General features: G+C 41.0%; 4 protein-coding genes and 1 long non-coding RNA gene across 10 annotated transcripts; 2 read left to right on the forward strand and 3 right to left on the reverse strand.

The window, feature by feature from the left end:
• Positions 1–98,838: 98,838 nt before the first annotated feature.
• fam135b (family with sequence similarity 135 member B) lies at positions 98,839–134,475 on the reverse strand. The gene is made up of 19 exons (XM_029514860.1): positions 134,399–134,475; positions 129,934–130,013; positions 122,174–122,313; positions 117,895–117,965; positions 116,822–116,995; positions 115,410–115,536; positions 111,527–111,686; positions 110,927–110,976; positions 110,045–110,200; positions 108,926–108,999; positions 108,614–108,847; positions 106,608–107,942; positions 105,403–105,569; positions 105,059–105,150; positions 104,834–104,931; positions 103,730–103,881; positions 103,474–103,584; positions 102,823–102,936; positions 98,839–99,044 (listed from the first exon to the last, which is right to left on the reverse strand). Exons 1-19 carry the CDS (start codon positions 134,473–134,475, stop codon positions 98,839–98,841), a joined length of 3,618 nt encoding a protein of 1,205 aa, XP_029370720.1.
• A 12,715-nt stretch (positions 134,476–147,190) lies between these two features.
• On the forward strand, positions 147,191–171,203 carry col9a1c (collagen, type IX, alpha 1c). The gene is made up of 38 exons (XM_029514824.1): positions 147,191–147,324; positions 150,370–150,455; positions 152,271–152,342; positions 153,220–153,349; positions 156,442–156,838; positions 157,211–157,291; positions 159,740–159,757; positions 160,194–160,283; positions 160,397–160,432; positions 161,829–161,900; positions 162,083–162,127; positions 162,219–162,254; positions 162,353–162,376; positions 162,477–162,530; positions 162,912–162,983; positions 163,453–163,491; positions 163,675–163,731; positions 164,110–164,163; positions 164,396–164,449; positions 164,535–164,588; positions 164,680–164,733; positions 164,824–164,877; positions 164,963–165,016; positions 165,096–165,149; positions 165,765–165,818; positions 167,084–167,128; positions 167,278–167,331; positions 167,432–167,485; positions 167,652–167,705; positions 167,790–167,861; positions 167,957–167,992; positions 168,082–168,126; positions 168,215–168,247; positions 168,447–168,593; positions 169,713–169,767; positions 169,887–170,081; positions 170,567–170,653; positions 171,004–171,203. Exons 1-38 carry the CDS (start codon positions 147,296–147,298, stop codon positions 171,201–171,203), a joined length of 2,847 nt encoding a protein of 948 aa, XP_029370684.1. The 5' UTR covers positions 147,191–147,295.
• Positions 171,204–173,262: 2,059 nt separating this feature from the next.
• Positions 173,263–221,898, reverse strand: col22a1 (collagen, type XXII, alpha 1). Of its 6 annotated transcripts, XM_029513901.1 has the most exons (66): positions 221,413–221,477; positions 221,115–221,165; positions 219,539–219,687; positions 218,883–219,449; positions 214,775–214,855; positions 209,079–209,190; positions 208,766–208,889; positions 207,450–207,725; positions 207,203–207,283; positions 206,364–206,480; positions 206,201–206,245; positions 206,034–206,096; positions 205,776–205,814; positions 203,845–203,898; positions 203,695–203,748; positions 203,541–203,594; positions 202,226–202,279; positions 202,062–202,106; positions 199,812–199,865; positions 199,638–199,691; positions 199,070–199,105; positions 198,486–198,515; positions 198,145–198,198; positions 197,921–197,974; positions 195,684–195,737; positions 194,960–195,013; positions 194,788–194,841; positions 194,605–194,658; positions 193,967–194,020; positions 193,806–193,850; positions 193,650–193,712; positions 193,102–193,155; positions 192,914–192,955; positions 192,743–192,775; positions 192,422–192,475; positions 191,493–191,546; positions 191,359–191,412; positions 191,224–191,277; positions 191,080–191,133; positions 190,501–190,605; positions 189,027–189,071; positions 188,423–188,500; positions 188,302–188,337; positions 188,169–188,222; positions 187,932–187,976; positions 187,211–187,246; positions 187,022–187,135; positions 186,654–186,707; positions 186,314–186,367; positions 186,126–186,179; positions 185,970–186,023; positions 185,745–185,798; positions 185,567–185,620; positions 185,403–185,456; positions 185,268–185,312; positions 183,517–183,570; positions 182,419–182,472; positions 182,211–182,264; positions 178,832–178,903; positions 178,685–178,720; positions 178,525–178,569; positions 177,240–177,419; positions 177,057–177,123; positions 176,759–176,941; positions 176,120–176,197; positions 173,263–176,036 (listed from the first exon to the last, which is right to left on the reverse strand). In XM_029513901.1, exons 3-66 carry the CDS (start codon positions 219,627–219,629, stop codon positions 175,843–175,845), a joined length of 4,869 nt encoding a protein of 1,622 aa, XP_029369761.1. In that variant the 5' UTR covers positions 219,630–219,687; positions 221,115–221,165; positions 221,413–221,477; the 3' UTR covers positions 173,263–175,842. The 6 variants fall into 6 exon arrangements, with proteins under 6 accessions (XP_029369761.1, XP_029369760.1, XP_029369763.1 ...); XM_029513900.1 differs by lacking the exons at positions 221,115–221,165; positions 221,413–221,477 and adding an exon at positions 221,705–221,898; XM_029513903.1 differs by lacking the exons at positions 193,102–193,155; positions 221,115–221,165; positions 221,413–221,477 and adding an exon at positions 221,705–221,898 and having other exon boundaries at positions 192,914–192,942; positions 193,646–193,712.
• On the forward strand, positions 201,878–203,903 carry LOC115050820 (uncharacterized). Its single transcript, XR_003841235.1, has 3 exons — positions 201,878–201,994; positions 203,188–203,412; positions 203,715–203,903. It is a non-coding gene; the product is annotated as an uncharacterized LOC115050820 (long non-coding RNA).
• A 16,284-nt stretch (positions 221,899–238,182) lies between the features above and the next one.
• kcnk9 (potassium channel, subfamily K, member 9) lies at positions 238,183–270,981 on the reverse strand. The gene is made up of 2 exons (XM_029514685.1): positions 270,699–270,981; positions 238,183–239,066 (listed from the first exon to the last, which is right to left on the reverse strand). Exons 1-2 carry the CDS (start codon positions 270,979–270,981, stop codon positions 238,183–238,185), a joined length of 1,167 nt encoding a protein of 388 aa, XP_029370545.1.
• Between the last annotated feature and the right edge of the window lie 7,455 nt (positions 270,982–278,436).

The following is a 278,436-nucleotide window of genomic DNA, read 5'->3' on the forward strand; positions in this document are numbered from 1 at the left end:
CAATACCAAATCACATGCTGGTGAATTGGTGATTATTTCCATTTAGAAATTTGTTCAACTATATTGATTTTGAGCTTATGTAAGCCCTTTAATATTTTCCTCTTTGTTGATGCTGAATAAATGTTTTGAAAGAACACTTGTGTTTGAGAGAATAATTATGGACTCATAAAAAAAGACTCATAATTTAAACTAACAAACCCAAATGAAAAAGCCACATATGTGTGCAGCATTAAGTGGACAGACAGTTCAGCCCTGTAAGAATTAAATTACAATGGCTCTCATTTTAACTAAGCGAAAACAAAGTATAACATCATTTGTTCCAGTTTAAAATCAAATGTGACTGCAAGATGGCATTACCAAAAATACTTAGAGTCCAAAGAGCAAATGGCTCTTTTCGACCTTGTAGATGACCTTGGTGATCTGATAACACTGGTTTGTATTTGAACCCCGTGTGATGCATTTTGTGGGAAATCTCTCTGACTGAGATTTAGAGGATTTAACGATAGCGACATCGCCACTCTCGAAACTCTATCCACTCTGTTTGTTCATATAATTTGATGTGAAGCGAACGCTGATCACGTCAAGCATCATCAGTAAACACACATTAACTTTCTGAGTGTTTACCCTGACAGAGACAGCTCGTACCACAGCATGAAAGCCTCCTTGACCTCCTCTAGGCCTTGCTCGGTTCAGTGCGGGGAGGAGGGGTGGGGGGTTGGGGAGGATTTGCTCTCTCTTCTTGTTTTGCTCTTTCTGTTCTCCTCCGGTCATGTGACCCTCTCTCAGTCGTTTAAAGAGCCTGCCTTTCCCCCATCCATTAAAGAGACTCTAAATGACCCCCAGCTGACCTCCGCAGAGAGAGGATGGCAGTAGCAGTATAAAAAGACCTCCGTCCCACAAGGTAAACAACCTGACCCAGTTTAACCTCTCCCCTAACGTAGTTGCTCATAAACCCTCTCTAAACTTAAATGCAATGTTTTCCTGTCTCTGTTAATTCCGTAATCTATACACAAAGCTGGGAATAATTAGATTATTGTGTCAAAATAACTGTCAAAAAAGTATAATAAATCGCAGTAATATTTCAGCAAAATGTGTAGTAAAATAACTTTATCCTAAATATATCCTGTTACAATAATTGAACCATAAAATATGATGTGTCTTAATGTTGCTTTCATATTGTTAGTTTTGAAATGTGTTTTGTTGCAAGCTTACATGGTCACAGTCTTATTTATATTTCTTTCTAGGCCGATGTCCCAATAAGACCAGGCCATCGCTCCAATGAACTCACTGGTGCCAAAGGTATGTTGTTCTCTGCACTCTGTCGGCTGTTTAAAGCAGAAAGTTGCCGTCTCAATTGATGTCCGGTGTTTGGTCAGATTACAGATTGCTGTATTAGTCCTTACTTTTAAGAGGATGTAACGTTGCATTCGCTCTTCTGCACGTTGTTCCAGTTTCCATCAGGTCCCAAAGTCAGTTTAACTGTTCATTCAATTATCTAAAGGTGTGTGGTCATATTCATCCAAACCATTGTATAGGAGTTTGGTTCCAGGTTTAGGGCTGGGGTTACCTCCTCACCTGAGAGGATTTCTCTCCGAAAGTTCCCAAATGATGGTCTGAAGTGTTTGGTTGTCAACTTAAAACCCATAAGATGTACAAAATGAAATATTCTGCAGAGGACACAGCATTATCACGGCATATCAAATATTAATGTGACTTTAAGGCAACTTGATGTTATCTTGATGGAAATTTAAGGTTGAAAAAAAATTTCTGGAGCTTGTGGAATCCTTCGACCCTCAGCTCTCCTTCTATACCCCTCCCACAACCCAACCTTACCAGCTCGAGCTTCTGATCCTCACTTTGTACCTCAGCAAATTTTGAATCTGAACCACAGCAGGCTGAACCACAGCAGGGTCCTTGTTGCTTCAGTTTGAAAATCAAACCCTTAATATCGTAGAGACCTGTACTGACTGATGTGCTAGCCAAAAAAAAAAGGGAAAATTTGAAGTACAGCTAAGAAAATGTGAGAAAGGATAATATGGAATTCACTGCTTAGCTTTATTCGTTTTTGCTGAAGCTTGCATTGTTCTTTTTTTTTTTCTTTCCCTCCTCAATAGACTTGACGAACCGCACACAAGCTTCCCTGCCAACCCGTCGTCCTTCGCACAATGTCAAACTCTCTCCTTCAGAGACCATCATCCATATCACGAGGGACACCCAAACCCCATTCCCCACCGGCCAAACGGTGAACTTTCACATTTTCACAGTCTAGACTGAGGTGAATCCTGCAGGGGACGACATGTGGCGTGACCTGTGGTGATGATAAAAAAAAAAAAATGAAGTGGGGTGTCGGGGTTGGGGATAATGCATGGATCACACTTCGTCATTTCCTGGAGAAATGGAGTAAGAGAAGTCCGTGCGGGAAATGGAGTTCCTCATCCTCGGGGACAGCCTGCTGGAGGATATTTATTTCAGAGCATCACTGACTCAGTATACATTTTACATAAACACAGGAGTACTCTGAACTGACGCTGAACCTGCTTTATTGTCTCTCTTGATTTAGACTTGTTAAGGGGGAAACTGTCTACCTCTTATGTTAGACATTAATTGCTGCCTACTAGGAAAGATGGGTATATAAATAATGCAGAATGTTAAGGGAACTACATCGGATTTCTAGCAAAAACACTCTGAGACTCATATTGTTGTGCTTATTAACCAAATCCAATCCACCCCCATGAATACACAATCCACCAAGTGCCTTATTGGTGCATTGTTATGGCAGTTTTGGATGTTTAGCGCAATTGCTGGAGGTATTCGTTTCATCTTTTATGCTGCTTTTTTTGGTCCTCTGTATGCATTACCATGGTGCTGGAAAGTACAAGTCAGCCACCAGTCTATTCCAGAAGTATTGTTTAGTCAGAATCGACTCCAGTGGTTATTACAATTCTAAAATAGCTTTCTATTGGACAGCGAGCCTCATTCCATCTCGTGCATAAGTCCAGATAGGCTGATCCGTATTCTGCACAGTTGTACGCCCTTAGTCGCAGACAATAGTTTTCCATTAGAGGGAGTGATTCTCTGCGGAGCCTCGGGCCAAGCCTCAGACAATAACATGGCAACCTCAACCAGGTTCCCAGAGTCAACTCTCATCACCCCCAGGGCCTGATTCCTCCTCTGAAGTGGCTTAAAACCACAGGCTTATCTGAAGTAAGCTTGTCCAAGTTAATAAAGGAATCGCAGCTTATTTGATTAAGAATGCATACAAAGGGGGATGTACTGATCTGTCACACTGAGACAAGTTCATTTCAACACCAGAATACAGATCAATGGGTTGTGAACACTGGATACAGGGACCAGTGGAGTGTTTTTAAAAGTCCTCAGTGGGAATTAGAATCACTTTCTTCGCGCGAGCAATGGGGCCCGACATGAACACGCTCTGTTATTTCACTGGTTGGACAGTTTGGGATATTTCAAGTGAGAAACTTTTCTCCTTTGTGTCTGTTTTTTTTTTTCTTGCAGCTTGAAAGTGAGTGTTGCTTATTTGGGGTTGGGGCGGCTGTTTCTATCCAGTAAGCAGACTTTAGCATATGTTGGGGTTGTTTGCTTGTGCTGCACCCTCCTGAATATGTAGCTGGACCCATTAGCTGATTAGCTTATCGTAGCACAAGATACTGCTTTAGCAATATCTTTTTGATATGTTAAGTGTGTTTGTCCACTTGTATTTCTCCTAATCATGTTCAAGATCTAAAGCTGGCCCCCCCTGCCTTTTCTTCTGTAATTAACCGGAGGGCTCTTAATCTTGTGGCGATTAAAACACTCTGATCAATGTTGAAGTGTCCCTCTGTCTCCTTTAGTAGTGAGCACTAATGTGACCATGGGTCAGTGTGCATGGCTTGCTAAGTGGAGACTGAGATTGTGAAGAATTGATTATTGCTGGGCCTTGACTGCACACAGCTGAATAATAACAATAATGGGATGTTCCACCACTGTATTGCTGGCCAATGGATGTGATGATGAAGATGATGGTGGTCATTAAATGTTTCCTTATTTATCTAGGTAATGGAATCACTCAATGTAATTAGCGTTTTAGTCAAATCTGTGAACAAGAAGTGAAAAGAACAATTTAGAGAGATGTAAGCTGATGTAAGGGAAGGAAAACAAATATTTAGAAAAAAAATATCAGAGAGACTTTCAAAGAAACAAAAACAAGAAAAATCTACCGTAGGTAGACAAAAGGCTAAGGGAAAAAAGGAAAAGGAGCACAAAAGGGGAACACAAGGTGAGAGCAGGTGCACGTCTTTGTAGAGAAAAGAAAAGGTCTGTCAAGAATAATACTGGAAGAGAAACTTTTTAATCACATGTACGTATGTACCACTCGACCACATGCTGTATGTGAAGTGTGCACATTGTTCTTCATGTTCCTGTAGACTTTTCTTGTGTGTGACAAATGTTCAGTAAGTAGAGCTTTAGGTTCGCAGAAATAAAGTTTTTCCACCTGCTAAACACCAAAAAGTGATGCATTGTGACTGTGCCGCACTCACTTCAAAGTTAGCGTGCGTTCACCTAATGTGACGCACTGTGACGCACAAATCATAGAGGCCATTTCCCTGTTCCCAAAGCGGAGGTCTGAACTAAATCCTGTTTTATTGGCTGATGGGGGAAGTTGATGATGAGCTTTGGCAGTTGGCATGTGTTTTCTAACTTCAAAACATTCACCACTGCAGGGATATTATTTACCTTGATACACCCTTGAAATAATACTTACAGCTCAAACAAGTTTTTGCTGCAAAGGCTGTCTCAGTCTCCAACCTTTTAAATATTGTATGTTCCCCTCCACTGCTACCTTCGATAGATCTTTCTCCTCATGTAAATGCTGCTCTACCTTATTCTTTCAGCTTACTGTCTCTCTCTGCTTCCATCCTTCAAGGCCCTTCTACTTTGAAGTTGTGCCTCAGTTGAGTAAAATTTGAAATTAAAGTTCATCTGTTCGCCTCCCCCTTTCCATCAACGCAAAGACAGGTGTAAGCAAAGACAAAAACAGAAAAAGGGGCTTGTTGGCTTTAATAGCTCAAAACCAGCTGTTAATATGAGTTATGAATATTTATTCATCAGCACAGAAGGAATGGCTGCTAAGACCAGATTTTTTTTGAAATCTTGTGTGTGTTGTCTTGATTTGGAAAGCCCCCGAGGTCAGCCTTATTAATAAACTGAAGCATTGCGATCATTATCTAGTCCCTCGTCTTCTTCATTGTTCGCCTTTCATCGCGGCGTAAACAGCTTCAGCGTAAATATTCTCTGTAAACCAGCAGCTTCCAGCGGTGCCGGGAGATTAAAACAATGTTTTAATGCTTTTGGTGCACACAAGAAGGCATAAGCAATACCAGTGCGCTCGAGATGAAGTAACCCAGAAAATGTGCTGTCCAGCAGGCCCGGTATGAATAGACTTGTAGGGGAAGAGGATACTGCAAAGACACTATGACGACAAGTTAAAACCCCTTCACCTTCAGTGTTTTTAGTGTTTACCTCAACACTTTGTTCCACTGATGGAACACTGACCTTCAGGATGACGTTTGCCTCCTGTTAACCTGAGCATGTTTGGCATTTAAAACGTCCACGCTCAGCCACTGCACCTTAACGCTGAAGGAAAGAAAGAATCAATGTGCTGCTACACTTCACACAGCTTTAGTAGCAGAGTATCCACTTATAATGATTATTGCAGCAGTCTGGGTAAAATATCTTAAACGGGAATTTTAACGTTACGTTATCCACTTCACTCTGCTACCACAACATGAGTCTTAATGAATACGTGGGATCAGTGAAATGAAGTTGTGTTTAAGCTGCATGCCATGTAGGCAGGATCGCACCAGCATGTCATGTGCGCAGCTGACGCACACAAAATGTCCTCACTGCAGCACACCTGCTTGGTGTTTCATTCAACGGGATGCTTGCTGTTGTGAGACTTATTGTGATAGTGTGAGTGTAATAGGGTGCTATTGTCGCTGCTTTCTGTGGTCTAAAATGAGCAGACACGATGGCTGCTAGGAGACAAGTTCTCTGTGTGCATGGGAAGGGAACTAGCGTTGCTCTTCCAAATTCTGCTAAAGACAGACGTCAGGTGTGATGTATCACCACACAACAAGGCAGACACAGGCAGGGCCAAATGGACCCCTCCTCCCTCCTCCTTTCAGCTTCTAGGAAAGAAACTCTGGAAGAAGTTTTGGAGCCTAGGTCTGGGTGTGCCCCTATTGGGAACTAACTTTTTTTTTTTTTTATAACAAGATCCTACCAGACGACATGAGCAACAGCAAGAAGTCGCTGCCCTCACAACCACTGGGTTCAAGGTTTTTAGCAGGAGCTGAATTATCCACAGGGGTCTCCTTCTAGAAACGGGGAATAAAACAAAAGAAAACTACCAAGGTGCGCATAAAAACGAGCCTTAAAATTAGACCTTGATTAAAATCAGGATTGGAAAACTGACAGAAGCATTTGGGATGGTATAAAAACCACAAGAGCGTCTTTGTGTGTGTTTGTGCCTGCAGGTGTCTATATGTCGGCCATTTGATAGGCTGCAGACCTGTCCGATATGACCCTGCCCTTAACCGGGGTGCCAGACGGGGTTGGCTCCACCACCCCAAAGAAAAGGAAAGGGCTCATTTTATCTCTTGAATTAAGAATATCTTCTTATAAATGACTTCAGAATGTGTTCAGTGTATTGGTAAATTATTATCCTGTCATTTAAATAAACTAAAATATATCCTTTTATTTTTAAATATCTTTATTTCCCAAAAATAAACCTATTATGAAACATCCCCAAACAAAATATGTCTACGTATATGTACAGCCGGCCTTCGTATTGTCTCCTGCTTTTGGGGCAAAGCCTCCCGGGCAACACGTCGGAGAACATGTCTCAGTTTTAGTGTTACATCAGTGTTGGCTAAGATGATGAAAGTGGCAGCGTTCTTCTCTTCGCCTTCAGAATAAAGGTCCAGAGATGGACCTCCTGGCCCCTGGGACTCTCCATCCGTGCCTTATTTCTGCCAGAGCACTGGAGGCTTTTGTGCACTTTCATCACCTACTTCAGGGTTGGCCTCCTCACTCCTGTCACACATTTTTGTTCTCTTTCTTAATGTAGGTCAGTCTGATAATATTGATTAGATAGTTTCGTAGCGGTGGAGTAACCCCTGGGCTTTTGACCTCTCTTTGACCTCACACTGGCAGTACATTTTTCCTGGTTCAAAAATACTTCCTCGGATACACTCTGTTATTTTCCAGGCTCCCAGTTGTGTGATGTATTGAAAAGATTAAGCAAACTGATAGTATCCCACTCCATATTTAGAGTTATGAATTGAACCAATCACACAGTTATTTCTATTTTTGCAACCTCTAAAGGTGTCCTGTGGAATTTTCCTTGAACTGGCTTCTCATAATTACACATTGTTTTTGTCTTTGAGGTCTGGCTACCCACCAACCACCTTATATAATCATATATATATAGCATGATGTGTTAGTGCTGGCTGCAGATCAGTGGCATATCATCCAGCAACCACCAGGATGGTCCATTATGGGGCCCTTGAATGTGAGTGTAAGCAGGTACAAAAGGGGGCACCAGCTCAAAACCATCTCAATCAACCACACAGATTTATAGTTTTATCAGGCAACCAGATTTGGAACCAACACATCAGAGAATCAGGAAAAATAGTCCACCAATATGTAATCCATGATCCCTCACTGACTTTGCATGCAGTTCTATCTCACCAAATTACAAAATTGTATCCCATTGCAATGACAAAATAGGAAAAAAATCACAAGTAAGATAAGTAAGTCTTTCTTCTTGTTTTTCTCTGGATGATTATGGCCTACAGTTCATGAAAACCCAGCATCCACAAATGTTAGAATATTCAGTTTGGAGTTTGGTTAAATGACCATTTATACAGTACAAACATTAGCCACCTCTTGGTCGAGTTGAGTACACACAAATCCAATCATGGGGAAGACTGCTGGCTTGACAGCTGTCCAGGAGACAATCATCAACACAAGCCACTCAAGTTCATGGCTGAAAGGTCTGGCGGTTCGCAGAGCGCCGCCGTGGTAGGAAAAGGTGCCATGAGCAATTTGGAGAAGCAACGCTGATTCAACACGCTGGAATTATGAGCCACCATGCACAGACATCCTCCAGAGATGGACTACAACTGTCACACTGACACTTATTTGGAAGAAAAAAGGAAGGTGAGAAACACCCAACCCAACAATACAGATGAGCAGTTTTCTAATTTATTGAGATGTGTCAAGCTAATAAGCTAGCTCCATGGCCAGTTGTAATAGTTTGAGCCGTGGTATGGTGGTAGCCGGTGTTTCCCCCCTGGTCTATCCTTTAAACTCTGAGTTTATGTCAGTTGTGCTTTGCTTGTGAAAAAGAGGAAAATTGGTTATTTCCCCTTAACAGACACGAGCCATGGAATTTGCTGTTTCGTTTTTGAGAATCTTCTGTGGTAACCGTGCTATTTTAATCCCCGCAGAAATATATACAGATCATGCTCGATGATGATGATTATGGTGCATTTTATGGTATGTATTTAATCTTGGTTTGAATTAAATATGAATCTTTAAAACTACAAATTGACTGTCAGATTAAAAAGGAGAGCATGTGGATTTAAAATCATCACTTATGCTGCTTTATGTTTCTTTTACCTTCCCAGCCATGAAATCCCAACTGATAAGAGAAATCTCATGTGGCCGCTCACCCTGAGAGATCATTGCATGTTATGGTGGGTCATATTTAGGGCAACTGCAATGAGGTAATTTAGTTGGAGATTTAATTACATGGCTCCATTAAATTTGTCTGAGAGCTGCCAGAGCAGTCAGGGTGGCTGCCGTCTGTAGGTGTAGTGAGACGTCATAAATCAGCAGTACACTTTCCTCCGTGCTCCTAGAAACAAGAGGATGTTAATTTGTCACATCGCTGTGTGCACACATCCTGAGGGAAAATGAGAGCGGGCCTCCCCCCCAGTTAAAGCCCTCCACTGTTCTACCCGTTTAATAAATCACTTGGGGAAAAATATCACATCTCTGGGGTACCTTCGAAAAGAAATCCTTTCCTGAAGTTGCAGCAGGGCCATGTTCGCGCACGAGTTGGTGAAATTAGCATTCATTTATTTATTTTTTTGTCTCTATCGAAGCGATTCTTCACAGGGAATGAAACTGGGCTTCGAAATGACTTCCACAAACGATGCTCAAGGGTACTCTGTGCTTTTTACTGTCTTTGGTAAAGGACAGATCTTATCCTAATTTCATTTCTGCTCACTTTTTTTTTTTTTTTCATCTGGCTGTTCTTTGGACACTAACAGCTTTACAAGCAGGCCACTGTTAACTTTTTGAGTGTGAGACCAACCATCACGTTTTAAAAACTGGCACCATGGTGTGGATATAACTCCTAAAGAATGTTGTCAATGAAGAGCACAGCCGGTGATGAGAAGGAACGGCTCGTTTTACCTTTTCCCTCCTGCTTCTCTGATTTCTGCAGTTTTTCTTCCAGAACAGCCTTTCATACGACATTCATACGGCTTTTAGTACCTTCCTCCTGTGCGCTCCCTCCATGCACTCACTAAATAAATGACTTACCCCTTTTCAAATGTGCTTCTTGTTTAAAAATGTGATGGTTAATTTACAATTTACAGAGTCTGAAGCCGTCATTTCCCTCAGACAAGTCATGAGCTGTAATAGTTGAGGAGTTTTGGGTCTCAAGTGGCACACAAACTGGAGACAATACAGCGGCTTTGTCCAACAACAGCAAAAACAACTCCTGAAGTATGACATGAGCAAGTGGACCATGTTCAACCAAGTTTTGGTCTCCACAGCCAATTTTCTCAGCCATTTAAATTTTCTTAAAGATGAAAGTTCTGCCTAATTAAGTGTGTCTCATCTTTGAGTGACAGGTGGGCGATTGTGTGGTTATTGACTGAAGCCTTTGCCCATTTTTGTCATGTTAATATACATATTATATCACCCAGAAATAGGATGATTTGTGGAAAATAATGAGCTATGGTTTGAGAGCTTATGTGCCGTGACATCATAGAGGAAATCACCAGCCGGCACACTGATATAAACTAGCTAAGCTAAGCGTCTCCTGGCTGAAAATTATTATTATTATTTTTTTTTTGGCAATAATTTCAACATAATGAAAGGCTGTTTATCTTCAATCAGTAAGAAAATATTCAATCATGACCTTCAGCATTTGAAGCTTTTTTCCAAGCTCAGTGTGACTACTCCAAAAACAAAACTTGGATTTCCTGAATACGCTATTATTTTAACACCAGAGAAACAATCGACTTCTCTCAAATGTAATTAAATATGACAAAAAGAGCAAAATTGCAAATGAACAAAGCACTGAAATGATTGGCAAGCATTGAACCCACAGAGACCCCCTCCAGAGAGGTTTCCATCCAGGCTGAATAGCTTCAGCTGGTCTGGAGGAACTTGATAGGATGGCCATGACCATACTCTCAATCCTTAATGAAGGCTTTGTCCTCTTCACATGCACATAACGTGTGTGTGTGTGTGTGTGTGTGTGTGTGTCGGGGGGAGGCTAAAGGCTTTAGAGCAAGATTGCATTCATTTCTCCCTTCTGTCAGACCCAGGAAATTAACCAAGCGGCTCGCAAATGTTTCAAAGCACACATTAAAGGGTCAGTAAGTCATCTATTTCGAGGTCCGTCAGCAACAGGAACTCCAAGAAACACCACCAGGTGGCTGGCACCGAGCTGCCCTCCCTTTCACAAGTCCCATTTTCACAATGTAGAGCAGCATGCTGGTTAATTAGAACAGGGATCCGAGAGGAACGTCTGCTGAGGAGGAAACACGTTGCTGTGATAAATGCGGGAGTAACAACGCAGCTTTGTCAGAGCAGCGGCTTCACTTTTTAACCTTCAGAGCTGAAACGTTTTGTGATGCCATTTGGCTGCTTTTACTGCTGCCCTGCTTCGCTGAATGGTTGGAAATGCCATTTTGGTGCGGCGCGGCAAGATGGAGGGGCGGGGATTCGGGTTAGGAGGGAAGCCAGAAATCTCAGCTCCATGCCAAACCATTACTGAGTCATTTTGTATTGATCAAAAACCTCTTGTGGACACATTAGGGTCATTTTTTTTTTTTTTTTTTTTTGCACCACGGGGCAGGAAACTCCCGGCACATCACCTCTTTAAATCAAACCAAATTGTCCTTGAGCCAATTGCTTCTCATAATGCACAGCCTGGACTTCGTCTGGAGGATTTGATGTGCATTAAGAAAGCATTTTTAAAATGGCTGATGGAAAGGCAGCGTGCATTAGGGCGAACTATATTTGGTGGATGAGCGGTGAGGCTACAAGCTGTCCCTACCAGGCTACTTTCACATTGGATAACTGACAGCACAGATTCTCACTCCCTCGCACTGCCAAGCTTCTGGCCACACTTCAACATGGGAGATGCTCATTAACATAAGTTGGGAAGGTGCTGTCAGCCAAGCGTTCTGCCGTGAACAGTTTTGCATTACATAATGTGAACATAAAGATGTACATCGCATTGGACATTGCGGATAGGCTGTAAAACATGCATACGACATAGATAAGGACTAGATACAAAAAATAAGGAGACTGGGAAAATATGGGCTCAGGTTCAGGACACTGAATTTGAAATCACAGCATTGAATCCTTTGAGGAGGTCGTGTTGGAGGAACTAGGGAAAAGGTTGGGCACTGAACGTGTGGCCCTACACAGCATGATGTCTGGGAAGATAAACAGCTAATTGTCAGCGTCTTCATTTGCACCCTGTAAAGTCCACTTCACCGCGGCTTCATGGGCAGAATCGGGGCGAAGTTTAGGAGCTAACTGGCATTGGCTGTTGAGCACCACACTCGGGTCAATCGCGGTTATGTTGTGTCAGTTATTCACCTGGAATTGATGTTGAGGCCTGATGAATCTCACCAATCAGCTAGGGTTAGGGTAACCCTAACCCCTGGGCCGGGAGGGCAGCGCTAAACCGCAGGCTGACTTTAAAGCTTCTCTTTATTTGTATCAGGATGTGTTTCAATGAAGTGTTTTATTTAAATGTCTGTTGTGAAATGTGTCTTTATTTACATTGTGGCCTGCCATGGAAGGTCAACAGCCCTCAGCCACCAGCCGATACGTGTCACATACACACTGAAGTAAGTAAAACGCTTTTAGACTTAACGATGTTTACAGGATCGCTTTGTAAGTGTTTTTTTTTTTTTTTTTTTTTGTTCTTTAATATTGCAAATGCAGCCTTGGTCATTAGGGAAAAGAAAACTATTAAAAATGTACTTTAGCGGATGATCATTTGCTCCTCGCAATCAGCGCGTGTAGACTGAAAAGTGAAGCCAGTATTGAAGAGCCTTCAACCTTTATTCCTACAGTACATACGTACCATCAGGAGTTACTGTTTGTAGAAAGATTGTTAGAAGTCTATGGGAAAATGGCTCTACTTCTCACTTGATTTACTGGCTCAGGATATGATTTCCTATTTATTTTATGCGCTCAGTGTTTTCTGTCTCCCTCTCCCTTGTGGGGGTGTGTCGGCCTGTAGTCTGTCAGTCCGTCTGGAGTTGTGTGGAGTTCTCTGATCATCTTCACCTGCAGTTTGCTGATGATGCCACCGAGCCACTGACGCTTCAGCAGAATAAAAGGACCAGCTCGTTGGTTCACTGTCTGTCACCCACCAGTCTCCCTGGTCTCCTGCCACCATCTCATCCCCAGCTGTTCCTGTGTTCCCTCGGCTCCGTCCAGCATCTCCCTGTCCCTGCTCTGTGATTCTCCACCCACCTGGAAACCTGGTGAGTCCACTTTCCTGGATTTACCCTGTCAAGAGCCCTTGGCTCCTTTTTTCCTGACGCACAAGATTGCTAATTAGTCTGCATTGTGGTCCATTCGGAACGCTAACTTGTTACGACACTTAGAGGAAAAAGACCATAAGGTAGGCTATTTATTAGGGTGTAGCTACAGTGTCACCGGCAGACTGTCCCTGCCAGTCAGGATACGGAGCAGAGAGCAGGTCAGAGCCAGCTCCCACTCCAACTCAGCTTCACCTTCTCCTCCAAACGTGCTTTCTTAGGGCTTCAAAAATACAAGATGGCTAATCTAGAAATTGATCACATTTATGCAGAAAACCACATTGAGAGGTAAACTTGAAAACACAATGCAATGCAGTCTTCTATATTTCTTGCTTAGTGGCCATTGGTTGAAGACTATTTTTCATGATCTCTTGTGGAATACTCCAAGTCTACTATCTAGGGCATTATAATCCTCATTATACATTTAGGATAGTAGTGCTCTCTACATAGTGGACTTCAAACGGACAAATGATTAATTTCAGATCTAATTTGTATATCAGACAAGGGCCACATTTACCCGTAGCATCTGCAGGCTGCAGGTAAAGAGAATCTTCTTTGAGAAATTCTGATTTGCAGAACAGTACAAAGCATCAAGAGCTTCTTCACTCGTCACACCACAAGCAGCCACTCTGTGGTGCAGGAGGTCACTTTCTTATCTTACACCTATATTTGTTCATTATGAAATTCAAGCTAAGTGTTGTCAGCTGTGAACACAGCTGCTGACATTCAGCTCGATAACGCCATGTTACCGGGCAGATCGTGATCATGGTGTTCTTTAAGTGTAAGTGTCAATGTGGATGGAACGTGTACGTACGTCACCTACTGAGAGTGTGATACCGTCTTCATCACTATTAGACCCACTCGCTCGCCTTTCACCATTTAAACAAAGCACAAATAATCAGAAGCTAAGCGCAGATCAAGCTTCATCTCAGCACAGCATCACAGCAATTTTAAACGCCGTTGAAATGATCATTTCAGCCGACAGGCAGTGAGCTACAGTTTCCAGATTGTGTGTGGCCCAACTGCAAATAGATAGTTTTGTGCCAATACCCAGCAAAAATTATTGTTCCCCACCTTTCTATTTGACTAACATGACACTCAAAACACTGGAGCTCCTTCATTGTCAGTGCGTAAACACCGGTCATTCCCATCATAGTTGTACGTGTGGTGTCGGATGGAACACCATCTACATTTTTGCGTCATCTGTATTTGTTCAGCTGAGCTGTTCTTTGTTGATCATTGATAAATTGGAAATTAAAATAAGATTAAACTTTCCATGTTGATATATGGAGCAATTTTCCGGAAAACAGTTGTATCCATCAACATAAATGACGTACCGGCAAGGAGAAATTCACCATTGGTACGTTCAAGGTAACTTCCAATGTGAGAAAAATTATAGTAAGGCCGGCATAATACTTGTTTACAAATGCTAATTTGCAGAACAATTTATTCTTCTTGTCAGATGTTTGAGCCTTTTGAAAATATGCTATATATTATTTCATAATGAAAGCAATTGTGCTCCGTATAATTGCCTTTCCAAGTTTAATAAAAGTGAAACTTTAATCATTACAATTATTCACTAATTACTTATCTAATCCATCAAAAAATAATGTTTGTGAATAGTAATGTGTCTAAATTATGATTATAATGCTAACCTGGGAATCTATCGGCTGATTTGTTTTAAAGGAACTTATTGTGAATTAATGATGATGGTGTACAGTTTTGGTAAGGTTGTAATTATCGTGATGCAAATTAGTAGTCCCACAAGGTCCAGATGAATACATTCTGCTCAATAAAATATTATATAGTGGGGGACTACTCCGTGTCTTGATTTGTCATGGCTTTGTCAAAGATTATTAACATTTGGATTTTTGTATTTTGCTCATTTGATTATGACATAAGCATAAATAAATAGAAGCAAATATTTTTATTATTTAGGGAAATATTGCCAGATGAATATGATTGCATTGTGTGCTTGCTCTGCTGTGGAAAGGCCGCCATTTTTTTATTTATTTATTTTTTTTTGTGAGGTCTTACAAATGTTATTTCTTACGGTGACACCTTGCTTACTTTCTGCTATGTTTTATGAGGGATTGAGAAGAAATGAGTTTGATGTAAATAAAGGCATATTTCACAACAGACATTTAAAAAAAATATTTCACTGTAACACTTCATTGAGACCAATAAAGTGAACCTTTAGTTTGGAAGAAACTGGAGCCCCCTGGAGAAAACCTGACTGCCAAAGTTCGATTGGCCCAAATACGCCAGGCAACAGCCAGAGCCTCATGTCACGTCTATAAAGTTGATGTTAAACAGCACATTTTTAAAATGATTTCAATGGATGTACATATATGGACAGGAGACTGAATGATACAATGACTTGTAATTTTGAAATCCTTATTAATGTCTAATTAATGAATACCAAAGCACACACTTATATTTGAATATTTTTGGATCTCTGTGTGTTTGTGCAGTCATTGTTCTTTCTCATACCCCTTCGTTTCAAGTGGTCCTGAAAAAGCTTTGTTTTATTTTGAAGTGCTCCTTAGCTCTTCCCTTCCACCCAGAGGGCAAGAGGGGTACCTCTACCCCCGACACAAAGCACAAAATGAAGGGATATGGCTGAGGGATCGAAAAAAAGGATTTGTCCTGTTTGAGCTACCAGGAAAAATCAAAACATACAAAGGTCAATAGGACATAACAACTTGCCTTTTTTTGTCATGTACAAACAGAGCTATTTGGACTGCAGTTCGTGAATGCGTCTCTGGATGAAGCTGTTTTGTCAGCAGGTTGTCTTTACTTCAGCAGTGCCTCACTATAGAAGCACATAACACATGTAATGTGAGCAGGAGTTCACTGGAAAACGGACCACTCAGAGACTGCTAAAGACGGTGCCGGTCCTCTGCTCCACCTAGCTCTCGCTTGCTCGGTACATTTCTCCCTGGACAGACTAATTCTGATTTCTCCTGACTAAATGAATCACGGTGTTCGATGATTTACATGACCCAGCAGCTTATTGCTGCCGGGTTTAGTCATTTTACACATTCAGACTGTGGAGGGTGGACAACAGCGGTAGTCTGTTTTAATGTCATTTACTGTTTTTTATGCCTGCGTTATCATTTTTATGCCACTGATGAGAAACAGAGGCATATCTTCCCTCCGTCAGAGTTTCCACTGCTCCTAATGTTTTCAGTTTATTATGAAAAACATAAATCAGTCACCAGATTTGTTCATAGATACCCAGATAGCCCTACGCTGTCCGGTTCTGAGGAGTGACAGCACCACTCAGACAGCTACAGGCAGCGGGCCAGTTGTCGTCTGTTAAACCACCCTTATCTTGTTAGCCGACGGATATAGCTCATCTGGCAAGTGTCACTATGGCGGACACACAAGAAGAAACCTGAAAAGTGCTGGATGAAGTCACAGAACGAAAACCTTTGTGCATTTGTGACATAATTACTGAGGCATTTGGCATTTTAGCTGGTAAATAGCAACTGATTGACCTGAGTGACAGGGCTGCTATTATGGCTGTTCCTGTGTTATTCAGTCAGTCCACCATGACTGCCTGCTGTAAAATAACAGCACGCTCAGACAGAATGTGAGCACAAACTGTTGAGCTAAATTGGAAAAGCTTAAAATGTGTTACTGCCTCGAAAGGTTATTTTAAACCAACCTACAAATACTCCCATATAAACGCCTTTTCTTTCCCTTTTCATGGCACCAGTGACATATTGACATTCCTCTGGAAACTATATGCCAATATTTGAGTGCCTTAACTTTTACAAAAATGTTAAGGAGAAAAGCCACAGATTGATTTTTTTTTTTAATGGCAAAAATCTTATTCTCAGTATTTCTTTTCGATTTTGCTTCTTTTCCGCGCTGTACTGGAAAAGCACCAAACTGAGGAATGTGCCATGCTGTGCCGGGAGACTCAATGAATAGTGAATTGTGTGTGTGCATATGGGTATTCTGTGCATGTAAGAGCAACACAGGGAGCACAAACGCAACCCCTCCTTTTTTCTTACCTCCAACCACGCCACAAGACCACTGGCGTGGTTGGAGGTAAGAAAAAAGTCGGTTGCTATGGCATTGTGAAATGAGGGAAGTTTGACAAGGGTTTCATACGTTTTCTGAACCACTTATTGGCATTGCCTCAAAGGTTGCACCTCCCGCTGCCCTCCCCCTCAGCTGCTGTACAGCCACATCAATGTCAGCCACCAGCTCCCTGGAGTACTGCTGCGGTGGGCCGGCTGGGACTCGGGAATCTAATTGGGGCCCCGGGAACGCCCCCCCCTGCTGCTACAGCTGTGCTACCGCTGGCTGACGGTAGGATCAAAACCCCATGACTAGCCAGAGGTCAGAGGTCGCCTGGTGGCTGCTCGGCGCGCAGGGCCAGAGGAAGATTCTGGTGTGACGGCAGGCGGATCAGGCAGTGCCATCCTGCAGTCTGCATGAACTCTGACTGGAGCCCTCAGCTGCTGAGTCTGTCATGTCTCTAAAAGGAAAACACAAAGATAAATGGAGCTGATGACATTTGAAACCTCGCTTAGACATCCATACAAGAATGATTCTTCGCTCATTGCTTTCACTGCAAAGATCTTCATACCTGATTTCTCCCAGAACTGATTCCTCTTGTGTGCTTCAGAAAGTATAACACCTCCAAACACTCTGGGTAAGAATTGTGTGAATTTCATTATGTCCTTGTTGAACTGCCATGGCTGAGATACCTGTTACCATTTAACAAAATGCACTGAAGCTGCAAAGGAGGATCCCATCGATTTTTTTCACACTTCACACCTCTTTTTATATTTCCTTTTGTGTTAACAAGTATATTCTTATTAAATTCTGGATTTCTTGATAAGCACACTTTGCCAGTTGACAATATCCGACTAGTTCGACTTCTGGCTTGCCCTTCGCAATGAGCGGGTTTTCAGCAGTTTTTGCAACAGTAGCTATTTCGCTACTAATTGCTATTTAGATTTTGCGTATTTCTAAGGGGAGTGGTAACACATCTACAGACAGGTGTCATGATTTCCGTTACAACGGCCATTTTGACTGCTTCACATCTAGAATTCTCACAAACACCGGAATAAGACTTGAAAACAAGCTAATTCACCTCCCTACCTCAGCCACCTCACCCTGAATTCTGGATTAAAATGAGACTATCTGGTCTGGATTAGATTTTCCCTTTGTTGTTGTTTGCTGTTCTTGCCCTTGTTAGCAGCATGTATATATATATATATATTTTTTTTTTTTTTTTCTTTCACAAAAAGTTTAGCTGGCCTTTCTTTCAAATGTGGCCTTTCTTTCAAATGTGTAGTTAGTTGAATCTGATGATTTAAATGTGTAGTTCTATGCCTTTTCTGTTTGCTGCCATATTATTTTCATCAACTGTGCAATGAATCTTGGGATAGATTGGACAACGAAGTGGTCCTCTCTTTTGAGCCATCAGTTTCCATTAAAAAAAACATAAAAGTAACATATTTGTTACTTGATATATGAAGAAGACTTTGAATTCAGATAGTTTAGTCGAGTCGCATTTACATTTCAGATGAAGCCCCTAAATTGTGTCTCAGCAAATATGTTAGCTCTCATAGCTAATGCAGGAATCAGAGCCCTGGCAATTTGTAATTGACAGCTCTGAACCCCTGCAGTCTTCTTGGGTTGGTTAATAAGCGTTTTCTCCTCCCTCTCCACAGCAGCATAAGATTTAGCCCAAAAGCTCCATCTGCTAAAATTAGACAATTTTTTTTTTCTCGCAGATTTCACAGTTTATATGAAGAAAAAAATACAATGTTTACAGTTGTAAATTAGATTAATACATTTAAAATAACATCCGCAAAGACAACAAATTGGTATGTATAGGAATACTTTGTGAATGTTTTTTTCAATCGATGAATAAACCTGATAAATTACAGCTATGCTATCAGTATGTGTTCATCATCATACATCAGTTATGGCTACTTTATAGACTATAAACTAAAATTGTCTATTGTCTCATATATAAATATATATATCATCGTTGCGTAATGGCATGAGTATGTTAAGGTAATAAGTAATAATAATAATAAAAAAAAAACCTCAAACCTTTTTACAGACAACAAATCAGATCAATACAAAGCAGTGATCACATACATCATAATCCTCCTCAGCTTTCAAAAGGAAAAACTTGTTTTTGTTTACGGCCAATCACACAGGCATTGAACAACATTTGTCTCTGTAAACAACATGGATCCACCGAAGCCAAGGATCAATACAAACAAACAAACAAACATAAAAAAAAAAAAGATGCTTGAGCCTGGCTAAAAATTTTTTTCATTCTCGTGCTTAACAGTCAATGGCTTTGGCTGGACTGAGCGCAGCTATTCACTTACAGCGCATGACTATGACTGCATTCACTCCATACAGGGGGGGTGATTTATTTTTGTTTATTCAAATAAACAGTGTCAGTGCAGTGGTCTATGACAAACACTCAATTGAATTGCCGTTATGATAAACACATTACTACACACACCTTTTTTTCTTTTTTTAAATGAGGCTGGGAAAACAAATATCAAGTGTCACGGTGACTTCATTTCCATACCAAAGGTAGGAATGAACTCAGCGTCACCCCAACAACAGCTGCTTTCTCAAGCCATTGTTTTCATGCTGAGAGAATATATCAGTTAAACACTGGAATTATCAAGGAAATGGTTTTACGGTCACGTACTGTAAACACATTTACTGTATATACCACGCATCTAGCAGTATGTCAGTAACAAATATCTCAATGTGACATTCATATTCGTCCTGGCCTACCAACAGCCTATAAAAAGAAAAATAAACCATGCCCCCAAAGGACATCTGACTCTGCTCTGGATCCTCTTTTATTTACATATTTTCCATTTATTTGCCAATTATGGGTTACATTTCTGACCTGTGGGCAGAGTCTTTAAACTCTAAAAACAAAAAACAAAAAAACACACACACATGCTCCTTTAATCTTTACTTCACATCTTCTCCCTCTACTTTTTTAAGTATAATTTTAATGCTCAGCCCGAATAAATCAATTAAACTAAAAGGCAGAAAGAATTAGCTGGCTGTGGGATGTTATCAGGTCAATATGTTTTTGTAGTACATTGTCAATTTATAGATACAATTTTTATAAACTTTTGTGCTTAATAGTCGGTGCTGAAATAATTCCAAGATGATGAGGAGAGCAAATTTTGGATTTAGCTGGAATTTCTGTTGCATAGATTTCTGTCATGCCTCTCCCTCATTGCCAGTGTTTCTGTGTAGCCTTTCCTTGTGTTGGTTCCCGTTGTGTGTGTGTGTGTGTGTGTGTGTGTGTGTGTGTGTGAGACAGAGTGGCTGGGCTTGCTCCTCCCACCAGTTCTCCAGCCATCTACCTGCTCACCTGCTCACCATCAACTCATCAAGCCCTGCAGCATAAATCCCAGCCTGTTCAGTCGCGGCTCAACTGTGGCTCAACTCTGCACGCTCTGGATTCTGACTCTATTCCCTCCTGCTCCAAAAATTTGTTGCATCTTCCAATAAACTGCCAGTCACTGTAATAACGTGTCCGGTGTTCCGCTTTTGATTCCTCAGTTCTCTCAACCTGATAGAACAGCTTGACCACATGGACCGGGCAGACACAGACCAGCAAACAGCCGTGCACAAGGCAAGCTGCAGCCGAGGAGTTTTACTCGGTCAATCCAATCAGATTCTTCGGGGACTCGCAGAAAGCAACCAAGCTCTGGTAACTCAAATAACTCAATTAACTATTCAAACTCTATTAATTAATCATCGAACCACACTTGGCTCTGCAGCTCCACCTTTTAGTGTCTCTGCCACAAAGAATTCTACGTTCCAGATCCAGAACCTTTTGCTGGGGACTTGAAGAAGTGGTTCTCTCTACAATGTTCTCTGGTGTTCAATCAGCGGCCGCTGACCTTTCCCTCAGATCAATCCAAGGTACATTACTTTATGGGCCTTTTTAAAAGGGAAGAGCTTCAGCTTGGGCAGAGGTGCTAAATTTTAATCGGTCATAGGCTTTCGCTTATGATGCATTTCTGGTGAAAATGAAAAGTTTTTGACGATCCAGGCTTCCAGGAGTGTGGCATATTACTCAGTGGAATTATGGACAATGGCAGCTGATTCAAAGTGGAACGATGTGGCTCTATAGGCAGTGTATTTTTATTTTAGCTTTTTATTTTTTAATGGATAAACAGATGAACTTGCTTGTTGTGATGAACCTGCTCATCTTTATTCTCTTGTCTCCAAAGCAACCAGGGTCAGCAATCACCTGCAGGAGCGGCATAAGGGGAAGGCTGGTCGTTCCCTAACCTTTCGCTCATCACCACCGTCCCCTTACGAGATTGGGAGGTCACGCCTCCTCCTTGGCCCAAACCAAAACACCACCTTCCTCCTCCACTGACAAAGATCCCATGTAATTGGGTTGAGTTCATCTCACCTCTGCTGAGCGGCTTCACAGGATGAAGGCTGGTAAGTGGCCATTCAGGCCATTTCCTCGTTGCCTTCGCAGTCTGGCTAAGAGACAGGAGTCGCCAGTAGCAGTGGGGATACCGGTGAGTCAGACTGTTTGTTCGTTACCGCTCCAAGCCCTAGTTGATTCTGGGGTCGATGATATTTGTTGCATAATGAGTTGGCCCTCCAATCGGGAATTCTGCTCAAAGTTTGAGGCACTCTCTTACTGCTAATGCCTTTAGAGGGGAGGATTTTGGCCCAGGTAACGTATTGCACTGTTCCCGTCTCCTTGTTTCTGTCTGGTAATCAGCCATCTATCTAAGAAAGACGGCGCTCCACGCCCCTGTATCGACTAGCACAAATGGGTCTTTTCACTACCAACAGAGCTAAGTGTGTGGTTGTCTCTGTATGTTGGCTGTGCGATAGACTGGTGGCCGGTCCAGCGTGGCCCTGCACTCGCCCAATGTGAGCTGGGAATGGCTCCAGCATCCCCTGTGACCTGAAATGAATAAGCGGTAGAAAATTAATCTCAATTCACCTGTTGGTTTCATCGCCAAGTGATATTGGCTGCACCAAATTTCAAGGTTAACCTACAAAATGTATAGTAAAGCACCCTAAAATGTGGAAAAGAAACCTTTTGAATTTGAAGGCCGGCCAGACGGTCTCAGCATCGATCTGTCCTTGAACTTCAGTTTTGTAGCAAATCCAGATCGGGCCCTCTGTCGGCAGTCTGAAGTGAAATGGTTTTCTGCATCTGACATTTACATCAAAGGTAAACTTAACCCAAGGGGTCTTCACCTCCTCAGATGTGCTGTGCCGGTTCTTTAAATCAACAACTCAACAATGTGTATGATTTCCTCTTTCGCTGTCTTTTGTTACTCCTCATTCACTGAAAATTAGATTTTATATTTTTTGTCATTCTTGTCTTACTGTCAGTGAGCTGGTCCTCAGCTAAACAGATCTCAACATTAATGGAGCAATATCTAATGTTACACATTTTAACCAAATGCTATAGTTAGAGGAAAAGAGGAGTGTTTTTTTTTTGTTTTTTTTTTTTTTTTAAAAAGCAGCTGACTCTAAGGGAACCTAATATTGAGTTTTGATACGTTATAGGTGTAGAGACAGAATTAACTGGGCTGTCACTTTTGTAAATTTGCCCACTGAAGGACTAATAAAGTACTATCTTATCTTACTTTACCATACAGTACATGTGATGGGGTTAAAAAAAGGGATAAAAAAAATTTGCCTGTGAAAATACAATGGCTGAAATGAAAATACATTTAAACTGTAACTATCTCAAACTGTTAATATGACAGACAGTATGTAAAGGCGGACGTGAGCTCTAGGTCTTAAAAATGACTTTCAACCTGCATTCTATCCATCATAGGATAACTCCAATCTTTGTTTGAAAGGAAACAAAAAAAGTCAATTGAAGTCAATGTGAAAATGGACCTACTCTTGACTTATTACCCCAGTGAATGTTTCCTGTCGAGTTTAGGGTCTCAGTCCCAATACAACCTTCATTTCATAAATGAAATACTTTTTGTTGTTGTTGTTGTTGTTGTTGTTGTTAAATGGTCCCATTTACTTGTATGAATTCGGGGGACCCTAAATTGTCCATGGGTTTGAGTTTCAGTGTGAGTGGTTGGTCGTCTCTGTATGTTGGCCCTGTGCTACACTGGTGACCTGTCCAGGGTGTACCCTGCCCTTCCCCGGATCGTTGGCTGGGATTGGCTGGTGGTTCCAAAGCATTAGCTCACAAACCACTGGGTGACAGCACCATGGCTGGCTTTTTAAATTTTAGGTGACAGGACACCATCATAGACAGACACCTTCATAAATCTGCTCAGACACATTCAATACATATAAATGTTGCCCATTTTATCAAACTGCACTACACTCGTCACCTGCTGTAGTAATACTGTATAAGGTGTGTGTATTATCGTGCACCCTAAGTTGTCACCACTTTGATGTGGATTTAGTGGCAAAAAAAATAAAACTTTTCTACATTATAGGATTGCGAGTACATCTCTGTAAGATTTGCAGTAAGTACAATCTATTCATTTATACATGTTATAAGATGGTGGAAAAAGGTGCAGGTGGAACCTTGGTGACTGGACTTTTTGCTGTTTGATGGGTGTCAGGTGTTGCCTTGGATGCGACCTGAAAACCGAAGCAAGTACTGTTTTCATTCCGCTGCATCGTATCTGTTTAACAGATTCATATTCACCACGAGCTCCTATAGTGTGGGACCCGTAACAGTGCGTTTTTAGTTGTGAGAATCAAATCAAATATACCGGATTTGATTTAAATCCCTCTCATAATGAATCCCTGGCTGCGCATTCAGTTTCATTTGGAATATTTCACATTGTAGACACCAGAGACGCTGACATCCATTTCACCTTTTAGGGTTAAGGGCCTGGGTTACACCACCAACACACCAGGCTGTGGTTATAGTTAATGAAAAATCTTAGCATCAGACATAAATCAGGACCACGCAGTGTTATCCAGTGTGGCTGTATAATCATCTAATGTCTCAAACAAAGCGACCCTTGTGTGCTGACTTGAGTCTTTATCCTCAGCTTTTTTCCTAACACACATTAGTATTTTGTCTTATTGACTATGGCCTGCTTAGTGAAAGTGCAGTTTCCACAAAACACCTACAGACAAATCCACTTCAACTCTTGCAAAGGGCTTAATGACAGAGCAAGCAGACATCTGAGAGGCATTATCATCCCGGAGGACAAAAACGCTATTATAAACTGATTAGGTGGAGGAGAGTTGGATGGAAATCACTCTTGAATCTTTTTTTTTTTTTTTAACCATTAATTAGTGGTTCTGTCAGAGTGGTTCATTCTGCAGGGATGACTAATGCATGGAGCTCTCCTACTGCTCTTCATGACCAGTTGGTACATTGCTGTCACATTTGCATATGTAACTCTGACAGCACACAAAAACCCCACCGCCTATTGAAGTAGCTGAAGTTCAGTGTGCAGCCTGTGTATTCTAGTACACACTCTGCATTTCCTTCTCTGGCGCACGATGACATAAAATCAACAGGATGGCTGCCTTATATCAGTAATTGGCTGACTGTAAAATGACTCACAATAAGTTGTGCAAATACACCACTGCTGAATGGCGTGAATGTACCCTCTTTGCATCTCTTTTGCTGCACTGAGAAGTGGCAAGTGAGAGTTGAAGTGTGTTTTATTCAAGGTTGAAGGACAATCTGTTTATCCTCGCTGTGAATAAAACATTTGACCCCATCAACTCAATAATTAGTATGAGAAGTTGTGCAAGTTGGTGCTTGCAGGCCAGTGCCTAATGAAAATATTGCTTGAGCTTACTGAACCACGCACTTCACAGAAAAGAATCAATGGACTCCCGGTGTGATTTATTTCATGTCTGCAAAGTGTTTTAATTGATACAAATTCATTATTTATCCCTGTACTTTGACTTTCCTTTAAAGGCCCTGCACTTAAAAGATTTACTCGTTTTCTTCACGATCAAGTCAGCACAGCTTTTCAGCAATTTCGCAAAGGTGAGTGGGGAATGTCTTCACTGCTGTTGCATACAAAAGCGTATTGTTGAGCATCTTTTTCTAACCCTCCTGCTGCTTTTCGAAACAGGCAGCACGCTAACCTTAATCTCCTGCAGCTGAGGCAAAAAAAACATCCACGCGCCAAATAACCTTACTTTATTACTCGGATGAAAATTAAACACCATTCCTGTCATATTCTCAATGAGCGATACACGTTCTCAGCTGAGGGAATGCGTTACATCTGGAAGCTTGTTGAACCATGTGGAAGTAATGGGACCAAACGAAGCCATGCACTTACAGTAACGCAGCCATTAGAAACCCAATATTAAAAAAAAAAAAACCCACCAATCACAGGATGTGCTTTATTATTTATTAAAGTCTGCCTTTCCTGGGAAAAGGAAAAGCCATATGTATAAAATGTCAATCATGCTTAACAAAACATTTTAAAGTGCCATTTTCTGATGTACCTTTTTCTCATAGTCCAGTTACTCGATCTCAAGTTTTAGTTTCCTGATTATCCAGCTCTAGATTCCTTTAATAAAGGACCCTCACATTGTCTGCTCCAACATGTATCATTCATTAACCTGTGGAATAGTTTGAGAAATGAATAAAGTGGATTCAACACAGCAAACAAAGATAAGAGTACATGACAACTTGCTTTCACAGTTGCCTCTGTGTGGGGGGCCAGCAAGGGTGTGTGCACTAAAGTGTCTTCAACTGTAAATTAAAGTTTTCTCACCTGAGAAACAATATGCATTTAGTATTTTACCACCAAAGCACTTATACATACCCTGGACAAAGACTTGCTGCTGGGAGCTGCCAGCACCAGGGTCTGATTGAATACCCCCTTTATCCCCTCCATGATCGGCCGCCCTTCCTTGTTTGCAAGGGTCAGCTCCCTGAGGAGCGGGGCCCCTCCAGTCTTTCTCCTCTCAATTTTCTTGTTTGCTTCAGATAATATTAACACGTAATATGTTATGCAGTGTATCATCCACCGTACACTACAAGAGTGATGAAAGCACAGAAAATACATACCACTGTGGATTATATTTCTGTGCCTGGTCTGGATTTGCTGCCAAGACCGTTTTGCACTGCAGGCACTCCAACTAATAGAACACCAATTATCTTAGACTGTATCACAAATAAGACAAACCAAATGAATTTTGCTTTGATTAGGCCCTAATCCAAGTGAGTTCCATGTATCCTTCATTGTGAGACAATGTCAGGGAGGGAATTAAAGTTGTATAATGATGTATATTATAGCAGCTATATTAATTTACGCATTTACACGATCTGCAATTTTTTTGCCAGGCTTCCTCTCTTGCCTAGTTTGCACCAACAGTGTTGCTTTTAGCTGTTATTATTGGTCTGAGCTCTTCATAGTTCTCTATCATAATTTGCTCCTCTTGGTTGAAATATGCGGCACGTAATCGGTCCATTTTTCTGCGGAAACGCCCCTTTTTATGTGAATGCGCACAGCGCCTAATGAGGCAAGCCTGGATCGACAAATCAAGAAGATAACCACCGTCGTGATGCTCGTCATCTCTGGTTGGAGCTTTCGGTTTTGTCCAGCCAGCTCACCCAAAGAAAGCCTGGCTCTGCTGAGCTTCCTTCGTAGTACACCCCTCAGGGTGTGTGAGCTGGGAAATGAATAAGAAGTAAAAGGTGAATGAATGAAAGGAAATTTAACTCACCCAAAATATATTCGTACCTCCCTCGTTCTCCTCAGAGCTTCTTGGATCCTTCGATCCAATTATTTTTGCTTTTACCTGTTGTTTTTGTTATTCACATTCACAGCTCTCGTTGCATAATTTTTGGGCTTTGCCGGGAGCCAAAAACATACTTACACCAGAGCAAATATTGTACTTAAATATATATATCAGTTAGCCACAAAAATCTGTTCACTGAATGATGTCATTTCACATCTTCTGGATGTGCATATAAATGAAAGCGCCAAATCATAACAAATTTATATCAAGGCACTTTATACAGAGAGAAGGTCTAGACCAACGACCTTCTCAAATGGAAGTGTTGGAGACCCAACATATCCCTGCAAGAGCAAGCACTTGGTGACAGCGGCAAGGAAAAACTTCCTTTAAGGGGCAGAAACCTCAGACAGAAAGAGGCTCAGGGCGCGCTAGAGGTTGCACTAGACTTTCTCGTCATTTTGACGGACAGGTTAAAAAAAAAATCTGTCAATCTATTTTTGTCATTTTCTTTTCAAATATAATAAAGACATAGTCAATAGCATTTAATTTTCATTCATTCATTTTTAATGCCAATTCAATTAAAACAAGCTCAAATGATGCACTTATAAAGGCATGGGAGAAAACATTCATCATATCAACGCCACATTTCCCCGCAGTGACATCGGTGGCCACTAAAAACACCAACGGTGGGCATATGCCTAAATGAACAACGCAGTTTTACAACATTAAAAACTTGCAATTAAAATGTGAACAAACGTCTTAAGAAATCAGCTGAATTTACCTCAGTTCACCTGCTGCGGCCTGCAGCAGCCTCATTCACACCTTCCTCCTGCTGCGCATGGAGTGAGGTTGCTGCAGAGGTGATTGCCATAAAATCCTGTACCTTTGCCTCGGACGGACGGCTTCTCGTGGGTGTTTTGATATTGTTCCGAAGTAATTGCAACCCGTCAAAATGACAGATTGTTTTCAGATTTGTCCGTCAAATCTTAAAAAAAATAAAAATAAAAAATCTGTCGGTTAACGCAACCCCTTGGGGAGGGCAGCCGTCTGCCTCGACCGGTTGGGTTGAGAGGGGGAGAGATGGGGGGGCAGAGGGAGAAGCAGAGTACTCAGATTGGTCTAGGTCTAAATATCACAGCCAGCCCTCCCCCTCGACCTTTGGTACGAGGAATAGGAGTGGGAGGTGTAGATTCATTTATACCAACATACTCATTCTGCTGAAGCCAGGTTTCAGCGATACAGAATAAACCCATCATATGATCAGTGATCAGATCATTAACTAATAAGGCATTCGATGATTCTGATCTAATATTCAGTACTCCACATTTAATTTTTATAATTAGTTGTGAATAGAAGGTAGTTTTAATCACAATTAAGCTCCCGTGTTTAGCGCCTCTTCTGTTTCCTTTTGGTTAATTGAGCCACTAAATTTAGGCAGTGGGGGGGACAGACAGTTTTCTAGCAACATTGGTTCCATTCTGTGTTGGGCAGGCATTCACTCCGACTGCAGCTCTGCCTCCTGATCTGAACTCAGGAATGTTGTGCTTTTGACTCTCTGGTTAATTCAGTCAGACTCTTAGATATGAGAGCGAGGTTGGGCAGGCATTAGTTTTTTCAAAATTACACACCGACTCCACAGTAATCCGAACTGGTGTAGTTGGGTGCCGTTACTGCCAGCGTGAATTACCACTTTACCTCATTTACGCCCATCCTTAGCCAGCAGTTTCAGATAAGACCGGATGTCACCCGCTCTGGCCCCCAGGGATGATGCACTTAACTGCAGCCGCTGGTGTCGCTAACTTCGCGTTCCTCAGAATAGAATCACCGATCACTAGAGTCGGCTTTTCAGAGGGTGTGACGCTGAGTGGGGAGAACCTGTTGGAAACGTGAACTGGTTGGTGGCGAGCTGGGGGCCTACGACTATGCCTCTTGTCTCCGCCCTTACTAGATCCCGGCTGTTCGGGAGCTGCTGGGGAGAGGGGGAATAACTCTCCTATCATCTTTAGGATCTGGTCTAGGTCAGTCTGCACCCACTACAGGAGACCAGCTACACACACTAACATAAGACACGTAACGGGATAAGCAACAGTTACCTAATAAGCTCACCATTTGTTACAATATTCTTACATTTCCGCCTCTGACTGGCAGACACGATTTGTGTTCTCTGTGCTGCCTGTGGGCCTCCTCCACTGTTGTCCCACCTGCAAGGTGAAAGCAGCAGCAGCAGCAGCAGCCCTCGTTCCATCCTGAACGGGGACAGTTTTATCATTAACTGCAGAGCTGCTCAAAGTTAAGCAGCACATCATGGCTCCATGTGCTGACTAAGACAGCCCCACAAATGAAACTTCTTGCCTTGCAGTGCTGTTTCATCATGCTACCAGCACCCAATCCCAATGACACCTTTGGCTTAATATGTAAGGCATACAATATATATCTCTGATGCTATGGTGGTATAACGAGATTTATGACACACAACAAGCTATTAGGGAGCTGTATGCGGTGGGGTAATCAGAGGGGGAAATGGGGTGGAAATTCTCTTCTTCATGCCACGTTGATTCATCCTTCAATGAGAGAAACCTCCCCATTATGCACACCTCATCTAAAAGGGCCCTAGGATGATCATTGCAGGCCCACAGTAAACTGATCCCAGGTCTGATGTGAGGTCAACAGAGGTCTTCCCTCCAGCATCTCGACTCTCTAGGGCCTGCCTCATCTGTTTGATCCATGGAGTGTTGATAATATCACAGCATGAGCAAAGAGGGGGAGGTGCACCATCATGCACTGAGGGTAGAGGGAGGGAATCCTTTTGCACAACAAGAGGTTTCCACATTGTTTTGCATTTCTAACACGCACAATTGCTGTTTTTCTAACTGTCTAGTTTTTAGTTTCTTGATTGCACAACATGACAACCACCGAAAAGCAAATATAATCAAGATAACTCAATTCATTCAATTAATTACTAGCAGCAAATGTCATTCATAATTGCAAGTCCAGCAGGCCTGAACAATGCCAAAGCATGAGCTGAATCAATGTCATCTGTTTGTTTTAGTGACATATTCAATTATATTTTCCATTCATTTATTCATTTTTTACCGCTTATCCGTTTCCGAGTCACGGGGGTGCTGGAGCCAAAGTGAGGGCGGGGTCACCCTGGACAGGTCACCAGTCCATCACAGGGCCAACACACAGAGACAGACAGAGACCAACAACCACTCACACTCAGACCTACAGACAATTTAGGGTCACCAGTTAACCCAAACATCTTGTTGTTGTGGGGCAACATTGGCAACCATTATGCTGCCGTCCTATCTGACTCATAATTTAGCTAGCCCTCAGTAGCTGTAGACTGGAAGACTGAAACAAAATGTTCTGGAGGATTTTGGAGGATTTTGCTTTGCATTGTCAGCTGTGCAGCTACTGTCATTTATTTATTTATTTTTTTTCACAATTACTACTGAACAACTTGCTGCCAAATTATAAAAGTTGCAGTGTGTACATGAAGGGAAAACGGTGTCATGACTCTTTGTAGTGAAGTGTTCCTCCAAGGAACCAAACTTGGCACAGAGATATTCTTACTTTACTTCATTTCCATGGAAATCAAATCATGTCACTTTTAGAATAAAAAATGTGTTACCCCCAAATATTTTCTTCACAGTGTGGCTTTAAAGGAGTGATATGTTAATTTTACTATTGCTGCAGGACAAGCCAGCATGAATAGCTACTTAAGAAGAAATATTGCAAATTCAGCATCATATTTGATAAAAATCCACTTTTTTGCTTCTCTGACAACTTATTACGACTTAAATTGGCATGCTGACCAGCTAGCCTCGTCACGTTCCGATATCGAGTCACTTTTTAGCTATGACATAACTAAGATGCAGGCTCTAATGTTGCTATTATTTATATTGTCCCTCTTTTTATGCAGTTACAATGTTAATTTTTTTTTTTTATCCCGGACCATTGTCTTATGCACCAGGTGAGTGTGAATGTAGCTCATTTCATATTTCATTGACTCAGTTTTCAGCATATCCGCCGAGAAAGTAGCAGCAGTAAATCCACTTTTCCATTTCACTCAAAAACCTAAGCCCTGTGGTAAAAACCATTCTCCGTCCTCTCTGTTTGATTTGACATTTCATTTTATTATTTTTTGCCACTGGGCTCTTTGCACTGTGATGGCAGGCAACATAGAGGGGTAATGCTGGCACAAAGTGGCCCTCGAGTGCATCAGCGGCGGAAGCTCAAAACAGAGCAGTCGCTGCGGTCAAGGTTATGATGCAATGAAAGCCATTTGCCTCATATTCCTGTGCTTTAGGCCACTGTGGAACAATTCCAGGGAGGTGCTACTTTTTCACAGACCTCTAACATGTCATTTAAATTCTTACTGCAAAGCCAGATTGGTCAAAAGAACTGAAATCCATTCATCATCACAGGGTTTATCTTTTAGATATCAGTCGGATGACATCAGTTGCTACTGATGTTTTTAGTACAAAATGTCTCACTAATAATATTATTAAGATCCCTCGGCTTAATGTGATCTATTGTTGTTTCAATCACCCAGTTTGGAGCAGCTCAAATGTTTCTAAATGAACCTGATTTAAAGAGAAAAATCCTCAGAGTATCTGTAATTAATAGTTTAATTAATGTGAGAGGCAGCTTGAACATTTCCTGTTGTGTTTTAGTTGTTGTTGTGTTTTGTTTTGTTTTTTTTTGTTATTTTCAGTGCTTTTGATTTTTTTTTTTTTTTTTTTTTTTTATTGTAGTGGGTGAGATGACGCCTGGGTGTGGACTAAACTGCTACATGTAAAAACAACTCAAGTAGTTATTAAACTTCTGAAAGAGAGACTTTTGGCATCACAAAAATGACTTCAATGTTTAATGAGACTTGATTTAAAGTGAAATCCTGCAAAGCCTTTACTGCCAGTTTTAATCATGCAAGGACTCCAGATGCCGGCCTGTAAGAACTCTAATATCATCCCTTCAATTCCAACAAAGGGAAAAAAGATAAAATAATCTGTACATGATGCTTTTAACATTTTGAATAAGTGACTTTTACGTGCAAGCGTGTATTTTTACATTGTGACATTACAGCTTTTATTGCATTAATGTATTTAAAAGAAAATGCAAAGCATATTTTTCAAGAAAATTAAATCAATCAATTAAATCAATGTAATATCCTATTACATTTGAGCAATTAGGCTAATGAGGCCATAATTAAGCGATAAAAATAATTTGCATTTGTCGTGAACCATTTTCTACTCAGGTGTTTAATTTGTATGTAGGTGAGGAGGATAAGGTGCTCACACAACTGAAATCAAATTTCAGAGGTTGGAAACACTCTATACAAATTGCCCTACACACAATGTACACATCCATCAGATACAAACTAACTAACATCAGTCATTCATTCCCTGTCACCCAGAAGTCCATCATTCACTCATAGTCTGATACTCATCCAACATTCACTTTTCTTTTGTCTCCGTGTTGGTCCTAATCTGCCTATTTTAACAGCAAAAATAGATGGCAAAAGCCCAGTCTGTACTACAACAGCCATGCAATAAATTCTGCTTTCAAGAAGGTTATATTGCTCAGTTTTTTCAGAAGAGTAATTGAAGGTCCTTTTGGAGACTGCAGCTTGTAGTGCTGTTGAACTTTACTATGTTAAAGTGACATTTTTATTATGCCCACCCCATTTATATCAATGATGGCAGGCGAACAGAAACACCTCTGTGTATAATGTAATTCAGTACCACTTTGAGTTCACTTCGAGATGGACCTTTGTGCAGAGATCAGACAAACAATAATCAACTGTGATTTTAATGTAAGACATTAAATCAAGGTTTAGCAAAGAGAAAGGGAGGCTTTATTGCAAGAGGTCAATCATTAAATGAATATTTACACGGTCAGCAATATCGGTGATTAGTGCAAGCCTGGGAAGAAAGCAGTGGGATGATATACAAGAAAACTTCGATTTCAATCTCATAAAGAAAAAGACCTGTGAGCTGACAAGCGGCCAAAGGCTCTAAAAAAGGACAAGGCCCTCCATAAAAGAAATCTGTGACCCAGGGAAACGGCTCAGGGGGAACCAATCAAGTGTATAGTTTTCTTTGCCCCTAAACATGAATCCTTGTTATGGGAGAACAAGGCTTGATTGCAGAAAAAACTATTTACAGTACAGTACAGTACAAAGAGGGGGAAAAAAAAGCAAAAACAAAACCTGAGCCTCAAAGACAAGGCCGAGTGTTCAAATGTATTGCATTTATTGGGAGAATCTGCACAAGAGGAAAATGTACTGAGGGGAAGCCAAAGATCTCTTTCATCAGAAGCATTCATGAAAGGAAGTTTCAAACTAAGGTTTTATATACGTCGGATGCTTTGGAAATACACTTCAATACCTAAGGCTAGAACAGCGACTTAAATAATCTAAAAAAAAAGAGCTTTGAGTGGATAGTTTAAAAATACGGGGCAGAGAAGGCAGAAAAGAAGGTCCATCAAAAATTTTATGGAGGAGCTAAAGACTGGAGCTGACTGACACAAAGAGGGAGCAGCTCATTGTCTCAGAAATGGCCTAGGAGAAGGAAAAGAACCTTGAGCAGTTGATCAGGCTGTATTTGATCTGTGAGGGGAAAAAAAAAAAATAGGAAATCTGTTTTGAGAAGATAAAGGAAGAAAAAGTAGACCATAAATGAAGATGGATTCCGGTCTCCAACAAGGAAGCAAGCCTGAATCTTGACCTCTAGTGAAGTAGTCATAAGTTAGAATGTAGCAGAGCCTTGTATTGTGACAATGGCTGTGAAGATTCTCAGTCATCTGGGTCATGGCATATCTACGCGGTGCTTGAACGCACCTTAACTTTGAGGCTTTGGCAGATATTCCACTTCTTGGATCACCTGGCAGTGTTTGTATTGTGTCTCCGTTATGAACCTACATCTACAACAGCAGCTGCCCTTGATCCGGCCCTTTCGAGACAAGGCCAGCCTGACTGAGAATCTTCAGACTTACAGGATATGGCATGTTGGGTTGCACTCAACTTCACCAATAGTATCAATACATTCAGGCATCAAGATCACTTACTGAACTCATCCACACACTTAACTGTACCATAAGTAAAAAAAAAACATTGATAAAAGGGCTTTCTTTCTTATGTTTAGCAAATTCAATTTTGGATTTTTAAAGTCCTATTCAGTGCCTCAGAGAAAGTACTGGATAGCCAACACAGAACTTCACCGGTGAGAGAGGGATAACCAGAGGAGGCAATAAGCCCAATAACTACTAATGAAATGTAAAAATTTATTGATGGGCGAGCAATTTTTGTGAAGTTTTATTGAAGCCCAATATTTATTAAGTGCATCAATTAAAGTTGTACACAAAAAGGTATGTGAACTGGAATGGACGTGGAAGGCACAGTGAATCACTTCACTGCCAGAAATCACAACTTCAGACATCTTTTATATTATATTATGGGAAGTGTGAATAATTTTTCACTTAACTGTGGAACAAATGTAAATAATTAGTGTGAAACTGTGAGGTGACTATATAGACAACGAGAAAGGAGATTCTGTTTTAATCTAACATTGCGCAAATTGTAACAGCTGTATCTGAAATCAGGGGCTGCGGTCTACGAAGTTTGGTCCACGAGGGTTTTAGCTTATTGCCACCAGATGTACCAGCCCTATGATTAAGGGATCATGGGTTTAGAAAATGTGCTGAAGCACAATACTAACATTTCAAACGTGTAATCTTCTGGCTCCCTGGTAAATTATTTTCATCACTGTCCTGAGGTGCGACCGTGAGGAATCCATCATTTGGAAGGACAGATTTGATGGCCACAGGAGGGGAGGCTTTCAGAACGGTGCAGTCCAGTCGTACCAACCGTGACGCAACTATCTTCAAATGCAGCCTCCAAAGGATGGAACCTTAAATTGAGACGCATAAAGAATTTGCTGGCCTTCTGGAGCCTTCTCCTAATGTGCCACTGAAGTTGTTTCTACGCCTGAGGTGCTTTGTGAACTCTTGATGGAGGGCTTGTTGTGTCCCCGCCTATGGGAGACAGAGTCCTGCATCCTCGATGCAGATGATGCACTCTACAAAATGTGAATGTTTTCTGCTCACCTTTGACTGCAGGTATTAAGCTTCGATATATGCTGCCATATGCTGTGCCACCCTCAGGGAGGTGTGCCTCACACTCTAAAGACTGCTGGTTTTTGACCCCTTTCATTGGATTTATTGATGATAAATAAAGTGACTGACGTACTGAAGTATTAATAGTACTTCTTCCATACAATTTAAATGTCAGACTAAATTGCCATGAGGTGATAGGTCTTGTTCTAAAAGCAGGATTAAAGCGAGGCAAGTGGTTTGAAGCTGCTAAATTTGAGATTGAATTTGCATTTGTGGTCATACTCATCATGTGTCTCCTGCTGTGAGTGCCCTCTGTTTTGGAGCTGGCCTGCAGAGATTTATTTTTTAAACCAGGACCATAACTACAGCAGGAGTCTGTGAGGGGTTCCTGCCAAGCTGGAGAAGAACTATACCCGAGCTGTGCATGTTCACTGAGTTTTGTATCATTTTCAGGAGTAAACTCTAATTTCTAGGATCAGTCTGTGAATGGCAAGCAGGCATTTTTATTCTAACAAAAAGACAAAAATTCAGAGGTGTCATCTTAAAATTTTTTTGAGGAAAAATTCAATACTCAAATAACCTAGATCAAAGGTACGCGATGAAGTGAAGACACGTGTCTTACAGTTGCAGCAATGTGCTTTACACCTCTAACAATAAGTGTTAGAGAGAACGGAAATGTTTTTATAATCCTCAGAGCATGATTGAGCTAATTGGTGCATTCTATCTCGAGGAGGGAGCTTCAGGAAACACTGACGGTCATAAAATTCAAATGCGTTTCTCCCCCTTGAGAACACGAAAATTAAATGATAATTGCTTTCCTTGGTTATCAGTGTCTTGCGCACACGCAGACATTAAGGTCTGACCTGAAGTATTGAGGGAAAAATCAGGGAGAGTCCAAAACAAAGGGTCTTGTTGAGGCTCTAACCACATGAGATCTGGAAAGATGTGAGCAAATGCATATCTGTCCAAGACATTTGGATGTTTCTCGTGTAAAAGCAGAAGTTGTGATGTGTTGGTGGTGCAAGATGAAAGGTCAGGAATGAAAAAAGAGAAAAGATCGTGATCTGGGGAAACATGAGAGACTTCAAGTCCTTTGTGCGTTAGTGGAGTTCATCTTTCTCAGGTTTTCAGTGGGAAGGTCAGGGCTCAGTGGTGGACAGTTTAATTGAGGAGTTTTCCTCCCGAGCCATTCTTTTGTGTAACCGGATGAGAGCTTTGGGTTGTTTCTCTGCTGAACGATCCTAGACCTTTGCCTGAAACCTAGTTTTCTGGGCAAACCATTGCCCTCAAATGCCTTGGTAATCTCCTGATTTCATCTTTCCTTTGATAGATTCAATGTGTACGGTACCCGAGGCTGCAAAATAAAAATAGCCCTACAGAATGATTAAACCTCCACCACGTTTAACTGTTATTGGTGTTCTTTTCCTTGAGGACTTCGTTCCATCACCTCTCACCACAGCGATGCACTCTATTCCCAAAGAGCTTTACTTTGGTTTCATCTTTCCATAGAACATCATTTCTAAAAAGACTTTGGTGTAGTAGCAGTATAAACAAACACAAGTCTTGCCTTTTTTTTTTTACCTTTCTTTTAACAGTGATGTGTTCTTTGGCCTTTAACCTACTTGGTAGGCTGTACTTGGTTGCCCAATGTTGTCCTGAAGTTCTTTGGATTTTTTGTGAACTGTTTTTCCACAACCTTCAAGACTCCTGACACTCTTCATGTCTTTAGCGTCAAATCCTGGAAGCGTTCCAAAACATTTTTAAAACCGTGAAATATCTTTATAACATGAAAAACTATGGGATGTTCTTGCTGCCTTTGTTATTGTTGTGTTTTCTGAAAGCAATTTCTGATGCGCTCTTGTTTTGTTTTTGTTTTTTTTGCCAATGTTTAATATTCAACACTGACATTACAGTGTTGAATATTTCACAGACAGCAGAGATCTGCTAGGTATTTCGGTATGGTCGTACATGAATAAACAATAAACTTTTCAACCTGTTTCCTTTAGGAGGTGCCATCCTGAAAATTCAATCATGAATATGAGAAGATCTAGACTGTTGTATATGCTTTGGCAATGAAAAAAACATTATGTCAAATGTAAACACTCCCAATGTCACTCAGAGGTCCAGGCAAGTTTTAACTGGCTTTCGAATGAAGAGATTCCTTCCCGAGCTGAAGGAAAATGGCCACACATAAATAGACATTCTCTTCAATGAATAGACATGCGTGCTCTAATTTACAGGCCAATGACACATTGAATTAGGAAGCCCCAGCTTGATTTGGTTTAGTTTTGTTTGGTGTAGATTCGTTTAGTTTTGGTTTAGTTTTTTTTTTGGACTGGTTTATAAGTTGTTTTTAGGTCAAATCAAATCAAATCTAATTATACAGCAGCAAATCATAACACAGTTGCATCAAAGCACTTGTACATATAGAGCAGGTCGAGCCCAAACACTCGTTAAGAAATTAAATAAACCATGACAAATGTTTATTTCTAGCTCATTCTGCACCTCGCATTTTATTCGCACAGCACCAGTAGTATCAGGTTCAGTGCAAATGTATGCATGTAATTGTAAATGTGTTTTGGGACCTTCCTTAACATATGATTTATTTTGGTAAACCTGACCATACTGATTGATAGCTGTGTTTATTTATAAGCAAAACCATATGTTGTACCATCCCGGTAGCCACATACCCTATAATTGGTATTTTTTTTTTTTTTTTAACCTCCAATTATGTGAGAAAGAAATCTGCACCATTAAAAAGGGAAAGAGTTTCAGTAATGCACTTTGGTGATGCCTGAAATGTAGAATCATATTTATTATCATTCAGCATTGAAAATTGCCTTACGAACACTTTTGCTTCTGTCGACTTCTTAAAATTTTCATTCGGATGAGACGACGAGCTGTGTGATGCGAAATGCTTTTATGACATGCAGGGATACGTGAGAATGCATTTTCTAGAAAGCACCAAGCTTTGTCTCACATGTGGCTATCATTAGTACTCTTGCACAATGGGTTGCGTCTGATCTTCACACTTTCTACCAACAAAACCACATGGTGAGCTACAAGCATCACAGCATAGAGCTGTGCGTCACAAATTCCAGCTTTGTATTTATTTTTAAATGTGTGAAGGCTTTCAACCACCCTGCTTCAACAGTAGGAAGCCCACTGAGATCAGATCATATTCCTCATTTGACTTTTCATTGGTAAATGTTAGATCTTTTAACTGACTGGATGATTGGCTGTAGAATTAGGTGCACTGTAATTTATTGGGGGGGCATTTTGTTAATCATGCCCAAATGCAACATCCATCATCAGAAACATCCACATTCAGGCTTTGAAACTGCATTGCTAATCTATCATAAACATGCAGGAATTAAGAGGGAGCCATGTGCTCCTGGGGGTTCTACCAAGACAAAGTGGTCTCAGCCGAGGGGCCAGACAAAGAATGGTTCAACAGAGCTCATGAAAGATAGAGGAGGGAGGAAGGTTACCCTGCCCGGAGAAAGCCCGGACGCACATCTGGAGCCAGGCTTGGACGGAGGGCCCGTTAGCGAGCGCCTAGTCAGATATAGCCACAGTGGCCGGCTCTGGGGACGTGGACGCTGCCTCTCTGGTGGGGAAGGAGCCAGAGCTTGTGTGCACGGTGGCGCTCTGCATAAAAATTCCTGGATAGGGGGCAGGACGTTATTCTTCTCCAGAGTGGCCAAGGGTGCCAAGTGGGTGTGGGGAGACTCATAAGTCTCCAGCTGAGTGCCACCCGGTTGGAGTTCACTCCAGCAGACCAGAGGGTCACATCACCATGCTTTGAAGGCAGGTGGGAAAACTGTGCATATGCACCAAACAGATTGGTCAGTTTGAAAGATGTATTATGTCGTTTGAAGAAATAAGACATGATGTGAACTTGCTGTGCCGAGTTACCTGTTTGTTTTTGCTAATGGTATATAGCCAATGTTTGCATCAACAACTGTTTACTCACCAGCAGAGAGGAAACTAATTTAATTCTTTCACTCAGTAGGAACAGTCTCCAGTTGTGGAGAGCAACGACAATGCTAACTGTTTTGCTTTGCTTCTATTCTTCTAACACATCTTTTCTATTTCTGATACTGAGCCACTGTACTATCCTCTTTGCCTTCTTAAAAGGCAAAGCCTCTCATGTCAGTGTTAGCTATGCCGCAGTCGGATTTTTATTTTTATTTCATCATCATCAGCTTCATAAACTTATCCGGGGCCGGGTCGCGGGGCCAATAGGACCACATCATCTGCAAAAAGCAGGGAAGTAACCCTCAGCTCCCCGAACTGCAGCCCTCCTCCCCCATGAGTACGCCTCGATATCATGTCAATGAAAATCACAAACAGGAATGGTGACAAAGTGCAGCCCTGGTGGAGGCCAACCCCCACCTGAAACAAGTCCGATTTATTGCAGAGAACTCAGACACAGCTCTTGCTTTGGGAATACCCCCTCACCCCATACTCCCGCAGCACCTCCCACAACATATGCCGGGGAACCCAGATGTATGCCCTCGCCAAGTCCATAAAACACATGTAGACTGGACAGGCACACTCCCAGGCCCCCTCCAGGATACGTGCTAGAGTCAAGATCTGGTCCATTGTTCCACGACCAGGACGGAATTCGCAATGCTCCTCTTCAATCTGAGGTTCGACAATCGGTAGGACCCTCCTTTCCAGCAAATTGGATTCAGGAGTTCCTCAAAGCGCTCTTTCCACCTTCTGACTACCTCCTCATTCGAGGTCAACAGTGAACCGTCCTTGCCATAGATGACTTGGATGTTCGCCCGCTTTCCCCTCCTGAGATGCCGAACACTTTTCCAGAAACACCTTGGTGCCTCCCAAAAGTCCTTCTCCATGCGTTCTCCAAAATCCTCCCACACCTGCTGCTTTGCCTCCCTCACTGCAGCCCTTCGAGCCTGTCGGTACCATGCAACTGCCTCAGGAGTCCCCCTGGCTAACATGTCCTGGTAGGCCTCCTTTTTCAGTCGGACGGCTTCCCTGACCACCGGTGTCCACCACGGTGTCCAAGGGCTACCGCCCCTTAAGGCGCCCAGAACCTCGAGGCCACAGCTCCCCACGGTAACTTCGGCAATAGAAGTTTTAAACATCAACCTAACCTCCACAGGGATGCTAGAAAAGCTCTTCCGGAGGTGGGAGTTGAAGGTCTATTGGACAGGCCTCCTCGAGACGTTCCCAATTCACCCACACTACACGTTTGAGCTTGCCAGTTCTGTCCTGAGTCTTCCCCCGCCACCTAACCAAACTCACCACCAGGTGGCGATCAGTTGACAGTTGACTACGATGCTCTGGTACCAAGTGCACTTATGAGCATCCTTATGCTTGAACATGGTGTTCGTTATGGACAATCCATGGCTAGCACAGAAGTTCAACTACAAACCACCACTTGGGTTCAGATCAGCCAGGCCGTTCCTCCCAATCATGCCCCTCCAGATATCTCCATCATTGCCCGCATGCATGTTGAAGTCCCCCAATAGGACTATGGAGTCCACTACTGCAGCCCCATACAGGACCCGATTCAGGGTCTCCAAGAAGGCCAAATACTCCGAACTGCTGTTTGGTGCATACACAAAAACAACAGTCAGAGTTTTCCCTCCCACAACCCTGTGGCGTAGGGAGGCGACCCTCTCATCCACCGGGGAAAACTCCAAATAGTGGCGCACAGCTGTTAGGCTTGCGAGTACACAGCCCCCAGGTTCACGGGGGCACACAAACCTCCCCACCACGATAAGGTGATGGTTCTCCCGGGAGGCTATTTCCTCCCTGGAAGAACCTTATTTTATTTTATTTTATTTTTTTTTAACATAATCAAACCACTACTAGCCATAACAAAGGCTTGAAATGAGTTAATCGTCTCAAGTACACCTATGAAAGTATGCTGGTTCCACTGATGCGTGGAAAAAAAAAAATGTTTGTGCTGACTCTTGCCAGAGTGTCTGAGTTTGAGTATTACCCTGTCGTCTCTTAGAGATGCTCGGCACACTGAGGAGTCCTCCATTATACACGTTGAGGTAGAGTATATGATAAGCTCCCCATATTTAGCCAGGCCCTCTCTGCTCCCAAGATTGGTTATTGATCCTGCTTTCTTTACACATATTGCTATAGGCTCCTTTTCTCCTCTCTGCCCGGTGTTTTATGCTGGGACAGTGTTGCCATTGTGTACAGTCGTATCTTGTTGCATGAAAAACGCTGAATAGGATGAACTGTGTCATCTTCTCCACCCCCTGCCCCACCACCTTAAATAATGATATTTTCAGAGGCCCATCAATTTAGCTTTGTAGGGCAATATTTTCAAAAGCATTTATTTTTCCAATTCAATAGATCCTCATATTTCATTACCTGGAGCTGATTTTTTTTTTTTTTTTCTTCTTCTTGTCTGAAAAAGTGAAGGCATGGACATGTGGCCATATTCCCCAGCACGACAAAACACAATCAATAAGCATGATAAAGGATACTTCAATCAATCACTTCCAGTTTTTCCTGGCATCTATCGCATTATAAGAGCACTATCTGGTTAATCTAAGATGACTTCTTGCAAATGGTCACATTATTAAGCATTTCGTACAGAGAATGAACCTTATGCATTCCAGCACAATACCACCTTTGAATTTATTTATTTATTTATTTTTGTTTGTTTCCGTATCACAGTCTGCTGGGAATAATTTTTTTTGAGTTTCAAACTTTAATTATAACACAATATCTTTTATCATCATCTAGCAAGAACTATTTACAGCAGTAAGCTTAAATGGAGTGTAACTGTATTGTTTTTTATCCCTCTAATGATCATCTGTACTTAAAATGAGCTATGAAGTTGTGTGCGGGGGAATGCTGTAGCATTCTGATATTACTCTGCTTCACTGTACTTCAAGCATTAACTGAAATAAAGACAGTGATTTGATGCTAGTGATTCAAGAGCTCCACTGCATTGCAAGTAGCTTGACTTGATGGACATGAAATAATTAATAAATTGGAGTTGTTGAATAGCTGAGGCCAGTGTTTTATCTCACTACCGTGGGATTATTTTTTTTTCTCTCAGCAAACAAAAAGGATAAAGAAAAATGTCTGAATGTCGGCTCCACATTTGTCGTGAGGCAAAACGGTCTTTGCTGGAAAATGAGTGAAGAGGGATTTTAGTGAGTGCTACAGTTTCACCTTGCAAATGTGGGCGGATTTTTCTTTGTTTTAAGCACAGGCACTCATATATCATTCATCCATCCCCTCTGACAGGCAGCCAGCTGTGTCCATGTCAGTATTCTGTCAGAACAGCTGTTTTCTTCAATCAATCATCTGATTACTCATTCCAGTGTTTCCAAGACGAAAATGATGTGGTGAACTAGATCGGTATCAGCATCTCTGGTAGAATTAGCGAGTGCTTGAAGGCACCAACCCCACGCCACCCTCAAAACATGGGGGGGTGGGGGGGGTGGGCTGCAACTGGCCTGGCAACGCTGGCTTATTATAAAAACATAATTAGGCGGCTGTGACACTTCACAGCGGCCCCACTCTGTTTGTGGAGGACTCGTGAGGAATGTCGGTGATGAGGCAAAGCCCTGCCTTGTGTCTTTCGCTGTTGTACAACAAAATCAATGGTTCGTAAACAGCGCTCGGTGACCCGCAGCACAGCACTCAGTTGCTGGGTGTCAGTTAGGCACCCCTGCTGCAGCATTCAATACAGTTATTCATGGCCAAATGAACACTCATTCACCTCGATAAAAATGTGCAACATGAAACACACTCAGGAGCCGCGGCACCGGTCAGTAATTACTTGATCATACCGTTCACAGACTTTGGTAGCACACAGGCAGTGAGCCACCCACACGCCCATAGGGTGAATGATAGCTCTAATGCACAGTGTGGAGTTCCATACTGAGCAGCCGCTGTGCTTCATCTCTCCTCCTAGTGACTCTCAAAAGTCCTTTGCGCATCCTAAGTTACCCTAGCTGACAGACCTATTCACACACAGTAACACAGATACTCCCCCTTTTTTCTCTCTAAGACCCCGGAGGAGCAGAGGTCTGGCAAATGCTGCTCTATGTTGAAAGGGATTAAAAAGATTTGCAAGCGCTCAAGCCGACTCCTTCATGTCAGGATTGCAGCGGTAGCTGGAGGGCTGCGGTCTGACTCCTTTTTTAAATACAGCATGAGTGAGATTTTTTTTTGGCTTGCTTTTCTTGGCCATCCTGCTGGGGCTAATGTGAGACAGAGAAGCAGCCATTCAGAGCCCCGAATACCTCCTAGCCCTGGCCCTTTACAGCTGTGTCCACTGTCATTGGTGGATCTCTTTTTTTTCTGTGGGCTTATGAAACTATTAAGACATTTTTCCTGCCGTAAAGTGGCCATGCACAGTCTAAATAGTCTTTTCAGCTCTAACTGTATTATTCCTCCCTGTGGAACTGTGATCAGTTACAAGTATTGTAGAAAATTTTCAATTTTACAAATCCTAAAATAGTTCATGTACCCCGAAAAAAAAAAAAGTAGGATGTTATGAATGGCAGGAAAATATCAAATCTATCTTACAGTCGCAGAAAGCTAGATTTATTCCGACAGAAGCACTCTTGTCCGCATCTCGCCGAAATCAAACGATTATATGTGCACCAAGAAAACCCATTTGTTTCCCCTCACGCTAATGGTCCTACCCATAGCTCTTTCCGGCCCTGTGATCACAACCTTCAATTTCATACATGGCTTTCTGCAACAGCAAAGGTTGTATGAATAGCACGGGTCAGGTACATCCCATCCAGCGTTTCATTATTCATTGTTCTCATTTTCCATGAGAGATTCATTTCTTTCAGGAAGTCATCTAGAAAGCCGTGAATGCCTATTTCCTGCTGGCCAATGTGTGGGGGAGGCGGGGGGAGGGGGCGGGTATGGAAATCTAGCAAATAGAGCTGACACAAAAAGGCTGCCTCTACACAAATTGCCTGCATTTTGCGTTGATAGGAATCGCGGCATGTTTTTGTTGACCATGGTTGTTTATTTATACGAGGCGAGATATCCATGCACCCTAATACCTGAGTTACTTCATCTCCCCCCCCATCCCCTCCCCTTTACATTCTCCGCCAGAGACTGTATTTTTTATATTTATGAAAAGAACCCAAACAGGGTTGGCAATAATATATTGGCTTGGTCAGCAGGATCATTTTGAGATTGCCTCCAGGGAGCTGAACAGTATTAGGCTGATTTGCCACTTTTGCGCACTTATTGACAGTGAGACAGTGGCACACGTGTGTCAGGGATATATGTGTAGTCAGTGGCATGTCAGAGATATACAGCTTAACCTAACTTCAGCGCAGACACACACGGCATGCACCTCACAAGTATTTCATAAGCAGCAGTTGTATTTCACCGGGTGCCTAATTTAGTTAAAGAAGGTTGTAGTTAGAAGCAGCTGGGTTGTTAATCTATGAGGCCATATGTAGGCATATAATAAACACATCACTGCTCTATTGCTCAGTGTATTAACTCCTGATACATTCCTGCTTTGCAGACTTCTTCAGCTTCTATCTGAAGTGTCTGAAGTGTCATCGTCGTGTCAAGATTTTATCATATCAAGCCCAAAAAAGCAAAACAGAACAAAACAAAAGAAATCAGATGATTGTGGTGAATTTTTGTTATTTTCACTGGTGAATGGAAAAATTCTCATGAATGGCAAACAAAATGTTGCTAACCAAGGTCCAAAGTTTAGCAGCTCTCGCCCTCTCTACTATTTATAATAAGTAATGTGGAATTATCTTGGACAGGGTAACCATGGCCTGAAATTCATTTGTCTGCTCTCTAATGTTTTACCTTTTGCAAACTGTAAAACTGCAATTGCAATATTAAAAATTTGACGTTGACATTACTGATCTCATTATTTTGCTGGCTCACTGCCCTTCAGGTAAAAGTAAAAGTTGGTAAAAGTTTGGTCTCCCTGCATCTTCTTGTGACAATAAGAAAGATTCCTGTGGTTGTTAATGTGACAAAAAGAACATATTCATCTATGTCATTGTTGGTTTGGTTTCCAGGCACATGAAAAATGGAAAATGTACAATGAAAAGGTTCCTTATTGTAATTAGAACTTGCTTTAACCCTGCCCAAGAGGAGGTCCAGTGGTACTGCACTGCACTGGTCAGGTACTGACTCAAGAGGGAAAGCAGGTCCCCTGTTGATCGCAGGACACTCACCTGGCGTGTTGATGTGTCCAACAGAGGGAATGGATGAATTAGAGGAGCTGCCCACCTGTTGCCAACTGTTAAAAACAGCCACTATTACACACAACGGTCATAGGCCTCGTCCAGGTGATGGGTTTGCCTACAGGTGGACTCACTGGTCCCCTGGTTTGGTCACCTGGAGCTAAATCCGTTCAAGACTGTGGAGCTGACAGTGGATTTCAGGAGGAACCCGCCCACAGTCCTCCACAGAACAGTGTATATTGTGGACTCATTCAAGTTCCTGGGAACCACAGTCTCCCGGGACCTGAAGTGGACCTCCCACATAGACTGTCAGGAAGAAGGCCCAGCAGAGGTTGTACTTTCTGCGTCAGCTGAGAAAAGTTCAACCTGCCTCAGGAGCTGCTGGTCATCTTCGACTGTACACCGCCATCATCCAGTCCGTTCTCTGCACTTCCATCACTGTCTGCTTTGGATCGGCCACCAAGCAGGACAGGAACAGACTGCAACGGACTATAAGGTCTGCAGATAAGATCACTGGGGCTGACCTGCCACCCATCCTGGACCAGATTCAGGAACCAGGCAGGTACCATCGCTGCAGACCCCTCACATCCCAGCCACAAACTGTTCAGACTGCTTCCCTCTGCTCGCCAAAACTAGCAGACTTGAAAACAGTGTCTTCCCCCAGGCGGTCTCCCAGATCTCCCATAAGGCCAACGGACAACCTTGTGAACATTGCCCCGTTACTTCACTGTTGCACTATTTGCACATTATTCCACTGCAATTTCTATGTATATATATTTATATATAAATTGCCTTTTTTATTTTTTATTTTTTATTTCTGACTTTCCCTTGTCCAAGTTTGAAAGTCAAAATCCTAGTCTGTCTGCACATACCTGGCAATAAAACTGTTTCTGCTTCTGATTCTGATTCTGCTGCTACTACAGGACATCGTTCAAATAGAGGCCAGCTTTTGGAGGGCTACATGAAATTCAAAAACTGTAGAAGTGTGGAAATATGGAAAATATTCCAAGCAGCGCAAAATTTCCGGGGAGCCTTTCCTTTGTGGCAACCATGTGTCATAAAGAGAGCCCCTCTTCCCTCTTTTTGCCCTGCTACTTCATTTGTCATTGCTATTTTGGCTGACAATTTTCACACTTTTATAGTCATAGCTGCTTGCTGCTCACAGCCTGGCATGTGACCATTAGCGATAAAGGCGTCTTTACCCTCGCAGGTAAATTGCTCTTGTTGTGTCTGCTGCGGCTAAATGATCTGAAAACAGAAAGAGCTTGATGACTGTAGCTTTAAAAGATCCTTCTTACACAATGGTGGGAAACTGCATTTCAGTTTTTCACTTCGGCAAAAGCAGAATTGCCATGCTGTAAAATTCCTACAAGTAAAACAATTTAAAGTCACAGTCATGTATCACGTTGCAATAGGGGACATGTAAAGCAGTAAAAACAAGGAAATAAAAAGCTCCTGCGAGTGTTATAGTATTGCATTCTTGATATTATTACTGGTGTACTTCATATGCTATTGGGCAGCTCCTGTTCTGCAATGCATCATCATCCCATTAGGTCTGTGTGAAAAATATTTATTTGTAAAGTGACTGCATCAAAGTATGACATTTCTCTGTAAAATTGACAGGAATTCAAGTATTTGAAGCCTATAATGAAGGCCTTGAGTAGAGTGTATGTAAATTTATACTTGTGTCAGTCCACGCCTGCCATTTGATTTGTCTGGCTGCTGAGATCATTAGCATTGCTTGAAATGCCCATTCGCAGAATTAGATTTTTGTCCCTAAACTCTGTCACTTCTGGCCCATTAGAAATGGATCATTTCATACTAGCAGCCGATATCTCTTCCATCACAAATGGCATGTGACTTTTTCAGAAAAGGGCTTCAGATATTATCTTTGTCATCATACATCATGGATGAATAAACAACATTTATAATATGAATACGTCATTAAAGGCGCTGAAAGGTGATGTGATCAGATGGGGGAGAAATCCGAGTCTATTGTCTAACAAGAACATGGAAACTAAACAATGTTGTTCCTTTCTTTTTTTTTGACGAAATAATTTAAAACAAACTAAAAAAAATACACTCACGAGGTAAAATCAATCTTTTGACCCTGCCTTGCAAAGCGCCCTCTACATGTACTGTATGGGTATGTATGGGTAATGTAATGAGATGTAGCCATTTGTTGTGCGATTTTCCATGTGAACATAGTACCTGGGGATTCTGGACAAATAAAGTTGTATGGTGAAGGGTGGCTCTGTGTCGATAAATGCAGCTGGTTAATACTGCCACGCTGCCATCGATTCAAAACACAGAGTGCTGACTACTTACTGTCAAAGCACCTTCACCCTGAGGTGAAAAATGACTTTCAAGAAAGAAGTGCCATGTCTTTTTTGCACATGCTCTTTTCCAGGATAAATGGTGATGGACTTCAAGTTTCCTGCAGCCATCAGGTTCATGTTCAAATATATATATTTCAAATATTCTTCCCTTAGAGCCTCAACTTTTACTATCATGCCACTGAAGGAAATCAAAACTCAGCAGAGCCATTTTCACCCATTTGTGGGTGAAAAATGGACACACACACACACACAAAAAAAAAAAAAGGATATCAGAATGAGAGCAAAGTGGCTCATAGTTGGTTTGTCACAGTGTAGGACGCATCCCTGCAGGGTGGACTGATCTGTCAGGAGCGAATGACTCCATTCACTTCCTTTGATCTACAGAGCACGACATATAGTGGATGGGCAGATGGAACAGGTGTGGAGTGTTGTGGTGCCATCACAAGGCAATGCTGGTGACTCGCAGGTAACCAAAACCCCTCAAGGGTCGGCTTTTTGGCCTGTCAACTAGACAACAGCACGGATCTGATATCAATCAAAGTCACATTGAAAACAATCAGCTGATATGATACACCTTGCACAGACCGCAGGAGAGATTGGAAGAAGAGGCTCCCAACATGTCGCAGGTATCAGACGTGGTGTGGGATCCATTATCACATCTCCGCTTCAGAGGATGTCACCTGCCATTTTACACTACTCAGGGTATCGATCATTTTGCACCACATTTAGAGGAAATTCCACCCAAGGTGACACGAGAAAGCACCAGAGAGAGGGAAGGACTTTATCCTCCCCTTTGCTAATGAGCTCTTAGATGAGTTAATTTAATCCCTGGACTAAACAAATTACACTTAGGACATATCATGTTCCCTGCCAGGTCCTAATGGCCTCATCGTTTCCGAAGCACCACGTGAGAACGGAAGAGTCCCTCAGCACTGGCTCATAAAATGCCCCCACAACAGGCAGGTGAGTCGCTCTCTCATCCATTAGTCACAATGCTCTGTCTAATGGATACTTCTCAAATATATCCGGCAGCCAGTGTTTAAGGGTAAACAGACTTTATGTTTGTTCATCTAATGAACGGCTACATAAAGTTTAGTCATTGTTTTATCATGGGAAATGGCACAAACTGTTACTGCCAGCCAGATAATGCGCTGAGATCCCACCAGTGCCAACACAGAAAAGCTTATTTTATTTTTTTTCTCTTGGAAAATTGCTGTTAGTTATAACTATCTAACCGTTATACTATATAACTATCTAGTTATAATGATCTTGTTATGAGCAGAAATTCTGCAGGGTTTTATTTTGTGAATTTGATTCCAATTTTTCAGCTTCCTCTTTTGTTTTTCTGCTTAAATGAAGGAGACAGTGTCTTCAGAGAAATGAATATATACGCAGCCATCAAACATCTGTGACTTTGCAATGTCTGAGTAAATCAGTCACCACCCTCAGTGTTTTTATTGGATCATTATTTTTGGTCTGGGACCTCTTGTTCACGGAGCTTGGAGAGATGCATCAGACATGGAATGCAAAACTATAATGAGATTACGATCACGTCGCTCCTACATGCACGTCTAAATTTGAGGCTTCTCTTACCTTGAAGTAGTTCTTTGACAATATAGAGTCGCTTTTCCTTGACTCAATAGTTAATTTGATTAATCAGCATCAGACTTTCTCCTCCTCCTTTAGCTCCCTCTGATGTCAGTCAGCTAGTGACAAGTGATGGACAAGCATTTGTGCGGTGCAAAGGAAGCGTGCGTATAATCTTAGTGGGCCCTTTCTTAAAATAGAACTTCCCCAGTTCAGCGTCACATACCTATTTATTAGTCACAGTCATGATGGAAAGCTTCCAAAAAAAAAAAAAAAAAGATTTAAACGAGAAGAAGTCAGCTAAGACTCCGCACCCCCAGTTTCTTTTCTTTTTCAGTATTGTAGTCTCAGTTGTCACTGACTCCAGCGACACTTTTATTTTTTTTCAAAACATTACAAAATTATCTCAGTTGACTTTGATGTCTAAAATTATTTCTTTAGTACATCCATAACTATCCGTTAAGTACATAAACCTGTGGTTGTTGCAAAAGGAAACTCTGCAACATTTCATGTTAATGGATATTTCCCCTCAGACTGCTAGTTTCTTTCCACTTATTTTACTCTTTTGGTTGCCTGACTTCACCATTTTTGGGGAAGATGGTCTATTTCAGAGCATGGTGGTCGAGTCTTGTCTGAGGCTAAATTAAATCAACTTTAACGCTGTATTTGTGACACTAGTTTTTGAGGTACTGGATATACTGGATATCAGACTTCATTTATTACGTTTGGAGAACAGCTCCTTCTTCAGTGTTATCCCAAATAAAGGGTGCCAGAGCTCAGAAGCATCTACACGCTCTTGAAAGCACTCAGAGTCTTTCTTGAGTGCCCCGGAATAACCAGTAATTCCTTCAGAAAGACAGCGGTGATCTGAGAGAAAACAAAAAAGTGAACACCGTGTTGTTATCCTCTGTGACAGTGGGAGTGAACATGTAGAGTCGGTGTGCTGATGGTTGCTGCAACTAGCCACTGCAAAACGTGCCTGCTGGGAGAATGCAATACAGTCCATTTTTGAGGCAAGATCATCAGCGAGATGTTGATGGAAGTGAACAAACCAAGATGGCTGGGAGCTTGTTGTTTTGTGCCTAGCTCTGGCAGACTGCGCTGGAGTTTTCTGTCGAAGGTTGCGCAGCTGTTACTGCATGACGGTGGCTGCTCGATGATTTTCATGAGGGTTTGTCAGGTTGTGTGATCGCTCCTTTGGTGATCAGTTCAGCGTGTTTAGACTATCAGCGTGGGACTTAGTGAAAGAATGAGGTCTTTGGCTTCAAAATGAATCACTTAGAAATATTTAAAACCTTGTTCCTTTACCATTATTGGGATAACATATTTAATGAGAAACGTTTAATGAAAAGAACATATTTAAAGAACATTTAAAGGAGTTATTTATGAATTCTGTTACTGTTACATTGATACACTCCATTGCCAGTCCTGGGGAAAGAGCATCAAACATGTCTGTTATCAAAAGTGGGGGGGAAAAAAAAAAAAAAAAAAAAAAAAAAAATCACCAACCTGAACTGATGCCATTTATTTTCTTCTGCTGAAGCCAGCACACCAACTGGTTTGCCTCACCCATCTCATCACTTTCTGATAGCAGCTCACTGTAGACTCCAGTAGTGCTGCTCAGAGGGCGTGTTACAACCTCCTGTACCCTCAACACAATAATAGCCAAAGGTCTCGAGCAACAATCACCAAAACCCTCTCACAGCAAGAAACCACATTCGGTGGCAGGAAAAAAAAACAAAAAACAACAACAACATACAAACACCCCCCCCTAAATTTATTTCAAAGCTTTGGCTTTGAACTAAATATTATTGGCACTGTCAGACTGAGCAGATGCAACCTGATAAGCTTGATTTCATACTGAGGAGTAATGGGACAGACAGTAACCAAGGCTGCCTTGAGTTTGATGATGCCTTTTTTTATACATCTGGTTATATCACAAGTAACGACATCAGGGGAAAGAATGGCAGGTAGTGCAGCATGCTTTTCGCCTTTCTAACCATAGAATGATTTCTAGATGGTCTTGGCGGAAGAATACTGTGAGATTTCATGCTTTCATTCCCTTCACTGAATATATGTTTGCATTTTGCGATTTTCTTTTCTGGTATAATTTCCTTGCTCACATTTTCAGTTTTCTGTCCACCGATGTTCACAACGTATGAGGAAGTCTTCAGACTGTACCTTATACAATTAATGGCTTCATATTAGAGCAGCTTGGGCAGTATGTAAGGCCTTCACCTGCACCTTTAGTCCTAAGGCAAGAATTCACAAATAGACACCTCAGCCTCCTCAAAATGTCACTGCCTGACAACTTTAAGCAGCTTTCAGTATCTTTTTTCACAAGTGAGCTGACACCTGTCATCTTGATTAAAGGACTAAATCAGCCACTCATATTCTAAAAATATGCCGAATGAATGTAACTGCTGCTTTGCAAGATCTATAATTAATGTGGTCACATCCAGTGCGGGAAGAGGAAATCTGATGTTCCCCTTCTTCTCTCCTTCCCTCTCTCTCCAGCACCGTCCTCAGCAACCCAATAATCCCTTAGAGAACAAAGCGAGCTGTGAAAGCATAAATATAACCGGAGTATCAAAACTTTCAAATCTCTGCCATTACTTTTCTGACAGGTGCCTGCACTAATTAGCTTTCAAAGGTCTCCCTTGTCCACCAGCAGCTAACGCAAGTATCATCGCTGTCATGGCCTGTTTTTGTGTCCACCTTTTGTGCCTCTTATATGGGCAAATGAAGGTACAGATAAAAGGCAGAAAACATGCACACCTCCGCATCTCACATACGGGCCACAGCCTCTGGACGAGGAGGTATGATACGAGCAGAGAGAGGAAGGTAAACGGAATTACATTATTACAGGTTTATTGGGCTTTTCCGGAAACAATGATATGTGTAACCGCTTTCTTTGTCATGGATTGTTAATCTGACAATGTGAATCACTGTCAGTCCGAGCAAGGCGAAAGCGTATTATTTGTTTGGTTTGACTTTATCAAAGTGTCTCCTGCTGCGACAGGTAGACCGTATCCCTTACATTTGTCACTGATGATAAATATGGCCCATTTAATTCTAGTTATCCCACGGAAACTGTGGAACTGAGGAAGACAAACGATGCCAAATCTTTCTATCTCTCTGCGCCTGACATCATTTTGTTTGGTGGGGTACAGGTGGTGATTTACCTAACTCAATTTGCTCATTAAAATCCTCAGAACGGTTGGGGCCATGGGGAAGACGAGAAAAAAAAAGAAAAAAGAAAAGGGGGGGTTGGGGGGAGGGTATTAAATCAGTGGCAACTCAGCTTCTTGGCTTCCAGGACCCACTTTATCACCCTCCAAAGCCTCCCATCTTAACAACTGTCACTTTCTATCAAAAAGGCCCACAGACAAACTGATCAATTATGTAAATAGTGAATAATAGATTAAATACAGCATGAATTTCTCAACAGTACATTACACTGACTGAGAGGCTGTGGAACTCCTGTTGTTTGGTTTGCAACTGGCAACAGCTAATAAAAGAATGTAGACAACAGTATTTAACTGAGCTTGTTTGATGCAGCAGTGAAGACAGAAGTCATGACATGAAATCCAAGAGCTTTCCAGGTATTATCTGGAATGCTATTGCATTCTTTTTTAAGCTAATGCACTCTATTCAGCTTTTCTTCTTTTTTCGCCATCTGGCTACGTACCAAATCTCTCCTTCATAATGTCAAGCTGCAGACAACAGTCAGTGCAATTAATAGCTGAGCGAGTTAATGTCCCCCTTGGCCCTCTATTATTCTCATACATGTCCTCCCAGGCTTTATGCTTTTATACTTAGCACATTACAATGTGTTGACAAATCAACTTTTGAGAGCTTAATGGCAAACAAGATGATTTCACACAAAAATAATGTCAAACACACTGAAAAATACCAGTTCTAGGAAGGATTCTCTGCTACATGGTGCAGTGGGCAGAATATGTTGGTATCAGAGGAGCTGGACATAATTTTCAGGTGGTATTTGTCATAATTAAATGCTAAGCGTAGCCTATTCATATAGTACAGTACAAACACAATAAAAACCAAGACAACAATAATTAGCATAAATCATATCTTGACTGCACAATTATTGTGAAAAAAATCCCTCAGTGGGCTGTTGTTATTAGCTGGCTCGTAAACAATTAGCATTTTGGCGATTGCAAACATAATACATTAATTCTGGTTCCAATATCTAATTCTAAACTACGAGAAAAATACCAAATAATGTCTTCATGTGCCATCTCGTTAGGTTTTTTTTTTTTTTTCCAAATGCTTTGGTCTCCTCCAGTCCTGTAAAATTGGACTCATTGGACATTTACTTGGCTAGCTCCTAATTTATAACTCGTGGCAGTGGCAGAAGGTAAAGTTAATGCTAAGAAACTGATTATTTTCAACAACCACGCAACAGCTAAATTAGGACAATTGCATAGTCTTTTGTTCACTGTGCAGACACAGACATGGTACTTTTAAATATCGAGCCCATTCCTACAGATGTCTGCAACTGAATGCCATGCATGCATCACTGACATCTTGTTTCCAATCTTCCCTTCAGATACCAAAGTAAAATTCTGCTGTAAAATAAAGTGCTTTTGTTTTTTTTTTTTGTTGTTTTTTTTTTTTTTTTGTGTGTGTGTGGGGGGGGGGGGGGGGGTTATTTTTTCATGGAATTGCAGGTTTATCCACAGCTAGAAAAAAATATAAAACATTATATTACTTCCCAGCTAGTAAAATGTTTTTGTTTACAGTCACAGTAACTTGAGAATTCAGAGCTTGAACATTAGTTCAAAAACTGGCAGGGTGAAGTGAGAGAAATGCGTGTGGGGGTTATCAACTGGTAAGGAAAAGGAGAGCAATATTTTTTTTTTTTTCCGATTAAAAGTAGTAGTAAGTAAACAAAGGCCAAGCCTCATCCACCGACAACATCCTAGGAGAGCGTGAATTACCATCAAACACGCAGATCCTTGTTTATTCTCTTGTAACTAGCAGCCCTCAACCGCCTCTGCAAAGGTGCAGCACTGAACTCCTTTCCTGAGAGAGTGGATGAAGCTTTTGAGAAAATAAAAGCCATCGCATCGCGGTGTAAGATGACGCTGCCTCATTTGCTTCAGAGGTGAATGACCTTGGCAGTCGTGTTCCTGAGGAGAGCTGAATTAATAGCCGACCTTTTGGATCATTGTCCCTGTTTCTTTCGATGTTTTTTTGTTTGTTTGTTTGTTTGTTTTTCCACACGTGTTTACTTTTACATATAGTAATCTAATCTAACTGGAAATGTTCCAAAGGTTTACATCCCAATGAGCTGTACAGCACTTACCGAGCTGGAAGTAGTAAAAATAAATGGAAGTTTTATAAATGTAAATTAGCCAATTAATCAAACATGATTTATATTTGAAACCAAACTTAAAACAGGTGGGGTGGTGGGGGTCTGGGAGCGAATTAATGCGGTGTAAATGTTAATAGCTCTAGTGGAAATGAATTAGGAGGCTTTCAGTGATGGAGACAGGTTGGAATGGCTGAAAGGGCAACATGAAATGATTTCTCTTGAAAAACTGGAGGGTGGGTACCTATTGGGAGGAGGCCCAGACGAATGAAGAAAAAGTTAGTCTGAAAGTTTCAATGCAAAAGTTTTTCACAAAAAAAATTGTGTCAGTGTGTCATAATGTGTGATGACAAAAAGTTGTGCAATGAGAGAAGGCCCAATGAAGAAGGAATTATTGTTGAGTATCGATGATATTTATTAACTCAGAGGACAAATTTTGGCTTAAGTGACTTGCCTTTTTTTGTTTTGTGAGCAGTATCAGAAAAATGAAAATGTCTTGATTTACAAATCATTGAGAGGAGAGTGGGAACTTTCAGGCACTGATGCTGTGGAAATCTTTCTATCTATCTCAACATAGCGCAACAGCAGGAGGACTGCAGACTCTGATCCAGGTCTCCAGACATCTAAACTTATAACATATAAACCAGTGAGGAATATTCCCCAACTTTTCTGGTCTTTACGGCACTGCGTCACATATTCACATATCTTGACTGAGTGATAATATGTAAATAATACATGAGGTGTTTAGATCAAGCTCTCTGTATTTAGGGTTTTCTCTAAGCAACCAAAAACTTTGAAGTGCTATATGTCAAAACTAAAATGCAGATAGAACCCAATGATTGGAAGGAGATGAATGCTCATGTGATGGTCCTCATCCAATCATTGCAACGCGAGTCACTGAGTAACAGCCACACCGTGAGATGAGAGACGAGAAATAAAGCAATATTAAAGCTGCTAATATGTGAGTTAGGATGTAAGAACTGTTAGCGAGAAAGAGAAAATGAACACATGCACAATTCATAGGAACTATGAATGGAAAAGCTATTGGCAAAAACATGATAACCTTCCGGGCCATGCATACATTTTTGAGATATTTCAGCTCATCTGTTCTGAGGTTGTTCAAGGTGCAAGGTTGTAATATTAAATCATAAAACTGTATACTGATCCGCCCAACAAATCTGATGAAGGGCATGATGAAAGGTTTTTCTTTTGATCTAGAGCCTGAACACAATACACGTACACCTTCAAGGTTTTGGCCTACAGTCCATTTGCCTACATGAATGTTATCACTGTGAGCAAAGAGCTGAATTTCCATTAAGTGTTTTTTTTTTTTTATATACTTTTAAAATGATATAAGGATATTCATTACAGATGCACCGGAAATCTTCTAAGAGTACATTTCACAGCCCATAACGATTAGATTTGAAGAAACTGTGACATTAGAGATCATTTGTGTTTGACATCTTTTACATCTGCTTTTAGGTCTTCAACTCCATATCTAATGTATTTATATTTGATTAAATGTCTACTAGCAATGTGTCTCTGTGTTTTTAGCAGCTTAGAGCTACAGAGCCACAGTGATTTGTCTTATTTCTCCTTTCCTCTTGGAAGTGTGGCTCCTGACTCCCAACGCTCAGACCATAATGCCTCTGTCACTCAGAATACTGATTCAATTTACTCTCATTTCCTGGTATCTGGATATCAAGGGCATAAGAGAGGATCAGATTAGTCCAGTGCCAAGTGTCTCAGAGCAATCAAAAAGCACAGTTTACCTGCGCAATATCAAATGGGAGCAGAAACTGTCACTTCTCCACATGGCGGAAAACAAAGCGAGGGTTGACATATGTGTCACAGCAAGCCACAGTACACTGAAACAAGCTTTGATGGAGGAATATCAGGATGTTTCTGCCTCTCAGGTCTGCAACAGCCTTCACTGAGACAGCGTGGGAATCACACCATGCCCCACTGTTTGCTATAAATATTGAGTTTGCTCTTATTGTCAATATTTTATTGATGTGTCACTGTTCCAAGGTGTGGTGGGGTTGATCTTAAAATGAGAAACTGGGGTGGACCTGGGGTGAAACTGAGTTCATAACCTGCAAAACTGCATCCATTATTCAGCCGTTTCCATCCAAAGCCATACAGTCATACTTTATTTCGACGGGTTGTTATCCTTCATGATTTTTCATCGTGGGGTGATCCAGCTTCTTAATTTTCCCATAGTATTGTTCTGCACAAAAATGTTTATGAGGAAATCTTTTGCCCTAACCCTTTTATGAGGAAGCTAGTGTGATAGCGGATGAGGGTTATAGTCAGACACGCTTTCCCTGCTCTCTACTTCTCATGAACCATGGGAGACATTTGCATAACATTGCTGTCCGTGGTGTCGGGCTCAGATGAGCTGGAGGTCCTGCTTGGTGAAGTGAAGTGTGAAATGAAGCAGCAGATGACACTTTGTTGTCTTGCAGTGGGTGTGAGGGAGGACGGAGCTCGTGGATGTGGGGTTTGAAGATTCTGTGACTGTCACAAGAGGCACCAGAAATAAGAAGGAGAGCAAGTCTGTGTGTGTGTGTGTGTCTGTCTCTTATTAAAGCAGAGAAAACAGTGGGAGGAGGAATTTTTGGTGGTCACATTTTCACCGTATGGACTCTTGGAGTGAATGTAATAAATCACTGTACATTTTGCACAAACATCAGCAGCGATGATGCTGGACGAACAGTAGCAAAGATATTTTTATCCAACTATGAAATGAGTCATGAGGGAGAGATGTTGAAATCTTAGTGTGGTTTAGTTGTGCTGTCTGCTTGAATCACCCTTGAAGATCATATCGTAGTAACTCATTAATCATATCAGCAACTCCACTACACCCCGATATAGAGTCCCTAAAGCGTCAAAATGCAGTTTCACACATATTTCCAATATACGGGCGAACCCTGATAGCTAGATGACAATGGTGGTGCTAAGCTAGCAGTGTCATCAGGCTAACTTAACCACATGGTCATCCAACTGCTCCACTGAACACACATAAAGGAAAATTCAAGCAAAAGAAGTTTTTCACTTAGATTTTGCCATTAAAGCTATATATCCTTTTCCAGTTAATGTTATTATTTAACGGATTTAATTTCTGTTTTATATCTCTATGTATAGTGTGATATAGGCCTTTTTAAGACACTTTGTTGCCGTTCAGTTGTACGGTTGTGTTCTGTATGCATACATAAATAAATAAAATATGAAATATAAAGGTAGGTGCAGAGAACTGGCAAGCAGTGCAAAAACAATAATAAAAAGTAAATACATTTAGATTACACCACTTAGATACATTGTAAATGAAAATTATGACCCTCTGCCATTTGTTCTTTGGGTTGAAAGGAAAGAGTGGAGTTTTTCCACAAGAAAAAAGTGCAAGGGCCTCTCACAAAGGCATCAGTCTGTAATTAAAGAGTCAGTGGTATCAATCACCCTGTAGAGGCAAGCTAATTTTTTCATCATCAATTACCTTGAACACTTTGGACGTTGATCAGACGAGACCCGTCTTAAACCCACTGCAGAGCTGTCATTTACACTAATGGAATTTTAAATCTTCTTTCACAGTGGAGCACTGCTTAAGTGCAAGTCCCAATTATGGGGAGGGCAATTTAGCTAATCTCCTTGAAAAGAGACGATAGGCTGCAATCAATATCAAAATATGTGCCCTGCTTAGGAGGCAACAATTTCCCTCCATTCTGACACGTAGGGTTGTCACTTAAGAGCTCAGTGGCTACTGCAAAGGGGCAACTTACCTCTACCTGGGACTAAAAAATCAAATCAAATGTGGTTTCTGGATTTTTTTCTCTTCAGCTAACTGAATAATACCATGAACACAGGTCTTATATGCAGGATGTTGGCTGTCAGACCTTAGAACTCTTCTCCAATTTCAATTGGCCGGATAATCAAAAAAAAAAAAAAATGGTAGGAGAATCTTTGGTCTCTTTCTTAAAGACAAACATTGTTCCATATTAAAAAAAATGAAAAATCCATGTTGGGTGACTTTTATTAAATTTTTATAACTATGGAATTGTAAGATATTGCATACTGTATGCACAGCAAATGTTATGTCTTACACCTGCATAATTATTACACTGACACAATATCTAAATAATATTCTTGGTTGTAAAAAAGTCCCATTCATGCCATATAGCACATCTATATGCCCACGTACTAAAACACAAAACTGAATTTGATGAGTTCCTGTGGAGAGACAGGTATGTACATAAACTCGATCTAACAGACTATGATTTGTTTCCTTGCCCATTGCAGACAGGCTGAGAGTCAGCGGTGGTGGTCAGAGTCACACAGTATCACTGTACAAAAAAAATCGTGGAACATGGATCTTTAAAAAAATATGGGAGAAAGTGCGTTCCATATCATTTCATTTTCAGTAAAGTCGGCCTCGTCACTTTCTGATAGCAACGCACCGAAACATCAAGTCTGCCCTTAACACCCACCTTTTCTCTTGACAACACACACCAATAGCCAAAGCTCTTGTCAAGCAACAGCCATCGCCCAGCGAAGGCAAAGAAAAGCTTTTCAGAATGACAAAATCATCAACATCGCACGCCCTCTGTAGTCCAACTTTCTATTTCTCTTGAATGCAGTAACTTGCCATGAACAGCACAGCCTTGGTGTGCTGCTCTTGGTGAGGCTTGAGATTCTTCGCCTTGTGAATATCATTTTATCTTGATTTGATCTGATATTAATCATTTACAACTTATAGCATTGAAATTTTATAAGCTACTCAATTTGGTAGCTATTACATTCCCTATCCCTCAAAATGACAAGCTCCTACAACGCTTCCCTCCAAGAATAGAAGTCATATCATCTCTCATCTCTATTTCTGTTCACCCTTTAACTTAGCATCAAGATTCATTCGATACAGATGCACGGCTGAATATGTTTTTGGCTGAATATTGTAACTTGCAACCAACAACCTCAGATAATGAATTGATTTAATATTCTCAGCTTTAATTACTTAGTCCAGACTCATTCTGCTGCCTTATGCCAATACAAGATGTCACTTGCTTCCAGATGGGAATCATCATTAGGTTTTACAAAATTTTAGCAATTGAGCAACTGGCTCCACTTCAGTTAAAATGTTATTCAGGTTAACCTGTGTCTCAATTGCCACAAATTATTATTTGTTATGTTACAAATATTTCCATCCTCCCGTTTGACGAAATGATCGCTGACTCTTTATGCATTGGGATTGAGTTATGTGGTTTTCTTGGGATGACAGTGACGCCTCAGCAATTCTGGGCATTCTTGAATGGATGATAACTACATTAGACTGACAAAATAATCTCACCGCAAGAGCTGTTTGGGAGCTTTATGCCATTTCAAATGAACTTAAGTACATTGCAGTGTTCACTGTCAAGACTGTACTTTCATGTTGAACTTGTAGGCAGGATGAAGCTCCTGCAATTTTGTATTTCACTGTTGCTTTCAAGGTCCACAATGATATCCAGTATTAATGGATTTTTAACTTAGACACCAGTGGGATTATTTATTCACACCTACTATTAGCATGGCCAGCAGTAAAAACAACATTGACATTTCTTCAGAACCAAGTTAAGTCAGAAGTTGTTGTGATGCACAGAGAGGGAGAGTCAAGGAGGAAGTGTGAAATATGGGGCCATAATTTATGTCTATCAGATTATTCTGACCTAATAATTGTTTTCGACTAATCTAGTGGTCCTACTGTAGTAATGATGACTGGAGCACAGTGCAAAGTGCAGCGATGCCACTTATGGCGTCGACATTCTCTCTCTTTGTTTGGGTGGCGAGCTTTAGTTGGAGCTCATGAGTTACCGTAATGGCTGTGAGAGAACTCAGCGGGTCCCGGCGACAGATCCCGAGCCGTTGCGGCAGTCCCTTCTCCAGCGACACTCCTCGCTCCAACTGGCTCCAACTCGCTGACCCAGCCAAACTTTTTTTTTCCTCCCAGAAGTGTAATGTCTCAAAGGTCATGAACTCTCGTAATATAACGCATCGTAACGTAACGATTTCACAAAAAAAAAAAAAAAAGCAAACAAACATTCAAAACCCATGAAATTCAATAATTTTAAACAGAAATTATACATTTTAATATTTTATTTCTCAGTATTATTTATGTAAATTTCGACTTCACCCTGATTGGCATTTTATCTTTAATTCACTCCCTTAAGAGAAAACATAAAATAAATACAATTCCAGAGTATTACACACGGAACAGCAGTCTTCGATCCCCATGTGAAAGTAGCATGTTTAAATTGTTTCCATTTTCCAGGACTGGCAAAGGTAGGGTTACGTTGTAACCATGACAACAAAGAATAGCTGCTGTTAATGGAATACTTATTTTAAAACAAATCATGATGTCTTTCTCCTCCTAACCAGGTACTTATGTTCAGTGTATGTTTGTTGCTGTCACTATGATGTCCGAGGTGCGCTGCATCATTAAGGTCGCTCGCAGGCCGTAAAACCAATATCATGAGCCCAAAGAGGCCAAAACACTGTAAAGATAAGGCAAATGTTCCTCTAGGTGATAATCCTCTGTAGATTTCAGATTACACTTCTGATTCATCTGAATGGTTTTTCTAAAAAGAAGTATTGATTCCAAACGCTCTACAGCATGTGTGTTCAAAATCCACTTTGGTGCATAGTACTACAACGAAATGCACAAATCAATAAATAGACAATCCGCTCAATCCTGTTATTGATTACCTGTGATGGTCTTTCCACTAAGTCTTGCGGGGCTTTTTCTTGCTACTTTCATGCTGAAAACCAAGTTGTGGTTATTATTTCATGAGAATTCCGCCGCATTTGTCTCGCCTCTTCCTGAGTGGAAGAGAACCAACAGTCCCAGCCGCCTGAACTGACACTGCTTTACAATTTAGCTGAATTTCATATTAAAATATCACTAAGTATTTCTGAATCTAGTGAAAAAGCTAAAAGCTATTATTTTTCTTTGCCCGCTCGTGGTTTTCTCACAATTTTCCAATCATGTCTCACCCTCACCTGCCGTAATGGTACTATACAGTATACTGTATGTCATCATCTAGCTGGCTTCTGGTAAAGTAGACCAGTGGCAGGTTAAACCAGACTAACCCAGTAGCTGTTTTCTTATGATTTTATTAGATTACATTTTTTTGGTCGGAAAACAGGCTTGATGAAGCGCCACCAAGTAGCATTTTAATAGCATGTTCCTGCACTACTGCAGGGGGTGGTACGAAAAATGTCCGCCCCTGGGCTACCTGTTGGGATAGCCCATCTTGGATGACAGGAATTTTATTGTAATCTCTTCCACCGCTGCTGTGACTCCATGCGCTTTATGCACGACACATTTTCTCAGTCATGCACAAAAGGTTCTGCTCACAATGTCAACATGAATGTGTTTAAAGACGTTAATTAAAAGCACACACGTGAGCTTACACACCAACAATGCGTGCACTTAGAAAATCGTCTTTCTGGCATTTACTCATCATGAAGCAGAAATTCAGGAGAATCTCAGTGACCTTTTTTTTTTTTTTTTTTTTTCACGCTTTGGACTTTTTGATGCATTTGTATATTGATTTGGCTGCTGCCAATTGTCGAATTGAAACCAGAGCAACAGTTACACACCAATTAAATGTGTCCACTGTAAGAAAGGTTGTGTTTGTCATTTGTAATTAGCTTTGAAGCTGTGAAATTAATCATAAATTGAAGATGCTTCATGTGATAATCCTCACTCTACAGACTGTTTTCCCCATTCCTCTTTTACCATGTGTTGCAACACATAGCTGTGTTGCTGATAATAGTAAATGGTGCTTCATGGGATGCTGCCTGTCTCGCTTTTAAACACACACAGTGACAGATCAAAACAGCGACTGCTTTTCGTACGCGCAAAACCTGGATTATCGAATCCTCTGACCTGTTTGTGTGGCACACCCTCCTCTTAGCTCAAAAGTATGTCATTTAATAGGCCTTGGGCTATAAATTAAACGTTGCTGAAATCAGGCATGCGTCTCAGGAAGGTGTATCTCATGCTGGGACAGGCAAAGTACAGAGAAAAACATTACATCAGTTTTAGCAGAGCAGCGATCGAGGCGAGGAAACCTCACACAGCGGAGCTCTATCGAGAATAGAAACAGTGAAAAGCTCACTCCAAACATGCTCCAAAGGTATTATTATACATTGCCTGCTATCATAATCTCCATTATTTTATTAATGGAGACTTGGGTGGACTTCTGATTAAAATGTCAGTGCCAAGAAGGCAAAACCTTGCCATGACCTGCCTGAATTTGAATTAATGAGACATTTAGACTGTGGTTTTCTTTCCCTACTGCCCCAAGGGCTACGTGATTATCCTAAGCTGTGGAGTACATCTGTGTCTATTAATTTTCATCTGACACTAAGTAGGCAGGCACATATTCTGCAGACATGCTGGTCACACGTAGTGGAGCTTTCAACCTGCAGTCAGCTTGATAAAGCCGAGGAGCTCCTGAACTGATAGCCACTGTGACATTTTTGTACGCCGAGTACTGCACTGTAGCTTGTAGCTGACTTAATTAAGAAAACGTCTTGTCACCTTTTGAGGATTGCATTGCTCGGCTGTCATATGCTTCTTATTTGTGCTCACAATACGGTACTAAATTAATGATAAGAAGAGAGAGACTTCAAAGTTGCTCTGTAATGTACATTCCAGAGAAACTTTTTCACAAAGGATTCAGTGTGGAGGTAAAACCGTGTTGGGCCATGTTCCATTACAAAACCGAGCGTGGTTTGCCTCCTCCCTGGCACTTATAAAAATCGCAAAAAAAAGAGCCCACTAAAAGAAATTTATCGTGGAATGAAATCATAAATTTATTTCTTGCTTGGAGTGACATCATTAATGCTGCAATTTGTCTTCCCTCTATGTTCCGCCTGCATAATAAACCTGCAAAACTGCCCAGAGTCTGTGATCACTGCATGGTGCCACTTATCCTCAAATTTCTATATGGCTCTGCAGCACATTGCATTTGTAAATATTAATGAAGATTTCCCTCTCTGACATGAAGCCCATAGCTGTAAGGATTCACCAAAAAGAACAAGAGAATTCCCCTGAAAGCTAAATAAATACAATGTAAACCTAGTTATAAATTTAAACTGCTCCTTAAACTGCTGATTTGGATCACATCTGTCGCTGACACTCATTCACATAACTAACATACAACATATCATGGAAAACACGCCCACTGTTGTGTATTTATTTTTCCAAAGCAGTATTCTTCAAGGCTGGGTAAAGAGTTTAAGATTGAAACCCTGACATAAAACTGCAGAGGATCTGGACAGGATTAGATTTTATGGTCCTAGTTTTCTTGTGTTTCTGTGTGCCCTTCCCCTGCGGAGTTGGCGTGGCCCCTTCCCTCCTCCGCACCTGATTCTCATCTTGCCATCCACTCCACCCCCTGCTGGCGTATAAAAGGGTCGGTTTAACTCGTCCTTCTTTGCCAGAACTGTCAGCCACTCTCAGCGGTGTGGCGCTGCAACCAACTGCTCTTGGAAAGTTTTGTTTTGTTTTTGGGGAATTTTATTAACCAGAGCCATCTTCTGTGCTTCAGGTCCAGCATTCTGTCTCTTCTTTTTGAACCGCAACCAGCTCTGCTTGTCTGCTAGTCCAGTTTTGTGTCTGTCCGTCTGTTGAGTCGTGTGATTGCTGCGCTCACGCACCAACCTCTTTCTCTCCTGGGGCCACTGCATCATCCAGTAAGGAGCCCATTCCCCTCCTCGCTGCCTTCAGCCACAGCCCAATCTCTCTCCCCAACAACTGCTCTGCCCCTGGACAATTCCACTCTCCGTCATCTTGATGCCAACCCCCCACCCCCACACCCTTCATCACCCCCAGCAGAAATCCCCCCTTTCCGATATCACAATGAAAACTATATTCATTACCTTGTCTGTAATGAAGCGCATTGCTCCAGTGCCGGAAAAATAAAGCCAGTGTCACATTATAATGTGTGCGTTGAGACACGGGGAGATTCTATTATGACTCAAATGTCCCCTCTGTCCTGCTGTAGTACAGTAGACCACAAACTAAATCTTGGATTTCATCTTAGTGAGCGTCGCTCTGAGCTGGAGGGCCGTGAGTGCAGCCAGCTGTGAGTCTGGCGCACAGGAACATCTATAAAGTGCACCGCCAAAAAACAAAACGTCTTCTGCAATGATATTTCTTCTCATATACTAACGTGACAAAAGTCACTGCATACATGTCCTCTTGGTTGCACTGGAACGCTTTGTAGAAAAGAAATGTAGCTTTTTCATGATTTGTGGAAAATGCATGTTGCGTGTCTGTGTTCCGGATCGTGATATTGATCATTTCAACATTTTGATAGATCATGTCAGTATGATGAAAGGATCCTAAGGCATACTGTAAGAGCTGCTGCTTTTTTTTTTTTTTTTTTTTTTTAACGCCAACTTTAACCAAACTGTTTTCAAAGTCCAATGACACTGAGAGTGCAGACCAGCCAGTCTGACCCTTCCTTACAGCTGCAGTTTGGTATATTCGTTCATTTTCATTCGTTCAGTTTATTACTTCACAACTGAGAAAAAACAGGGCATAGAACAGCTAATTTGTCTCCTCCTAAATGTACCGGGAGCAACATTATGTTCTTGCATGTGTTTCAAAAATAATAGTTAAGAGATGTGGATGAAAGACTTTCTCTTCTCAGTTTTCTCTTCAATTCTCAAGTCATTTCTGAGCTTGTTTTGCATTTCAATTGCATTATTTTAAAACTCTCTCCTACAGTCACAAAGGGCAGCTTTATAAAATCAATATCACAACAGGTAACAGGATAGAAGTCTTTGTTTTGTTTTGCTTTTTTATATGATGGCTTCACGGCTCATATACTGTACCCTTCTTCAGGATGAAAGCCTTTGAAGATGCAAAGCAGTGCAGCGTAACATTATGATCAATTAAACAAAAGAGGACCCAAAAAAAGGGGACTCAAATCACATTACGTAAAGCTTTTCACATTGTATTTTGGACAACAGTAGATTCCTGTATCATGTAAAATAAAGCAGAAATAGTTCTGTGTGCATGTGTGTGTACTTAATTAGAAAATCTAGATTTCATCTGAATTTGAACACCAACTAATTGGATGAAATGCAAGTGACCATGTGTTCTCTTCAAGGTGTCAGTGTAGTTTATTAAATCCTAATTCTTATGTTAATCACATATTAATACCAAGGTATTCCAATAAATTCAGTTAAATGAAATTGCTCTATAAATAAAAAGAATATTGTGGGGTAGAAAATCCATAATGCAATGTAACTTTCACCCGTTCAATCAAAAAATATATCTCTGAAATAGTAAAGTTACACAGTCCCGGCCCCTTTGTCTATTGATTTCCCTGTGGATGCTAACACAGTAAATTTAATACAATTCATTTTCTGAAGTGGGAATCAAAGGAAAGCAGATAAAGAGCAGGAACCAAATGGAGGGAAGGAGTCAGAGAGGAAAAAACAAGCCTCAGCAATACTGATGCTGGTTGCTTTGGTTTTCCAGTAACATCGTCTGAGATACTGAAGACTTCCTTTGGTATTTTGCAGTGTGTCAAATTGCCCAAATGGAGGGGACCTCAAATGGCTTGTGAAACAATGAACCAGGCAATTTATTGTGTTTTCCAGACTCTGGACTCTTTGACTTTGGATTCTGCAATGGTGAGAATAGGTATGAAGGTGAATGTATAATTTGTATGAAAGCACAGATAGAGGTTCTCTTGTTAATCCCAAAAGGCTAAAAAACAAAGAAAAAGAAATGATTGGAGCATGAAATCAAAGGAGTTCCAGAAGAAAACGAGCCGCTTGACTCATTTACCTGACTGGCTGGCTCACAGTGGGAAGGACAAAGGGGCAGCAAATCCTTATTGAGACTTATATGAGTGATTGGAAAATATAATCATTTTTAAATTGCTTTATTCAATTTAGTCCTGACTAGCACTCACTGTACATAATACATGAATACTACCATAAAATGAAAGAAATTACCATCGTTTAAATGTTAGCTGAATTTCAATGCCAGTGTCGGTAACCTGCAGCTCATTCCTTCCTCTGGCTCCCTGTGGCCTGGGGAAAATAATGTGAATAAATAATGGCTATTTCGTTTCAATAAATTTCACTCTATTTATTTATGTTTTCAATGTAATAGTCATAATTCTGGAGATTTAGGTGATCTTGTGATATATATATATATATATATATATACACATTACAGGCCAAAAGTTTGGACACACTTTCCTATTCATTTGAATGAGAAGGTGTGTCCAAACTTTTGGCCTGTACTGTATACATGCATCCCACCTTGTTTGCATCATCTGTTGCCGACAGGCTGGTGAGCTATTTTGAGCTCTTGACCTCCCAGTAAGCTAACCAAAACATCCAACATCCAAAAGATGAAAGTTTCTGAGGAAAACAGAATGTAGTTCTTTTAAAAAAAAATATATACAGTTCTTATATCCACAGCATAACTTTGTGAAACTATCTTCATTATAACGGTTTTATGCCTCCAGGTGGGTTTTATTCGGTGGGAATCACATCCAAATGGCTCTTTTAATGCTGAAGGTTTGGCAACCCCTGGCCTATGTAAACATGGATATGAAACACACAAACTCGCAAGCTCACAGTGATGAACTGAGAATTATCATTCATATTTACACTATGTGTAATAGATGGGGTACAAACTAGTTACTCATCCTAATGTTTAGGCTGGCTCTGAATTGCTTCTGAGTGTGAGAGAAAAGTATCCTCACAGAGAGCAGACTGCCATGCTGATCGCTGAACAGAGCTGAGCCTTCAAGTGTCTGAAAGTGAATGTAGACCCACAAAGTCCTTTGTGACTCAGACAGTCCGACTGTCTGCCCACCCACAAACATCCAGATAACAGGGCTGAGTCAGAGCTCAGATTATGGAATGAATACCATATTTCTCTGTCTCCATTTCTTCTTTTCCTTTAACAGCGATGGAGATATAAACTGTATCAGTTCAGTGGATGCTAAGGTAAAAGGTTTGGGGGTTGATAACTGGCTTTATGAAGAAGCTGCATTCTGCTCTGTTCTCCACTGTCTTTTTTTACTCTTTTAATCTTCTCTTTAAATTGTATATTATTAGTTTTGTCTTTTTATTCTCATTTTAGCTCATTTCATTTTGATGTGGATATCTGTCTTTACGCTCTGTCTCGTATGTCTCTGTTTTTATTTCAAGTATCTGTTGTCTGTGAAGCTTATTGCCTGGCCTCTCTGTATGATAATGTGTTATCATACATTTGAAGAATAAGAACATTCAGCATCAACTGAAAAAAACTGTCAGAACTAAAATACAAAAGTAATCTAAGAAACAGTTTTTCTTTCTCTTTCAGGCCAAGGGCATGATGTAATTAAATAACCATTTTCCAACTCTGTGAATATTATTCTTTGTGGTCTGATCAATAAACAGGAAAAATGAGTAAAAGAAGACCATTTTGGCAACAAAAACAGGGATGATGAGGTCGGTCTGATGAAAATGTTTATTTATAATCTTTGAAAGTATTTTATAGTGGGTAGATATAAATTGTAATCGTAGACATCAGAGGGCTTTTTTTTTTTTTTGTTTGTTTGTTTTGTTTTTGTATTTTTCATCACAGTCTCCCCATGTTATCCCAAGCAGCATTGATAATAGGAGAGTAAAAGCACTAACACAGCCAGGTATCCTGTCGGGATTTGAATAATCTTTGTTCAATTAAAATGAAGCTGCAACGGCTAATAGGAATTCATATGGTGTGTTTAACTAGTGTGGAAAAAGTCAAACAGTATGACTGTTACTGATTTATAAAAGCATTTATGGCTCTTTGCTTTATTGTCAACTTTTTTTGTTGTTTCTGTAGAAATGATAATTAATAATGAAGTGTTCCGTAATTTGGCTGTTTTGACAAAATGTTGGTGTGAAGTTCAGGTCAGGACATCAGCACGATTACACTCAGTGCACTAACTTCAAAGTACAGGCCTCGGTTCACTGAAACTGTGAAAACGTTTTTTTTTTTTGTTGCTGTTTTGTTTTGTGTCTGTGTGTATTCGGGCCTCATTGTTGTGCAAGTAGAAATCCACTTCCTGAACAGAAGCTGTCTTGTGTGTTGGTGTTTTTCTGTTTTGTGTCAACTTCGCAAACTTGTTTCCACAAATGCTGTGATTTCATGAATGCTCGACAACAAAATTTGTAAACTTGGCTTCCACATGTTTTGTCTGTTTTTATAAAGCCACTTGTTTTTTTATGTACATCGTAAGAACAGTGTCACTGTTACAGAGAAGTGATAAATAATAGTTCCTAACGCTTTGATGTTGCACTGAATTTAACACACTTAATTCTTCACCAACGAAAGCCTAACATTTAGGATAAAATGGACAAGATTTCAAGCATTAAGTGTCATCACTTGCTCATGGGCACTCTGACTCTAAATCCCTTAATCCACCTAAAGCTGTAGATACCGCAGCAGTTTAACAGATCTGAACCATAAACCGTCCAGTCCACTGAGCTGGAGTGAAATAAAGCCCATATTATTCAATCCCAGGATGACATTTAAAGGTTTATTTTCACATCAACGAAGCAATAAGCATGTTTGAATTAATACCACATGGCTCTTATTCTAATTACATATAGCATGCTGCCCTCACCCAGTGTGAAGATGAGTTTTAGAAAATGAGTGAGTGAGTTAGTGATTCAACAAATCATAAAAAAGAAAAAAAAAAAAAAAATCACCTGCAAACTCCACACTGATGGGACCCTGGCCCCGGGAATCAAACCCATGAGCTTTCTGGTTGTGAGGCAACAGTGCAAACCACTATGCCGCCCTGCTCCGGTTATTCTCAAAGCAAATTACTTTGGCACTCCTTTAAGAATGTGCCGCGCTCTGCTTAAAGAGGATGGTGATAATAGTTTATTAATGACAGGAGTGGTTGCATACGCTTGTGCTCCTACAGTAAAAAAAAAAAAAAATATATATATATATATATACGTCTTTATTTCCTAACAGCTTTTCATCTAAACCATTTGACTGTTTATTTGTGAGCTAATGTGATTCTCTCTCTAGTCCAGAGAGCAGAGTATTTATTGAGTTACTCAAATAGAAATTGAACAAAGTGTCCTAAATTGCAGAGAGATGGGCAACTTAACTGAAGGTCACATTTGCATACATTTCCCCCTATTGACTTGTAACCTGAACAACGGCGTCTCAGAGAGGTGAGAATTCCCACTGACAGCAGAAACGTGCTTGAGTGCGGGCGCGGAAGCCCTGAGCTACGTAGAGATTGCCCCGAAAGTGTTTGTCACACATGCTAAGGCTCATCTTTCCCAGGCGTCAAGCTTTCCTCTCTTGAGCGCCACAAAAATAAAAAAAAAAACAACAACACACACACACACACACACACAAAAAAAGTGCCTTTGGTGTAGAAATGTCATGCAAATTGTCTCAACGCCAATTATGGAGCATACAGCTGTAATCGCACGGGTTGGGTTTAAAAAGGTGCAGAAAGGCAACACATTTACACTGTGTGTGTGTGTGTGTGCGTGTGTGTGTGTGTGTACAGATGAAAAATGGGGCATTAATGGCCAGTGCCCTCCATCTCTTCTTGACACAGTTGGAACCTAAAATTATGCTCCTGAAGTGTCTTGACTTTGGAATAGCACACTGGGATGATTCAAATGTTCTTAAATTCTCCATAATCACCCAGGGATTTATTTCTCCCTTTATCTATTTATTTTTCTTTCACTCAGAAATGTATTTTAGTATTCTTGCCCACAACAAGCGCTTTATGACCAGCTCCCTTTCATTTAATCATACACTTCACCTATTGTACTTCTGGGGTCAGGGCCCATTATAAATACAGTTTTTTCTATTCATGCACTCAGGGATTCCCTGCAGGTTTGAAGAGTAAGTGATTAATTTGATTGGCTTTCCCCTCCGGCGCTACAGCCTCAGACTTTTTTTTTTTTTTTTTTTTACTGTGCTGGGCAGATGGGAACTGCTTCTGTGTTCCTGATGAAATTTTATGAATCTCACAAACAGATTGTCAAACAAATTTTTTGTTTTTTTTGTCATTTTTTTCCCTCATGGCTAGTTCTGTAATATTTCAAATAACCAAATACTTTAATTGCTTTGAGAATTTATGAATTGAGATTAAGCAGCAACACCTTTTACCCTTTAACAGTACATAAATAATAAATCACCAGATTTACAGCATTTCATAGGGTTGTTGTGATGACCAGATAACTATTTTAAGAGCTTTTTAATGTAAAGGAAGAATTGCACAACAGTTACATATTACAAAATAGCTGCAATCCTGAAGTGTATTTGCATCCCGTCCAGCAGTTTTAAATATGGCTGTGGATGATGTATAGATAGTGAATAAACAAATAATAATACAATATGTAAGTCTTTTCAGTGAATAAATTTGTGACTTGTAATTGGTTAAAAAATAGCAAATCCATTATAACCAATTTTATTCCCCTTTTAAAAAAGGTTATCAATTAATAACTGCACTAATGACTCCCATCCAGCACATATGTCCAATCTAAGATTTCTTCCTTTTGACACAACAGCAACAAGCATAACACAACCGAGGCTTTGACTGCACTCCCAGCTGTCCATTTGTACTGTGGGTAACGTATACAAATGGTTTTGGAAAAGCCACGTTTCTAAGAGTTTCTACAGCATCATTTGAAGAAAGTGCGGCTGTAGCTGAACTGGTTCAATCATATGTAAATGCTATGATGTAATAAAAAAATTTAAATCATTTAAAAACTTAACTGTGCTCATTCGTTAATAATTACCAACATTAGGTTTATTGTTGAATTGCCTTCATAGTCCTGTTCTGGTGGTTAAGGGGTTTCAGGTTTTATTCAGCAAACCTGCTTCCTGAGATAGGCTGTACTGCTAAACATACGGTGCAGGGGTGTGATGAGAAAAAAAAACAAAAACAAAACAACACACACACACACACACAGTGGCACACACACAGTGGCACATAAATAATCAATGTCCAACAGCTGAACAACAGCGATAACTCATATTCCTAGTGATTCATTGACGAGCATTGGCCCCCTGAGAAATTGAATGAATGGATAGATGGACACGGGACCTCAATGAGAGTTTAAGTTGTCCACTGATATAAACATCAAGGTGAAAGGCACAATAGTACAGGTTAGGCACATGCACAATCCTTTTGTGGGTTGGGGTCTAGAGTTAATTGGAAGATTATATTTATGTGATTATAGCTTTCCTTTAAGCGTTTATTTCCTGTTCATGCTTGCTATGAACAGTTTATAGAAGGAATTATATTAGCAAGGATGTAAGCATATAAAATGGTTCATTGATTTTCCATTTTCTGTGGGAAAATATTAAGCAAGGAAAAAAAAAAGAAAAGTTTTCCAGATTCAAAATTTTAGAGAATCTTCTGGGTTTTACATTTTATCATGCGTCAGTTTGCTTAACCTACAAAAGTCACTGCGTTGAAATTCCAAAGAGATGCCCTGCGTAATGTGACACCTTCAATGTCAACCCACAGAGACGGAGAAACCTGCGTCTCTGCATATCCCATTAATCTTATTATAGTCCCATCCTCTCTCTTATTGTTAAATATGCATTAAAAAGAATGGAGTCATTGAGTATATTTGGCATATAAAAAATACAGGCTCATCATTAAAAATCCATGTAAGCCCTTTAAAGCTGAAGAGTGCTGATTTCATGCTTGGCTGCATCATCTCATAGGTGATACACTCCACCACAACCGCCGCCATCGCCGCCACCACAACACAAAACACACACAGTGGAACACACGCTGGATCAGACGGTGACGTCCTTGGCTCTGCCTCCCCCGTGCGAGGCTCGGCGGGATGGATGTGGTGTCTGAACTAATGGAGCAGGGAGAACACGGGCTGGCTGCGAATAGAAGGAGGTGGAGGAGAGATCAGGGTGCTCTTGAAGCACCTCTTTGCATTTGCACAACAGCAGGTTACTGTCATCATGGGGAGGATGAGCAGAGAAATATTAAGTGGTGATCGCCGCTGGATCTGTCCCCGGGTGACGGAGCGGGAAACACTCCCTCCTGACTGTTTGGGGCTGCAATTTAAGGGCCCTTTCCTTTTATTTACATGCGACTTCACACTCATACATCAAGTCGTTGCTGGAAATATGCTGCAAAATCAGACTTGTGTGCTAATGATACAAATGTGCCAAACAGTCCCCTAAAGAACATCTGCGGTTCCATAACCATAAAAACATTTTGCCTCTGATTAATGTGGTATTCTTAGGCTCATGGCTCTCCTTAGCAGACCACCAGACGAGATGTTCAATCAACTATGCATGACTTGACCTTAATGGATTTTTCACTAGGAGGCTTGGGTTGGTTATTAGAGAACCAGCTCATGTGGAACAACCTTGTCCCCTTGGGAGGGGAATTACACCAGTTCAGAGGAAACCCACATTATGGCAGGAGGAGAATAGAGGAAAGCAACATTTCCTCTCAGCTTGCATATATCTCAGTTTAAAATGTGCCAACTGTGTGATCTCAAAAGAATATTTTCCATCTGCTGCTTGATTATGAATTCCCTGTCCTATTCTCTTTACTTTACAGTGAGCGCCGCGAGCCCTTTGACGGTGACACTCTTTGTCCTCCGCCATTTAATGTCATCTTGCCACTATATGCTCTACTTGCCGAATATTTGACCAAGGAAACAGGCAATAAATTCTGCTCCTCATTAAATGCACTTATACAAAAGTGCTTGTGATTGGCTGAAATTTACCTGCACATCAGACCTTACACGTTTTAAAAGTTTCTGTGAAAATGAAAAGGCCGCATTGTGCGCCTTGTCAAAACAATGGCCGTCGCTGCAGCGCCAACCAGGAGCCTTGATCACCGTGCTCTGTTTACCCGATTTCAATTCGCACACATCAGTAAATAAACAAACAAAATGACCCAGTGTGGAATTAATTTTCTCCCCCAGCTGTGTACTCTAATTGGAATAATAAGCTGAAAGGTTATCAACACTCCACGAGGCATTATTCAAGCACCTAGCCTAATCTCTGTTCCCCCTCCCCTCCCTTCCTTCGGCAGCACTGATGTACATGTGCACCACAAAGTGGGAAATTAAACATTATCTATGTATGTATCTGATGCAATTCAGCCACGACAATGAAAGTTCAAGCGGTGAAACATTATGAACTGCTGCACCGATTTAATTTGAAAACTATGAATCAGCTCAAAGTAAATCTTTCTGCTTCCCTTTTATTTATTTATTTATTTATTTTTTTTCATTTTTAATTTTTTACATTGACTACAAAACTAAGAATTGTTTCAGTGGCTGTGATTGAACTTTAGAAAAAGTATACGAGCTAATGAACTGGACGCGCACTGTACAGTTCTGGTCTGCTTCTTGAGACTTATTTTCGGCTTCGTCATGTGTGCTATACGTGGGCGGTGAGAAGCATTTGGCCGCTCTTAGTCGGCGTCTCGCATGGCTAAAGCGATGGCACGGTTTGATTTGGCAATGTCGCTTTGTTTTGTTTTCTTTCCCCCACTGCACCTCCACAAAGTAGCATACAGAGTGAATGTGAGCCCAGGACCCATGACGGAAAACACGGAGAGCCAGTTTGCTGGTTGAACTGTGGCAGTAGCAGACTTTCCTCCGGGGCCTAGTTAACGTGCATTGTTGGCAGTCAGATTGTACAGAGTGGGCACAGGAATTGTGAACCTTGGCTTTACGTGGCAGTGAACTCAATTCAACAACAACATTTATAGAGCTGTGCATTGTCCAGCTTCAGGCAAAAAAAAAAAAAAAAATGTTTTAATAAGTGAATATTAAATGGACAGAAACATAATTACCACAAGTCATTGCCTTTAATTTATTCCTTCTTCAATTATATAACAGCACAGAATAGCTCCGGGTCTGGTGACCCATTCATGAGTTAAAATTACAATACACTTCGTTTCATTATATCTCGACAATGACATTACAATTGTGATGTATTAATTGAGGCTGTTGCTCTTGCCTCATCACTGCTCTCCATGTGAGCATCATCAGGGCTGTTTACAGGTTGTGCTCTTCTTGCTGAACCGAGTCCAGGTTCACACGAATAAACGCGCACGCCATCTAATTAGACCATGATATATAACAGCACAACGGATTTAGAGAAGAGCAAAACTCTGCAGCCAGTCTGGTTCAGACTGTGAGGTTGTAATGTTATACTGCATAATACAAAAGAAAGTCAGCAGATGCATGTAAACTGCGCCAGTCCCTGCGGTGGGGCATGTTTAAGTGTTAAAAATGATGACATTACACATTTTAGCACTAACAAATGAGCATCGTTGGAATGAGTATACGAGTAAATAGTAGAAAGCCAAAATTTTTAATTTGTAATCTACAGCTTTTCCTTTTCCAGGTCGCGGGTGATGCTGCTGCCAATCCCACCTCACACTGGGCGAAGGCAGGGCACCTAGACGGCACCTAACACTGAGATATAGTGGTGTCACATCAAGAAGGTCGTGGGTTCGGCTCCTGGCTGTGTGGAGTTTACATGTCCTCCCTGTTCCTGCTCCTGTGCCCGGTTTCCTCCCACCATCCAAAGACATCATGTTTGGGTTAACTGGTGACTCTAAATTGTCCGTAGGTCTGAGTGTGAGTGGTTGTTGGACGGTGGGAGACAGTGGGAGAACACAACCATGTTGCTGTGAGGCAACAGCGTTACCCACCGTGCTGCTCCTTAAATCATTTTAATCAACATTTTAAATATAATAAATGCAACCTCTTGGCTCTGCAGCATCAGACTTTCTCAACTCAATTTACCAAATCTGCATTTTGCCAGCCTCAGCTACACTTTGAATCTACTGGCACTGCCAAATTTGCAAAACACTGGTATTAATTTTTATGTTTTTTTTTTTTTCAGAGCTGCTATATCAATTTATATGCAATTGTGTTCACTCCGTCTTGTGAATAACTATCGACGGCACATCTGTTTCACGAAGCGATGTTAATATGATAACAGACCACCCAAAATGAGGTACATAACTTATGAAAAGAATATAAGCTCAGTTGCATTACATGATACAGATCAGAGACATGGCATTCCCCAGCCACTCTAATTATGCACCGCAATGGTGCCAATGCATTTAAAGTAGCTACATTATTACAACTGACAGTAGACTCATCGCTTCATCACTTATTCAGTGTGAGGCAATTTTCCAATGCTTCCCCAGATGGTTGTCAATTTTATGCAAAATGGAAAAGAGATTCAGTCCAGCCAAGCTCAAATTGATATCGCCAGGCCTCAGGTTGGGTAGTTATTTTCAGGCCTTGAAATAAAGTAAGGGTTGTGGTTTCATATGTCTGGCAAAAGTGACAAAGAAAAATCATGATTCTCTGAGATATTTTTCAAGGAGGATGACAAAACATCCTAGAACGAGTTTTATGGAACCATTTATTACGACTTTGCCATCACTCACACTTCTGCGGGTCTTTCCGGTTGCCTTAAATGTGGCCATTAGCCGAGCTTTGAGAGACAGGGACCTCTTTTGCGAAGAGAAACACTTCATACAAAGCGCTTTTCCTCGTCCGATCTTCTGTCTAAATGCAGTACTTCAGGCCTAAAACAAACACATCAAGCAGGGTTAAATTATAATGTGTCCGGATAACAGTTTGAAATGCATTAACACCACCGGCATCAAGTGCGTCCACTCTACAGCCTATTATTATTAAACAGGACTCTCTCACACAATGCAGTGCTTCATTATCAATATAAAACCCCACAACTGTCCTGTTGTGCCATTCAAGCACATCCCGTGCGTACTTTATGACTGTTTGGTTCCTTTGTGTTTGTTTAACTGTTCGTTTGATGCGTTTTTTGAGTCCACAATGAATAAGATGGACTGAACGTCTGCACCATTGCAACAATATATTAAATTTCATTTTGTTTAATTTATATGGAACCAAACATATTATACAGCAAGTATTTATAACAGTTTTAGAGCTCATACAAAGAGTTTACGAAAGCAGCCAGTGAGTACCAGAGTCTTCATTGGGAAAGTAGCTGTGATCATAAAAAATAAATAAAGCATATACCCCTATGGACAGCAGAAAATGAACAGCAGCAATCCTCCAAAATATGGGAGAGTTAGACTGATTTTCTGGCTTATTCTTTTCTGAACAAGCAATATTTGGTGACCTTATGAATATGCTTTTTTAGTCTTGTATTAATTTGTTTTCCTCTGTGGCAGCAGAGCAATTTACTAAGAAAATCCAGCAGGTTATACTGCCAAAAAAGTTTGAAAGACGGCAATGTTACGAACACTTGGTGTTAACATGTCGTTGTCAAATTTTTATTTTATTTGTTTAGTCAGGAAAAGCCTCAGTGAGATTAAAAATCTCTACCCTGACAATAAGCAGCCATACACAGTACAGGCCAACAGTTTGGACACACTATTGTATTCATATGAATGAGTATATAAGAAATATAAGATGACCCCTTATTTTAAAATTTCCAGAAGAAAGTCTCAGTTTATATTCAGGTCATTTCAGACGCCTGCTTTTTTCCAGTGCCATTAACTTGAAGATGCAATTGCACATGGCTGGCCCCAAATACAATTCACTTTTTGTACTCTTGAGCCAATCCATTCTTCATAAATTCGGTAGTTTAAGTTTGGGGAATTCTCAGAGTCATGTATAATTGAGGTCATGGCTGTTTTGGGGAATCTTTGGTATTGGTTGGGCGCGAGGAGGATTCAGGTGATGGGGGAGAGGCCCACTCGGAACGTCAAAACTGCCCTTTAGAAATCCGTCACAGAGGCTACATCCGTCTCTGGTCCACACATTGCTGAATGCTCCTGTGGTATGCCTTTCAGTGATATCTGTTACAAGGGATGTCATCACACCATGGCACATGCAAACCATACTAACAGAGTAGAATACAATATGAAAGACAATCCTGTGCTCACCTGCACGTATTATACAGCCAGTGTGGACAGAGACTTGTTTTATTCTCTGTTTTGTTTCGGTGCTGCAACATAGTGAAAGACTCTGCTGAGAGCACAGAGGTTTAAATTGATGTAAAGACTGTAAAAGATGCGGTACCCTTTCCTTTGATTTATTAGCCACTGCTCAATGTAACTGTACCCACATTTGAAAGGTACATATTGGTCGCAGCCCGCTATCGATTTTTCCACAGTTAAATGGATGGCTTTGTTTAGCAGTGAAAAAGCGAGCAATTTTACCCGCACTAGCAAGCTGTTTAATAGTCCCAAATCTATATTTCATTAAAATGATGACACATTGCACCCCTGGCCTTCTCCTAACTCTTGTTCTATTGATCTCCAACAGTTTGGGCCTTGTAGAGGATAATAAATTGTCCTGGCATCAGTGGCACTCTTTTTAAACACTCACCTTCCATTATATTTGTAATGAAATACAGGAATTACGCGCTGACATGAGGGAATTTGAGGTCGCAGCACTATGAATCTTTATCATTCCAAATGTGTTAAAAAGCAGCGTCGTCCTCACCACTGCCATATGTGGCAGACGGACGGTGAATACGATCCATGAATGTTCTCACATGATATACTGAACGCTCTCCAACACAGGCGGAGAAACGGGTGAATCCATCTCACTTAGATGCTCACGTTTTCCCAATTTTTTTTCTTTTTATTTATTTATTTATTTATTTATTGATTGTCAACAATAGCAAGTAGCACCGAAATCAATTGCATTTTCTTAAAAAAAAAAAAAAATTCTATTCACATGATCCCTAACTGATCCCGGGGGGGGGGGGGTAATCCTGCCTCATGGGCTAGCAACGCATCATCATTCATGAGAAGATGACCTTTACTGTCCCTAAACACCACGTAGTGTTTAGCCGGAAAAGGCAGCGCTGGAATATTTCCTGCGTCTCTTTTTCCTACATTTTATTTTCACACAATTAAACCCAAGTACGGGGCCAGAGCAACTCAAAATGGGATGAGAGAATGTTTCAGTAATGGGAACCTGTTGTGTTTATGATGAATACTGGCCAATCTGTCTGCCTCTGGAGGGTAAACAAGTTTGACATTTGGTGGTGACCTTATCCCTTCTATTAGGCTGCTTGTTTTTCTGACAGAGATGGATAAGGGTGCTTTTTCTCATTTCATCATATACAATGATGCTGGTTAACAAGGTGTCCTTGTTAGGTCAAAGCGTGTTCGCATTTACATGTTTCACTGGGACTGTCACATTTGAGGTGAGCTCATAATGAACACAGGCTGCTCCGGCCACTGGCGCACTAAAGCAAAGGCACTGTATAAAACCCACCTCTGTTCTATTTTTGTGTCTGCGCACTTAATATTATGTGACATTTTCAGATCAATACATGTCTATCGATGCTCTCCATTAACGCAGTAATGAATCAGTATATAACTGGTTTATAATGCTGGCAGAGGAAAAGAAAAAAAAAAAACAAAATGTTACCATGGCTGAACAGTAAAAGAAAAAGAGCGCTGGCATCCACATAAACTCAAAGAGTAAATTAAAGAGACGTCACAAAACTGAACGATGCTTGACTGGCAAGTGACCTCAAGGGAGGCAACAAGATGCTACTTAGGAGCAGCAGCTGGGATCCGTGGTGTGCAGTAAGATCGTGATAATAGATTAGAGGTGGAAATTTGACCCAGTGTGACCCAGACGTGCTTTTGGGTGTCCTTCATACACCCGACAAAGCAGAGTACAGCCGGAACAAAGTCTCATTAGAGCTTGTTGTGACAACAGCAGTCGCATGTCCAAAGAAAAAGCATACAAAACATTATTTCTGAGGGTTTGATTAAAAGTATTCTCGCAACACAACCACTCTTTGATGGTGGATTCTGCCTTAATGAAGTTTGCAGGGAGGACTGAATAGTGAAATGTTATTAATTTGTGACCTTTTCACATTCAAACTGAATTAACCCGCCAGTCGAATGTAGAACATACTGGCAACTATCTAACACACAGCTATTTTTTTTTTTTTTCCCCCTTCCACCGTGTCTTCGTTGCTGGACTCACACTATGGTGAGTCGGGTAGATCACTGTGCCAGTAAATCTTCAGCTGTTCTATATTGCCCCAGCTTGCATAAAAGAGTCATCTTTGTTTTTCAGCTATAATCCACTGCAGTTCTCTTGACTGATATTTGATTGTTTCGACCGAGCTAGGAGCTTCTGAAAGCCATGAGGTTATTTCAGTATTAAACAATACAACTGACAATAAAACAGAGGTACACTCTACTTAGGAACATCTGTTTTACGAACAGACAGAGCTGCAAGTTAAAATAGTCTTCGGAACGCACAATTTTTTTGAATGTGCCTTTTGTAACTAGTATGACTTTCACTGCTACGCATATTGTGCAGCTCCAGTATCAGCATGTGTTCGTGCTGAGACTGGTTCTGTTATGAACAAGCAACTTCTTAGGAAAAACATAACTCGTTCATAAGTTGGGAGTGTGTCGATGCTCACTAAACAGAACTGATCTGACACTGATCCCGTGATCCTGATGTTGGCTGTGTTCGCATCATTCAGCTTCCTGAGTCTCTGGTTCTTCATCTTTCTTCTGTCAGTTCACAGACTCCTAGACCTGTGAGAACACATTACAAGGCCTGTGCCTCCACCTGTACCGTGGCTTTGATTACAGCAAAGAGCAGGTGTGAATTAAGCGGGTGCAACAGGATCGCTTCGTGTGAATAAATGCATTTTGATTATGAGCAAACATTGCCCTCCTTTGGCCCTCATTATGTAAATGAGGAATTGTATTTTAGGGAGAGGGAAGGGACGGAAGGCCAGGGTGATTTGTTTGCAGGAGGATTTTGTGCAGCCTGGCAGTCATATGCTGTTGATTAACGGACTAATGGACAGGCAGCAGAGTGGGGTGAAGTAATTTCATACCAATCACTATTCATTACTTAATGAGAGATGATAACTCGGGGGCACTCTTCAGCTCAAATAGCAGCAAAAGGCAAAGTTGATGAATCGTAATAAAAAAATCATATCATTATTTACCTCTTTAAATTCACAGGGGCCACGGAACATAATTAAGAGATGCACAGGAGCAAGATGGAACCGTTTTTTTCAAAGGCAGACAATCATTTATCATGACCTAATAGGATTTTTGTTTACAACTTCAGAATAGGCGCAGTCTCTACCTGTTGAACCAAAATATAATCAAATCAAATAAGCATCCACAATATAGCTCACTTTTGTGATGCAGCCCGACAAATGCACGGCTTCCCGTTTTCCCTACGGATGAGTGAAACGGAGAGAGTCGTCTCTACATGATGATTTGACTTCATTAAATTTTATTGATTTCTTTCTTTTTTAATGATATGCTATTTCTGTCATTTTGTTTTGGTTAAACAATGACACAAGAAAATATGTCTTTTTTATGTTTTTTGTTCGTTTGTTTGTGTTTTTGGCCCCTGGAAGCTTTGGGACTCAAAGACCAAAGTTGAAGTGTGATGATAGATGAATTATGGATTAGAGCTGGGCTCTACATTATTTCTTAATTACATGAGGCTCCGTCTGGTTTCGGTCCTCTGTAAAACCTTGCATAAGCTTTAACATTATTTTAAATATGGCACAATAAGTCTTACGGAAACAAATCTGTCTCAGCAGATTTTGAAATCGTAAAAACTCTGAATTTCAAAAATTTCAAGATTTCAAGATTTTCTTTTCGACAATGTGTATTTCATATTTTAAATTTCCCTGAATTCAACTCCCGACATTGTAAAGAAATTAAAATTTGTTCATAAATACAGAATGAAATGACATGACAAATTCTGTTTGCTTTGTTTTTCTTACACCTAGAGCCAGCAACAATGTGAGTCATCGTGATGCAGTTTTATCAGTGTATGACACATACGCACTACACAGCAAACTGGTGTCTTTGCAAATATTAAGAGTGAGTCATATTTTTGTCATGGCATAAGTTCAAAGGTGTGACTTCTCTCTACGTGGCATTATTACAAAATGTAATAACATGATAGTCACAAACATTCAGGAGAAGTCTCACTCTTCTCTCTCCTTGCAGTTCTCGTGGCAGTTAATCCTTGTTGCTGTTGCCGTGGATGCAGAGACAAAGACAAACAACACGTTCTCATCTGAGCTTAATTGCTGTAAAATATTCTGAAATTTAGGCTAAACGCTGGAAATAACTAGTAAATACAAAATGAAAATCGAGCAACTTGCAAACAAAACTAAAACGCACTTATTTGCCGCACAAGAGGATGTTTTAACAAAAGCACTAAGCGGTTGCACGATTCTAATATTCATTTAATGAACAGAAAAAAGGTGGGAGAATCAAGTCAGAATATTTCAGAAGCTCCAAAGGATGATTATCATCGTTTGATGCACTGTTTGTGCATAAGTGAATTCTTATGAGAACTATTGCCACATCATTGTTCGCCAATAGACACATCAACATCGGATGTTACAGATCAAATTATGATAAATGTGGCGGCCACTGTGACTGACCTTCCCCAGTGAGACAAACATGTGTTCAGACCAGCTGTGTGTCTCTCTGTTGTGTTACACCTCTATCTCTCTAGGAGTTTGTAGAATGCTTGAATGTTGGATCCTTCTTATCATTGAATTTATTTGCAGTTATTCAGAAAGCCTACAAAAACCTCCCCATTTTCAAACGGAGCTCCTAAAACTGCCAAACAACATATTTATTATTTACATTTATTATTCAGATTCAGCCGAGACACAGAGAATGTACTGTAATTGGTGCCGGGCTTATGTGATGTCATGATGTCAAGATGACTATTATCAGGTCTCCTCTGTCACGCAGGCAGTCTGTCTGCTCTAACACGAACGCTGAATTGAAAACCAAGATATTCTGCAGCTGTCGAGCTCCAAATGCATTCCTGGTATAATGCAGTAAATGTCTTGTGCTGACAACCCATCTGCATCTTACACGTCAAAAAAATTAGGTTTCAGCTTTGCCGCCGTCGCAAAAAATTATTCATTAGCCACACGCCACAGTTTTGCTTGTTAAAGGTCTACAAGTGATACTTTTGCATAAATGTATGGGGACGTGTTTACCTCTTTTCAGAAGTACTTTTATTTTTCTTCAGAAGGCTGTGATAGGAGCTAAGATGTCTAACTGATGTACAGAAGTGCATATGGCCCAATGATCTAATCCATATGTTTGAAGTTTTTCCTCGTGTAAACATCCAATTAAATATGCTCTCTCATTCTCTTCTCAGTGTTGATCTTTCATTACTGAACAGGTGCTGTTTGAATAGAAGACTGTGTAAATGTTGGCGCTTGCCGAAATTCTCCTCTCCCTCGCCAGTTGGTGAGCCCGTGTGTGCTTGTGAATGCGTGTGCAGAAAGAAATGGAAGTCATATTTCAGACCACTTCACCAATGTGCAATATTGTCCTGTGGGACGGAGACGGCGCCGCCCACGCTGGATTGATTTTGGTCATTGCACTAGATCACATTGCAGCCTCAATAAATCTGAATTATTCTACCACAGTGTAAGACTCAGACGGCTCCCTGCTGTGTGGCCACGAGCTCCTAAAGGTCTATTAGTAATAATGATCATGGCGCTTCCATAATTGTATCTTTATAACTGTAACACACTAACATCTACGGGTTTTCACGGCTAGATTAATGTTTCATTACATGATAAGAATAGAAATCCATAAAGAAAATTCAACACAAATTAGTCTGTATGTGTGTCAGTCGATCGATGTGTAATTGTCAAGGCTGGTGCAAGTCAGAGGAGAATGGTCAGAACTAGCTGAACCAACAACTGACAGAAAGGTGACAGTAACTCAGGTGATTATTCTTTACAACTGTGTGAGGAAGAAGAAAGAAAGCAACACTGAGGTTCTACGCCTGTCAGCCAAAAGCAGAGTTTACAGCCGCAGTGGGCACAAGCTCAACAAAACTGAACTGCTGAAGGATGGAAACATGCCGACTCATCTGATGAATCTGGAATTCTGCTGAGGTGCACAGATGGTAAGGTCAGACAGCTTGAATCAATGGACCCAACTTGTCTTATGTCAACAGCCCAGGCTAAAGGTGGCAGTGTAACGGTCTGGGGAAGAATTTCCTGGCACAGTTTCAGCCCCTTAATACCAATCAATCATCATGGACTTCAGTGGCTTTCTCAATCTCCTGATCTGAATCCAGCAGAGCACCTCCGGGATTTAGTACAACAGGAAATGCACAGCATGAACGCGCAGCGGACCAACGTGCAGAAATGATGTCGTGCAGTCCCGTCAACGGAGCAGAATCTCACAGGAGAGAAAAGGTTTCGACATCCTCTGGAAGCAATGCCATCGAAGAACCGAGTCATGGGAGGAAGCACCGTGTGTCAGTGTTTCGTTTCGAGTGAAATGCTTATTTTGAATAAGGTTGCACGCATAACTTAACGTTTGTCAGATTTGATTTTGAAAAAGCACATTGAAAGATTACGCATCATTTATTTATCAGCATTTATTAACATTATCCCTAAATTTAGCTGATTTCGAAAGCGCTGCTGCCCAAATTGTCACAAATGTAAGTAAACAGAGAAGTAACACGCAGCCGAATAATACGCCGTGCGTGCAGCACTTCTGTAGGGCAGAGCGGATGCTACCATGAGTGTCAAAAACGGACAAGAGCTGTCAGGGTTTCCTGAGGCCGTCGAACTGGCAAAATAGTTGAAGAAAAGTGCTCCTGGTGTGTAAAGCATGAAAGTCTGATGGTGAACTTCCAACTTTCCTTCTAAACTGCGAACTCAGCTCAATAATCCAATAATTAAAGCTCACAATGTCTCAGAAGCAAAACTAATAAATAGCTCCCTTAATCTCGTTTTAGCCCAAAACAAACAAAACAGCAGTCAAACACTGGCTCTCTTTGAAAAATGATTTAGCTTTAATATTATTGCTCCATATTGACTTGCGTCAACAGGAAACGGGCCTGCATGTGTTCATCCATCCTAACTTCGGTTCAGCTCTGCAGCGCCAGTTTTTGACATCCTCCCACTGTTGGATAATGAAAAATGCATCACCATTGATCTCCTCTCAGTTGCATATCTTGCACAACGTCAACTCTCCAGAACAAATCGTCCTCTTATATTTCTGTTATTCCTCCCTTTGGCCTACCTGGTCTCCTTTAAAATATAATCCTGACAGTAAGATACCGAAAAATCAAAGCCGCCGGCATCGCTTCTACCAAAAGGCGTCCTTTCAATTAAACCCGACTCCTTACTGTTCTTCGTTGGGCTTCCTGCGTTCATGTAACACTTTCATCACCTTCTCCTCATCAATTCACCTCACAGGGTTTTCTCTGCTTTTCTTCTTCTCCTGGTTGCCGGCTTTCTGTTGTCGCGCTGCCTCACGTCGACGGCACTGTAGGCTTGAAATGATAATGGAACAGAGAGTGGTCACAAACACTGTCCACATCAAATGCAAGCGCACACAATGTTGGCAACACCTCACACGACATGCTTGAACAAAACCCGTTAAATCAGCAGTTTCCTGCAGGGAGATTTGCTCTGCAGAGGTTAGCATGAAACCAAATTTTTTTTTTTTTTCCCCCTTATTCCAGATGAAGTGCTCTGCCCCTCTCTGGGTGCTGACATTCATGCCTGCTCTGAGGTGGACTAAAACTTCTGAGGCCATATCTCCATTCGATCCATTTAAAAAGCTTTTGTATCAGGCTGAAATCATACATCTCCTAAAGATGACATTTAAAAGTATTGCCTGGCAAAAAAAAATAAATAAAATAAAATCTTTTGTCTCAATGATCTTTACCAAGAAACTACATCTGCTAGTAATTAAACGGCTGAGTGGCTTTAAAAATTAGCTCAGATTCATAATACTTTTTATTAATAGACTTTCTCCCTCTTAGTCTGGAGAGAGAAAAGTATATCTCTGTAAAATGAAAAAGATGAATAGCCAACTTCTCAATTCAATTCTGAAATGTAATCAAATTGCCAATTAACTGTATTAACAAGGGAGGCTACATGTTTAGAATTGATGGATCCCAGTTGCTCCTCGTCCTTGCTCTTAATGAAACTATAAAGCAAATGAAATCTTCTGAGAATGACCTTCGTCTCCTAATCTTCTAATTAACTTTGAATTAGACTTCGATGCCTAATTTTTTTTTTTTTTTTTACCTGCGTATGTACAGTGAAATGTTCGCTGAATATGCGGGGGAAGAGCATAAATAAAAATGAGCAAATTTGTGTACCGTGTCTTATTATCAGGTCCTGCAGACATGACTAGCCCAGCAAAGCAACAGAAACAGGCAGCTATTATGCCCATCCTCCCCGATCTATCCCTCCATTCATCTCAATCCACCCTTCCCCCACTTATCCATCCAAACCGCAGCGAGAGATGCATCCACGAAGAAAATCAAGAAATGCTACGTCAAGATTTTTCTTTCTTCCCAGAATCTTTTGTGGACCTACGCTCTGCATTATTTTACACAAAAATGCCAGCCTGATAAGCCTGAATCACAAAAACCAAACAGACCACCACAGTTAATAGGTCCACATATCTTCACAAGTCCACCTTACATTTTCTCTCTCTCTCTCTCTCTCTCTTTTTTTAATTAAACAAGTAGGTTTTGCATTAATGAGACTTTCTCTGTTTATAGATACACAATTTTCTGGGTGCAAATATAATATAAGGTTTCATTGAATGTACATGGAATGTAATTGCACTTCTCAATTTGGACAAAGTGACGTGAACACCTCTTATTACTATGATTTGTGAGGGAAACCTTTCCTGTGCTTTCATCATTTTAGTACCTTCCCCAAGAAACAGAGCAATACTTTACATTTGCTTTACGTCATATCCTTTACATGTGTACAAACACACTGATGAAGTATGGGAGAAAGGCAGCCGAAGGATCTACCACCCGCTGTGAGGATCAGCTGCAGTTGTCCTCCCAGTCTACCAGACATGCTGCTGATGCTCTCGCTGCCTTGATGGTTTTCCCGGCCAACCTCAGCAGACAGTTGGTTGACATGGGATGGTTGTCAGCTGATGCAGGGTGTCTGGGCATTCTGGACTACAAAAGCTGGCCCGTGTGCTCATTCGCTCTCTCCCCTATATTTGCTGGCATCCATTGATTTTGGCCTGGCTGAGATTTGCACATATAAAACCTCCACAGCACATTTCCACTCATCCATGCACCGCTGTCATGAATACATTTGCTGGTAGCTGAAGGGAAGACTCCCCTCATGTCACTGTTTGTGACAGTAGCAAACCTTCCTTTACTCTCCAAGAGTTGTCACCAGGAGTGGAGAGCCTGGTTATCCTACTGAAGTATGGTATGCTAACAGGTTAGATCTGGTCCCGCTGGCCCCTGTTGTCAATTTCTGAGACAGAGCCAGAGCGGTGTCCTATCTGCCCTGGAGAAGAGGAGCTGCTAAGAGGACTATTAAACCACTACTAAACCTAAAGCCTTCATGAAACGACCATCCATAGCTGGCAAAACACTGAGCATTACCATTAGTTTACTCACAAACAGGAAAACACCTTGAGTTTGGTATATAACTTCATTCCTTTAGCTCACCAGGAGTGTTAATCCCCCTGACCAACAGCTCCCGCTTTAACACCTAAAACAGATGATAGTTCCAATTACAGATTCAAATCTAATATGTGCTCTCTACCACTAATTGTCAAAAATGCACTATTTAGATTTTTGCCCAAAATTTCTGTTAACATTATTATGGTTATATTAATATTCCTGTTGAAAGTATTCAAAGAAATGGCAGGGGAATCGCTCTCTGAACGTGCTCGGAAGAATCGATGCCTTAGAAATTCTGCCCATCATGTGAAGCAGAAATACGCCAAACGGTGGGATAAAAAAAAAGTTGACTGGTGTTGAAGTTTTGAAATGCTTATTGGATGATACTGGAGGAGAATATTAGCCTTTAGGAGATGACGACATCATTCATAATGACAATGTTGCATGGTGATGTCGTGGCCATCTTTTGCATTCAAATTTGATAAATAATATCTCGGAGCAGATTTCGTAATTAATATGGATAATATTGTTAGAATTATAGTATAGCAGTAGTGGTATGGTATAGTGAATTTAACTACTCTATTCCCATTCATTTGTTATGACTGTGTATAAAATGATAAATGCTGTCGTTATATGGTCATTATCAGGTAAGCTAATTTAATCCCTCCATAAATTTTCCCAATTTTATTCTCATTTACAGGCTGCCCTAATATCCAATCACTTTCAAGCCGCATTCTTTTGAAATCTTGATGTCTGTTAAACACCAGTGCTAAAATGATCATTTCTGTTTTATTTCTATCGCCTCTTTCTGTCCGTTGAAGTTCGCAGGCCTTCCACCAACTGGCAGTTTGGCGACGATCGATCTGACAGCATGCTGCTGTAGCCTCCAGTCTGCCCAAAAGATGGGGGCTCAGAGGCCCTCCAAAAAACGTCTCACCCTGTAAACAACAATAGCCAAAAGTCTTGTGAAACAACAATCAACACATCCTGGCAAAAAAAAAAAAAAATTATAGAAAAGATATTTAGGGATGTACAGTGCAGACTGGGCAGCATGGCGGTGTAGTGGTTACACAAGAAAAGGACCCGGCCTGAGGCCTTTCTGTGTGGAGTTTGCATGTTCTCCCCGTGTCTGCATGGGTTTCCTCCCACCGTCCAAAGACGTCATGTTTGGGTTAACTGGCGACGTTAACATTGACAGCGTGAATGCGAACGTGAGTGGTTGTTGGTCTCTGTCTGTCTCTGTGTGTTGGCCCTGAGATGGACTGGTGACCTGTCCAGGGTGTAACCTGCCCCTCGCCCGATGTGAGCTGGGTCCAGCAGCCCCGCGACCCGGAAACGGGAAAAAGCGAGTGAGTGAGTGAGCTAGTTAGTTAGTTAGTTAGTTAGTTAGTTAGTTGCCGAAGGTTGAGTAAGAAGAAACCATTCTCAAGTCTGTCCATTCAGAATGAAGCTGCAGCCAGAAAGGATTTTAACTAAACATAAAGGAACCCTCAAGTATTTAGATGTGATTAAAACGATTGACGGAAGAAAACTCATGATTTGCAAATTCATCCCTTATGGCTACATTCGCACAGATTAGCTATTTTTATGGTGCAGATTTTGGATTTTATTCGAAAAAAAGTATCGGGTATAGCTCTTTGTCGTATCCCCAGGCAGTGTCAAATCAAAATTCCGGGAAAAACAAACTGGATTCATCAACATTAGCTCTGTTGTCTCTTTGAACCCTTTGGCATCCTTTATGTATGAAATATAAAATTTATATAGAAAACAACATAAGCCAGAGTCCTGTTTTGATTTGCTTTGAGGTTCCAGCATCTCACTCACTTCTCTCTGTCTTCTCTGCATGAATAAAAGAGGGCGACATGCCTATATTGTTATGAAGTTATCAAGTCTTCATTTTGAACGTGAAACCATACTTTACTTTCACCCGCATCCCTTCAAAAGGTAAAGGCTGGGCCACAAGGCTCGAGTGTACACCTTGTGCCGCGCGTGCATTGTCGGAAGAAGAAGAAACAGGTTTAGGCTGGAGCAAGAAACACAAGTAAACAAGAGTGTATCTCGAGGACAAATGTTGTGCGAGAAAAAGCATCTGATGCTGCCTCGGAGGAGCTGTGTGATGTTCTGTGGAGGATTGCGGCGGCGCCTGACATCTGAGGACAGCGTTGTTGATTCCCAGCAGTCTTCGCACTGCTCCAGATCAGGAGACAGATCCTGATGTGGGGAGGGGGGGTGAATGCATATGAGAACATGGTGCTGTGATGGTGGATTTGGATGCGTTTCAGAGAAGACCACACCATATGCACTTGTCAGTGAGTGTGTAATCCCGAGTTATGCTGGATCAAGGTTAATCTGTTGTTAAAAATGAATTTAAACTTTTAGTTTTAGTGAACTGCCGAAGTCACGATGACTGATTTGAGAGTCCGAACGTGTAGCTCAAGTAGATATTTTCTCCCTGCGCAGCATATCCTCCTCACCTGTCTTTCACGGCCTTTGTTTTTTTTTTTTTTTTTTGCATGATAGGGTGGACCTTTATAAGGATCATCTATCATTACATGGGATTACCATTTCTTTGCATGCTGGGATCTCTTAGGATTACAGGGAGATTACTTCATATTTCTAAAACCCCTGTGCCAGATCTGCCTTTATCGTTTCCATCCGGCAGTTTTTGGTAAGATGCTGGATGGCTCTGAGAAAATTCATTTCCACACTCTCCACATTTTGAAAAAACCTGTGATTTCTGTGCCTCATTGTCGCGATTTCCGAGAACCCTCCAAACCAAATAAATGTGTTGATGAATCTTTCCATTTTTTTAATACCCATTAACAAAACAAGCTGTATAATTCCTTCACTCATGGTGTCGCTTGCTTTGTGTCCCTGCGGGTTTGGTGGAGATGTGCTCTGCGGGAAATGACGCTACGTTATTAACAACACAGCGAACTATAATGGGTAAATATGAAGGTCATGTTCTGGTGATACCGTCATAATTGAAATTGTATTTTTAGAATTCGGTGACCAATCTGGCACCAAACAGCCAAGTCAAGCTTTGAAATATAGATTAGATGAAAGAGCTTTTTAGAACCAGAGAAAAGTGTTATTAAGATTAGAATATTTATTTCTGCATTGCTGGCGGAATAACAGAGTTAGTAATTTGTTCAGCCTACCTGAGGAAAAAAGACTGGAGGAAAAGTCAAACAGCTTATGATTATTTTCACTTATCATCTCCATCGTGGATATTTGGGAAATGTGAATTTAGGAAAACAAAGCCTTTCAGTTAAGCAGCTTAAGTTTCCAAGCTTTCCTGCTACACATAAATCGTATGTAAATCATTTCATATGCATGTCTGATCAAAAGCAGATACAAAAAATTGCCCTCTGAAATGACTGTTGAGGCCATTATTTGGTTCAATCAACAACATCAAGTTTCCTGAATTTTTACATGAAAGAACGTGAAAGTGGAAAGGAAACTATGGCAAAGCTACAATTATTATGGTGATAGGAATTGATTTGGAATAAAAAATGCACAAAGACGGTGCTCTTGTTCTTTCATGAAATGATCACAGCCATTCCATCTAACTGTTCGTCAAGACGAAAGCTTGATTTGCAATTTTAAATAAAGCGTGAGACACATTCGTCTCCTGTGTATATAGCTTATTGCTAAGCATATTGTCCATTGCCTGCAGTATCTATGCTAAGCCACATAAAACATGAGCTGGTGTTTGTACCAACAACCTTCTTTGAATGGACATCATAGTTTGTCTGGGTTACAAGCTGGATGACAAAGACTGCATTTCTCTGTTCCACAGTTAAAATAAAGGCTGGAATTTTACACTTATTTTAGTGCTATCGGTTCTCATGTCCTCTTCTCACCATCATTATGTGACATAACATGGAACTAAACATAAACACTGGCTGTGTTTTTGGCTATTCTGCAGCCCTTTCTGATTGAACCTGTCAGTATACTGACGGCTAGCTGTCCTACCAAAGAAACGGGCTTTCCTGAAACTGCAGGAGACTGACTCTGTTCTCATAAGGAGCCCGGAAATGTTGTACGATTCCTCAGCCTATACAAAACTTAGTACACTTAACAGTCCAAGTTTAATTTTGAATAGCATGGTTATCCTGGAATAAGCCTCCTAATTCGGCAATCTTCTAAATTCACAAATCATTGTTTTCCTGTTTATTTCGGCTGAAAGACAAAAAGCTGCACCGTGTGATAGTCACATTGAAGCCCGGTGCAGCCACTGAGACACCCTGAGTAGGGTGGAGAGGTTTCCTTCAGCAAACAAAAACTGGCTCAGGGGCTGATGGGCGGAAAAAACTTGGGAGTCCAGACAAATCTGCAGAGATCCAGAACTACGGGTAAGAAAACCACAGGGAATTTCTTGTGCGCTGGAAAAGAAACAGGAACACACACAGACAAACTTTCAACAAACAAAAGGAACTGATGGGAATGGAAGAGAGCTGATTGGGGAGGTAGGAGGGGATGTGTCGGTAGGTGAAGCAGATCTGGTGATTGGGACTGATGAGGTGAGAGTCGGGGACAGGAGGGGGAAGCCCTGTAAACTGTGGGGGCCGGATGTAAAAGCAGCACGGGGCCTGGGGTAGAATGCCTGAAAGGAACAGGACTGAGGCAGGAAACAGTCTATGGGCAGGAGTTTTTAGAGTAATCAACTTTACAGGTATAATAAGGCCTGTTATTGCACAAGCTATTTCCCCTGACTCTGGTTATTATTATGCAAAACGCACTCATTTCTGGTGCCTGTTATGGGAAAAAAAAAAAATGTAAAAAAAAAAAATCCCTATTTCCTCACTTTTTTTTTCTCTCTCTCTTCAAATGCTCTTCAGGGTTACTTTATTTTTTTAGCCATATGTTCTTTCTCCCTCTTCCTCTGAGCATCTCTCTCACTCTTTCTTGAAAGCCTGTCATCTGTGGCGGATATAAGTGTCTGTTTCAGGACTCCCCCGACCTCCGCGCTTACAGCCCACCCCAGCTGTGAAATAATATGGATGTGACTGGTAAAGTGGGCTCTATGCTCTCCAGCAGTATTACAGAATTTGGGGGTGCTGTCAGAATCACAAGCTGACTTGGTCACCTTGAGGGAAGGTGAAAGGAAACATTCACTTAAGGGTTTCTCTTTGGTTTTCTTAAATCCAAGCTGAACGGACCGTCCTGTCATTAATCAGAAGTTACTCCCCGTGGTATTAACACTTACTGGAGAGATGAGGAGGCAGCTTGACACTTTATTGCCAGTGCGGACGCTACAGTAAAGGTCTCCGGATCAATACTGTTGCCCTTACGTCTGCACTGTCTCTCACGCTGCACTGCTCATTAGGGATGCGTCTGACCTATAGGTTTACATCAGCTCTCTGCCAGCAGGTAGGGACACCTGTGAGCCCGCCTTCAGTACACAGCAACACAAGCATGTTACAGGATCCACCTAAACGCAGTGCCGTAGGACGAGCTATCGCTTTTATAACGTGTTGTGTAACTTATTTCTCCTCTCACCATCAATGACAAACTCATATTACTGACAAAATGGCTTCATTGCTGAACGTTTTAATAACCAGAGCCAGCAGGCAGGAAGAGAGATCACACCACCATCTGCTGGAGAGATCCATCATAACAAGAAATAGGCATTGAAAGTGAAGAAACAGGAGAGATAATGCTTATCAGAAGAATGTTTAGGTCTTTATATATTGTAGCATATAGTGAGCTGGGATTGGCTCCAGCATCCTCCATAACCCAGAAATGGATCAGTGGTCGCAGATGAATAAATGAATGAACGAAGAGTGCGAGCAAATTTAAAGATTAATGTCTCTGGTTATTAGAGGCCATCTCTGAGATTGCAGTTTTTTTGTAAAAGCACGCTGGCATCTCCTGACACTAATTGTGGGGAAGACATGGGTTTCTCTCTGAGGGGACCTCAGCCCATCAGTTGAAGATGAAACTCATGGAGATGAAAGACACATTCCCAATGCTAATCAGAAGACAAGCAGTGAAAAGAATCGGGACTAGACTTGATGTTTTACTTTTCATTTAAGATGTACCACAGTTTGCATCAAATTCGGTTCAAAGTTATGTTCTGTAGAGCAGTTACAGCAAATCTTTTTTGGCTGTAAAGCAGCTTTGTTAATTGCGAGAAAATGAAATGGTTGAGCTCAGCTTTTAGTCATTGTTTTGTTTAATTTTTGCGGTTTGTGTGACAGCGGTCCTATACAGCCAAAACACTTTTCTGGGGTTGGAGAGAACGCAATAAACGAGAAAGTTGCAATCAAGTGATTTTACAGCTTGACACTTGTTAAAAAGCGAAAGTAAGGACGCCTCTGGCTGCCCTTCAGTTGCAGTGCGTGGCTAAACGTTGGACTGCTCGGAAGACTTATTTGAAAATGACAATTCCATTTTTCTGAATGTGTGTCACATCCTACCAACCATCTGACTGAAAAAGTACAAAACAAAACAAAACTTAGCTTGCTTTATTTTTTAAAAAGGAAAATATTCTTGCATAATTTCACAAGAACATCTAAACTCTTAATGCTGTTGCATGACAATACAAACCAGATCTTTTGCTATTTCCACAACTCTGCTGATGGTAATATTATTATTATTGATATTATTTAGATATTTATGGTCCCCAGAGGATGAATCCTTCCTTGTGCTGTTCATCCGGTTCAACTGCCAAACCAAAGCTTGTCCTATAATTTGGTTGGGTTAGGTGAAGTTCTGGTCGCAGATATTTGGATGTTCTCTGTCTGCAGAGCACAAATTCCAATGATTTCAGTGATCCCAGTGAAGTTTAGCTGATAAGCAGCAATATCCCTGAGTGTCATTTCCTGCTGGTGAGCAGAACCTTGATCAGAAATGGTTTGGTTTTTACTGCGTGGCAGACAGAATGGTTTCTCATGGTACATGGGAGTCTGCTGATCAGCGCTTTCAAGAAATTCTCCCCACTGTCAGTTGCTCATAACAATACACCAAAGTTGTCTTTGAAAACAAGTGCTTTGTGGCAGGTTGTTATTGTCCTCTGCTGGGATGTGCCCTCAAAGAGAAATCTGCCAAACTATATAAACATGATTGTGCACAGAGATTGGTAATGATCCGCTTTCCCCCTCCATGGCATTTAGTATACTTCAAGACTTAGCAGAAAAAACTGAAAGGTCTCACTCAAAGCTGTCCTGAAAGTCCAGTTCTGCTGCTTTTGTGCTGTTTTATGTTCCTGATCCTCGGGTGTGAAATCCTCATCAGTGTCATGGGAGATAATGAGACCATGTGAGATCTTATTACCTTCCAGCACAGTTTCATGCAGCAATAATTACTCCCACCGGCGGCATGCTTACTGACGCCGTCTGCCCAAAGTATCACTCTGGGAATAATTGTTTCCCTCTTTCACAAGGCAAACAATAGAATGCACACCACTTCAATCAGATGAGAGTGATGGATTTAATGACAAAACCATTTTCCCTCCACTTTATGGCCAAGGAGGAGCGACACATGCAGAATCAGACAGGTCTCAGAGGGGATGTGTTTGCACGAGATCTGAGCAGTAAACAAGCATTCGCCTTTTATTTGCTGTGATTTTGGTGCGTTTGATGATAACTGAATGTGACCAACCAATTGCTGTTAACTTGCAGGCAAATGAAATGCATTACTGTGTGTGAGCGCGGCTCTCTCATCAGTTTTCAGCGACAGAGTGATGTCTTTAGGGTTGGTGTGGAAGAATGAGCACTATTGATTTCAGGCAGGAAAGAAAGAGGAGGAAAAAGCAAGTAGAGGGACTCCAACTACCCTCAGTTGGATCATGAGTTCAACATGCAGTGACAAATGGACGGTGGAATGAGAAGGAACACCCTGAAATCAAATTGAGTATGGATTGTTGTAGCCTGGATTTATAGCTGTGGGGTATCTTAGACCTGGAAGCCATAAATTGATGCAGTTGAAATGGGGCATCAGTGGGGGATTGCCGCTATGATTCGTTTACCGCACGTGCTAGCGGCGGACAATACAAATGGCGGGTCCTGTTGTCCAACAACAGGGCTTGTTAATAGAATATACAAAGACAGGAGTTACAGGCCGTGACAAATCTGCCTCTGTGGACCGAGGCAGAGCACAGCCACATATCTACACGCAGCACCGCTCAGGGACACTGACAGGAAGACAGCCATAGTGAGGCCAATACGTTAGGTAGTCGTCCCTGTCCGTCTTCTAGGAGTCTTAAATATCAGTCAACTCTCTGATGGCTGAGCTGGTAGTTTTAAGATTTGGTAATTATATACAGCACCCAATGCAGAATCGATTCAATACACCATCATTTTGTAAAAAGGTTTTAGATCAGAACTAGAAAACTAATATAATGTTCTTTATAATAATCAGAATGATGATTTTCCTTGCAAACTATTTGCATGATATATTGATGGCATATCTTGTCCAAGAAAGTTTAATTAAAGTTTTGGAAGGTTGAGAATGTTATTTTTTTTATTTCAAACATGTGCTGAAGTGGACTTTTCTGGATGAAGCCTATAATTATTTAATGTGTGTCAGAATGGACACTCGGTCTAAAATGGTTTGAGCTAGAAATCTAATCAAGAAAATATAATAAAACAAAACAAAAAAAAACAAACAAACCAAAACATGTGAAAAATAAGATAAAATAATTAGTAAACAGGAAACAAAAATTATGCAAAAGAACATTTTATTATAACGTCATATCATAATAATTCTATGATATATATATATACATATACATATATATATATATATATATATATATATATTCACACAAGCTACTAAGGAGTACATACAGTACAGTCAGCAACATAGAAAAATATTTGAGTAATATTGGCACAGATGAAGTAGTATTTACTGTACTTTACATGTTATACATTCAGCAAAAGAACTGCAGAATGAAATAAATACATCTTCCTCACAGTGCAGTCAAACATTTTTTACATTCAGTTAAACCCAAGAAGGATGTTCCAGTGATGAGCTAACAATGATGGCACACCTCCGTCCACACACACACTCAAACACGCATACACAACTCAGGCACACCTACCCTACAAATGAACATGACTCTCAGTAAAGGGCAATCGAATACAAAAAGGTTCAAGTCAGCTAGTTTTGAAGGTTGACAGCACTTGCAAGGATCTATTGGATTTATGGATCACATCTGAATTCGCTCTCAGTTACGGAAGCAGCTTTATCATACATTTTACAAGCCCGGAGACATATTTAGTCAAAGAAAAAATAAGTAATTTGCCATTTTATCTGAATGGAGTTTAGTATTATGTAGATGCAATAGCTCTTCTAATACTTGAAGTGAAACAATTTCCAGGATAGCAATATATCTCAGGAAACAATTGCAACCCAGTATTTGCCCTTAAAGGTGCTAACCCCAATATCACAACACTTTCTTCGCCCATCGATTCGCGCTGACCCCTTTGAGTAAACACACATGGCCTTAAAAGCACACTCGAAGGAAAAGCAAATAAGCTACAGCCTCATCCATTCACAGTAAATGTGTGTGTGTGTGTGTGTGTGGGGCGTTCAGTAATGATGCATGATGCATGGCAGCTCCTACAGTTGCAGCTTTGCTTAGCGGCTTTTGGAGAGTGATCCCTGTGTCCTGAAGGGGCTCATTTGATTAGAGTCATTCACCATGACACTCTGCTTACAGTGTACTACCACAGCACCAGTTTCCACACACAGAAAAGGGCACTTTGCAACGCCATCAGTTGTCTAGACAGCACAGGCTGAAGACAATACTATGCTTGAATGGCTGCGACGGACAGCTAAGAGCGAGTGTGGGGCACAGCATTCAGATGTAAAGAGGCGGTGCATGGATGGAACAAAGCAAAAATAAGGAACATGGGAAGAAATAGCTGTTTGGGTGTTGTAAAGCTAACAGGGGTTGATCCAAGGTTGTTAATAAAGTACACTTGACATCAAACCAGTGCAAAGGTTAGGTATAGCGCTCTACGTGTACATAAGTACTATATGCAGTACAGCCACCGCTGGAAATGAGACATTTATGATAACAGTTCGCTGATACCCAAATGTAAACACCATTTGATGGACAGCACGGTGATGAGGAAAAAGCCCTCACCGGTATGCTAGAAAAGTGCCCCTTTCCCGTCACGCTTCAAAGTGACAGCAAAGGTTGTGGAGGATAAAAATAAAAAAGAATTATTTACAAAACATTGTTGATTTAGTTCTCGAGATGAAAAAAGAATCGCATTGTGTACAGCAAATTACACAACATGAGTCTGCTACGATGGTACTTCCCTGCTGTCATCATGCATCATATTGATCGTTGTTCGTAGAAGCTGACAGCGCGTTCGGTAAAGTCTTGGCAGTTGGTCCATAGTATGCGAAATAATCCAGGTTTCCAGCAAACAAACAAAAAAAATAAAATGAATACACGGAAACCCTGATTCACGGCATTTGAGAAATAACACAAGTAAAAGTTTCCTGTGAACTCTTTGTGTTCTAATCTACAGAGCTGTTCATCAAGAAAGCCATGCAGTACGCACCGTGTGTAGTGTGTTTTATTTTCCCATTTTATGCAGGCCTACAGAATGCTTTCATGTTGATGACGTGAGTAAACCAGCTTTAAGCCTCCTCGCATTATTAAACGCATGAAAAAGGAATTATTTGTCTTTCTTAGTTGGGTAATTCTGTTCATTTACTTAAATACTTATCCTGCAAGTACCACAATTGCGAGCATGTCTTCCTGAACATGCTAGTAGCATATTCTGTAGCAAGTTTACTACTTAGGGCAATAAAAAATCTGACTTTTGGATAACTTGCACCCGATATGAGAAAGGTTTTGATGGTATTGTGTTAGCAAAATGCATTCACAGTCATATTTAGGTGTAAGCATGCTGCTTGAAAATGTGGCTGTCTGTATGCTAAGCAGTGACAAACCAGAGTAAAAATCTCCATCATGCAATCAACAGAACAACAAGAATCAACAGAACATTTTCAAGCAACTCCTGGCTCTAAAATTAACTTTGCTAGCTACTAATTACAAAGCCAATTAGCAAGTTCTCACGTCTTATGTGTTGGTTTCATGCAAATGGGAGAATTAGTGCACACCAGTCCTAATGTGACCATCTCCTAATGTTTGCATAACTGTAGGGGATGGAAATGTGCAATAATCAATGCTTTTTATTCTTTTGATTTTCACTGAAAATTGGAATGGAAATTTTGCCATTGCAGTTATATATAGGGTGGTGCATGGAGAATGTTACTTCATAAATACTCCACCTTTTCAATCAGTGCAAACAGTCGGTTTAAGGGCTAATGTTTTCAGTAGAGTCATTTGGTATCAGAGATAATTAAAAATTCTAATTTTCCTAATGTTAGGCTAATCAGGGTCAGTGATTAGTGAAATGAATAGATAGTAATTACATGAAAAAGTTGACTATATTGAATTATAGGCTACATAACACTTCCACCTGCATTGTATCATAAACATCTCATTTGACAGGTGTTAATGACACACAAACAACACAAAAAAAAAAACACAATTAGATGGAGTACTTCCACTAACATATATAAGCAGATAAAAAATAAATTATTTGAAACAATATACTTTTCTGTATAAAGGAATATAGATGCTTTGTACAACAAAATACTTCATGTACAATCAAAGGGGATAAATGCTATGCATCTGTTGCCTCAGTATGAAGGATAATGCAGGACTATCATCAGTGTAACCCTTAAAGAGGAATTAAATCAACCAGTGTTTCTAAAGGCTAAACCAACTCTAAAGGGAAAGTAGTTAAATGCTTTAAACCACAATTAGCATCTGTTAGTGTTCTGTCTGAGAGGTTATTCATAAGGCCTTCAAAACATCTACAGTCATTCCTGCGATAGATGTAAGATGTTTTGTCTTGCATGGCTACACGCCAAACTCAGTCTTCTGAGTCAGCTATTTAAACAGTCACAATACACAGATTTTTTTCTTTCTTATTCTTCTTCTTTTTTTTTTTTTTTTTTTACAGCTGCTAACAATCCTAACCGATGGGATATACAGGTCTTGCCTCTTGGATACCAGGGATTATATACACTATACCGTACAAGGTGAAGATAAGGACCTTTTCCTCTAAATAGGCTCGGTCAGTCACCTGTCCCGTCAGCCCGCAGTGCTAGCACCTTTACTTGAAATAGTTGAGCCCTGCCACTAAGAAGAACTTCTCCAGGAAAAGCTCAGAGTCCAAGACGGCGATGTGGGCCGCGCGGCCAATCAGAGTGTTCGCTGTGTTGGGCAGAGCATGGAAAACATTCTGGCGGATCAGCCGGCATTCTTTGGCCTCTGCAACGGGTTGCAAAAGGTTGTTGATCATCTCAGTGTACACGGGCCCTGCAGAGCGAAAAAGCTGAAATTTAAAACGAGTCCTGGGATATTTAGGAAACATCTTTTATATACAAATGAAGGAATAAGTGAATTAATCAGATATGCAATCTTAAACAGGACTTCTTTTGTTCATTTCGAACCAAGAATAACAGAGCAGCAAATTTACATCCATTCTGCCATTTTTTGGGGTTTTTTGACACGGCCGTTAATATTAGGAAGATGTTTTTGGGAAAAAAATGTTCTTGCAAAAAATTTGATACAATTTGTGGTTTTGTATCATCCTGTGTTACTACTTAAAAGACTGAAACTACAACTTTTAATTCTTCTTTTTCATTCTTTGATGGTTTTAATAGGAGAGGTTTAGAGGTGCCCCAAGTGGAGTGCTGCGTATGTGTTTTCTATGATGTACCTTGCAAGGGCAAATTGTGACTTGTTTAACTTGATTAACATGTCCGGGGATGCCACAAATGCATTTGCTCTTTTCGAACAACCGAGGCTTGGCTTGGAGCCAATATCGTCAGATGGTGTCCAACCTTCACTGGGTGTTTCGACCGGGTTGGCGGGTCCACAGTGGCGGCCACATCACTGCACATCAACTCCAGGCCTCCAGCTTTCTTCCTCCCTTTTAAGCCACAACCAACAAGAGGCTCTCTCCGCCACCTCTCCCATCCTGCAGTAAGCATTGCCCACACAGATTGCACTCATTGGCTTCGTCATACCCTTCCCCCAATGGGACAGTCAATTCCACTATGGCCTTCTTGCGTGTGTAAGCAATCACCGTGGACACCTTGGCATGTTGCAGCCATCCAAGATGTGAGTGAGTAAGCACTTCTTCTCCTATAGTCTGCACAAAGGGTATTCCCTCATGCCCCACCTTGCCAGGTTTTCTGGAGATGGGAGCATGCCATACACAAGTCTAAGGAGGAAGTTTATGAAGGGTCTAGCCTCCAAAGTTCAGCCCATGAGACTCTTCTTTTTGGGAGATCCCATCTGGTCCATGTCCCCTTGGTTGCAAGTTCAAAAGCTTTTGCCTTCCTCACTTCCTCAATCTGCTGCCGTACTTTTGCCTGTTGACTTGCCTTGCCCCACTGATGGAAATGGGAAGTTCCCAGCCTTTGCCACCTTGTGCAGAGACTACAAATAATGTCTCTCAACATCAGGGAGCTCTCAGCCCGCTTCACCACAGTTTCTGCTGCCCACTATGGGCCTGACCTTTTTGTTATCCCAGCTCCACAGACTAGCTCATCTCTGTAATCTCTGAACATCATTGCCAGCCTCCAAGTCCCACCTTGAAAGTGAAAGTTGGAGCTGGGCTTATCTAATATAAATCAGAATCGGAATCAGAATCTCCTTTATTGTCATTGTACAGCAGTTGTAACATTGAAATTGCTTTGGGATTCTCTCTTCCCCTAGTGCAAATCTGTCAAAAGATAGATATTGCAATTAAAAAAAACTATAAAAAATATAAAACTTAAACTACTTAAAGGAAGCTATAAACACACATTTACACAGTCTATAGCACATCATTGTTGAGGAACCGTTTCTGAGCCAGTTTGCTCTTCCCACAACCCTGTATCTTCTGCCTGAGGGCAGAAGGTTGAAGAGGCCTTGGCTAGGGTGGGATGGGTCAGACAGGATCTTTGTTGCCGTTTAGCCCCCCAGAGTCTGCAATGACCTCCATTGAGGGCAGGGATCAGCCGATGATCTTTTGTGCCAACTTTTATGTCCCCCTGCAGGACTTTCCTCTCCTTGGGTGTGCAGCTGGCACACCACACTGTCATGCAGTTTATCAGCACACTGCATTGTGGAGCAATACAAATTGTGCAACGTATTGATCTCCAGATGGCAATTTTTCAATTCTTAAAAAGTGGAGTCTCTGCTGAACCTTTCAAACCACAGCTGTAGTGTTGGTGCCACGTCAGGTCGTCAGCCACATTTACACCAAAGGAACCAGAAATAGGAGACTCTCCACACAGACACTATTTATCAGTAGTGGGGTGGTGTCTACTCTCTTCCTCTGCCAATCCAACACCATCTTATTGGTTTGACAATGATGCTTGAGTGGTGGTAGGGGACGCAGCCATGTGTGTACAGGCCGTGCAGGAAGGGGCTCAGCACACAGCCCTGAGTAGAGCCCGTCCTGAGTCTTCTGGTGGAGGATGTGGGGGTCCCAACCTTCAATGTCTATGGGTGGTTCATCAGCGAGCTGTGAATACAGTCACAAATGAGGGGTGGGAAGTCCAGATCAGTCAGCTTCCTGATGAGAATGTTCACAAAATGTCCACGAAAAGCATCCTGACTTAATTTCCTTGTTTCGTGGTTCCTGGCAATGTGGAGAAGAGGAGCGATGGCATCAGGTCTTGACTTGCTTGCTTTGTAACTGTTGCTGGTCGAAGTAATGGGGGAGGCAGGACTTGGTGGAAGTGGACAGGAAGTGGTGTAGGACTCGCCTCTTGAAGCACTTCATGACCACAGTGGTCAGTGCCACCAGTCTGTAGTCATTAAGGCTGCTTATGGTGTTCTTTTTGGGGGCGGGAGTGATGGTGGCTGCTTTCAGGCAGGGTGGGTAAGACTGTGATCCTTGTTAGGACCACTGACAGCTGGTCTGCACAGTCCCTCAGTACTTTGCAGAGTACCCCATCTTGGCACTTTGTGTGGGTTTACAGCCTTCAGAACCCCTCTCACCTGATGTTCCCGAAGCTCCAGCAGATGGGTGCTGGTGCTAGAAGACCATGCTGCCTTAAAGCTGCCAAGCCATTTCCTCAGATGTTTAACGACTCTTTTCTCCACTGCATCTTCCACAGTCATGGGTATCTCATAGTCAGCAGTCACGTTAGCCTTGGTAGCAGCCGTGCTGGTAGATCCAGGACTTGAATTTGCCAGGCTGTCCGGTCCCTTTGATGTTCCTCAGCCGCTCATCTGCCTGTTCTGCCAGTTCTGTAAATACTGTTCCTATCACTAAGGGTGTCATCATACCATTTTCCCAGGCATTTGATTGGGTTCTTCCTGATTGTTGGGATTTCTTCTCTTTGGACACGGAGCTTGAAAACATCAGTCATCTTCCCCTTCCTTATCGCCATGCTCAGTAACTTGCTGGGCTTGAAGTCCATCCTTGCCCGTGTAGCCACATCCCCCAGAGTTTTCAGGATTCTACTTGCCTGCACATGTGACGTAGTTGTTATAAGGAGGTCTTCCATGAATCCTCTTACTGGGGTTTATCTACCTGGTGCTACGGTCGCTGGCCCATTGGCCTCTGCTGCAGCTGCTGTAATAATAAGGTTCATTCCCATGATGAACAAGATGGGTGAGACTGTACATGCTGTTGCAAACTCCTTTTTCTAGGGCCTGCCATGTGGTGGTAAATTAAAACGAAATACTTTTCATATTTAAGGAAATCTGTTATTATAGATGCATTGATACGGTGGATTTGTGTTTTGCTCCAGGTTTTGACCTTATTAAAGGGATTGAGTATTGTCTAGATGACACTAATCCCCTTTAATTACCAGCACAGCCCTTACAGTAATAGTGGCCACAACTTGACTGGATGAATCTCAAAAATTTCTGAAATAATTTTTTTGGTAAAAAGCTTACACATAAGTATATGGTAATATAACTACAGTCATATGTTCCACTCATATTTTAAACATTCAGATTTAACTTTTGATGAATGACAGCCACATATGGCCAATAAAGGAGTACTGCATGTTAAAAAAAAAAAAAGAAACAACTAATCGACAGATAAGAGAATAAAGTAGAACATTAATATAAAGAATGCACTCCTGACCTGTGGTTCTGTCTTTGAGAGCAGTTTTGCACATCTCTATTCTAGCAGAGTGGAAAGGAACATATCGGTCCTGTGGAGATGCCACCAACACCACATTCTTGAAGAACTGGAGCCCTGAAAGGACACAAGACAAACCAAAAAGTGAGTCTGCAGAGCGTGCACAAGCCCGTCTGTGTGAGGGATAGAGAGACCAAGGAAAGGAGTGAAATTGTTGTAAAATGCAAGGTACAGTCGCTAAGTACAATGACAGGCTTGATATGATAAAACTATGTTTTTTCTCCAGTCTCCTGTCTGTGAGCCTTTTAAAAGAGTGCACTGGTGGGTTTTCAATGACAGGGTTTGGATCATTTTGTCAGGCTGCCACAGCTCTGAAGGGGGAAAAAAGCGTTTTCAGGCTTATCGTCTTCAAGCCCGCTTGACAAACGAGTGCTTTGTTCCACTCACACAGTGGGGAGGCCCCTTGCAGGCCTCTCTCAGCTCACTGGCAGGGGTTTGAATTTTAGCGTGCTGACATACACAGAAATTTGACATAAAAGACAAGATGACGGCATTTTTATGAATATTTGAATAGGCTGTCTTTCAAATAATCGTCTTTAAAGTGAAACAGTCAATACAGTGCCTGTTCCTAATTCAGCCGCTTTCAAAACTTACCTGGTTTCTGACTCAGGAGATAGAGGAATGTTTTCCGCGGATCAACGTGATCTCTGAAGGTGAGCTGCAGTAAGGACCCTGATTTCTTCAGCTTTTGCATTAACCACAGACCTAAGAAACACGCCAACACATATGCATACACTATCAGGCCCTTGCTGCCGGGGTAGGCACTGAGCAGTATGGATGGTATTCTCAGACAAAAAATAAACATAAGGAGCTGAGGACAGCACATCTGCAGTGTGCACAGTGGCCTTACCTGTGCTGACCAATGTGCTGTTGTTGTACAGTGTTCCCAAGTGTGGGCCTGACAGTGAGAGGAAAGTGTGCAGTTTGGGCAAATAGCAGCGGAAACGAGGCCTAGTCAGCACTGAGCGGATGATGATGTTCCCCAGAGAGTGGCCGATGAAGCTGTTGGCCGAAGACAAACAACTTTCAGATAGATAAACTTGCAACTTGAGTGGGCGACTGGAAAAACAGTCCCTCCAACGCTACTGACCTCTGACACAGTGCAATATATTATCATATACTCCTCAGAATAAGTTCCACCGGATTCGATTTTTTAAATTTAAGCTAAAACATTGGCAATTACAGAAAATGTGATTAACTTGCTAAATGTTTCAACATTCTCAAAGGAAATGACAACTTGCTAACATAGAAAACGCACCATGTCAATTAATTGCATCTCCCCAGCACTGGGAAATATTATCTATGTGATGCTATGTCTGTCATTTAGTTTAATTACTGTACTGCTACAGCTCTCCACAAAATCCCTTATCATAGGTCTACACCTTCTCATCTGTCCCCCACCAAACTGAATCTAGAGGTAATGTGGAGAGAAACAGATGCTGTTTTGGCAGTCCATTGCGTTTTGTCTTTGATTCTTTCCCTCAGGAGAATATGCCGCAATAGAAAGTAAACAAACTTTGGAAGAAAGTCCTACAAAAAATTAATAAATAAATAAGACAAATAAATTGGCACATTGAGGGCAATTAAACAGGAAGATGAATAGCTTAATTTGGTAAGAACTCAGCAACACAGCACTGTATAAACTGCCACATAGTCTCTAAAGTGGAAAGTCAGAAACCTATTGTTACAGTATTGAAAGACATTTTCATAAATTTTGTGCTGCTTATCTATTTAGGGTCTGTACTGTACAGTCGATATTTTATCACCAAACAGTGTTCAGGCATCAATGGCATACTGAAGTACTGATGCACAGACTCTGCTGCCATCTACTGACCAAGCCAAATGCTTCCTACATTGATGGTTGTATCGGCTCTTGGCTTTGTTTGTAACAATCAAAATCAACCAAAAGGGGAGTTGTCACTTCTCATGTGTATGTTAAATTGGAACGACTGACCTTATCCTGCCGATGGTAAGATTGTAGAGCTGGATATGCTGGATGATCTCATCCAGCAGCCTGTCTGTCATGGTGTCAAAATCTGCAAACGTGTCGGTCTGCAGGGAAATGGCAAAAGACAAAAAACACAGCCGTCAGCGCTACAATTTTCCTTAAAGCACTTTCACAGAATGTGACTGCGCACGTTCATCAATTTGCTTCTGTCGCTGTCATCTCCAAATGTACCTGGTTCCTCTCAGACATAAGGAAGTCGAGCCTGGATCCTGGCAACCCTAACTCAATAAAAGTCTTCACTAGCCGAAGGTCTGCGCTGTTTCCTGGAAGCAGAGAGGAAATTATGTACACACTTTTTTGCTCAGCTCTAGTGAAGAGCGCTCATTAATCATTAAAGACACACTTTGAATGTTTTAAGAAATTAGTATTCACGGGTTATACGCTGCAGTGTGATATTTTAAGCTTGCAGGACATACGCTCAGAGATTTACAACGCTAATAGGACACTGAAGTAAAAAAGAAAAAGTTGTACAGTACGCTATAATGTTCTTGAAGTTATGCTGCAGGGAGACTCACCATCAAGGCCATGGACACACACTACGAGGTGTATGCCATCATCAAACTCCTCATCGTCCTCCTCAGGGGGGAAGTAGGGTAGATCTGATGCCAGGAGAGGAAGGTCGCTGTAAAGGCTGGCCTGAAAGCTCAACTCTTTGAACAGCTCCTCTTTTGCTTTGTAGAAACTGGAGAAAAAGGGAAATTATGATTTAAAAAAAAAAAAAGAATATATTCAGGATTAGGAAATCAAAGGAAAGAACATTCCAGTAATGTGCAAAGACAAGAAACTAATGCAAGCCTTAGTTGCATAATGGGTTAAACTAAAAGCTAACTAAAGCTGAATCCGTTTACGGTTTTCTCCCCTTCCATCTAAAAGGGTGACATCTAAAAGAGAATAGAACTTTTCTTGCATTTTTTTGCATTTAACTACTTGCACTTCACTTAGCTGACTTTCTTGGAAACCAAAGCTTATGACCAAAAGTCTCACAGAATTCGCTGCTCTAAGTTTGATTAGCCTGTCATCCAGCCAGGTTACAGATTTTAGTCATGCTGGAGTCAAAACAAATCCGATTCCAGCTCCTGTACTTTGGGGTAATCATGATGGATTTGTCTGCACACTCTTTGATGTGATTTAATACACGCAGGAGGCATTTCACCTCATCTTGACTTTTCTCACTTCAAATTTGCCCTCACTTCATTTTGTTATGCCAGGCTTTCTGAGTATGAGTAACTGCCATCTCCAGCACCAGATGTCAACGGCTGTCTCTGCACACCCAGAAAACCTTTAGCTTTGGCCTTATTTCCTGAAAGTTGCTGTGCATTATTATGTCAGTCCTACAAAGTTTCTGTAGTCTCTCTGCATCTTCAGAAACATTAGTTATTGACAGCCAGATCCAAAAGTCATTAAACAAACATCACTAACGCATATAAATCTGCTTGAAAAAAAGAGTTAATATTTACTTATCACTGAGAAGAAAAGAAAACATCTTTGGAGATGCATCAAACATGCTTGGATCCTCTTAGCCTGACTGGGAAGGCAGACAGGACTCTGACACATAGTGTTTGTTTCTTAACTGAGTGTGACATATAAACCTTTAGCTATTGGACTTATACACTAGAAACTGGGCAGCTCCCCTTTTGATAGCAGCAGTAATTGTATTTAAGAAAAAGTACAAAAAATGTTGTATCTTAACTAGCATCTCGAAATTTGCAGGTAAAGTTACTTTAGCATTCGTTCGTTGGTTTCCTCGTCCATGTTAAGGGGGTTCAGTGAAGAAGAGGAGATGATGCCAAAGGAGCCCAGGGGTTGGTGGGTGATAGGTGAGGTTGCCTGGCGCGTGGACATGCCGCTGATGGACGGAGAGTCTCTCAGAACAGAAGAAAATGGCAGACAGGTCGGGGCACAAGACACTGACATGTTCACCACCTCAATCATCTTCTTATTCACAAAGGCCAGCCCCGAGTTGGGGATCTTCGAGTTCTTACTCTGGCACTCCAAAGGCTCTTTTTCACTGGGTAACAGCCCATTTGGGTCAAAAGATGATGTATCACTGGCTGTCAGTCCTGTTAAGTCATTGGGCCTTTGCGTGGTGGTGGTACTGTTGGGAGGGTCGCTGGAGTGTTGAAGCCCCGAAGGCTCTAAAGGTGTTTGGGAGGGAGCCAAACCCTCGTTGTCCTTAACACCAAGTAGCTCAGTCTGATGCAAATGGTGGCACTCCTCTCCAGAGTTAATTCTCTCCTCATCTGCTGCACTTTTATGCACACATGGTTTATTTCCACAGCCACAGGGCACTGCTTCCGATTCAATGAGATGCACATCCTCCACTGAGGCGCTCACTCCACTGATGTGTGTTTGATGGTTAATATTCTCCCTACAGCTGCCAATAACAGTACTCTCCTCCACATGAGGGCTTTTGACAGACTCTTGTGGAAGCAACACTTCGGATACACCACAAAACACTTTCTTGGGTCTGTATGTCTCTGACAAGCACTGTGGAGGATTGGACTTTTCTGAGCTACTCTCACAGAGAATATGGCCAAGATTTGTAATTAAACTCTTGTCTAAGAAGGATGATTCCGATTGCTCTGAATCCAAGTTGCTAATCAAAGAAGAGCAGGCTTGGTGTTGCACAAAGCTCTTAGTATCTGCTTCCTGGTTTAGCAGCACATGGTCCTCCTCAATGTCTTCTGGGCTACTTATCTGTGGCGCTGAGACTGACTTGGTCAGTTTGCTGAGCTGTCTCTGCTGCTGGTCCTCCTCATAGGGCAGGGAGCTAATCGAGGTGAGTGAGGCCTGTATACCTGCACTTGGAAGGCTGCCATTACTCTCCATCTGAAGGCCTTCCAGAGAGCTGCGGTGTACAGGGTGGCGACACACTATTTGCTGTGGGAACTCCCGTTCACTGGAAAAGTCTAGAGGAGGTCGACCACGCAGTGCAACCTCCACAGGCCACGCTACTGAGCTGGGCTCACTCTCAATACCTGAGTCAGAAATAACAGAGGATGAACGTTTCATGATTTTGGATCCCATCAGGCCTCCACGGTGAGTCATCTCTTTCCTGAGATCACCACGAATGGGAGATATAGCTGAATGCCCATGGCTTGAAGGTAAGCTAATGAGAGGGGTGTCCTCACTCTCCTCCTCCATGGAGTGGTTTAATGGCATTGCAATGTCAGACTCCTCTTCATTGTTTGCAACCTCCCTTGCATTGCTTTCTTTTGTGGTGTCACAAGGTTCAGTGGTATTTTCTGTTATAATATGAACAGGGGACTCTTCATAGGTGTTGGCAGAGTCAGTGAGGAGCTTATGGTTTAAGGTGTGAACCAGAGCTGCTTCCCCTTTGTATGGATCCACATCAGAAGCCTTACCCGGGATGTACCTTGACCCCGTACTACAGTTTTGCTCAACCTGGTCTTGAGTTTCTGTTGGCCCCTTCAAGTTTTCTGCTTCTGCTTGAAAGAGTTCAGCTCTGTTTTCGGGAGGAATGGGGCTCTGTATACTTCTGATCCTAGTCTTACTCTCTTCTGCAATCAAGGAGACATATGTTGGCATGTCCATGCAGTCATCACTATCCAAAGGATCCAAGGGTATTGCTGGTGATCTGGCTCCTTGGCTGCGTTCAAGAATCCTGTTGGAAGGAGTGATGGGGGGATCTGAGTTGGTCTGCTCCTCAGTAGTCGCAGGCAATGGTACATGTGATTGCAAATCTGAAATAAAAAGGAATGTTACAGTCCTGATGTGATACCATGGCCGTGACAAGCAGATGTCAGTGTGTAGGACAACAGTTTAAGTGATACTTTCATCCTACCTGTTTGTGGAGACTCCACATATCTGTCTTCAAAGATGATGGGTAGGCTGTTCCAGTCTCCATCAATGTCCAGGCACTCAACAGGTAAAGGAGGCATCTTGGTCAAGTAGTCTGAGCTCCGCACTTCTGCAGCTATCTGGCCGTGTCTGTTAATTCTGAATTAGGAGAGTGATATAAATACTCCTCTCTGCATATGTAATTATTCCATCTTTTTCTGAAAGGAAATGACTTACAGTTCCTCTTGAAAAGTTAACGATATCTCTTTTGGGTGTTCGGTGAAGAAGTACGCCTCAGAGAATCTCCTGACCTGGAGACAGACAAAGTACTTGTATTCTTAGCAGAGCCTCAGTCCCATACTTACAGGCATTAAAAGATGGGACGATTACAACATTCAGTTAAAATGAGTCAAGGATTCAAGGTCCGCACACCATTAATTACTTCAGATGACTTCCGAAGCTTTCTCATTGTCCAGTTCTAGTTAGAAACCCTTCATCCTTGAAAGTCAGTCACAAGTCACAGTGACAGGCAAATCACCACAAACACCGTCTCTGGCGTATTTTCATCCAGCGATAATTAAAAAATAAGAGTTAATTGAAATGCTAACACTACTGGCGGGTGGTGGCATGCCAGAATCCCCTCTGGGTAATCTGATACCAGTGCAAACATGTTCATTATTTTAAGATAACTGAGACGAAACAGGGCCACGTTAGAGAGTCTTGACTCCACTGTGAAGCACATCTTTATCTATCTATTAAATAGCCCACTGATTAGATGGAAATAACACTCAAAAGCATATTAGCCTCCTCAGCTGAGTTTAAACTACCAGGGTCTAGAATGGCATCCTGATGTGTCAATAATCCCCACTGTAGCACTCACTGATCCAGCTGACTTCAGAGAGAGAGAGGAGAATAATAATAATAATAATAATAATAATAATAACAAAAGGGGTATTTTGTCAAGAAAGCTCATTAAGTTAATGCTTGGATTTGGACATATCTACCATGAAACTTTTATTTATTTTTTTTTGCATTCTAATAAGAGGCTGGAGGTCCACTGGGCTCAGGTCCGTAGGTGTCTGTCCTGCTAATCCACATGAGATAAACCATCCTTGGCCTCCCTGAATCTCTCTGTCAAGCATTAGCAACCAGTGTTAACAGACCAAGGGGGGATAGCAACACATTCACTGAACTGAAAGTAATACATTAGTTTGTTGAGCTAGTGCTAATCAGGTAAGTACTGGACAAACAATACATCAAATTGCACTGTAATATGGAGATGATCGAGACTGTGGCTCAGAGAACACTTTTTTTGGGTATTGTATAAGATGGCCATTGATTGAGTGTGATGCCCACCCTCAGCGTGTGGTGCTCCTGGGCCAGATAGGAGAGGATGAGGGGGTTGAGCACAACGACTTCCAGGAAGCGGCTCCACAGAGCGGCCAGTTGGGAGCAGAGCTGGCTCACATCCCTGCTGATCTGCTCCGCCACTTTCTCGTGGCCCTCCTGCAGCTGATGGGGGCAGGAAAAAATATACCTATTCATGTATTGTAAAAATGAATGCAATGAATGCAACTCTCAAAGACTTCCCAAAATACAACTTAACAACATAATTCAAATTTAGGATCCTTGGTTTTTCTTGCTACTGACAATATAGTGTGCTATTTCCATTGGGCCTTCATATCTCTCTGGAAAAGTCATGTCAAAGGTGTAAATCAATCATCCCATGCAATGTTGGAGCAGCTGTGTCATCATATCAGTTTACAAACTACAGTTGAGATACAATTATCTAATGTCTTAATGAGCCCCTTCATCACTTGACAAAGACATTTATCACATGCATCCAGCTGATGTAATGACTCATTAATATTTTCTAAGGTAAAATCCACCGTCCTTCACCACAGTAGAAAATGAACAGTAGCAGATTTCATTTAAACCAAATGGTCTCCAGCTTTGCTATGGTGCAAAAAAGCAGTTGACTTATCTTTTAAAATAATCAAATTGCTCTTGTGTTGTAGAGCACGCTTTCAGTCTGTGCATAGGATTAACACTTTAGAAGCAAGCACAGACTCCTAATTTTGCATACACAGTTTTAAATATTCTTCATACATGGCCAGCGAAAAGCCGATTACAACATCGAAACACAATAACAGAGAAATCTGAAACAGGTTAGAAAATTGCACTTTATCTATCACAAGGCAATAAAAGTTTGTCTTTACAGTTTGACATGTAACATACCTGCAACTCTATGGTGAGCTGATTTAGAGTCTCTTCTATGGGCGGCACCTCTGGTGAAAGAAAGGTTATTTGAAAAGCTTAGCCTTAAGGATTTCATGACACTGACAACAAGGTTGAGTTTTTAAGTCATCGTTTTGGGAATGACCACAAAAAATTTCAAAGTGATTTACATTACACTTGTATTCCGCTATATTTCAGGGGCCAATATTGATATTTATATTGCTGTTGCATATTTCTGACATTTTAAAGTAGTTTTTTGCCTGACAGTGTTCATCCTAAAGACCTGATGACCTCTGTGAATGTAATGTCCAAAATCGAAATGTTAACCTTGCAATTTAGCATGCATTTTGCTTAAACATTACTCAAAATGTATTTTGAGTAATATATTATTTCTATAATATTATATATTATTTCTTGGTACTTTTACTGAACAGTAAACAATAGGAATACTTCCTCCAGCACTGCCACTCTACTAAACAATGGATATCACACATTCAAGCTCAATAACTACCTACCAGTAAGATAATTTATTTGTTTAGTTGAATAACTTTCCAGACCAGAGGAAAAAAGAAAAGATTAGAAAGGTTATTGTGTATTTACCTGAGTCTAGTGGCGTTTGCTGGAGCTGTGGGATTTCCTTCATTAGAGCGGTGTAGTAGTTGTGCAGGCCTCTATGTGCCACCAAGAGGAGGCGACAGAGCCTTCGGTGCCACGTATGGGCTCTCTGCAGGCAGTTTTCACTGGGCACATAAAAGCTCCCCTGCAGAGGAGACCCAGAGGAAATGTCAGCTGCTATGTAGGTCAGATGTCACCTTTCACACAAAAAAATGGCCTGCCTAAATGACGGACATGAACATTCTTGAACTTAACAACCTCCACTACAACAGCTGTGTAGGCTTGTCCTTATGCTTGTGTTAAAAGGGCCTAGTTTCTGCATCGGCAAAGCCATGACAATTACTTGGAAGATCAAATGTGATGTTAGAAACAAATGGCCCCTAAACACAGCTTGCTTTGAGCTGTAAAAAGCAGAAAAATATGTGTATGTGGCACAAGAGGATGTAATGCATCCCTGTTGTGACCTTTAAAAGATCACAAGTCTGGGAAGTTGACACACAATCCATGGAGGCACAATTTGCTGGCTACATAGTTGGAGAAGTAAGAATGACTGAATACAACACAAAAAGGATTGCGCATTTGTCGATCTAAATCATTTGCTTTTATGATACTGTATTTAGGGAAGGTCAACTTTCCAAACTTTATTAAAGATTTGGAGAAAAGATAAGAAAATGATTGAATGATTGATTGAAGATTAAATTCTTCTCATTCATAACAAGACTTAACCATAAACTAACACCCCTAAAAAAATTGTTTATTAAATATGTGCCTGATTAAAAAAACAAACAAACAAAAAAAATTATTACAGCATATTTTGAAAAAATCTTTATTTTTATTTCTGGAGAAACTAATCTCCTCGAACCTTTCAGTTGTACCTGGACCAAATAGCTTCAGAAAAATAACATTTCAGAACACGTTACTCATGGGGATATTTTTCAAAGCCAGTGGTTTCTGATATTTCCTTTTTCGGAACATGTTTCTAAAAGTGACCAATAATGAAGATGAACACTTTCTGGTACTGTATCGACAAGAAGCTGGAAGTTGTGCAGTAAATCATAAATCATAAAGGATGCTCATTATTGACTGTTAGCTACAACTATGTCACTGCTTTGGTTGGGGCTGGTTGTTTTATTTCTTTGCTATGGTCAACTTCAGTATGTATAAGCATGATATGTATGGGTATGTGTGTATGTACACCTTTTTAATGTACCTTTTTCTGCTTGGTTTTGTCTTTTGTGTTGGTTATCCTGGTGCGTTAGGGTGGAGGGATCTCACTGCACTGTCCTGTTAGTAAATGCACCTCTTGGTGACTGCTGATTACACTGATTATTGTGAAATAAAAATCAGGTGCTGAAACATTTCAAAGGTGAAATACAGAGCTTAAAGTATCATGTACTGATGGGTGTGCGATAGGAAAAATTGCTTCCCGTAGCTCACTTGCCTTTGGGTGAATTAGCTAAATATGAGTTGTAATATTGGCCATGTTTCCAGTAGATGGCTCTCTAACAGTGTAGCAGAAATATTAACAGCTTTTCACCATTGGAAATTACAGTAGGTGTTGAGTGAAAAACAAGAGTCTGTCAACAAAGCTACAATTCAGCTGAGATTTGATGCTTTAATCATGTCTCCCATTGATCCTTTTGAAGAGCTAATGGCGTTCTATTTAAACTACTATCATCATACACATAGACTGTCATAATTCAGGACCACAGAGCCTTGAACATGACCAGCGACTGTCCCTATCTGTTGGTCCTTGACCTAACACTGGCCATGGACTTCTCCCTTCCACTGGGATGTTTTGGCAGCACCAGCGGGGCTCAGATCTTTGAAAAGGCATGCAACCCCTGAATATCTGGTCATGTACTATAATTTGCCCCCAAGCAACTCAAGTCTCCAGCCCTATCATCATACCTGAGTGTTCTCTGTAATTGCAGCATTGCAGTATTCCCAAACCAGGAAAGAACATCTGTATGTTTACTTTCATAATTCTCTGTCGTTTTATAAAGGGCTTCCAGGATGAGTGTGGCTGAAGAGGAAAGAAAAATTGCTATTTTTCAGCTTGAACCAGTCATTATCCTAAAAACCATAGTTTTTCTGTGAGCTGACAATGCTTGAGATGTGCCCCATTTTAGCTCACCTGAAAAAATTATTTCTGCTTTTGATTGTTGCTGCAGATATTTTATTTTCTTCTTCAGTTCAACCTGACAGAGCTTTACAGTATCTAAGCATTCAGTCAAATACAGTTTATACTGAAAGGCTTGTTTTTTCTCCAGTACCCTGTTTTATCCTCAGAATTGTGTTTTATTTCTTTCAAAGACGCCAAAGATTCTCCAGTGCCCAACTTCAAACATAACTTTTTCAAAACCTCAAATTATATTTTTCATGCCACTGAGGGACATTTCTTCCTTCCCTTTGGGCTCGAAATTTCAATGGAAATTTACAAGCCATTCTTCCCTTTTTTTCACCCAGAAATAAAAAAATAACACTTGGAGGATATAATGTGGTGTTAAAGGGGGAAAGTGCTGAAAACTAAGCATAGCTGCAGGTGAAAAGTTCTAAATAAATAAATTTGAAGGAAATAGGCAGCATCGTGTGCAAGATTTCACCTGCAGCTATGTGGTACGTGGCGCTTTTGAGCAGAACTCATTACTGTGATCAAACAAAACCCCCCTGCTTGGTTAAACGCAGAGCTTATTAAAGTGCCCAGCCAGGGGTGAGAGTAAAAACCAGGAGGAGGGAGGGAAGAGGGCAACCAGGCCGCTCATTAAGATTTACAGCGTCAACTGTGACGTCTGCAAGGATCTGAGAGTTGTATGTTGTTTGGAGGTGTAAAAAAGAGCAACCTCTAGCTTTACAACCGTTCATAGAATAAGTAGAAGTAATTGGCCAACAGAAAACTATTGTCACAGATAAGTTGTAACTTGACAAAATGAAATGGGAAGAACCAGTTTCTTGGTTTGGTGATGATGATTGCATCTTCCAACTGGGCTACTTGCCATTCATTTAGAAATAGTTTTGTAAAAAGTCAGAATGAGTAGTTTTTTTATGACAGCGCTCAGTGTGGCCTTTTTACAGATAATTGGAAGTATGATCTGAGGGGAATTATGTTGGGGGCAGCCAGATTGCCAAATGGTAAGGTTTCATATGACAGCCAAAGTCCTGTGTCCTTCTTCTATATTCCCTGTCTGTCTCCACTGTTCAAATAAAGGGCCAACGACGTAGTTTAAAGTACACTGTGCTGATACTGGAAAGGTGAGCTAGGAAAATCAGTTTGATTTAGGGCTATTTGGTCTTTTACTGTAGCCATACTGGACTCTAACCTGCATACAAACTAAATACACTAAGTGCAACTGTGAAGATTATTTTATATCAGTAGCATGGATGAGGAAAGAATCTGAACATTAAAATTAGATTGCTCCTCACAGAGCTCGATCAATTGCGAGAAACTAGTTTCTCCCGCTGCTCTCTGAGAAAAACTACAAATGTACATGTAATAAAATATTTAAGTTAATTTTAAAGTGAAACAGCCATAATCCTGAATCATTATCATGATCATTGTGATAATAACAGTAATTGGATTATCATTTCTGTCATCATGGGGTTCTACCATTCAGCTGTAGTAGTAGAGAGGGTGTGAATGAGCACAGAGGTGTGAGAGGGAGGTAAGAAGACTACACCATCAGTACAGTTCTGGGGAGAAGTATTATCACTTCTGGGTGTATGCGTGTGTGGTGGGGGGGGCACCGTCAGGAACTGGGACGGTGCCTGGCTCATTTTCAAATGTTTTTAAGCTTTGTGAAACAAAATGGTCTTTGACTCTCTGTGACTTTCTATTTGAACATTACTGAAGAGCTAAAGGTTAACATACCTCAGAGATGACAGGTTTGCAGTAGCCAGCTCCGAACACAAGGTTCTCTATAGACATGACAGATGGGTCGCTTGTGCTCTCTGGCGAGCCTTTCCCCAGCCAGGAGCCCTTCCCTGTACGTGCAAAGCTGGACAGAGAACAGGGAGGACACATGCAGGGACAAACCATGAGTGTGTGTGTGTGTGTGTGTGTGTGTGTATGTATGTGTGTGTGGGTGGGTGGAGGGGAGGGGAGGGGCGGGTGTGTGAAAAGGAAGACAGATAAACTGAGAAGGCTGCTGCAATCAGTCAAATGCTGTGGTAATCTGTGTAATGCATAGTCAAGGTTTGTGTTTATGATATTGACAACTGAATACATCTGATAAGTGTTTGGAGGACAATCCATTAACACATCGAATGCCAATCTTGTGTGAATTGCCAAAGCAAGTAGAAGAAAAGCCTATGCTCACTTTACTTAGTTGAAATTAGCAAGAACAAAGACTACAACCGTTCCCAAGACATTCTTCCCATTCTGCTTTAGAGGATGTGCTTTTGCCTGACTTTGGACTCATCAACATGCCAAAGTAGCATACCTGGCACTGTGGTAAGAGGAATATTTTGCAGATTAAAGGGGATATTTATTGTTTCTCTGCTGCTGAAAATTGCTTCTGACTGGGAGCAGGTTGCAGTAACCGTCACTCGATGAAAGCTCTGGACATTGTTAATTTTATGAGGCTGTAGTGATTGTAAATACGCCCTTTTAGCAATGCTCAGTCTTTGGAGTAGATTGGAGGGTATAAAGACTCCATATTTGAAAATGATGTGATGCGCTGGGGCTAGCTGGTTAGCATATTAATGCTAGAAGATATGTGATAGAAATAAGATTAGCCAGCTCTGGAGGCATCTGTTGGTGGGTCACAGGATGATTTTATGCTGAATTGTACTGTAGACTTGTAAGTAAACAGCAAGTTGGTATTTTTAAATAAAATGCTCTGTTGGCTGCACCCATAGAAAAACTTAAAAATAGCGCTTTGTGAAGAGTTTTAGTCTTTTATGGATAGTAGTTTAACGTGGGAAAGTTGATTTTATAGTTTTCCTGACTGAATTTTTCATCAGGACTTATAGGACATAAGCCTTAGACTTTAACCATATTGGGGTAGTGTCATTAAAAACCCCATTTGCAAAAATCTCTCCTGCTAAAATAGGGAAAGAAAAAAAAAGTCAACTACACTTTGTTATTTTAAAGCAACTCATGCAGTTGTAATTAGCTTTTTTAGACAGCTAATGAGGTAAAATCGGCTGTGCACTCTCTTTGAAATTGTGAACTCTTCCTGTAAGTGTTAAACTGACTGATGGTGTGGGTGCTTTGTGTTTTTACACAATCTGACAAATGCAAATGTGATGCAAAAAATATGAAGCTCCTCTTGACTCTACCTGATTAGTGGCTGATGTAAGGCAACCAGTGAGGCATGTATAGAGACAGAAATGACGGACAGGTGGAAGTAGTCAAACATGACGGGGACATGGTGGTGGAGGCCTCTCCTTGGGTGGAAGTGGAGGCTGAGTGTTCGACTGCTGATCAGCGGGACAGTCATTACTTCCGCCAGCCTAGTACACAAATGACACAAACATTTTTACTGAACTTAAATTGATCATCTGCAGAATACTTATCTTCCCGACCTTTGTGATAATTAGATTTGCACTCAAAAAGATGCTCTGAGAATTAAAGGTAAACACAAATGAAGCAAAAAGAATCAATTGATTAAAAATCAAAACTGGGAATTTGTGGCAGTGGGGTGCTTATGAAAAACTACAGAGAATTCAGATTACTTGAAGCACAATGAAGTGATTTTATTCTGCTAAAAAGGGATGTTTATGACTTCTGAACCCATTGAGTATGAACCTTGACACTAAGAGGTGCAGCTCTTTAGGTCCGTATTCCCAGACATTAAAAATGTCTGGGAATGTGGATGGCTCACTGTGCTCGCAGCTCTGAAAGAAAGAGTCTGAGACCTAATATCTATTCTGCAGTCATACGGACTCAGAGTAAAAGCAGAAGCAGTCAACACTACGATACAGAAAATATGCTCCATAATTCAACTTTGTGGAGTGGTTACAAGCACAATTATGACAAAGGTATGGCAAATATGGTGAAGCTTTAAGTGCACAAACACAATTGTCAACATATGTCAGTGATGCACATCTGTTGATTGATACAAGTCCAACACAAAATTTGCCTTTTGCAGCTTTTGCAAATGGAATCTTGCCATTTCTTCTTCTGTTTGTCCCAAGCAAAAAAAACGAATCAGTGTAATTGTGCAATGTCAGCACAGAAGTTGCAATCAGGTGCTTTAAGATATTGCTATGAGCCAAAGAACATAATAGCCCTTATTCATGCCTAGTTTACACTGCAGAGTCTAGTAATCCTCCCCTCTCTCTATCTTTCTCAAAAATACATATTCACACACACACACACACACACATTTCTAAACTGTTCAAATACTTACTGTTGCTCATTGTCAGTGAAGTGAAGATCCAACTTCAACTGAAAGTCCACCTCACTCAAGGCTTCTTCCACCTGAAAAACATTGGTACAGTGAAGTAATTAATGCATGAACAATACAGGAAGAAGGTAACACTGAGGAATGAAACAAAATAGCAGAGACAGCATAAACTGTTAAGTATTAGCTCATTAAAATGAGACAGACACTGTGTCTTATTCTGAACATTTGTTATTTTTTAATTTTCAACATGGTAAGAACTGGAACCATGATATGGCTGAATCATTTTTTGAAGAGCAAACCTGTGAAAAGGTTTCATGGCGTGCATGAAGAGTGTGCGGCCTCCACAGTGGCACAGTGTTCATATTTCCACTCGAATTTGGCACAAGCTTTTAACTGAACTTCCCCCCAAAAAGTCATGCACATTCTGTTGTGTGAATATTAGGATATGGTCAAGCTGAACAGCTGGGGATGCTAACTCTCCATTTGGGTGTAATTAAGCCATTGCATAAGAAGAGGAAACAACAAGATAATGTAATTAAAGAGCGCCAGTCAGCCCTCAACTAAAATCACATGGAGAAGATGATGGAAATGTTTGTTTCACAGATTAACTTAAGGAAGGTTTCATCCGCCACTTTTGTTATTCTCTTGTATGGACACATTTAAATGATTTTTACATATTGCTGCAATGAATACACTAACATTTTTTTGCGATGTTTTCAGCACTATTTTTCTAATGCCCACAGTGTTTTTCATGCACAAGATGAAAAGTTGGCCAAAATGCCTGTGGAAATGCCGAACATGCTGATGTTTTTCTGGTAATGTTTACCATCTAAGCTCCACATCACATTTATAATAACTATATATGGCACAGCCGAAGTTAATGGGATTGTCGCTAAATTTGAATCTGGTCTTAAAGCAAACCCTTGGGCAAACTGAAATTGACCAGACTAAAGCATACCTTCAGATGACAGTAGAAGTATCAAAGATTAAATTCAGGGCCTGCTCTGTCTCATGTTTCTGTGCTGCTTGTCTTTCCTGTGCAGAAAGTCTCTCTCCTGTCACTTACTGCTCTCTGCCTGGACATCTTCACCTGACTACCATCCTTCCTGGCTGAAAAAATATTTAAATAAGTCTTAGAACTGATAGTAAACACATCAGCTGCGCAGTATAAAGGTGAAATAAGAAAAACCTAGCTACTGCTGCCTCTTAAAAGACTTTCAGTGTCACTGTCATGCTAAATGTGAAATGATAATCAGTTCAAATCATTGCTGATCTCAGAACTGTAGAAGTGGGGTCGAGAGCAGCTTGACAAGATAACTCGTCTGTAGCGAGCTATAGCTAGTCACTCAGTCAAGATGCCAGGATTATCCACAATATGCATGCACAAACACTCCAGACACCAGTAAATCAAACACCAGTAGATCCCCTTTCTCCTTGGCGACCTGTTGTTCTCTATATGGATGCGTGTATCTCTATTGTGGTGCTTCTCTCTTATATTCAGGTTTTTCTCTAAAATCTCTCATTCATCAGCATTTCAAACATGAAATCCATCAAGAGGAAGAGTGTTTGTGAGTAATTAGCAAGAGCACGGTGGCTAACAGTACACAAATACAGCCGTTCGCCATGCCACCCACTGTGACTAACCTTGTTTGTAATGCTGATTTTGTCACTTCAAAGTTCGCTTTAATTTAGTGTTTATGTTCTGTGTGAGGGCTACAAGCTGTATCCCTGCATTTCTTTTAGTCTGGTCAGGGCTGAACAGAATTAAATTACTCTCATATTAAGGGTATCATGCTGTGTCTATTTAAATTTGAACAGCAAGGTAGGAAAATAAAAGGTATGAGCAAGCAAAGATGGTGCCGACCATGGATGTAATGGGGTCTTTTGAAGATTGAGATGCCCTGTTACAGTTGGTGGTTATAATAAAGGTTACACAGTTCTTTCTTTCCTTTTCCACGAAACACACGTGGTAGGAGTAAATGCGCAGATTTGAAGCCCTGTCAGATTCTGATGTTTTGATTAAGCCTATAGTACATGCGGGTGCACATTGAGGAAATGAGGAGCTATTTCTGTCTGTGCTATCTGTAGCTGTCAGCAGCAGATAACCTCCAGAAGGTTAATAAGCAAGGAGCCTTTGGGAGAGCTTGCAGCTGAAATCTGATATGCCTTTAAGCTCCCGTGTCTCCATACCACCACACGGACATTGACAATAGCGAGTGACGCAAAGTCATGTCAGACAGAGTATCCACATTCTGACTGATGCATCCCTCTATGGCAACGTGTGCTGTAGCCATGTGTCAGAGAGCAGATTAGAGATGACGCAGAGTAAAGTCAATGTGTGAGCTATGGCTACCATATGGATAATTAGCTGCGAGAGAAGCCATCTTTACTCTGCCACATCCCAACCTAATCGCTGTCACCACAGATCAATTTAAGGTCCGATGGCTTCCCAAAACTAAAAAAAAAAAAAAAAACCCGAGGATTTTTGGGGTTGTGCCCACAGTTAAACCTTAAAAGACAGTACATCAATAACTGTCAGTCAGGTTTACACACCTGATCATTTGAGCTGAAGAACACCTGAAGTCTGGGGCACAGACAATCAGACAATTTGTATTTATCTGCCAGTTAAAGCGTGTTAATTCTAAGAGACACATCATTGAGTTCTATTATCCTCATAGTGATTTTATGTCTACAATGGTGAGTGCAAAATTTGCCATCGTGTAATTGGGGGCTCAATTTTTAACCATGTAATCAATTTTTTCAGATCCTGGTATCTCCTATCATTTCAAAAAGAACTGAAACTCTTGGATATTGCGACACAGATAAAAGAGGATTGGACCCCTAAGGTATAGCTAGGCTCTTTTATGAGTGTGTAAACTTCTAAGATATCATACTTCAGTAGTCTTTAAAGCGTGTGTTCGTCACTGCTGTGAACTACTTACAAGTCGGTACTGGATAAAAGAGGAAGTAGACCAACTAATCATCAATTTTTTTATGCTTCTACAGATTCAGCATTGTCCTGAAGGAGGAAGATTATGTTATGTCTGTGAAACAGAGCGATCAAACGTCCCCAGTAGGGATCTGACAGCATACCTGCTCTGGAAGCTTGAAAGATAAATCTGAGGAAGAGGGGTTGCAAAATGATAAACAACATAGGTAAAAGGGAAAGAAAAAGCATTTTTATTTTTAGATTTATTATTATTTTTTTTTAGATATCCTCCTCACATGCCCCACTGAGCTTCTTGTCTGCTCTTTGCTTTTAGTGTATCATCAAGGCACTATGTGAACTTTGTTTTTAGGGTGCTGCAGAAAATCTATTTTTAGACTATACTTTGTAATACTGTATTTTATAGACTAATATCCAATTTAAGCCTGTGAAATCATCCCCCATTGGCCTAACTGAAGCTTTACAGATGTTGCTCAATTGGAAATCCCCTTTGGACGAAAGCGTCTGCCATATTAGCGAATGAATGTAAATGTGGACAACCTGTGTGAAAATGCGTCATTTATGAGTAGTTTCATTTTAATTAGTCAATCCAAAGCAGAACGCATATTTTTATTATTGTATAAAACAGGTGTCTTTGTGCTGTTTGTGTTGCATTGGTAGGTGTAGTATTGACCATTTCACAACCCCTTTGGCTCTGCACTATCTGGCACCATATTGTTGACTTCTGTCTTCACCGTCTTTCTTTACCTTTGGGGCCCACTAATGTTTGTTGCTTAGCACTAAAAACATGGTGCAGCATCAGGTGTTGCTGGAGATGTTAATAAAAGTGCTACACTGCTAGCATGGCTAAAAAAAATTTAAGAATGACATCTTTACGCACTTCTGCATATGTCAATTCTTCTGGAGTCCACAGGTGGAAATTTAAGCCAACCAGACAGAGCAGTAATACTATTTACACATTTCACATGCCAACATCACTTGTTCACTTGTCATGTTGGATAGTTTCTCTGTTCTAGATCACTGGCTTAAATCTCTAAATTATAAGACGGACAATTCATGTCCAGTGGTAAGAGTGCGAAGATGAGTGTAAAAGGAAAGGCAGGATGATAAAAATGTATCTATTAATGGCTATTTAATAAGTCTTTAAGACCTGAGCTGCAGCTTTGCAATGGAACAAAACCTTTCCACAGCTTTTCCCAGTGTTATTATCGGCAATTTAGAGACTGGCTACTGATAAAATGCAGGCAGCCGAATGGTATTCCCCCTTTCTGTTTTTCTTTTTTGCTTCGACAGAAAATGTGAGTGCATAGAGAAAATGTCAGCAGCGGGACTCACCCTTTCTCCATCCAATAGCAAGTGGACTTTGAAGATCATGCAGTCATTCACCACAATCTCCTCATTTCTGTAAAGGATCTGAAATATTCGGCTGAACACGGAGCCGTCGTAAACCGCCGCAGAACTGAAGCTGCATTCTCCTGTTTTGAGACATACACAACAGCGTATAATGTCACCCAAATGCTATGTAACAGTATATTGGGGCCACAGCATGCAGAGAACATAAACAATATTAAATATGAATATCCAACTGATCTGAAATGGAGGTCTCCCAGAGATACAATGAATACCATAAATCCACATTACATCTAACCCTTTACTTTAATAATCACCAAATATTTGCTTTATATGCTCTGATTTTTAAATGTGTACCGATATTTAAAAATGCAGAAATCTTGACCTCACTTTTGCAAAAGCTTCCTGGGACTTGTTAGGGGTTTGAGTGTTTACACTCTCATCTCAAAACATGAGCTACATTTTGTGATTCCACAAAAACTTGTATAAGAGCTGTATGAGCAGAAGCTCTGGTGTGTTTGTGTTTGTGTGTGTGTGTGACTTGTCCTTTCTGTCAATGTCTCTCATGCCAGCTTTAATCCTTATATTTGTTCAGTTATACAATTTACAGAAGGCAGTATCCTGTAGAGCTTGAAGCATTAAAAAAAACATTTAACAACACAGTAATAAACAGTGTATGTTCAATCCTGTTCCTTTGAAGGCCAATTAGCCTTAAAGAGAAACAGAAATTATGATAAATATGTATTGTTTTGAAAGACTTGTAAGACTAAAAAAAAAAACTCTTACATATAGATTTTTATGATCTCCTGTTTATATTTATCTTTTTTGTTTCGACTATACAAAAAAGATACATTACAGTAAGAGTACAAGCTAAGAGTTTCTGCTTACCATTTTTGTTACTATTGAATATGACAAGGCTCGCTGTTTCTCCTGCTTCTGGGATTGACGTGAAGCAAACTGAACAGCAGCTATTTCACTTCATATTTTTCATGCAGACAGAAAAAGAATCTCTCCCAAGATCAAACCAGAATGTAAAATGCCAGAGTTTTGTGTTGATTTCAATTAATTGTACTTTATGGACTAAATGGGTGATTTTTCAGCTTTGCTGAACTTTGACCCACAAACATCTGTGACGGTCATCCCCTTTTCTCAGCATCCCCCAAAAAAAAAAAAAAGAGACCTTTTGCAGCATGAGCTTTTTGTCATACCCGGTCAGAGGTGTTCCCAAACCACACACATTTTAAAGCACAGCAAGAAGCATTTATGTTTAAACCTATGTGTGCCCACTAGTGTGGTGCTTTGATTTTCACCAACTCCTATTTTCCAGCTCTTTTGTTTTACAAGGTACAAGGTTTACTCTTTGCTATTTGCGCATTCTCCCTGACAGGACTGCAGCCGCTGAAGCAGAGTCGCTGTACAGCTTAGAGCTGTGAGAGGTCTTTGAAATCCCCTGCTGCTCTTTTCTGTCCTTCTTCCTCTTCCTCCTTTGCAGGCTTCACACCCCTGATAATGCTGTTTCAACCTGCAGCATCAAGCACCCCCAGCCAGAATGACATGAGATGTGTGGGAGCACAACTCTTGTCAAAGACTTGGTGGATATGTGACAGAGATGGCTTAATCCCCCTGGAAATGATCTGTATGTAAGTGAGTCATAGCTCTGTCTGCTCCACACATGCATTAAATGTGAATGTGATTTTTTTTTTCCTTGTGTTGATCCTGCTTTCTGTTCACTGTATAAAAAGACATTAAAGACTTTTCAGTGTTCAGGTACATTATCATAAATTATTCAATGTATGTTCGACCTGTGACGGAGTCAGAACCTGCATCGATACCCTCTGTACTGTGCAGGGCCCTTCGGCGTGGCCAAAGTCATAAAATCAATGGAGTCGAGCTGCTGCAGTTGGCCTCAATATTCTCCCACACTCACATGTGCTTTACTTCATTTGAATGGCAGTTTGTTTTACTGCATTGATTTAACATTACACCGTGTATCAGGGGAGCAGAGGCAATATGAGACTGAAAACAAAGCTGCTTTGCTGAAATCTCTGCTTTGATATTGATAGCCGTGTTGTTTGCATACAAGGGGAGAGAAAAAAAAAAAAGAGAGCAGTACCTCCTCAATGTAAAATGTAACACTATTAAATACAGCCACATACGCACCTACAATTTTTTAGATCTTGATGTTAATGTAGCATTTAGTTGACATTTTGTTTACAGTTAGATTGCATTGGTTTTTATTTGATTTATATTAAACCAGATCATATGTCAAGTATTTTTTGGAGAGCAGCTACTGTTGCCATAGTGGTGCAAGGAGAGATTACAGTTGCACATCAATTTTTATATAAATTCTTCCTAAGTTTGTTAACATTTAGTCAAATAAGCTAAAAGTCACACCGACATAAGCTGGAGGTCACACCAGATAAATTAATACCATAGAATGAGCAACGATGTGATTTATTACTCAAAAATGTAACCTAACATTTACAAAAACTGTGATGTTCTCCTAACTATCATACATTTCTGTGTCACTTTACTACCCGGAAGCCCATATCTGCCAGCGACATAAAAATTCATATAATCAGTGGTAGTGACAGAAAATTTAGAGAGAAAAACATCCCTAATGGTAAAAAAATTATAATGCAACTGAGAGGGGCAGCTCTGACTTTTAAAGTCAAAGTCATTCGATAAATACAAGGAGAAATTGTGCTGATTGTCACTTATTGTTAAGAATTTAAAATGAGTTAGGTTGCCAATGAGTAGCATTTTAAATATCATGCATGACAACAATAAAGTAAAATATTCAGGGAATTCATTAATTCATCTTCTAACACCTTCCGGGTCGTGGGGAGCCAATCCCAGCTCACATTGGGTCAGGGTGGAGTACACCCTAGACAGGTGACCAGTCCATCACAGGGCCAACACACAGACAGACGGAGACAAACAACCACTCACACTCAGACCTACGGGCAATTTAGAGTCACCAGCTAACCCAAACATGATGTCTTTGGATGGTGGGAGGAAACTGGAGTACCCGGAGGAAATGCACGCAGGCACAGGGAGAAAATGCAATCTCCACAGAGAAGGGCCCCATACCAGGAACTGAACCCACAAGCCGATTATATTATAATCCGAAAAAAAATTTAAGTTCACTGATAGTCTTCTACTAATATTTTTCTTTTAACTAGCAGAAAGGTCTTCCATATATGTAAAAATAAAGTCCAGTTTCCAAAAAGGTTTACTTCGTTTAGTAAAAACCCATCTTATATTTTGAAAGAACTTGCAATGTTCAGTTTCCATGCTTTTGTGGGTTATAAATGTGATTAAAATAGCTTTTACTGCGTTCATTCATGTTCTACCAACAGAAACAGATTTTGGTATACTGCAGTTTCTCACAGTTATCACATCCTGCACATTAAAACCTGCTGTAATGCCCTTAGGCTTTAGCCACAGTAAGTCAGTGCTGGTAATAATCTGCTTTTCAGCCTCTGGTGCTCCACATCTGCTGAGTGTGTGTGTGTGGGTGAGTGTGTACGTGTGTGTGCGGGTGGGTAGGTGTGTACTCGTCACTCCCTATCAGTGAAGCACACAAAACTCTCGACTCGCTTCATAATATTAAGAAAAGGGAGTATCTCGATCCATGCAGTTGGACAGACTGTAATCGGAAATACAATTCTACTTGTGAACGCTCAGACTTAAAATTCCCCGTGCTGTTGTGCATGAATCACAGTCATTAAATATTTGAGTATATGGCATGATCCTTCAAAAACAATTCATTTGTCTGAAGGGCACAGACAATTGAAATGTCAAGCATGCACTTCACAGAGAACACAGTGAGGGATTATTTCCTGCGTCTGTGTATGTTGAATGCCTTTCCCATCCAGCCTGGAGATGCGGCTGATGCATTGATGCTTAGGATTCAGCCTGTGACGTGAAGTGGTTTAATACGCGACCTTGTGGAAGGTGCTGCAAGGAGGCGTGGACGCAGCCCTCCAATTACAATATGGATCCGATTCTCACTGTAATGTACATTGCTGCAGTGTTTCCTATGTGACACATGTATAGTGAAATATAGGCCTGCAGTTGGGGGATTATATATTGGCTGCAGTACTATAGAGCAGCTTTGCATGGAAATAAATTGAAGAGAGGCACATCATGCAGAGTGAATAAAGTGACAATTTTCCCAGGCATTAATCTTATAGGAATTTTTGGAAAGGCTTATTGGATTCCCTTCTCTGTGTGTAGCAGGGGGAAACAAATGGCTTTTCTGAATCCAATGGGCAAAATGACAGCCGACACCTATAAAGGTGACTTATTTAAGATGGGCTTTATTTTGCTTGTTTGTTCAACACAAAATAAATTATTTCCCTGGTTCTGCAGCATAGCATCACTTGCTGTCATGCTGTGTGTGTGACACCATCCAGCTGTTGCTCAGCTGTTGTTCATCAAGACAAAATACAAACAACGGAGAAAATCATCAACGGATCCTTTTAACGCTCCATATAGCTGAAAGGAGCAACAGAGTTCATCATCAAAAGCAGTCGTGACAGTATTGATTATAGCCACTCCTGTCTTATTGATTTCAATCTTCTGAACTCACTGGAAAGAGAGCAAGTAATCTCATTTCATGTAAAGTTTAATTACAAGACAACCTACAGCAACTATATGCCGAAGGCTCCTCCAGTCAGACTATGCTCTATCTTCTTTTCCTCACCTGATACCATGTAAAACTGCACCTCATGGGATTCAGTGCCCTAAAATAGACTATTGAGAGCAAGACTCCTTAACTGCTATTTTTACCATCTCCATTCCATATCTATTAATATTTTGCCTACTTAGGACTTCTTTCCATCCATAATGAGGGTGAGGAGATAGTCTTCCCTCCTGGTAGTCCTGTCACACTTCAGGTGACATGAATCACTGTCGTACGCATAATCTGGCTCTACAAAGAATGTGAAAACGGTGATGATGATACTGACTCTTCCTCTTAGCATTTACCTGAACCACAGGAGCAACATGCCAGAAACTAAAGTCATGGTTTGAACATAAATCATAGTTTAGCCTGAATTCACATAATTTCAATGTCCTCACAGGAATAGAGGTCTTCACCTGTACAGCTAGATCAGAAACACACACACACCACATGGTGAGCCAGTCCTGACAAGCTAAAAATAGCCATTCTTACTGTGAATCAGTATTGCCAGTGAAACAGCTTCCTGAATTGCCAGAGATCCAAAATTTAACGCTTGGGCAGTTTCAGAAACACCGTGTCACAACCTATGAATACAAAAGAGGACAAGCTCTTTTATGATAGACACCATTTTGCAGGGAGGGCAGCACAGTGGCATAGTGGTTAGTGCTGTTGCCCCACAACAAAAAGGTTGTGGGTTCAGGTGCCTCTCTGTGCAGAGTTTGCATGTTCTCCTTGTGCTTTTGTGGGTTTCCTCCCACTGCCCAAAGACATCATGTTTAGGTTAATTGGTGTATTCAAATTGTCCGTAAGTGTGAGTGTTAGTGGTTGTGTGTTGGCCCTGCGATGGACTGGTGACCTGTCCACAGTGTACCCCTCCTTGTCCAGCGTTTTACCACTTTCTTGTGGCTTGAAGGGAAGACAGTTACGTTATTATGGCTGCTCCTTGTACTAAAAAGGTTCATATTTTAGGACAATTGAATCAAAACCATTACAACTCATCCCAAATTAAAATCTGCAACAGAAAATGGCAGCAGCAGGCTTGTGTTTTGATCAGAGATTTGGTGTGATACCTGGACTGCTCAGGTAAAAAAAGAGAGTGCACTATAGACCTTTTAAGGCATGGCCAGGATTAAACCTAATCACTCTCATTCAGTCTTAAGTCCATTATTGTAACTAGAGAAAATGTTTCACTCAGAACACAGAAATCCCAATGGAGTTTCCACAAATCCCCCACTATTATGAAAAACCAACAAAACTGAATATTTTACATTAGGAACAAGTGAAACTGTAACGCAACTCTAAAACTCTCACACAGCAAAAAGTCCTAAAAAACTGCAAGGTGAAGGTGAAGCCATAAAATTCCCAAACACTACTCGCATTTTTGGATGTGTATCTCAAGAGACTGGGCCAATGACAGTTCAAATTAGAGTTTTTCCCATATATTTTATATGGCTCTTTTGTGTATCCTTGCCCAATGTGAGCTGGGATTTTCTCCATTAGCTCCCGCGATCCAGAAACGGATAAGCAGTAGAAGATAAATGAATGTTTTGTGTATTATTGTGCATGGACAGTAAATTTAACAATATGATAAAAGATTTGTGATCTGCAATATTAAAGATTTGTATGGAGTCTGAGGTAAATCCCTGACATCCCAGTAAGCACATATAACTGCAAAGTCCATTTGTTTGAGTCCCCTGAGTCCAGGGGAACAGTGTTGTTGCCCAATCCCTCTCTCCCTCCATGTTTCTTTCTCAAAAAAAGCCATAAGAAAAAAAAAACAATTGGCAGGTTGTGATACATGTTTTTTTTCCCACTGGTATCTTGAGATGTTCTATTTTGTATCCATGTCATGTCTCTCCTCTGAATGCATGGACGTGAAGAATACAGCAAAGCCACAAAGGATTGAATCTGTGGACTACTGCAAATCCAGAGAATGATATTGAACATGTTTATATCCCAAATCCACATAAGTACTGTAAATTAAGGCTTCCTGCATGACCATGCAATTTAGCACAAAAGATTAGTATGGCAACACACTGGCTTCAAAGTCAACCATAACCAACGTTGCCTGTGTAATTCAGACACAGACCATGTGTTGACACTTTCTCACACTCATGCGTCATTGTGAATGAAACTCACCATGTTCAACCTTGACTTAAACTATGGTCACCAGAGACACGTTTATGTCACATTTAAAGGCTGTGAGGATATTACTGATCATGTTATTAAATTTCAACCTTTGGCTCGTCAGTTTTGGTCGTACAGAATCATATTTTTTCTTTTTTTTAATATCAGTTTTACTACATGTCTTCAAGCTAAAATTATGTGTGTTTATGCTGCAGTAGTTCAGGGATATTACCAGTGAGCAAAATGGAGATCTTTTTACTTTAAAAACACCTGGCCACTTGACACCCTGGGGCAAGCTTCAGTTTGAAGAATTAAACATTTCTGTTGATAAGTCAAACCAAAAAAAGATGCAATAATCTCAAGGAGACAAAATATGACCACAAAGAGATAACAAAAAGACAGAAAATGACTAATGAAACAAAAAAAAAAGGCCACAGGACATTTAAAAGAAAAAAAAAAAAAAAAAAAAAAAAAACAAACACCAAACTACCACAAAGAGATGAAAACGGCCACAAATACCAATAAAGACGAACTGATGGACTACAAAGAGAGAGACAACAACCATGCAATAAGATTAGCAACTTTTCAAAACTCTCAAACTCTCAAAGGGATGCAAAATAATAATGAACAATGGACTGAGGAAATAGCTGTCTTAATTAAATAACTTAAACCCCTCATGCTCCAAACATTTCAAAACAGTTGGCGTTTGCTGAACAAATGGATCTGGTTACATGTTCATTGAGCAAAAGTGCAGAACGAGAACCAATATGGCTAATTGGAAGCGTATCTACAGATAAGGCTGACAATAGTTTTAGCAGACTGGTCAAACCTGCATAAGTTGTAAAAATACAATGTGTGGATGTGTGTGTGTGTGTGTGACAGAGAGACAGGGAGAAAAAGACAGGATGTAAATATTACTTTGCCTTACCTGCATTGTGTTGTGTTGTCGCTATCAGCCTGTGGGGCACCCGAGGTGACACCTTCAGCCCTGCTCGTATCTGGTAGAAACTGAGAGGGAGGATACAAACAGCAAAATCACACCTACATGTACAACTTTCCAGTAAAGTATTAATAGTTACATATTCTGCTCATTATTGTGTGGTATTAAGATATTTCCAATTTCCAATGTCCCTCTTTCATTTCAATGAATCACCTGTTTTGGGTCATACTTGACTTTTGAATTTTACCTGTGTTAGTGAGATAAATCTGCCCTGTCTCAACAATCCTCACTGTATTTTCATTTCTCAGGGTCCAAACGTTCACTAGTAGTTTGTCATAATCAGCACATAACTTGTCAAGTCAAAGTCCTGTGGGGTGAAAGTGGCAATAACCTTTGTTTTTTGATCACAAAAAATCTATTCAGTTAATCCTAAATTTGAAGTTGTCCCAAGGTGTAAAAAAATGCCACGTACATATCAAATTATAATGCCTCCAGCCCCGGCTGACACCAGCACAGAAACACTAAAGGAAATTGTTTGGGAATTTAATCACATTTGTGATGAAGTAGCATTTTTGCCACCAAGTGTGATTCATCTTTGAATTATGGTGAGGTGTCTGGGTGGAATACAGGATGCTTTGTTCCTCATGATAATCACGACAAGTGCAGCTTAAAAACTTAAGAGGTGGTCACCATGACATAGATGGCGAGTTAAGAAAGTCACGTTAAACAAAATCCTCCATGAATGTTACAAATGGCACTAAATTATTAAAGGATAAAGGGCAAATGGTTATCAATAATGAAACAGACATAATAATGCACCTCTGTTCACAGGCTAAGTATGGACTGTATATGGTATCATAATTGAACATTTGAGCTAAGAGAAAACGTATTGACCCAAGTAGGGGTTATTACATTTTGAATATGTGATATAATAATAAATAGAATTCATCAGCATAGTACCAGAAAACGGGTTGGCTCATTGATTAATTATTTCCATGGCAATCCAGACGACAGGCAGCCCAGGAAACGTATCTTTGAAAAGGTCACTTTGACAGTTTAAGTCAGTACAGCTTTGTTTAAAAGCACATCTCAGCTCTCAGGGGACACTTCAGCAATCTAAGGAGCCAAAGTGCGGCTGTGAACGTAGCCATCGCATCAGCGTGTTGGCGACAGCGCTCCTCAACAGAACAGAGCACGGAAAAGAAAAGGTTTTGGAGGTTGATAGATGAATGAGGTCTGTTTATGGAAGGACATTGCTCAACTCAGTAAACTGTCAGTGGTTACAAACTCTGTCATTAATTTAACCTTTCAGAGAACTCGGTGTGAATAGCTGTTGGTCAGAAGTTTACTTTTAGTTTGCACAGATCCTGGAATAAATTGCATTAGGGAAAATGCATTGAGTTTTGTAATTTCAGGATCTGAAGCAATCTAGAGTTCTTCCATTTGTTAAAACGAAAAGTCGAGTGCTTATTGCCATTGCCTGCTTTACCAATCAAATGCAGATTTAATCACTATATTTAAAACAATCATTTTGCAACACGGGCCTTAAGTGTACAGCCGCACAGTCCCCTGTCTGGTGCAGGTATTAGCACTGATTTCAGCAATTACATTTCAGTGTGTGGAGGCGTGGATGTCCTGGTAACTATTCTTTTTCCACAGTGCTTCACTTTTCACATTGGGATCCCATTTTGTTTCGTGTTTGCATCAGATATCTGCTGCGTCTATCTAAAGCAATGTGCTTTACTGGTAAACTGGCAAAAGCAAAGATATTAGTGCACTCATCTGAAGAGATTACCGCGATGAAGCTTTAGCCCAGCCCATTTGAGGGGAGGAAATCATTTTGACAAAGCTGGTGTTTCAACCAGCAAAATGCCGCCCATATGAGAGGCCTTAATCTTCCTGTGGATGCACACAGCAGGATAAACAGGGCCCATTTTATATATCACGGAAAACAAACTGGAAAAATGTCTCACTTGACTCTGTGCTGATTGGTACATTAATCTGTTTAAATGTGTTGTTTCTGGTTGATTTATTATGTATACTGAAGTGTACTACTGTCTTTGTATTGAAGCTGGAGAGGTTATAATGCCTCCATTTATTTACTTTTTGAATTGTAAAAATATATTGCACTCACTCTTTGGGTAATATTCCAGCATCAAAGAAAACTGAAAAAACTAACTAACTAATGAATTTGTTTATGTTAACTTCATTCCACTACTAAAACCAAGAGTGTTATATTAAATTGTTCTTCATATATCATTTGTAGGGTAGCACAGCAGCATAATGGTTAATGCTGTTGCCCCACAATAAGAAGATATGTAGACATACATGTCTTTGGACAGTGGTAGGAAACCAGAGTAGCCGGAGGAAACCCAGTGTGAGTGTGAGTGGTTGTTAGTCTCTGTCTGTCTCTGTGTGTTGGCCCTGTGATGGACTGGTGACCCCGCCCTCACTCAGTGTGAGTTGGGATTGGCTCCAGCACTCCCCGTAACCTGGAAACGGATAAAAGCTAGAAGATGATGAATGAATACTTCCCTTGGTTTCTTCCTTCTACAAATCATTATATTTCTGTATTTCTTCTATTTCTCTTAGTCTGCTCCTACTAGAACATTTGTATGCAGTCTAATATATAGGAGGGCAAATATCCCAGATATTAGCTAAAAAGGTATATATAATAGAGATTTATATCTCCACTACTAAGGTCGATTCGATATGCATCTCGATACACTGCCACCGATACAATATAATTGCGATACACTGAAACCAATACGATGTGATACAAATCACACCTGTTCATGATGCGATGCGATTCAAAAATGATTTGATTACAGTATGACTTCATTATAAGAGGATTTGGTTTGATATGTGATCATTCGATACAGTTAGTTGGGGTTTGAGAATGTATTATCCTAACCCATCAGGTTTCTTATCTCGATAGCACAACTCTGCTTTACTCTCTGAGGGATGTATGTACTATCGGGTTGTTTTCATAGAGCAAAACCAATACATAATATTTAAAAAATACATAATTCAGTATGTTCAGACAGAGCATTCAAATTTTGCATGTCTGCTTTTGGCTTTGTTCTTTTGCCCTTCCTTTTGTTCAGTTCTTCAAATCCTTAACTGTGTTTTCTGAATGTCAACCCATGCAGCAGTGACAAGAAGATACATCTATTTAATTGACCAAATAAATAAAATGGTGTCTCCATCATTCCAGTATGACTCATTTGTTTTTTCCTGTTTAGCAATGTTGTAATAGGCTGGAGGTGAAATGTTATACAGAAGTGAGCAGAGCAATCTCTCAAAGTCTTTAACTGCCAGTTTCCTTTTCATTCATTCATCTTCTACCGCTCATCTGTTTTCTGGTCGCAGGGGGTGCTGGAGCCATCATTAGTCATAAGCCATTGACTTATGACTTATGGTGCTAGAGGGCGGGGTACACCCTGGACAGGTCACCAGTCCATCACAGGGCCAAGACACGGAGACAGACAGAGACCAACAACCACTCACACTCACACCTACAGACCTACAGACGCATTCCTAAATGTATACATTTAAAGGTTATCTGAAATGCAGAAATTCATTAAACTGCCACATTCAAGAATTTAAATCTTATTTTTAGTCAGTTGATGGCTGACTATAAGCATCTCAAAAGACAGATGTTTAAGATCTGATTGCTCAGACCACATTCAATGGTAGCCCGGGTCACTTTTGGCCACATTCAGTTAGGAACGTGTGTGAACTCAAACGTGTGGGCCATCACTTCTACTCATTTGCTGTGCCACAGTCCTGCAATAATCCTACCACAGTTACACAATGAACCAACGATGTTTTTACACAACCATAATTTCAATATTGACTACCACATATTGAGTTTTTAGAATTTATCTGCTTATTTCCACCTCTTCAAATCGGTGAAATCTTAATTCTTTCATAGGGCTAAAAGTTCACGCAGTACCTCTTTGCTTCTCACAAACACACTGATAATGACTTGTCTGTTGACGTGAGACTGGCTCAGTCACACCAAATTTGCTCTTTACAAACACAGATAATGAACATTTTTTTGCATATAGAGCAGGGAAGAGAGATCTGGTCACAAGTGGTCAGTAGAGATGCAATCTAATGTATCTGATGAAACTTAAAGCCGTTCAGTTCGATAACCCAGACTGCACGTTCAATGACAAGTGTGAACAGGGCCAGGAACCCCACAAATTTCACAATCAGTCCTGTCTTTGCTATTAAGTCAAGGTACATTTTTATAGAAGAAAAGGGAGCAAAAGGATTTAATTAAAAAGCTGCTACTTTCAAAAATTGAAACATGAGGATCCTTTGTCGGCAAACACCATGAATATATTTTTTGTGTTTGCTGACGTGCCAGTTGTAAGGCCAGGTAACAACAACAACAACAAAAAAAAAGTCATGACTCAAGAGGTATGATTTCTTAAGTGCTTACCCCCTCTGAAAGAGATCCACATTGTGGAACTTATGCAACTCTACAGAAAACTCCAGTGTTCCCTGTACTTCAGACATGATATTATCCCACTCATCACCTGTTGAAAGAGAGGACAAACAGTAAATATGGCATGTCAGGAAAAATAAGCCAAAAAAAAGTTATAATAAAATAAGACAGAATTCACAGTGGGAAAAAAAAAAATAAGGAAAATTATGACGTTTCTAAAAGTAGCTCTCACTGTTCTCCTGTCTGCCAAGATGATGTGACTCATGCTGAGCAGAACTGACGTATGAGACCAAGATCTGGGCTGAATATAGTTTATCATCATCATTGTTTGGGTAAATGGTGATGTGAATATTTCTGAGCAATGGTGTGTGAACCTGAAAGTGCTGTCTTTGTTCTATCAGTCTGACCAAAGGATTGAGTTCAGTATCTTTACCGTAAACATCAGTCCTTTGATGCATTATTATTATTTCCTTTACAATTAGTATGAGTTCTATATTGTCCGTCAAAGCCTGCATGTTATCTGTCTTGGCCATGTAAAGGGCCTGTTTTTCTGTCCGGTGCCATACGTCGTTTCTTGTTGGGAGCAGGTGGCGGGGATCATTTGCCAAGAGCTTCAACTGTTGTTGGGTTTACAAGGTGAGAGGTTCCAGTCTGTCTTCTGAAATGCCCCATTCCAGGGCAGGTTGGATGCCAAATCAGCTCACTATTGGATAGTGATGAACTCTTCCGGGGCTAGCCGGTTAGCATGCAAATTTCTGTAGTAAAAAAGGAGGTTTCCACCTCTGGAGGACTGATGATTGGTGATGAGCCCCTTATCATAAACTGGTGGGTAAACAGTAAAAGTGTAAAAAGACATCCATGTGGCAATAAATCGCGATACTCTGCCACCCAATATAATCCAATAATAAAGAATACAGTACGACTTCCGTACCTCCACTCCGAAGAGCCACTCTGCTGGTGCGGCCACCATGGCTAACAAAATAACAACGCATCCAATTTAAAGCCTGCGTTTGAACGCACTTTGGCTTCCTGGTTAAAAAAAAAAAAAAACACAAAAGTAACGAGTTAGATAAGAGAAGCTTTGTCTCGCTGCTATAAAATGTCGGTGGAACACGACAAACTTGCGAGACCACGCTGAGGTATCAGCACAGAAGCATGGAGTCAGAACAGTCTCATAGTTAATACACTCTCGCGAGGCTTTTTCACAACTTCACAAATGTCATTTTGAGGCACACTTGTAATATAAACTCACGGAGCATACGAATTGCAGATTTTACGAAATCTGTACGTTGAATTTTGAGACCCCGACGTCGCAGGTCGACCAACGTCACCCATTGGCTGATAAAGCTGTCAATCAATTGTATGTTTCCGATTGATATTCGATGCTCAGTCTGAAATACGACTATTAAACATAGCACGTGCATTCGTGAAAAGCCCCGCGAGAGTTCATTAATTATGAGACATTTACAGTACTTTCAGTGACAAGAAACCTAGTTCGCTTTATTTAGTGGTTACAATTTCAGTGTGTAAAACTGCATCTTACTTCCAATGGTTTTTTCTGTGAAAATTTGCATATGTCATGGAAGTGAATAAAATGTAAAGCCGGTTTTAAGATCAAATCGTTTTGATTCAGTTTTTCCTCTGAATGATAGTCTGGTGGACATACACAGCAACTTGTGCTTTCATCTCTATATCACATTGTGATATTGTGATAAATCATTATATTGGTTTTGCATCGTGAGCTGTATCGTATCGAGAGGTTCTTGCCAATGCTCACATCTAGTAAATAGTTTTTTATGCTAATGCAGCTATAGCAATACTTAAAAATAGCAACTTTAAATTATAATCTTAATATACAATAATGCCTGACGTTTTAATTTAAAGGTCTAATATTGTAGATCCCAGAGTGTTCTTGGGGTGCCAAAGGAAAGATTGTCATCATTTCTAATCGTTGTTCCACAGAAAACACCCCAGAAAATAAAACATATTATGTTCATATAAAATGTACACATTCAATTTCTGCTGGCCCCATAAACTGAAGGATTAACCAATGAATGAAATGATAGCTACCTTCAGGGCCTCAAAGATATAGGCCTATGTATACATCACAAATACTGCTAAATAGACTGTTTTGTGTACCTGTTGCATCTGGTTGATGTGTGAACAGTGAACAGAGCCTGTTATCGAGATGAACCAGGCTTGCAGAGCCTCAGTTCGCACACATATGAGGAACTTTTAGTTCATGTTTCATGCATGAACCATCAAATTTCACTTTAAATCCACAATATCTGAAACCACCAAGGAAATGTTTACTGTACATTAAAAACTTTAAACTCTGCAGCATTCCGACGAAGTGCACAGAGAGTTGAAATGTAGTAAAACTGAGATACTGCCAACCAACAGATGAAACACTGTCAGTGTTTACAATCGAGACTATCAAATAACCTTTTATTGAAGGCTTTGAAAAATAACCCTTGTATGTTTGTGGTCTTCGGTTAAGGTTCCTGTCAGCACTACAAACTGACATAGGAAGTTATCACATTAGTGGAAGGCTACACACAAGTTAGCAGCAGTCCTCATCTTCAGATGGCTTAAAACCACAGTGGCATATTGTGCTCAGTCCCTTTTCTTTATCAGTAAGGGTTTGGCTAGACAAGCTGGTTATCCATCAGAGCTTAGGCTCTGGCAAAATGTGGGAGGTTAATATGCTGCTATTTATTAAAAAAAAACAAAAAACAACCTACTGTTAATTACTATAATCTACATTTTACAGATTCTTCAGCATAGGCCCACTATTAAGATAAGCCCGCCCCCTTGGTCCTGTTGCTGCTTCTGTTTGACAGTCTTACATGGTACATAGATTATCCACCGCAATCCAAATGTTCATATACATTTCAGTTGTAGCAATAAATTCTACATTGCTAGCTGATACGTCAGCTGTTTTGGCTACTGGTTAGTTCAATGATCTGAAATGTATGAATTATGAATTATGGTTAGCTAGCAATGGGCATGGCCTTGGAAGCAATGTAGACCGGATTGATTAAAATCCAATTTTGGTTTGGTATAGAGGCCTTGCAAAATTGGCAAAATTATCTAAAATGTTTCAAACTTCAAACATAATGTCTGCTTGGTTATGAATAAATAATCTGAAATGCATTATTCCCAGTACTTTGGTTCAAGGGCATTGGTACGTCTAGGACTTATCCACTTAATGTATGTGATTTATCTGTAATGTCACAGTCAGTTCAAATTTGTCACCTCCTATCAGCAGAAAATCTATTGCAGTGTCCTTTTCCATTGCCAGAATCTAATTTGTGCAAACAGGGTGAGTTTAAGGTGCCCTCTCGCTAGACAGAAAAAGTCACTATTCCACCTTGTTTATGCTAATAATAAGTATTTTAAGACTATTGCCAGGTGTGGAGAAAGTAGATCTTCAATAAAATGTGAGCCTGAGGGTTTTAAAAACCAGCAGTGTGGATGTTAATGTCCATTTTAAAGCAGGCAGTATAGTGAAAGCCTCACAAGAGACAGCAACCTTCTTTATTGCAGTGTATTAGCTGGTCACTGTCAAACTGTTCTAGCCCCTCTTGCTGACTCGGCATGTCACGTCACATTGACACACACTTGCCAGACTCGCAGCTCCATAAGAGCAAATCTCTGTGCTTATTGGCAAGGCCTCAGATGATGACCATCATCATAATAGCATGAGATCTGAGACCGTGGAGTGTATACACCTTGTGATTTAATCAGAAGGATTAATTAAGATGGCCAAAGCTGCCTCGCTGCTCCTGTAATTCAAAGAGTTAAACGCTTACATCCTAGTTACCTGCCATCTCAGAGATTCCAAAAAAGCAGGAGCTGTTAATTTCTCCAGCAATGTGTGAGATAGGCAGTATGGAGGAGAGTGAGCACTATGTACTTGATTAAATGGAAGCTCGCAGCCCAGGGACTTGGGACTTAATGTGGTTTCTTTCCCTTCAATCTCTGCCTACTGTGTACGGCTCCAGTATACGGCCGCTGCAAGCACTAATCGTCTGCTGAAAATTCATCAATAAGTTAATCAAATCAGCAATGCACAGGCCAGAGCACCCACACTGACAGCTTCAAAGGCATACAGCTGTCATTTATCTAAGTAGAGTACATTGTGCGTCTTCTGACGACAATGACAGTAATGATCATAGTGACGATGCCACAAATCATCTGCAAAAGTAGAACTGCAGCATAAGATAAGGGTAAATGTTACTGGCGATTTTGTGTTGCTAACAAATTCCATGAAAAAAATCTAAATATTTAATACTTTTACAATTTCCAATGGCTGTCTCTGCTGCCCAGTAAAGACAGATCCTGAATGAATCTTTCTAAAGAAAACTACTTAAAGCAACACAGACAGAACTTGTTAGAGCGATAAATCCTTTATTGGTTTTGGCTTTTGCATTGGAATTGCTGAAAGACTAAAAAAAAAAAAAAAAAATAGACATAGAATTTTGGCAGCCATATCGCTGCAGCATCTCACAACTGAAAACTATTTATGGTTCTGATTCCAGTGGGTGTTATTTTTAGCCTTTGCCAATCAGGATCCATTGTGTACCCACCAAAATTTAATGGAGCTTTAAATTTAGACCTTCAAGTTCTGAACACCTAACATGCAACCTCAGTGGAAATGGCTTCTTAATCATCTTAAGGGAACAAGAACATCCTCAGTTAAAGTTCATCTAGTTTTATTAATTTTGTGATGATTTTGAGAGGAATTCCCTTGAAATGATTGTATATAAATCTCGCAGAATATGCCCGAATATCAAAGAAGCCAACATCTGAAACCTTCTTTCTCTCTGCCTAACTTTTCAAAGCTAGAATCGATTAAGATTTCAATTAACCTAGAACCCATTTTGGATACGATTTCCAATTTACGTTTGAATTTCAAAGGGTTTCCTTGCAAGCAATCACGTTAAACTGAAAACTCAGTACAGATTCAGCTGCCAGCCGTTAATCTATTAAACAACAATAATGATGTGGATCAATCAAAATATTTTTCTTCAACAACCATGTCATCTCACCTCTCTGGTGCATGTATCCCAGAATAAATATACACAATACTTGCTGTTTGTGCACTTTCACAAACTATCTGATTTTCTTCTCAGTACAAATCATTAAACCCTAATCATTACAAAACAGCCATCTGCTGTCTGATTACTATTTAACGCAGGCACCACACACACACACACACTGTGGATGAATAGAGTATGCTGCTCCAGTAATTCCTCCACTTCAAGAAAAAACTTCAAATCTGGCTGCCCTTAAACCGCCCTCCTCTCCTCACAGCAGCTCCTGCGGGAGGCAGCTCAACTGGGAATGCTGGCTACAGTCTCAATCTGGGCAGGATGAGGAGGAAACATCCTTGTGACATGACTGGTTCAGGAAGGAGCAAATTTCCTTGTGGTGCACAAGGTGTGGTACGCAGTAGCAGTAGTTATTGCACGTCATGACTGGTACCCACTATGTGTGTGTCTGTGTGTGCACAACTCAAAAAAATAAAAAATGAAAAACACCAGACATTAATCTCCCGTGTTATTTCACTTAATAACATCCAACTTCCTCAGTATAACACAATAACAGACAAAGGCCCATCATCATAGATATCAATAAGTGGGGAAAGACTAGGGAGTAAAAGCACCTCCTTCAAAGAATATCAAAATCTGTCAATGCACAATGTCAATATGACTACACTTCAGAGAAAGTGCCCTTAGCTGGAATCCACTGAACCAGGCCAGCAATCATGTGATAGCATAATCCAGCATTTGCTCAGACCCACCAAAATACTGTATTAGACTCTTTGTAGTTAGAATTAAAATCCCAAATCCCCGCAAAGTCAAAAAGAGACTGGGTAGCCTGATTCATCCAGTGAAATGAGTCTGACTTTGAAGATGTGTTTAGCATCCTCACTATCTGCACAAGAGATTCTCTGACGATCAAAGGTTTCTTTTTGTTTTGTTACTTGCATAGCTGGAGGATCCAACTTTCACTACCTCAGAAGTCCTCTGTGGTGACTGGAAAGCTGCTAGCTTAGCATGCATCTGCAGATCATGAAGAGACTCGCTACTCATATTCTCAACTCGTTCTTGGATGAACTAGTAAAGAAGTATGATGTGAAAAGACAATGCAGCACTGTTTTCTGCTCTAACGAAATGTTTGCATTGGTTACGAGTGCCTGGATGGCCTTATTATCTGTAATTTATTTAACCTTGAATCATCCCTAAGTTCTATTTTTGTGTTTTTGCGGCCCACTGTAACAAAAGACATCACTCCAGCATTGTTTCCTTTCGGAGTGGGAGCTTTGCTTTGTTCATTTCACACACTGTGAAGGGCTATTTCTGACTCCAGCATGTGCAAAAGTGATCATAAACAGCACACACTGTACTGTGGATCAGCTTGGAAAAACATCCTCCTATGAATATAATTACACTGCATTAAATCATTCCCAGCATGTGTGCTTATACATGTCTAATCAATGCCTTTATTTTGAAAGGCTCATTTCCATTAATGGACCTTTTTTTTTTTTTTTTTGTTTGTTTAACTCACAAGTGTGGGGTCTATGAACATGCTGGTCACAGTAGGTCAAAGACCCTGAAGCTCCATGCAGCAGGAACACATATGATGCCTGAATGTTCTCTGACTCTAATCAACCCAGCAGGCTACAGAAGCAGCTTCCTCTGCTCCAATGTACAACAGCCAGCATCCCAGTCATGTCATGTACCCCACACATGCGGACGACAGCAGGCAGAGGGTGTCACATGTAGGGATTATTCATAAAAAAAAAAAAAAAAGAAAGAAAGAAAGAAAGAAAGGTAGCCTCACCTTGGCAGAGATGAAGTCTGGGTTCCACACGGGCTCCGAGTCCAGCCTCTACTAAGGAAATCGCCGTTTGCGGATGGATGCGCGGTTTGGAATGTTTATATCACCGCTTCTCCTGCTGCTGCTGCTGTTGCCATGGTTATTCATCCAGACCCTGTATGATCTGCAGTCCCCCCCTCCCTCCCCCCCTCCCTCTTTCTCCCTTCCTCTGTTCACTCTCTATGCCTCTCTCTCTCTCACTCTCTCTCTCTCTGTTCACTCTCTACGCCGCTCTCTCTCTCTCTGTTCTCTCTCTATGCCTCTCTCTCGCTGTTCTCTCTCCCTTCCTCTGTTCTCTCTGCGCCTCTCTCTCTCTCTCTCTCTGTTCTCTCTCTATGCCTCTCTCTCGGGGATTTTCAGATGGACAAAGTGCAGCAGTTTCTGTAAGGATCTGTGTGTTTATCCTCCGGGTCCGCCCCGCGTTTTGCACACATTACATGCAGACAGAGTATAGTTAAGCGGAATATTAATAGTCAGCACACAGTCTGTGTTTGGTGTGTGTGTGTCTTTTCTGCAGCACTGTAGTGTGTGTGTGTGTGTGTGTGTGTGTGCGTGTATACGTGCGTGCGTGCTTGCGTCCAGTCGGCGAGCTGACGTCAGAGCCTGCCCCCTAAAAGCTGAAGTGAACCGCACAAAGAAACGACAATTACAAACATTGATGCAGTGACAAGCACGCGGGTGTGACATGACCCGGGGGGCCATGGCAGACTAGGAGCCAAAAGTGAGTGTCGTCATCATAAAATCACCAGACAAGAAGCAGGGAGCAGCACAGTAAATAATCAGCATGTTTAATTTGTGTGCAGTCACAGCAGTGCTGGTCCATTGCAGACCTGCCAGCTTGTCATTTCTGCTGCAGTTGATGCAAAACTCAGGGTTTTCTCTACGGAAGCTGGGCCTGCAAAGGTTTAACCGTGATTTAGTCAGGAAATACAAGCATAACGGTAAATTTTCAGAATCCGCTCCCAACATGATCAGAATCAATGTAGTGAACCTCAAAACCAAACTGCTCATCGCAATATACAAGGTCAAGGCTGGACCAGGATCCCGGCCAAGCAAACACTGCCCTGGTGGCAAAGAGCCCAGGGTGCATTGAAGTATGGGAACTCACTGTCAGATAAACATGCTGTTATTTGAAGTCCTGTCTGTGGCCACAAGCTTTTCAGGGAAGTATTTCGGTGTGTAGCAGATAAAGAACTTCACCTGCCCAGCTGTTTGACAGTTTTGGTGTTGAACACTGGGTTTAAATGACCTTTTTTTTTTTCTCCACAGCTCGAAATAAGGTTATTAAGAGCCAAAAGTCATACAAAAAAAAAAACAAAACAAAACATTAAGCAGCAGGTTACAGAACCAAAACAAGCATTAAGATGGTAAAGCATTTTACAGGGCCAAGGCAAACTGCAATGCTGGGTGATTGTTTTCTTTCGTTTAGTAATTACAAGTGACCCCTTTTATATTTTTCCTCTGAATAATAAAAATATTGATGTATATGTGAATCCTTTTTACTATCCAAAGTCGACACCCTTGATGGAGGTCTCTGGTCTCACTTGTTTACGTTTTTTTCTGATTTCAATGGTTTCAGTGCTCTCAATGTTAGTTCTGAAGATGTGACACTTGAACAGCATGATCCATTACACAGTATGCGGACACCAGTGGAGATAGAAAAAAAAAAAAAAACTAAAACTAGCTGCCTTTTAAGAATTGAAGAAATAAACACTTTCAAATGTAAATTATACAGAAGGATTGCACTGCTTTCAACATGCAAAACTGAAGGAGACTAATCTCGACATTTTCCAGAGGAGCCGATATGGGAACAGCCATATCTTAATAAGGTGAACCACGCATGAAATAGACTTTACCCTTCCGGCTTCCTTGTACAGAATCCATTTAATTGACCTCACTCAGTTTTTCACTGTGAGCAATTAGGAATGTAGATCACATTTCTATTATATTGCCAAACTGAAGATGAAAAAGAAGGTTATATTCGCATTGCTAAGAAAAATGTTGAACAGGAGAGACAGTGAGATTCATGAACGTTCGCCTGTAGGAGCTGATGCTGATGAAGCTGATGAAATTCAAAAAAACAGAAAGCATTAACGTAGAAAAATACCTTACACAGTGTAGTGGAGTTGTTACCTCTCACCTAAAATGGCAATCTTCCATTACGTGGTTCTAATATGAAAGTCAATGCCAGGTAATATCCATACCTGATTTTGAAGATATACCGTAGTCCAGAGTTCATACAGCACCGGCAAAGCAACAGCTGGGAGGCAGCCATTAACCAGCCCTGTCTCCTTTTGTTCCTGGCAGACAGGTACTGCAATTAAAATGTCATCTGTCCTGGTTAAACAACTCCTCACTGACTAATCACTTGTCAGATAAAGGAGAGGTGAGGATTATGTAACAAATAAATAAAAATGTCAATGATCCCACGGGCTGTTGTCTATGGTAACTGTGTTTAACCGTTATCAAAAGTAGGAAATTAGTTTCCTCTTTCAGGCTCTTTTTTTTTTTTTTTTTGCCTCTGATTCACCAAGTAAGCACAGGACGATGTTTTCGTCCTGCTGCGTTCCCAGCTTCACCTTCTGCTTAAAAAACACAGTCAGTTGCTGCTTTCTCTCATGGCGTTCTGCCATAAGCTCCAAGCACTCTTGATTAAGAGAGGACTGCTATTGATTTTTTTTTTTTTTTGGTTTGTTTGTTTCAGACAGTTGCCAAAACCCTGATGACCATATATTCTAAAAAAAAAAAAAAAAAAATCAAAACTGGCAGAAATATCAGAGAGGTTACACAGCAAGGGCGCTGATTTTCACACAGTCTAATACCAAAGTTATGTGCAGATGTCTAGTCTGTGAAAGTCAAGATAACAGCGATTGCTGTGGTTACGGTGTATTATCTTCTTTCCAGGGCATAACCGTGGCTTTTAACTGATGTATTACAGTCACCAGATGTCTCCTCTGATGTAATATAGACAGTGGGTGATCACAGACACAAAGCTCACACTCAGCTCAGCTTGTACCAACGTCCCAATTCACCTCCAGGTCTAAAAACATAAGTCATAATATTCAGACGGAATGCAAATACAAGAAAAACCTGCATAAACGATTCTTGATGGTCCCGATTAGGAAATGATGGGTGTAAACATTTTTTTGTGATAGCATTTCCCTCTACTTTAGTAAAGCCTTAAGAAGAGATTTGGACAAATTTGGAGAATCTCCAGTTTCATTTCCACCATTTGTTAAATTTTATTCGAAATACAGGAAATAAAAAAAATCTTTTACGCATCGGTGAGTTGTAAAACTTTTTTAAATAGCCTATTTAGGAGTGCGGTACTTTGCTTTGAGATTTGTACGGACTGTTGACTGTTTTGCTGTCTACTCTGCTCCCTTGCTGTATTTTCTAGAAGCCAGGAGCAGTACAAAGTACAGCTAGCAGCTAGCCTCCTGCAAAGCTAAGCCGCCTAAGGCTGACCAAACCCATAATCCATCTTTACAGTTCAGTCAAGACTATAATTATTTTTGTAAGTTCTGAAAGCAAAAATGATGGCCTCTTCCTCTTATGAATGAAAATATAATAATACTCATTTTGGTGAAGCTTAAGTATGACAAAAGCTAATGTCAACTAATACTTGCAAACTCCAGACACAATGTAAATTCAGTGAGTCAGTTGGACTATTTTTGACCCAACCTACTTTTACACACATTATACATTCGAGGTATGCATTTCCAGCAGACATGCTGTTTGAGCACTGGGAGACTATTCGACTTTTAATCAAGCCCACCTGCACACATACCACAACCTTGCAACATAGCCTACAAAGTGGGAGGCTGTTCGACTGTTTGTCTTAATCGATTCATTTAAAATGATGCACAACTCAAACTAAATTTGAATCCACAACGGAGTCAAATAAATTATTTTGCCAGAGTCCCTATAAAACAGAGAATAAGCCTAGAAGGCGTCTCCATCCAAAAAGAAACGCTGTGCAAAAGGTTAATTCTCTAGTGTTTTTTATTTATTCGCAACAATATCTCCTGTGAAGGACAAACCATTTTCACATGAACTAGTAGATTTTTAAAAAGTTACTGAACAATCAATCAATCCTTGTCAGTCTCTAATGTACATACAGTACATTTTCAATTGTACCATTATCACTTTCTGGATGCTGCTCATTTCGATTTCCGGTCCAGAAAACTAATTATTGAGCACTAAACCAAAACCCACATCTTTCTGGATTACATCCTATGTTTTGTGATTACTTAGTTATTGTGTGCTTTCTTTTATTACCTTACTGTCTAAGTAGTTGGCTGACAACAATATGGCTATTTTCAAGCTCCTGTGTATGAAAGGTCAGAGACTACATTAACTTCAGCGTGGAAATAAATCACCCAAAATGGACCACAAACATTTACTTATTACTTATTTTAAAATATACTGTAAAGCTTTTGCTGCAGCAGAAGGCAAAGGTGCTCCTTCCACACAGCTTAAACTTTGGTGGACCATAGCTTGTCACTGTAGCTTTCAGTTTTTACCTCTCTACAGCTGTGTTAGCGCACATCTTAGTGCGCTAACCAGAAGGGTCTCGTGTGACTTTAGGTCACAAGGGTGCGAGTCATGGGGTGTGCTCCATGGTTGAATAATCACAAACAGTTTTCTCTCTCTCTCTTTCTCCCTCTGCTGTGTGTGTCTGTGCTTTCATTGCGAGCATGAGCTCTCAATTATCATGGCTGGACACATGATCTCTCTGCCAGACCTCAGAAGAGGCTCAGCCAATGTATCATGTTTCCTTATAGCAGTCTCGGACAGGTATTGTGGTGCAGCTACAATCAATTAATGTAATATAATACAGCGACTAATACTTATTATCTTTGACTTTTATATTATTAGTTGTAGTAAATTGCAGCGTATCAGTTGACTTATAGGTTATTCATCAGTGATATCAATTATATCAAATTAAAGGTTGACTCCAAGTCTTTTTCATGAAAATATGGAAAGAAATACTCGAACAAGAAAGCAAAATAAAACCTCTGGCCCAACATATGCCAGGTGCGGAAGCAGCATCTTACAGTCAAGCTGCGTAAGGGCCAGATTTACCTTTCCATTGAACTCCAATGGCCACGTTACGGCTGTTAATATTCTCCCCTCCTCCAACACTTAACACATTAAAATTGCCTCTCCTTTAAAGCAAAACTTTTCAGCACATTTGTGCATTCTCAACCCGAATGACATTTGCTTCAGAGAGATCTGTACACGCGGCAAAGCAGCGTGGCTGTGAACTGCAGGAACTGAAAATTTAGTGCATGTTCAATAAAGGTCAAATGTCTGTCTGTGCAGGCTAAATAGAGTAGGAGTAATGGAGAATCCCAAAGAGTACCTTTTGATTTGGGTAAATCATCAGCACATTTTAATCTTTTGAGTCCCTGAAGTGCAGTGGAAATCACTGCTCAAACACCATAAAATCAATTACATAACATGCAGGATGCGTAAACAGCATGTCTGCCTGAGGCCTCAGGTAATAACAAGGCTAAATTCACGTCAACACTACAGGCTGACATGCATTCTTCAGCTACACTGGTGAGTACACGTTATTATGAAATGCACATTTCATCACTCACTTGCTGCTTCTTCCTTATGCTGACGATAATTATTAACAGAATTACATATAGGTTGCACATGTTATTAGGAGGCACTGAAAGAACAAAAAGAGTGGGGGTTACACATAGAGGCCCGTGGGCCTCTGCATCTTTTTAAGTGTTGGTAATAAAAAGCAGTCACCACCTCCTGAGGAACCCCTGGCCAATGAGAACTTGTTGAACAAACTTTTATATGTCGACAGAAAATGCTTGAGCATCCCCTTTGCTGCCTCTTCCAGTCAGTCCTCATCATGCGCAGGTAGGACTGGCTTCAGGGAGGGAATCTCACGTCGGTGGCTCCTCTTGCTGCTGCATCTCACTGCTGCGCCTCGTTTGCTGAGCTCATCTGACTCCCGTAAAGGAGGGGGATTGGAACATGGCCTTCTACAACGCTGGTTTGATGAGGTAAATATCTCGTCTTGGATTTGTGTCAGGGCCATTCATCAGCAACCGGTGCCTGTGAGCTAAGTGTGTGGTTTCCATAGCAACGAAGACTCATTTAAGACTGGGTGTTCACAAGAAATTTATCTTTAATTTTCATTTAGGAAGAGGAAACATTTCCCACTGTCTGATAGCTCAGTGAACTGATGGGCGCAACAGGATACATAGCATAGATTAAAGATTTTGCCTTTTAATCTGGCCCACACACAAATGCAATCTATAAACCTCCACTGCATGACATTTTAACAAAGTAGAAGGGTAAAAAAGCTCTTAAGTGATAAACTCCAAGCTTCCAGTCTTTGGCCCATCAGGATTTTCCAGTCAGGAAAAAAGCTGAATGGGTGAGTTCATATGACTAAAGCATCAATCTTCTGCTGCTCAGACTCTTTATCTTGCACATTTTCCTTAACAGTCTGTGTAAACATGACATAACGTGTATGGCTGATTGTTTGATGCTCAACAGCACTAATTTTGGATTAATTAAGACAAATGAGAAGTAAAACCCTGAGTGCTGGTTTAATCTCAGCTCAGGAACATCATGCTGCAACATGGGTGGCAGCATCAAAAAGGTCCCATGAAATGCTGATGGATGTTAGGAATTAAAATAGATGGCATGTTATTACTCAAAGACCTGAGATGAAAGAATATTTACTGGAATATATGGGGAATTTTTTTCTCTGGTGATGTGTCAACAAGAATTTTTTTCTTTGGTTTTTTACTTTTCACAGCTCTAAATGCAGAGCCTCTGTACCACAGTCCTTTAATCTTGGCCCTGAATTATATTTACAGTAAATCTGGTATTGGTGGGTGGTGAGGTTTAATGATAATGCAGGGGCAAGTTAATATTTAGTTAATATTAATATAAACAAGTAGTTGAACCCATTCTTTGTGCAAATTTGTAGCTGTGTCAGCCCTAAGTGCGGCAATAAATTTAACCTGAAAAACTCTACAATAATTTTATGCAAAACAAAACAGGCAGAACCTGTGTTGATTTTTAATCTTTCTATCACAGCTGCTCTTTCTATTCTATTCCTAAATTCACATAGCTTTACAAAGTTCTTGGCCATCTTAAGTAATTCATGGCTAATTTGCTATAAGGCCATAAAAGCTGCATTTATAACAGAAAATAAGGAAGGTGGAATTTCTATTGAAATATAACAATATAGAAAATTTCCAAAAGTATAACATTTCAGCAAAAATGGCTGTGGCTTTGACAGGACTCGGTGCTTTGGTTACCCAGCAGCAACATTTAGACATAATATTCAGACGTGTCAATAAGCTGGCAGCACCATCAATCCAATTTTCCCATTAACGTAGCGAATTCAACATATTACAGAGCAGCACCATGCTAATTCAACTTGAACATGACTTATCTTTGAGCAAACTCAAGATTACTACAGGGGGACGGTTCGCTTTGGACGCAGGGAGAAAAGCAAGACTGGCTCTGTCCCAAGTAAAAAGAAACACCAACATGTCTAAAAGACGTATATTATCCTGTTAGAGCTTCTTTACATTCAAAAACTGATGTTAAAAAAAATTATAATTCACCAGATTCACATTTGAGGGTACGCTAGATGGCTCTCAGCAATATTTTTATACTTGATATAAATCAAACAATAGGTCATTTTTGTATTTTAAGGGTTAACTGTGGATGGATCGTCATTAAAGGTGGACAGTAAGTCTAGCTTGGGTTATGAAAATGGTCCGTTAAGTGAAGGGCATCATGTTACACTGCAACACCTCCTCTGAAGAGACCTTGCTCACCCAGAATATTAGTCATGTCTTCACTCTACGCTCGCACACATACTACTTTGGGATTTCTGTGCAAACCGATCACCACTCAGGATACGCTGCAGTGCAAGAGTGTGATTGTGTAAATAAAAGTGTGGAAGCCACTGAAACTGCTTTGACAGATGCGCTGCTGTGTAAGATTATTGAGGAGAGCTGCAAGATGTAGCTGTCCAGAAAACATACTCAGAGAGTTATTGGAGTGAAGTAGAAGCTCGCCCCTCCCTTTCCAGGGCAGGCATTGACAAATAATTGCTCCTTATTTAATAATGTATTTGGTCTTTAAAACAATCCCAACTCTGTGTCCCATTATTAGCTTACCTGCTGCTCAGCTGCTGTAAAGCAGAAGCCGTGGCTGAAATCCATACCAACATGCAGTATATTTTCTCTTTTAAAACCTCAAAGGTCACACAAGAGATATGTCCATAAATCAGGTCCATGTTTTATAACAATTAATATATCAAAAGTCTCCCAGGCTGTATTCAGAAACTGAGCTGAAAAAAACCAGCTGTCCAGAACTTCTGGAATTTTATGATGTCACAAAGAAACAATCACTGCCCTCAGTGACGCCTCCAGGCCCCACCCACCCATTGGGTTCTCTGTTTACCTGAAATCAGCTCCATTTTCATTACTCCTAAAGCAATCAGGCAATCAGAAGGAGAGTCACTGCTGATTGGCTGATTTCTGTTTCTCCAGCTTCAGAGAAAAGCTGTGTATATATCTTCTTTAGGATGGAGACATTTCAGATAAAATACAGGAAAAATGAAACCATACGGGATCTTTAAGATATTAGATTTGAACAGATTTGCTAACTAGCTCTTCCTCCATGGCTTCATTTCCCCCAAACCTGAACCCCTAACTTCATATTTTATGTGACGCACCATGTGGGACTGAAGTCACACTTACCAGAAACTTTGTATCTGTATCATTTTGCTTCCGAAATGTTATGTCAAGCATTTGTTCCACCTTCACTTGGAATTTACTGTCATATCCTATTTGCATGAATCCTGTTAATCTTCACTAGGATGCAGAGCTTTTGCATTTTGAAGGAGTAGCCTAAACATTATCTGTCTCCTAATGTGGTACGGATGAGCACAGATGTCACTGGCAAAGTAGTTCTTTGTGTCATCCCTGTGTTGTTACGACTCTCACACATAGAAGCTGTCAAAGAAAATTAGATGCATGACTGAATCCTGATTTTCCTCCATCATTCCTGGACAGAAAACAACCACGGCATCCGTCGATGTCTGCGCTCTTCCCCGTTTGCACGGCGCTGCTATCCTTCCTCCTTGTTCCAGCACTTGGACGTAAGTGGCCTACAGCACAATGCACAGCCAAAGAAGCATCATAAAGTCAATGTGGCGTATATTTCATGAGAGCTGGCCGTACTGCAAACCTGTTTGTTTTGCAAGCACAGTCAGAGAGGATGCGAGGTAATGTTAATACCGTCGTGTTGACCGTTGCTAGGTCATTTGCTTTATCAGAACTCACAAAGCAAAGGCCAGAAATAGCACTCACACCGTCCTGGCCTGTGTCGCAGGATTAAATCAGATTAAATGTCCTCTCTGACAATCAACAAGACTGTTCTCTGCTGTCGTTTGGGGACACAATAACTCTAACGTGAATGCTGACTGAGTGCCAGACGCAGTAGGTGTGCTGCTTTGTGAAATTCGCGGCGCACATGCAACCGCATGTGACATCTTAATTGTGGTTCACCTCCCGCTCGTTGCACTAATGAGTGGCTTTCTGAGCATAATGCCGCAGCAGACAGTAACATTAACAACTTGAGGTCCACATGCACAGTCAGATAAGTGTTTAGTGGTAGTAAATATGGGATTATAAATACCGTCTCACCACTTTATCTCATTTCTCAGCACTTCTGCGGGATGTGGGAACAGCTTCCAGATGTGTTGTGTTCACGCTGCTCACAGTAAATGAGCTGACTCAGGTTATTGACTGGGGAGCCCCTCTGGCTCTCACCAGGCTCACTTCATTGAGTCTTGTTTTTTTTTTTTTTTTTTTTTTCACCAGTCTTTTCCCCCTTCATGTGTGTATGGTTAGGCCTCAAAGATAGCGCCCTCTACTGACGCACCCTAGGAACGGAATTTCCACTGAATGAGATCATCCCATTCACATTTCTTTAAAATAAAATAACAAATGAAAACATGTCATAACAGATTGTTCTGCTGAACCTGGATGGGTTTTAAAGACATTCTCAGACGATTATACGTGTCCACTATCAGCTTGCCGATGGCAATGAAAAACAAAGCTGGTGTTTGATTTCAAAATTAGAGTCAAAAAGGATATAGATATAAAATTTGAGATTTTCCCTCAAGCAGCTGGGAAATATGAGTGATGAGCATATGAAAGACACAAGTGATGGCAGCGGTTCTATTTAATGTAGATCTGCCACCACCACTTGTATCTTTAGGTTTCTGACACATGAACAGATGTCTTCTCATTCGCATTTTCAGAGACAAAGTTACGACACAATATCTCCAGAAAACTAAACCTATGCATTTCAAAGATCACCAAAGCCCTAAAACAGCAGCCAGCGCGACACAGATATGAGATTATGTAATATACGCAGGAATGAAATACAAGTGCAGTTTGTACGTAAAGGATTTTGGCCTGTGATGGTGAAGGCAGAAATCAAATGGAAGTGTGATATATCACAGTTTCCCGAGTGATAAATCATGATAATAAATAACAAGGAAAGCCGTATTGACCTTGTGAAATGCTTCAGATGACATATGGCTTTGGCCACAGTCGTGCAACACTAGCCCCTGTATTCATCAACATTATGTTTTCATATCTGAGGACAAATTTGGATAATAAGTGGTGTCTAGGAACTCCACATTATAAATCCCCAGAGGCTGTGTTGACCAGTCTGCATATGAGCAACACTGTAAACATAACTGTAAGGAAAAACTCCCATTAAAAGGGCATTATGGTGCATTGTGTAGTGAATCCATTCTGACATGAAGGATCTTGCTTTTTTATTATGTCTTCCTCTTGCAGGACAGCAGCTGAATTAAATTGACTGGTATTACATTGCATTTGCCAAATTCAGCAAGGAATCAAAGATAACAAGATTATTTATTTTGGTTTTGCCCCGTCAGAACTCGACCTGAACCGGCTGGATGGTGACACCGTCTGCCCGCCGATGAGAAGCGGACAAGATGACCTTCCAGGTAAAAGGAACTGGGAATGTTCATTTCTGTCTGCACTGCATTGAAACAGAAGCGAAAGCAGCAGTAAAAAAAACCGCAAGCCTCAAAAAACCCCTGAAGGATAAAAGAGACATCAGGAGCAAGGTAGTGAGTTTAATTAACGGTGGGCTGCCTCATGACTTCAGATTTCAAATGAGCCAAATAAAATGTTCCACCTCAGCTTTACAGGTTTTTCTTCGAAAAATTAGAACTCAGCAAGATTGTAATTGCTCGCCACTGCCCTGCTTCAAACCGCTCAACACATCTGCACGCACTCTGCTCTTTGTGACGACAATGTTTAACCAGAAAAAAGCTGTCAGCGTTGTTTCTGCAGTCAGCCTAAACTGTATGATACATTTCGCATCATCATCAAATAACAAATTCATGATCACAATAAAATATTCTCTCACTGTGCAAAGTTCCTCATATCCATAAGTTACGAGATAAGGACATCAAATGTTGAGATTATATCATGATACATTTCCAGAAAAGATACTGAATATTGAGATATAAAAAAAAAATGTCCTCATTCTCATTCTGTCTGGTTTTGTCCAACATTGAACATTGCTACACAGCAATGGCCTCAGTTATATTTCATATATAAAGAACACAGTGTGTTGTAAAGTGTACACAGACACACACACACAAAGTATTCTGTATATATGACTTTAAACTATGCTTTATTAATCATTAGTCCCTATATTAATAATATGATATGTATTAGTATGTTACAATTAAGAAGTTAACAATCTAGTTTTTTTCTGCTGATAACCAAAATGAATTCTATGACGATCACAGGTTTATTTCTTTTCATTGCATTCACGATTATCGCATTTATCATGTGAATCACCCCCTGTAGGTTTTGATCTGATCACCCAGTTTCAGCTGGACGTGATCCCTCTGAAAGGTGTGAGGAAGGTGGATGGCTCCACTTCGCTCCAGGTGGCCTACCGCCTCGACAGGGAGGCCAACTTCCAAATTCCAACCATGTGAGTACAGTAAAAAAAAAAAAAAAAAGGTTTAAAAGAAAGCAGATAAAAACACAGAGATATTTTGTAGCAGTGGTCTCCCATTGCAGGTGTTTCATTATTATAGGTCTGGCACAGGTGTTACTGCGGGGCGATAGCATATAATTGGTTGAGAAAAACATGCCTGAACATATGTGGCATCTCTTAGATGAAAAAGCGAGTGGAGTTTTTTTTTTTTTTTTTTTTTTCCGTGTGTGTGGAAACTCGAAAAGCGTGTGCTGGGTTGAACTTAAAAGACTTGGTATCTCCAGGAAATCTGCAGAGAGACATTTCACCCGGCCTTCGTGGTAATGATTTATCTTCACTTGTACAGGCTCCTTGACAGCCTCAGAATGAAAATGTGATAAAATAAGAGGTGCTGACAACAGTCGCTTCCTGTCAAGCTTCTTCCACGGTTTGTAATTAAAGGTTAGATGCATCAATCTGACATGGATGGAAGCCCCGTCTCAAAAATAAGACAGGGATCCCCTCCAGTGGGGTGATACGCTCCCATTAGAGGATAAGGGGAGTTGTTCTAAAACAATTGTTCAATTAGTCCAACAGTTCAAAGAGGGAATGGAGACTCATTCTGCTGATTATCCGATTGATTATGGGGCAAGCTCCAAAAAACACTGAATGCTACATTTCCCACCGTGCACCCAATTATAGGTTTTATTTAGACCCTCAATGGTTAAAACAAACAGCTTTTTAATTTGGACATTCACAACACTCGCAACCATGCTTTCTAAAATCAGGCCTATTCACTAAAATGTTTTCCCAAAAACATTGTGGTGTTTAACATTAATGCAGGCAGGGTCATATTCATAGCTGTGTCCTCTCTTTCATTACATCGCATCGTCATGGTTATGGAGTGCAGGGTTATGCATCGCTGGGATACAGCCAGGACAGCTCCCCAGTCCATCACAGGGCCGTCTTATCGAGGCGTACAATGTCACTCTCAGACTCACATCTACGGGCCATTTAGAGTCACCAATTAACCTAAACCTGCCTGTCCTCGGACTGTACAAGGTAGCTGAAGAACTGGAGACAACCCACGAAGGCACAGGGTCCACATAAAGGGCCAGGGGTTTTTTCACAGGTAGTTCAGGTTTTTCAAGTGAATGTCGAGCCACGTTCATGAACTGCACAGCGCACAGCTGTCACACCAGAGATGTGCATCTAAGTCATACCTAGCGGTGATATCAAAAGCATCTTGGTTTTGGTTAAACGTGTACAAAAAGGCGGTGTCTGAAGTAACTTTCCCTTGAGTGTCATTGCTGATTTTACAAGCCGAGTAAACAAATTTTCTCATGTCATCTTCAGTTATATTTGTGTTACTGTTCATTATTAGCATTGTGTGTAACAATGCTGCCCCGTTTTTATTTTATTTTATTTTATTTAATTAATCAAACCAGCCAAAACAAAAGCAACATAGTGAAACCTGTACTGTCAGGATTCTTGAAAGTACCTGGGCTTTTTGGCCCAGTCAATAATTCAGTTCTGGTTAACAATTGCAGAAACAAACAAACAAAAAAAAACAAAAAAACTGTATACTTTTGTCTTTGGGCTTTGCAGTTTAGTGAACACAAAAGAAAGAAATGCTGCGACAAAATTGAAAAGCTACGTTTCAGGACAGAATGTGCAGGTCAACGGTTTTACTGCTGCACATGATCAAACAGGCCCCCGGTGTTTCCCAGTGTGACCACTCCAGTCTGTTCTGGCTAATCTTTTCCTGCAGGACAGCTTTTGCTTAGAAGCTGTTATGTAAGTCGCTGGCACCCTGCGTCTACACCACTCGGGCCTGTCACACTGAATGTAAATACGTGTTTACCTCCCTTATGAGTCTAGCGGCGCAGATTGCGCTTTGAAGTCCATCTTCGCTTAAGCTGCACCGCCTCCCTGTTCTTCTGCTGGGCAGAAGTGGCACATACCTCAGACTTTTCCACCTTGGGGCATAACTAGAGAGTGGTCTTCATTTGCTTTACTGGGTTTCAGCAAACTTTTCATCGCCTTACTTCGATTGTGTCTGGCTGCAGCGCCCATCTATGAATGTCCCACCTACTGAGAATCTGGCTTGTTAAAAACAGAAAACACCAGACTTGGGACACAAACCAGGGCTGCACATGATAATTGAAGAAGAGATTTATGCTCTGAGGCAGCCTCTTTCACCGTGTCTTCTCTGTGATACAATAGCATGCCTTAAACCTCCTCTTGTGTCTTGGAAACGTGCAGCCTAATTGATTTGTATTTGAATCTGAAAAACAGGGCTCTGAAGCCTTTGTATTATTTTTAGCCATATGTCATTCTTCGTTTTACTGAATGGTGTTTCATTTCTGATCATGCAGTAGCTTTTGACATAAGATATATTTTAAGAGTGAGGCAGCACAGCAACATAGTAAGATCAGGGCTGGAGGCGGAGTTTGCACGTTCTGCATGCTCCGGTTTCCTCCCACCGTCCAAAGACATCACGTTTGGGTTAACTGGTGATTCTAAATTGTCTGTAGGTCTGACTGTGAATGGTTGTTGGTCTCTGTCTGTCTCTGTGTGTTGGCCCTGTGATGGTGACCTGTCCAGGGTGTCTCAGTGTGAGCTGGCGTTGGCTCCAGCACCTCCTGCCACCCAGAAACGGATAAGCAGTAAAAGATGAATGAACCCATTAATAACCGGTTTGGGTGTACGCTATCGAAAAGCCTGTTTGAGGTTTCTATATTTCTCAAATTTTTTTTATCTAAACTGATGTCCATCTCCTCTCTTGGTATCTCTAGTAACAACAGGTCAGTAAGCCAACCAGAAGAGAGGCTCTGAGCCTTCCTCACAATTGTTTGACTGTTTGTCTAAGTGATAAAATAAATAGAGCAGATTTCTGGTTAACACTTTGGTTTGAAGGTTCTGTTTTTGAATACCCGATGAGAACTTTAATACGTAAAGGTTCTACCGTGTGCTCACTGTGAGTTAATATAGAACCTAGACCTGCGCTCTGCGAGAGACTGACATTGTACGATATGAGGGCTTTAGTCTTTAGTCTGATGAACTTGATACCTGATTTGAGCCCCTATTGTCCTTCCTCATCTCAGGCTAAACTTTCCCCGCGGCTTCCCAGATGAGTACTCCTTCATGGCCACTTTCCGCATGATCAAGAACACAGTTAACAAGGTGTGGAACGTCTGGCAAATAGTGGACGAAGACGGCAACAAACAAGCCGGACTGAGGCTGAATGGCGACCAGCAGGCTCTGGAGTACTTTCTGATGGGTGCTGATGGATACCTACAGACTGTCACCTTCCCCGGCCTTTCTGTGCTCTTTAACACCAAGTGGCACAAAGTGATGATCGGCGTGGAGCGTGACCAGGTCACTCTGTATGTGGACTGTCAGCCCGTGGATCAGAAACCCATCAAGGGCAAAGGCCCTATCAACACAGAGGGAGACACTCTGATTGGAAGGCTGGATGCTGATCCTGACGCCTCTGTTGTGGTGAGCGAGGGCGGAGGATTGCCTCCTGCATTTAATCATGACTGGTAACCCTCCTTACGAGCTCTGTGAGTGAAACGGTGCTCACTGTGAACAAACACATTTAGGTTTAAATGTGTGCTATAATTTTAAAGTTCTGCTGTCACGGCAAAGCCGCTCAGCTGGGTTCCAGCGAAGAAAGAGAAAGAAAAACTTAATCCCTGCGGAAAATCCCATTGGTGGGGAATCAAACTCAACAGCCCATACAGAGCACATTAATTATAAACCACAAAAAAGTAACTGCACCATGACGAAGCATTTTCTTTTTTCAATGTCAGACATGAAAACAAATGCATAGCCTGCTGAACTTCCTGTAACATCAATGTGTCTTTTCAGTTTGAGCTCCAGTGGATGTTGATTCACTGTGACCCAAAGAGAGCCCAGAGGGAGAGCTGCAATGAGCTGCCGGCCACTGAGGTACAATAACAAGGACTAAAATCTGTGCAGCATCTGTTGTGGTTTGTGGTATGATTCATTTTGATTGGGCTTTTAGCATGCTGGAAGGCAAGCGGGAAATAAATGCTGAGACGGAGCTGCAAAAGTATAAGAAAAACACCCTACAAATCATTTTTCCTTTAGCACATCCAGAGGGTGCGGTTGATTCAAAGCAATTCACAAATTAAGAGTTTTTGTGTTATTGTCAGATTGTAGATGGGAGTTTTAGTTCTGCATATATCTCTTGGAGGCAGAATGGCTTGGATCCAGGCAGACATGAACTCACCGTCTGCGCGAAACCTCGACGCATGAAACCAAAAACACACAAACTTTAATAATGAAGAGGAAGTGTGATCAAATTAAAAGCTGGAGATCAGAACCCTAACTTCCTTAGTGCCAGATTTCTGTGGTTACGTTTAAATTACCACTTGGAAGTTTCCAAAAACATAGCAACTCTGCAACAATCAGTTTGTTTGTTTTTTTTTTTTTTTTGCATGGCTACATCTACACTGTAATGTCTGAGCAGTAGACTGCCTATAATGTAGTAGACAATAATTTAACAGGTCGCATATTACCTGAAAGAGCTGACCTGCTGCTACTGCTGTTGCTTAGTACAAGACCGTAATGTTAACTAGCTATCCCCTTTAGCAACTTTTATTTAGATGAAACAAATTACCCTCAGCAGTTAGTGTGACCTTTTGCACGTTTCTATGGGTCTCTGTTTAGCTAGAGAAAAATGACTCTCCAAAATTTCAGTTACAGGTCAGTGAATCAAATTTTATCTTCACTTAATTCGTGTAAATTTTATTACTGGATGATTTGTGGTTTCCCTCTAGATTTGCCACGATTAATTGAGATGCCCTTAGCTGTAAGATAGCTAGAAATAGATACAATTTGAGCTATAAATCTGTTAGTCCCCTCTTGTCTCTATTTGTTTAAGTATATCATTTCATATGTACCTGCAAAACAACCCAATGCTGAACAGAAAATGATTTCTTTTCTTTTTTTTCAACCTAAATCTGAAATACTGTGGGCCAGTCCACCCATGCAGACTCAGGCAGCTTTGCGTTGAGCCACTTGAAAAAAAAAAAAAAATGGATTGATTGATTTTAAGGAAAAATTGAGTTTACAATTACCAGTTATCATCACCAAGGTAGCATCTTTAAAAATGAACTGAGTTAACACTGCGAACGCATCATGGGTTGAGGCAGGTGCACGGAGCAGCACAACAGCAGGAGCTTTATTCAAATCCTTGCAGCGACAGAGTAACAATCCATAAAAATTGTTTCGATGTTCAGAGTTCAGTTAGTGCCCCTGCCTGGAGGTGAACGCAGCTTTTCCCAAGTGACAAACAGTGATAATACCACTCAGCCACAGGGCAGGCCGGCTGAGGTGACAGCAGGCAGAGCCACCAGAAGCAGGAGACACACAGTCAGGGGCAGATGGTAGGTCATTTTCCAGGGCAGAGGCCAGGAGGCTTGGTCAGGAACGGGAGGCAGGTCAGGTCACCAGGCCACAGCCCTGCAGTGTCTATGAGCATCTGGGCTGATGAGTGGAGAACAACGTCAGCTGGGGAGGCCAGGTGCGGGAGAGTGTGACTGATGAAGTGATGAGGCAGGAGGTGAGTGAGTGAGTGTGACGGAAAGCCAGAATTCTTCCTCCCAAAAAATTTGGTCCAATCTGATGTCGTTACCGATCTGAAGTACGACTTCCCTGAAAATGTGAACAAACATGGATGCCTTGAATCACCCAGTGTCTGCGATTTAAAGGAAAGACACTTGGATTGAGTTTATTTAGAGCTTTAGTCAAAGCACAGTACTTATATCCTCACATCGCTCACTCTGCAAACATACAATCAGCTGGTCTGATGAGAGCCTTTCAGCTGTAGGGCTGTTAGGAATCATTCAATAATATAAAGTAATAGGGAATACATGAACAAGCATTTACTGCCAAAGCTACAAATGTAGTACGAGGTACCCATTATATATTCTGTTTTCCAGAAAAGTGACAACAAAGTTAATCAGATCTCTGAATGAGTATTATCTTTCGTTTCGTTCAGCTTTAGCTCAAATTAATGAGATTTCTGCCTCTGAGAAATACTTGTAGCCTGTAATGAAAATGCCACTCCACTGTCTTACGTTTCATTGTGTATAGAGGCTGCAGTGCAATGAATGAGGATTAGCTAGAGTGTTTTTACTCAAGATGCAAATGTTTCTTTCCGCTGATGACAGAAATATTTTCTGGCCTGGTGCGCTCTATTAGATTCAGGCTAACATGGGGGAGTGTTGGTGGTACTATGGGCTGTGTATTAGCATGATGTACTCACTACTATGATTATGAAGAGGTGCGCTTCTTGCTGACACTTTTGGTGAGGGTGGTGTGACTACTTTCACTAACTCTCCCTTTATCTGATTTCTCTTGCTTCTTCAGATGTATGCCAATGCTGAGGTATTTATTTTTCTACTCTACCTTCTTTTTTCCTTTGTGATTTTAAGCCAATAATCTACTCCAGTGCTTTGGTTGTCTAATTGCCTCATCGCTTTGCTCTTTTATCTCATTTATGCTGGTGGTTTTGATCCTTCTTTCTGATTTGTGTAGGTAAACATTTTAGACAAATTATTCAGAATTTTACATTTCACCAGCTGTTGATTCAGATTGAGAACTCATTTAACATAAAGATATATGGATTATCAGTGATGTCCCAGTTAGACACACACCTGTAAACTGTAATAGGGCATATTTATTTTAAAAAGCCTGATCTGAAAGCTTTAAGCATTTTTACATCTTAAATAGTTTCTTAAAACCTATATCTGTGTTGTAGCTTTTTTCAAAACGGAGTCTTTGGTATCTATCCTGCATTGTGATTGGTTATCTCCTTTCTCAGCCTGACAAATCATTACAAGGCCCCCCAGGAGCCCCTGGCCCAGAGGGCCCCAGAGGGCCCGCAGGAGAGAATGGCAGAGATGGAAGGGATGTAAGTAGTACCTCCTTAATAACAGCCATTCCTTCAACAAATTTCTTTGTTTCACCCATTTAGGTCAACACTTCTGTCTTTTCTTTCTGTGATTGCTCTGTTTGTCTCTCCAGGGTCTTCCTGGGTCTCCCGGCAGTCCAGGAACACCTGTAAGTGTGAAATACTAAATGATTCCCTGACAAAACACTTGCAGACTCCTGATACTTTGCCTTGTCTTTGTGTCATTTACATCTCTTTCTTAAGGGGGTAAGATTTGCAGGTCTAAGCCCTATTTTTCCAAAATGCTAGGTTTCAATATTGTTGTTGAGTATTTATATTTTAATTTTCTACCATAAGCACCCATAGTCAGTATTGCTCAGTATTCATGTATATGGTAACCAAGTTCTAACAAACTAACACAAAATCTTGCACCATCCTCTAGCTCTACAGACTAGGCCGTGACCAGGGCTATGCATTTTTTTTTTTTTTTTGCTTTTTTTTTTTGTTTGTTGCTGACCATTGTCAAGTTTAGGAGACACATTTGCTCAACTGTGTGCCTTTCCCTTTTTCCAATCTGATCTCTTCATTCTCTGAAAACAAATGCAAAGACAGAAGGAGAAAACAAGTTTATTTGAACATGGGGCACCTTAGCAACATCTCTGCCCTCATTGTCCCTCTGTCCTCACATCATCTGTCTCTACTGTCCCTTATTGTTGACCCAAAGCTTGTGTGACACCCGCAAACCCACATGCACAACAACACAGAAATTCCCTTGAATGGGGAGGTGATACCAGACTCAGACAGATGAGCTCAGTGACATGAAGCTGTGGTCCACTTGTGTTTTTCACCATCCATCTGTGCAGGAGGCAAAAAGGTTGTGAAATAAAGTCAAATAAATGCAAAAAAACATACATACACCCACATATATATGTTAATTTTGATTATATTTCTTCAGTAGTCTCTGGGAGTGACAGTAAAGGATCAGGAGGTTTCGCCTTAACCTGTGGTGGATAAATGTTTGCAGTGCAGCTTTTAGGTTCCTCTGTTCAGTATCCCTTCTACCGGGATTAAGAGATAATTGCCACATGGTGCAAAGTCACTCAAAATTTAAAGGAATGTGTGACAGCACAGGAAGGAAAACAAATTTTGCCCTTCACTCTGAAACCTCACCACAAATTTATCTCATTGCACTGGACTGTGTTCATTTTTTTTTTCTCTTTCTCTCGCAGGCAGCACAACAAACAGACTGACAAAACATATTTGCGCTGATATGTAACAGACCAGAACTTTTGTTACTGATTGGCTTCGAGGGTAAACTGTACGCAGCGTGTTTCCCGGTGTCTCTGTGTCGTCTATCGTAGGTCTGCTCCTGTCTGGCCCATTTGTTATCTGCATAGCCTTACACGAGCTGAGCTCATTGCTGATCTGAGGAACAACAACAAGCGCGGCCCGCCTTCTATTGATTAAATGTTGACTGTCATTGCCTCTGCGTATCTTAGCAACAGTGCGAGGGAGATACAGGAAGAATATAAAGCTTCTGGTTTTCTTATTGTGTTTGCTTCCTAGGGCAGCAAAGGGGAGCAGGGGGAGATCGGTCTTCCTGGACAGAGAGGCCTGCCTGGCCATCCAGGAATTGCTGTAGGAAAAATCGTCTCATCCACTGACATACACTTTTAATAATAGCTCCCAGTGTTGTCTGTGTGTGTTTATGTGCGAGTGTAGCTATGGTTAATGAAAGTTGTGATAAAACTGTGTGTGTGTGTGTAACACTGAGTTTCACTGGGAAGAGGCTGCCATGATGATTTGACTATTGTCTTTAGGGGACTCCTGGCCCAATGGGTCCCAGAGGGCCTGTCGGAGAGAGAGTGAGTAAAAATTCAGAACATTTCAAAATCAGTCATCGTGGTTTATGTATTTATTTGGTTCTTTATTTGATTTCTTTCTGACTTCTTGCAGGGTCTTCCTGGATTTCCAGGTCCCCCAGGTCCTCCTGTAAGTGGAAAGAAAGCAACATGTGCACAGGTGATGGGGTGTGTGATGATGAAGAAACTTCCGGTACTCATATCTCTGCTCTGTCTCTTTTTTCGCAGGGCCCAGCGAGTGAAGGGCCACCTGTAAGTGTTGGCTACATCCTCTCGGTTCTGTTTCATCCTCTGACTCAACAGCGAAGGTTCTCTTGCTTTAATGTACTGTACGTGTTTCTGCATCCAACAGGGAGCACCAGGAAAGCCAGGAATTCCAGGAGACGAAGGAAATATCGGACCTGAGGTCTGAAGCTGAATTTAAAAAAAAAGAGAGAGAGAGAGAGAGAGAGAGAGAGAGAGAGAGAGAGAGAGAGATTATACTCTATACTCTTTATAATCTATTTCAAATATAATCTATTGATAAAAATTACGCTGGCAGTTTACAAACCTTTTCCAAAACAACATCTGAATTGGAACTTTTGGTTGTGTCCCAATTCAGGATCTCATCCTTCTGAGGCTGCATTTAAAATGTAAAAGTCTTTCAAAGGCTCCTTCATAAATATGTCCAATATGTCCTCCTTTTTTTGAGAAATTAAGAATCCAAGACAGATCTTATATAGGGATATAACTCAGGCGTCAGGTCCATCAGTTTAAAAAATTTGAATTTTATTTCTTCTGCTGGCAGGGTCCACCTGGACCCAGAGGTAGCCCCGGGACAGCAGGACTTCCTGGTCCTCCTGGTCCACCAGGGCCTGCCGTAAGTACCAGATCTAACCCAAAATTTCTTGTTCACCAGTCATTTTTTTAAATATATGGTTTTAAGCTTTATGCGGAAACACATATTTGGGATTTTGATTTTGCTGTTTTGTGTTTGTGTTGTAAATGTCATCAGGTGCTGCATTGTGTAGTTGGTTAGAGTAACTGGCCTCTCCATGAAAATAACAGCTGACACATTGCATGCTTTTCAGTTAAGGTTCAATATCAGGTGCAGTCTGTACATTGTTCACCTGCTGTACACGGATGACATTAACCCCCTAATACTAATTTCTCATCTTAATTTGGACACTGTATTTTTTTCCTGAGTTCAAATTTCATTGTGAAATCATGAGTTTGTGAAGACGCTGCATGCTGCAGTCTCCTCTCACATTGTTTTCCTGGGAATCTGCTCTCATGTGGACATCTAAACCCCCCATGGCTGTTTTAGATGTTGTTCTGCTGTGTTTTAGGGGCCGCCTGGTGCCAACAGTGAGGGAAGTGGGGAAGCTGTGAGTGTTTCACTGTCTTACGTTCTGCCAAATGTTGTTTTTTTTTTTGATTGCATGGCAATATGGATGGGTGACAGCGAATTACTTATTGGAATAATAATAATCTTACTGGCTCTGCAGCAGCATCTGGCTGTCAGTTTCATCCCCTTGTCTCACTTCAGTTGTGTCTATGTGTGTTTGTAGTGTCCTGCTACCTGCCCGGCCGGACCTCGGGGAATGGCTGGTCTGCCAGGAATGAAGGTGAGGAATGTTGACGAAGGATGTTCAGTGATTTAACCACTTTGAAAGCCAGAGCTGAAAATGAAATGTTTTTCATTTTGAAAACTTGTCCTGAGAGTTTGAGACAGAGTAACATGGTCGCTGTAGCGGACACAGCAGATTCATTTTTGAACAGCCCCCCGCAAACTTTGACATGACGTTATAATAAAATGGAAAACCCTTTTGAAAAATACTAAAATCAAAAGGTGACAAAACATCAAGAAATTTTTCAAAATCTCAAGAGAGGGAAAACTTTACGCCGACATTTAAGTTATTTAAGGCGTGAATGCAATGACATGGATTAAATAAATATGCAGCTACAGTTAAGTTAAATTGTTGATAATTTCATTGTTGCCTTAGGGTCACAAAGGTTTGGCTGGTGAGCCTGGAAAAGACGGGGTTCCTGGAGACAAGGTACGTGAGAAAAATCTTTGTTTCAATTAATGCTTTTTCTTAAGCTCTGCCAAAATAGTCCATCTGCCTCACCGAATTATTGTATGTGCTTTCATTTTCAACTACATACGGAAATCACGAAGACTCATCAACATCTTGTACAAATAGCAATTGGTTTGGATATTAACAGCCTAACATGATTATCATTCTCCACACAATTTAATTAAGTACTTCCTGTTTGTTTTTTCAAAAGGGAGATGTAGGAGAACCAGGTCCTCAGGGGCCTCCAGGGCGCATGGGAGATGATGTAAGGGAATTAATACTGTCTGTCTCATCATTAAGTTCTATAAATACATTTATGCATGTATTAATTGCTGTTTTGGTTTTTGTAGGGTCAGAGAGGGCCCATTGGATTTCCTGGCGCGGTGGGAGAAAAGGGAGACAGAGTAAGTTAAACCAAAGCTTCTGTAAGACTGACAAATATATTTATGTTGGTGTCTATAATAAAAAAAATGCTTCAAATTTTGCTCTTATTAGGGTCCTCCTGGTTTCAATGGCGTCCCAGGACCCACTGGCCCGCCCGGAGCTCCTGTAAGGACTCTAAGTTCAATTGGCTGCTTTTTGGCATTTAATGCAGGAACGAACCAGCTAATTTTCTTTTGATTCATTTGCATCTCTCAGGGTGTGGAGGGAATCCGTGGACGACAGGGTCTGCAGGGGCCAAAGGGTGAAGAGGTGAATCCTACAATTCAGTTTAGATTCTGTATTTTCTTGTTATTGCCTGAAACGATGTCTCAGCTGGTGCTTTGATTGTGATTAGGGGGCTGTGGGACCTCAAGGAGAACAGGGACCTCAAGGGGAGAAAGGAGAAGTTGTAAGTATACTGATGCTCTTGTGGCTCGTTCGTTCGTTAGCACCACCATGAAGCGAGTAACTGCGTTATAACCTTACAGGGGGTGCCTGGTGCCAGTGGCTTGGATGGACTCCCTGGAACTGATGGCGCTAAGGTGACATTTGAATTTAAACAGCAAATAGATTCAACTGAGGCTAAAATCAAGGTCTCTTAGGTTTGCTAATATTATCCACATTTAGAGGTTTGGAAGGTTTTATCAGTATACCCATATAGATACTGAGCTGAAGTTACTGCTTACTGATCAAACTGAAATAGGAACCATGTAATGTCTCCTGTTCAAACTAAGTGATACTATATTTAACAGAATGTTAAAATAAGGAATAAAATAATAATAATAATAACATTGAATGTAAAGAAATAAATGTCATCAAATTAATAAATATCAGTTGTAGCCCAGAACAGAGCAGCTAATATAAGCGACAGTGTATAACTTAAGTGTAAAACAAAACAAAACAAAAAACAACAACAATACGATATGTTAACTGGGCAACTACAACGTTACTTGGTCTGGTATTACAAATAATTTGTTGCGGCCAATAGGCAGGTGATTTTAAAATAATGCTAGGAATTTTATTGCCATGACTTATCTTTATCTATATGAAGGCTCCGCCGTAAATAAATGGAAGACATAGTAGCTGTATGTGTGTGTGTGTTCACACACTTGTCTGTTATTATGCTTTGCTGTATAAACTGTGAATCTCCTCAACAGGGAGAGCCTGGTACTCCTGGAGCTGTTGGCATCAGGGGGATTGTGGGTATTCCCGTAAGTCCAACTTTGTGTATATTCATTGCTTTCCTTATCATCAATTACAGGTCATGTTGTTAAGTATGAATTTGGACTGTTTTACCTTTTAGTGCAAAGTAGAGGGTAGAACTCCTCTTTGAGGTTACAGAGGAGGTCAAATAAATAAATCATTAAAGTCAAGCACCCAGCAGGAAAGACAATCTGAAGCCAAGATCACATCTACAGTACCTTTGCCTGTAGAGCTGCGAGGTGAGAGCCAGCAGATGTGGCCTGAATAGTAAAACTGACTTTAGAAAGAGAGGAGAAAAAGTACATTAAATTGTATGGGCTTATCTCTCAGTTTCATCAGAGAAGCTACAGTATGCAGTCTTTTATTTCAAGCAGGCAAACCTTTTTAATGATCTGTCAGTTCATGTGTATTTGGAAGTGAGAATGCATATTTGTCTGTTTCTGTTGCTATAATCAGATCAACCATGAAGCAAAAGTCAGCGCAGGTTTCTTTCTACCTTTTTTAACCATGTAAGCAGCTATTTGGCCTATTCTAATATTTTGGACTGAGATCGACCACCGCCCTTGATTCTGTACAGACCTCCATGGTCTCCTAGTAATGAATCCTTACGCAGTGGGGGTCCCTTCACGTTTTACTCCATCACCAGCAGCAGGAATTGTTTTCAGGCTAAAATTGGGAATATGGTAAACATTAAGCTTGCATTAGTCTATGGAGTGAATTGCATGCAGCTATTTCACAGGAAAAATTCAGGATTAAACAGGTTAATGCCATTAAGTCACATAAACAACAGAGTTGAGGCATGCAATTATGTGCATCAACGATATGACATGACCACATTGTACAAATATCTTAAGTTGGCCTTGAAGTGTTTTTTTGTTTTTTTTTTTTCTTTCTGCCTGATACATTGCATCGTACTTGAGGGTTAACCTAACCCTAACCCATCTCCAAGTTTCCCGATTTGGAAAATGAATCATCATCATAACCCTAACCCTAACCCTAAACACAGAGAGAGAGAGATTATTTTTGCTGAACTGAAAACAAACTAGCCCGTTATTATAAACTGTTGTATTTGATGCGTTTTTTCATCGACTGACTATCAGTTGACGTGTCAAAATCAGAGTTTGTTGTCTCATTTACAAGTGTGTAAAAAAAAAAAAAAAAGACTCTAAGGTTTTGTCTTACACACACACCACATACACAGGATTGAAGGATGTAGCAGCGATGACGCATTTCTTTTCTGCTGTGATTCATATTGCCATGATGCTCTTCCTAGGGCCTGCCAGGAAAGCAGGGAGTAGTCGGACCCTCTGGTTCAAAGGTAATTGGAATCATCTGCTATGTAATGAGGCATTTCCACATAGTTTATCCGAATTTTTATTGCTGCTGTCAACTTCAGTCGAACCCATGGTCTGCGCTGATAGAAGTAATAATTGGTAACTAATTTGATGCCATTTCTTGTGGATTTAGGGTGATACTGGTGCAGAGGGACCCACTGGGCCAGTGGGACTTCCCGGAAAGACTGTAAGATTGCCCCATTAGGCCTCCTGTCATGCTGTCAGTCCTGTTAATCGGTTTTACTGTTTTCAGTCCAGCCCATACAGACTTTCTTGTCTCCAAACAGGGTGAGCCTGGAAAAGATGGAGAGGATGGAAAACCTGGAGCTAAAGGCGCAACTGTGAGTTTACACTTACTTAGCATTCACGTCCAGGCGATTTTTAAGCTTCAGTTCATGTTTCTCTATTGATTTTGGCATTTAATGGCTGGTGCCCTTTTCCCATAGAGGGTTCAGGGATATATCATCAATTTCAGGTGTAAACTGTTGATCTGTTATCAATTTCCAGGGTGAAACAGGAAAACAAGGACCGGTGGGGCCTGCAGGTCCTCCGGGCATCCAGGTGAAAAATCATCATTTCACTAAATATTCATAAACTGACACTTAAAGTAGAGAATAACAATTTTATCTAACGTTGCATTTCCAGGGTGACAAAGGAGATAAAGGTGATACTGGTGTTAAAGGAATGAAGGGTCATACTGGACACAAAGGTGAACAGGTCAGACGAATTCCTTATTTTAAAACATTGATTATGAAAGGACACCGTAGATGCAGTGAACTACATGATGTTATTTCTTTTCATGTGCTGTATAGGGACCTATGGGACCAGTGGGACCAAAAGGAAGTCTGGTAAGATATATTACAATCTCTGTAATAATATAAATGTATCTGCGAATGAACATTTCAAAAGCCACTAACCACGATTCTAATATGAACAGGGGGATACAGGTATTCAAGGAGATCCCGGGGTGAAGGGAGACCAGGTGTGTGGAGATATGTTTCCGTTTGAAGATACAGCAACATTTCTGTTCATAGAGTTGAAAGAAGTTGACTCATCTCTGTATGTTGCAGGGTCCTCCTGGTGTTTCTGGAATGAAAGGAGAGGTATTAAAAATCTACTGTGTGCACTTCAACTCTACACCACCTTCTTTTTTCTAAACTGTTGCCTCAGGATCTTTTCACAGAAAAAGAAGAAATAGATCATTCCACATTTTCGCTGTGACCTCATTTAGATTAGTACTGTGAGGAATTCTGAGACTGAAAACTGGAATGAAGTGCGCCTGATGATGATTTGTTTCTTCAGCGTGGAGAGAAGGGCCAAAGAGGAGCAGCCGGAATTGATGGTAGACCCGGTCAGCCAGGTCACGAGGGTTTGGCTGGTCCAATGGGAGCTCGAGGGCTGGAAGGAGAACCAGGCCTTCCTGGAGCACCAGGTCCAAGAGGTCTACCTGTAAGTATTACAATTACATCAGTATATCACATAGACTTCTAAATCAGTGATCTCTCCGCCGGACAAGTCTGCTTTGGAACCCAAAAGAAGACACATAGTCTATACTATGATCTAACCTTGTGGGGTTTTTTTGTTTTGTGTATTTATGTATTTTCCTTTTTTTATTATTATTTTTATTTTGAATGAAATCAAATTATAAGGACAGTCGATTTCTTTTGCGGATTGCGAAGTTGTTCTCTTAGTTTTTCCTTTGGTTGGTCCAGACCTAAGAAATATCTTATCAACGGGATGAACTGCAGTGAAGTTTCTGAGAGACTTCCATGATCCCTAAATAACTCAAACATTTTCAGACTGTTTTCATCAGCCCTAAAACATACTTCATGTTAATTAGCTAGCATTTGCCTGCTAACACATGAAGTTGGTGAAAATAGAAGACATGATAGGGTTGGGAAAGGGTACTCAGTTTTCTTTTCGGAGCCCAATGCTTCCAGAAGTACCATTAACCCGTATCCATGGTTTTCCATGGATAGTGTTGGTTTCACTTCTCAATTTAAATAGCCGAGGCTCGTGGATATTCTGGTGTCCTATTGTAATGAACATATGCAGAATGGAAGGGTGGCTGAGTCGCTGTCAGATAGTGACATCACCTATTGGTTTGTGAGCTGCCATTATGAGGCCGAGCAGTCTGTACTTTGGAGGAGAAGGTGGAGCTGAATAGGCCTCATGGTGGTATCTGCCCTGCTACCTGTGCTCTATAACTATTGTCATGCCGCTCACCATTTGTCCCCTGATGGACCTAAGATGCAAGTTTTAGGCTTTACGTTTAAGCTCTGAAGTCTCTACATATCTACATACAGTTAATACATTTCGAATAATTCTTTTCACTAGAACTCCATCCACATAGCAATCCTTCTATTTGACTGTACATTTAATTTGAGCAGCCCAGTATTTTCATTGTAACATGGAAGCAAGCCTCTTTTTCTATGCCGCACAGTTAATTTTCTGTACTCATCCTAGTGCAGGGTATATGTATAAGAAATGTTTACATTGGTCGAATTTTACTGCTGTCTTAACAATTCCAACGGTAAGCCTCTTTGTCACTTTTTCATGAATTTACAGGGCCCTAAAGTCAGTGACGAGCAGCTCCGGGAAATGTGCTCAGCCGTCGTACAAGGTGCAATTTGTTCCATTTAATTTCTCTATATTATACTTTCAATAATTTATATTTTACTGTGTTATTTCAGGTAAAAACTGTAACGAGGTTTCAATTGAATATGTTCTATGTTTGTTTAGAACAATTAGCAGAGTTTAAGAAAGACTTTCTTAAGACGCCAGCAGCCATCGGTGCCCCTGGAATCCCTGGACCAGCAGGACCTGCTGGCCCCCCTGGACCAGCTGGACCAGCTGGAGCTGCAGGAGCTCCGGGGCTGATGGGGCCCAAAGGCCCACCGGGCTTCTTTGGACTACCAGGTGCACCAGGCAAGAAAGGTCAGTAAACCCTTTCAAAGCGATCAGTGATCAGTCCCGAAGATCACCAAAGCTTGAGCAATCTTTAGAGAAACCTTAAGTGGTTTACAAATACTATATGTGTTTCAACAGCACTGTTACAGGTAAGCTATGGTGCCGCGATAGCATTTACCTTTTGTTTTATGTTCCTGGAAAGAATCCAGAGCTGCTGTGATGGCAAAAAATTAAATGAAGCCTTCGGAGAAAACAGAGGCTGCTGCGGACAATGGCAGCACGCCTTTGTACTGCCACAGCATGCTGAAAGAAATCATGTACAGCGCCGTGCAGAAAGAAGGGATTCGCCCATGCATAACATTAAACAATCAATGATTCACTAAACAACACTGAATTAGAGTGGAGTCATTAAGTTTCCTAATTATATCCCCATAACGCTGTGAGACAGTGTGCCTCTCCATTTCATCTCAGCATTAATTTGTGTGTCCTCTACGTGCTCTTCTCCTCTGCAGGTGATGCTGGGGAGAAGGGAGATAAGGGAGAAAAGGGAGAGGATGGCATAGGAATCAAAGGAAGCCCAGGCGCACCCGGTGCACCAGGTAAGTGTGGGTTATATCTGCTTAGAGAGAAACTCATCAAATACTCCACACATTCAAATTTTGAAACAACAGAAATTTGTTGATATTCTATCACATTTTTTAGTGATTATTAGTTGAGAATTTGCAATGAATCCAGCAACTTTTTGAACCGACATAGACAGCATCTTCTCTTCATAAAGCCAGAACAAAGAGGTGTTCTAATCTAACTTCCATATTAAATGTCCATGTCCAAGTTGTTCCAAGTACTTAAAACCGAAAATCCCAGAAATGTACAGTCTTTGCTTTTAACCTCTGTGTAGTTGTAGGTTTACTAGGCTTTTAATAATCTTCAACTTATACCTCCACATCAGGTGTGCCAGGTGCCCCTGGTATTGGCAAAGATGGCAAAAATGGAGAACGTGGTGAGGCAGGAAGTGCCGGTGTCCCAGGTCCAACCGGTCCAAGGGGACCCTCAGGACCACCGGGCCTCTGCGACCCATCAACCTGTATAGGCCGACTTCAACCTCTCTATATGGTCAGTGGAAAGAAATCAGCCGGCTACAAAAACTAAGGAGCCATCCCAGCTAATCGACGCATTCCAGATCTTATCCGGTTGCTGCATTGTTCGTGGGTGCCTCAGAAGTCAGGCTGTGACAATTTTTGGGAGTCCTCAGATGTCTCAACCATCCCAACCATCTCAACCATGGATCTAAGAGACACAAAGGAAAACACAGACAAGACACAACTGTAGAATACTGTATAGACATTTGAACTTTTTGGTGACTTTAGAGAGAGCTTATCTGACAGTGCATATTCAAAGATAGCTGCTACTGATGCCACACCGTCTTCCAACTGACACAGACCTGCAGGTCCATGAAATGTCTGAGTACAGCTGCTGACCCCTGGCCTCTTTAAGTAACTTCATTAAAACAAATATGGGCAGGTTGAGGGATATATATATATAAAAACAAAAAAGGTACATCCGTCTGATTTCCACTTGCATGCATGTACTTTTTAATTTCTTGAATAAGCTCACAGAAGAAATTTCTTCTGGCTCCACATAACAACATAAGCCATTTTGACCTGCTTATTCTCATTGCAGCCATGAGCCAGTTATGAAACAAAAACTAAAACCTTTCGGTGATTTCACAAGTACAGTTCTGAGCTGACATCTGCATCAATGCCCTTTTTTTTTTTCAAAATCTTAGGCCACGAATTTGTTTTACCTGATTTGTCATGTCAATGTTCTTTTTCAAAAATTGTAATAAAGTGTTATGTTTTGGATAGTATTGAATCAAAACTGTTACGCACTGGAACACCCAAATGTATCTTAGAGCGGCTGCAGTTATGTTTTGTTAAGGGAGTACTGAAGTTCAAAGATGTGGAATTGGCAGTGAGTCACATCACTACGTGTGCTGACTTCGAGAATCAGGCAGATTGGTGTTCGCACACCGAGGCGGTTGTTCGATGACATTCCACAGCCACTTTATGATAAAATGGCATCATGTTAAAATCGAGGTCCCAGGGTGGTTATGGATATAATGTGAGTTCAGGGAAGCTTCTCACTGTTGCCTGGTTACAGCGGAGAGCCGACAACATCCCTACAGCTGTCTGCACAAATACATTCACAGATTAAATATGACCTTTACCAGGCTGCAGAGAAGGAGCGTTAGCACAGCAGCCAACCCAAACATATCCCTTTGATTTAATAGATTGTATCATGGCTCAGAGCCAATGGATTTTAAGTCATGGGCGTAAGAGGAAAGGTGAACAGGGTACATAAAATTCGATTTCCCCAAACAGATTAGTGATTGATTTACAAATTCAGCTTTCAGATGTTAGAGATACTGGATGGCATAACAACAGGATATACTTAAAAGAGAGAGAGAGAGAGAGAGAGAGAGAAATCTGTAAGTGACAGCGCTGAACTGGATGTCTCAGCCTTAAGGACACTTCAGAAATGTGTATCGAAAGGTCCAGAATTTAATTTGAGGTGTTGGTGTCTGCAAGCAGTAACATTTGCGGTTTTAAGAACCCCAAAAAAAAAACAAACAAAAAAAAATCTCAGTGCAGTTTTACATCTCCTGAATGAGAAGAGAGGATCATCACCCCTCTTCTAATTAGCTGAGTGACAAAATAAAAATAACACTCAGAGACACTTGCAAGGTCAGATGATCCAGGTGGGCGGGGCTTTAGGGTGTGTTTCATTTTCTGAATACTAGCTAAAGCCAAACATAGTAAAGTTATGTAATACATAATCTCCTAATAGCGTCAAAGAATGGAGAATAAAGTTTTTGTAACATAAGAGGGTGACAAGGATAATCAAAAAGCATTGCAAATTTTGTATTATAAAATGAATCTGTTTCATTCTTTATTATACATTACAGTACATGTGTCGTTTCAATACTTACAATATGCTACTTATTCAAAATATCGGAGCACCAATTTATCAGGAAAGAAATGGTAAAAACCAAGCAAATAAAATTTGTTAATGCTATAAAACACATTTGTATCAGTTCAAATAGTGAATAATTTATCAATATTACTTAAAGAATTTCAACCAGCAAAAGTGGTGAATTTGAATTATGACAAGTGTATGGCCGATATGCAAAACAAAATATGAAGCACTGTGCTGCTGTAACACAGTTGAATGATAACTGTTAGGACCCTTTTTTTTTTTTAAGAAATAATAATACTGATACGGTTGGATTGTTGAACAGTAAACCAGTGATGGAGAAACAGCTCATAGGTACATTAAATTGCATGGACTCATTTCATTCCCAACTTTAAGATCACATCTGCTTCTGAAGTTAACTGCATTCAAAGATGCCACTTAGATCACAACGAACCCTGCGCTGCACCTTGTTCGCAACATTTTCTTAACCTAACAAAACACAGAGGAGACAATCTTCCTGTTGACGTCAGCACTCATATGCCCAGTGTTCTTGGGGGATTATGTAATATGGGTCTTCAGGAAAGTATGGTTGAAGAGTTCTTGTATGTAACTGAAACAAGTTTTATTTTTAACCCCATTTTAAAATGAATACGTGCAAAAGAGGATTTACCCTCAGCCTAAAGAATCCATCATGCACCGTCACTAAGAACCACTGCCTGTGAAGTTATGATGACTGGACCATAAGAAGGCCGAAAAAGCCGATGCCAGTAAGCAAAAGTGCAAAAAGTGAAAATATTAAATATTAGCATATTAGCTTGCTGATATGCTATATATTGAGGGCGGTAGCAAACAAAATCAGCCGAAAAGGGCAGGAAATATAGTGATGGTAAATTTTATTGCTTTGTGAATTCAACATTTCTTGTGTTTAATGAAGAATGTGCTGTAACATCTTCCAAGAACTGCACCGGGTTATTTTAGTTTACTAAGTTAAACCACTGCTGCCTCTATAGCAACTTAGATTTAGATTTTCTGACACCTCAAAAAGTTCAGTTGGGTTGTAGCAGCACCGGGCCTTTATAGTGACGGCCTGTTCATTTGAGTAAATCTCTTGGTAAGCACGTGTAAAATTATGCATATAATTACTTTTTGAAAATTGCCCCCTCCTTCTCATGTTAGTCTTGGAGGTATTAGGGGTTTCTTCAAGTGTTTAAAAAGAAGACGGTGTTCTGCCTTTCGTGGCTGTTTAATAGTTTCTAGATGACCAATTTATCTCAGGTTGGAGAGAAGCCTAATTGGTCCATGTGGGACATTAAGGCGGAATATCTCTCAAACGGTTACCACAATGGTCTGGTCATCAGGACGCAGGGAAGCAACTCTCCAAATTTAGGTTCCAAGGGACAAAGAAGAATAGCTATGTCACTCAGAGCAGGGCTAAGCTGCCTGGGCCTTCCACGGCGCGGGCATTTAATAGGCCTCACCAAGCAGAAAGGAAGTGACATGTTTAGAGAGAGAGGTCTGAAACAAGCAGCTTTTCAAGAAAGGTGAACAAAAGCTGCAATTACACCACCTCCTCAAAGCCCTTCCATTTATTAAATCTATGCATACCTCAAACAGAGAACAGCCACTTCATTAGCCATAATAGCAAATATCTGATGGTAACCTTGTTCCTGTCTCAGCTACTGTCCTTGAGAGTCCGGTATAATGAGAATTCTGTGTGTGAACAAATGATTACATGGCATGTAAGACTAATAAATTATGTATATCATGTTATTCATTTTTTGGAAAGCAATTTAACTTTCATTTTAATGTCATAAGGAAAATAACCAGAGTTTTGAAATGAAATTGAATCTCTCCCAAAGGTTGAATAGCCAAGACTCTTCTTTATGGGTTGTGACACGGGGAACTTTTGCTGCTGCTATTTCATTCCAAGAATCAGAGCTTGTTTCATTTCTGTCATAATAAATCTAACAAGTTTGCCTTTTCAGAGCCAAATTCTTACTTAGGTAATGGTAGGTTTCTCTAAAAGCTATTTTATCTTCATTATAGGCACCAATATGATCCAAAACAAGGGACCCTGACTGCAACCAGCTTGGATGCAATGGGTGCATGAATGCGGTCATCCATCACTCACCACGCTAACTCATTAACACTCTGCCTACACAAAATCACTATCGGTGTTTGAGACTGTGCCTCAAACCGTCTGTCCTCCCCCCCACTTCCAAATAGTGACAGTGAAATAGATAATTCCCTTGACTAATTGACTGGCTAATTAGAGAAGAAGATCCACAGTGAGAGATCATTTTAGTGAGCAGTAACTGACAACTTTGGCTTGACAAAGTACAGTGTGGGCTTCAAAGACTAATTGATGCAAAATGGTGTGAGGCAGAAAAAAAAAAAGGGCTCTGATGCTGGCGTCTCCCTGCAAGAAAATGCCTGGCTTTTGAGATAATTACTGATGAAACGATACAATATCAGAACCCACATCTTCACTCCCGATGGGGGGATTTAAGAGGGGGGAACTGCATCATCCTTGTTATCTCCCTATATATTTTACAGGAAGCATGCAAGTAAGGAAAAACTATTTAGCTGCCCTCTTTTCCCCATAGTAAATGTTAAAAAGTTTCCCGATGCTCAATCCCCGTCCGTCCCAAGCGTCATACCAAAATCAAACAAAACTAAGAATCTGACCGGCAGCACATATTGCTTCAGCTCTCCATACTGAGGTTATCTTGAAAAAGAAAAGTTCTTGATTCAGACTGACACAACCAAGTTCATAAATACAGTTGGACTTCAAGCTCCTTGTGTCTCCCGTTTCTTAAGTCCCCTTGACATTTTTGATGTGGGGTCTCTGCGCCAGACTGGCATAGTAGGCACACTGAGAGGGGTCGCATTGGCCAGGAGGACCTGGAGGTCCAGGCTGACCATGAGGACCAGGGTTTCCTGGCTCTCCTTGGGCTCCAGCCTGTCCCGGGCTTCCATCTTTACCATAACCAGGCAGACCAGCTGGACCTGGATCAAAGGAAGCAGCAAATGCTGTAGGAACTGGTTGAAACCCGTGAAACAAATACAGTGAGCAAGAGACTGGTAGGTACCTATGGGGCCAGGAGGGCCTTGTTCTCCTCGTTCACCAACGCCAGGTTCTCCCGTCTCGCCTCTCGTTCCTTTTTCGCCTGAAAGCAAAACTAAAATTATTTTTGCCCTTTCACGGTGAACATGACTGTGTTAAAAAATTTGTCTATGACACGCAAAATTTCTGAGAATTACACAACACATTGGGTCATGGAGAAAGCGAGTGGGAGTGTAGGAGACAGAGTGAGAGCTTAGTCAGCACATAAAAACACAGTAGCTCTCTTAAGGTCTCCAGTCTTTTGGGGCATATGATTAAAGATGCAGTGAATATGTGTTTAAAGCCAGACAGTATAAGAGGGCTCAGGTGGATAGATACAGTATTAACGTCTAAAATATTGCCTTGGCAATGGAAAGCTGTGTGGAGTTAACAAGGCATGAGATTTTCAATATCCTACCTGATATTGTTTGCAGTTAATGCACAAAATCAATTCGATTACATTATTCTGCTGGAGCCACAACATAGTCCGGTGACTGATAAAGTTGAACTTTTAAATTCCTTTTAGTCAACACAAGTTATGATTCTTCAAAGAGACAAAAGCTTAAAAAAGTTGAAACCACTGTCATGGTTGTGTGCTGCGTGACGATGCATGTCTTTGCTCTACCTTTAGGGCCCATGGGTCCTCTCGGCCCTTCTCCTCCATTCTGGCCGGGCATGCCAGGCTCTCCAGGGGGTCCTGGTCGACCAGGACTGCCCTCCTTCCCCGGAGGGCCCGGAGGTCCTGGACGCCCAGCTGTACTCTTCACGTGGGCCGGCTGCATCTGAGCCATGAGGTAAGCCAGTTTGGCTTGACACAAAAGAAGACAGGGTTAAATCTCACCTATCGTATTAACTCAGATGAACCAAATAGCTCTCGGAAATCTAAAAGAACGACCAGAATTAAAAGGAAATGGTCTCCTCACCATCTAATTGTTTTGCCAGCTCCTCCTGAATGAGCCTTCTCATCTGCTCCAGTGACACTGACTCTCCCTAAGACAACAAAGATGTTAATGATAAAATCAATTATTAATGCCTACATCTGCCCTGGCGTTAACATTGCTTGAGTTGTTTTTTTTTTGGGTTTTTTTTCCAGCGGTGAGACTTACCCTCGGTCCTGGGAGACCAGGGTTTCCTGAAGGTCCTTGTGGTCCTGAAGGCCCTATTTCTCCAGGTGGTCCCGACATGCCCATCATTCCTGTGTGGCCCTTTCTGCCTGGGGGTCCAGGGTTTCCAGGCATTCCTGGCTCTCCGGATTGTCCCTTATCTCCCTTTACACCTGGGTCACCCTGAATAAGACATGGCTCATTTTTAGACTGGAGCCCTTCAAAATAACCGAGGGGCAACTTAGTAGATAGTGAGAAGGAAGAGCATAAAGAATTCCTTATGCAGCAACTATGAGTGTCAAATCTTTTAAATCTGCTTTTGAATTTAAGCCATAAATTGATAGAAATAATCTTCACTGCTTCATTTTTTCCAGTTAAATTACTTTCTACTGCTGTCCACACATGATTCTCCCAACATCTCAAAATGCATTAAAATTGAGTCTTTCACGTCTCAGTCCCAGAAAGATCAAATAAAACTTTTAGGCTCTGTTTAGAAATGTTTTGACGTGTAGAAACCGGGGCTGAGCAGCTATCATTGTCCAGATTTGAATTTCAAGTGAAACTAGAGAGAGTGAGTGTCTGTTTGTGTGTGTGTGTCAGTGTGTGTGATGCCTGTGTGTTACGATGTGAATCAATTATGACGCTGAGAGTTGAGAGTATGAATTAACATGAATATTAAACTACTAACGCAGTTTCACTTTTCAAAAGGTCACCATTTGTTATAATCACATTCATGCCAAATATAAATATGAAGCGGTGGCAAACAGCAGCAGCAAAACTCTTACAATTATTTAAAACTGTGTTCCAATCTCCACAGCGCTATTGCAAAAAAAAAAAAAAAAAAAGCATCATAGCTCATCACTATAATGAAAACTGTACATTATTCAAACATTCACAGTAGAGGTGAACCCAGAGGATATAAAAACCGGGGCCACACTACTGAAGGCAGATTGGAGATATTAGGTTATTAAAAAACGCTTCTGCATTTTGAGTTTTGTTATTTGCAAACAGCAATTGCTGATGTGAATCATTTCTCACAAAAAAAAAAAAAAAAAAAAGATCTCAGCAGATTTAGGATATTGATTTAATCTCCAAACAAAAATATCTCTGCTCTGAAGTTTGCCAGAGACGGACTTGATTAGGACAATTGTTTTCTGTGATAAGCTGTTGCACAATTTGTCTCGGAGAATCACATCCTTTTTATCCTTTTTCACTCCATCACACAAATGTAGACAATTAATAAAACCAGATCCAGATCATGCTTTTGTTTACGTCCGATCATACCCACCTTATCTCCTTTGACGCCGCGGTCACCCACTCTGCCTGGCATCCCCTACAAATGAAAAACAATGGATGTGAGCAAGAAATCAGCTCAATCAGTCGGATCAATAGTAAACAGTTAACGATAAAATACGATACGATATGATGCATTCCAATAAAATGCCTACCTGCTTTCCCTCGGGGCCCATTGGACCAGCTGGACCCTGGAGATGGAGATTAAAGTTAACATAACCAACAGCTGCGTGAATCTGGGATCTGCAGTCATTCTTTTAATCAAAACACAGAACACAGACAAACAGAAATCTCCTACTCACCGAGGGACCTTTCGGCCCGCTAAATCCTGGTAATCCTGGGTTGCCGGCCTCTCCCTTGTCTCCCCTGAGACCCTGTGTGACAGCAGAGGCATGGCCATTCATCACTCAGAACACATGTGGCATACTGTACTTGTATTCTACAGGCCTCGCTCATTTCTGAGGCTTTGGCAAGATTAACATTTAGCTGCAGTTCTTATCAACATGCAGCAGCGCTCTGGATAAAAATCTCATAAACCAATCTCTTGGTGGGATGTGCCAGTTTGAAAAGATTAAAATTCGCATTTGCAAGGGACATGTGGGTCTGGGGACAAGCTGGATATGGCAGCTGCAGCAGGGAGGAATTTTCTGATACTTTACAGGACGACTCCTGTTCTCCTCTTGTCAAGTTCCCTCTCCTTTGCATTGTTGGAACTGATACTCCTCTCTAGCTTGTCATCTCGCTCCACAGTCCTATCAGCGCATGGTGAATTTGGTCATCTGATTACATTTTTCTCATAATCTGATGCTGCCTCTGAATGACGCTTATCTGGTCCTCTAACCTTCCTTCATCTAGTTCCTGCCCTTTCTGCTCCCTCCGCTAACCGATCTCATCGGCTGCTCTGTGATAGCTAGCTGCATGTCGTCTGCCCTCCGTTTAGCACCAGTTACTCTTTCTCCCAGTAAACCACCCTTCAGCCGGACTCCCAGCACGCACCACCTTCTGTTGTGGATGACACCGACATGTAAAAGTCTCACGAGGTCTTTGTTTTAATTTGCTGCACTTTATTTCCCTTATGAATGATATCTGTCGTGATGACCTCTGTTTGGTGTCTCTCTCCCTCCTTGTCATCTATAGCCCCAGCGTCTGCCTATAAACTCCGTAATGACCCAACCCTCACACACTTTAATCCACCTCATCTGTGTGCTGAGCAAAATTACATGAGCGGCTAGAGGGCTCGGGTTTCATTATGAGGGCTGGGACAGACATTTTGAAATGATATGGTACAAGAGCAAAGGCCTTTCTGTGGCCAGGAAAGTGCAAAGAATTAGATTAAGTAAAATCAGTTTCCTCCGTATGGTCGCTCCGTGAGCTCAACACATGGCAACCAAGAAAACCTGCACAAAGTCAAAAACCTGAAAAATTCAATCTGACAACACATGCGCTGGGTATACTCACAACAAAACACGACTGTTTCCAGAGGACAATAAAAAGCGCTGAACCTGGCTGGGATGAACTTGTTGATGACTTAAAAAGTCACAAGCATTAAACACCAAGTGCATTTCAGCCAGGTTCATTACTTTTTATTGCCCCCTAGAAACACTTCTGCTGTGTTGTGTTTAGTGTTGTCAAACTGACGTTTTTTGAATTTGATTTGTTAGGTCTTTTTCACATACTACAGTTGGTTAACCTTTGTACTGCCCTGTTGAGATGTCCTGTACATCTGACAACATAACTACTGATGCCACACTTATGTTCCCAGGCAGTGCTACCTGCTGCCCGTTTGGTTGTTATGCACTTCGTATGCAGACAGCGCCACTAAAAAATATTAAAAAATAAAACAGCCGCTGCCTATACTATTACAGGAAAAGCGTGTCAGCTGCTATTTTGAAGCCTCAACTTTGTAATTTTCCCAATGGCCTTCTTGTTTTTTTGAAGACAGTACAAAACCATATTTGGATGAGAAAGTCAAGCTGAGGGGGCGTGAGGAGTAAACTCAGTCAGAAAATGTTCACTGAGCTAAAAAAAAAAATCAATAACATTTTCCTATACACTTCAATACAGTCTGAATTTTTTGTACAACCATGTTGATGGTGATTAGACAGAATGCAGGCACTTTAGCAGTGGCTTCATATTTTAGCCTCAGAGTCTGAGTTCCACATTTATGATATGGACGTGAATCTGTTTACAAGCCAGCGTCAAACAGGAATGTAACTCAAAGTGGCTGAAATTCTCTGAGCAAAGATCCACAGTCAGCGGTTTTCTTTGTCTTTCTGAGAAAGACATGGAAAGAATGGATTCCTTCTTTTGAAAAATTTAGGAGCAATTCTCCATCTACTAAAAGTAAAATTGCCTGTTACCACTAGTTGCAACGCTAATTATTTCACGTTTTTATAGCCTTCCATTGATCTTCACACATTCAACTTCACCTTGGCTTGAAGGCCAACACCTCAGAGATGAAGAGTAGCCTTGAGAAAACTAAGCTTTTCCCCCTGATTCCCCTCCCAGTGCCACATGAGCTTGTTTGGATGCTGCATCATCAGATGAGTCAGACCTGTTGTTGTGACATGTTAGTGAAACCCCCGCCAGACGGGTAAACCTGCTGGGGGAATTAGGCCGCGTGGCTCCTGGAGGTGGTCCACCACAGTCCGATCTCCCTGCTCCGATATCACTTGCCAATAAATTCTTTGCTACTAGCAGAGACCCAGGAGCCAAGACTGAACGGAGTCCTGGCTCCCTCGGTCAGGACAACGTATACTGCGATCTTCCATCGCAACCTGGCAGCTCATCTCTTCTAGAAATACTTCTCAGCCTCTCTTGCCTTCAGATACATCCCACATGCAGTAACCATTTGCTCTATTAGCTCTAAAAAGGCCTCTTTCTCCTACTTTTCTCCCAGCGTAACACTGACTTAAGGAGGAACAATTTACGAATTTACTCTGCGATTTGTAAATTCATGAGAGGAGGTAGCACCGTGTGTCAGATCCATACAATTTTAGAAAGAAAAGGGTCATTCTCGTGGAGGAAAGTCCTTGTTTTACTTCATCGACTCCTTCATTGTCTGCCAATCATGTTTATTGAGTCTGCATAGACATCCTTTCATGTAAGTTCGGTGCGACACTACATTGTTAACACTATTAGTGCTTAGTTGCTAAAGAGACACTCCGGCGTAAAAATCCTTTCTCCAAATATGAAGGAACTTGTTTGTGTTCTTAAAATCAGCTGTAAGTGTTAAATTCAAATAGTTGCATCACAGATACACACGCACACCACCCATCCATTATTATACCATTGAGGCCTGCTGTGGGATGATGTGGTCCAATCCCAGCAGACTTTGAGATAACTCCTGGTGTTTGACAGTGCAGCTGTATATTGTGTTTGTGTTGCAGAGTTAACACTTATACTATTAATAGCAGCCAAATGCAACAGGCTTTTGTACATTTGGAAAATTGGAATGCACTGGTTTTAAACGAGAGACAGACATATTACAAACATCCCAGTCTCCCCTACACCCAACCACCTCCCCACCCCGATCCATGCTCAACTGTTCTCTATTCATTTCTTTCTATTGTCTGTTTGCAAAGTCTGTCACCTGGGAGCTTGTTATACTGATGCAAACATCTGGACAGGGAGCAAAACTGAACTTAAACATGCAGAGAAGGAGAAACTCAACCAACTCACTGGAGTTCCAGGCAGACCCTGTTTTCCTGACGGTCCTGGTTCACCTGGTTTTCCCTGGAAGGGAAAAAAAGGACAAAATTAGGAAACTGATTGAGAAGCAGAGCAAGAGAAGTGACTTATGTGCTACTTTGCGTCCATATCTATCTGTCTGCTTGACACTGCTGCATGTGTCTCGTGTTTGCATCAGACATCCCTGCCAGGGACTCACCGACTCTCCTCTTGGTCCAATCTGTCCTTCTGGTCCTGGCGGTCCCTTGGTGCCCTGCAAAAACAATTTCATCATGTCTTCTACATGTTGCCAACACTCCTTCATATCTCACCTTTAGGGCGCACTTCAGACAGGCATGACTGTTTTATAAACTTGACTGAAATACTGCCTTTACTGCAGCAGTGAGTTAACTCTCACATTTTGTGGAGGGAGTGGGTGGAAAAAAGATTCTGACTTTAGAAGACTTGAACAGTGAGAACAGTCTGTCTCTAAGCAGTCAAAGGATGAGTTAGGTCAAAAGGTTTTCTTTTCTTTGGTGAAGTGTTACAGCCTGCTGCTAAACAAACTGGGGAATGCCGCAGCCTTTAAATGTGCATGTGACAGATGGATTTCAGTTTTCAGGGAGGTCATGGTCAAATATTAATGAACGTCCAGTGTTCTGGAGGATAAAAATGCTAAAAATCATTAAAAGAAATAGATATTTTTATATTATTCTTGTGTACTTTAAATCACTGGACAACTGGTTTCCAAAAGGTGATTCAACCTAGAGAAACACTTAATAGGTGTAGATGGGGATGTGATGGTCAAAAAATAAATTAAGGAAAATAAAGGTTGTTTTTTTTTATGTTTTAAATGTATTCCACTATATTGAACAATTTTTTAAAATAATTTTATTGCACATTTTTCTCTCAAGGGATAAGTGCTGAGGAAGCCGCTGCATCTTAAAATCCTGTGTTTACTTTTATGTTCTGCAGTGGACTCACAGTTTATGCATATCAGAAATTACAACAGCAAGCTCTTCAAGGCCAGGAGTGTAATTTCCTCTCTGAATTCAGGGACATGTCCACCCACATTTTTCAAAAACGTATTTATGTCTGCCTGACTTTTATCATTTCAGGTTCATTATTTAAATCGCATGTCCCTGGACTTATGTCACTTTCCTACAACAACAACAGAGAGACCACGATGAAAGAGAAGCGACATGGATGAAAGATGCTATATACACACTTATGCTACATTTTTTTTTTTTTACACAATTTTGTCCTGGGTTAAAAATCATTTAAAATCTTTGTAATATAATGGACAAGATGAGCCTACCTCCTTTCCAGGCTTGCCGTCACGCCCGGGCAATCCAGACTTTCCATCTTCTCCCTATTTGGCAAAGGAAATATAGAGAAACTCCAAGAACTAATTTGAAATATGGTTTAATTAATGTCTCAGGAGAAATCAGTCTTGGACTGATAATACGTGGCTCGTTTTGTTTTTTTTTTTGTTTGTTTGTTTTTTTTTATTGTTTTGTTTTGTTTTGTTTTGTTTTTGCAGTGTTGGCTTCTTCAAAAGTTTACTCCAAGAAGTATGAGACTTTTACTAATCAGTGGGACTGTGAGACTGAATTATTAGTCAGATTTATCCTATTTCTTTCCTACAACTATCACCAAAACTAAAGGCAGATATCGTCATGGAGGCTGGAGCGTGGTGTGTTTATAAATCACTAATTAGCAAAAATGTTCTGGCTGCTGCTTTAAGCTTCCGAGCCATGCTGTCCCATAGAATTCCCCAACATTGATGAGCACGTCAGTCTCCCTAAGCATGAAAAATCCTATTTAAAGCATAAAATTATACGTTCAGTATATTGCCCAACACTTTGCCATGCACTCTGGAAGAGCCACGAATCAAACAACTGACCTTCTGATAATTGGAAGACCCGCTCTCTTTCCTGAGGCAAACAATTATTTCAATAACAGTGTAAATAATGTGTGTATGACTGGCATTTAGTGACAGTGATTATAAGTAATGGTTTATAGATCTCGGTGTGTCTATGCAAACTCCAGCACTAACAGGCTGTCTGCTTTGGGTGTGGGGGCGTGTGGGCTGCAGGGCTGTCAGAGCTGTTTGTAATGAGCCGTGCCATTGGTCACGCTGCTTTGTCAACCAACCTTTCCTGCGCGTGCATGTGGTGCGAGAGACACAGCGCAAGAGTGATTTTTCTCGGAGGAGGTGTGTGTGGAAAAACAACACGAGTGTCTGATGCAACCTGACATCGCAGTACAGGATGCCAAAACTGAGTGTGGCTGGGAGCTCTGCTGCAGCGGCTGCAGCTACAGCTGTGAGCAGAGGTGGATGGACATGATCCGACATTGTTCGATGATGTAATTATAATTCAGCAGTTATGATACTTCAGGAAATATGTTATTCTGAAAGGAGCTTTTTCATGGTGTAGGTAAAAGATTTTAGATTTGATAGGGAAGAATGAGATAATTGCTATTGCATGTATTCATTTTGCAAATTACGTAAAACTTCATAGAGGACACCAGGCCTGTATAGTGTTTTGATGTCGGCGCCGTCATCCAACTCACTGTCACACAGTCACGCTGGGAAGGATTTAATGCTTTCCCATGCAGTCAGATTAGATTAGACAAACTATTGTTCTTCACCTTTCAAAGGTTATCAGCCTCATCAAATTAAGAATAACAAAATAGATGTTTGTGCTTCTCCCTCAAACTCATTCTTGACAGGTTCTATTATTTCTGGCAGCCATATTTACAAATGTATTGCATCAATGTTTAGTTTTGTTCAATGATTTTAAGGTGCAAATTGAGTCTGTTCAAGTCGTGAAAATTATCTGGTGAATGTTGCATCATGTACAATATAAGCTGGGGCAACATTTTAATGTGCTTTCTACCCAATTTATTTCATGGACACAGTTAACAGGAAGTCAGTGGCGTAACCCTGGTGATGCTGATACTCATTAAGAAATAAAATAAAGGCTAGCAAGTAAATACTTGTTTTATTAAATGTGCAAGGTGACCTGTTCCAGCACCTGAAAAATAAAAGCCCAGCACACTGACCTTAGATCCAGGAGGTCCAGGTTCTCCTCTGTGGCCTTTAAAGCCCTGCACAGGGACAAAAAACACAATGATTCAGCCATAACAATGTGCGCAGTTGACTTCTGCCATCAGAGCTGTACAGTGGTGGTCACTCACAGGGAGTCCCCTCAGCCCAGGGTTTCCAGGTAGTCCAGGTTCACCTTGCTTGCCCTGGAAAGAGAATAGAAATAGTTTCAGCAACATTTGTGGGTGTATTACTGTCAAATGTAGGTAAATACAGACAATGTTTTGTTGTTCAAACTTTGTTTCCATCCACTTACTGGTTCTCCTGCTTCACCTGGTCTGCCATCCTTTCCCATCTTTCCTGGCTGGCCCTGCATATCAAGATAACATTGATTATTTAAGCTCTTACGACTCCACTTATAAGCCAAGACTGTTCATACCATACTGCCCACACATGTACATTTATGATACTGTTCATAGAATACATTTTCTTACTATCAAGCCAGGAAGACCTGGTGGACCCTGGATTCCTTTGAGACCCTCTTTGCCCTGGCAAAAACAAACAAACACTGACATTTCACCATCACCAAATAGAAATGATTAATGGCCACAATTACCACACAGGCTGGCTGACCTACATGCTGCAGGGAGGAGGTTTGTACAATAATGACACATGGGTAATACGGATTTGAGGGGAAAGTGCACAGAGGGCAGACTGACCTTTTCTCCAGGGGGTCCTGGGGGACCAGGGGAACCTGGCTGTCCATCGTTACCCTGAGGATGAAAGAGACTGTGTCAGTGGTAGAAATCAAAAATAGAAAGACTGATTATGAGGCAAAATCCAAACAGAAAACATACGTAAATAGACTAACTTACAGGTGTACCCATTAAGCCAGCAGGACCTGGATGACCAGGGGGTCCAGGGTGACCCTTTTAAGAAATAATAAAATATAAGTATTGGTATTATCTCTGCAAATAATTGAATGCACATTTCTTTCAATACAAAGAGAAAGGGGCAAATGTTACAGTAAAGAGCAAGACTCAGTCACAAATACCAAATCTACCTTGTCTCCTTTGTCTCCGGGGCCTCCTGGAGGACCTCGATCACCCTTTATTCCCTGTGGTATGAAAGGAAGAAAAACTTTTCAAGGGCAAAACATCAAAATGAAAAAAAAAAAAAAAAAAAAAAAAACCAAACCTTACAATTTTCAGAATATTAGCACAGAGTAAGAGGTAGCTGCATGTAGCTGTAGTTGCTGAATCCACTGTTTCAGTATTATTCCTTCAATCTCTTACCTCAGCCTTTAACAGAATAAATAAATAAATAAGGTGACAAAAGCAACTACTTAGCATTTGATTGCCCATTTGTAAGTCAAAAAGCATGTGGTTTGTGTGCAAACTTGCCTTCCCACCGTCCGCTCCAGGGGGCCCCTGAGGTCCTGCTGGTCCTGGCGGGCCCTGTAATGACATAGTAGATCATCAGTCTCTCTCCAGCCAGACAGCGCAGAGCACTGTCACCTGGGCCTAATTGTCCACTGTTGCCCCCAGAGGAGGCCAAGGTAATGATGCAGACAGAGCCTCTCCATCTTTCACACCAACTGTGACTGATGATGATAAAAGCACAGCTTGGCCCTCATACATCACACAGAGCTAATACAGTGCTAAAACACACTTTGTAATAAAGATGAGCAGAGCTATCATGTTAGACTTTACATTACAGGACAAGTGAGGTAATGACCAACAGCAGTAGAATATTAATGGCTTTGTCCTACTTGGTAGCCATCTTGACCGTTTTTCCCTGGAGTTCCCGGTTGTCCTTTGTCTCCGAGGATTCCCGGAAGCCCGGGAGGTCCAGGTGGACCTGCAGGGCAGTCTGAGCACACGTCCTGAAAGACATATCTCTTTCAGCATCCAAATAAAAAACTCCACACTTGTTAAAAAATAGTTGAAATACACGTTACCTTGAGATTAAGGTCAGAGAGATCTGCTGCCTTCCCCTAAGAGACAGGGAACGAGTAGGTTAATCAATCATGGAGCACCAACCAAGGTCTCCACTGACTGGGTGTAAACGTTTGAACTATTCCATGCTTGACATTATATGTCTTCTATGGGGCCCTTAGATTTGAAGCCGCCATTCAAGCAGTTTGATGTCACGCGTGTGACCATTTCGTGGTTAAATGTGCGACATTAGCTGCCAGTGGCGTTTAAGTTTATTCCTCTTCGACTTAAAAGGACATTTTCTCTACTGCCAAATGTGGTCTTTATCCAGACTGGAGGCATTTTTCACTTGACGAGAGCCTTGACCGTAGTGCCGCATTTACAAGATGGGAGGTTATAATAGGGCGCTCCTGTCTAAGCAGCACCATGTCTACCCTAACACCATGGCTGACTATGCCTTTGTTGCAGCAAATAGATGCTCGTGGCCGTGAATTTTTATCAACCATTTACTTCTAACAAACCCTTTCACATTTCATGCATCTGCTGTTTATATTGCAGTATTGTCCAATGCAGTTTTAAGTTCTTCAGATTTATGTCTTCGAGTATTTTGTGAGAAAGAATGTATATTCCACACCATATTCAAAGGACATTTTGGATCTGATCAACTGACAACATGTTTATATAACATGTGAGTATGACCAACAGTTCATCTGGCTATACTGGCTACTTTCTGGCTGTACTTACAGGCTCTCCAGGTGATCCCTTCTCTCCCGGCCTTCCTGGTAAACCCTGCAAAGATGTGTAATAACATTTTTATCAATCGCAGATAAACCAATACTTAAACATGTTACTAAAAACCAAAAGTTATGGTAATCGTAAGGAGGAACAAAGACATTAGGAGGAAAGACAAATGGAGCCAGCGCAGTGAGAGACTTCCAAACACAATGAGTAGGCAGTTGATCAATTCATTGATGACCTTACATTATGTCCTGCTGGGCCCTGAGGACCAGCAACTCCTGGTGGTCCCCTCAAGCCCTGAAACACAGTAAAACGCATATTCGAGAGACCCAGATATTTAATATTCATTCATTCATTTTGGTATTGGAATATTTACCGCAGGTCCAGGTTCCCCATTATTTCCTGGGAGCCCCTGTGAAAGGCAAACGTTGTGAAATTTAGAAGCTTGTCAGTAAATCCAATGCAGGTGGAAAATATGCATTAACCCTGGGTCATACCGGTGGTCCCATTTTGCCTTCTCCTGCAGGTCCCCTTTCACCTGGTACTCCATGCTCTCCTTGTGACCCCGGTTGACCCTGGATGAAATAAAAACAATGTTTATCTTACCAGCCTGTTCCACAGATAATGCTAGTCTGGCAGTAACGTTTGGCTAAGAGTGCCACTCGACACAGAAACTGTCACACTCAGCGATGCCTGCTGATCCCAGAAATAACTAGGTGTGTGTGAAAAACACACACACGCACAAACGCAATCTGCAAACTGACATTCAGATGGGAAGACGAATCATTGATGAGTGTGAACACTTTGACACCATAAATCCAGCAAATGCCCCTGTCCGGCCTCTTCCATTCTGTGCCCCCCACAGCAAACAGCCGGCCATAATCAGAGCGGACGGTCACAGTGCAGTGGCCATAGAAATTGCTTTTGCGTTGAACAAAAATGAATTGTTTTTCTCATCTGGGCAAGTAAAAAGAAGTTTTCGCATCACCAAAAAAAGCACCTGTGCATGATACAAAAAAACAAAAAACAAAAACACCTCTGGCAACCTACAGACAAGTACACACACAGACACTTCGTTTGAAACATCTACAAATACATTACCTTTGGTCCCGGGGGCCCTTGAATTCCCGGTGGTCCTGATTCTCCCTGTAATATCAAAAATGAACAGAAATCAAATGATGCGCTACATAAATAGCAGAATTAAGTTTCTTCGGAATGAATCATTCAGAGTTGAGCACGTGTATGAGCTACTTCATGCACATAATTGTTAGCAAAGCCTCAGGGCTGCACCTGGCAGCTGTAAAAAATAAAAATAAAAAACACAGAAGTGCTCCAAGCCGAATCTGTTGAGCTCCTGCGTTGCTTTAATGTGATATGCCTCAACAGTGTTTTTCCTGTTTGCTTCTGCCTTGTCAGCAGGACAGCCACATGTCTGAGGTGAAAAATGATGAAGGAACACATTGCGCTGCCGAGCGAAATGTGCCTACTCAGACTCATTTTCCTTTTGTGCGGTGGTTTGCAGCAAGCAGAGCATATTGGAGCCAGGTAGATGTTTACAAGCTGAACACATGTGGAATACAATGGGCTGTGAGTGCGGTTTTATTCGAAATGGATGCAATGAAGAAAACACATATTCATCATGAAAGCATTGTTTATGTTGATGTCAAAATACTGCTGCCTTTTTATGCGTCTGACCTGCTGGCGGGGAAACCCTTAAAAAAACGTCCAATTTAAATTGCGGTGCAGATGCACTGAAGAAAACAAACAAAATAAACCAAAAAGCATCTTTTATTTTGTCCTAATAAACCTGGAATTCATTTACCGTTCCAAAATGTGCATTTTGGTATGTCATTTCTGTGGACGGAAGAAACAATATCAGTCCAGCAGAGATTTTATTTTCTTTTTTAGCCACCTGGTGCCATGTGACCCACAATGCAACTTCACTGCCAACACTTGGGTCTGTTATGCTAATTGTAATGGATGTAAGTCTCTTGCTGTTTGCCTGAGGTCACTTGCCAATTTATTTATTAATTTATTTATGCCAATTTATCAGACTTCATGCAGCTCCCCCTGGATCCACAAAATCTTTGCTTTCTTTTTTTTCTTTTCGTGTTTACAGTACAAAACTCCAAGACTAGGAAACCGACTGTGACAAGGAAAATTGTTGGAGTTCCCCTTTTTGACAAATCATAAGGAGACTGGATGTTAAATGAAGTGTAAATTAGATTAAAAGTGTTAATTAAACTGTTGCACAGTTTTTCCATACCAAATTCAACTTTGCTAGAGTTTCTCATTATGAAAAATAAGAAAAAATACTACATATGTAATTCCAGCTTAACAAAAGACAACTTCTCTTGGAAGCGTAATTGTCAAATAAATGCTATCAAAAGGAAAACAATGAGTATTACGATAAAAGCTGTTGTTCATTTTCAATTAGTTTTAATTTGCTTGCAATTACATCCTTCAACACTGTGTAGCCTTTTCCCAGCACAAAAATGTGCTTAAACGTTATTATGTACCAGACTGAGGTACAAGAAGTTCCTAATACAGCATGATGGGAAAAATATGTCCATACCCTTTGTCCATCTTTTCCCTTCCCAGGTAGTCCAGGGGGTCCAGTCAAACCAGGCTCTCCGGGTGGGCCCGAGGAACCTTGCTGTCCTGGTTTACCTGGTTCACCCTGAAATAAGTGTTGCAATAAATGGTTAATTTAATAATCTCTCAAGGCAACAACTGGTCCATCACTAAATGTCTTTAAAACTTCTTTTATTACTCAGATTTCTTTACAGCGTGGATTCTAGTGACACATTTATACAGGATTTGTGGTATTGTGTGTGTGAAGGGTATGACATGGGAACAAAACATTTGCATAACTTGTGGAAAAAGACAAATACAGATAACAAATAAGATGAAAAGGCCACAAGAGGCAGAGGAACGTGTTTCGAATTGCTATTTTGAACCTCCTACATGTAACCACTGCTGCTGCAGGAATGAAATTATTTCAAAGGCTTCTCTTCTGAAACAATAATGAAGGACACACAAGGTCACTGTCTCTTCCCTGAGACGTTTATTCTGCGCTGCCAAATTCATTTTGATCATAGTCTGAATCCATCCAAGTAAGTACACCCAAAGCTTTTAAAAGCAGGTGGCTGACCTTGTCTCCTCTCTGTCCAGCTGGACCAGGAGGCCCAATGATGCCCGGTATGCCCTAAAATATAAACAACTGTTGGTTAACTGTTACCGAGAAACACAAGCAGAATAAGTGGTTTGCACTTAAAGTCTATTTCAAAAGACCTACCACACTCCCTGGTAATCCACGAGGACCTTGAGCACCAGCTTCGCCAGGTGGACCCTGGGAGAGATACATCAGTCATTAAATTAAATCTTCCTTCCTGATGAGAAACGGTGAGTCACGCGAAACCAGACAACTCACAGGATCTCCGACACGTCCTGTCTCGCCTGTAAGCCCAGTGTCACCTTTTGGGCCCTGGAATAAAGTTTGATTCAAAAGAAATTGCATTGAAAATGACTGGACATCAAAAAGTTGTGAGCTCATTGGCAACTTACCGGAGGTCCAGCTGGTCCCTTAAAACCTTGTTCACCTGGTAAACCTCTTAGGCCCTTCAGAGAAGAGACATGAGTTAACGTCTTTGTCCTAAAAGTGTACATGCCACATTTGGTCAGCATTCTTTTCATACTTTTTATTTCATGTTTTTCATAAACATTTAATATTAGAAGGTCTATTATGAATCTTTCGATGACAAAGACATAAACATGATGAAGGCCATGCAATGAAAGGGAAAGATGCATGAAGAACAATACTCTGCAACACAATGATATAAGGGGCCTTATCAAAGAGGATAAAAATACATACTTGCATTTTTAAAGAGCCCATATTTCAAATAGTTTTGGATTTTTTTTTTTTTTTTTATGTCATTTGGGAACCTGAAAACATTTCTGGGTCATTTTAAATTTTCTCTATTGGGGTTGCTGTGAGATCACAAAGTTTACAAAGCCCTGACAGCTTGTAAGAGTCAGCTTCTGAATACGTGCTGTGAGCATTTCTCTGTGGACTGAGATACTTTCACAGTGCTGATATAGAACCCAGACCTACTTCATCATCAAAGAAGACATGTAAATCTACCTTTAGACAATGCAGCACCTTTGAATGTCTGCATAATAATAATAATGGAGCTTCTAGGCTGATTGGATCCTGAATATACCATATTCTCTGGTTCTATTCTGGTCCACATAATATACCGTACATCTATAATTTGAAGTAGATAGGGCCAGCGCATTATTGCATTATTGTACCTTACAGTCGAATTTACTCAGCCAATTAAAAAATGTCCCTGGAGCTTTCCTACTGTAGCAGACATGCTTCTCCTCTGCCCATATTAGATCACTACTGACATCTAGAGGATAATTCTGCACACTAGCAGCCGTAGCGTTATGGTTCAGTGCTGGTTCAACAGAAAAATAAAACAGCAGCTCACCATCTCTCCTGGTTTTCCTTGATCTCCTTTCTCTCCTTTTTCCCCAGGTATTCCCTTGAGGTTAAATCAATCAACGCAAAATTTAAATGAGAAAGGAGAAGAAGAGCAGAAGAGTCAACATTCAATTCAGCAGCCTCTCTCTCTCCATATATATAGAGAGATAGAGATATGTGTGTGTGTTTATGTATGTGAGAATAAGTGAGAACAAAGAAGAGGGTAAATATAATCAACAAAAATATATACAGCAAATGTAATGTTAAAAATTAAAAAGTGTTCTCTAAAATTCAAATGATTTCATAGTGGACGGATGCTCAAACTCACAGGTTCACCAGGCTCAGGGATGACATTTGCCACCTGAGGGGAAACGACACAAACAGAAGGTTATAATTAACTTGTATTGGCATATGCACTGAATGCTGAGTGAAACAGTATCACCGGCTTTATGTCTTTGGATTGAAATGCACAACAGAAAGAAAAGAATTTTATACGAACATTTCCAGGAGCGCCAGGCGGTCCTCTTGCTCCCACTTCACCCTGAGGCAAGAGATAGTGTGTTCACGTCATCTGCATACTAATTATCTTATTACAGCTAACACAGTGCCGTGACCATTCCTGAGAAGAAACAGGAGCTATTGCTATACTGTTGAAAATGTGAAAGTGGTTCTTTCTCGGTTATTTACCCTGTCCCCCTTTTCGCCTTTTGGCCCAGTTGGTCCATCCAGTCCTCTCTCTCCCTGTGAAACACAGGCGTAAGTCAAAATTGAAATCATTTCAACAGACACAGGCTATATTTACAAAGTAATAAAGCTGAGGAGAGGCCTTTTCGAAACAAGAACAGCAGCTCCCAAAGTGACGTATTTCAAGACACCCAGCAGCCCTTGAAGGGGTCTCAGGAGGTTTCCCCATCCAAATTAGGAGCAGCTCTTTGCACCAGAGTTTATTTCCACAGCTATTATTTCCGTTGAATAATAAGTGACCTTTACAGCAATGGCTTTTAAACAGAGGGCCCATATTAAACCCTAGACCCCTATTTGATGAGATTTTGTCCCAATGTCCCCAGCCTGATAAGATGTTACTTATGAATGGCCTTAAAATAATAATAATAAAAAAAATCATTTCTGTTTTGGTGAGGGCCCCGTCAAGGAGTCTCGCATGCCTGCAGAAAATGCGCGATTCAATACTAAATCAATAACTAAGCAGAATACCTGATGATCACGGTCACACCTACCGGGATGCCCCTGTCTCCTCTCCCTCCGTCGGCACCTGGTTGTCCAGGAGAACCAGCTTCTCCCTTTAAAATCACACACATGCAACATGGTGACATATGTTTCACAAACAAACAGACATATGCTAACTGAAATAAAGTCGACAGCAGTGAACTTACTCTCTCTCCTGGAGGTCCTCTTGGTCCAGGTGGCCCATCATCGCCCTGGGGAAAAATGTTAAAATGTCAGACTTGAATTTGGAAAATGCCCACGCGCATGCGTCAGAAGATGTCTCCAGTCATGTCTAGTGTTTTTTCAGGGCGGGACTAACTCGCATTACCTTAGGTCCAGGTTTTCCAGGAAAACCATCTGTTCCCCGCTCTCCCCTGGGTCCCTTCAAAGACACAATATCACAATTTAGATGCCATATTAAAAAAAAAAAAAAAAAATGCCTGTAACTGTAGAGTGCAAAGGGTAAAAATAAGCACAAATCAGTTTAGCTAGTGTTTTAAATTTAAGTACATGAACTTAAAGGTGTTTTTTCAGGATACATTACTTTTGCGTTTACGGGTAGGTTGGGTTTCTCTGTACAGTGATTTTTTTCTACATTCATTTTGATGGTAATGCAGCTGTTTTAAATCCACACCAGCTAATGAATTCTAGTTTAGAGAACTGGAAGTTATGAACCTCACAACCAATAACTTTGCAGTACTCACAGCAAGGAGAAGAAAAAAAGGTACTGAAGTTGATAACAACCATGAAACTGTGAGCTGCAAAACCAAATCATAGAGCTCATAGAGCTAAAAAGGACTCCTCGGAACTGGGGGGCACTGAATGAGGGATGTGTGTGATAATTCTTTGTGGTTTCACCACTATAAGATAATCTGTTCTATTACACATTGTCCTTTTTTTTTTTCTAATGCTGTTTAAAGCGTGGCGGCCAAGAGGACAAAACATTATTCTAAAGGTGATACAGACCATGGTACCATCGTTTCCGGGAAGACCGTCGAGACCGTCTTTACCAGGGAGACCCTTTGAAGATCAGGGACAAAGAGTTGACATTTGGCAATGCGTACAGAAAAATGACAGCAAAGATATTATTCACACACAGCAAAGTATGATGAATAACAAATTATATTCGAGAAGAAATGGCCGACTCACAGGCTTCCCAGCTTCTCCAGGTTTGCCTGAAAATCCAATTTCGCCAGGCAGACCCTTCATAAGTAAAGGTAATAAATGAAGGTATGACAACACGTTCAACATTATGTGAAAGACACTATTTCGTTTTAAAGACAAATGAACCATGTCCCTATTTCAAATTCTGGTCACTTACTGGAGGTCCAGTGTGTCCTTGGATTCCTGGGGGCCCAGGAGGACCCTGAGGACCCTGCAAAAAAAAAAAAAAAAAAAACAGCATACACTTGATCATCAATTCACGTTCAACTTTCCATAGTTATAATATATATATACACACACAGTACAGGCCAAAAGTTTGGACACACTTTCCAATTAATTTGAATGAGAAGGTGTGTCCAAACTTTTGGCCTTTACTGTATAAATATATATGTATATATATATATAGATAATATTTCCTTGGAAAAAAATATTTTTCATCAATTTTCTTCATGTGAAGTCAAAAAACTCAGAGTACATCAGTACCAGTGAGGAGCCACCAGAGGGGGTAGTAAGACGCAATGAGTGCAATTCAAGCTTGAATGCATTTTAATGGCAGGTGTATTTTATTGTGCTTGAGGGAGCAATTTGGAAAATTAATTGACATAATATGTTGGTGTTAATCTAGCCTGTTTATTTCCTCTCTGTTAAAATGCATTGAGAAGACGATGGGAGAGCAGCCATTTTGTGCTTTGTGGGTCACATCAAATACTGAGTCGCCTACACAATTACACTGATTAAACCAAATTGAATTCTCCTCAGTTCTCCTTGGGGGGGGGGGGGGGGGGAACACAGTAATCTGAGCTATACACCGTTTTAAACAAGCCACAGTGGACATGTTTCAAATATTTTTGTATCATGTTATGGAAGGAAACTCTTCTTACAGCAGGTCCGGGAAGGCCGTCCACCCCAGGTAATCCACTTTCACCCTTCTTTCCCTGAAGGACAACCAAGAAACACCAACATTTATAACATAAGTAGCATGCTGTGGAGTTTTTACTATAGAGGACACTGAGGTTGCATTCCTTTTTCTTTTTTTCTTTTTTTTTTACCTTCTCATGGCTGCATTTTTCAAGGACTAGGGATTTGCAGGATCTTTGTTTCCTGTCTCTCTCTCTCTCGCTCTCTCTGTTTTGTTCAGCTGCTTCCCTGTTAGGCGTCACCACAGCTACTCAGCTCTGTGACTTGCATGCTGATTTGGCTACAGTTTTTACGCTCGATGCCCTTCCTGCCGTAACCCTCCCCTTTCATCTGGTATGCATGCGCTCTGCCACTGAGCTACGTCCCTGGGCCTATTCCCGAATTATACATTCAGCATTTTTCAACCAGACAAACTTTCAAACAACATACAGTTTTCTCACTTGCAAAACTGCATCTTTCTATTCCATCATTCATCTTCAACTTCCACTCACGCTTGCATTCACACCTACAGTCAATTTAGCATCACCAGTTAACCTAGACATGGGAGAACATGCAAACTCCACACAGAAAGGACCTAAGCTGGGAACCCACGACCCACGACCCACTTACTGTGGGGCAACAGCGCTAACCACTACGCCGCCGCGCTGCCCCTGCCCCCTAATTAATGCTTATTGCTATGCACTGAAACTGAAAATTCTTTTTTGTTTGTGGCAGCTTTCTGCGCATAATAAACCATCATAATCTGTCTACCTCTATGCAGCGTTTCACCGCCCAGAGACAGCTGAGCCAAATTCAACTGACTGTGCATCCCCAAAGTGAGTAGAGGTCTCCACTTGTTCCCCACTTTGTTAGGTTCTGTAACTCAAACTGGAGGTGAGAACGAGATCTACGCCAGCTTAACCGCATGTTCAACTATATCAATGCTGGGAGGAGCAAAGACCGCTCAATCACCGCTCTCAACCTACTTTAACTAAAGTCCCAAAAAGCTCCATCCCTGCGCATCCTCAGCTGACCTTGAAATAATAGGTCAAGCTTCTTTACCGATCTGTCTTTCTTTCTGGGTTTCTTTGAAAGAATCCCACAAGACTGCAAAATGATCCAGCTGTCGGTCTAAGGGAGGAGGATTTTCTAGATATTGTGAGAATATAAACACAGTTTGAATGTTTTATTCATGTGAATTAACTGTAAATCCTTTAACTCTGAGGAGCTTCTCTGCTTGAGGACAAAGTGCGTTTATGCTGGTTGAAAAGCCTTTCATGGTCAGAGGAAGCTGGCTCGACGTTACTGCCCAGCTGAGCAGCTGTGAATGTTGATTCCAACGTGCAGCTGATGTGAAGTTAGTAGCTCCCAGAAAACAAGGGAAATGGTCGTCACTATCTTTGTTAATGTTTTCGAAGAACATTAAAAACTTATGTAGAACCACTGTGCCCAGTATGGACGGAAACAGAGTTTAGACCGGGGGCATGCATTCATTCATTCATTCATTCATTCATTCATTCATTCATTCATTCATCTTCTACCACTTATCTGTTTCTGGGAGCCAATCCCAGCTCACACTGGGTGAGGGCGGGGTCACCCTGGACATGTCACCAGTCCATCACAGGGCCAACACACAGAGACAGACAGAGACCAACAACCACTCACACTCACACTCAGACCTACAGACAATTTAGAGTCACCAGTTAACACAAACATGATGTCTTTGGATGGTGGGAGGAAACCAGAGTACCCGGAGGAAACCTATGCAGAGAACATGCAAACTCCATACAGGGTAATTTTTGTGGATTCAGTTTCAGAAAACAGCTCTGGTATCAGCTCCAATTAGTTTAAATAAATGCAGTCATGGGATGATAAACTTTCATCTATTGCAAATTACAGTTTTTGTTCTGTGAGGGCTGCCCTGAAAGCAAAATCATGGAAATCTGTCAAAAGTCAGTGATTTGTCCACATGTGACCAATCACACTACAGCAGTAAAGATCTGCTTCATTCACAACAGCGCCCCCTTCACAGCCTCAGCTATATTATTTTACTTTTCATCCTGCTGGGATCCATGTCATATTCATATGACAGTGATTTTGACATTATTTCAATTTTTCAATTTTGCTCATGTAACGGCTGCACAGACTTCTGAGCATCTCCTGGTACTGAACAGGGTAGAAAGTAAGGTAGAAAGGTAGAAATTTCAGATAGTCTTCTTACCCTTTGACCAAACTCTCCTGGCTCCCCTGGAAGACCTTGCAGTCCAGGCGGACCCTGAGGAGTGAAGAAAAATCAACACAATTCAAACAGCATGTCTGGTGTTTTCAGAAAACAGCTCTGCATTACTTCTGAACAGGTGACTTTTCCACAAAACAAAATATCCAAAGCTGAAGAGCAGGAAAGAGGAAACATGTAGGAAGGAAGTACTAAATCATGTTCCTTACAGCAGGCCCTGGGGGGCCGTCGGCTCCTGGAGGCCCAGAAGGTCCAGGAGCTCCCTGAAACAGTATATTTCACACATATCATTGTGTAGACAATGTGGACCATTACAATTTATTATAAATAATTACATTACATATAATGAATCATTTAGTAAATGCAGCAAAATAAAGTCACGGTGGTGTCATTAGTTATGATTTTAAGAATTGATCGCTTTTTTAATTTTTGTTGCCTAATCCACAGTAGGCAGCTATACTTAATGATAATTAATCATCTTTGAATTGTGTCTTAATCCTTTGACAAGGCAGATGTGCTCAACAATTTTATCATTGAAGAATTTACTCACCGGTTCACCCCGTAAGCCTTCTTTCTGAACCTGGAATTAACACAGTTGATGACTAATTACATTAAGTAAGACAAATGATAGTCATGTTAAATCATTTCATTGTGCCAGATTATGTTCACTTACATTACTATTTGTAATAACTATTAATAATAATGATTAATCAAGATCAGTATATGTGAATCAGTAGACTATAGAATATACACAATAGAATATTTGCACTTGGCCAAGAAAAGCAGCAACATTTTCATATTTCAGAATCTAAAGAACTTATTAACACAATTGATCCATTATTAAAACAGCTGGCAGTACAGTTTCTGCCATTCAGCAATTAATCAATCATTTTGAACAACTGTAATGCTTTACTTGCTTCACACCTGCTGCTTTCGCTTGCTTTGTACTTCCAATGTGGAAGATCAAGCCAGAGAGGGTCATAATTTTTAATAAGTCTTTTTAATTATGATGATTCTAAAAATGTTGAGTTAATTGTAGGTGCAATGTAAAATATGAACTTGTAAAATATGAATGCTGTTTATTTTTCAATGCCCTCGGTTCATTTTTTCCTTTGCTGTGTTTTTGGTACTCACCATGTCCCCTGGTAATCCAGGAAGGCCTCTCTCTCCCTGTGGCACAGTTCACAGCAAGAATGAAAATCCCCATCATTAGAATCAAAAGACTTTCAGAGTAAAGTCCCTCAAGCAATGTGGCAATGATACACAAACAGCTATGATTTATGTCACACTGTGCTTAATTGTCGGGCCAAATTGTAGGAAAGTGAAAGTTGTGGACTTAATACCTTGGCAAAATGCTGTGTGAATGTGCGTGGAACTTGTGCGCGTGTGCGTGTGTGTGTGGGTGTGGTGTGAGCGTGTGTGTGCAACTGAAAGAATCATCAAAGTCGGTAATTACAGACAAACAAATGAACTCTGCATTTTATTTTCTCAGACAAATGAGTGGGCTGACTTTGATGGTGCACAGAGGAGACTAAGGAATGTCTGGAGAGCACAGACAGAAGCCTGGGAAACTGATGATACCTCTTTTAAAAAGATTTATATCAGCAAAGCTAAATAACATTATGCTTAAGGCAATATCCTTCTGGAATTGTGTCTAATCAAGTGAGCATGCTGGTTTTCATGCAGCACAAGAGGCTCGTACCTTGTCGCCTTTAGTTCCGCTGGGACCAGGTGCACCTACTAGTCCTCTCAGACCCTAATCAGTTGGAGACAGAAAAGTCGTGAATGCAAAGGTGACTCACTAAATCTGCCTCGGACTACCATTACATGAGGCGTGGTAGCGATCCCAGCAGCTTCGCAGAGATTCACAACTTACATCTTTCCCAGGAACTCCGGGTTTTCCAGGTGATCCACTGAAACCTATCTCACCCTGAAATGGAAACAAGTGGACACAAAATGTGAGTGAAGTATTTCTGCAAAAGACATTGGGCCAGTCTCCATCCAAATGGAGCACAGATTTTATTTGAATTCCCTAAAAAGTATTTAAGACGGTTCCCATAACTGTTTTGTTTTGGGTTTTTTTCATTTGTTTGTTTTGTTTGTATTTGTTTCGTCAATTGATGGGCTCAGCCAACTGTAAAAGCTTTTATTCTGTTACCAGCATTTCAATTTGATTTCTTCAACTCCTGGTGGGTTTTATTTGCAAATAAAACTGTGCCCTGGGAATAATGTATGTTTTATTACTACTTTAACTGGAACAAATAAAAGTTTAGTATTCTTAAAATGCAACACTAGAAAGGCAGTGCATATAAAGACGAAAATAACCGAAAATGCTCTCAACCAAAAACCCAAAGAAAAAGACGATATGATACTAGTGTGTGATTATACTCTGCTGCAGCATCCCTCATCATGGCTTATGTCGACAACAGAATAGAAATCTTTTTTTCATTCACTCTTTTCTGGGAAGAATTACAGAGCCAAACTAAAAAATTTATGCCCCCACCAACCTGCCATTGCAGGAAATACTTTTTGTGAGTTACAGCAGTGAATATTGGCCAGAAGTGTTTTTACAGACCATTATGATGTCTCAGTGAAATTGACCTTTGACCACTTTCAGATAAAATACCATCCCCTCATTTTAGCCTAACAGACAGATGAGATAAATTCAATCATAAATACTGCATGAATTCATGAGTTATGGATGAAAATGTATTTTGTAAGGTCACGTTGACTTTTGACCACCAAAATCTAATCAGTTAAATATTGAGTACAAATGAGCAACTTGTCCCTCCAGGCGTTCATGAGGATGGGACAGATGAACAGGTGACCGGAAAATGTAACGAGACTGGAGACTGAGACTGGAAGTTTTCACTAGTGAGCAGCTCAGTGAAGCCCCATACTGCAGGCAGTGTTCCTTTGAGCCAACATCCAGTATCACCATGCTAACATGCTCAGAATGACAATGTTATCATGTTGATATTCAGTGGTCCAGTTTCACTATCCTAGTTTAAACCAAAGCATAATGCAAATTACAAATTTGATGATGATAATGATGATGTTGATGATGCCAGATGACAAATCAGGGGGATCCCTGTATGAAATTAGAATCTAAAGTCCATCCAGTTGAGATAATCCAGTTGAGAGTCTGGAAGTGGTGAACTGACCAAGTAGCAGTCCCATTCCTTCCCCTTAAGTGTAACCTGAACACAATGCTAACTTTTCCATCAGTAAACATTGCCCTCACTTGAACCTAAGTGCTTCCTGTAAACTCCCCAGCCTATTCCCTTTATCACCTTGCTGAGGAAAATACTTTTCCATTTTTCACCTGCAGGAAATTGCTTACTGACTGACTAAACCTGGCATCAGCTTGTTTAAATGGCGCTATAGTGTGTCCTAAGCCTGTTGCATATCCTCAGGCCATATGGCAAAGAAATTAGTGGACTGATTCCAGGTTGATTGCTTTAGTCGAACTTTCATGTGGTTTCATTTTGAATTCAACTTGACATCTCAGCATGATATGGAAGTAGTTTTCACAAGTGATTCTTTCGCCTCCCTGCTGTGATTATTTGATCTGTTACTTGCAGCATCAATGAAATCACAATCACAGCACCATCTTGACTTCAGTAAGCTGTCGCTGTTGATGCCTCATCATAATCTTTCACTTTCTGTCTCCAGGCATCAGGTGTTAACTTCTGAGAGGTAAGTCCAGACGTCAACAATTCACCAGGACTGAATGAGGCACATAATCGCCAAACAGGCCCACACAATCCAACAGGAAGTGTGGAGAGTGAATCAAGGGAGCCACATCTGTTTGTACAATAACGCCCCTCACTTCTCAATGCCTGTGAGAAGAATGATCCCCCTCTCTCTCTCTCTCTCTCTCAGACATTAACCCTGACTTGTAGCATGAGCTCTTTCTATACAGGTTCAATTCAACTAATCCCAAGACGTTATGGGGAAACATGGACCGGAAAAGTAAGTCTCTGTTGTCCCTCAGAAGCAAAGATTTTGATCGAGCATCTTTGAACAAGCTCCTCAACCGAAGCAGCAAGTTCCCAGGTAAGATTACAGAGTGCAGTTTGAATAGTTCACATTAAACTAACATTACTCTTACAATATTACTTACCCTGACTCCTGCTGATCCTTTTTCACCTTTAACACCTGACTCACCCTTGAAAAAAAAAACAAAAACAAACCCACAGAAGCCTAATTATATCATTTCAAAAATAAATGTTGTCATTTATCACTTGGAGGAGTAAAGTGGAGTAAAGAGGAGTAGATTATACTCACAGTGACACCTTTTGGTCCGGGTGCACCAGGAATTCCTGCATCCCCTTGAATTCCCTGTGTAATAGAAATTGATCATCACAACAGAGTAAGTCATGGACATGAGAAAAAGCTTAACTGTTGCTGGAAGCTGCTGAGTCAGAGCTGAATCAATGGAAGACATTAAACTGGCCAATTAAGAAACCTGAAACCTCAAAAAAGAAATTGCAGCTGTCAGTGACAAGACCCCCACCCTGTGGGAGAACCTTTCACTTTGACTTCCATCCTCACTTTCATTTGTTTTTCATGCAGAGAAATGCATCTTCTGACATTCATTTGCACTTTTCATTATTTTTTTGAAATTCTTCTTTTTTAATTGCTTTCATCCCAGTACTTTTAGATCTAACCTACTGTAGTTCTGCACAAGAATAGCTTTTGGTCCTATTTAAAGTAGCAACTCTCTCATAACAGTCTAACAATGGCAGTAAAGTCCAAAAAATGTAGGCTGTTTATTTTTGTTTGTTTGTTTTGTTTTGTTTTTTTGCTCTTATTTGGGATAATTGTAATTAATCTGTATGGAAATTCTGCTGGTAAAATACCTCAGTATTTTACCAGCAGTACCTCAGATGCAAATGATAAAATGATGATGATGGCTGGATTTCATTTGACCCAGTGTCAGTGTTGATGTAAGTGTGGACACTTTTGATTTTCCCAAGACAGCTATGAAATATAATTTGAACTCTATTTCAAAAATACTGATAAGCCTCCATATTTTAAACAATGGTCAACTAACTCATGATTATAAAAAAGGCTGATATTTGTGTGTTTCTCTTCTTAAATGCTCATATATCCATTGCTGTATCAGTTATGTGTTGTGTCCATTTCACATTAACAATACATGTCACGTAACAGTTGGAAAATGGGCTCTTAGTTCTCGTGGTTTGCATGATTTTTCTCAGAGCCTTTCCCTGATTTAATATTCCCAGAGTGTTGAATGTGGGCGAACACTCCCTCCCGTCCTCGGTTGAGCAGCCTGTCACATCCCATTGGCCAAACCCCGGCCAGCCAGCCAGCCAGCAAGCATTTCTCCTCCTCCCCCGCCTGGCTCTTTCACCAGCTGCTGCCTCATCCAAGGGAAAGTCAGCCAAACTGCCCCCTCCTCTTTTACAGGAAATCGATAACAGGCTGAGCGGTAATTGCCCAGAAAAAACGTATGTATACCCACTTAACAGAACAAGCGCAGCCAAAACGAGAATGACCAAAGATATTTTTTTTTGCATCATTATGATTTTAAAATGCTTGTGCTCTGGTTTAGCATTAGAAGGCCACATTCACCCACCTTTTGTCCAGACAAACCCGGCAGTCCTGGGCGACCAGCCACTCCTGTTTCACCCTTTGTGCAAAAAAATAAAATCATACAGATATTAACATACCCATGTGGACTACGAGCCTAAATGCTTCAGACTGTAATGTCAAAAAAGTGCATTTCTTACTTGTTCTCCTTTGTCTCCAGGTAAGCCATCAATACCTGGAATACCGCCGACACCCTGTGAAATGATTGGGAACATAATGAATGCCCATCTGTGAACTTTTAGGATTCAGTAAAACTAATCCTCCGCATGTCCGGTTCATGAGTGTCACACCTTCTCTCCTTTTTGGCCAGGAGCACCTGTCAACCCTATGCTGCCTCTATCACCCTGGAAACAAAAGGCAAGTGTTAAATTCAAGTGTTCTGCAGTTCAAACACACATGCAGGAGGGCCGGTCACACAGATGACGACAACGTGCGGTCGGGTATTCAACCTGGTAGCATCGCAGAACATCATTTAGCACATGGGGGTTGGGGGATTAACGTGGAACACAGTACACATGTTAGAAATGAATGAATGCATTGGATTAATGACTCGAAAATAACAAATAAATTAGACAGACGACAGAAGATACAAATCACACAAAGCGAAAAAAGTCAGGAGCAGCAAACTGGCGTCGGAGCTAGAATCTCAGAAATTTAAACGAGGCCCATTATGGTCAAAGAGTGAAGAAATTAATGTGTTTGAATGGTGTTCCCAGTTTTGCACTTCTGGTTCATGCACTGATGTCATATTCTGTGCCATGGTATCCCTTGGAGTCTAAACACTGGGCTGAATGAAAAGTAATGGCTGTTAAATTATATAGTACCACAAGGTCTTGCCCACCACAAGACTTCCCTCTCCTTCATAAACCACTTTACAAGTCACAGAAAGTTACTCTTTAATCATTTTAGGAGAATATATCATTTCAACACACGTCATCCCTTTCATCATGTAGATTAGGAGAAAAGCCCCCACTCTACTGTCCCCAGTAACGAAGAAGATATCATCTATAATGCTGCTTTACAGGGGAATCGTCTGTTCTAGTGTGCTAAAGATGCAATTAGAAGCAATGAAAGCAGGAAGAATTCACTTTCACTGCGTGCAACAATCACCGACGTAGCCACAGCTTAAAGTAGCCCTACGTCATGTGTTTGCATTGGGTTCAGGAAAGTTTACAACAAATTGCAGCCTTCTCTGTGCGAAAGAGAAGACCGAGGCTCATGCAGGAGGTAAGAAGCAGAAAAGAAACAGGGATGGCTTTACTGCAGTTTTATCAAACCAGCCAGGTTTCCAGAAGCAACAACTAGAAAATGAAAATAAATGTGTCTTGTCTTTCTGACTGCATTACTAAAAATAAATGTTACTGTTTTTGAGTGAGAAATACATTATAGTTTCGCGCCTTTCAAAATAATTTACAGGTGCATTCTCCACCCTATAATGACCAAAGTCAAAAGACTTATCCTGTCTTCCAGACCACTTGTGGCAATTTAAAGTGGCTTTTTAAGGACAGCTGGAATGATGCATGCTGAGAATTTTGTCTCAAGGAATAAATTATACTCTGAGACTCCCAGCTGGCACTGCCCAGCAACAGAGACAATGTGACTTGAACAGACTGGGTGGGTGTTTGCGTAGGTCTGTCCTTTATACATACAAATGTCCTCTGTGATAGCCTCTGTGATAATCCATCCTGTAATTCTGACAATAACAGCTTGTCTACTTGTCATCTGAGTATGGCCAACTTAGTGGCTTTGACAATTAGCTAACTTATTTAAAAGCGCCCTGCAACAGATCAAACAACATTTTGGATATTACCCTTACCCTAAATATTACCCTGCACGCGGCTTGAAAATTACCTCTGGTTAACGGTGAGTTTTAATGAGCCACATTTCACTAACTATGTCAACATGTATATATGTAAATGCATTAAATTGTGTCATGTGTGAGCAGAGCGTGTAGAAGAAAAGTAAAGAGAGGAAAAGCCAGAACTGGACAGATACAAGGCAGAAGGAAAATTGATGTGATTGATATGCTAATTTTAATAATTGTGTCATCTAGTGACTTTTTGAGCAAGCTTTACTTTCACACAGCAGTTTAAAAACTATTGAAAAGATGAAAAAAAAAAAATCCTGTCCAAGATACATTCAAGCATGCATATAAAATATGAAAAACACGCATTCAAGCTAATGATGCTCATGCAGCATCAGGATGCATTGGTTTACTTACCTTCTCACCTCTGTCACCTTTGACAGAGCTAATTCTGCCCTGCAAATAATTAATCAATCAGGATTAATTATTATCGAGGCGGGAGAAAAAGCACGATAGCTGGAAGGCATGCAATCTGAACAGAATGAAGTTTATCAAAAACTATATCTACCAGTCAACTCAGAAAATAAATTTGAGGAACTAAAAATCGGTCATTTAGTTAACTGCTTATTCAGTGTTCTTTCTCCATGAAAAGACAACTAATTTAAGTTTTCATACACTTTCTCCTCTTTCTCCTTTGATGCCAGGTGGTCCGATGGCACCCATAGGGCCAGTGTCACCCTGAAAACGTAGGCATGTTTACACCATCAAAAAGCAGAACAACGTTGTGAAACTGGAATCTCTTGTCACACTCAAACTAGTGCTTGAAGACATGGGTAAATGACCTTGTCACCCTTGGGACCTGCAACACCTGGTGCACCGATCTCTCCCTGTGAGAAATGGAAACACAGGCGTCTTTGGAAAGCTATTAAAGGAAAGATTCTGCAGAATGCTGATCTGCAGAAGTAATAGACAGGGCTAAAGTCTGGAGGAGTCAGCTTTACATACCTTCGCTCCCGCGGAGCAGGAACAGTTGACTTGAGGGCCTCTTTTTTGCTCCACGACAGTAGGTGTTGGAGTGGGAATTTCTAGTGGAGGCGCTTCTGTCACCACCTTCTTAGGGCACTGAGAAGATGACATTTGAGTCCACAGTGGTCATCAAACCAAAAATGGATGACAGGGTGATGAATATGTGATGCCTTGCACAAGTGTCAGGCATAATAAAATAAAAAAATCATGCTATTAACTGCTAGACAACTGAGATAGCTTAGCATAACTCCTGGCAATAAGGGGAAGTGGCTACCCTGTCCATAAATATCCAAAAAAGACTTAAAAGCATTAAAAAGTTACTAATGGCTGTTTTTAATCTGTAGAAAAAAATAAAGACTAACTGTAGAAAACTACACCTTGTCTCACAATGGCTGCCGCAGGGAATGCTGTGTACGCAGAAATGTTGCTAGCCAGCCAGCAGAAACAGAAAGAAACCAAGTGGTTTTGTTATCTCATGTTAACACCCACTGATACAGCTGATTAGTTTTGTTTTCTCAGTTGTTAGGGGTTGATAATCATAAGTGCCATGTTGTGACCACTGCTAATTGACACCGCATAGGCTGGCTGTTGCAGCTTTGTGCTGTTATACACAATAAGCTTGGTGACATAAGGGCTACGGTCTCTGTAGAAACAAATCAAAGAAACGAATCAATTCAAATCGACTGTGTTTTTCTCCTATCTCAGTTATGCAATCAACATTATTACTGTGCATTCCTAAAGCTGCAGAAAACCTCATCTCCAATGCATTTCAGCTTCTAAAGGGGAACGACTGTAGGTCTATAGCCTGTAATACTCACGGGTCCATTGGGTAGATCACAGCAGGTTTCCAGCTCTGCGTGCTTGGAATTACAGTAAATCATCATCCTTTGGAGGTCAAACTATGCGGAAACAGACAATTGGAGAACATGTCAACCTCAGGAAAATAACACAAAACAGTATCTCCATAGCATCATCCAAACACTGGTAATGTACCACTACCTCTCACAATGGTTTATTTGAATACATGGATACATTAAACTTCATGAGGTGAAGGCAGGGACTCACATCTATTGGCACACTGTCATACAGCCTCTTCCCAATCACTGTCTTCCCCTGGATGTCGATGTCCTCCCTGTCCTCGATGGGGAGAGTCTGGATGTGTTTGCAGTCCAGGTACAGAGACACAGCCTTGGCCTCGACACTCAGTGCAATCTTGTGCCAGTTGCGATCAAACAGGTTGTCAACTTCAGGGTTTTTGAACACAGCTCTGACAGCGTCCTTTGTCAGCCCGACAGCATTGTATTCCACCGCCTTGTTCTCGCCATCCAGACGAATGGACACCTGTCAAATCAGAGGCAGAGAAGTATTAACGACAGGAGCTGAGCAATACATGCAGTCAGGTTCAAGTCCAAGGGTCTGGAAAAGCAATTTAAGAAAAGAAATTTAAACATGTCTTTCTATGAGGGTAGATTGGGGAGGGTAGGTGGGGTGAAGCTTGCTCTACTTTAACTTTAATAATTCACTACTACTATTTTTAAATGGAGACTCATAATATTAATTCATTCATTCAGCTTCTACAGCTTATCCGTTTCTGGGTCACAGGGGGTGCTGGAGCCAATCCCAGCTCACTCTGGGTGACGGCGGGGTCACCCTGGACAGGTCACCAGTCCATCACAGGGCCAACACACAGAGACAGACAGAGACCAACAACCACTCACCGTCAGACCTACAGACAGTTTAAAAATCATGACTGACATTAGTAAATAGTGAAATCATGACAGAATAATTACAATTTATGTTCAACTGACTGGGCAGCATGGTGGCATAGTGGTTAATGCTGTTGCCTCACACCAAAGAGGCTGTGGGTTCGGTTGGGGCCTGTCTGTGCAGAGCTTACAAGTTCTCTCCTTGCTTTCGTGGGTTTCCGCCAGGTACTCCGGTTTCCTCCCACCGTCCAAAGACATCATGTTAAATAGCTCAATAACTCGTAATATGAGTCAATGTCTGCCCCCCACTCACCACTGCGACTATAAATAGTGTCATTTATCTATAAAATTGTTATAAGTACACCTCTGCATAACATTGTTTTCTTATTATCATTAAAGAAAACAACAATACAGAAAATGGTTGAACAGATACAGATGGTATACTCGCTCATCCCTAAAGTTTAGGTCACCTGGTGACTCTAAATTGTCATTGAGTATTCACTGAGTATGAGTGGTTGTTGGTCTCTGTCTGTCTCTATGTGTTGACTGGTGACCTGCCCAGAGTGTAACCCACCCTCACCCAGACTGAGCTGGGATTGGCTCCAGCAACCCCCACAAGCCAGAAACGAACAATGGGTAGAAGCTGAATGAATTGAATACATTTGGCTGACTCACCTGCGGGATTCCATATTTGTCAAAAACTTGCCAAAGGTACCAATCTTCCCGTCTCGAGGTTTTCCTGAACTTGAATGTCGTCACAAAGGCATATTCATCTGGAAGTCCTTGAGGAAACACGTCTCTATGAAATAAAAGCACAATGTTATTACTCACACAAAACTCACATATTGTACTCTACATGCTCTGTTTTCGTTAACTTTACATGTAACAGCTCCCTCACCGCCAACCACAGCTTCAGGTCAGACAAGTGCAGGTATACAGCAGAAAATGTGCAGTGTGTTGTTTGCAGCATACCTGCATGGTCACTTACTCTGTTTGCTGCACAATGGGCATGGTGCCAAGGCGAACATAAGAACTTTGGCCCTCATCAACTCTGGTTCCCAGAATATCTCTCACATTGAAATACTCCATTAGGTCAAACCCTGCAGCAACACAGCAAAATAGCCCAGTTGGACTTAGCAATGTCTCACGCACACATAAATAAGCACACCAGGCTCTCGAGTGGTGAGGTTGACTTGTGGTTTTCTCAGATCTCTCTGGGGTATACCAAGGTTTAATTGGATCAGTCCCACCCCACCCTGCAGCCACGGTGTTTGTGGCTTTTGGAGAGCAAGTCAAACACAAAATATTACAGAATGACTGGAAATTGATTCAATTGACAGCTATTCAGCATCTGTTAGATTTGCTGCCAGAGGGAAAAAAAAGCTAGTTGCCGTTGCTCATGAGATCTTTGTGTACGTCTGAGGGCGTGTGCACGTGTGTGTACATAGTCTTACAGTGTGTGATTTGAAGTGGTGTGACCACAGACCATATTTAGGTGGTTCAGAAAGGACACTCCCTTGTACAACAAACATATGCTGTGTAGCTATGGTAATGCCAGGAGGATGAGAGCTTGTACAACTTTGCCAGTTTGTCCTGTGGACCTCACTGAAAGCTGAGCGGATATAACTCTTCTGAAAGTCGACTGTGCCATTAGTAAGTCAACAGGATGAGGACCGCCCGAACATATTTGTGCAAAAGTCTTAAAAGCGTCAGACTCTATGAGATGTAAAGTTTCCTCTGGGGACATTAACACTGCCACACTAATCTTTAAAAGAGGAGACCAGAACATTAAGGTGGTAACGTGAGAGCTTAACGGATGTCATTAGAAATAGCCAGGAGACAGGTGGTGAGTAAGGCACACAGGCTGTAAAAAATAACACCAAAAATAAGCACTGTTGTTAACAGAGTGAATTACTGAGGGGATCAGAAATCTTCATCTGTGAGCATTGTGTGTGTGTGTGTGGGTGTGGGTGTGTGTGTGTGTGGGGGGGGGGGGGGCATCTTGGACTCCCATTCATTTTGGGTGCCATTCATTCACAGCTACCTCTACTGATCAGTAGATGGTGCTGTCTCAGCTGTGATTCAAACTATTCATGTGGAGTCTTCTGAAGTGTTTGTTGTTTTATGTGTCAAGAGTCAAGCCAGACACCAAATTTGGTTTTATAGTTATTACTGGGAAATTGAGATTAATGCTGAACTGTGTCTATTTTTTATTTTTTATTTTTTTATTATTCAAATTTTCATATATATGTGCGTGTTATCAGCCAACTTTTACATCACTGCCACATGCTTACTTTGTGCCAAGACATTAAAGACTAGAGTCTCAGTCAGAAAAAAACCTGCCTTTTGAATCTCAATATGCCCTTTTAAAATGGAGTTCAGTTCTACAAGTTCTTAAGCATGCTGTCTTTACGTCTAAGATTTTTACCTGTTTAAACCCAAACAAGTCTCACTTGCAAAACCACAGCAGTTTATACAATGATGGTGATTATCAATTAGCAAGTGAAAGGAAGGGAAAAGTCATTAGCAGCTTTAGCCCTGCCTCTTTAGTGCTGCTGATGCTCCACAAAAGTCATGTCAGCCTGGCTGACGGGGTGCTGCAACAAGCCCTGCAGCTGTGAGTTGTGCTGGCCTTGATTCTCCCTTCACCGTGTTTCCATTGTGCACACTTGCTCACGACGCTGTTTCTGTGGCTGTACAAGGGCCATCTGAGCACAGAGCTGTAATTTGGACTGGCAGCGGATAGTGTATAATCAACAGAAAAAGTTATTTTGGACAGCCAAAGAAACAACCAATGGGGCTGATCTGCGGGAAGAGCCAGATGAGTTCACTGACTGCAGAAGGCAAACACGTACACACAACATTCTCTTAATCAGAGCAGATGGCAACATTTGTGCGATGGATAGTGAGCTCAGAGCCACAAAGACACTCCGCAGCCCTTTTGTGTGTGCTCACTAGCCTGAGGGGTCAGGCTAGACAGCCCACGATAAATACAAGTCTGACTCAAACCACAGGTCTTTTGGCTGTCAAATTATAATCAGTAGCAAATAGTCTCGGCATTTCTCAAAGTGCATACAATTTTTTCTGCACGAGCATGGAGCACATTTGTTGAGTAATTATAAGCCGTAGTCCACTGGAGCTGCTGGCGTACTGCTGGCGTAGTATTGTTTATCTGTTTGTGGAGAAAATTTTGACAACGTACATCAGCTAGGAAACCCAGGAACATCTTTCTAATGTCAGGGAACTTCAGACCTCGGACTGCTGTCTGCTAACATTTCACGCAAAGTGAGGCCTTTCGCCAGTTATGGCAATCACAGTAGATCTGACTATAGCATAGCTGTCTGGACTATAGGTAGAGGAAATCAACCCTCCCCACCCCCCCAAAAAAAGAAGAAAACAACATTCTCCTTACAGGCTCTGGTTCTCCTTGGACCACACTCTGGGAACCATTACTATATAAAAATCCATTTCTAAATTAGTAACCTTACATCACGACAGTAACTAAAGATTTAAAATGATTATAGTGACCAGGAGCTCTTAGGAAAGACCATTTCATTTGTGGTGCTGGTGGCTAAATGTAAAAGAAATATAAATCAGTGAAGTGCACAGTATATTTATGGTGTGTTCCACATTTACCTAGCTGTTGGCTAAAAGAAAAAAAAAAATCTTTTATAATTTTCCAAGCAGAACAAGACTTTGACAGTAGCTCTAACTCAGAAAGGCATACAAAAGACAACCCATAGATTTATTCCAGTTAGAGCGCTTTCAGTTTCACAGTTGTACATCTGCTTAACAAATCATTAGGTTTCTGGGATTTATCTAACGTTCATTTTGATTGCTGGAGTTTAGAAAAGGAGCAAAGACACGTAATTAGCACTGGCCTAGAGGCAAGGCTATGCAAACGTGTCTCAATACTAGGAAGTGCTGCTGCTGGATGTGTTATTTATTTATTTTATTTTATTTTTTTTTTTTGCTTGACAAAAAGTCACTCCAACTTGTAGATGACGATGCATCCATTCGCAGTATCGCTTATCCTTTAACGGCTGTTGACTTTACGGTACACGAGAGGTGCCCTCGTACATAGGTCAACAGTCTATCACAGGGCTGATATGAACAGCTATTCACTCTCACAATCACACCCTCCCTAAACTGTGGGAGAGAGCCGGAGTACCCGGAGAAATCCCATGGAGGCCACCCATAACCCATTTGCTGTGAGGCTGCAGTGCTAAGTACTTTACCTGAACCTGCCTGCACTCGTGACACAAAAACAACATACTTCTGAGAATGTGTAGTTGTAGCAGAGAAGTGTATCAGTTTTGCAATGTCAAAATTAAGGATTTCACAATTTAGAGGTAAAACTATCGAGGAATATGTAGTCAAGTTCAATGTTTTCAATCCGATTTTGATATATTTTGCTATATGCATCATAGAGACCTTAGTGCTTAAATATTAAATATTAAATATGAAACCTCCACAGATGACACAACGTAAAAGCATACGTAAAAGACATGACTAACTAGAGAGGGAAAGAGGAAGAAGAAGAGGGGGGGACAGGTAACCGCAGGAAGAAGGTGAGTGAGTGAGGGGACGGCAGAGAGAGAACTGAGAACTTGTACTGTAGCAGAAATGATCAAAAGATGTATTGTGTTTCATTAATTGCAAAAAATTCATTTTTACTTTTTACTTTTACTTTGAAAGTACATTTCAGAGCCTGTAATTTCTTACTTTTACTTGAGTAAAGGAGTTGAATCAGTACTTCTACTTTTACCAGAGCATTATTTACACATGTATCTCTACTTCTACTACAGAACCAACTAACTACAGAATAAGAGTACTTTTTCTGCCTCTGCCAATCCGTTCCACTCAGATCTGCGCACTGAAATGTTGCATATCCATAATTCAGTATTACAGCTGTGTAATTCATGTACAATAATAAAGCACTTAAAATACGCTGCTGTTTGTAGTTCTATGTAGACTTTTACTTCACTGAAAGATGTAAGTGTCCTCAACAATGCTTGGCTTCAGCTATCTAACTCATTCCTAGCTATGACTGTCTAAAAGGAGATGGTTGGGTTTCAGTGGGTTTCACTTTTGGTCAGGAAGACATACCTAACTAGTGATGGCTATTGGATTTTTATTGCTCATCAAATATCAGCCACATGAAGTCCATCTCTGATTAGATACTTCTTACTCCACATCTACACGGCAGATGTTTTATTCTCTTTTTCATCTTAGTGACTAGCCCATTAGAGCACTGGTGTTTAAATTATTTGCCAGTTTGGATGATATGTCAGCATGCATTTGCTCCGGTGCTGTGGCTTCCTCCATGAGACCGAACACAGGCAGGTTAGATGAATTGGAAACTTTCTCCTATCTCCTATCGGAGTGTGTTTGTCTACATGTACATGTACAGTATGTCATAGCCTGACAACCCATCCAGGATGCAGCGTACCTCATGGCCAATGTAATATATCCTGTTGTAAGCTGCAGGCTAACAACAGTCCACAGCTGGGAAATTGATTTCTTTTTTTTTTTTACACAAAACTGTTAAAAAAAGAAAGAAACAAATAAGTAAATATTTAAAATCAACAAATGTTGAAATAATCTACAGCCATCCTCGTGGCAAAGTTAGCCTTCAAAAAAGCCACATTCATAGGCCTCTTGGTGAAACCCTTTACGATGTCAACTGATGTCAACTCAGTCAAATTTGTTGAGTCAACTTTTCAAAAACAAAACCTCCGCTGCCCTCACATCTCAATGAAGTTCAACGTATCAGGGGTCCAAACAGTCATGTCTGCGCATCTGTTTTTTCTCTTAGTGTGATGGATGTGGGCGGAAGACTCAGACAGGAACTCAGATCCCCCAGAAGGCCCTCTTGTAACAACATCCGACCTTTCTGGATAAACGCTACTCAAGACTTCTGAGAAAACTCGAACACAGGAGAATGGAATGAATGAAATAAATGTATTAAATGACAGAGGGCTAATGATACACTTCACGTGGTAAAAGACTGGTTTAATCCCTTAACTTAATCCCTTAACCCTTAAAATCACAGCTGCATTTAGAGAGATGGACATTTTGAAATATATGGCAATTTGCTTCATTGCTAGAAGCTACAGTAGTTGAATCAAATAGACTCATCACCACACTCCATAGAGGAGAAAGAGATATCTTTGTAGGTAAAAAGGAGGAGAAAAAAAAAGCCAACCAAAACTTGTTTCATATCAGTTTTTGTCTGTTCTTTCTCTACAATCAGTGTTATGAAGGAGAGTTAATGGCTACCTGGAATCATAACCAAAATGCATCTGAATTTCTAATGCACAACTTGGATGTCAAATAGTTTTATTGTCATGTAAAAAAAAAATGGGTACAGATTTTTTTCCTGTGCGACATTTTTTATGTTGGCAATGTCAAGCTAGACCAAAAATAGCCCACCGAAAAAAAAAAGAAAAAAAAAAAAACCCAAGTCATGAATAAAACCAGTTCAGTCTTCAGTAGAATCGAAATAGGGGAAAGCCATTTAAACATCTGCCCTTAAATAAATCAAAATATAGCCTTTTTTAAAACTCTTTTGAAAAAAGCTACATGTGGGAAATGTTTTGAAAAATAAAGATGTGATTTTGTGGTTGTCAAGTATCGCCAGCGCTGCATGTTGCCATTACAAAAGCAGCAGTTTGCACATACCTGGAACCTCTTCAAGACCATAACTGGTGCTGCTGGGCTTAAATCGGTCAGGTTGAACCTTCATGTTTGGACACAGGACATCTGAGGAGAAAGGACAGCATGTCAGATTGGCATTCTCTCAGTTCCAATAGGAAGCTCTGATCGGAACAAAAGAAGGGGAGAACTTTATCAGAGTCATTTAGCAACAAGCTAAAAAGCTGTTTCATTCCAAATGCGCTCATTGTTAAATTTTCCGAGATGTACGGTGTGAATTGTTGGATTGTTTAAGGAAGCAGTGATCTAATTCAGACGTGATGTCCGGTCTGATGTGTAATCTGAGGAGCACCAGCCCAGACGGACTCCCCTCCATGTAACACTGCCTGATGTCTGGGGATTCAAGTGTGTGGGTGAGTGAGTGGCACGGTGGCTGTGCTTGTGGGCGGGGGGCACAAACTGCAGGCCCATGAGCAGTAACAGTTTTATATTTCCAGTCACACACATTTCAGTGATGGTGATGACAGTGAGAAAGGCAACACCATCAGGTCGAATTTTTATTGGCAGGAGGCTTATTTTCTATTTGTGTTGAGATGCCAGCTTCACAACTGAAGAATGCAGATATGTATCCTCTTCAGTGTAATATGCGTAAACATTGGCTTAGAGATTTGATGGACATTCATACAACAGTGGAGATGATGGATTTCTTTGCTTTCTGTTTTGGTACAGGCCTGAAAACGTAACCATATGATGTAGAAACTGTCTGCCAGCCCTAATGGACAGGATTTTACATGGAAACTGTTCACAGCAGGTCTGTGGATCCTTCTGTAGTAACAGAGATGCTGTTTCTGAAAAGATACACTTCTGATGAATTTTTAGACTGGCTCCCGGTGTGGGCCCTGGCCTGGCAACATCAGTCGGTCAGTGAATCTACTAATTTGGTCCAGACTAAAATATCTCAAAAAACATTGGGTGAGTTGCCATGTAATTTTGGTACAGACATTCATGTCATGTAGGGAGGAATTATTATAAGTTCAAGGATCCCTTCTATTCTGTAGAGACACTCTGACATCAATTTTATTGTTTTTTTCTTGTAGATATACGCAATGTTTGGTGTGTATTTTTATTCTCATGCTAAACCTGTGATACATCTTCAGCACCTGCATGCTAACAAGTTCACTGTGAGCATTTGAGGATACATGTTTACAGAATGAAAATGCTAACTTGGGTGTAAATTGGCTAGCTTTGGATTTTTAGGTATAAGATATGAGAACTTTTGCCAGACGAGCCCATATCCAAGAGTGAATGATTTCAAACAGTGTTCTAATTAAATGAAACATATTTCTCAACGTGTTAATATTTTAACAATAGCATTTTGCAAAGTATGGCCTCAAAGATCTGGTCTCATAGCTATGGGCTTGCACCCTTGTGCATGCCTCTTGATTACTCCTATTTTACTGCAAAAAACCTCAGACGAAAATAGATAAAAATCCAGGAAATTAACCAAAAACTATCTGAATGGGAAGATGGGGAGAGACAATTTGTTCCTTTTGTTTTCACAAACTGGTAAAGCGAGCGTTTAAAACTTTACAAGGTTTTTGTTTTTTTCTTAGTTGTTTGTTTTTTTGTTTTTTTATCCAAGAGCACATTCAATTTATCAACATACATTAAAGCAGGGCTGCCACAAAGACCAAGAATAAACTGTCTATGTGCATGTCTGTGTGGATTCATCACTAAGATATGCTTCCTCTTACAGCTGACAAATTGAACAATAAATAAACAAGTTGTATAAAGAAAGATTCATTTTCATATTGTGGATCGTGTCAACAACAGCTTGTGATGAACCTGTCATCAATTTGTTATACATCTATGAAGAGGATCTTCTCATTAAAGCCATTGTTAGCTCAACGATGTGTGCCTGTCCTGTGAGTCTTAAATATTGTTTAGAGCCCAAAATATCACAGTGAGAGACTCCAGCTTCCCTCATAGATCAAGGATCTGCCAAGCATCTACTATTAAACCCAACATTTTCTTTAAATCACAGCTATAAAAATCCTCACGTCAGAGAGGCCCTGAACCTTCGTGGTATTCATTATGAGGACAGCTCTGTTTACATGGTTGGTTTTTTCCTGTTACATTCACAGCCCAGAGCATGTCTAATGGGAAAATCCAAGCAGCTTATTCAACTGGCAGCATATGCATACTTTTTAGTAACACTGCGAGCGGCATCTCGTCAGTTTCTCATGGTTAATTTTTAATTTCACTTGTATACTTTGTCTTTGTTTGTGCCTGACTTGTGTTTGTTTAGCAATGAAATTGAGTAATTCTTTTTTCTTCGGTCTTAAAGTCATTGTTAGGTGATGCTGAAAAATTTCGAAAGGGGATACTTGGTTAACTTGTTTATAAAGCCAGTACATCTACCGAGAATTACTATTCTGTGAATGAATCTAACGTGTGGCACTTTTTTTTTTTTAAAGGCAGTCTTGTCCAACAGCTTTGAGACTTAGCATGCTGGATAGCTGAGCTACTCCCTGCACATGTAAAACTATAATGTAGGCATCTGGCTGTTCAAGGCTGTAGATTTTCTGTGGAGTTTTTAAAGGTCCCATTTTGAAAGTTGAGATTTCCACCTCTATAGCTGGTCGGGTTTATTAGAAATTATAGCTGTGAAAGTATCAGTGTTCAGTCCACTGAAAAGTGCATACAACACACATTCATAAAACAAACTTAGTGACGTCACAACAGAGCAGCAACTATTTCTATCTATTTCTTGAAACCGCAAATATATCGCATGAATCATCATTGTGAGTGTAAATTATGGGACCTTTAAACACATTCTAAGTGTTAGACTGGTGCTTTGTTATTCGTCCTGCATCACTGGGGTCATGTAAGGTCAAGTCTGTGCTGGAATTCTCAAGTGAGCCCACACACGTTAATGAATCAGTGCAGCGTAGAATAAATAGTATTCTTTTTTAAGATTAGATGAAAGGTGAAAACTTTCAGCATGGACACTGGAGCTGCTGCTCTGGACCCACTTGAAACATTAGATCTATAATTTTCAGGGTGAAAATAACTCGCATTGCTCAGTGAGCCAGTTGTGCTGACCACTGATATACTTAGAGACTTAGAGATTACAGAAAGAAAACAGTGGAAATTTCTTTTGGTGTAAATTTATCCTTTTGGTTTGCTCCACAAACTCACTGTACTACATGTTTCACAATATGTAATCTACGTTATTGGTCGGCAGTTTGAAAATCCGTGAAGTTAAAGACAAAGGGCAAAGGTCAGTGGCTGTGCTGCCCCTGCACCAGCATCCCACTGCAAGATGATCTGCCCTTAAAAAATAAGGAAGGTGCTTTTAAAGTCTTCTGAGGAATAATCATAATATGACAATCTAGAGCCAAATTAAGGTGAGAGTCTGCCCATGTTCATCTGCACGCTAAACCGTGTAATCATGTCTTATCCGTTTTTGTATTTACTGTATGTGGCTTAGACTTAGCCATCCTTTTCTTTCCTGTCTGGCTAATTTTAGGCAGGAATTTGAAGCGTTGGAGTGCAAAGCATCCATCTTCTCCATGAAAACACTCACACGCAGGCACTCGTCAGCTTCTGCAGACTGCTACTAGCCAACACAGCAGTGTTACTCTGCATTTGGGCCTATATTTGCTAATTCATTAGTGTCAACTACATTCTACGCCTGTGTGTCTGTATCGAAGAACTTTCTCGGGGCACTGGTGGAAAAATTATTTAGGTTAGTTAGGTTAGTTCCAGTGCTAAACACCTCAGCACCAAAGCAGCAGTGTAAAAAGCAGCCGCGCCACAAAAATGTCCTGGTTAGAAAACTGTCATTTACAAACCAATTCTTGCAACATCCCCCTCAAACTTTTCATATCCAGTCGAGTAGAAGCCATGACAGCAGAGTGTGCATGTGCAGCAGCTCTTTGTGGTTAGGGTGGGGTTTTGTGGTTTGGGTCTTTTCCTCCTTTATGGTGGTTAAAGGTTAAAATAAGAGTCTAATTTGATTAAGTGCACGTTCAGAGTGTAGCAGGCAGACTTCAAAGTGAGTCTTCAAAGACAGGCCATGTGGCAGTCAGTGTGAGTGATGCGTTGGCACTGGGCCTGATGGCTGACTTACTTTCGCACAGCCTCCTCCTCAACCGGCCCCTGATCTTGTCAATGGCATTAAAGTCTGTCACATGGAAGACGTGGGCATTTTTTGGCTCAGCTGCAATTTCCTCCAGCTCTTCCTTCAGCGCTTCCCCGATGCCCACGGCAAACATCCTGATGCCGGCTTTGGCAGCTGCCTTAGAGGGCTCCAGAACATAATCCTGGCTTCGGCCATCTGTGAGCAGGATAGCCACCCTCTGAATGCCTCTGGCTATGGGCCTTGCTCCGTTCCGCTCTGTGAAGATGTTGGTAGTTGTGTAGCTGATAGCGTCCCCAGTCATTGTATTTCCCCCCAGGTAGCGTATGTTACGCGCAGCTCGCTTCACATCTTCCAGAGTCCTGTGTCTCCCCAGATTGAACTCAGTGGTGGGTCTGTCACTATAGCGAACTACAGCTACTCTTGTCTTATCTGCGGCTACATCGAAAGACTCCACCAGGTTGGCCACCCATTGTCTGATCTTCTCAAAGTTCTCTTTTCCAACGCTAGATGAGGTATCCAGTATAAACGCCAAGTCATAGTGGACACTCTTACACCCTGGGGTAGAAAAATATAGGAGGAATTGCTCGTTACTCACATTAGGAGGCAAAAAAAGGTGTCGTTTTTCTTAGCCTGAATGGTCTTACCTGCCCTCTGTGCTCCCACTCTCTCACCAGAAAGAGTCAAGGCCAGGATGACCAAGACCAGGGTGATCCTAAGTCCCACTCGTAATTCCATCTCAGCCTCGGTTTGGATCTGTTTTGTTTATCTTATTACCACCATCAAGCTTTCCAGTCTGTGGAAGTGTAAATGGACACATCAACAATTCACTGTTACATGTTCTCCAGCAGAGGCTGCAGCTACTAAGCCGAAATTAACATTTCAGAATTTAAATCCTGTTTTGCCAAAATGTCTCTTGCTTCTTTTTAATCACTGAGCCATGAACACAACTTGCGATAATCTCTGTTCAACAGAGTCCAGTATTTCTCCTGTTCCCTTTTTAAGTGTCTGCTATGAAAGCTCACAGGAAATGTTCTATATTCTCAGGGTGTGGTAATTGAAGTCTGAAATACATCTCTCTACAGAAGCAAGTAAATACCTCACCCAGGAAACCTGGACTCACCAAGGATTGTTAGAACTTGCTGCCAAACTATTGTTTTGAACTATTTTAACTCACAATGCAGTCGGGACAATATGAGGGTTACTGGGGGCACTGGGTATTACTAGTTGTCCTTTGGAGATGTATCCAACAGTCTGTAGGACAGAACATCTCAACGCCTTTGCGCTGGATTCATTTATGAGGATGTTGCTCTGGGTGGCACAGAGCGAAACCTGTTGTATAAACATAAAACTATTCTTGCACGTATTGTTCAACCGAACAGCGGTTGTGATGCCTGCCATTTGGGCTGATGTGTGACTAACTGTAGCCATAACATGGACTCATCCTGACTGGAGGAGTTCTGTGTGGGGGGTCATCAGGGGAAGGTTCAGGAAAGTCTGTGCTATGCATGAACTGAGAAACTGATAAAAATCCCTCAAAGTCATTTACCATCCTCCTTCCTTCCAATTGTGCAAATTGATATCTCCCCTGAAAGTGCTGCTGATATATTCATTTGCCAGAGTTGAAGAGTATCCATACCAAATAGAGGAAACTCAATCAGTTTTCTCCCATCTATCTGTGAGAAAGGAAGCTGAATCAAATCGAATCAAATTGGTTTATATTGCGCCAAATCATAACAATGTTACATCGAGGCACTTTACACAGAGAGCAGGTCTTGACCAAAGAGTCGCAATGTCAAACTACTGCTTTGATGTCAGACATATTACGTTACATAAAATTAATTATGGCTAAGCTATATAAGTAGTAGATCAGGAGGTTACCATGGTTCAAGCATATCATAGACTCCAAATGACAACATAATTGCTCATTTGGGTCTGAAAATGTAAAGTAGTATGAAAGAGTTATACATGAAATAGAAAGTCATTTAAAGAGAATGTTGTGGAGGAGGAAACAATTTTAAAAACAGCAGTCTGTTGGCTGCGGCTTGGCCTCCATAGCATGTGAAATAAAGGTTGCATTATTTACAGTGGGTAAAGAAAAGTGCTCTAGCCTTCAGATACCAGCTTCCTTATCTGATTGTCCATTGGTCTATTTCTGCTACTTGGTTTCACTGCTGCTATTAATGAGCAGAATAAGCATGCGAGCTGTGTCGCCCTAATTACCTCCATTAGTGTGCATTTAAGATCCGAGAAATTCAGCACTGCGAGACTTCACTGAAAAAGAAGGCAGGAATTCATCCGCCCTGTAAAAGCAGCTGAACAAGATTTGGATTCATGCTCCCAATCCTCTTTAGCTAACTTTGAATGATTCTAAAATATTCTAACATGTCTCCCTTTCATCTGCTATTACATTTTAATACATTGTACACATCTCCCTTTTTTGTGTTGCATTAATCTGCACTTTTACAAGCTGATACATTATCCAAGATAAAACTGGAAACAAGCTGATTTGCTTCTGAACCTGAGGCCAGATTCTTCAGAAACTGTGGATCTGCATCACCAGATCTGTTTCCACTTCCTCTCTCAATGGCAGACCTGGGACTGCAACATAGATGTCTATAACAGAAGCAGCACGTTTATCATTTCCAAAATGCAAAAAACAGGAGGAGCCCCCCCCCCCATGTGTGAATGATCATCTGAACATGTGGATGAAAAATAAATAAACAACTCAAACTTGCTAAAGAATGAAAAACAAAATAGAATCTGTTTTCAAAGAAAGTGGTGACTAATGGTTGATTCTTAGATTTTCCTACCTGTTCTGTTGCTCAGTCAGCGTGAGTGGAGGTATCTCTGCCTCCCGCACTCGGACCCTGAATCAGCACCAGGGCAGCATCATTATCAGGTGATAATAATCCAAAATACCTCCCCAACAGGCAACAGCAATCAAACTGGGATTATTATATAATCCAGGGTGACAATCCAGTGTATGGTGTTGTCAAAAAGTGAGGTGATCTCCAGCAACCTTGTGGATGGGTGAGCAGAGTGGGAGGGAACTGGAGGGGGGGAAAGTGTTGGGTTTCACTGGGAGGACGAGGTGGCTTCTACTGTTCTCAACTGGGCTGTGCTCACACAGGAAAAAAAAAAAAAAAGAAAAAAAGGTTGAGAGGCTCAGCCAATTATAGACCCAACTTTCTGGATATTTCTGTCCCTCCCCCCCCCCACCTCCGCTTTATGGCTGCACCCATCTGAAGTGTCGCCCTCAAAGAAAAGGCAATGGCTCCTTGGCAACCGCCTCAACTGTCCGGCCTTTGCCGCAGTGATAGCCACAGTGGAGCCGCCCTGGGGCTGGTGGTGGGCCGGGTCGCGTTGGCTTCTACCAGCCACACACGCTTATGAAGGAAAGCTGTATTTAAGTTGGGGAAATGATTACAGAACAGTTGAGCTTGGAGCTTTGTGTTAAATGCCTGTCCTTGCAGTGACTTACAGAAAAGCTCTATGATCTGCATTACTCACGTCGAGCTGTTTTGACAACTTCACAATCATGTCAGACACATTTTTTTTTTCTTTTTTTTAACATTCCATTAATATTTTCTGTTGCAATTAGTCATACTACACGCTACCTTTATTGTTTCCCTTTTGCTGCATCCCTAAGTCCTCATAGATGAAGATAAAGTTTCTCATGTTTTCTTCTTGTTGAAAAGATCTTCTGAGTCAAACTATTTGAACAACCAAATGGGTTGGGCTTGTTTTTGCTTTTGTTTTTTCTTTTTACTTCAATTGGTTGCCATATTTACAATAATAAACAAGTAAAATGTACCAAGACCACCATGCCTCTCGGCATTTTACCATAATGGCATCATGACTAGGTTAGGTTTATGGAAACGCTGTGATTAGTTCTTCCTTGGCAATATTTGTCTTCGCTTCACAAGTTATGTCACATTACTTTTCCCGTTGTTCTTGTCATCATTTTATAACCACAAGATTTTGTCGAGCAACATATTGTTTCTATGGGTTAGGGTTAGGGTTAGGGTTAAGGTCAGAGGTCGACTGATGGCCGCATTTCATTTTGGACAGCGGCAGTTCTTTGTGTGATCTACTTTTAGAGCTTTCACAATCAGTTTACATTGATGTCCGTTTCACTGGTGGCCATGGCCATGAAGCAGCAGTGAAACACAGCAGGTCTTTGACAGACATCCAGTCCGCCAGACTATCCCTGTTCTGCATCACAGCTCTCATGTTGGCATCTCTTACAGTCCAAGCTTCTGCTTTAAAGTGCTAATACAGCAGTCAGTGTCAGCACTCGCTTGCCGCTGCATTGGGAAATGGATCCAACTGTGGGCTGGAGCTGTTGAGCCACCAAAACACTCGAAACACAGTGTCAATATTTGAAAGTCATGGACAACAAACAATATAGCCATTAAATCCGGGCCTATTTACGGTGCCTTCGTAGCCAAGGAAAAAGAGTGAGTGCTGGCCAGGCTATGTATAGGCTCAGCGTGGAGTGGAATCGAAGAGGGCTGATCATTTGAGGCAGATGCATGATATGAGTGATGGTGTCAGTCTGTGGAACCGTCTGTCGCCTTATGCGAGAGGGCTAAAGAGGTGACCAGCATGTAGGGTGAGCGAGAGGCTGTGGGCACCGTGTGGTGTTGGAGAACTCCATCTGTCAACTGACAGACAGCCAGCTTTCAACTTCCCACATCAGAGAGAGCCATGCATCCGAATTATGTTGAAAATGTTGATGTGTATTTGAAGCAGAACAGATTAAGAGACTAAAGGCAGAACTTCTGAAAACTTCTAAAAAAAAGTTCAACCTCTGGGTTTTCGTCTCCTGTAAATTGAAAAAGTGAGTTTTAATATTGATTTGCATCAATGAATATTTGATAGTAGTAAGGGATTAAATTTAAAGGATAATTTGACTGTCAATCAGAGTCTGTTTACAGGTGGTGGGGGAGCTCTACCAGATGGGTCAAAGGTTGTGTAAAGCCTTTTGTCTGGGGACTGTGAGGGAGCCATGGGGAGTCTGATAGAGTTGACTCATGATGTCATTAGAGTCAGCTGTATGCTGAGATTGTGGACTGAGGGACAAAACGATCTCACCCGACCTCTGTCAGCTGTTTCTCAGCTCTGCCTGGGCCTCAAGGCCTCATTCATCATGCGAAGTGTGAGTATCTCCCATCACAGGCGATACATGCATTTCAATGAAGGCTTTATTTGTTTCTGTGGATGGTGTTTCATCTGTATTACTTCAACACATGAATGAATGAAGCTGGCAGAAGTTACCGTCATCTGCGAAGGACAAAGCTGCAGATCTTTCAAATTCACTTTTTAATTAGAGAGAACAAATATTTGTGGGCAGCGTTGTTGCCCCACAACAACAGTTTCGCCGGTTCGATTCCTTGGCCTGGGGCCTCTCTGTGCAAATTTTGTATGTTCTCCCTGTGGGTTTCCTCCCACCGTCCAAAGACATCATGTTCAGGTTAACTGCTGACTCTAAACTGTCTGTAGGTGTGAGTGTGAGTGGTTGTTGGTCTCTGTCTGTCTCTGGGTGTTGGCCCTGTGATGGACTGGTGACCTATCCAGAGTGGCCCCACCCCTCACCCAGAGTGAGCTGGGATTGGCTCCAGCACCCCCATGACCCAGAAATAGATAAGTGGTAGAAGATGAATGAATGAATGAAATTCTTGTGGACCCACTGGAACGGAACTTTCTATGGGAAGTAGCCAAAGTCAGCTCAGGACCTCCAATGTTTGGTCCAGTCTGTTGGGCAGGTGACCTGAGGGTGGCGGACACCAACAGACTCAACAAATGGATTCAGAAGGCTGGTTCAGTCCTGTGGGTGGAGCTGGATCAGCTCCATGTGGTCGCAGAGAGGAGGATGTTCTCTGGACAGAGTCTCCCATCCCGACATGATGCCTCTGGTCAGCCAGTGGAGCGGATCCCACAGCGACAGGGCATCCTCCCTGTGGTCATCACCAGTACTCTGCTGTTAAGCTGGTTCATTTACTGTTAATTTCCTTTGCATTGTAGCACTTACTATAAGAAAATTCATTCTTGAGGGTCGAGTTTATCTGGTTTTACAGAGGCTAATGTAAGGATTAGAACAAAGACATAAAGAAGAGACATCATAGACCAGAAGACACATCTGGGTAACTTTCTCACTGTGCTCAGTCTATATTAAGGTCAGAATGAAAAATGTAGAGTAATTGATTGTAATTGAAGTTTATTAAATGAATAAATGCGTATAAGTCCTGCAATGTACGACTCGTTTCACCAAAGATCAGTTGATGCAGGAGAACGCAAAAATAAACCTAATTTAGGTTTGAGTTATATCGTGACCTGACAGATATCTAAAGGTCAGACCAGCCATCACTCATAAAGAACTGTGAGCATCACCCAAATCTTCCACAGTGCAGAGCATTATGGGATTGTTGAACAACAGCTCAGCCGGTGATACTGTCCAAGAAGCAAGCTTATTCTCAGGACTGGAAGTAATGTTATAAATTACAAAAGCAGACACATGGAAAACAGATTCATTACGCTTTTTTTGTGTACATGTGTTTTTTATGTTTTGGTTTTTTTTTTTGTGTGTTAGAAATGAGAATGGGACAGTCGGGAGGTAGAAGAGCTTGGTTTAATGTAATCTGCTTGCTGGTAATCAATGAGCTTCCTGGATCTAAGTCCTGATCATCAGCAGTGGTCTAACTCTCTGTGCTCAGCCTGCTTCAGCTAATTGAATGGGTGTATAGTCTGCTCAAGGGAGTAACTTTAGGAAATAGGACAGCCCATAAATTACAGCTACTTTTTATGAAAGGCTGCTCATTTATTTACTTTATTATACCACCTATTTTGGGAGCACAAGGGAAAGTCCTCTGGACCATTAAAGAGCATGTGCACATTCTGGCTCTGAGCAGACAGTGTGTTAGTGGAGCACACTCCTGCTGTGCTGCTGTTGTCACTCTAGTTTGTATGGGGCAGAAAAATCAATGGCATTTTAGTCTTTTTTTTTTTTATTACTATAATTCTGTGTGTAGCTGTATTGATATGCATAATACAAACACAAGATGCATGCAGTTGGAAGGAGACAGGAGCTCATAAATAGATACATTATAAATATTTAACTCTGCTAAGAAACACATTATGCAGAAAGAAACACAAACAAAAAGCAAAAAACAAAACAAAACAATTCATTCAATGAAGTGCTGTTTCACTGAAATCACATTAGTTTGCAAAGGTCACAACCTTTAATCACCAGTGTAACTATTTGATTAGCATCTATAATTACTTATTTCTTCACTGATTGTATTGATTGTATAAAAGGCTGCACTAATTTGAAACTTGTAAAAATGTAAAATGAAAAAATGTGGCATTGCTCACAGAACAGCCTACACAAACAAAAAATTACTAACCCAAATATGCCTAACATTGGCTTAGTGATCTGTATGCCCAGCAATCATTTGGAAAAATCCCTAAAACTCCTGAGAAGTGCAAAAGATGCAAGCCATTCGAGATATTTATGACTGAAAGGTAACTGTTAACAGCTGCTTGGAATAAAAGGATGAATACATTTGAAAAACACGACGAATTATCTGAAACTTTGCAGTATTTGCTTGTCGTGTCATTTGAAATTAGAAAGAGGAAAACCAGTTTTTGGCATTTGAGACATCTTGGCTCATTAAAAGTAAAGCACAGTTAAAGAGAACATCTGATGCTCAGTTTACTTTTTTTCTTGATATTGCTCTTTGTTAGATTATGGATCAGCTGTTTCTCCCAGGTCTCCTTATGGGCCAAGTGCTTGTCTGTAGCCTGATGAAGTCCCAAGCTTAAAAAGTGAAAGCTCTGGTTTCATTACAGTTGGAGGCGTTCCACAGGGAGTGCATTATTATGCTTTGTGATTAAAGGTTTCTTCCTCTTTAATCCCCAGTTTGAAGCGTTTGGCTTCGCACCATCAAGTGCATGTTCACAGCTTCCGCCTTCGGCCAAGCGCCGGTTCACAGGACATTTCACAGACTGCTGGCCGCAAACCTCCTGATGCGTCGCCTGGATATTTTCATTCTCCCAGGAGGCTGCATGAGGCTCCTTGATGCCTTTACCAGCGTGAGGCCGCCCTCTCTGTGCCCTCTCTGCCTGCTGCCCTTGGACACCTTGGGCCGGCTTGCCTCCTAATCCTCCAGTTGACGTGTTTGAATTGCACTGATCCTCTTCCAGGCATTGTGCTCTCCTCAGCCTCGGTTGTCTCCTGCCCGTGTCCTGCTGGAGACTGCTGGGGTTCTGGCGTGTCGTCTGTCCACCACGTGCCGCCTGAGGTTTAAGTCTGGGAAAAACTAAAGCAGTGACAGGTTTGCTGCACAGAGGAGCTGGGGCACCTCGACACACCACGTCCTCCACATGCTTGTCTCCGTTCTGCTCTATGGGGCTGGAGCGGATCAGCTGGGGCCTAGAGGATCTTTTTTGCTGTTGAGCTTTGAGTGGCTGATTGCACGCAGAAGGGCAAACTGCTGCTTTAAGTGGTCTTTGTCTCACACAAGACTTCCCCGTCCTTGTTTGGGGCTCATTCAACATCCCATCCGGTTTACAGAAAGCAGGTTTTTCCTCTTGTTGGATAAACTTAAGTTTTTGTTCCTGAGCCTCCCTCACCTCTTGCGGCAGCTCCAGCGGGGCAAGCTTCAGGGGGCGCCTCGCAGGTTGATTTTTGGCCTCTCTGTCTGAGTTAGGCCTGGGAGACTTGAACAACAACGAATCCAACTGTGTGATGCCCTCCTGGATCAGCGGAGAGGCATTAAGCTGACCCACTGCCTCCTTTCCATGTGTCGCTGACAGATGGAGGCCAGGTGTTTTTGAAATGGGCCCATTTTTAGCTGCCACTCTGAGGTTTTGACCATTCAGATGCAACATAGTATTTTTAGCTTGGAGGGTCAACATTTCTTCTCGCTGGGGAGCCCTCTAAACAAAAGAGACATCAGTGACTCATTTATTACTGAAGTCATAATTTGGCCTGCTGGAGTTCTCCTGTACCACAGTGCTGTAAAGCATAATGGCCCATCCCATCCAACTAATAACAAGTGCAGCACTGTTAGTGATAAATCATTTCTGTAGCACTTCATAACCTGATACACATTGTAAGCAGTCCAGGGTTATGCATAACTATAATTCCAAAGTGTTACGCTGTTCCTAACCTATGATGTTAATACATTAATTAATTTATGCTTTTAAACAAGTAATAAGGACAACCTCAGGTCGCTTTACGATCTTGAGATCCACTTGAACCAGGTGGACGTAGCGTCGGAACCAAAATCTGGATAATGGAAAATAATGTTTAAATCATCGATGAAAGCACCAGCAGTTCATGGCAGTAGCTGGTCACGGTCAAATAAATCTTTCACTCCAATCTCTGAGTTCATTTTGGACCAAGTGCTTTGCAGGTTTTTGTTTTTTTTTTGAGAAAAGTGGTTGTCAGTGTGGGGTCAGAACCCAAAGAAAGGGTCATGACATTTATCCACTAGGTCATGGCATAGTGGTCCCCATGGCAAAATCTTTGTCCTCTGAAATATGATAGGTTCAAACTTATCAAAGCCTCTGAAATGACGTCAATGTTTAAACGTGAATGAGAGACAAAAACTGCTCAACCTCAAGCTACTTCATGTCAGATGGTGGCAATACTTTTAAAATAACATTGGCCGTTTTACCAGCTACTACCACAGTCTGCCAGTTTTGTTTTAAGATTTTCATATATGGCAAAGAATAGCAGCAACATCAGCAGAAGCAGAAGAAGGTTGAAAGACTTCACCGGATCATTAGTTTTTATAGATAATCCTTCTGTTGATCTTGTAACTGATGAATGGACTTATTGTTGCAGCTCTGTTTACATGAAGTAACCAAACAGGCAAAGCAATTTACAGCAACAGTTTCAGAGGATACATCGGTTGTCAAGGAGAATTAAAGAGCTGTTCATGATGAACAGCTCAAAAGACTGAACAGGTTATGCTGCACACAAATTTAAGCCAACTTTTCATTAAATGATCCACCAACCATGTGTTCTTCGACAGAGATTGATATCTAATGATTTACCAGATAATCAGTAAATCCACTCCTCTGTTTATTAGAAGGTGTTGTCTCAGCTTTTTTGAGGCATAGCCATAACTGCTAAATGAAACTACAGTTTCACCTGCAACAACGCGTGTGCCCAAAGTTCCCTAATCTTTCAACACAGGTGACTCAAAATTAAAACTGCCGTTCACTACAGCAATGATACAATTTAATCCAAAAAACATGGACAATAAATTTGCATATATTAGAGAAGGTGGTTGGACCTCTCGGCTCTCTTTAAAAGCTGTTTTGGGACTAGCGATAAAGACTCATAAATTAGGTAACAGGTTGTTAATGAGACACCACAGTATACTCACAGGTTTAACAAACATCTCCTGCTTGTTTTTCGGTTGGATGAATTATTCCTCTGCAAAAAATGAAACCTTGTTGTCTTCCCTGTGTTTGTTTAGTCCGTGCCACCTGGACACTGGCAGTGTCACTGTAGCTGGAATAGGTTTTAGCAGCCTTAATGTAATTAAGAAGATTAGGGTCACAGCGCAGCACGGTGATCTCTAATGATCTCCAGCTTAGTGGCTGCCAGCAGGCACACGCACTCATGGCCAGAGCCTGTTGACAATAGTTTGCTTTCATCATCCTCAGTGGGATCATATGTTGATATAAAATTAGTTGTGGGCTGCTGCTGAAAGGATAATAAAGTTTAACAGCAGCAGGGACTTCTTTGGTTCACCAGCCACTAGATGGTGCCCGAGACCTCCTTTGCATCACAGCATCAATGCTGGACCTTTGTGGCCCCGTTTCCATCATCACCTCAGCCAGCTGCCTTGGAGCTGGTGGAAGGGGCCACTGTCTGTCTGAGGTGTCTTACATTAAACTGAAACGCAACGTCTCCATGGCAGTATATGAAGTTATTTTTCATGATGTGGTGCTAACTTTGCTTTTAGACACATTCATGCTGTTTTATAGGATTTTTGGAACTGTTAATGCCACGTGGATTCCTTTGGCAAAAGGTTACATTACTCCTTAAAGGTTGCATCTTGTACAAAGGTAAGCCTCCATGTGGTCTTTGATTATAAAGCAGGTCTGGGCTCTGTGTTAATTATGTGAAATCATGAAGGGTCCCAGTTTACAAAGAAGCTATCACAGTCGCTCTTCAGAAACTAAGACTTAAAGCCAGCTGTCACGATTTATGGAACTTTGTGATGTCACTACAAAGCGGTCACTGCCATAAATATAAACCCTTCAGGCCAAACCCACATGGACCCACCGTCCAACCTTAAAGGATTTGGTCTTTGTATGTTTACCTGATATTTTGCTATTTTTCTATCAAGTCACTCAGAAAGCAGCCAATAAAAGCTCAGCTCTTCCCTTCTGATCGGTGACCAAACTGTTGTTGATAGAGCTCTACCGAGGAAGAAGCCTGAGAGAGAAGATGTAAATTATTATTGTTTTTAAATGCATAATGTTGTTGATGGTTCTTATAACTGTTGTATCATCATTATTATTCACATTGTATAAATATTCATCCTGGAAAAAATGTGTTATATCGCTAGGATTTGAAACCTCAGTACCTCTGGAATCCTAACAATGTCTTTAACATTGTCTCCATTCACTGGAGTTTAACTTTTCTGGCCCTGAGAATCGCTTTTGAGTATAAATATCTTCAGATCGGTTAAATAAGACAACAGCATGGTGTGTGTTGCCTGCAGGACTGTCCACAGATCTTAATCACTCTCAGACAGCAGCTTGTTTTAACTTTTGGCTCCATCGCTCCCACATCAGCCTCATTTATTGTATTTAGAGGCAGACTGTCGCAGATGGATGGGAACGTATTGGTGTGCTGTTGTGCCTCCTACAGCAGATCCATTTCTCATCCAGCAGACAGACTCAGTCATCGTTGAAAATCTGCTGTTTGCCTTGTCTCCCTCTCTCGCCTTGAGGGCTCCAAAAAGAAGCGGTGTGTCAGCACCTCCATATTGCGACGCTTCATCATATCATTGGTACAGTGGAGATGGTCCCACTGCAGAACAACTTGGCTCTGCTTACATGATCATTTAAGATGCTAAATTACAGGCTTCACGCCAAGAGAAGGCCTTAACGCCCCTCTGCCACTGCTCCGATTGTGCCGTCCTCTGCGTTGCCTAAAGTCTGCGGCTGACAGTATAATTAGTGCAGTGTGGGAAGGGATAAAAAGGGATGTTGCCCGCTCATCTCCCACCTACTGAACACCCAGCTGCACTGCACTGGCCACTCAACAAGAAGAGCTAATTTTTTTTATCAGTCAAATTCATAACATAGCTTCAATGTACAATGTTGCTTTCTGAAGACTCACTCAGTCCTATTCATACACAGCTATGTCGCAGGAACTGGACTGTTTTCACTGCAAAACTCACAACTGATGAGATTCAAAAACAAATAAATGAATGAGTATAACGTCTGAGTTACATAAGCGGAACAGGGTTTAATTTTTACTCATTTTTACTCACTGATAGACGAGAGTATGACATAATGGCCTTGAGAGGAATAGTTTGACATTTTGGGAGATACAGTCAGTTAATAGCTTTTTACCAAGATCTAGATGAGATGACTGATACCATTTTCACACATGCCCAGTGCCATGTACTGTATCTAAACTGCCAGAAGCTGTTTATCTCCGCTGACTGCACAGCCTGGAAACAGGGCGGAACAGGCAGACACTAAAGGTAATAAAATAATGAGATGCGAGGTTTTATTTTCTTTAGAAAATTTTATGCAAAGCTAGCCAGCTGCTTGCTATAATGTCAGAGAATGGAAGAGGAGCAGGAGTTAGAAAAAGGAAATAGGAATATTCATTCATTTACTAGTAAAAACTAGTAGATGAATGAATATGCAATAGATGATTTAAATATGACCTTAGTTATTTATTTCTTGAAACTTAAATTTTTACACGCTGATCTTGTCTGCTCCTTTAAGCCTGAATATTTAAGTATGTCACATTTAACCATCAGTGTCTCTTTGTATCAGGAGATGCTCTTTGAGATGTTTGAAATGTTTGAAAGCTAACCCTTGATATAAAAAAATATTGAGAAAAATATTTGTTTCATCTTTGTAAATGAAGTTCTTTTAATTAACTATTATAGCAAGATGATGCTCAGTTGGTTCAGTTTGGAAAAGTGGCCTTCCATAATATAACTCCAGGTCTGAATTTGAACTGTTTTGAAAAAATGAATAAATTGATTTTGTGAATTAAAACAAGAGCTGAACTGGAGATGTTAGACAATTACAAGACAACAGAGGGGTTTCAGAAGGAGGCTCATCATTTTTATTCAAGTGTGTTATGGCTTCGCCCAGGCTGTGTAACCCAGTGAGTCAGCCACACAAAATCATGCACGCACACGCACTAAAAAAAAAAACAAAAAAAAAAAAAAAAACATACAAATGTAAAATGTTCACTCTGAACGATTCTCAACAATCTACCATAGTGGAGTGTACTGTACAGACATCAGTTTCAAAATTGTGACAGAACACATCAATGGGTTCAACATGGCTGTCGCCACCACCAAGATGCCAACAAGATGGGATATAATCTCCTGTAAGGAATATGGTACATGGTATTATTTGTTCATCAGACCTACAGAAGAACCTATTGCAAAAGATATTTCACAAACGTATGGAACACAGCCTTTCTGTTATATTGTATTACACAGATAGTAGTGCAATTTGTGTCTCTTTGTCCCTGTCATAGGAAAACATGGCACTGTTGACAGAGAAATGGCCTGCACATACTGCCACATGCAGTAAATGACGCCTGGAAGCCAAGCACGGCTACTGCGCGCAGGAGACGCCTATAAACAGCCAGGTAACATAACATACCGCCATATCATCAGAATTCAGTTCTCCTTTGGTGACATACGGCAGGGAAACGTGAGAGAAAAACTAAATGCCGGGCTGTTTGTCTGTTGAGGGCAGTGGTTGGTGTGTGCGCGGCTGCTTCTCCACGCCATCTGTGTTATAGAGTAACATTCAGTCAAGGACCATCAGAATGACATGTGGCGCGATAGCAGACGAATCTGAGTAATACGCAGGCATGTAGGAGGGGTATGAAAAACGATGCAATCGCAGGTCGTGAAGAGCAAATGAGGTCATTTGTTTGCTGCTTCCTTTCAAAAGAAGATCCACTATGGCTGATACATTCCCTAAAATGTTGCTTGGTAAAGTCTGACTGAACCAAATGGAAGGCAGACAACTCATTGCCATGAGTGACTCTTAAAAAAGATGGATATTTGCTCAACCTTATCAGGATTGGAAGTGTGTAAAGGCTACATCTGGTTTATCACAACTTGGGTCTTAGGTTCAGAGGTTTGGCATCATTCTTAATGGTTTCCATAATAGCATATTCTCTACAGTAACAGCTGAGACCTTGGAACAAAGCAACAGAATCCAGTGAGGCAAGAAATGAACATCCAACTGATGAAACTGGTGCTAACCTGCTAATTATATAGCCTGAATATCTCCTGTGGAGCAGCAGAGCCGGAAGTGTGAGCTCAGGAAAAAGGTTGGCGACAAGCTCTCCTGCAAGTGCAGGAAACCGCCGATAGATCAAACCTGAACCAGGGAGCTCATCTTTAAATGTCCAGATGTTACAGGCTGATGATATTCTTTATTTTTGATACTAACACAAGGATGCATTAAACTCTGTCTCTCTGCGCTACTCTGATTTCCATACTCCGCCGCTGACACTCAGCCCGGAGTCCATTTGTACCTTTTACAGAGACAAACCTTTCTTTAACGCAAGGTGTCAGTTGTGGTGACAAATCTGTAGTCTCAGCCCTTCAGAGTTTTCAAATGTTTTGGATGATGGGTGTTCCTCTTTTCTGGCTCACGCCCAGCATCATTGTTTCCGGACACAGCAGGCGGATGTTTCCAGTGCTTTAAACCCACTGCATGCATCTGCGCAGCAGCAAACAGCAGGCAGGCTAAATAAAGCGAGCACAGCTTAGCACAGGGGGAGCAGCAAACAAGTTAAATAGCCAGATATTTTTCTCAGGGGTTGGCGGAGACCAAAACAGAGCCAAAAGGAGAAAATTGATGCATCAGGTCTCCAGATACACAACTCCTAACAAATATGTGGATGCTGTTTTTTTTTTTTTTTTTTCAGCCTGTTCCAATTTCAACCATGAATAATTGATCAAAATATGTAAAAGCGAGTTTATTTTCTCAAACTGTTTAGGAAGGGTGTTCAGGAAGTGTTACTGAAACAAATGTTTGAGAGGTGGCTTTGGAAACATGAGGATGCAGGACTACGTATGATTAGTGATGCCTTTTTGCTAGATTGACTCTACATAGACAATATTTATTTGTGGGATTAGTTTATTGTTGGTTTTGGTATTCTCAGGGATTGCCAGCTTTATCCCTTAAAAGTGGCTAATCACCAAACACGCGATCAGCCAGCATTATGTTTCTTGCACCATCACAGTGGTATCCAGAACTTAAAGAATAAGACCCAAATTGCGATAAACTGTAATTGTCTTTCAAGTTATTATAAAATGATTATGTCCTTTAAGAAAAAAAAAAAAAAAAAAAGTGGCGCTGGTTGTGTAATTGGTTCTAGATGGCAGATCAGATGTTTTATTTTTTTATCTGTTCATATGAAATATATTTTTTTTTTTGTCAAGACTTAGATCTGTCTATACATTAACCTGTCCTGTTAGCCCTAAAGCCAGACCTCCATGAGCTTCTGATGGGTTTGCTAAAGCACAAACAGATCTGCAGCCATGATATTTAAATGTGCCCACTTCAGCAGAAACACTCACTACTGTTTCTTCAAGGCACATATGCTAATGTGTAAAAATACATATGCATCTCAGCCATGAAAAGGCCATTTTATTCCAAAGGTTGTTATAAACATATTGTACAGGATATTTAGATAAGCCAGTATAGTTCCAATAATGAAACAATGCTTTTAGGGCTTATCTCAGACTCCACGCCTGGTTACGTTTCTCACAACTGAATAGGATCCATGGCATTTTACCATTCGCCCAAACAGACAGGCATTCACCTTGTGAGGCATGCTCAGCGACACAGGAAATTAATAGAAGCCTGTTAAACGCTAAGCTGCAAGGAATACTGAAGGTAGCACTTCTTGAGATTCAAGGTCCAGAAATTCAGTGTGAGAATAGTTGGTTTTCAGAAATATTGATTGAGTCTGAAGGAGAGAACATGCGAATGGATTAAAATAGCTCCTAGCCCTGTGAACTAAAAAAAAAAAAAAAAAAAAAAATTACGTTTGCTCCAGTCTTTAAAAACAAAACAAAGTGAAATATACATTTACTGCTAAAAATGCATTAATAAATTATGTTTTTCGGCAAACTCTGGGTCGGCTGTGACAGAAAAGGCGGCTTGGGCTTTAAAACAGGCCTATAATCGACAAAAGTATCCCGCTTTGCATCAACCATTTTCTAGCCCTGAGGCTGTTATAAATGACGCCTGTAACACAAAGTGACTCCACATCTGCATCAGACACAGCACTCGGCTTGGTGAGATGATGCATCTCAGTCTCAGAAACACTTAACTATTTGCTAATGAGAATTTTATATTGGCATTGTATTATATATTGTCTTGTTATCGGACTAAACCCCCCCCCCCAAAAAAAAAAAAAAAAAAAAAAAAATTAATTCAGACCTGAGAACAAACATTACTGTACATGTTCTTTAGATGGAAAATTGGAAACCAGGACACTAAAGTGTTTCTCATTAAAGATCTGCTGGGCTTTGGCAAAACAAACAGCTCATGTTGCAAATCATTCTTTAAGACTATTTGCACTCAAAATACCTTTTATAGTTATAATGAAATAATTTCCTCCAATCATCACAGAAAAAGTTCATGCACTTATCAAATCTTTCAAACATGAATGGCACCCTTTTCCTCTACCTCTGTTTTACAAAAATTGGAAGGATCATACTGACGTTATTAAGTTTTTCTGATCTTTCAACGTTGTTTTGAATGACTTGATACATTTTGCGTCTGTTTTTTTTTTTTTTTTTTCATGTTGATGTGTTTTGTCAGGTTGTGTTTCCCTAAATTTAAAAGGAGTTGTCAGCTCAGCTCTGGGTGCTATGCAGTTAGATCTGACTTAGGGTCAGCTGCTACAGGCATCATCTGCTGTGCAGGTTTCTGAGGGAAAGATCATGTCATCCTGGGATTTCAATTTACACTACTCATAAATCCAGCTAGATTCATTTAATGCACTTTAGTAGCTGCAGGACAAAAGAAAAAAATAATCCACCCTATTTGTTTTTGTCATCAGACTATGCATGCACAACTTTACACCCTGTAGTGTGACTCATCAGCTCAAAGTAATTAAGACTGGCCAACATTTCCCACAATGCCTCATTTCATGCTTCTCATAATTCACCATTTCTATGCACATTTAATACAATTAACAGCACATGTGTTTTGTCGGAAACATAATTGAATGGTGTTTTTTGAATGAGTAGAGCTCTTAATTTATCATAGGAATCAGAGTTATTGGGGGGGGGGGGGGTTGGTTTAGCCTGCTGATCTTCATCAAATAATTTACTATTACATAAGCCATTAGCTGGATACTTGCAGTTTGGGTGTAAAAAAATCTGATTCTTTGGAGACAGGATTTCATTGAACCTGTAAAAAGTATAAATAAAAAAATAAAAAAAAAACCCTGACCGCCTCGAAGTGATTACATCTGGGGTTATTGAAGCTTGGATTTGAAACTGTCCTGGAAGCGGTGGAAGAGGAAGAAGCATTATGGGAATCATTGGAGCCAGTGTTTTTGGCACTATTTCTACCAACATTTATCAGATCTGTCGCTTGTGTGTCGCCAACATCAGGGGACACTAACTACCCAAGGTAACCTCTGTGTGACACCTCAGTGGCTGCATTGCATTGTGGTCTATTAAGGTGACTGTAAATTAAAAATGTGGTCCAGCTGCCTCTCCTTCATTGCAGTTGTCCCTTTAGGATTTATGACGAAAAGTGAGAGGACCATTTGCAGTTCAACTGAATAGAGCCAGTATGACTGTAAATGGGTGATCCATCCATAACACAGGCTAGCAATTTCAAATTTTGTCAACAATAACATTGAAATATTTGAGCTATTCAGATATCTATTTGTCTACAAACAATCCAGATGGGAAACCAGTGCAGTGTGAAACGTAGCTACTCAGATACATGCTAATTTAGGTGCATATTTACCTTTCACAATCACTGTCATGTCAAAATGTGGTCCGCTGATCAGAAATCAGTTGACGGCAACATTTCCATACATGGTAACTAATTTTGTATGCCTGAACTCTCAGTAATCACCTTGCAATCATCTTGCACAGTTGTTATTGATGATTATTGATATATTCACCTGATTCAACCAGATTCTGCAATTTTAGAATCAAATTTAGAATATTTTGCTGAAAGCCCATAATCCTGACTCAAAAATGTGTTTACCAGCGTGGTGGTGGGGTGGGAGGTATTATTTCCCTTTACATCAGTGTTAACTGTCATTGGGAAAAAGGCAGTGAGTGAAATTCAACCTTTTGTGGCCAGGTGTGATTCTAGATAAGGAAATGTCAATAACAGCAGCATGATCCTTTGAATCCGAGACAAACAGACGTCCATCACACAGCTGCTCTGAAAACATACTAAAGAATGTCACAAAACCATGGCACAGTTATCAAATGACATCTAATGCACATGCTATTATTGGCAGCAATACTTTTGACTTGATGTGTGGTGAAACCATTGAAATATATGATTGCTTATAGAAAATAATACCTGATGCTGTAAGTCATTAAATTCTCTGTCTGCAGTGAGGCAATGGAGAAGTACATAACGGTAAAAGTTTCTTCAAGTTAAGGTGAAACAAGCATACTCCCTTTTGAAAAATAGCATTTCCCCCAAGTGTGCATCATTTGGTATGTAACCAAAGTTAATATATCAATTTTGTACTGCAAATCTGTAATAAGGAAGGTCTGGTAGTTTGTGTTTAGAGTTTCAAATGGAGCTTTCTCTTGAAAAAATAGACATCCATGCTTCATGCTTTGCATCCCTTTGTGTCCACACTTGCTGTTTTGCGTAGTGTTCTTCATCTGATCCCAAGACTTATTTTTATATTACATACAACCAAACCGGGAGGAGAAAAAAAGTGCTGAAATAAGATTTGGTAAGGAGCAGCATTGGAAATGTTTGACCTTCTGTATAAAATATGGAAAGTCCTTTGTGTTTGTCTGTGTGTTGGGGCTTAGATAGATTTTCTTCTCCTCATGAGCTGGTGATTATCTGTGAAGCTGTGAAGGCCTGGAGACACCGAACTGATGGGCGAAGGGAAGAAGCTGTTTTTCAAAGTGCTGGGTGAGATCTCCTCAATCCTGTAGGAAACCGAGTGAAAGTACTGATTGGGGTTCAGCTGTGAGCTGAATGAGTTCTGATGGGAGAAGGCACAGCCCAGACCTCCCATCCCTCCCCCAGAGCTGCCGAAGTCATGCGAGTGGTAGTGCATACAAGAGCAGACTGACTGCAAATCAGTCACCTCTGCCCTGTACGGCTCACGTCGCCGCCGACTGCGCTGCAGAGACTCGTCCTGGATGTGGATGATCATGCTGTTCCGGTTTCCGGCAAGCGAGGCCCGCTCCTCTGCATCCCGCCGCTCGTCCTCGCTATTCATTGTCAGGAAACGGAGCACCACAAGGTTGAGGAAGGCCCCAATGACTGTCAAGCCCACCAGAATATACATGAAGCTAAAGGCCACATACAGGGGCTTCTTCTGGAGGGCCCGGTTCTTTTGGAGGGCCACAAAGTCCCCAAAGCCTATAGTTGTTAGTGTGATGAAGCAGTAATAGTAAGACTGGAAGAAGCTCCAGTCCTCATAATGGGAGAAGGCAGCGGCCCCGATGCAGAGCGTGCCAATGCAGGAAAAGAATCCCACGGTCACCATGTTCTCCATAGACACGTCGGTGATGCTCATGCCGCAGCACTTCTTGATGCGCTTCAGGAGGTACTTGACAAACGTGTTCATCCTCTCACCCAAACTTTGGAACATGACAAGAGTCAAAGGGATTCCCAAGACGGCATAAAACATGCAAAAGGCTTTCCCTGCATCAGTCCCTGGTGCTGCGTGCCCGTAGCCTGAGAAAAGAGCAGAAAGACATCAGAGGTTAGCGATGCGGAGAGGCTTTGTCAAAGTGCTGGGTGCTTGTAAGGTGGCGGTGTTGCAGGTGCGACATCAGCGCCCCCCCACCACCACCACCACCACCAAAAAAAAAAGAAAAACAGCTTTTGTTTACAAACATGACCAAGCAAGAAATTTTTTTAAGAGTACTGCCAAAAGTGGGTATTAAATAGTGTGCATACCACAGAGATGTTTCTCTTCATTAATCTTATTTTGGCCCAAAGATTGTGGCAGGAGGAGCGTCCAATTAGTCAGAAGTTTCCGGTGAGGTAAGGCGAGTTTGGAGGAGGGATTGGAAAGGAGTACGGAGGAGCCAGTGAAGCTTTTAGCTTAATTAAACTTTATCTTTAGACCACAAGCTGCTGACTCACACGCAGACTTTTGTAAATTAACCTGTGGGGCGAACAATGGGATTCATGCACCACATGAGCTTTCATTTTCAGACACAATATCAAACATTTTATATGCTTTGCAGGTTGTACGCAGACTCACTTCATAAATTGCATTATGAATGAAGACCGCTGCAGATGAATATGCAGGACTGAGGAAAAAAAGACTCCTATTGATTATCTCTCCTCTAACGCAGTATTAAACACTATAATCATAGCCAAGAAACACCCACCATCAGTTGGCACATGGATCACTTCAACAACTGCCTTCCAACTGGAAATGTTATATTTCTGGTCTATTGTGCAGCAATTTTAATGTATTCACTCTTAGATATTTCCCAAGCAAATTTAGTTTTGGGCTCTCAGATATTGATTTTGTGTTTTCCCATATGGCTCACCACCCCCTTAAGCATGTGGTTTACGCAAACACTTCAAATAAAAAAAATTAAAAAAAAAAAACAACAACAACAAAAAAAAAAACAACTTGGTTCTAGCATCCTGACTTGCAATTGCAATGTGAGCAGCTATTTTTGCATGTGCCTGTGCGTCATTGGCCAGAGGTTTCATCCGTGGAACATGATGTGCGAGCAGGAAGTAGTAAGTATGGCATCATCGAGGTTTGGAACATTGTATATTTAAATATTTTTAATGCTTCTAATCTGCGAGATGAACATTCTCTCGAACTCTGAATCTCACTTAGTTTTTTACCTCAGCAACAGGTCAAATAAGTATATTTTATCTTATTTCAGCTTAATGTTTTGTTTTGTTCTTTTTCCTTCCAGCTAACGTTACTGTTTTTAGTAATAAAGCACAGATGCATCTTTTGTACACTCCCTTTACAACAATAGACAATCAACAATAATCTTTGCAAAAAGATTTTCAAACTGTTGGTGGATTCCAAAACAATGCAAAAAGGTTAATAAAGGCATTATTTGCTAACATGCCAGTTGGTCCAGCTGCCCACTGCAACTACTTTAGATAATGTAGATTGATATGAATGTGGAATAATGGAATGGCTAAAACACGAAAGAGGCATTATCAGCAAAAATCCTGCCTTCCCCTTGTTTGAGTTACATGATGCCAATGTATGAATACACAGATACCATAGACTATAATAAGTTAAAAGCAGCAGGAACCAACGTGAGCACTGCTATCCACCTTCAGCTCTGTTCTTATCTGAGGGACAATTACAGATTATATCTCACAACCAGCACTGGTCATTAAAGCGGCTGGTTAATTTAGAGCAGAATCAGTCGTACAGATCTGACCATGAAGCTGCTTCTCTGCTGAAAGAGCAAATGGAAATGGAAGAAAAATCAAATTCTTATCTTCACGAGCTCAAGTTGTACCCCAGAGCTAACCAACGCCACGGCAGCATTATATTCCCCGTTCACATCCCCAGAAGCCTCCAGATCATGAAAACTGCAGAACATGATTATCCCCCCAAAAACAAGACAAAGAAGCACATTAGGATTTACAAAGTACATTAAGATTAACCTTTTTTTTTTATTTTGCGCTTTTAAGATTTTCTTGCACAACTCGAAACCACAATGTCCGTTCACATTCCATTCATATTATATTTGCATTTGCCCTTGTTAAAAACCAGTTGCCCCCCTCCCTGTGGGGCACAGTGTGAGACGCCGGCCAAGGGAGCCAGACAAGTCTACAAATATACTCAGATCAGTTTCAAATATGCTTTGAAGATTTTTTTATTTATTTATTTATTTTGTCGAGCTCTTCTATTCTCTGCCATCAGTTTCAATTTATTGCAGCACACTGCGTAAATCAACTTCAACCCAAAATGCACTTAAGGGTGCTGACTGATTTCAAAAGCATCGAGAAATTATTCATTTATGTGATAGATCTGCCTGAACCTTGGAAACAGAATTATTTTAACCTAAGGTCCACTTACTGGGAAAAAAAAAAAACATTACTGCACAGTGACCAAGGCCCTTATCTCTCTTACTCACTCCATACTGCCACCTGTTAGCACATGACTGGAGTTTCAGCTGTGATCCGCCTGAAGAACACATCAGAGAATCTACGCCCTTGTGGCAGTCTAATTATCAGAGTTTGTAAACGCACTAAAACATGCAGGATCACCAATGGATCCTCGAAGTCTGAGGTCCCCGCCGGAAGCTGTTGGAGCAATATCGGGTCACTGTGTGCACTGTTTACAGATGGCCTGATTGAATTTTTTTTTTTAACAATGAGCAGCAAGGTGGCCATCATTTGCACGTATGCACAAAAGAAGAAGCTTCCTCTCTCAACACCATGAATAACCTAAAATCTTCATCTGCTCTGTCGTGGAACGCACCCAAGGCGTGAACGGTGATGTGCTTTCTGGATACAAGGGCAGCCATTTGGATCTGATGAACATTTGTCACTGGTCACTCTTGAATCTCTTGTAGCAGCACATTAATAATTTTAACTTTAAGACAATTCCTCTTTCTGCATAATTAGCTCTAATTGATTCAGCCAGGAAGAAAAAAGTGTTTCATAAAGTTTGTCCGCCGCTCAGTTTGGGTCGAAGTAAGCAGAGAAACCTGCCTGTGGCGTCACAAGGAGTGTTAGTCAGTTATAATTACCTCACAGAGCAGATGTATATTCCACCCCGCCATCTGCCTCCTGCCCCCCATGCCCAAAATTAGCAAGTTAGGGGTTAGGCTACAGTGGGAGCCGTAGAAAAATCACAACTCTCACTTGATTATTTGCTGCAAGTCGACCGTGCAGCGATCCCCTCCACAGATCCATCGACATAATGTTTCACACTCAAAGACATTACCCAGCCTCTAACAAATATTTCAGACTTGGTCAAAGCATTTGAGGTTTCTCTGTGATTTTTCCCTCTCAGCAGCCTTCCCGTGCTGCAATCAGACCGGAGTGTGTTAGGCATCATTTCAATAGGCATCAGATGCCGGGTGTGCCACCCTTCTATGGGTTTTCCCCTCTTAAATTTATTTATTTATATATTTTTTTCCCCTAAGTTTGAAAACTGGACAGCACGGGACTCCTGCTGATGTTTTAATAGTGTGTCATTGTGAAAAGTCTGAATATGCAATTGATAACAGAATGTCGAGACAATGGCGATGAAACTCATGGCAAAGTCACAGCGGTTTGAGAGCTCGAGCTTCAGCTTAAGCTCCAGCATTCATTAGTGTCCTAACATTTCCCAGGCAATAAATACAGGATGATTAACAGGGATTTATGGGGGGCTGAGGGAGATGGCCTTCAGACCTATGGGGCGGATATTCATATGTAAAAGTAATTTCATTTCAAATAATGTTCACCTGGCTACTATGTGCAAAAGTAAAAGGTAAATAAATAAACACTTTTCAGTTGGTTTTCTTTCTTTGAGGACAATATTTTTCTTGAAAGGTTATGATTCAGTGCATTTCATTAAAAAAAAGTCTTTATCCTTAATAAGTAAAATGAAACAAAGGCATAATGGATTGTAACTTAAAATATTTCTTTTTTTTTTTTTTTTTATTCAACTCGGAGTCTTATTTCTGTGATGTTGTTGATGGGATGTGTGGTTTTCTGCAGCAGCACTGTGCTGTGTAATCTGTTTGTCCTCTTATAATGACTCTATTATCTGCTGTTGTCTTGGGAACAGACGTATTTGCTCTCAACAGCGGCGCTCTGCCATGCACAGGTGCTTTTGTGTTCATGTGTGCACAGGTGAGTGTGCGTGTTTTGTGTACAGTGCAGTGTGTAGTGCAGTGGAAAGAGAACCACCCTCTTCAAGTAATGATAAAGGCACAGGACCGGTCCGGCCACTAAAATATTACATAACCAGGTCAACTTTGAAAATGCTGGGTTTTTTCCTCAACATCTCTGATCCGACAACACAAAATATTCAAATGTAACAATGAATTTCTCTCACAAATTGTGAGAAAAACTGTATCTTAACATAATTTTTCAGCCCTTTGCGAGATGACTCCATCAACCCAGAAAGAAAAAATAGAATGAAGCTAAATCTTTCAGCAATATGTTTGAAAAAATTATGTCAAGAAAAAAATGGAATATCTTAATGTGAGCTGCAGAAAAAAAAAACAGCATAATTTCAGGTCATTTTATTGCAGCAGCTTCTGCCACAGAACATTTCAATTTGAGCACATTTTCTGCCTCACTGCACATCTGTTGAGTCACTCCTCAAATGTTTGAACAAACCAGAGTGGGAAGTGTGATAACACGTTGACACAAAGGTGCCTCCTCAAAATAGTTTGTCATTTAGAGTAGGAAGATGTAAAAACTGTCCTGCTGGAGTCTGAAGCCTAGTTCTAGCAACTCTGAAAGGCTGCTGGTGGGCACAGAAGTGCATTGTGTTAAATGTAAATGTCAATGTGCAACATCCTCATGTCGCACTTTTAATTTCACCATCTTACTTTAACAGGATAGCGTGTTTGCATTTGCTAATAAGCCCCAAATTCAGAGTTTAGATGAGGTTGGTTGGAATAGTTTTGAATGTATTTCAAAATTGTTGTGAGTGAAAAGTGAAAATGTCTCATTTTAGTCTTCAGTCTCACTGAAAAATTCTATAAAAAAAAAGAAAAGAAGAAGAAGAAGAAAGAAAATCTGCACTAATTTCCAGCTCTTAAGAAACAACTAAGGTAACTGAAAAATCTGTGGATCACAAAAATGATTTGAACATTCGACTTGAAATCAATCCAAAATTGAAATCATCAATCACTCAAAAAACTCAGCTCCTGAAACAAGAGAGAGGAGTAATAAAATGAGAAAAATATTTGGTTAAAATACATAAAAGAAGTTCTGATATCTTAACTCTGTCTGGAACAATGAATAACAACAGACAGAAGCTTGAAACAAGTGAACTGCTCAGCAGAAGAACTGCCCTTGATTTAAGATATTTAGTGTAGGATTCATCTCGGTGGAACCTCTTGGTACCATGAATAGCACCATGTAGTTATAATGCATCCAAGACTTCTCTAGGTGCGCTGCTAAAAGCCCGAGATGTCAAACTCATGCTGGGGCCACGAGAAAAGCTCCAACTCACCAAAATGAATATGAATCTATCAACTGAGTACAAAATCTCAAAACCATCCATCAGATAGTGATTGAGATTTTTTTTTTTTTTGTCTGGAACAAGTGATGATGAACAAAGTGATGACAAAATGTATATCACAACATCAAACGCGCTGACACAAGAAACACAGATGAGCGCAATCCCTGAACAGATATGCAAATGTATTTTCCAGCTGTATGAAGTGAATAAATGTATCACACCCCCTGTGTCTCTCTGCAGTCATAACCAAAGAGCTTCTGATGGTTTACATATTTATGATATACAAAGGCAGAAACCCTCATCATAAAACACATGACTCATACTTTGTTTGGCTTCAGTCCACTTTACTATGACTTATTTTGAATGTCTGCCCGTACCCACAATGTGAGCTCCATAGGCCTGTGTAAATGGGCATGACTCATTGTTGCTGCAGCTCAGAACTGACATAGCTGGCAGCTTAAGTCGATTATTATACCACTGTGTTATTGTATTATAAATATTTTATCCTCCCTGCTCTGGAAGAAAATGAAACATTTTATGGCCAAATTAACAAATTAACGAGTAAAGAGTACAAGTTCAGACACTAACTTCCAGCACTGCTACCTAGTGACTCAACGCTGATCCTTGAAACAACTGAGATCGATAAGGTTTTTCTCTGTACCTTTAATTGTTAATGACTGAGGTAGAACAAACAGTGGGGATTATTTATAAAGAGTTCAACGCAGGTTAACACTGAAAATGCTCAGTGCCCAGTGGATTTTGGCTTGCTGAATCGAAATGCTGTGAAGGCAACGACATGCGTGCTTCAGCAATGAGCTGAGAGATGCTAAAGCTCGGTTCCCCTGATGACCTCTGCAGGTTGTCACTTGTAGGAACTAATTTCACATTCGCGTCACATCTATACCGTTCCTCTCCAGACATCATGTTTTAAGCTGAGCTATGATTAATATTTTGTTCACCACGGTTTTCCGTGGAGAACCGGTGCTGGAGGCAGTTCTTTGTTTTCTTATTAAGAAATCTGGATCAGGCGCGATGCCCCGCCCAAAAGCATGGCCATGGTACATCGACAAGTGAAAGAGCAAAGAGTCAGAGGATGCCTGAGGAGACTGTCGTACTACAAGGGGTACCAGAAAAGTTTGTGTAGTTATTTGTCTATGCTGTTTGTGAACTAATAACAGTGACATTGTGAGCGGAGATGCAAGCACATACTCTTACTTAGTATACTTCAGTCACCGATGAGAGACCAGTGCGTATCTAGATGTTTAGAATTTGAAGGACCATCAGAGAGGCTCAGCTACAAGTCTGCGCCTCAGTTGGTTCATACCAATGTTAGGAATGTGTTATGCACAAAGTGATATGTAGATGCGAGGACACATATTTCATTTGTTTACGCTGTTTGTTTGCTCGGAACGGGACGTGGCTGACAGTCTTAGGAGTTGTGCCAGTTCCAAAACTCTTTTTCATTGGGTGGGCCTTAAAGTTTGACGTTTCTTAAATAACAGGAAATGTTTCTTACATTTTAGGTGTGCTGCTCTTCATATTCCAAGATGAACATTTCTGTGCTATTTATTATAATTGTAGTGTGTAAATTATCAATGTTGAAAATAGGGTAAAATATTCACGCAAAACAAATATTCACATTCACTTCTTTAAGCACGATTTGCTTGGTGAGTACGACAGACTAATAGTCATCCATGTTTGGTTTTCATTTATTTTTTACACACAGCTGGTAATATTAAGCCCACCATCCATTAGTCACGACGCTACCAAATTAGTTCCTCATTAGCTCCCACACAGACTGGATAGTTACTCTGCAAGTGTTGAGCAGTTGCTTGAACCAGAGACTTTCGCCTGTTTGAGCCACAGGTTAATCTGCTACGCATTACTCCTGGCGCCCTGGTGGCATTAATTGCTACAGGCCGCGGTATTTTAATGAAGGTCAAGAAGAGCGGCGAGCAAAGAGGTAAGAACACCTTGTTCAGATGTCTGCCCGAGTCCCCCGCCACATCACCAACAAGCGCTTAATGTGTCTGCGAAGTGGGAGCAATATGGTCACGTACTGCAGGCGGGAAGGCTTTCACTGTCAGCCCTCTTTTGAAACACCACGTCTGCCCACAATTTCACTTTGTTATGCCGCCATAATGATGGCGGACTTGGAGCAGTTTGGTGTCTTAACTCTATTGTTGAGAGAAAAAAAGTCAAACACAAATTTCTGTGTTGACAAAGAGGCAGTTCCGGTGATATCTGTCTGCAGCTTAGAAAGATCGCATTTACATCTTAAGTGTTCAATCCAAAGCTGTTACTCTGAGGACTGGAGGACGTGAGGGCAGGATTGCAAAGAATAATATAATTCCAGCCAAAAAGTAGATTCCCCTTCAGGTAATCATTCAAAAGTCATAAATAATGTTGGTCATGGCCAGCTAACTTAACAGAAAAATGACTCACATAGCTTTTCCATTTATGTTGGACATGGCTTGAGCAAAGGCTCGAGCTGTCACATCTAGAACCCAAACATTTGCTATTGGAAAAGAAAATCATCTTGAACTCTTGAGCTATGCCTTGAGGTTTGTGTAGCCACATTGACCTTGACCTTTGAACTCAAAAATCTAATTAGTTCATTCTTGATTCCAGGTAAATGTTTGTGACAAATTTGGAGACATTCCTTTGAGGTATTACTGAGAAATTGCGTTCGCAAGAAAGGAGCACACAGAGGGACAACCTGAAAAACGAACGTTTTGCATGCGGATATGCCAGTATTGACATTTCCATTTCCATTTTAGAGTCAATTCTCAGACTTAAAATATTGATACTCGCACCAGTCGGCAGTAATGCGGGTAGACATGTAGACGCAGTAGAAAGTTGCTTTGCTATTTACAGGATTTATTTCCCAATGGTTGGCAAGAACAATATCTGCATCTATGTGTAAGGTGAACTATGCCTCTGTTATGAGCCAGCCACCAGAATGCACCCCGGCACATTAACACAAACACACACACACACACACACAACAACGAGAGCAGCAGAGAGCGAGTGATGGCTGGAAGCAAACACAAGCACAGTTTGTTCACTTTTTTTAGGTGTTCATTCATTTAATAGAAAATATTTCATGTTCCGAAAGTGCGTTCATACATATTATTCACACATTAAATATCAATTCAGTGTGTTTTCTCGCCACTGAGAATTCCAAATAAAGAAAAGAAAGGCAGTCTCTGTTTTTGTGTCATTCCGTAATAGCTTTTTAAAGCTTTTGTACAACACATCGGTCTTGGCTTCAGCAATATCACTTTTGGTTTCATTTGGTATCGGGATGAAAATTGGTACTGACAACAACGTTCTTCATAGTTCATCAGCAGGAAATAAAAAGTCATAGTTAAAACAGATGTGGGCCAACTGTAGGGAAAACAAAGTGGCCCAGCTGGTAACTCTTTACACATCCCCTTGAAACTAAACAGTATTCATTTGGAATTGTCTGAAATGTAACCATTACTCCGGTTTCCACCCACTGTCCAAAGACATCATGTTTGGGTTAACTGTCTAAACTGTCTGTAGGTCTGAGTGTGACTGAGTGGTTGTTGGTCTCTGTCTGTCTCTGTGTGTTGGCCCTGTGATGGACTGGTGACCTGTCCAGAGTGCCCAAAGTGAGCTGGGATTGGCTCCAGCACCCCATGGGACTCAGAAATAGATGAGTGGTGGAAGATGGATGAATGGATGAATGAATTAATGGGCTGCACCTGCAGAAAACAGCTCTGGTCAAATAGTTATCTACAGAGCGATACCAGGTAAACTCCAAGCCTACGCTGACCTCAGCTCAAGCATGTCTCATCTATGCTTCTCCGGAGAAGAACTCTAGAAATGGAATAATCTGAAAACAAAATCAAAATCAGACAAACTTCTAGTGAAGCCCAGTAGCAACATTAAGGGAGTCACACAGAGAGAGTTAAATAAGACTTGCAGCTGTCATGTTTTATGGCTTATGCTGTAAACCAATATGTGGTAGTTTTGCATGGCTGCAATTTTGTCCGGGACTAACTTGAAAAAGAGCTCTGTTTTAACTCAAAGGGACTTCCTGTAAAATAAAGGATTAATAAAAGAAATGAAATTACTTCTGCTTATTATTTTATGAACAAACTGAAGGCGTGCATTGAAAGGAATTGATGAAAACAAACTCATACAAACGTGAAAAATTTGATTTGCGCAGCTGTGACATTTGGAGACCATAGTTGTCATTGCATCGACAGCTTACATTGGCTGCCGGTGCAATGTGCCTGTCTGACCTCCACCCTCTAAACTATCTACTACTTCACTCATGTTCAACGTTTTCCAGATACAGAAGACAGCAATTAACATTCCATCATCTCTGTCCGACACCATACGGCCCCCAGTCCCGATAAAGATAACAGTGTGAGGTACAAGCTTCACAACACTTGACAAATCGCACCTATCACAGGTATTCGAGTCAAACAGCAGTGAAGATGGACTCCATGAGTATGACAGTAATAAATGAGGGGGTATAAAGAGATAATACTGTCTCACTCACCAAAACGCTCACACAAACACTCACACTGATCGATTCTTCAATCTTTATCTACACATTTACTATAAGGGAGTGAAGTTTTCAAGGTCAGTGCATAAGCAATGATGGATGTCCCCGCATCAGCAGTTAAGGCTAAATAAACAAGCGCTGAATTGTACATGGAGGGTCATTTTGTTTTTGTGTGCAAAGAGGAAAATGTGATAGCAGCTGGATTAAAAAGACGCAAGTGGGCCTTTGCATAGTCACCTTGCAATAAGGGCAATCCTGCCTGGAATTTGTAGTCCCACTGGCTGCCCGGTTTGCTCTGAAGAGCTCAATTTTTCTTGGTGAGACAGAGTCGGTGGTGTAAGAAAAGAAAAGTAAGAGGAGTCTGAGCCAAAAGCTGTGCAGCTTGAACAGAAAAGCTGGTAATCCCCAATGTAGCCTGTGGAAGTTGGATGCTGCAGCTCCACAGAGAATTTGAGACTCCTTAAATCTTGGGGCTAGAGCCAATGTATGCAAGGTATGTGAACCATCTCATGAGCAAGTCCTGTTATGTCTATCCTTACTGTGCCTCTCTCTGTCAATGATACTATTCCATGAATGGCTCTGCACTTATTTTGTGAAACAGGCTCATCTCAGAGTCGCGCTCCCTGATGAATTCGGTATACCAGTGCAGGATTCAGCGAGAAGCGCGACAAAAAAGCCCCCCTAAGGCCGTGAGAACAGAAGCCAAACAGACACACGTCACTGAGATATGACATACCCAGAATGCACAAGGCAAGCGATGCCACCGCCAAGTATGGTAATGAGAAGAGAGGAAAAAGCTGGGATGGCAGCCTGAGACTCGGTGTGTGTGCAGAAGGCAGGGGTAACAAGCAAAAGTCAGACCTAACAAGCACCAGTGGCAGTGACAGCGTCACATGTCATTGTCTTTGTGAAACGAAACTGATGACCCTCCCCAGTATGAATGTGCAAGCGTTAGATGAATTAGTAGATATTCATTTCAATGGGAAACAGCTCCTCTTCAGTAAAATGTAATAGCTGCTGAAAAATAACAAGTGGCTTAAAAAGCTGGGAAGCAATTAGCTGTTTGGTGTCATCAGTGTGAAGAGCAAAACAGACAGATGCCATAATTCTGATCACAGTCCAGACATCAACGTTTCCAAGGCTGACAATAATTTTAGCCTCTCTTCCTCGTGAGGACAGGCAGCTCCATCTGAAGGTAGCAATGCTACACATCTATCCCAGTTTCAGTTTGGACTCATTTCAGAAAATAGTTGGTGCAAACAACGTTTTGCACCCGCTCTCCACGTCATGCAAGACGTGCATACTCAAATATATACGCATGTGCCAATGTAATGCATCGTAAGTGCCATCAAACCCTGGTTTAATGGACGGGATTTAAAAACAATCACGCTCCTTAAAATGACCTAAACAAGTGTCAAGTGGCAATTAAAATGAAAATGTAGATAATATCACTATCATTATTACTACCAATCGCATATACATTCAATCGAAAAAATGCCTCCACGTAATATTCTTATTCTCATATTTATTATTTTCTTTGAACATTTTTTAAAAACGTTTTAAAAAGGAGACTTTGCAACGCCCACAATTTCTCGAAAAGTCTGGTGGAGATCATTTTTCATTCATCAGCTACTTTTCACTTCCCAACATAACATCTTACAGACTTGCTCAGTTTCCCTTATAATCAGCGCTCACATAGAAATATTCTCGACACCTGGAGTGCTGTTACACTGTGGCATTCCCGTCATATGGAGACACAGAGTTGAGCCCATATACTGTACTCACAGGCCGCATGAATGAGGCGTGTGGGACTCTTTCAGTCTTTCAGTTGGCTTCTTCAAGCCAAATATATACAGTGAGCTCCAACAGGCTGAATCTGCTTTCTCAAGAGTGGTTGAATATTTTTTTGTCAGTTTTTTTTTTTTTTATAGTTTTTTGTAAACCAGAAAGAAACATATGTGGAGGAGAAGGTGGGGTTGACCTGCTCTGTACCATATCCTGATTCTGTGGTCGGTGTCTCACACACTTTCCACGCCCTAATTCAAGGCCTGCGTTTTTTTCTGTTTTCCTCTGAATGGGCGCAGCATTTAAAAGTTGACACATCAGTTCGTATTGACCTGAAACTCGACTTGACATTACAAAAAATGTTTACTGAGCTAATAAAAAAAAAGTGAGAAGTAGTGGCATTTTCTCAAAGACGTCAATACAATCTGATTTCTTTGTGCAACAAATGAATTCATGTTTTGGTCATCAATAAATAACAGCAAGTTTAACTGCAATGCAGAAATAATGAACAGAAAATTACATTTTTTGTTTTATTTGAAGTCTTTATTAGCCCCTGTAATAAAATGTATATATGAAAAAAGATAAATGTATAGAATGCATATTTGCTTTTTTGTTTGTTTTTTGTTTGTTTAATTTTTCTTATTTTTTTTTTCTCCTTGGCCATCTGTGTAATCAGCATTTTATATTTTCAAACAGCTGCCTTTTGAAATCGCTTTTTTTTTTTTTTTGTCACAGAAATGTATGTATCACACATGATACCCACGGCACTATAGGCTTAAGGATCTTCAGCACTATTCTGTCTTCATCCACACAGTCTATGGGCGAGCGTGAACTTTCCTGCATTCACAGGCCAGCGTGCACATTTTCACCAAACCTGGTTTGTGGTTCTGTTGACGGCTTTAACAAATATCCGCAGAGTAACATACTCCTCATTTTTTCTCTCAGAAAACAACACAGTTATGATGTATTGAATTATTCATTCTTCTTTTCTCTTTTGTGTTTTGTTCTTCTCTGTGCACATAATGACTCAGCCAAACTGCTTAAGCTGTCAAAGAAATATGCCACTGGTATGTATGAACGTATGTATGTGGCTTGTGAGTAAAAGTCCCATTCTGCAGGGAGGGGCAGATTATTCTGTCATGTGTGACCTGTGATGTAGCTCTACAGTGATCTGAAATTGTGAAGGTGTTCATACCTGCATTTCCCTGTGTGTCTTCCACGCCATCTTTCATATGCATTCAACTGAACACACACACACACACACACACACATACACACACTTTCAAAGAGGGGACCAGTTGGCCCACCTATCACCTGAAAACTACTAATCAACAATGAGTCACCAAACATCTTATCAGATAGTTATTGTAGCACCACTCTTCAATCTGTTTTCCACCTGAGCTCTCAGCAATACGCTGCCTGGGAACAATTTCAGCGATAAAACACCAAGGGGGGAGATGAGTATTAACAAAGGTGACTCATGCTTTTGCAACCTTCAAGGCAAATCATAATTCCATATTTCATTTGAAAGGATGTTTCACTAATTTTCTCCTTTTTAAATACACGCTGTGAGCTGTCTTTGAAGTCTCCTCTTCTCTGAAGACTGTGTCTGTCCTCTGCCAGTGACGACTGTGAGGTAGGTGCCACAGCAGGTCTCGGTGATAAACATAACCGCGAGACATTGAGCTTGTCAGCAGCACACCGTCGTGATGGTGTGAATTTCCCAGCAGGCGCCCAGTGCAGTGATCACTTTAAGGAGAATAGGCAGGTCAAAAACGTATGGCTTGTTTTGATGTGTGAATTAATGAGTGAAACCTGGATTTGCTCTGAGGGAGCTTAGCACACACAGGGCACACAGTGTGAGCTCCTTCTAGACTGGCATTTTGGCAGGACTCTTTCGCGTACCACATTCCTGCTCATGCCGAGGAAAGCTGAAACACACGAGAGCTGCTCACTTGCAGTAAAAATGATTCCTGGAGTTTGCGAATAATCACAGACAAGCCCGGTCTACAGAAAATTAAATCAACTGTGCCGGTTTTGATTTCTGAGCATTTCAGGTATAACACTCGAGTTGCCAACTTGCAACATAGCTTTAAAAGATCATTTTGGTTTATTAATGCTTAGTTTTTAATACTAAGTGACTAATGCATTGATATCAGTAAGACATAATTAATGCAGTCTTAGTAATACTCAGATTAAATGTAGATATACAGTAGATGAAAGTAGATAAAATGTATTCTTCATTATTATACCAAAATACTGAGGGACCTTTATGTTAGCTTTGATATTGCTAACATCGGCATTCACCACTCTTAACTTACCAGTCTCGAAGAATCTTTCTAAGTCCTGCATCAAATGTCGCTGCTATACTCTACAAGATGTCCTGTCCAAAGAGCCAGAGGGCAATCATTTTCTTTTGCCACTATTTCACTCACCTTTATTTATTCTTCAGGAGTTAGCATTCCGACCATCTAGGTCCATTTTGTCAGACTGTCTTTAGAAATTCATTGCTGGCTGAAGCCATTGTAAAGACTGCGGTGCAGCTGTTAATACTGAAGCAGCAAAACTTAAAATACTTTCATCAGTTGCTGTACTTCCATAAAATTGATATCTTACAAAATCAAGATGCGTTTATTGAGTCTAATGTGACATGATATCTTGCAAATCCTTTTTTATAAATTGCATATGGCTCTTTTTCAGAGACGAACCAACTTCAGGAAATGAAGCCATTAGGTGAGACCACGCTGGGCTGTGCGCTTCACCTAGTTAACAACCATCAGTTCACTTCACTATTGGGTCCTATAAATTTATAGCAAAGTGAATCACCTTCTTAAATGGCATTTAAGCAGAGAGAGAGGACTGCCCGATTACTTCGAGAGAAGCAATTGAAAAAGAAAGTGCTTTCCTGAAACAGATGCTCAAATTCAAACTTATTTCACCAATAAACAGTTCAGGATACGTCGAAAAACTGTCGATAATGTAAAGGCCAGTAATTAGTGCCGCGCAGTGAGGCTTACTTGTTCTTAGCTGAGAATTATGAGAGCCAGAGCCATATGGATGTCTGCTTCATCGCTGGTTCGGCTCCGTGCTGAAATAATGTTCGTGATTTAACAGCTTAACGCTGAATTTTTGGTCATTTCTCTGCCACTTAAACACTCCTGCCCAGTATATACTCTACACTGTTAAGATATCTGGAGAATCAACTTTAACACACGTCGAACTAAACAGTTATCAGAGAAAGGAATCTTTATGTTATAAAATGTGCAACAAACCTAATCTTCCCAAACCAGCCTCACTGTCCTTCGTACTGTAACTTTTGATTGGCAGGTGAAGTCCTGAACTCGTCAGCCTCTCGTGCACCTAAAACTCCACTTATTCTGTAATGCATCTGGCCAGCTGTATGCAAGACTCACATTCAACTGTCAGCTCTGTGTTGGTCCACATCATCTCCTGAAAAACACATCTGTCTCTTTAGCTGTGCAGAGCTAATCAGTTTCCTGCTGCTGCTGCTGCTGAAAAAGGTCGGTGAAAGTGGCGAGAATGAGCAAAAACAGACGTTGCCTGGACCTAAACAAGACAGCGAGCTGAAAAATGTAAACAGGCGCAGCTGAAGGAATGTACGTCAGATGGAAATGACTTTTTCCTCATGATCCAAAATACATGTTTATTAATCCATTCAGACAAGGTTTCTCTTATTTTCTATATTTTGCGCAGATTTATTCTTTTAATGATTATTATTAATTCATGTCCTTTACATTGACTAGTGTCACATGAGTGCCTTTCTGTCATACCATGCAAAGAAATTATAGCTATACATTAAAATAAATAAATACTAAAATGAATATTTTTCGACCCGGGATGATTGTTTCTTCGTCTCTAACAGCGATACGCATCCCTCTGAATCTGCTGCAGGCAGTTGTACTGTTATGTTGAGCCAGCTGAACCAGAGAGTCCAGGGAAACGTGGAGCACAATAAAAGTATCAGTCCTGCTCGGTGTTGATAACTGTCATTAACTTCAAAGCTTAATCTCCTTGCGCTTCCTATAAAATGTCAATTAAACCACTGTAGAGGACATTACACTGAAAGCATCCTACAGCGGCTGGAGCCCAGTGTGGTCATCACAGTCCTCCCAGTGCAGAGTCATTACAGTTTCTTCAGATATTTAAAGACATGTTGCATTCACATCCTGCAGTCTGGTGCCATCAGGACAGTGAGCTGTCCCAGGTGTCACTCTATATCCCCTGTTAGGCTTCACCTAATGAAGCTCATTGCCCGGCATTGGGAAATACAGCCATTGAGTGCTGCTAAGCAACAGGCACTTGCAGCTAAAATCACCTCCCCAGAGAAACTGACACCACTTGGCCTGCCCTGCTGCCTTTCTGCTAACAGACTTGTAACTGGGATATGTTTTGCTCTAGTCAGAAGGTCATCTCGAACTGATGTTTCTGGTATCTTTTTTTACAAGATGGACACACGCGACGTTAGTCCCAGCTGATCTGCGATTATGTCGAACCACTCAGCAGCCCGGGCTGCTTCGCAAATAGTCAGCCACTCACCTCTTGGCGCCGCGCTACAGCTTGTTTGTGACATGGCCTCTCATGGCTCAAGACACTGAACATGTTGCAAACTAGCTTTCTCAGTTTATACATTTCGTTTTGCTCAGATCCTCTTTAATGCTGGTTACATCTCCGGAAAATCACCCTTTGTAATACACATGCAACGACTTGCAGCTAATCGATATTTTACATAAATTATCATATATATCACAATTACTTGGCACAGGCTGAATACCTGCATGCATAATGTTGCAGCAATCACACAATTGAGAAGTCTCAAAGAGAACATGTTGTATATCCTGTTTCATGGTAATAATTCAGTTGCACATTAGATTCTTTGTATTTATCACGCTATTGAGAATGAACTATGTTTGCATGCAAGCACAGCAGTGCCATTTAATAATGCCAACTCTAGGTGATGTTGGGATACATGTAGCTCTAATCCCGCTGTTTTTTTTCTTTTTGTTTTGTTTTGTTTGTTTGTTTGTTTGTTTGTTTTATTTTCAACCTATGCAATTTTATTGTCACTGTGCTATCACGCTGTATTTGTTTTCCAGCCTCCGGGACAGCCACATTTAGTATCAGAGACACTACTCATGTATCAGAAATGCTTGCGGACCACACACTGTGCACAAGCCGCCGACGCTGATTTCATGCTGCTGTTCTGTGGCAATAACTCATACAGGAGACCACACACTCCCACTCTTTCCACAGATGGAATAAAGTGGTTGTGATAAGACCATGTGGGAGTGCACTACAGTGCAGTGATACAGGAGAGGGAAGATGACTGTCCGGGTCCAGCGGGAGAGAATTAACAGCAGCAGTTAGTGATAGAGCAGCAGTGGTCATTTGCAGGTTATTTAAGCAAGTGGCCGGTCAGAGAGGAAAAAGAGAAAAATGTGCGACTCCAGGAATAAAGTGCGATGAAATGCAAATTCTACTTGCAAATCCTACTCCACGGAGGAACACCCTGGAGCTTGGCAGCTGGGTACCGTGTCATGCTGACTCACGGCCTGGGGCGGCAATGGTGGATCAAAATGCAAGTAAAAGCCAAAGGAAGGGATGACAACTTGTGTTGCAATGGCCACTTGATTCCAAGACTTCTGGGAAATATGCGTCTGTGTATGATTATGGAAGGACACACAAGATATCCTGACGATGCAAGATATTTGAAGTAAAGGATGATGTTATTTTATTTATTCATTGTGTCAGCAAAGCCGTGAATGACCATTTGTAGCTACTTAAAATAAAGAGGTGTAAAGTATTAACTTTAACATTTTGATTATTATAAACATTCTTGCCAAGAGTTTAGTCAAAATCATTCTTTATATCTCCAAATGCTCTATATCCTCTTAAATCTAGAGCAAGAGTCAGCCAATGATTATCTAAGCTTAGCATAAACTGTCTAGGCAAGCCAGAATTAACACGTCTACCTACTCCTGTAGGACTCATAAATAGCACTGTGACATGATACCTGATGTTGGTTACTTAGACTTGAACAGTTTCTAATAAACACATTGTCCCATAAGCCACTTGTTCTTCAGTGTTTACAAGTCAGACCAAAATACCAAAGACCAAATAGTGCACATACAATTCCTACTCTGTAAGACAAGTCTGTAGGACATCCGTCGGTCACCTATGCAATATTGCCAAGATCAGAAACACTGAAGAGGATTCAGAAAACTAGTCCATGTGTTTGATACCTTTAGACCTTAGAATTTATTACTATCAGGATGTCCTAACAATTCCCTGAAAAGCCTTCATTTGATTCAGAATGCTGCTGCACAAATATTAACAGGAACTAGAAAAAGAGATGACATTTCTCCTGTGCTTGCTTCCCTTCATCAGCTCTCAATAAAATTCAGAATGGGACTTAAAATCCTTCTCCTAACATACAAAGCTCTTAATGACGAAGCTCCATCATATCTCAGAGAGCTCATAGTTCCTTATTGTCCCAGTAGGTCACTTTCCACTCTGAATGTAGATTTATTTGTGAATTCTCGAGTCTCCACGAGTAAATCAGCAGGCAGATGTATCAGCCATCAGGCTCCTCTTTTATGGAACCATCTCCCAGCATCAGTCCGGGGGGGGGGGGGGGGACTTCGTCACAGCTTTAAGATCAGGCTGAAAATAGTTCTAAATGTTAAATAATAAAGATTAGCAATAGGGGAGAAGAAGAGGTTACAATGGGAAGTGAGTTGTAGTGTGAAATGATAACTAAAGGTAATTCTTTCAGCAGCTGTAGGACAGTCTGTTTAATAACTCCATAAAGAGTTTGGTCTAGACCTGCTCTCTGTGTAAAGTGCCCTGTTGTGATTTGCTGCAAGATAAATAAATTTCATTTCGTTTCATTAGACTTGTTGTCAGCTGTTGTCACCTTGATGTTGACCGGCAGCTAACCAATGAGAGTCTTTCCCCCTGGTTTATTTTCCGTTGTTTCCTCGATACAAATCAGTTTGGCTAACCTGCTGCACCACAGGACATATTTATTACTACGCATAACAACGATGACCTCGATACCCAAGTTGTTCAACTTTCATTTTCCTCTAAAATGAGGGCCAATAATGACTTGGGCTCAAGTCCCCAGTGTCTCTCTGGGGAACAAATAAATTTTCTCTCATGATTTTGATTTCCATCTCAAGTTGCCACAAACTATCCACATGGCTTCCGTCCTCATACGTTCAACAATCTTTGAGGTATGAATGTAAATGTCCTATAATGTATGCGCAAAATTTTATATGGTCTCATTAAAATGTTTAAAGAGTTTAAAAATTTAACTTTGATACAACATAGGCAAGTATCCATGTTTTAAAATGTCAGTCTTTTTTTTTTTTTTTTAAATAGTGTGTCAATATTTTTGTGTGTTTAATAAGCAGTGCCTGGTGCAGTGAGTGTCCATGCTATTCTTATTTTCAAGTATTCAAAGCCTTGTGAAATGTGGGACAAATCAAGGTTCTACACTATATTAAGTTTACATTTCTTGCATTTTGACCTTTCCGGCAAAAAGACATCTCAGCGGTTCTCAAACAAGACATTTGAGCTGCTTAGTCATCGTGATAATTTATAATATATATATATATATATATATATATATATAGGCCTGTGTTATCCTTGGTGTATCATCCCATTTTCATTTAATTCATCATTCTTTAATTCCACTTTATCTCCTCACAATCCCAGGTGCTCTGTTAAATTCATTCACTGCCTATCCATCCTTGATCAAATTAAAACTAGAAAACAGAACTTCAATAAATCTCTCCTGGCTGAATAATCACATTCCCTTGGTCATGCTTTCAGAAAATCAACAACTCCAAAGTAATAATATGAAATTTAAACGATCATATGTGCTTATCTGATTTCTAGATATAACCAGGAGTCTGAAGGCCTTTAGGTAATTAATTCTCTTAATAGTGATCTTTCCACTTCTCTCCCGGAAGCTGTTGTTGAACTGTTGAGCTTTGGTTCTTTTCCAGATGTTCCAGGTTTTAAACACACCCCTGCTAATTTACAGCCGCTTCCCTTAAGTAACTATAGATGAACCTTTAAACTGCGTATTTCATCTACTGTTCTGGAGAAAGTCATTTGATCTTTCACAGTTTAATAGTTTTTAATCAGGTTTTAGAGGCCTTAATAGTACTTAGACTGCGCTTGTTAATAATGACTTGATAATAGTTCAGTTTTAAAGGTTTTAGATTTAATACTGTCCACCAATTTCCTCATACACCATCTAGACACTTGAGTTGGAATAAGCTTTTAGTTTACGTCAGTCCAACCTTCTAACAGAACTCTTTCTATTGCTCGAGAAACTCCCTAATTCCGCAGTGTCCCTCAAGGCTCTGTTCTGGGCTTTTAACTATTTTCCAAGAAATAATCTTGTCTCTCAATCATTCAATGTCACCATGCTTTCTTTTTTTCAAATCTTGTACCATTTTAATGATAGTTATACATGTCATTAAAATCCCAGAATTTAGCACTCACTTATATTACCTACCTGATATTATATGTCCTTCATTTTAACAACAGTAAGCCTGAATTTATATGATAGGTACTGCTGAAGTTCTGTTACTGTCAATCTTGACAGTCAAATAATATTAATGATGCTTCTGGGATCTGTGGGCAATCTTTGTTAATAAATAAAAAAAGAAAAAAGAAACAAACAAAGAAAAACAACTTAAGACAGTCCCTAAAATCAGCAAATTGTTATCTAATGCAGGTTTACACAAAAAAAAAAAAAAAAAAAAAAAAAAATATATATATATACATATATATATATATATATACTGTTAGCATCTATTTTTGGTTTGCCCACAGAGGCAGATCCGCACCCTCCCTGATAGTTGCCTCTCTATACTGGCTTCCTATTAGATTTTCTCATAATTTTGGAAATGTCATTGCTCATCTTCAAGGTCACGGCTTGTGACAAAGCGTGGCCAAGCTTTGCTACTAGGACCATCACACTCTGCTACTTGCTTTGTGAATTCAGGCTAAGTCTTTCCCTTTTTTAAATCCCTAAATCCCTTAAAACCTTTTTGATAAAGCTTTTAGAAATGATTAAATAGGTTTTAGATTTCTAAATTATTATTTTTGGATCCTATTCATTGCATTTATCTATTTCTGGGCTTGTGTTATATGTGTTATTTCCTTCTCATATTAATCTTGTCGCATCATTGTTAATGAAAGTTCTATACAGAGACAGTTTATTGTTAATACTATTCGTCATTGATTTCTCTCTCTATCAATCTTTTTCTACGCGTTCCACCCTAATTTCCCTCTTCAGGCTTTAGTCAACTTAATTTTTTCTCTGCTGAAGAGGGCCACTACATGTGCCCCAACCCCCAGCTACAAAGAGGCATTATGGTTCATCAAGCAACAGTTTGCCACCACCGCTCTCCACTCACGCTGGCCGAGCCGAGCCTGGATGAGCCCACCATACTTGTGGCTCTGCGCAGCTATGCCTATGCTGGAGTGGAGCAGCCAGTGGCTACCACTTGAATCCTTAACAAACTCAGAGGGTGAGAGAAAATCCTTTCTGGCTTGTGAGCATTTGAACATATTCATCTCCATGCTAGCAGCTACCGTCTTCACAAAGACGAGGAGATACACAAAAAGCCAGTTACAATACAATGGCATTGTTTTGATTGATAAAATCAGTTTCGCCAGCGCAGAGCAGTTGCACTGATAATGATGGAGGAGAGCAGTAACAACAGTGCAGGCCAGTAAGGCTGAATGTGTTCTGCCTGCAGTGTTTCATTTTCCCCATGTCTGCAAGCTGCTTGTTTGCCTCTTTGCTTACTCCGGCCTCAGGATAGTTGCTATTAGACTGACTTTAGAAGCATATACAGCAAGATTTACAAATCCACTTTCTGCCCAGAGGTGAAGAGGTAGATTCTTTGGCTTTTATGGTCCTGCCTGCGGGTGAGATGTGTGGCTTTTCTTGGCTGCTGCGGATGAACATTTTCTCATGCCATTATGTCTCCTCAGCACAGTCAGCATGTAGCGTCTGGCTTGAATCAGGCAAAGAAATGCAAGTCAAGTCTTACCATAAGATTCAAGGAGATTTCTGTTTTTTTACTATTTGAGTCTTCATTCTGAATACCACTGTCACATTTGGCCATCTTTAAGGAATTTTTAATCAGACATGCAGTAAACAATCAAATTCCTTCGTCAGCTTTTCTCAGCTTCTGCATTTGACTTTAGAATTGCATAGTCTTCGTACCTATAGAATCATATATTATATTTCAAATTTTCAGTATATTTGAATGCATTTTAGGTTAATTTGTTTATTAATTTTATTTTAATATGTATAATTTCAACGAAAATTAATTAATGAATGTATCGTTTGGATTTTTGAAAGTTATCCTCAATATTTTGCTTATTTGACGTTAGCACATTTAGGGATTGACCAAAAAACACTTTTGAACACTAAAGTAACTTATAGTGCCACAATGTCAAAGGGAAACTGCATGCACACACATTACAGGTGTATTTACTATTGATTTTTGACTGGTCAGCTTTGTTTTCTCTTCAAAATACGTTTGCATCCTTGTTTCTGTGGAGCAGATTTTGTGGTAATCCATGCAACTTTTGTCTAGATATTTCACAACATACAAGTGGTGCAGAAAATTTCCAAAGTCAGGAGGATTTGTAGACCATGAATATCAGGATAAACCAACGAACCAGTCCATACTGCCATGCAGCATGATGGCTGGCCAATCCCCAAAAACGCCTTTTTTCATTTTCCATAATGCACTTTGACAGCATTTTTTGTCCAATAATGCCTGCAACATTTTTTTCGAACTCCAAAAAGCTCCCTTCAGAGCTGTAGGCAATTAGGCTATTGAAAGTAAAGACATGTCTTTACCAATATATTTACCCATCTCAAATCATTGTGCCTTTTCAGCTCCCTTTATGTTACTGCCAAGGACTATGCTGCAACTGTTGCCAGGTTTGTGTGTTTTGGGCACATATGATGGGTAAATATGATAAAGAGTGAAACATGCCTCTGATTTGGCAACCCTTAACTTAAAACTGTTGATCTGGACAGGGTTAGCATGAGTTGTTATCATAAATTAACATTTCTGTAATTGATACTGATGTATGAAATTATTAAATTTGTTATTAAGAAAACTGAGGCAAGTTTTTGTTATGAAAATAGTTTCACCTGCAGCCTGAATAACTCGTGTAATGTAAAAAATTAGGAGGGTTTTAATAAATCAATTTCTCTGTAATGTTTTTTCTTGGGAACTGATCACATCAACATTCCACCAAAAGTAAAAAGATAAATGGAAACAAAGGAAAATATCTGCTCTCTGTATAGGCATAGAAAGAAGTTCCACATCAGCCACCTCTGGATGTGTACGTGTGTGTGAGGGGGAAAAAAGCAACATTGAGAGCAAATTTCAATGTTATTTTGGCCATTTGACAAAATAGATGTCCCTTCCAAAGATAAACCCAAACCTTCACCTTGCTGTGTAGCAGTAATCTTAATGATAAATAAAGTAAATATTGGCAGAGTGCTCACTTAACAGGAGGATAGTTTAAAGTCCTTTGCATGTCTTCTTTGGAGTATTAATATCTCATGCCATTTATTTTTTCAGGAAAAGCTCCAGGGCTAAACTGTGCTGCACCGAGGGACCTTGCGTGCACAGTTTACCCTCTGAGCACAGAAATCAGACCATGCAGCTCCAGAGAAGTGACTCCCACAGAGAGCGTCAGCACCACAGGAGCACATTGCCATCGATCTGTGTGGAGACCTCCATCAAGCTCTCAGTAGGATGCTCCGGCAAAGTGAAAATACTCTACTGGCAACAAAGCGCAACTCAAGTGAACACCTAAAATCATTTTACAATAAGTAGCAGTCAGAAAGGATATTAATGGCTCTCTTGTTTCAGAAAGAAAGGCAAATTCATTTAACATTAGTGGGAATTATAGCCGAGTGCCAAACAGCAAGGTGCTCATTTACAGCAGAGACTGCCTGACAAAGTGGACACGCAGAAATAAAATCTCAAGTGGTCAAAACCACACTTGAGAAGCGCCATATTAATCATTCATTGCATTTGCTGGATATGTCAAGGCGGTATAACAACGTAGGTAATGACAGCAGAGGAATAATCCCCGTATAAATAGATTTTTAGGATTTTTAAGTGAAGTAGTGAATTTGTGCTTTGCTGATGGTGCATATAAGTTAAAAGGCTCATCGTGTCTGTGTGATCTCGCTTATGGAACAGGTCTAGATTCTATATAATACTGTAAAAATATCAATCAGTATTCAGAAACTGAGCCTTAAAACCCACCAATTTCTGGATCTTTGAGGAGTCAGAACAAAGCATTCATCGCATTGGAACATTGGGACGCCTCCAAGCTCTGCCCACATGGACCCACCTTCGGGATTTTTCTGTCTTCACCTGAAATCTATTTTTTTCAACCCTCTGAAAAACAGCCAGCCAATCAGAGGCTCTCCTCCAGCTTGCTGACTAAGCTCTTGTTGGTAGAGCTTAGAGGTCTAAGGGGGGAGATGTAAAACTACTTTCTATTTTTCTTTTTTTTTTATTCTTAAAACTCTTAAAAATTTTAAGGCTATCAACATTTCAGATAAAAAACTGGAATAAAGTAAAATGGGGGACATGTGGAAGGAAAGTTTTACAGATTATATCAGTTCGATACCACTGTCATGTCTGTCCAGTTGGTACTTCAGCATAAAAACGTGCAAACTGCTGTACATGGCTGAAAACCTATCCTAATACCAGCACCGTGAAAACTGATTGAGAACACATTTCATTCAAGCCGGTGGGTCCACAGGGGATCACCATAGTTATCACGACTTATCCTCTGAGAACTACACGTCCATCAAAAATATGTCAAAGATAATCTAGTCCAGGCCAAAGTGTTGGGTCAGCAAACCCACCAAGTCAACTCCAATGCCACGCTGACAGGAGAGCTTTTAAAAGTAACCAGTAACTAAAGGAAACTCAGATTAACATCCATTATATGCTGCTTACTCAGGATACCTCAAAAACTGGTGAAGTAAAAACCAACCACAGGTTAGCACTTGGAGTGATGAAAAGTGTCTGCTAAACGTATTTATGAGTCTTGGAGGAGCTGGTGGTTCAGTGTTTCAGAACAGGTTTCTGCCAAGTTTGTGTCTCATTTCCAGCTATATGATGAACTGAGAGGTGTCCTGTCAAATCCATAAGAAACACCTGCAGGGAAATCACCAATTGCGCCTTTGATTGAGCAGCAATAGCCAGACCATAAAAAACATGGCAAAAGCCATCAATCATCATGCACATGCCTGAAATGAAATCCAGTGTCATGCGTTAGGAATGAGCAAATCACCTGTAATTAGAATATACGTTAATCACTTTTGTGAAATGTTTGCTTGGGAAACAATGAAATCATGTGTCTGCGATTTACTGGAGATTTGCATAATCCATACTAAGTAACGGGAAACCTGGTGTATTACAGCCCGTATGTCATCTGTAAAATTCAGGCGAGCAAGCAGCCTGTTTGGAACTCCACTGGAGAACCACTGACAGGTTCTCTTTGGCAAAGGAAGATGTCGGGTGCCTGCTGGGAAAAAAGAAAAAGAAGAAAATCACCCTCAACCACGGCGATATCGTTCAACCAATTTTCCCATCAGTTCTTGTGAAGAAAGACAATCTATCCAACCTTGAGTTTTACGTTCATATATATGTATATTTAAAGACATGGTAAACACTGTCCACATTCATCACATGCTTGGCCAAATAATGGCTGTAAAGATTCCAGAGTCCTATCAACCAGAGGATGACAGTTGAGTGTAACTTTTAGCATCAAACAAATCAAATCACACAGCACACCAACGTATGCAAATGGCCCACCATATTTTTTACTTGTGTAAAAAATTTTTCTTATGCTGCATCTAAATGATGAATAGCCGGGCTGAACTAGAAGAGAAACCTACTCGTTTTGTAGAATACAGGAAAAATATCACATTCAACATAGGAAAAAGCTTAATCTACGGTGACTGTCAATGTATCACTTAATAATATGATAAAATGCCATACACTCCGTAAGAGCCTTTTATTTTTCTGAATACTGTAGGTAGATTGGTAAGGCGCTCTCTTTGAGTGAACTTGTCCAACTACCACATTAACTGGATTTAACGTATGACCACAAGTCAAAAAATCCTGCAGAAAGGTGAGCTGCGACGGGCGGCCGCTGCACAGTGTAATGGAAACTGTGACCAACCCAAGTAGATACAAAGACACACCATCTGACTCATCCACACCAACCCTGTCCATTAAAAACACATGGGTGATGAATTTATCCAGGTGCTCAGTGTCCATTTGAGTAGTACTGCAGAAGCAGCATTTGACCATACTATCATGTAACTACTGACGCAAGGTTTTGAAAGCAGTGACTCATGTTAAAAATTTGACTTTGCTAATATTTGGAACTTCCGGAACTTCATCCAGACTCAGCTTCAGCCTGGGAAGTAACATTCAGTGTTTTATGACCAGCATCCAGGGATAACATGTTTAATTGGAACTAACCAATTTCTGGTGACAAATTACAGGCACTAAATCCAGGACCGGAGACAGGAGTTGCTCAGGGACAAACAAAAATATGTTCCCTCCTTTGTGCAAAGTAAACCGAGATATTTTGCAAAGGGGTTGTCACACATTAAAACAACTAAGTCCGCCTTGTAACTCTGTATACGCTATCAACTGAGAGTGGAAAATACCCCAAAAGAATAAGCATAAAAGATAAGCAAAAAGACAGTGAGGACTGGAATTATAAACACAAATCCAAATGAATGCCAATTGTTATGTTTAGGCACGTCAGGTGTTGTATGTTTTGCCTGCTGTTGCAGCTTTATTGGTCATAGCTTAAAATGAAGCATAAATGTTGTTATCAATTCCGGGACATGTCTAAAAACAAAATGCTGTTTACGTTTTCTAAATTACAATAAAAAAAAATCCAACACAGCACCCTGCGGTTTATGTGATTCCTTTTTCTCTCCTTCTACAACCTATTCTAAATAAGCCATCATTATTGTGCCAACAATGGGGCTGTGACTAAATCATTATTTTTATATCTGCTGTGAACCTCTCTGTATCCCTTATCTATTACACTTGCTTGATCTTATCTTCATTATATTGGCCTTTTTCAAATATGACCAAATATGTCAGTTTCATGAACAAAGTGTGTAAAACCTCAATTTAATTTCAAGACTGCATTCCTTTTTCATTTGATTATTGTTTGTAGCGAATACATTTTTCATTAAAAAGCAATTATGGTTTTGCCATTTAATATGACCTCGCCACACTGCTTATCCTGAATAAACTTGGCTAGTCAGCGTTGAAGAGGTTTGCTGGTGTTTTGGCACGGCAGCAACATTTTCCTCTCAGAAATAAATATGACCTCTATAAGTCTTCAAGTCTGGTGTCAGTCATAGCTCAGACTGCAGAGCTATGGTAGCTACACATGTTGATATTTCCACCAGAGATGACTTTCACCTTTTAAGCCGTCTTTGGTCTCCCAGCAACATGAGCGACCCACCACGATGAGGAAGCTACGTGTGTGTGTGAGTGTGTGTGTATACACGTACTTTTGTGCTGTAGTTACTCGCTCTGAGCAGTTGATGTAAGAACACCTCGTCACATGCTTCCATCACTAAGTGTCACTTTAGTCACAGGAATAAATACAGTCACCTTACAGGCCAGTCTGGGTGGGGTAAGGGGGGCAGTGGGCAGAAGAGACAGCTGCTGTGACATGTGCAAACTGTACCCGAGCTCCAGTTTCAGGACTCTTTTTTTTTTTTCTCCTTGAGCTCATGCCGTTTATGGAGCTGTCACGAAAATGAAAATGAGGAGCATCGCATCACGGATTTCCCTCGAACTGAAGAATTCCCTTTGTTTAGCCATGTTGTCAATACAACACAATACAATACAACAGGCTGCATGTAAGAGATGATTTATTTTCCATCAGCGAGTAAGTGAGAGCAAATGCTCAAATCAATCCCTCCTGCCCTCTCTCTTCCTGTCCCCGTCCTACAGGAGCTGAATCATCTCTGCTCCATGTTCCCACTCAGTACCTGCTGCTGCAAGAGGTACCTTTAGTTACCCCCCCACCCCCCCCCCCCCCACCCCTTTAACCCAACCAGTGGAGGCAGATGGCTGCCCTCCCTGAGCCCGGATCTGATCAAAGTTTCTGCCTCTTCAAGGAAGTTTCTCTTTGCCACTTTCACCAAGTGTTTGCTTGTTGGGTCTCCTTCACAACTCCATAAAGAGTTTGGTCTAGACCTTCTTTCTGTCTAAAGTACCTTGATGTAACTTTGTAATAAATTTGATTTGATTTGATTTGAAATCAAAGTTCAGCCCTTCGTAAAAAGGCAACTACCAGAACTGCTGCTTTTACATCTACTATTCTGTATCTCTCTGTCTGATCTACATTCAGATACAATCGAAGACATTTGAGGTACAAGGTGCACATTTGCTGTCACTGCTGAGCCTCACTTAGACTCAGCAGTGTGATGTGTTATAATGTCAAAAATGTTATAATTTAATTTGTGTGACATAATATGAATATTGAACAACATTTAATCCAAATCATACGTCATATCTGACTAATCTAGACACCAACACCCTTCTTTAGTGAAGTTGCTGTGGTATTGAGAAAGATGTCACAAAAAGCAAAGCTTGTAAGAGTCACTTTTCCATCAAATTAGTCAAGGAAACTCTGAAACATTAGAATTACTCCATTAACAAAAATAAGTTGCTTAGTAGTCTTAGTATTCATTCAGATGAATTCAGTACTCCAGTTATTGTACAGTTGATACATGTTTCTGATGTGTTTTCTTTATATTTGACTGTTTTAATTCTGTTTGAAAAGGATATATAGTTTTGGAATTGTATATCCAACATGTATAACTACTGCCAAGACTGATATATCTCCTTCTTTGAGTATTACAGTACCTCATCTGTTTACAGTATTACTGCTGTTACTAATACTTCCAATTCAGCATCAACTATTATTTTGACTACTACTACTGCCAATACTCATACCACTTGCACTGCTACTACTCTAATCAACAATGCTGATGCCAACAGATATTGCCAGTGCTGCTACTGCCTCAAATATATGACTCCAGTACTTGTCTGCAGTCAGTATTTCTACAATAATTGCCGTGGTTGCACATGACCATGACTCTAACTGCAGCTGAGAGGCTATGTCTCAGTTTTTTAGACCTCCTTTGTTTTTGAGATATAGCATTGCCCATATTATATTTACATTGCTGTGCCTGAACAGGCACACGTATCCACGTATGATGATGAAGAAAGACATTTCCACTAAAGGTGCCAATTTCGTCACTCAAATCTTTGAGTGACACTGTAGATGTGTTAATTATATTTGCTATATATTTATTTGTTCTATTTCCTGATCTATTCTGTTATAAAGGTGCAAATCCAGACGCAAGCGCAAGACGCCACATATCTTAATAGACATCTTTGTATCTTATTTTTACAGGCTCGCGCGATGACACAAAATTCAATGAGTTTCCGCAAACGGCTTACAAAGTTCAAATTTTTTCCTTATCTTTGGTGTTTACTTTTGCACAAAGACAGTTTTTACTTCAGCCACTGTTTAACGGCCAAAATAATGATTTAAAAATCTCTTGATACAGAGAAGGAGAACAAATCTAGTTTCATTATATCTGACAGGAAAGTTTTTCTCTGAGGAGTTACCAGGCAAGAGTGCAAAGTGGCAGGGCTCAGAGAGAGTTGGGTTGTCCAATCATGGAGCAAAACCAGCAAATCAAAGCTGCGCTGAGAGCTGGGTCAGAGACTGGATAATTCTTAGACATGAGATTAAAAACGACAGACTAATCCTATGAAGTCTGACCCATCAGACTCACCACTGAGACAGCTGTGAAATGAACAGTAAGATGTCAAATTTATCTCTCACAAGTCTAAAGCACCACAGACAATCCTACCCCCTAACACGTGACCAGATGAATGATGCTGAGGTTGGCTCTGGTTTTTACTGAACTGAAGTTAAAACACACTGATGGCCTTCACTCCAGAGAGCAGTGTTGAGCAGTCCATAGATCCAGCAAAAGGGTCAGAGTTAGGGTTAGCAGAAAGACCAAAAGCAGCAGCAGTAGTGATTATTTCTAACCTAAGACATAGACAAGGCCTTTCATTTTTTTGATCACCTCCTTCAACAGCCGGGTGCTGCCGCTTTGAGCAAATGTTACTCAAAGAGGAGCAATCGGCTGCAGATTACTACACATAAACTGCTATGTAGAGAGCTTTTACCTACAACACACACCCGAGCATCTACATAAACCACAGCCTCCCTGTCCATTGGTGAAATTACACTCTTGAGATGAACCATAAACATTTTCCTTTCCTTTCTTGTTGCAACCACATAAACAGATTGATTTCATCCCTGCACCAATGAGATAAATGCTCTGTCTGCTCTAAGTTGGATCTGAGCAGCTAAGCGCTCAGTCTCCATGAAGTCAGAGTGAATCCTGCCTGACCTGTTGTTATGTAGAAGGTGTGATAAAAGCCCCCCCCCCATGCCGCTCCTTCAGGAGACATACAGAGGCCTGCTGCACTGAATGTAAACCACTTCACACAGCATGAATATTACAATGGCTCTCTCGGCGCTGTAGCCTGGAAACAACTGTGGATCCACCTTCACTGCTCCCTGACAGCTCGTCCCTGTTGAGTGTTGCCCAGTAAACTGGAGGACAGGCCCGGTACATTAGCCCCCCATCACTTCCCCGGCTAACGGTCGTCATCTGGAAGAGTAGTGTGTGATTGTGGAGTTTAAACAACGTCAGTTTATCCTTCACAGATGCATCATTGCGACAAGCGGCAAGTCTATGTAATTAACGCTTCCTTCCTTTCATGGGGAATCATAAAAATATAAATGCATGAATGAAAAGTGAATATGTTTATGCCAGCATGGAGGTCAGCTTTGTGTTTGTTTGGTTTTTTTTAAATCACGGTTCAGTCGTCTGTCTGTCCGTGTTTACTGTCACCAGTTGTAGTAAAGAGCAGCTCCATGAGGGGAATAAACAGCAAGAGGAGAGAAGATCAGTAGAAGTGACGTCAGAGTGAACTCAGAGGAGCTGTCCTCTCAGCACCACAACACTGCTGATGCCGCTGCCCACAGCCTCCTCCTCCTGCTGCACGGCCACAACCTCTGCTGTGTCCAACACCCTCCACTCGTTACGTGGTGTCCGACCTGTGCCATATGTATCCCGGCTGACGCACCGTGAACGCCACAAGTTGAATCAGAGTGAAGAAACTGCAACCACAGGAGAAGGGATGTGCGTGTGTGTGTGTCTGTGCGTCTCCTGGGTGCACTCGAGGGCCGCGCGCTAAGCTACGTCACTCCTCCCGTTTCACAGAGGTGTTTTTCTGAAGTAGATAAATCCAGATGTTTGACACCAAACTCCATCCTTGCACTTATAGCTCCAAACCTCCCTCCCGGAATCACACTGAGAGGAAAACAGAGCTCCAACGTGTTGCTTAAAAACTTTTATCTCCTGCCACAGTGTGAATGTTGCTGATCAGGCGTGTGACTACACTGAATAGGAACATGTGCTGGGCACACATCGCTTCACTGCTCTGACACTGTAGTTGCGCCCATGATAAACCCTTCCCTGTTGCGCAACACTGATAAGACTCTGAGAGGCACCTGTAATGATAATTATAATGGTGATGGTGATGATAATGATGATGACGATGATGAGACCCTGTTACACTAGACACTGGACACTAAGACTTACCTATGGTGGTTATAACTGTGATGGCAAAGTAAAATGACCCTGCAAATTTCCACTGCACCCCGGCTCTGTGGGGCTCTGCTTCCATGATGATGGTCTCCAGTTTGCGGTAATCATCTTCGCTGATGTTATATTTCCCCTGGAGACGCTTCTCCTCGGCTTCCAGCTGCTCCTTTTCCCGCATCTCGAAGTCGGACTCCAGGGCGTCAAAGACGGCAGCCCCGACGAGCAGGTATGTAAACGTGCAAATGATCAGGGACAAGGTCCGCACGTTTTGCCGCTTCATAGCCAACAGGAACCGGCGACCGAGGGGCTCATGTCCCCTCGGATTTCCCGGGAAGGTGCAGCAAGCGTGAGGGAAGCCGTGTGGACAGTGCCTGGAGGCGGAGGCGCAGAAAGGTGCGCTCCGGTGACGGTGGCCGAGGTAGACACCGGAGTCGGAGCAACGATGGAAGTCCCCCGCCTTGCGGTGCTCCCTGTGACAGACCCCCAGATCCTGCTCCTGGTTCGCGGAGAGACACAAGAGACTGCTCGATCGCCTGGACCAGGAGCCCTGCAGCCGAGAGACCCTGCGCAAGACCTGCCCAAACCAAGTCCTCCCGGTGCGCAGTGCCATCAACAAGCTGCTCCCAAGATCGCCTGTTGGTCTCTGTTCTCCTCAAGTGAACTGCTCTGATCTGAATACACACTTCCAACCAAATAAATGCTGCTTTAATGTATGTCCTTTGATCCTCCACTCTCACTTTGTCTGTGCCGTGAACGACAATGTCCTAAAATTGAGCATCTTTCCACATGTCTCTAAGTTTCAGCTACACCAACACCAACCTGTTTGTTGTAACCTCATCAGCATTCAGGCTATTTTTAGCAGCCATTTTCCACAGAGACAAGATGACATCAGTTTACTCTCCCCGAAATCCGGAGATCTTTCTCGCAAAGAACGGTCATCCTAGTCACAAATGTGCTGAGTCGCATTGAAAACGGGGGAGTCACAGAGTGGAAGTTCAAAGCTGCTGCTTTCACGATGCGCAGACCATCTCACCGAACAAATTCATTGGCTTATTCCCGCGTCCAGCCGCTTTGCTCCTGGATAAGATCACTTGTTCAGTGGAGGAAACATATTCCAAACCCGGCGTGGACAACAGGTTCCATCATGATTGTTATTCTCGTCTTATTTTCTCAGACGTGCAGGAGTTGGAGGGGTGAGGAAATCGGACCAGACACTTGCCCGCTCAAAGAAAGCAAATTGAGAAAAGCTCAGAGCGCGCGCTGAGTCCGCAGTGCCACTCATGCTCCGTTGCGCACATCCAAGCGCACTTCAAAGCCCCGGAGGCGGAATGTCTGCTGGCCAATTTCAGCTGATTTAGAAAAAAACAAAACAAATAATAATAATAATAAAACAAAACAGAGAGGAAAACTATAGGTGTCCGTTGTCTCCCCTCTTAGCGCAGGGACCTGAGTTAACCATGCGCGTCACGAACTGTTTGTATCTTGAAGGCTCCACATTTTATCACTACACGTACTCCTGACTCTAATCGGCGGGCGTTGCTCCTGCAGTCTCCCGTGATTTTCCTGGTTTCTAAGTGTCACGATTCACCCGAGTTCAGGCCCGAGCATCCCCCCCCCTCCCCCCACGCTCCTGCAAACGCTCTTCTCCACGGGTGCAAAATCTGCAGGGGGCACAAAGTGACTGCATCAACCTCCTCTCACCACGCGACCCCTCCCACAGTGACCACTCCTACTCACTGTATGGACACAAAAGAGTTGACTTAGACTCAGATGTCCACATCAGTGTTTGCGGCAGCGGTGAGAGCAGCATTGGAAGCGGCAAGAGATGCGGTGGCGGCAGGAGATGCGCGCTCCAGCGCGGGATCATCTGCACATGTCGGTGCGCTGTCCATGGTGCTGCGCACGAAGGAGGCCGAGTTACTGTAAGCGCTTTGCACAATCTCATAAATATTACACATCTGACAAGGGGCAATGGGGGTAAATTTAGTGGCAAACAGAAAAAGGGGGAACTGTTGGATACAAAAAATGATTTTGTCTGCCGCACTCAAGAACAACAGAAAGCAAACCCCCATCATCCATTCATCCATCTTCTACCGCTGAGCCCCCGTTATGTAAAATCTCAGTTCATCTCTCACTTAGCGCCTCCTCTTCATTCAAGATACAACTGAGTTAAGATTTGATCAAAGACCCCTTAGGGGAAACCTTCCAACAGGGTTGCTCTACCTGTGCTGGTGCGTTTTTGTTTGTTTGTTTTTTAATTGTGATACATGTGGTTTTTAAGGTTAAATTGAGATTGTGATTGTGCGGTTGACTGAAGTCATTACGCCACAACTGAAATTCTGCTCGTGCTGTCATGCTATCATTTATTAGGGAGGATTTTATTCTTTACATCAAATCACATCAGTTTACTTCAACCCACACTCTTATGCCATTAAAAGGAAACCATTCATTTCAAAGTTCCAGAGTTTCCCTTGATTTAACGCATTGAATCAACAAGTATAGGAAAGAGAAAGAGAAACAGGGGGAAAGTGGGTGCGTGGGGGCCTCAAGGAGTGTTATCCAATCCTTCAGTAAGATGAAAACAGCTCCTGTCACGCCCGCGGAGGGCACAACCCGCTTCAAACGTCAGAATCGTCTTGAGCGAGGCCAAGCAATCCCATACAGCTGCAGGACGGTTATTGTGCAACTGACACATGATCTTGACAGCTGAATTGATCTCCTGGTATCAACAGAGGACGAGGTCATGATGTGAGATTTCAATATATTTTTGAAAACATCAAGTTAGGGTAAAGCAGTGTTTCTCAAATACTGGAGCGTGTCACCTAGGGGAGCGGGCTGAAAGTAATATTTTCGCTTTTTTACTCCCGCTCCAAAACAAAGCGTAATTACACATCCGCTACCGTAGGTGGCAGTGGTGCTTTCATGCGGCGTGCCATTAAACGGTGGGAGATGAAGAAAGACCGGCGTGTGACTCTGGTAGCAGACAGCATGAAGCCAAATAAAATAAGACGGCACTTACTTATTTTTCATGAAGCAGTTGTCGACCTAGGTTTGTGTTATAACTTATTTGCTGGAGATTGATGCAGCAGTTGCATTCATCTTGTTGGTTGAAAAGTGTTTACGGTTTACAAGGATTTAACTTTGTTGAAGTTAGTGCAAAACCGATGCACTTTTAATCTTTTCTGAAAATGCAGACTGAAAAACAGGGTTAATACAGTTCATCTTTTTGTAAGTGGGTCTGTATTTTCTTTTCTTTTATTTTAACAGGCATACAATGTTCCACAGAGGTGTACTTTGTGACAAGTTTATAAACACAACATTATTAGTATAGTTATACTGTACTACAACAATTATAGTAGTGGGGTGTGTGTGAAAATATTACTGCTTTACAGAGGCAGAAACAATTGAGAACCACTGGGTTAAAGTGATTAAATAAACAAACATTAATTCCTCAAGAGATTTTGGAATGCTTTCATGCCTCTTTAAACTAACTGGAACTGTGCTGCAGAAGATTATGTGACAGGACCAAATGTCACCAGCTGACATTGCTTAAAACCAGAGAAGAACTATGGGGAAAGCCCACTATAAGAAGTTAATTCTCTTCATCATTTCTGTCTTTTCCGTCAAATGAAATTAGTTGTTTTGTTAGAACTAAACTTGCGAACACATTGATGAGTTGAGAAAAAGCTCCTGGGCCTTGATCATTATAAATGAAAGGAACAAACTGGACAGGAAACAGGGGAACAAATGCCTCCAGAAAAGTCCTGAAACTCATTATATAAAGTAGCAATGAAAGTGGGAATAACATCCACCCAGCAGTGTATCCTGTACTTTATATCATCACTTGGACATCAGCCACCAGTCCTCCAGTCTGATGAACAGATTTCTGAGGAAGGGATATCTCTGGTTAAACTCACAGCACACCCATATTATTTTAGATTAGATAATATTAGATTAGATTGCCTTTATTGTTTTCTAACTGTGTACAAGAAAATTCTAATTGCTACTCTATGGAGCAAAGAAAAATCAAAAGAAGCAGGACACGAAATAAAAACAAGCAGCATATTAACATATATTTAATATATTTCAGTAATTGTGAAATCATTTGCTTTTTTTGTCACATAAAAAATATCTTTTTACCTTACCTAAATACCTTGTTTTTTATTCTCAAAAAATCTAAATACATTCATGAAATAAGATCTCACCTTCCACCAGAGAGAAGTGAGTGATTAACAAATAATTATTTTTTTTTTTTTTATCAACTTTTGAATCATTAATGTTGTTTTGTGTTATCAAAAGCAATGATGTCATTTCCCCTTCCTGAAAGGCTTTTAATCTTTGCCACAGAAGACTTGAGGGATTCTGCTTTTTTCTGGCTGAAATCAAAAACTACCCTGCTCCCACAATACCACACACACACATACTGTATATGTTAAGAAGAGGACAAACTATTCTCGTCAGTGAAGTGTCGAATAGAATGAAATCCAACCACTGTGTTTCACAAATGCAGCCATTCAAGAGTCTACACAGCTCGGGTGACATCAAAATGCTCCATTGTTCTAGTTACATTAGCTGAGCTAACCCAATAGCCCACAAGTCAAAATTACGATATAAACAATAGATTATATCATACAGTAGATATTTTATATTGCACTGCAATATATATCGGAATATCGCACAGCAATAGGTCGTGCCAAATTTAGCTCCGCAGTTCTCACATCATCATCTCGCTGCTCAGCCCACCTACAGAACTCTTAATGCATTTCTGGAGAATCTAAGGGAAAAAAATCATAATGGCAACTGCTTATACTGGTCTCCAGGGTAATGACAATGAATTTACTGCATCATGCAGGCCTACACAAACAATGGCGATCTTCTCTGACAGTAGAGTGTCTCTACACATGATCTGAAGAGGCAGTGGAGGAACCAGATATGAGTGAGAGGATTAACTGACTGACTGCTGAGTGTCTGGATACAAAACTCAAATTTGCATTATCATGCATAACTGATCATTTCTCAGCTGAACTGCAGCATGTTTTCTGTGAAAAGCTGCCACACATCATCCACACGTCAATAACAGCAACACCAATGAGATATTTATAACACATTTCCTCATGACAATCAATAATGCAGACACCCGCTTGTTACTCCAATAAATATGACACTAACTCTCAAATTTGAATCTGCTGTGAAGATGCTTTTGTTGATAAACAACGATCTGTGTTCATAGATGTTATTGATTAAAATTGTTCCTACATGCCTCCCCCGGCCACCGTCAGGGCATCTGCAGCACTGGAGTTGTGAAACATGCTGATGAAGGTCATGTAACACAACCAAGTGCCATGGATCTTTTTGTGTCCAGTATCAGGGATGACCTTTGACCTTTTTTAAATTATTATTTTTATTTTTTTAACCAAAAGACAAGACACCTTCAAATTATTCTTGGGGGAAGAGAAAAAGAACATCTGCATTATTCACAATCTACTGCTGTTGAAGACCATGTGCTATGACTGAAAGCTCGGGGTCAAAAGGGCATAGATGTTGCACCAAAACACTGTTCGGTCTGATACCAGTAATAAATTATAAAATAAGAGTTAGTTAGTGTGTGGTAGAAACGCTGAGAGGAATGGGAGCAGAACTAAAGGCTTTTGTTTAGCTAGTTATTTATGTATTAGATCTTTTTTTAACAGCATTCTCTCACAATGTTATAGACATATAATTAGAAATCAGTTTCTCATCAGTTACGCTCCTGGAAATGAAGATGAGTCCAAAACAGCTTTTTTTATCATCAGAAAGATGAATCGTGTATAAACTGCAGGAGGTTGACTGTGCTCTGTTTAACGTTAATAATGTTTAGTTCTACTTCAAACTTTACAAATAAAGTCAGAAACTAAATTAAGTACCACTTGATACACATGTACTGTATGCTGTATATACAGTATACTGCTATTTGTTAGGGCACCAGAGCGCGCCTATGACGTGAAAACAAACACGCACGCAGCTCCTCGCGACAGCTGGATGTAACCACTGTCGCTATGGTGACAAATCTACACTCGCTAAACCTGATCACATGATCACGTGAAGTGACGCAGCGTCAGACGCGCGGCCAGCTGATGAGTGTGGGAGTCACGCACGCAGGTGAATAGCCACAGACACTTTGGGTTGACTTCGTTGCTTTTACTTCCCTGAATCAAACGAGAGTCAATGAAGCCACGTTGGAAACATCCACTCAGAGAAGCAGCAGCATCTCAGGGAGATGTCACGCGAAGCTAACACGCTAGGTTACGAAAAACGTATCTAAGCTAACAGGCTACGCCATCAAACCAGGCTAAGCTAGCAGCCTAGGCTGTTAAATGAAGCTAAAGCCATAGATTAGGCTATGAAGACGTATCTTAAATAACAAACTAGGCTGTGAAAATGTAGCTAACAAATTAACAGCTGAATCGATGCTACCTGCTGCTAACTCAAGTGAACTGTTTGCGCTGCTCTTGATTGCTCGCGTCATCACTCAATTAGCCTAATTTATTGACCGTAGGCGTGTAACTGTAGTGGACGCTGTAGCAGAGAGTCTAACAGGTCGACTCTCTCCCACGAAGTTAAGTGAGTAAAAAATACCTTTAAATATAATTAGAGCTATAAATGAACTTTCTTCTTTTAGACATTGAAATAGGCCATCACTTCTCTAAGTGAATTGATCATTTTAATGCTTTGTCGAGAACCACATAACATAGGCTAAATCCTTTTTGTCCTGCGTTGTTTAATGTTGGAATATAGGGTAACTAAACATCATTTCATGGGGAAACATTGCATTTACATCCGGGGCGGGATCAGCAGCGGCTTGGCGAGTGAGCGATTCATTTGCAGTCTGGACGCCAATGGAGGAGTGAAGAACTCCTCTCTGCGCTGACCGCCTTTTGGGAGGATGCCACTGTGAGGGCTTTGGGACGGGGCTCACGGCAGCATCCATTGCTGCTGCTGCTTGTTGAGAGCTGCAGAGCGATGTGTGCTTTCACGTCACTTTTAGGGTGACCAGACATCTGGCTTTTCAATGCCCTGTCCGGACGCGCATTTGCTCTTTTTCAGGCACTAGGCTTGCTCTTTGCTGGGATGCAGCACAACGTCCAATGCCGTAACTTATCTGGTCTAAGCAATGATTGGCCAAGATTGTCAGATAAATATCTGCTATATCATTGGTTAAGGGTTAGGGTTAGTTTATGACGAAAAGCAGTCGAAACTCATTCCATGGCTTCTGCACACTTTGTTGATGCAATGTCTACAATTGAATGGCATGCGAGTACGGAGAAACATAAAAGGTCCTTGGTGGGGTACACAGGCGAGGTAAAAGGACCAAGAGGTGCTGTTGTCTCCTGAGCTGCCCCAGAGGATGAATGTGGAGGTTGTTTAAATACAGGTGTACTGCTGCACACACGCCATATACAGGTGAAGACACTGAAGACAAGTCCCCAAAAGACTGAAGCACTTTAGAAATGCTATACTTTTTGAGCAGTTTAATGTAAATGTTTTTTTTTTTTTACAGTCTCCTTTGTTGTTTACATGAAGTTTATTTAGGCTTAAAAAAAAAGAAGCATTTTTTACCATGTATGTTACCTGTTGTTTGTATTTTACCTTTAACACACATGCTTTGCTTTGTGGCACTCTGCCCTTTAAAAGATTCATCTCTGTGGTCAGTTTTTGAACACCACAATGTATTGAATAGATACAAATCCTGTGAACA

The sequence above is a fragment of the Echeneis naucrates genome, chromosome 11, assembly GCF_900963305.1.
Source record: "Echeneis naucrates chromosome 11, fEcheNa1.1, whole genome shotgun sequence".
Lineage (NCBI taxonomy): Eukaryota > Metazoa > Chordata > Actinopteri > Carangiformes > Echeneidae > Echeneis > Echeneis naucrates.

Bases quoted from the DNA above. Each gene is read 5' to 3' on its own strand.
- col9a1c (XM_029514824.1), top strand. From the start codon at position 147,296: ATGGCCTTCTACAACGCTGGTTTGATGAG. The intron at 168,594-169,712 runs GTAAGTATTACA...ATGAATTTACAG, and splicing joins CAGGTCCAAGAGGTCTACCT to GGCCCTAAAGTCAGTGACGA. The intron at 169,768-169,886 runs GTGCAATTTGTT...ATGTTTGTTTAG, and splicing joins GTGCTCAGCCGTCGTACAAG to AACAATTAGCAGAGTTTAAG.
- fam135b (XM_029514860.1), bottom strand. From the start codon at position 134,475: ATGTCTGAAGTACAGGGAACACTGGAGTTTTCTGTAGAGTTGCATAAG. The intron at 104,932-105,058 runs GTACATTTGGAG...ATTTCCCTGCAG, and splicing joins TTATGTCTGAGAGGAACCAG to ACCGACACGTTTGCAGATTT. The intron at 99,045-102,822 runs GTCAGGAGTGCA...TTCGCTCTGCAG, and splicing joins TCTCAAAGACAGAACCACAG to GGCCCGTGTACACTGAGATG.
- kcnk9 (XM_029514685.1), bottom strand. From the start codon at position 270,981: ATGAAGCGGCAAAACGTGCGGACCTTGTCCCTGATCATTTGCACGTTT. The intron at 239,067-270,698 runs GTAAGTCTTAGT...CTCTTTTCTCAG, and splicing joins CACAGTTATAACCACCATAG to GCTACGGGCACGCAGCACCA.
- col22a1 (XM_029513900.1), bottom strand. From the start codon at position 219,629: ATGGAATTACGAGTGGGACTTAGGATCACCCTGGTCTTGGTCATCCTG. The intron at 194,842-194,959 runs GTAAGTGACCAG...TTACTTATGAAG, and splicing joins AAGGACACACTGGACCTCCA to GGTCTGCCTGGCGAAATTGG. The intron at 191,413-191,492 runs GTAAGTTGCCAA...ACTTTATTCCAG, and splicing joins AGGGACCAGCTGGACCTCCG to GGCCCAAAAGGTGACACTGG.